At 46.2% G+C, this 252635-nt stretch overlaps 9 protein-coding genes and 1 pseudogene across 12 annotated transcripts; 4 read left to right on the forward strand and 6 right to left on the reverse strand.

The window, feature by feature from the left end:
- The first annotated feature begins 13276 nt into the window (after window positions 1-13276).
- LOC130109311 (sister chromatid cohesion protein PDS5 homolog A-like) lies at window positions 13277-18431 on the forward strand (annotated as a pseudogene).
- A 2901-nt stretch (window positions 18432-21332) lies between these two features.
- On the reverse strand, window positions 21333-56078 carry b4galt7 (xylosylprotein beta 1,4-galactosyltransferase, polypeptide 7 (galactosyltransferase I)). The gene is made up of 6 exons (XM_056288996.1): window positions 56026-56078; window positions 34086-34433; window positions 30164-30389; window positions 29116-29199; window positions 26982-27086; window positions 21333-21757 (listed from the first exon to the last, which is right to left on the reverse strand). Exons 1-6 carry the CDS (start codon window positions 56076-56078, stop codon window positions 21602-21604), a joined length of 972 nt encoding a protein of 323 aa, XP_056144971.1. The 3' UTR covers window positions 21333-21601.
- Window positions 56079-58993: 2915 nt separating this feature from the next.
- tmed9 (transmembrane p24 trafficking protein 9) lies at window positions 58994-67727 on the reverse strand. The gene is made up of 5 exons (XM_056289018.1): window positions 67576-67727; window positions 64231-64331; window positions 61606-61731; window positions 61194-61340; window positions 58994-60846 (listed from the first exon to the last, which is right to left on the reverse strand). The coding sequence occupies exons 1-5, from the start codon at window positions 67721-67723 to the stop codon at window positions 60697-60699; spliced, it is 672 nt and encodes a 223-aa protein (XP_056144993.1). The 5' UTR covers window positions 67724-67727; the 3' UTR covers window positions 58994-60696.
- Window positions 67728-73305: 5578 nt separating this feature from the next.
- LOC130120476 (probable pancreatic secretory proteinase inhibitor) lies at window positions 73306-75288 on the reverse strand. Its single transcript, XM_056289029.1, has 4 exons — window positions 75240-75288; window positions 75120-75151; window positions 74885-74997; window positions 73306-73351 (listed from the first exon to the last, which is right to left on the reverse strand). Exons 1-4 carry the CDS (start codon window positions 75286-75288, stop codon window positions 73306-73308), a joined length of 240 nt encoding a protein of 79 aa, XP_056145004.1.
- Window positions 75289-82653: 7365 nt separating this feature from the next.
- Window positions 82654-113561, forward strand: polr2b (RNA polymerase II subunit B). The gene is made up of 25 exons (XM_056288968.1): window positions 82654-82791; window positions 83354-83426; window positions 85805-85955; window positions 86306-86418; window positions 88579-88798; window positions 89560-89718; window positions 90281-90445; window positions 90990-91186; window positions 92081-92200; window positions 92699-92885; window positions 93769-93912; window positions 94261-94400; window positions 96512-96623; window positions 96776-96930; window positions 97166-97364; window positions 100285-100453; window positions 100686-100782; window positions 102044-102138; window positions 103446-103696; window positions 105859-105948; window positions 107283-107390; window positions 108272-108385; window positions 111450-111610; window positions 112136-112331; window positions 113442-113561. The coding sequence occupies exons 1-25, from the start codon at window positions 82773-82775 to the stop codon at window positions 113529-113531; spliced, it is 3525 nt and encodes a 1174-aa protein (XP_056144943.1). The 5' UTR covers window positions 82654-82772; the 3' UTR covers window positions 113532-113561.
- A 253-nt stretch (window positions 113562-113814) lies between these two features.
- igfbp7 (insulin-like growth factor binding protein 7) lies at window positions 113815-140146 on the reverse strand. Its single transcript, XM_056289008.1, has 5 exons — window positions 139694-140146; window positions 136654-136763; window positions 124847-124954; window positions 119903-120029; window positions 113815-114651 (listed from the first exon to the last, which is right to left on the reverse strand). Exons 1-5 carry the CDS (start codon window positions 140118-140120, stop codon window positions 114629-114631), a joined length of 795 nt encoding a protein of 264 aa, XP_056144983.1. The 5' UTR covers window positions 140121-140146; the 3' UTR covers window positions 113815-114628.
- A 2338-nt stretch (window positions 140147-142484) lies between these two features.
- On the reverse strand, window positions 142485-169827 carry LOC130120440 (cytochrome c oxidase assembly protein COX18, mitochondrial). 2 transcript variants are annotated; one of them, XM_056288979.1, is made up of 7 exons: window positions 169706-169827; window positions 169028-169462; window positions 162607-162707; window positions 158123-158289; window positions 157719-157834; window positions 154852-154959; window positions 142485-143186 (listed from the first exon to the last, which is right to left on the reverse strand). In XM_056288979.1, the coding sequence occupies exons 2-7, from the start codon at window positions 169445-169447 to the stop codon at window positions 143019-143021; spliced, it is 1080 nt and encodes a 359-aa protein (XP_056144954.1). In that variant the 5' UTR covers window positions 169448-169462; window positions 169706-169827; the 3' UTR covers window positions 142485-143018. The 2 variants fall into 2 exon arrangements, with proteins under 2 accessions (XP_056144954.1, XP_056144959.1); XM_056288984.1 differs by lacking the exon at window positions 154852-154959.
- Window positions 169828-174811: 4984 nt separating this feature from the next.
- selenot2 (selenoprotein T, 2) lies at window positions 174812-186098 on the forward strand. Its single transcript, XM_056273113.1, has 6 exons — window positions 174812-175134; window positions 175604-175714; window positions 178105-178231; window positions 181167-181254; window positions 181659-181811; window positions 182878-186098. Exons 1-5 carry the CDS (start codon window positions 174926-174928, stop codon window positions 181778-181780), a joined length of 657 nt encoding a protein of 218 aa, XP_056129088.1. The 5' UTR covers window positions 174812-174925; the 3' UTR covers window positions 181781-181811; window positions 182878-186098.
- A 21889-nt stretch (window positions 186099-207987) lies between these two features.
- LOC130109610 (lateral signaling target protein 2 homolog) lies at window positions 207988-221518 on the reverse strand. Its single transcript, XM_056276623.1, has 6 exons — window positions 221372-221518; window positions 217469-217606; window positions 214346-214539; window positions 210801-210890; window positions 208400-208489; window positions 207988-208096 (listed from the first exon to the last, which is right to left on the reverse strand). The coding sequence occupies exons 1-6, from the start codon at window positions 221516-221518 to the stop codon at window positions 207988-207990; spliced, it is 768 nt and encodes a 255-aa protein (XP_056132598.1).
- A 14910-nt stretch (window positions 221519-236428) lies between these two features.
- Window positions 236429-249011, forward strand: rnf4 (ring finger protein 4). Of its 3 annotated transcripts, none has more exons than XM_056286159.1 (8): window positions 236429-236742; window positions 239427-239485; window positions 239925-240125; window positions 241241-241323; window positions 241544-241556; window positions 244419-244539; window positions 247495-247546; window positions 248316-249011. In XM_056286159.1, coding segments are annotated over exons 2-8 (621 nt in total). In that variant the 5' UTR covers window positions 236429-236742; window positions 239427-239484; the 3' UTR covers window positions 248466-249011. The 3 variants fall into 3 exon arrangements, with proteins under 3 accessions (XP_056142134.1, XP_056142150.1, XP_056142143.1); XM_056286175.1 differs by having other exon boundaries at window positions 240071-240125; window positions 248316-249010; XM_056286168.1 differs by having other exon boundaries at window positions 239966-240125; window positions 248316-249003.
- The last annotated feature ends 3624 nt before the right edge of the window (window positions 249012-252635 follow it).

Genomic DNA, 252635 nt, shown 5'->3' on the forward strand with positions numbered 1-252635 from the left:
GAGGGCGGTCTGACGGGACACGGAAACAGGGCAGGCTAAGCTAACTGCTAGCCCAGGATGTTGTGTTGCTGTCAAGCCCCCTGAGGCAAATTTGTAATTTGTGATAATGGGCTATACAAATAAAATGGACTTGACTATCTGTCTGTCTGTCTATCTATCTTGTCCTGTTTTGGAGCAAGACAAACCTGACATTCTGCAAATACATTTCTTACCATTACACTGTAAAGTGTAAGTGGGACTGGATGGATCTGGTCCAGTTTTGTTGCCAGTGGGGCAGAGCCATGCAAGGTGTGAGGAAGACCATCTGTATGACTGATGCCTTTTCTACACATGGGGGTTATCCAAGACATGGATGCTGGATATATGCCACGTTTCACCCTCCATTCACTGTAGAAAGCTGGAATGAGATGATAGTACATTTGACAGTAACTCAGCCTGAACGAACTACCCCCCCCTAACCTTATAAACAGGGGATACCTGCAGTCAGCTGGTGGCGTATGCTTTTTATTTATAATTCATGCTGCACTGACTGACTGACTGGGAATATTTCTCTCTAACATGCGATCACTGTGCAACAAACTAGACAAACTTCATCTACTGGTGGGGAAGAACAGACTTTTCTTCATCTTGCGTTTTGTGCTTCGTGGAAATTTGGCTGTTTGGCTCAACACCGGCGCCCCGGTGGCTCACCTGGTAGAGCGCGTACCACTAAAGGCTGAGTCCTTACCGCAGCGGCCTGGGTTCGAATCCAGCTCGGGCCCTTTAGGGGCGGCATGGTGGTGCAGTGGTTAGTGCGGTCATCTCACAGCAAGAAGGTCCTGGGTTCGAGCCCCGGGGTAGTCCAACCTTGGGGGTCGTCCTCTGTGTGGAGTTTGCATGTTCTCCCCGTGTCTGTGTGGGTTTCCTCCGGGTGCTCCGGTTTCCTCCCACAGTCCAAAGACCTGTAGGTCGGGTGAATCAGCCGTACTACATTGTCCCTAGGTGTGAATGTGTGTGAATGTGTTGACCCTGTGATGGCCTGGCAGCCTGGCCAGGGCGTCTCCCCACCTGTCATCTCTCTGCCTGCCGCCCAATGACGGCGGGGATAGGCTCCGGCATCCTGGGATAAGCGGCTTGGATAATGGATGGCTGAAAAAAGGTGGAGTTGTACGGTCTTCTTCTTCTTCAAGGCTTCCTCGTTAGTGAGGGGTGCCAGCACCATCAGGATGACATGCTTGCCAAACAAGTCTCCTCCAGTTCTCTCTGTCCTGAGCTGATCTTGTTGCCTCCGATATTTTCAGACTAAGCCATTCTATGACGTCATCATGATACTGCATTTTTGGTCGGCCTCTCTCGCGCGTTGCTGGTGTAGTTCCCAAAATCGCTGTCTTCATTAATTTACTTCCACCTGGATGACAGGTATGCCCAAAGAATGATAGCTTTCTTTTCTTTACGTGTGCCATTAGTCCTCTTTTTGTTCCTAATTCATTAAGGATGCTCGCATTCGTTCGTTTCTCTGTCCAACTTATTGGAAGCATCCTACGATAAAGCCACATCTCTGCAGCCTCAACCTGTTTACCATCGCTTTCTTCAATGTCCAACTTTCAGTTCCGTATGACAACACTGGCCAGACGGGTGCTTGAAGTAGACTGGCTTTCACTTCTCTTCTTACTCCCCTATCTCTCCATATTAGTACCATCTCCATCACTCTTTTCTGTGCTAGGGTAATTCTGATTTTTATGTCATCTGTACATCACCATCATTTTTCTCAACTGAACCCAAGTATTTGAAGCTCTCTAGGTGTTCTACATCTCGTCCACCTACTGAGACTGCAACATCTACGCCCGGTCTACAAACGCCTCCATTCATAAGGAGAAACAGAAAACTGGACTGAACGACTTCAAAGCCCAGAAGAGAAACTCATGATCTACATTCAACACACTGCAGACATGACAACAGCAGCAACAACAATGACTGAAATTTGAGGAAGTCATTTGGACTCGTTTTTACTTTAAAAGTCAACACGTTACTATGCGCGGTAAAGACAAGAGAGGTTTTATTAAAGTTATTTTTCAAAATAAACATTTGTTATATCTTCTTATTTTGGCAGGAACAAAGCAACCTCGAAATCACGTTTAAAAATATATAAAACTGAAAATATGGAAAGAACGAATGCTGTCCTCAAAAACCCCACGAGTTCTTTACTGTCAGCCGAAACATTTCAGATTAACCAGTTGAGATCCAGATGTTTCAGGAGGTTTGTTTTAGATTGACGAGATTTCATTTTGAAATAAATCTGATTTTCTTCCTTTGGTGTTAAACAACTTAATGGAACAACAGTTCATCGTGGAAACAAGGCCGGGGGGGGGGTGAAGAGAGGGGGAGACGGGGGGGGCGAGAGAGGGAGAGAGAGCAAGGGAAAGAGAGAGAGGGGGGAGAGGGGGGGAGCGAGGGAAAGGGAATGAAAGAGAGGGGGAGAGAGAGCGAAAGGGAGAGACAGAGAGGGAGAGGGAAAGAGAGTGAGAGAGGGGGGGAACAGAGAGAGAGAGGGAGAGAGGGAAAGAGAGCTAGGGAAAGAGAACGAGGGAGACAGACAGACAGACAGACAGACAGACAGACAGACAGACAGATAGATAGATAGATAGATAGATAGATAGATAGATAGATAGATAGATAGACAGACAGACAGACAGACAGACAGACAGACAGATAGATGGATGGAAGGATAGATAGACCGATAGACAGACCGGTAGACCGGCAGGGGGGTAACTGCATATATTCCCCTCAAAGCTGTTTCCCCCTGGGTGCAATTTTCACCTTTTTGTAGAAGCGCGAGAGAAAAACACCTCCGCTGCCACAAATAGCAGACGGCCTCGAGCTGTTCGGTCTGCTCTCCCGCGAGCTGATTCTAATGACTCGCGAGCCATAGATGAACTAATGGAAATCGTACCGTAATAAGTCAAGTCGAGGCGCGCGGTTCACGAGTACTTCCGCCATGCAGGCGTGAGAGCGCGTGTGGCACCAACGCATCTGAACCCGGGATGACGCTTCTACTATGACGTCACCGACAACAGTACGAGGTCAAAGTTTGTGCTGCTAAAACATATCCGGTCCGCTTGATGACGCACCGAGGGGCAGGAGTCACAGACGGGGTTCAGACGACCGCACTAATGCAGCTGGAAGACTGGCTCAAACGAAAAGGAAAGACCAGGAAAGTGCTGTCTGACGTCTCAGCTTGTGTGTGTGTGTGGGGGGGTATGGGGGTATGGGGGTATGGGGGGTATGGGGGGGGGGTCACAACACAACAAAACACAGCATGAGAGCTCAGCCGACCACCAAACTGGAACACAAGGGGGTGATTTAAGCCCTCAGGAACACTCCGCCATTTCACTTCATGCCTACACGAAATGAAACGAAATGCCGGTTCCCCAAGCACACAGCAGCACAACACAAACACAACAACACATCCCAAAACTACAAGAACACACACATCCTCACTAACACACACACACACACTAATGCACACATACCCACACTAACCCACATACCCCCACTAACACACACATCCAAACTAACACACATACCCACACTAATGCACACATCCAGACTAACACACATACCCACACTAACACACATCCAAACTAACACACATATCCAAACTAACACACTAACACACATATCCACACTAATGCACACATCCAGACTAACACACATACCCACACTAATGCACACATCCAGACTAACACACATATCCTCACTAACACACACATCCAAACTAACACACATACCCACACTAACACACTAACACACATACCCACACTAACACACATATCCTCACTAACACACACATCCAAACTAACACACATACCCACACTAACACACATACCCACACTAACACACACATCCTCATTAACACACACATCCAAACTAACACACATACCCACACTAACACACACATCCAAACTAACGCACACATCCAACCTAACACACATACCCAAACTAACGCACACATCCAACCTAACACACATACCCAAACTAACACACACATCCAAACTAACACACATACCCACACTAACACACACATCCAAACTAACATACATACCCACACTAACGCACACATCCAAACTAACACACATACCCAAACTACACAAAAAAACAAACAAAAAATCACTGCCTAAGAGAACAAACACCAGCCAGGATGACTGTCGGAACTTCCGGTCTGCATGGGCTAGCAGTTAGCTTAGCCTGCGCCGCTTCAGCGTCCTGTCAGACCGCCCTCGGCGTTTCCTCCTCGGGCACAGCTCCAGGCAGGGGCCGTGGTCCCCGGGCCCAGCCAGACACCCTCGACACACCTCCCCGCACTCCTCATGACGACATCAAAACTACCACAATCAACGCCAGGTCAGGCCGCCGCCAGACCGCCCTTGGTGTTACCGGAAGTGCCGGTCTGCACGGGCTAGCAGTTAGCTTAGCCCGCCCCGCGCTCCCAGCCGACCAGCAAGACAAACATTAGATGCAGATGTGGACAAAGACACTGCATGGACGGTACCGGGCGAGGCCGCCGCCATCTTCCAACACCGGAACAGATTAGAGTCACAAAGCTTCAGACCAATGAAAATCATTTCCGTTTTCTAAGGAAGCTCTTGTGGGTACTGTAATATTTGCTAGTAATATTTGATTTGCTAATGTCCCTTACGGCTTTCCGTAGCGCCACAACAAAGTCACGTGATGTACGTAACAACGTCAGTGGGAATCCGGTCGGTGAATAAACACCCAGCACGAGAGAAGTCGTCCTTGCTTTATTAATGTTATAAGTTAACATAGCCAGAGGGCACAGATCATTACATGGTGTCAGAGTAGCGGAGTTTAAATACCCAATATGGATTCGTACGGCGTTCCAGCTCCACGGATGGACTGGGAATCGGCGAACTTACCTGAAGCATGGAGACGATTTCGGCAAACAACGGAGCTAATGTTCAAGGGCCCCCTGCGCGGGAAGAACGAAGAGGAGAAATGCAGCTACCTCCTGCTCTGGATAGGGGAAAAAGGGCGCGATGTGCACAACACTTGGACACTCAGCGGAGAACAAGCCAAGAAGCTAGAAACGTACTACGATAAGTACACTGAGTACATCACCCCCAAAGCAAACCCGATTTATGCCAGATATAAATTTCATGAAAAGATGCAGGGAGAGAGTGAATCCTTCGAACGATTTGTAACTGAGCTAAAGCTCCTAGTCAAAGACTGTGGCTACCCAAATGCCGACGAGATGGTCAGGGACCGCATCGTGTTTGCCACCAACTCACCCAGAGTGAGAGAAAAGCTACTTAGCCAGGGAGCTGAGCTAACGCTAGAAAAGGCCATAGATGTAGCCCGCTCACACGAGCTAGCAAAGCAACAGCTAAAGTCTATGGGCCAGGGCAGCACACATGAAACGGTGCACGCAATAGGCAGAAAGACTTACAAACCGAACGCACCCAAAGCAGCTAACGCTAACTTCAGACAAAGGGACGTTAGCACCGCCGCCAGGGCGTGTAGCTATTGTGGAGGGCTACACGGCACTAAAGCCACTTGCCCAGCTAAGGGTAAACAATGCATTAAATGCAAGAAGCTCAATCATTTTGCTAAAGTATGCAAGTCTAGCTCCCAGGGACAGACAAAGTACTACCGCGGCACAGTACATGCCGTCGGAGAGAACCCAGAAGAGTACACCACTGACAGAGAACAGGAAGAACTGTACTTCGACAACATTACAGTGGAGAGCACCGCTGTGGGAGAACAGACAGAGCTGTACATAGACTGCATCTCAATAGAGAACAACGGAAAAAGCAACGAGCAGGCTTACGTAGAGGTTGGAATTGGCACACCTCCACAGAAGGTAAAGTTTAAACTAGACACTGGGGCACAGGCCAATACTATTCCCACCAACCTGTTCCAGGCGCTGTTCAAAAATGTGACACTGAAACCAGCAATACACAGACTCACTGAATATGGAGGAGGCGCGCTGAGCGTGAAAGGCACATGCAAACTCAAATGTAAGTACAGAGACAATGCAATGATGCTGGACTTTTACGTCATTGACACAAACGCCCCACCAGTCATGGCAATGAAAACATGCCGTGACCTAAACTTGGTAAAAATAGTGATGGCTGTGAGCGAGGAAAACAATGTCACATCACAGAGCATAATGGATGAGTATGCAGATGTTTTCCAAGGAATAGGAGAGTTCCCAGGCGAGTGCACCTTCCGCGTCACACCAGATGCAACGCCGGTCGTCTGCCCGCCACGCAGAATCCCCATCGCCCTACGCAGCAAACTGAGGGACGAGCTTGACAGCATGGAGAAAGGCGGCATAATCTGTAAGGTAACAGAACCCACAGAATGGGTGAACGCACTCGTCATTGTTGAGAAGCCAAAGACAGGCAAACTTAGAGTGTGTTTAGACCCCAGAGCTCTTAACAAAGTGACACAACGACCTCACTACCCGCTCCCCACGCTGGAGGACGCCACCACAAAGCTCGCTGGAGCTGAGTACTTTAGCGTGTTAGACGCGCGGTCAGGCTATTGGGCCATCAAACTGAGCACTGAATCCTCAATGTTGACGACATTTAACACAGTGTTTGGCAGGTATCGTTTCCTCAGACTGCCATTCGGAATCGTGTCCGCTCAAGACGAGTTCCAGAGACGCGTGGATGAAACATATGAAGGATTGGACGGTGTGACGGCCATAGTGGACGATATACTAGTGTTCGGCAAGACTAAAGAGGAACATGACCAGCGTCTCAGAGCGATGCTGAAGCGCACAAGGGAGCGAGGGGTGAGGCTCAACCCCGACAAGTGTCACATATGCGTGTCCGAGGTAAGCTACTTCGGCCACACGCTCTCACACGAAGGCATCAAACCAGACCCACACAAGGTGAAGGCGGTCAAGGACATGCAACCCCCACAGAACAAAGCAGAGCTGGAGACAGTCCTCGGCATGATCAACTACCTCGCCAGATTTGCTCCACACCTCTCACAGATAAACTCACCCCTCAGACAGCTTCTGAAACAGGACAGTGAGTTTGTGTGGGATGCAGTCCACGACAAGGCGTTCCAAGAGATGAAGAATCTCATTACACAGCACCCAGGTCCAGTACTCTCATATTTCGACCCGCAGAAAGAGCTGCGACTCCAAGTGGATGCATCCAAAAGTGGCCTTGGGGCTGTCATGCTCCAAGATGGCAAACCAATTGCCTATGCGTCCAAGTCACTCAACAGCACTGAAGAAAACTACGCACAGATAGAGAAGGAGCTCTACGCTGTGGTCTTCGGCTGCAAGAGGTTCCACGAGTACATGTATGGACGAAAAGTGATTGTGGAGTCAGACCACAAGCCTCTGGAGGCAATACTAAAAAAGCCACTGGCAGCAGCACCACCCCGGCTGCAACGGATGATCCTGGCGCTCCAAAAATACGACATCCAAATCATCCACCGCCCCGGTAAGGACATACCGGTGGCCGACACACTGTCACGCAAGTCAATAGAACACCACGACAGTGACCTACAGGAAGGGATGGAGGCCCAAGTGCACACAGTCCTCAGCAACATCCCTGTGAGCGACACAAGACTCACAGAAATCAAGCAGGAAACAGCGCAAGATCCACAGCTCACCGCACTCAGACGAGCCACACTCACTGGCTGGCCAGACACAAAGAAAAAGTGCCCGCCCAGCATCCAGGAATACTGGAACCACAGAGCAGAAATCTCAGAAATGGACGGTATCCTGTTCAAAGGTGAGAGAATCATTGTCCCCCAAAAGCTTCGCAAGGACATGATACAGCGCATCCATGCCAGCCACCTTGGCGTGGAAAAAAGCAAATGCCGAGCAAGAGACTTACTGTTCTGGCCTGGCATGGGGAAACAGATCGAGGATGCGGTAGCAGACTGCAGCATATGCCAAGAACGGCGCAGCGCAAATGCAAAGGAACCAATGATGTCACACGCCATACCCGAGCGGCCGTGGCAAGTGATAGGCACAGACCTATTCACATGGAACTCACAGGACTTCATAGTCACTGTGGACTACTACTCCAGATTCTTCGAGCTAGAAAGACTTTACAGCTGCACCTCATCTGCCGTCATCATGAAGCTGAAAGCAGCAATGGCTCGACACGGAATCCCCGAGACTATCATCAGCGACAACGGTCCGTGCTACAGCTCTGGTGAGTTCCGCAACTTCTCACAGACATGGGGTTTCTCACACACCACCACAAGCCCCCACTACCCACAGAGCAACGGCCTCTCCGAGAAGACTGTCCAGACGGCCAAACGCATCCTGGACAAAGCCAAAGCTGAGAACAAAGACCCCTACATGAGCTTACTGGAGTATCGCAACACACCGGTGGACAACCTGAAATCACCGGCACAGCTACTGATGAGTCGGAGGCTGCGGTCCATTCTCCCATCAACAGCAAAACACCTGCAGCCACAGATCGCCAGTCAGGAGGATGTTCACAAAAGGAGAGAGGTATGTCAACAGCGCCAGCAGGCATACTACAACCGAACAGCCAAACCTCTGCCCCACCTGCCCGCAGGCACACCAATCCGCTTCCGGCAGGAGGATGGATCCTGGAGACCTGCAACTGTGGAAAGACCAGCGAACACAGACAGGAGCTACCACATCCAAACCAAAGAAGGTCAGATCTACCAACGCAACCGTCAACACCTGCGACAAAGCAGAGTGAGCGCTCACACTACGCACACACACACTTCACAGCAGACTGTTACCAGCGCTAACAACAACACACAAGCCCATCAGCAAGAGCATGCTGAACCTCCAGACACGAACAATCAGCGACAACCAGACACACAGCCTGGTTACACCACGAGGTCAGGTCGCACGATCAAACCAAGACAAATCCTTGACTTATAAATGTTAAAAAAAGAGAATTTTACACCAACCTGTACTATACCTGCTATGTTTTGAAAAGAAATATTTACAGCGTTCACTTACCTTGTGTACCTACCTGCTGTTTGCAGTTACCAGTAATGAAATGAAAAAAAAGATGAAATGTTATTACGGTGTCACATTTAGACAGTGAAGGAAATGTTTTACACTACTTTGTTGCAGTCCAGTTATATAAGAGTTCCACTTTCATATTCTTTCTTATTAAGATTGTATTCGCTTATAAACGTGCTCAACGTGGTCTGTATCTCTGCAGAGAAAGCAGCACTTTTCAGAAAAAGGGAGATGTAATATTTGCTAGTAATATTTGATTTGCTAATGTCCCTTACGGCTTTCCGTAGCGCCACAACAAAGTCACGTGATGTACGTAACAACGTCAGTGGGAATCCGGTCGGTGAATAAACACCCAGCACGAGAGAAGTCGTCCTTGCTTTATTAATGTTATAAGTTAACATAGCCAGAGGGCACAGATCATTACAGGTACAAAGTGGTGTTGTAGTGAAAATGTGACTAAAGCCTCGTGAGAAACTCTCCTCCTGGTTGTCAACATAATTAAACAGTTTAAGAAAACCAATCAGCTTCTGGTAATAAATGACATAATCTAATACTTTGATTTGATTGGACAGTCAATGGACTTTCGTCATCAGTGAGTCAGCAGGGCTGTTTTTGAAGAGTTGCCTAGCAACATCATATTCTAGCGCTACCGCTACATGTGGGCCAATCTGGATCACACCAAGGCCACCTGATGTGTTATGCAGGTTGCACCTGGGTGCAATTTTACCGCCGTTGCGTTTGCACCTGTCATTAAAGGGAACCTCTGATGGTCAGATCGGAATCATAACAACATCTGGACCATCTGTCCGGTCCAGTCGACTTCCAGGACCGGGGGGGGGGGTTCACCCCGTATACACACACAACGCGAAACTATAAATCAATCACTAAACAACTACCATTTGCCGACAAAACACCATGTTCACAATTTCCGACAGGGGCAGGCAGACAAGAAACATCCTTTCAGGGCGTCCGGGTAGCGTAGTGGTCTATCCCGTTGGCTACCGACATGGGGATCGGTGGTTCGAATCCCCGCGTTACCTCCGGCTTGGTCGGGCGACTCTACGGACACAATTGGCCCTTTTCACAATGACGTCAATCAACTTCCGCCTTTCCGCGAAGCAGGTTATCTTCACTTCCGTTTGCGCCGTAGACGACTCGTGGGTGTAGAGACGACTTGTGAAAATGCAGGAATGCTCAAGCTGAAGTCCTTCCCAAAGGTAACGTTAAGACTAGCTAATCAGTCATATGATTAGCTAGTCTAATGATTCTGTCTGTCTGTCTTTAAAGCAATTTTTGCTATCTATCTATCTGTGTCTCTGTCAGAATGACTGTCCGTCTATCTATTTGTCTGTCTGTCTGTCTGTCTGTCTGTCTATGTATCTGTCGATCTAGTTTTCATAATTCTGCAGGTCTTATGACACATAGCATGGCTGAAATATTTTAGTCTTCATCTCTGAATGGTCGACAGAAGGATCATATTTGTTCCAAGTTGCTGCAGCACACTTTCATTTGTTCATTTTTCTATCCGACCTATTCTCAGCACACGCCGGCAAGACCACATTTCAGCAGCATTGATTTTCTTTTCATCTATTTTAGGCAAAGTCCATCCTTCACTTCCCTATATCCTGACTGGCCATACGACTGTTTGTAGTTTCTCCAGTGTCAGATTGGTTGAGATGGCGCCATCTTTCCATAAGTTATTTAGTTGAATTCAAGATCTCTCTCTCGAGATCTCTCTCTCAAGATCTCTCCCTCAAGATCTCTCTCTCAAGATCTCTCTCTCAAGATCTCTCCCTCAAGATCTCTCTCTCAAGATCTTTCCCTCAAGATCTCTCCCTCAAGATCTCTCTCTCAAGATCTTTCCCTCAAGATCTCTCCCTCAAGATCTCTCTCTCAAGATCTCTCCCTCAAGATCTCTCTCTCAAGATCTTTCCCTCAAGATCTCTCTCTCAAGATCTCTCCCTCAAGACTCTCTCTCAAGATCTCTCCCTCAAGATCTCTCTCTCTCAAGATCTCTCTCGAGATCTCTCTCAAGATCTCTCCCTCAAGATTTCTCTCTCAAGATCTCTCCCTCAAGATCTCTCCCTCAAGATTTCTCTCTCAAGATCTCTCTCAAGATCTCTCCCTCAAGATCTCTCTCTCAAAATCTCTCCCTCAAGACTCTCTCTCAAGATCTCTCTCTCTCAAGATCTCTCTCTAGATCTCTCCCTCAAGATTTCTCTCTCAAGATCTCTCTCTCAAGACTCTCTCTCAAGATCTCTCTCTCTCTCAAGATCTCTCTCTAGATCTCTCCCTCAAGATTTCTCTCTCAAGATCTCTCCCTCAAGATCTCTCTCAAGATCTCTCCCTCAAGATTTCTCTCTCAAAATCTCTCTCTCAAGATCTCTCCCTCAAGATCTCTCTCTCAAAATCTCTCTCTCAAGATCTCTCTCTCTCTCTCTCTCTAAGGTCTCGCTTTTTTCTGGCTATGATTTAAAGTTGTTGCCTTTAACAGAAGTTATTTAGCATAATCAAACAGGTACCTTTCGATGGAGACTTTGTAGCCTTTGTGGAGTTTGGACCGTTGGGTTAGTGCACATGTTTCGGCAGTCCGTGGTGCATCAGCTAGCCGTACTTCAGGCAGGTTTGTGAGCGACTGTGTAAACTCCATAGTCCGTCTGGAAGTTAGCTGCTACAGGGGTTCCCAAACTTTTCCATGCCAAGGACCCCCTTAATAGCAGTAGCCTCTGGCTGGGGCCCCCCTATTGCGACATGGCTTAAATTCTTTTAAATTACACTGGCAAATATAAAAAAAATCAAACATACAGCTTCTTAATATTTCCTTATTTTTATGAATGCAATATTAATTTAATTTACATTTCACATTATTTCTCAGTTGTGTTAGATTCAATATTCTGTTTTCTATTAACCAAACATTCGTTGTCATTTGTGCTTTGCAATATTCAACGGTTCTTTCTTTTAGTATTTTTTTCTTTCTTATTATTAATTTAATTTCCCCAAATTACAATTCAATATTTCTTTCTTTTTTTATTGTAAACATTGGACACGTCCGTACTCTCGTCCAGCTGAAGTGCAAAGTACTGGCTGGCTCGCACCTGTTCCAAAAGCTGAACGGACCCGTCCTGAGCCGTGTCAACTATCCGCTCCCTCACTTAGTTTTTTTTTTAAACTGCAATTTTCATTTTCCTCTCCCGGACCCCCTAGCGCCTCCTGGCGGCCCCCACTCTGAAAACCCTGGAGTTAGCATACCCTGCAAGGAGTCAGAATGGAAGTTCTCTGACGTCATGTGAAAAGGGCCTATTGGCCGTGTCTGCGGGTGGGAAGCCGGATGTGGGTATGTGTCCTGGTCGCCGCATTAGAGCCTCCTCTGGTTGGTCGGGGTGCCTGTTCGGGGAGGGGGGAGGGGACTGGGGGGGGGATAGCGTGATCCTCCCACGCGCTGCGCCCCCTGGCGAAACTCCTCACTGTCAGGTGAAAAGAAGCGGCTGGCGATTCCACGTGTCAGAGGAGGCATGTGGTAGTCTGCAGCCCTCTCTGGATCGGCAGAGGGGGTGGAGCAGCTAGCGGGACGGCTTGGAAGAGTGGGATAATTGGCCGGGAACAATTGGGGAGAAGGGGGGGGGTATTATATATAAAATTTCAGTTAATGAAGCACAGTGACACAGCTGCAGGTACCTACACAGACAGCAGGCGCGACCCAACCCGGCTCCGGCTGCTTTATAAAAGCCTTCACTAGTGTGAGAGGAGTTGGGGTTGGTGGGAGAGGACTGGATGACTGGGTCATTGATCTCCAGACACGTCGCCCCACATCTGACCCGATCTGGTTTGGTGAGAAGGAAAACCTTCACAAGGCTAACCCTCTGGAGGAGCACATCTGGGCCGACAGTACAGGGCGTAATGATTTGGAAGACGTAAAGAGCTAACAGATGTGACTTGGGAGCATTAATATCATAAGGGATCTTGTTTTCAGGCCATATGGCGAAGTTAAAAACAATCAGAAAGAGTCCATCTTTCTGAAGGGCTGAAAGCCTCCATTACTTCACGGGTTAATTAGGTGGCGCAGACGCCTGAGGCGACAGGCTAACTGGCTTCAACTGCATGTCATTCAACCTTCTAACAACTCTGCAACCTCTTCATCCATCACACTCTTAAGTTCTACATCTCCATTCACATCCATCTTGGCTGATATTTGCTGACACGACACCCAGGACAGGCTTGGGACTGAGCAGTTGAAATCTACATTAGAGCTGAAATCTGTGGTTTTTCTCCCTTAATACGTTTATTTCCTCCATGCACATGACGGAGTCAGGCTCCACAGTACTACCAGTCACCTTTACCATGGTTGGAGACACTCTCAGTACAGAAGCCCTGAGAGCCAAGGTGGACAACCCGGCTTCAGAAAGTACAAGTCCTGCCACGTATTTGTTCCACCCATGCACTACACCAAGTGAATTTAATTAGCACAACTCTTCAGCCAGGTAGAGTGAAATCCCCTTGTGGCTAGAATAAATACATGGTAGGACTTTTACTTTCTGAAGCCGGGGTGTCCACCTCTGCCTGAGAGGGCAGTGAAAAAAAATATTCTGGCGCTCCATTTTCCAAGTCTGATCTACAACATTCAATAAAAAATTCTCATAAACAACACAAAATTCTCCGCTTCCGGTGTGGGAAGATGACGGCGCGAATTCATGTCGGCGGAGGCCTCACCCAGTACCGTCCACGCAGTGTCTTTGTCCACGTTTGCGTTTAAGTTTTGTCTTCAATGACTCTGCAAACAAGAAGTCCCGTCAGTGCGCATTTATTGTGGAACAAACATCATGGGTGTCAGCATCAGCACCCTAAGATGCATCAAAGTTTGAAGTGATGCTATACATTTTTTTCAATCACTGCAAGACAGTTAAGTTAGGTTAAGTCAGGTTAAAATAGAGTACTGCACTGTGATTGTAAATAATATACAGTATGCTAGAACTCAAAAAAATGATGCGCGAGAGACAAAAGAGGAAAGGGACCCACAGAGACTGCTTATGTATAGGCCCAGAATTTTGTGCTACACCCCTGCATGCACGCCTACTTGAATATGGATAGATAGACAATAACACAGGCACACTGCATGAAGAGATTCTTTGCTCTTAAATACAATGACAAATAGACTTTTTAGTTTGGTCAAAAGTTTATATAAATACTGAATATTGTACAAATACATGGTACCATTGTGTCTTTTAAAATAAAAAAAACACGACATAATGCTTTCTTACACACATGAAACTATGTGCAACCCATAAACCAGCATTGCTTTTCATTTTAAGATTAAGATAATACTTTATTAATCTCCTTGGGGTGATTTTTTTCTCTGCATTAACCCATCCTAGCTGTATAGCAAGGAGCAATGGGCAGCTGCAGTGTCCGGGGACCAACTCCAGTTCCTTCCGATTGCCTTAGACAGGGGCACAGACAGGAGTATTTACTCTAACATACATGTCTATGATTGTGGGAGGAAACCGGAGCACCTGGAGGAAACCCACGCAGACACGGGGAGAACATGCAAACTCTACACAGAAAGGACCTGGGATGGCCTGGGGTTTTTACCTAAGACCTTCCAGCTGTGAGGCAACAGTGCTAACCACTGGGCCACCATGCTGCTCATCTGAACCATGACAGCACTCTGTTCAGCGTTTAGCAGCTGAACATAAATCATTCTCTGTAGGCTGTCATGAACACAGAACTGCAAGAATGCCAGACATAACCAGTGTATAAGGATGCTCAAGTAGAGCTACAAGCCAATGCATGCAATCCTCTGCAGTCTAAAATCTGACTGAGAGGCCTACAAGACAGTAACAAAACTAACAGAAAGCTGTTCGTCAGGAGCAAGAGAGATTTCACACCGAGCCATATTAACATTTACCCCTCAAATCTTTGTCACTTTGTTCACACACCATCATCTTTGTCAAAGAAGGCTGAGTCAGTTAATCTGGATACAACGTTTGTGCAAAGGATCCTGTCAAGGGACTTCCGGTGTGGCGCAGAGCTGATTAGTCACATCTTTTTTAGTTCTGCTACCAGTTTGAAATAAATCCTGAAATAAGTTCACCCTTAAGCTGTAACCACCTACAGTGCCGCCAGAGAAAAGTCACACCAAAAAGCCAAGTGAAAGTTTAGAGTCTGAGGACGAAGGCACCATGCTAGCTTCATGTACTAATGGTGGAAGCAGTACAGAGGCAATAAACCCGAGCAGTGCTGTTAGTTCTGAAGATATCCTCAAGGCCATCGAAGATATGAATGCAGAACTCGCTATCAAATTCGAGAGGGTACGGTCTGCAGTGAACAATATAAAAAGGAAGTTAAAGAATGTGCTGGGTGAATCTCTGAGGCTGAGGTACACATCTCTGAAACCGAAGATAACATTTTTGCCCTGCAGGCAACGATCACCGCGCTCTTGAGGAAAAGTTTAAATCGCTTACCTCTGAACTAGTCGATTTGGAGGGCCGCAGCAGGAGATCGAACTTGAAACTAGTACATCCCCCCGAAGGTGCCGAGGGAAGCGACGCTTGCTCGTTCTTAGAGCGGTGGCTTCCTGACACTCTAGAGATGGAGCCACTCCACTCTACCTTAATCATCGAGGGAGCTCATCGGCTTTCTGGCCGAAGATCCGATCCTAACGCACCCCCGAGGGCTCTGATAATGAAGTTCTTAAACTATAAAGATAGGTTGTGTGTGGTGACTGCAGCCAGGGCGAAAGGGAGAGTACTTTACAAGAATCGGCAAATTATTTTCTTCCCAGATCTCCCCATGGAAATCTACAAGCAGCAGAAATGCCTCAACAGTGTCAAGCAGCAGCTACAGGCTAAGGCTATCTGGTATGGAACCATCTTCCCAGCACGCCTGAGGGTCTCCCACTGCAATTGTTCTTACATTTTTGAAACACCGGCCGAGGTGGAGCATTTTCTTCAGAAGCCAGGCAGAGGTGTGGAAGTGGAGCAGCACCGAAGAAGACGCAATAGCAAAGTTCAACTTTGACCTTTTCTTTTTAAACACAATCAACGCTTTGTGTAAGGTATGGGAATTCCTTTGTGAAACACATTTTTTGTCATGTTTTAGTCCTATTTGGGGAAATCAAAGTTTCACTCCTCGAAGAGCTGATCCAGGTCTCCAATTACGGGCCAGCAAGGGTCTAAGGAAAGTTGGAGATTTTATAAGAAGGTATTTTTATGTCATTTGAAGAACTTATAGCAAAACATGTTGTTCCCAGAAAACATTTTTTAAACATTTACAGCTAAGGAGCTTCCTGACGGTTGCCCATGAACAAAACCTAACAGAACCCCCTTTGTCCACTTTAGAAAATATGATCTCAACCCATTGTAATGGTAAGGGTAGAATCTCAGCTCTATACAATATGCTAGAGTATGGCTCAACCAAATCCTCTGTGTACAAACTTCATTCTTGGAAGGAAGATATTCAGAAGGACATATCCTGAGACGAATGGAGTAGCATCTGTACTAACGCTCAGACTGTGACTACTCAGCTCAAACTACTGTAATACAATTGGTTGATTTGAACATATGTACCCCCTGCTAAGTTAAATACATTTAATAGTACAAATCCAGCCTTATGCTACAAGTGCAGTCATACTAAAGGGACTATTTCACTGTCTGTGGGACTGTGAAAAAATTAAAGATTTTTGGAAGGAGGTATCACAGGTCCATCCATCCATTATCCAAACCGCTAATCCCAACCGGGGTCGCGGGATGCTGGAGCCTATCCCAGCAGTCACTGGGCAGATATCCCAAATAATATCAATAAATTTGCCTCTTGATCCGAAAGTGTTTATCCTGGGGTTGTACCCAATCAATCCCCATCTAAAGAAAAAAGTACACACTTATAGATACGTGCTTGTTGCAAGCAAAATGCTTGACAGCTCTTGCCTAGAAAAGTGCGACCAGGCCTAGTATTGCCCAATGGCTTAGGGAAATATCGTCTTGCCTAACAATGGAAAAAATAACATACATGGTTAAGGGTAAACAAGATGCTTTTGAAAAGGTTTGGGTTGCATTTTTGGATTTTGTTGAGCAGAGTGATGTGGGTTAAATATTGGCTACTGAGGGGAGCTCTGGGTAGTGTACTAGGCCTCGTGAAAACGTGGGCTGGTGGTGAGAGGTATTTGATTGGCTTAGGGCGCTGTGTTTTTCCCGAATTATGTCCCTGCTTGTTTGCTGTTTGTTTGACTTGTGTTTGCTCTGTTGCTGTTTCTGCTTGTACTTGTCTTGTTAAAGAAAAAGCAGTAAACATTTTGTTTAAGAAAAAAAATAAAACGATCCTGTCAAGGAGCGTCTCGCTCACGCCTGACAGCGCCTCCTTAAAAACATCACTGTCGGGCGTCCGGGTAGCGTAGCAGCCTGCCTACCAACATGGGGATCGTCGGTTCGTATCCCTGTGTTAACTCCGGCTTGGTCAGGCGTCCCCACAGACACAATTGGCCGTGTCTGCGGGTGGGAAGCCGGATGTCAAGTATGTGTCCTGGTCGCTGTACTAGCGCCTCCTCTGGTCGGTTGGAGTGCCTGTTCGGGGGGGGCGGGGGGACTGGGGGGGAATAGTGTGATCCTCCCACGTGCTACGTCCCCCTGGCGAAACTCCTCACTGTCAGGTGAAAGAAGCAGCTGGCGACTTCACATGTATGCATGGGAGGAGGCATGTGGTCGTCTGCAGCCCTCCCCAGATCAGCAGAGGGGGTGGAGCAGCGACTGGGACGGCTCAGAAGAGTGGGGTCATTGTCCGGATACAATCGGGGAGAAAAAAAAGAGGCGGGGGGGACATCACTGTTTGCTGAGAGTACATCAAACAAAACCCGCTAGCTCCAGAAAAGCCAGTATCCCTTCTTCCTATGTGGCTCCTTAAATGAGCCATCTGCTAGTCCACGACCCAGATTTCACAAAGCCACATGAATACGAACTGCTTAAAGACATCAGAGTATCTGTGGTTTATACTGTAGGTGCTCATGACCAAGAATGAGAACAACAGCCATGCCTTCCATGATGGTGGAGAATATCAAACACACAAAGGATGCCCTGATGACACAAAGGCCAACGAGAAATTGTACATTGTATGTGACGTGACTCTCTTCGTCATCGCCAACAAGAGCACTGCATGCCACCTGGACTCTCCCAAAGACCCCGTCGTCCCTACTAAGTTCTTCTTCGTTTAGGACAAGGACCTCAAAAAGGACAAAGACTATCTCACTGCTGAGACAAGACAAATGCGTCTCACTGGCAAGCCCAAGCCCACTCCGGTTCTGGGAGCGGTGAACAAGCCCCTGACTGTACCAGGAAGAAGGATCTTCACAAAGACCACAACATCCTCAGAGACTGCCAGCAACACCAGCACCAACTCCTAGTTGAGTTCCTCGGCTCTCAACAAGAACAGTAACAGTAAAGTTGCCACGGAGTTGCCAGAAAGCTGAGCACGGGAAAACAACGAGAACTTAGTCACCAAAAATGAGGGTGGGAAGAAGGAGGAGGCGGGTCAGAATGCCACCCTTATCGTCACAACGGAGGCGTCTCCCGTCAACCGACGCAGCCGTACACCCAAGTCGGCACTCGCCACCCCCCGGTGAAGCAGCCGAGAAGGAGGGCGGGGTAGCGGCAGGTGGCGAAGCCGGCAGAGGCAGAAGAGGGCATCAGGTCCCGTCTCTGACCCCTCGGCAGAATCCATCAACATCAAGAAGTCTAAACAGCAGCAGCAGAAGGATGAAGGGACCAAGAGACAGACTGACTTGCAGAGGTGGTCACACAGGAGCAGAGGACATGAGATGTGGAGAAAACATTTGGACACAACATGTCTGTCAGTAAACGCCGTGTCCAGATGAACTGATTCAACCATCTTTGATTTTCTTACCTAGATTACCGAGCATGCATCAAGACACCATCATCTTTGGTTCTCCAGACTATTCTCAAGCCAAATAAATTAAAAGCCATTTGAAGTCACCGGGTTAAAGTTCGTTTCGGTCTGGAAATGTAAGACTGGCTGTGAGAGACTCCGGGAGTTCTGACGTACTCGGCACAACATGGCTGCAGAGTGGAAACCAGTGGTTTTTGAGTGACAGGCCGACTTTCCAGAAGGCTTGACAAAACTCTGAAAACTACATGGTAAACGTACCGGGTCTTTCAACCTAATATTCATGGTATTCTGTCAAAAAAAACCCCAAAACTTCCATAACAATGTGACCACCTTCCACTGCGCAAAAAAAATCTCGTCACAAAAGAAGACGGGAAAACTATCATCTCTTCTTTTGCTGCAATTCCCCCACTTGGCAATCCCCCCTCATAACCACTGCTGAGCGGTGTGTGATGGGAACCAGACGTAGCATCAACTTTTTAAGCGTCACGCTGGACAGATCACAAGTCAGGCAGCTATGTATCAAAAAAAAAAAAGAACAAAGAACAAAGTAAAAATATAAACCACTGAAGGTTTTTTTCCTCCTCATAAATACACTGCCATCTTTTTTTTATCAATTCTCCGAGGTGCGGCTGGTGGGTGTGAGGTTGGCCAGCAGGTCCGGTTCTCCTTTAGACAACAGCCACTGAAGCAACAGAGGACAACAGGCATAATAATCACAGACCAGGTCTATTAGGATTCTCTGACAATGCTTTGTGTTTGTTTTAACATGCTCTGGATGGGGGCGTCCGGGTAGCGTAGCGGTCTGCTCCGTCGCTTACCAACACAGGGATCGCCAGTTCAAATCCCCGGTTGCCTCCGGCTTGGTCGGGTGTCCCTACAGACATGAAAGGCCGTGTCTGCGAGTGGGAGGCCGGATGTGGGTATGTGTCCTGGTCGCTGCACTAGCGCCTCCTCTGGTCGGTCAGGGCGCCTGTTCGGTGGGGAGGGGGAACTGGGGGGAATAGCGTGAGCCTTCCATGCACTACGTCCCCCGGCGAAACTCCTCACTGTCAGGTGAAAAGAAGCGGCTGGTGACTCCACATGTATCGGAGGAGACGTGTGGTAGTCTGCAGCCCTCCCCAGATCAGCAGAGGGGGTGGAGCAGAGACCGGGACGGCTGGAGGAGTGGGGTAATTGGCCAAGTACAATTGGGGAGAAAAGGGAAAAAATCCAGAGAAAAAAACATGCTCTGGATTGGGATCAACATTTGTTTTAAGAAATTGGTTTATCCATAATAATAAAATAATAATAAAATGTATTATTATTACTATTATTATTACTATCCAGTGTGGTTCCCATTTGCTTGCAGCTGATAAAACAATCTGCCCCAAAAACACTGGGTGTTCACTGATAATATCAACAGTATGGGGGAGGTTGACAATATCAACAGAATTAAATTATAGGAGCATTCAAAGTATTAAGCACCCAGTAGGATCATCCTACACCGTATGTAGACTGAAAAATACTGTTTTTTCCCATATAAATCATTTCACCATCCTGCACCTACGTATCAGTTGGATGTTTGTGCTCCATCTGCCTTTCAAACCTCATCCAACCATCTTACCCAGAATAGGACCACCTGCTACAATTCCAGTACAAGTCCAGCCACATGTGGCTTGGTTTGGCTCAGTTTATATCACAGAGAGACCAAGAAACAGTCATGGTCTCCCTCTCTCAGTCACGCATACCTACAAATCCAATTTTTCATTCCAACATCTTCAACCCCAGAATGGAAACTCAATCAAGGTCTTTATCGAACAAAAAAGAAGCACGATACAACTCTCGCGCGCCATGCTCATCTTTCTCAGCCGAGTTTAGTCTGGTAGAGTTCGGCTCAGTCCAGAATGGAAACCATGGAATGGTCAGTTTGTCCCGGTCTCACAGCAAATGGTTGTCCATCCTGGAGCAGTTGATGCTGAAGCGGGCCCGTTCTTTCCAGTAACACCAGTGACAGGCTGTTGACCAGGGTGGGAACTTACTCACGTGATACAAGCCAATCGATGGCTTTGGTTTTGGCTGGTATGTCAGTCTCAAGTTCACCCAGTGACTACCGTGAAGGGTAACCAACCGTCACTGACGATGATCCGAGCTGCTTGTAGAAGAGTAAAGGTGGCTGGAAATGTCCAACATGTGAGCAGTGGATGAAGTGTGAAAACCTTGCAGGCAGGTCACTTCCCCTGCTGCTGTGTCTCGGGTCATTTTGAAGAGTCTCTTCATCTGCGTCTGTCAGTACCAGTCAACCCCAGCTGACTCCCACTGCTCTGTCCACCGGATTCCTCCGCTACTGTTCGGTTTCGTTCAGCCAGGTTTGGTTTGAGTAGGGGAAACACAGGATGTAAGTAAAGAACCGTTTTCTACAACACCGGCCGGTTTATTTTCTGCTCCAGGAACAAACACCATTGACAGCCTAGCATCTGCGGGCTAATGTTAGAAGTTCAAAGTTGAATTTTTTTTCCTAAGTTTTGGTTTAAGAGGGCTGATTTAAACTGACTTCTAGCAACAACTACAACTGTGACCAGTGTTTCCCTTTTGTTTGGCACTACCAGTTTAAAAAAAGGAATAATAACAATAATGATAAGAAGAAGAAAGGGAGCTTAGTCATCACAGGGGTCAAACCCCTCGTGTTGTCATGGTCAGCCGTGGGGGCAGGGGAGGGGGGGTGTCGGGGGTCCACATCCGTCTGTCCATCCCCCCCTACACTAGGAGACACCACGGCGTCTGGACCTGGTCACAATCCAGCTTGGTGTTGATGATGGTGCATGGCGCCCCGCTGATGGTCAGCTCCTGCCTGGACTCCACCTGGTACAGCAGATTGGTCAGCCCTCCCTCCGGATCCACTTTAAACTGCTCCTAGAGGAGCAAGGGATACGGGGAGGGAGAAACAGTATTTTGTAAGTTTCATAATGAAGTGTTTATCAAACTAATTGCTGACACAGAAGATACACATTAAGACAGAGGTCAGACGATGGATAAACACCACGTTACTGTGGTTTGGAGGCAGGTAAGGTCAGGAGACACTCATCCAGTCAGTTAAAAACTAGAGATGCACCGACTGCAATTTTGTTGGCCGATTCACATTTCCTTTTTTTTTTTTAAAGTCTGACCTGCCGATTCCGATTTTTTTTCCTATGTACTATTAATTGAAAGCATACACAAATGTTCTTGTAACTTCTTTAATGGAAATTTCAATTATATGTTCATAATTAAACACTGACTATTAAATAACTTTTACACTTTCTCCAAAACTGCTCCAGGTTACAGGACCTTCTCTCACTCTCACTCAAACAAATTTCAAAATTAAAAAAAAAAAGTGCTCCAGGGCATCCAGGTGGCATGGCAATCTATTCTGTTGACTACCAACATGGGGACCGCCGGTTCGAATCCCCGTGTTACCTCCTGCTTGGTCAGACGTCCCTACAGACACAATTGGCCGTGTCTGCGGGTGGGAAGCCGGATGTGGGTATGTGCACCGGCTGCTGCACTAGCGCCTCCTCTGGTCGGTCGGGGCGCCTGTTCAGGGGGGAGGGGGAACTGGGGGGAATAGCGTGATTCTCCCATGCACTACGTCCCCCTGGTGAAACTCCTCACTGTCAGGTGAAAAGAAGCGGCTGGTGACTCCACATGTATGGGAGGAGACATGTGGTAGTCTGCAGCCCTCCCCGGATCAGCAGAGGGGGTGGAGCAGAGACCGGGACGGCTCGGAAGAGTGGGGTGATTTGTGCATACAATTGGGGAGAAAAAAAAAAGGGGGGGGGGGAGAGAAATCCAAAATAAATAAATAAATAAATAGATAGATAAAAAGTGCTCCCGGTTACTGGACACAGCTTTTTTGGTACAAATAAAATCCAAGTGAAAACGAGTTGCAGTACATCCCATTTGATCTAACAAGTTTTACTTTCCTAAAGTGAACGACGGTTTTCGATGACGTTTTAGCGCATGTGTAATGTCTGTGCCGCTGTGTGCACGATGTGAACTGTCGTGCGGCGCACGCGTTTAAATTTGACCGGCACAGAATCAGATATATCTGAGACTGACCGGCCGGTCAACGGGCATAGCCGATCAAGTCCACTCTGTGTAGACCTGTAGTCCACTAACTTCCGGTTTCTACTGCAGCGGTCACACCAGATTCCTCTTTGTTGGCGTGTGCTATAATGGCCTATTTTTCACGATGCCTGCAACATTTACCATGGATAAATGTCAACAACATGCACACAACTGTCAACAAACTTTCACTTGCACCTACCACCAAACAGGGGAAAAGTTTGAGGATGAGTATCTTCATTCTCATAACTGTGGACCTAACTTGAAGCGTTTCAACTGTTTGCTGGGAGGTGCAGGTGAAAGTTTGTCGACAGTTGTGTGCATGTCGTTGACATTTATCCATGGTAAATCTTGCAGGTATCGCGAAAAATATGCCATTGTCAACAGCACACGCCAACAAACAGGAAACTGGTATGACCGCTGCAGTAGAAACCAGAAGTCAGTGGACTGCAGTTATGCAGAGTCGATTTCGGTCACCGGCCAATCAATCCGTGCATCTCTATTAGGATCACCTGTGCCTAATTAACCTGGCTGTGTATGAAGGCCTGTTCATCATTCAGTGTACTTGTGTTCTCATGCAACATCATCTGCTGGGGCCCAGATGCACAAGGTCAAGGTCACATCGAGCCGACAGTGTTTCCTACACACAGGGATGCAGGTTTTTCTTTTTTCTTTTTAGGATTTCCCCGTTTTTCTCCCGTCGTACTTGGCCAATTACCCCACTCTTCCGAGCCGTCCCGGTCTCTGCTCCCCCCCCCCCTCGGCTGATCCGGGGAGAGCTGCAGACTACCACATCCCTCCTCCGATACATGTGGAGTCACCAGCCGCTTCTTTTCACCTGACAGTGAGGAGTTTCACCAGGAGGACGTAGTGCATGGGAGGATCACGCTATTCCCCCCCCCCGAACAGATGCCCCAACCGACCAGAGTAGGCGCTAATGCGGCAATCAGGACACGTACCCACATCCGGCTTCCCACCCGCAGACATGGCCGATTGTGTCTGTAGGGACACCCGACCAAGTCAGAGGCAACACGGGGATTCGAACCGGCAATCCCGGTGTTGGTAGACAAAGGAATTGACCGCCAAGCCACCCAGACACCCTCGGATGCATTTTTGATCAACCACTAAATCGAGGATGCATTGGTTGGTGACTTGGCAGAGTTGAGATACACAAAGATCCCACCATTCATTTCTACATTAACAGCAATGGCAGGGAAAACCGAAGCCCACAACTAAAAATTGTCATAATTTTTGCACTACAACCGTGAGGCCATATTTTCACCAAATTAACTCTGGAGAAAATTTGTGGCATGAAGTCAACAGTATAGCTCTCAAATATTTGCTGTTGTTGGAAAAGTAATGCCGCTAGCCTGCGCAGCCAGCTCTGATGTAATTTTCTGACTGAACAAACACTGCAAACTGTCTTTACCAGTGCTCCAAGCAAAACGGATAACAACAACCTGCCTCAGGAACTGCTGATTCAGTTCTACACTGCAATAATCCAGTCTGTTCTCTGCACATCCATCACTGTCTGGTTGGGATCGGCAGCCAAACAGGACAGGGACAGACCACAGAGAAAATCATTGGTGCCAGCTCGCCCCCTATTCAGGACTTATACATCTCCAGAGTCAGGAAACGGGTAGGCAGCATCACTGCAGACCCATCTCACCCTGGTCACAACCTGTTCCAACTCCTCCCCTCTGGTAGGCACTACAGAGCACTGTACCCCAAAACAACCAGATATAAAAACAGTTTCTTTTCATCACTCTGGTGAACACTTAACACTGTCATAATAAATCCAAGCAGGCTGTATATATTGTATTTTGTACAGATTCTCCCCTCCGAGACTCACCACCTTAACTTAGTGGAGGGATTTGTGCGTCCCAGTGATCCTGGGAGCTGTGTTGTTGGTAGCAATAGCCCCTGGTAGGGTCTCCCAAGGCAAATTGGTCCCAGGGGAGGGGCCACACTAAGAGTGATTCCCAAGAAACCGCACCTCGCCCAGAAAAGGGAAACCGGGGCACCCTCCTGGAGCCAGACCTGGGAAGGGAGCGCACCAGTGAGCATCTGGTGGCCGGGCCTTGGCCCATGGGACCGAGTCGGGCCCAGCCCGAAAAAACAACATGGACCCACCACACGCGGGGATAAGCATTGGGGTAGGGTGCAATGCAGGTGTGGATACAAGAAGCTGAAATGAGTTTCCTCTGTAGGGTGTCTGGGCTCAGCCTTAGCGATAGGGTGCGGAGCTCGGACATCCGGAGGAAGCTCGGAGTAGAGCCACTGCTCCTTCGCATACAAAGGAGCCAGTTGAGGTGGTTCGGGCATCTGATCAGGATGCCTCCTGGGCGCCTTCCTTTGGAGGTTTTCCAGGCACGTCCAACTGGGAGGAGACCCCGGGGTAAACCCAGAACTTGCTGGAGGGACTACATGTCCAATCTGACCTGAGGATGCCTTGGGATCCCCCAGGAGGAGCTGGAGGGTGTTGCTGGGGAGAGGGACGTCTGGAGTGCCCTACTTAGCTTGCTGCCACCACGACACGACGCCAGAGAAGCGGCTGAAGATGAGTGAATGAATGAACATGCACATTCTGTCATGTCCACCTACCTCATGTATATCAGTAACCTGCTAACATATTTATTCCAGCACCTTTGCACTCTGCACCATTCCACTACTGCCTTCTTGAGTCACCTGTATATAGTCATTACTTGTATATATTCCTAAAGACTGTTGTGTTATTCCATTTAAGTACATTGAGAGCCACTAGTTCAGAGTGAAATTCCATGTATGTGTAAACATACATGGAACATACAAAAAAAGCACTGACTGTGAAATATATTACATTATACATGGACTGTATTATATTATACATAGAAAGTGGAATGGGGTTTATGCTGTTTTCAGGGCCTGATTTAGAAATACAGAGCCCCATTTCTTTAATGTAAGGTAGTGCTGGGCAATATACAGATATTATATCGATATGATATCAGACTAGAGATCATCTGGGATTTTGGATATCGTAATATCGTGATATGACACAAGTGTTTTTTTGCTGGTCATAAAAGGCTACATTACAGGAAAGAGATGCAGTTTTCTGAATTTATTAGACTGTTCTAGCTTGGGCGTCTGGGTGGCGTGGCGGTCTATTCCGTTGGCTACCAACATGGAGATCGGCAGTTCGAATCCCCATGTTACCTCCGGCTTGGCTGGGCATCCCTACAGATACAATTGGCCGTGTCTGCGGGTGGGAAGCCGGATGTGGGTACATGTCTTGGTCGCTGCACTAGCCCCTCCTCTGGTCGGCCGGGGCGCCTGTTCGGGGGGGAGGGGTAAGCGGGGAGATTGGCGTGATCCTCCCATGCACTACGTGGTGGCTGGTGATGCCACACGTATGGGAGGAGGCATGTGGTAGTCTGCAGCCCTCCCCGGATCAGCAGAGAGGGTGGAGCAGCGACCGGGATGGCTCGTAAGAGTGGGGTAATTGGCCAGGTACAATTGGGGAGAAAAATGGGCAAAAAAAGAAAGAAAAAAAAAGAAAAAGAAAAAAGGCTGTTCTAGCTTTTATATTGTCTGCCTGTTTGGAAATCATATCCACATGACGAATGACTGTTTATCAAAAATGTCATTGCGTAAATATTTCGTGAGAGCACCAATAGTCACGTCTACAGTATAATCAACATATCAATCAACATATTCAGTCAAAAATACCATATTTATCTATCAAAATATATTTAGCTATCAAAATATCATATTTTTGTTTTTTGTTCCATGTTGAATTTTGGTTGCTGTTTTTTCTGTTTGTTTTTTTAATGTATATATAAACATTGACTTAATATGTGTACATACAATATTTTGATTGTAAAATTTCAATAAAAAAGTTGTGGGGAAAAAAAAATCATATTTGATTTTGTCCATATTGCCCAGCCCTCATGTTAAGTTTGAATATTTAGCGAAGTTCCTTATCCAAAGCAAAAATGCACAACACACACACACACACACACACACACAACCCTAGTGTTAGGTAATAAAAGTCAACCTGTTTCTGTGTGGCGACTCTCTTCTGGTCCCTCTTCCTCCAGGCGGGGTCGTGGATGTGGCGGAACGTCTTGTAGCCCGTCGTTATCCCACTGGGACGGAAAAGCTGCCCGCACACAACACAACCATCCAACAGGACACAGTGATGTTGATTAGACGTTTACATTTCGTAGATGCTTTTACCGTAAGTGACGTAGAAGGTTGTCAGTAATGAGCAGAAGGAAACTGTGTAGGCAACTGACAAAACAGGGTGAAACAATGTCTCGCTGCATGCTCCATAATCCAGGTAAGAAGATCAAAGGGTGAATCAGCTCACCTGGATACAACGTCTATTGACAGATACGTTTCATCGCTCATCTAACGCCCCTTTTCCACTGCATGGCCCCGGCTCAGTTGGACTCTGTTCGCCTCTACTCGCTTTACTTTTTGGGATTTGGTTTTCCACGGCAGATAGTATCCCCTCACGGCGATGCCCCGCTGGTCATTTGTGGGCATGTTGACTAGTTTTTCCTCCCTTGTCTACCAGCACCCCACACGTTTTATTTAAAACAAAATCAACAAGACCAACTGTAAATGTGTGCGTCACATGAACAATTTTAGTGTAACTGAGAGATTCACTGACAACAAACCATTTTTTATATCGATAATCAATTAAAATACAAGTTTCATAAGACTCGCTTTGGCATTTGGGGGGGCATTTGTGGGTGTGTGCCCTGGCTGCTGCACTAGTGCCTCCTCTGGTCGGTCAGGGCGCCTGTTCAGGGGGGAGGGGGAACTGGGGGGAATAGCGTGATCCTCCCATGTGCTACATCCCCCTGGTGAAACTCCTCGCTGTCAGGTGAAAAGAAGCGGCTGGTGACTCCACATGTATCGGAGGAGGCATGTGGTAGTCTGCAGCCCTCCCCAGGTCGGCAGAGGGGGTGGAGCAGAGACCAGCACGGCTCGGAAGGGTGGGGTAATTGGCTGGTTCAGAAAGTATATTTACAAAGTCTGAGACCAATTTTTTGGATTCAGGCGGGCCCAACAAAAGCTTACAAGTCATTGTTCCTCCAGGGGGAGACTCAAAGTTGGGCACACACTGACGAACACAATGCCTAATCTGTAAGTATCGGCAGAAATTTGTCGTGGGATAAGAGAACTTGTTTTTTAACTGAGTAAATGAGGGAAATTGCTAGTTAATATACAAATCTTTCAAAGGGACTACACCTTTTAGCTTCCAACTGTCAAAAGAGGCATCTGAGAGGGACGGGGGGGATGCTTGATTGTGACATACCGGGGTATAAATAGAAGTGTGTGGTAATCTGCAGCCCTTCTTCATTTGCTGCCATATTTTCAAGCAGTTCAAAATGATGAAGTTATCCACCTCGCTGTTTGCAGGGGATCTGGGTACCGAGAAAAGGAGCGCTGGACGAGCGCTATTTTTGACATCACTCTTTTCAATGGCAGCCCAAGAGGGAGTCACGGCGGATACTTCTGTTCTGTAACCTTCCTGCCAAAAGACTCTCGCATTCGCTGCCCAGTAATAATGCAGGAGGTGCAGTAGTCCTCGTCCACCCATCTCTCTTGGTTTATGCAAATGAGTTTTTGATATTCTGCGAGCTTTAAAGCCCCACACAAAATGCATAACTATTGAGTCTAATGATTTGAAAAAGGACCCTGTCAGGTGAAATGGCTGGGTTTTGAAAGAGATACAAGAATCTTGGCAGAGAGACCCTTTGGATGGCATTTATGTGGCCCACCACAGTCAGAGGAAGGGTCCTCCATTTTTCAATGTTTGCCCTCAGTTTTTCCAATTTTTCAAGAAAGTTCATCTTAAAAATTAGCTTAAGGTCTTTTGGCAGAACTACTCTAAGATACTTTAGTTTGTCCATCATTTTGAAAGGGAGATTACACAGAAATTCAATGTTAAGATCAGCACCCTGTGACATAAAGTCACTCTTCAGCCAATTAATTAATTAATTAAGGACGAGGCATGTGGTAGTCTGCAGCCCTACCCGGATCGGCAGAGAGGTGGAGCAGCGACGGGGTGGCTCGGAAGAGTGGGGTAATTGGCCGAGTACAATTGGGGAGAAAAGGGGTGGGGGGGACTGAAATAAGTGTATATGAAGACACACCAACATTCTGAAAGAGCCTACCTGCAACTCAGCCTTCCTCAGCCTCCTGTAGAACTCGTCATCCTCGCGGCCCCAGCCCCAGAATCGGTTCGACATGCCATTACACTGCAGAGACGACAACAGATTCAGAAGTTTCTAAACATCAGCTACAAGAATCAGACATGTTCCGACCATGCTAATCATTCCCATAATGCATCACTACATGTTTTGCTGGTTGTTATGCAATCTTGAACATAAAGATAGTTACGGGAACTCGTTTGTGTTTGGTTCTTTGTTTTCTGAGTTAATATATGTGCTTGACTCTGAAGAGCCATTTTGTGCTGGTACATGTGTTGTATCCACCGTACTAAAAAGCTCAGTACAATCTTAAGGAAAGCGGTGCCATAAAGGAGGAAAGTTAAAATAACTCAGGGGCATCTGGGTAGCGTGGCGGTCTATTCCGTTGCCTATCAACACGGGGATTGCTGGTTTGAATCCCCGTGTTGCCTCCGGCTTGGTCGGGCATCCCTACAGACACAATTGGCCGTGTCTGTGGGTGGGAAGCCGGATGTGGGTATGTGTCCTGGTCGCTGCACTAGCACCTCCTCTGATCAGTCGGGATGCCTGTTCGTGGAGGACGGGGAACTGGGGGGAATAGCAGGAATAGCGTGATCCTCCCACACACTACATCCTCCTGGTGAAACACCTCACTGTCAGGTGAAAAATAGCGGCTGGTGACTCCACATGTATCGGAGGAAGCATGTGGTAGTCTGCAGCCTTCCCTGGATCAGCAGAGGGGGTGGAGTAGCGACCGGGACAGCTCGGAAAATAGGGTAATTGGCCAAGTACAATTGGGGAGTGGGGGTCAAAAAAAAAAGAAGGGCAAGGCTCGCTTTTCAAACAAGGAAACAAACAAACAAACAGGTGTTTATGCATGCTCAATAATCCAGGTAAGAAAATCACAGAAAGTTCAGTCAGTTGCATGAACGTTGTGTCCATTTGAACTGGTTCAATTTTCTGTGAAACAAAAAAAAAACCCCACTTCACATCCTGTAGCTTTAACCAAGACACCGTGAGAAAGCTTTGGTACCATGTGGTAGTGCTTTTTGGTGAGGAGCAGGATGCCCCCAACATAGGTCTTGTAGTGGTAGAGGGGATGTAGCTCCGGCGAGGCCACGTGGAAGGGCCCTTCATCGGGAAAACCGTAGTCCAGAGCTTCATTGAGGGGCAGCAGGTCCACGTCATGCATGGCCAGGTAGTCGGTGTCATTGCCGCTCTCCAGGTAACCCACGTTTATCAGAGAGGCTCGGTTGAACCTTGATGAGGAAGAAAAAAAATCCCTCATAAAAGGGTTCTGTCTCTTTCTGTCATCCATGATAATTCAACCAAGTTGGTGTGAAAGTTTTCAAACTGTCACCAAAGCAAGACAGTCCAAAATAATTCCTCAAATGATCCATCCATCCATTATCAACCCGCTTATCCTGCTCTCAGGGTGGAGACACCCTGGACAGGCCGCCAGACCATCACAGGGTCAACACACACACACACACACACACACACACACACACACACACACACACACACACCTGGAAGACTTATACAGTTCCCGCTGCCTCACAAAAGCCCATGGCATCCTCAAGGACCCATCCCACCCAGGACACCATCTGCTTAAACTGCTGCCCTCGGACAAACAGACTAAAGAACAGCTTCTATCCCCGAGCCATAACCGCACTAAATGCTGCTAAGTCTTGATTCCTGACTTTTTGTGCAATATGTTGGTGTCCAGTAGAACAGAGGTGATGAGGAGGTGATGGGAACAGAGGTGATGAGGAGGTGATGGGTAGGTATGGAGTCAAGGAGAGAAATGTGGAAAGACAGATGGTGGTCGATTTTGCGAAAAGGATGGAAATGGCTGTGGTGAATACATATTTCAAGAAGAGGAAGGAACACAGAGTGACGTACAAGAGTGGAGAAAAGTGCACACAGGTGGACTATAGCTTATGTAGAAGGCGCGATCTAAAAGGGATTTGAGACACAAGGTGGTGACAGGGGAGAACGTAGCTAGGCAGCATCGGATGGTAGTCTGTAGGATGACTTTGGAGACCAAGAAGAGGAAGCAAGTGAAGGCAGAGCCAAAGATCAAATGGTGGAAGTTGAAGAAGGAAGACTGTTGTGTGGAGTTCAGGCAGGAGTTAAGACAGACACTGGGTGGTAGTGAAGAGTTGCTGGATGGCTGGGCAACCACTGCAGAAATAGTGAGGGAGACAGCTAGGAAGGTACTTGGTGTGTCATCAGGACAGAGGAAGGAAGACCATGAGACTTGGTGGAGGAAGAGGTTGGCAAAGAAGAAGTGGGATAGTCAGAGAGATGAAGAAAGTAGACAGGAGTAGAAGGAGATGCAGCGTAAAGCGAAGACAGAGGTGGCAAAGACAAAGGAAAAGGCGTATGGTGAGTTGTATGACAGGTTAGACACGAAGGAAGGAGAAAAGGACTTGTACCAATTGGCTAGACAGAGGGACTGAGCTGCGAAGGATGTGCAGCAAGTTAGGGCTATCAAGGATAGAGATGGAAATGTGCTGACAAGCGAAGAGAGTGTGCTGAGAAGGTGGAAGGAATACTTTGAGGGGCTGATGAATGAAGGAAATGAGAGAGTGAAAGAGAAGGTTGGATGATGTAGGGATAGTGAATCAGGAAGTTCAGTGGATTAACAAGGAGGAAGTGAGGGCAGCTATGAAGACGATGAAGAGTGGAAAGGCAGCTGGTCCTGATGGCATACCTTTGGAGGCGTGGAGATGTTTAGGAGAGATGGCAGTGGGTTTTTTAACTAGATTGTTTAACACAATCTTGGAAAGTGAGAGGATGCCTGAGGAGTGGAGACGAAGCATACTGGTACCGATTTTCAAGAACAAGGGCGATGTCCAGAAGTGTACCAACTACAGAGGTATAAAGTTGATCAGCCACAGCATGAAGATATGGGAAAGAGTAATAGAAGCTAGGTTAAGAGGAAAGGTGATGATCAGCGAGCAGCAGTATGGTTTCATGTCATGAAAGAGCACCACAGATGTGATGTTTGCTTTGAGAATGTTGATGGAGAAGTATAGAGAAAGCCAGAAAGAGTTGCACTGTGTCTTTGTAGATTTAGAGAAAGCATACGACAGGGTGCCGAGAGAGGTGGTGTGGTATTGTATGAGGAAGTCGGGAGTTGCAGAGAAGTATGTAGGAGTGGTGCAGGATATGTATAAGGGAAGTGTGACAGTGGTGAGGTGTGCGGTTGGAATGACAAATGGGTTCAAGGTGGAGGTGGGATTACACCAAGGATCGGCTCTGAACCCTTTCTTGTTTGCAATGGTGATGGACAGGTTGACAGACAAGATCAGGCAGGAGTCTCCATGGACGATGATGTTCGCGAATGACATTGTGATCTGCAGCAAGAGTAGGGTGCAGGTTGAGGAGAACCCGGAGAGGTGGAGGTATGCACTGGAGAGAAAGGGAATGAAAATCAGAAGGAGCAAGACGGAATACCTATGCGTGAATGAGAGGGAGGACAGTGGAACGGTCAGGATGCAAGGACTGGAGGTGACGAAGGCATATGAGTTTAAATGCTTGGGGTCAACTGTCCAAAGTAACGGGGAGTGCAGTAGAGAGGTGAAGAAGAGAGTGCAGGCAGGGTGGAGTGGGTGGAGAAGAGTGTCAGGAGTGATTTGCGACAGAAGGGTACCAGCAAGAGTTAAAGGGAAGGTTTACAAGATGGTTGTGAGACCAGCTATGTTATAAGGTTTGGAGACAGTGGCACTGATGAAAAGACAGGAGGCGGAGCTGGAGGTGGCAGAGTTGAAGATGATAAGATTTTCATTGGCTACCCCGGGGCTCGAACCCAGAACGTTCATTCTGTGAGGCAACCGCGCTAACCACTGCGCCACCGTGCTGCCATCCTCAAATGATTCCTCTTTTTAAATAACGAAAAATAAATGGGTGTGTCACTGCATGTGTATGTGCAGTCGTGCATGTGTTTGGGTTTGTCGTTTTTTTTGGAATGTGTAGATTGCGTAAAGAGATTAGCAGTGGCAGCTGTTGCTAAACATTTTTGGCGGGGCGTAATGTACCTTGGCGCAGCACACTTGACCGCTGCTTTAATGTCCGCACAGTCACAGAGTTATTAAGAAGGACAATGTAGCCTATAGATTTTATCAGGGTTCGTAGATGGTGGATGATTGACAGTCGAGACGAGGTGGTGGGTGTGAACATGATTGACAGCTGCGAGAATTGTCCAATTACATTAGATCAAAAAACATTACAACAATACCAATTCACTGCCAATAAAAGGGGGAGTGTCTGGGGTGCACAGAACTGCGCCCCCTGGAAAATCTGAAGAAACCAATCAGACAGCAGCCTCAGGTCACCTGCTCGCCACAAGTTTTAGGGCTTATATAAGGTATGGTTTGGCCAGCGCCCCTCACCCAGGAAGTATATGTATTCAGACAGAAATCAACCAAATACCATTTGGAACCAATATTTAATGCTGCTCTGACAGGCGCTCACAGACTGAAAAACACTTTTATTTCATCATTATTTAAATTATACAACTAAATCATATTCAACATGTTTAAGTAGATTTTCATCTCTTGATATTTGAAGGGGGCGGCGCCCCAGTGCCCTGTACTGGCCAGCTGCCACTGGAGATTAGTATCATATATGTAAAGATATCAGTAAAAAGTAATAGGTCATTTTTATATTGTGGTACTGCAGTGGGGTCCACCCATCTGTCACGCTCGCTGTCACTTCTCTATGAGCACTCTGTCTCCCTTTCTGGTTGTTTGCATGTGAAAAGACTTTGTGGCGATATGGAGCTGAACGTTTCTAATATCAGTACACAGGTTTTTTATGGATAACTGTTTGCATGATCAAGTACTTCAATATGAGGCTCACGTACTCACAACTCAGCATGAACACAAACCAGACAAATCAGACTTCACCAGCTGCCACACTAAGAGTGAATATCAGACCTCGCTCACCTGTAATGGTCCATCTGGTTGATGATGAAGATTTTGTGGCGGATCTTCTTCTTGTTGAGGTAAGTGTGCATGAAGGGAACAAACACTAGCAGCTCCTCAAAGCGCTCCCTGAAGGGCACGATGAGGGCCATCTTGTGAGGGCCCCAGGAAGGGTCGTCCGTGGAAGACGTATGGCTGTCGGCTGGGCAAGGCTGCTGCTGGGGATGCTGCTGGGAGAGGCGGCCATCTTGAAATGTGGCGCCAGACATTTCCCCCGAGCAGCTGAGCTGGAGCCAGAGGAGGGAGACCAGCACTAGGAGCATGCAGAGGCCAAACAGCTTATAGACCGTGCACTTCCCTGACAGGAACCTGGACGATAGAGAAGGAATTTAAATGGCAATGACATCCAGAGGACTGGAGGATGAGCTGAGATCTGAATCTGTGTCAATTAATCCCTCCACAGAATGTGGGTGTGGATCAAGTCAGTGCTAACACAAGCAGGAGACAGATGTCACACAAATGAGTAAAGGAATTAGCATAGCTCCAACATAATTGATTTTTTCAATGAAGGAGGACAAAAATCTTTCACAGTCATTGACAATAAAAGCAGGACTGAGAGAAGGAGCAGAGTCGACGAGGCAAACAGGGAATCAGGGACTGTTCTTATCGTAGCAACTAGTCCAGTAAAGTTCTTATCGTAGCAGTTAGCCTAGTAAAGTTCTTATCATAGCAGTTAGCCCAGTAAAGTGGGCTGCTCTCACATCTTCAACTCTGTTGCTATCAGAGATCATTCATAAGAGACAAGTAATTTTGAGATAGGTAAACCTTAAGAGATGCATAATGTTATTAGATATAAGTAACTTTTTACAGGTAAGTAGCTCTGTTATAGGAGATAAGAAACTCTTGTTACAAGACAGATTAAGGTTTGGTTAGTTAGGAGTCAGAAAGTGGTGGACTTCAACTCTCTTTCATTTCCTTTTCAAATAGTTGATGCTATCATATGCCCCTTTTCCACTACATGGTACCGGCTCCACTCCACTCGACTCACTTCTGTGTTGTTTTCCATTACCGTAACAGTACCCCCTCAGTGTAGCTGGTCGTCATAGTGACGCCTGGTTTTCAATTTCAAAATTTACTTTTAAGATAACTCCGCTTCGACCGCTTCGGTATTTAAAAATGCCGGGTGACATCCCATGCGCGCATCCATGATGCAGCGACGCATTTCTCTGACCAATCAGAGGTCTGCATTGATTTTGGGACCTGCGCCAGTTTTTTTTGTGTTTTTGAACCTCGACAAAGGTGGTACCTGAAAAGTGGTAACAGTTACCAAAATGCCGGTACTTTCCAGTAATGGATAACGAAAAAAAGGGCGAGCCGAGTTGAGCCAGGAACATGTAGTGGAAATGGGGCAATAGTCATCAAGCCAGTGTTAGCTTTGGTCCCAGGATCTATTTTTACAAGGGTGGGAAGTGTTTACTGCTGAGCTGACGGCACACCAGCCACAATGGCTGCTACACCTTGTAGTCCTGCTACACCTTGTTTGTAGTCCTGCTATACCGTTTGTAGTCCTGCTGCACGTTGTCTGTAGTCCTGCTACACCTTGTTTGTAGTCCTGCTACACCTTATTTGTAGTCCTGCTACATGTTTGTAGTCCCAGAAAATCAGTCAACAGGTCCTGTTTCTCTCTGCCTCCTACATCCACTATCTCACAACACTGTTCTACTAGAATACTAACTGTCTGTCCAACACCACCACATCACCGCCACCTTTCAGATGGATAGAATAATAACTTAACAATAGAGAAAAGCCACAGAGCTCAGCTTTATTTCTTTGAGAAGGAAACTCATAAGAGATTAAAAGCTACCATGAACAGACAGAACAATTTCATGTGATTCTAGAAACCTGGGTGAGACCAGTAGAAAACACAAGATAAAGAACACTTGAATACATCCATATGTATTTCAAGAGCATGACAGCAATGGGTCATTTCAAAATCAATCATATTTATTGCCAAATAGTTCAAAAATATACAAGGGACTTCACTTGGTGTGTTGGTGCTAGAGGGAAACATTAACAGCAAACACTAAATTAGAAGTTAAAAGAATAATAAAGTATATACTAAACATAAATATAATATGATAATATATAATAAATATAATAAAAAAGCAATAAAATAAAATACATATAATATAAAGATAAAATAAAAATATAAATAGGTGGCCTGCATATGGCTTCGACGGACAGACATCCCAGCATGAAACTAAGAACTGTTGTGTTTTTCTCTTCACTGAAACCTGGCTTCACAGCAACATACCGGACACAGCCATACAGCTAGACGGGCTAGCGTGCTACCGGGCCGACAGAGCATCATCTTTGTCAGGTAAAACCCGTGGTGGTGGCTTGTGTGTTTACATTAACAAGGAATGGTGTGCAAACGCTGTGATGGTCTCCAAACACTGCTCTCTACTCCTGGAGTTCACAGTTGTCAAGTGCCATACTATCTCCTGACAGAATTCACTGTTGTTGTTACTGTGGCCATGTACTTGCCCCCCGAGCGCTAATGCCTCAGAGGCACTGCGCAAACTACACAACGGCATCAGCAAACAACAAACCGCGTACCCCGACAGATTTTTCATTATTGCTGGGGATTTCAATGATGCAAACCTAAAGACTATGTTTCCTGAATTTTATCAACATGTAAACTTTGCTACCAGGGAAAACAACAAACTGGACCTCATTTACGCTAATGAGAAGAACTCAGACCACATCTCTGTTATGCTAATTCCAGCATACACTTCTGAAACTTGCCGAACCGTTTCAGCCACAGATCAGGGTCTGGCCAGAGGAACCTATCACAGCACTTCAGGACTGTTTTGAGAGCACCGATTGGGCATCTTCAAAGCGGCAGCCTCCTCTGGTGAGCACACTGATCTGCAGGAATACACAGTGACAGTGACAGCCTACATCAATAAATGCATAGATGATGTCACAGTCACCAAAACCATCTCTTCGCGGCCCAACCAGAAGCCCTGACTGACCGCTGAAGTCCAGGCGTTGCTGAGGACCCGGAATGCTGTATTCAGATCCGGTGATAAGGTTGGCCCTTGCTGTCTTGAAGGCAGCAAGGGCCAACCTGTCATGTGGCATCAGGGAGGCCAAAAGACATTATGCACAGAGAATAAACAGCCACTTCGCTGATAGCAGAGACGCATGGTGCTTGTGGAAGGGCATCCAGGCCCTCGCTGGCTACAAGCCCCCTCCTCAGACCTGTGGCAGTGCCACCACCTTCCCAGATGCCTTGAATTACTTCTACGCATGATATGAGAGACTTAACAACGTGCCGGTGGTGAAGACTACATCCCTGATGGATGACCAGGTTCTGCAGGTGACCGCAGATGACGCGAGAAAGACCCTCTCCAGAGTCAACCCACACAAAGCTGCGGGTCCAGACAGAATCCCAGGCCGAGCCATCAAGGACTGTGCTGAGCAGCTGGCAGATGTCCTTACTGACATCTTCAACATCTTGCTGTCCCAGGCAGTCATCCCCACGTGTTTCAAGTCTACCACCATTATACCAGTGCCAAAGAAGTCCCCTGTGTCCTCCCACAATGACTTCTGCCCCATTACACTGACTCCCAAAATCACGAAGTGCTTTGAGGGGCTGGTCATGAAGTACACCAAGTCCAGCCTCCCCATCCACTCTGGACCCTCTCCAGTTTGCATACTGCGATAACTGCCCCACAGAAGATGCCATAACCTCTGCTCTTCATCCAGCCCTGTCCCACCTGGAGAGAAAGAACAGCTATTTGAGGATGTTGTTCATTGACTTCAGCTCAGCTTTTAATACAATCATACCACAACACCTGATCAGAAAGCTGAGCCAGCTGGGCCTTAACACCTCCTTCTGCAATTGGGTGCTGGTCTTCCTCACGGGGAGAACACAGTCAGTGTAAATTGGCAAGATCATCTCCAGGACCATCACGCTGAGCACCGGCACTCCACAGGGCTATGTTCTCAGTCCGCTCTTGTTAACCCTGCTGACTCAGGACTACACAGCATCATCCACCTCCACCTCATTTTAAAGTTTGCTGATGATACTACATAGGTCTCATCAGCAACAACAATGAATCATCATACAGAGCGGAGGTGGATCAACTGGCGGCGAGGTGCAAAAACAACAACAACCTCTCCCTAAATATAGAAAAAACTAAGGAGGTTATTATTGACTTTGGGAAGACCAGCACCCACCATACCCCTCTGACCCATCAATGGTATGGACGTGGAGGAATTTTGTGTTTACACAATTTACACAACAATGCTGTATTGTGTAAATTGGGTAAACACAACATCCATTGCACGTTGTCTGTATTGGGAGAGAGATCTCTCCTCAGTTGCTCTCCCTAAGGTTTCTTCCTATTTTTTCTTCCCCGTTAAAGGTTTTTTTTTTTAGGGAGTTGTTCCTTATCCGATGAGAGGGTCTAAGGACAGGATGTTGTGTTGCTGTTAAGCCCACTGAGGCAAATTTGTAATTTGTGATATTGGGCTATACAAATAAAATTGACTTGACTTCAGAGAGTCAGCCGTGTTAAGTTCCTGCGAGTTCACATCACAAAGAACCTCCCCTGGTCCTCACGTCACTGCACTCTCCAAGGAGGCCAAGCAGCGTCTTCATTTCCTGCTGTGTCTGAAGAAGGCAAGTCTCCCCCCACCTATCCTCATCACATTCTACAGACGCGCACCATAGAGAGCATTCTGGCCAGCTGTATCACTGTCTGGCATGGGAACTGCAAGGCCTCGGACCGCAAATTCCTACAGTGGATAGTGAAGACAGCTGGAAAGATCATAGGGACTGCTCTCCCATCCATCCAGGCCATCTATAATGCATGGTGCACCCGGAAGGCGCTCAGCATCGTGAAGGACCCCACCCACCCTTCCCACATCCACTTCACTCTCTGGCAAGAGGTACCGAAGCATCCATAATGCCTCCACCAGACTATGCAACAGTTTCATTCCTCAGGCTGTGAGGTTCCTCAACAGCCAGAACACTGAGACCTTCCATAAAATGACTTTTTGACCTTCTCACTCACTGTGTCAGGTGTGCTTGTGATGTTTACGTCTGTGAAGTAATCTTTGTTTTTACTGTGCTTTTGGTTTTTAATATTTATTGCATGTTATTTGTTTATATGTGGCATTGTGGTCCATGTGAAACGCAATTTTGTTACCTTATATGTATGAGGCATGCATTTAGGGCAATGAAAATAAAAGCAGTCTAAGTCTAATGGGAAAACACTGGGGGTGTGGCAAGTACTATATTTACAAAATGTTAAATGAGAACTTTAAATAAGTTATTTACAGAATGAGATTTTGTTTTAGAATAAGAGTTATTTACAGGGTACTGCAGGCTTTATGCAAAGTGTCCATGTACAGAGGTCTCAGTCAGGCAGATAGATATATTCCACTGTGTTTGTGCATGTGAGTGTGTGTGCATGTGTAGGTGTATGTCGTGTCGTGTGTTGGAGAAAGGGTCAAAGAGGTGGGGGTAGGGGGAAGCGTCAGTATCTGAGGGTGTCTGGGGGCTTGTTAGAAAGTCCAACTGCTTTGAGGAAGAAGCTGTTCTTGTAGCACGAAGTTCTGATTTTTGTAGACCATAGCCTCTTGCCAGAGGGAAGTGTTTTGAAGAAACCATGGCCTTGGTGGGAGGGGTCGACCATGACCTTTCCTGCTTGCCTCTGTGTCCTTGAAGCGTATCTTCCTCTCTCACTTGACGCCCTGGACGATGATGGTGCCCAGGAAGTGGAAGGATTCCAGTATTGATTGGGGAACCACAAAGAGTGGTGAGGGCGGGTGGGGCTGGGTTCTTTCTAAAGTCCACAACCATCTCCACTGAGCTTCATGTTGTTTTGGTCACACCAAAATACCACATGGTCAGTCTACTACCTGTAGGCAGACTCATCCCCACCAGATATGAGCCCAATGAGGGTTGTGTCATCAGCGAACTTCAGGAGCTTGACTGACTGGTGACTGGAGGTGCAACAGTTTGTATAGAGGGAAAAGAGTAGAGGGGAAAGGACACAGCCTTGAAGGGAAATGGTGCTGATGGACCGGGAATCAACACATTTCCCCGCTTCACATGCTGCTTCCTGTCAGATGGGAAGTCAGTGATCCACCTGCAGGAGGAGACATACATGTGCAGCTGGGAGAGCTTGTCCTGCAGCAGATCTGAGATGATGGTGTTGAAGGTGGAGCTGAAATCCATAAACAGGATCCTGGCATAGGTTCCTGCAGAGTCCAGGTGCTGGAGGATGATGTGGAGCGCTATGTTTACTGCATTGTCCACAGACCTGTTGGCTCTGTAGATAAACTGCAGGAGGTCCAGGTGATGGTTTTAAGGTGGGACAGTACAAGACGCTCCAAAGACTTCATTACCAATGAGGTCAGGGTGACAGGTCTGTAATCATTGAGTCCTGTGGTCTTTGGCTTTATGGTGACAAGGATGATGGTGGAGGTCTTGAAGCAGGCTGGTAGGTGGCATTTCTCCAGTGAGGTGTTAAAAATGTCTGAACACTGGTGACACTGGATCGACACAGTGCTTCAGGGTGGAGGGAGAGACAGAGTCTGGTCCAGTTGCTTTACGAGGGTTCTGTCTCTTGAACCGTTTTTTTTTTTTTACTAGTTTATTAATCCCTGTGGGGCAATTCTTTCTCTGCATTTAACCCATCCTAGCTGTGTAGGTAGGAGCAGTGCAGCGCCTGGGGACCAACTCCAGTTTGTCTTGCCATGTCTCGGTCAGGGGCACAGACAGGAGTATTAACCCTAACATGCATGTCTTTTTGATGGTGGGGGAAACCAGAGCACCTAGAGAAAACCCACCGTAGACATGGGGAGAACATGCAAACCTGGTATGAACCCCAAGGTTGGACATCACCGGGGTTCACACCCAGGACCTTCTTGCTGCAAGGCGACAGCGCTAACCACTGGGCCGACGTGCCAAGGTGGGTAGTTGTGGACAGGTTATAGACAGCAATTAGTTTGCATTTGGTGTTATTCATACGAAATATGAAAACAATCTTAAGTGTCCTCTCTGAGTCAGTTGTGAGATTTGACAGGTTAAATCAACCAAACGCCATTTTTTTCCCACTCTTCTACAAAAAAAACATGCAGCAGTATGAGAATATACTTTGTTAGATGCACTCATTCATCAACCAAATGCAGGTGCTGTGCCAAAATCGTTTGTCTTCTGTCGAAAATCCACTGTCCGCAATGTGAACACACACAAAACCTACTTCAGTGATGGATCGTGTAGTAAGAAAACACATATTCTACACAATTAAGATATTGCTTTACCCACCACAATACAACAGAAAAAAATCATTCTAAAATAAATCTGTCATTCCATTTCCACTTCTGAAGAAGATGAATGAAGTAATTTTAAGGGGCTAGGTCAAGTGTAGCGAAGGTGGTTAATGTCAGACTTAGGGATGCCCCCCGAAACCCGGTTCTAAACGGGAACCGGTTCTAAATTAGTAAAAACCGGAGCATTTTTAAGATCCGACGTTTTCGGTTCTGCTATCGGTAGTCGGTAGGTACTCGAGAAATCAGGGAGTGAGATTTATATTGTGGCAATTGTGTTTTTCGAGGAATCTAAACGTCGCGAACATAATCTTGTTTGCCGTTTTCTCCATCTCTCTGTCTCTCTCTCTTACAGCGCGAGGGGCGGGGCTGTGCTGTGCTCCACACACTCGCTCACACACGCACAGACAGCTCTGCTCAAGGGCTCATCATGGCGGAGAGAACTAAACGTTCAAAAGTTTGGGTATATTTTTCAAAAGTCGATGACAACAACGCTCGTTGCCACAAGTGCAACAAATCATTTGCCAGTAAGGGTGGCAATACAAGCAATCTGTCGAAACATCGTTTGTCGAAACATGGTATTAATCTGCAGAAATGCGGCGTTTTCCACTGCTTTGCTCATAGTGTTCCATCCACGTCCACTGCAGGTAAGCCGTATGAGCCATAGATACGGAGTTAGCTAGGCTAATAACAAATTATTATGAATAGGCCAATAAATAAAATATAATTGCTTAGCTAATTGTTTAGCTACAAATATATAAGCCATAGATACGGAGTTAGCTAGGCTAATACCGAATTATTACGAATAGGCCAATAAATAAAATATAATTGCTTAGCTAATTGTTTAGCTACAAATATATAAGCCATAGATACGGAGTTAGCTAGGCTAATAGCCGGGGACACTATAAGTCAGGAGAGATCACGAATCCTGCCGGAGAAGGCAGATATGTTGATTTTTCTGCAGAAAAACTGTTAGGATAATGTTCTAGGTTCTTGTTTGCTGAACTTCCGTTAGCCTTTTGCTGTAAAAATGTATTTTTAATATTTTTTTTTCTTTATCTTTATCTACTTTTATTTTTTATCTTATTTGTTGTTGTTGAATGTTGATTATAAAGTCTATAATTCAGACGCATTTAAAACATTGCTGCTGCTGTTGCTGCTGAATAAATAATATTTGTTTATATTTATATAAAGTTATATAATAGAATAATAAAGCAATGTCGATTCTTTTCTTAATTAAGCGTCTTTTTTCTTGCATAATAATCAAAAAGAACCGATAAGAGTATCGATAAAGTACCGAACCGATAAGCAGTACCAATAAGAGTAGTAGTATCGATAAAATCCTAACGATACCCATCCCTAGTCAGACTATCAGGGATGGAATCAGGTTTCCGCAGGTGCATTAAAGTTCAATCAGTATACATTTCTATCAAAAATTGATTTATTGATCACTGAAGAGTAGTAGTAGAAAACAATTGCAGTCAGATTACATTTATTCATTTGCCAGATGCTTTTGTCCAAAGTGATTTTGGGTAACATGTTGGGCAAAAAAAAAAAGAAGAAGCTATTTAAGTAGCAGGCATCAGTTTGTAATGATAATAGGCGAACATAAACCATCATGCATGGATATTACTTGTGGTGTACCCCAGGGGTCGGTTTTAGGTCCAAAACTGTTCATTCTGTACTTAAATGATATATGCAAGGTATCAAAAATATTGACATTTGTTCTATTTGCTGAGGACATAAATATATTTTATTCTGGTGAGAATTTACAGCAGCTTTTGGGGGTGACCACAATAGAAATGGAAAAATTAAAACGGTCTCTCTACTACTACTTTCGGCTGCTCCCGTTAGGGATCGCCACAGCGGATCATCCGTTTCCATTTCTTCCAGTCTTCTGTGTCTTCCTCTGTCACACCAGCCACCTGCATTTCTTCCGTCACCACATCCATAAACCTCCTCTTTGGCCTTCCTCTCTTCCTCTTTCCTGGCAGCTCCATATTCAGTATCCTTCTCCCAATATACCCAGCATCTCTCCTCCACACATGTCCAAGCCATCTCAATCTTGCCTCTCTTGCTTTGTCTCCAAACCGTCCAACCTGAGCTGTCCCTCTAATATAATCGTTCCTAATCCTGTCCTTCTTCGTTACTCCCAGTGAAAATCTTAGCATCTTCAACTCTGCCACCTCCAGCTCCACCTCCTGTCTTTTCGTCAGTGCCACTGTCTCCAAACCATATAACATAGCTGGTCTCAAAACCATCTTGTAAACCTTCCCTTTAACTCTTGCTGGTACCCTTCTGTCACAAATCACTCCTGACACTCTTCTCCACCCACTCCACCCTGCCTGCACTCTCTTCTTCACCTCTCTTCTGCACTCCCAGTTACTTTGGACAGTTGACCCCAAGTATTTAAACTCAAATGCCTTTGTCACCTCCACTCTTTGCATCCTGACCATTCCACTGTCCTCCCTCTCATTCACGCACAGGTATTCCGTCTTACTCCTACTGGCTTTCATTCCTCTTCTCTCCAGTGCATACCTCCACCTCTCCAGGCTCTCCTCAACCTGCACCCTACTCTCGCTACAGATCACAATGTCATCCGCGAACATCATAGTCCATGGAGACTCCTGCCTGATCTTGTCTGTCAACCTGTCCATCACCATTGCAAACAAGAAAGGGTTCAGAGCCGATCCTTGATGTAATCCCACCTCCACCTTGAACCCATCTGTAATTCCAACCACACACCTCACCATTGTCACACTTCCCTCATACATATCCTGCACAACTCCTACATACTTCTCTGCAACTCCCGACTTCCTCATACAATACCACACCTCCTCTCTCGGCACCCTGTCGTATGCTTTCTCTAAATCTACAAAGACACAATGCAACTCTTTCTGGCCTTCTCTATACTTCTCAATCAACATTCTCAGGGCAAACATCGCATCTGTGGTACTCTTTCGTGGCATGAAACCATACTGCTGCTCGCTGATCATCACCTCTCCTCTTAACCTAGCTTCTATTACGCTTTCCCAAATCTTCATGCTGTGGCTGATCAACTTTATACCCCTGTAGTTGTTACAGTTCTGCACATCGCCCTTGTTCTTGAAAATCGGTACCAGTATGCTTCTTCTCCACTCCTCAGGCATCCTCTCACTTTCCAAGATTGTGTTAAACAGTCTAGTTAAAAACTCCACTGCCATCTCTCCTAAACATCTCCATGCCTCCACAGGTATGTCATCAGGACCAACTGCCTGTCCACTCTTCATCCTCTTCATAGCTGCCCTCACTTCCCCCTTGTTAATCCATGGAACTTCCTGATTCACTATCCCTACATCATCCAACCTTCTCTCTCTCTCATTTTCTTCATTCATCAACCCCTCAAAGTACTCCTTCCACCTTCTTAGCACACTCTCCTCACTTGTCAGCGCATTTACATCGCTATCCTTGATTGCCCCAACTTGGCTCACATCCTTTGCAGCTCGGTCCCTCTGTCTAGCCAATCGGTGGAAAGATTAAAATGGTGGTTTGACAAAAACAAATTATCCTTAAATCTGGACAAAAAAAAGTTCATTTTGTTTGGAAATCACTTAATAAACACCAAAGTAAAAGTAGTGATAGACAATTTCTAACTAGAACAAGTACATGAAAATAAATTTCTAGGTGTGATACTAGACCACAAAATCTGCTGGAAACCTCACATAACATACATATGTGTGAGCAAAATTGGCATGGAGCATTGCAGTCATGAGAAAAGCAAGTCACATTCATCCATCAATACATTATCTAAGCCACTTATCCTTATTGGGGTCACGGGATGCTGGAGCTGATCCCAGCAGTCATTGGGTGGCAGGCGGGGAGACACCCTGGACAGGCCGCCAGGCCACCACAGGGCTGACACATTCACACCTAAAGACAATTTAGTACAGCCGAGTCACTTGACCTACATGTCTTTGGACTGTGGGAGGAAACCGGAGCACCTGGAGGAAACCCACGCAGACACGGGGAGAATATGCAAACTCCATACAGAGGACGACCTGGGACGACCCCCAAGGTTGGACAACCCCAGGGTTCGAACCCAAGTCACATTCTGGATCATAAATCATTGCACATTCTGTACTGTTCATTTATTTTACCATATGTAGCCTTCCTACAAGAAACTCATCTTGTAAAAAACAATCACGCTGTTTACCTTAAAAGAGGATGGGTTGGTCAAGTATTTCATTCACGAGTCAATGCTAAAGCCAGAGGAACAGCAATCCTCATACATAAAGATATCCCACTCCAAGTGAAAGAGGTAATTAGTAATCCAAACGGGAGATTTGTTATTGTCTCCGGGCAACTGTTCACCAGTCTTGTTATTTTGGTCAATGTTTATGCCCCAAACCGTGACGATCCTAATTTTTTCAACAAGCTATTCTCTATTACACCTGGGCATAATGATTATAATTTGATACTGGGAGGTGACTTTAACTGTATTCTCAACTCCATTTTGGATAGATCGTCAAGCCGAGCTCAGCCTCCCTCCAAGTCTGCTCAGGTTATCCATGATTACATCACTCAGAATGGTCTTTCAGACATCTGGAGATTTAAGTTCCCTGACGAAAAAGTTTTTTCTTTCTTCTCTAAGGTCCACCATACATTGACTACTTTCTTCTTGATAATAGACTACTGGGGAATGTAAGCTCCTGCTCATATCACAGTATTATCATTTCAGATCATGGTGCCATTTCATTTTGTTTAGCTCTACCTAACTGCCTCAGGCCCTCTCGTTGCTGGAGACTCAACCCTCTCCTATTAGCTGATGAACAATGCATACACTTTGTCTCTTCTCAAATTATCTTCTTCTTCTTTTTCTTGCAACTGTTTCCTCAGAAACATCCCATTCAACCTTATGGGAGGCACTCAAGGACTATCTTTATGGGCAGATAATTTAATACTCTAGATAATATCTCTAGATACATTGCTGACATTGATAGATATTACTCTCCCTCCCCTACTCCAACCCTTTTCAAAGAAAGACTGCGTCTGCAGACAGAATATGACTTACTTTCTACAGACAGGGCAGTACATCTACTCACAAAAGCTCGGTACAACACTTATGTATCGGGTGACTAGAACAGCAAGCATGTCAAGCTGCTTCTTCTCGCTTAATCACCAGGGTTTGCAGTGAAGCAGGAGAAATGGTAATGGACCAGATAGAAATCAACAAACTTTTTAAGCAATATTACAGTAAGTTATTGTCCACAACTTGACTCCTTCCTGGAGAACCTAACCTTCCCCTCAGTCTCGGCCCTACAAAACCACTCACTGGGTGGTGAGATTTCTGAGACAGAAATTCTAGAAGATACTAAATCCTTACAAAACAATAAGACACCTAGACCAGATAGCTTCACCTCTGAATTTTACAAAAAATTTGCTTCCGACTTGTCCCCCCTGCTTCAAGCCATGTGTAATGAATCTCTGTCAGTGGGGTGCCTTCCACAAACCCTATGACAAGCGTTGATAACACTTCTGCCAAAAAGGGATAAAGACCCATTTCAGTCTGCTTCATACCATCCGAGTCCCTTATTAAATGTAGATTATAAAATACTAGCTAAAATTCTAGCAGCTAGATTAGAAAAGATTTTGCCTCCGATTATATCTCCAGACCAAACGGGTTTCATTCTAAATAGGCATTCCTGCTCAAATTTGAGAAAATGACTTAATATTATATACTCCCCTCCGAGCCGCTCCCCTGAAATGGTTGTATCACTGGATGCTGAAAAAGCGTCCGATCGGATTGAATGGCAACGTTTGTTTTCAACCCTAACTAAATTTGGATTTGACGATACCTTCACTTGTATTATTAACCTGGTTTGAATAGTACAAATGAGCGACAAGCAAACCATGCCAAGGGCTTGGTACTTAATCACTGAAGATGAAGGAAACATTGGACCGGCAGATATGAAAGGAGGAAAGAAAGAAGAAGAAAAAAAAAACGAAAAAAAAATGAGGAGGATTGAGAGTGAAGGTTGAAGGATGGCAGGGGTTAATTACCTCTAACGGCTTCTTAATACTCCTAACCGCCATTGTAAGGCGCCTAACTTACACTTGAACTCTGTTTTACAAAGTTTACTAATGTGAAACAAAGGAAATGACAAATTTATCTACTTTTGCATTAACTCTATAGAACGACATAAAGAATTGTAGATAGGTACTTTTGTATCAACGACTGAATTAAAGTGAATACAGCGAGATATCAGCAAAATGAAAGTATCACCGCGAGAGAAAAGAATAAAATAAATAGTTTTAGTTAACCTTTCAACTATCTTAAAGGTAAATTAGTGCTACTACATAGGGAAGACCGAGAAAAGGTGTCATAATCCAACAGAACGTTGACCTCATGTAACCGTTTATTTTCTTGCCCGGTGCGGGATTCGATACGAGGATGTACTGCACCACAAGGCGACATCACTAACCGCTCGGCTAGAGGGTCAAACCCGTTAGTTAGGGACTAACGTGTCTTATTAGTAGTTTACAGTCGTCACCCTCCCCGGAAGCGCGGCCTCGCGCTTTGTTATTCCCGCACTCCGAAGAGACTTCTGAGGATCTGCACACTTCCGGATCCCACCGCTGCCACCAATGTAACCGGTTATTTTCTTGCCCGGTGCGGGATTCGATACGGGGTGTACTGCACCACAAGGCGACGTCACTAACCGCTCGGCTAAAGGGTCAGACCCGTTAGCTAGCTAGGGGGCTAACGTGTCTTATTAGTAGTTTACACTCACATCGAAATGTCCGCGATAAACACAAGCAGGGATTCACATGACTCCGTGACTGAAGCTTGCCTTATGGTTGTGAATTTAAAATCATGACTTAACAGCTATATACAAACACACAACCTGCCAACAAAAAAAAAATCATACGAGAAATGGGAAAGAGTAAAGCGTCCAGTCAGCTTCCACTGAGGCTACTCGCCACGGCGGCGGGATGGATAGCTGGTTGCTCCGGAAGCACCGGGGTTGTGTGTGGCGGGCGAGTCTGAAGAAACCAAGACGCTTCCGTGGGAAAAACAAAAACCAATTTCTCTCCATTCTTGTCGGTGACCTGGAGGCTGGCAGGGGGAAACATCCTGTATGTAAAGCCCGCATTTCTCATCTGACACTTGACGGTCGAGTACGCGGCTCTTTTCTCCGAGACCCCCGAAAAGTGAGGGATCCCGCCTCCCTCGCCATCTTCAGGGTGTGCTCCTTCGTCTGGTAATGGCGGATCCGCGCGATGAATGGACGTGGGGAATGGTTCCGTTTCCTCCGTCGAGTGGGTACTCTGTGAGCCCGGTCCACAATTAGAGGGGTGGGGATAACGCCAGCACCAAAGACTTCTTTAAAGCTACGTTCAGACCAAAGGCGGCGCGAATTTTTTTGGGCGGCGCGAATGCGTGCAAAGTCAATGGGAGGAGGCGAATGGGCGGGAATAATTCGCGGCGAAATTACGCGCGGCGCGAATTGGGCGAATCGAGCGACGAACGTGCCTCCGCGGGAGTTCAAAAATGTCCAACTCGGGCGAAGATTTCGCCAGGCGACAGCCAATCACCTTCAAGTAGGGTTAGAACCCGCCTTCATGTTGGGAAAGAAGACACGCCCCCTACCCGGAATCCCGGTGAAATTCGCCAAGCTGGGCATGTCTCCGGTTTACGCTATGAACCCAAACAGAACGCCGACGCCGGTTTGGGCGGCGCAAGTTGGTATAAAGCAGAGCCACCGCAACTGATCTCTGTCGCTCATCCATGAGGATCACAAGTAAACACAAACTGCTGGTGTGTGGTAATTGTTGTGTGCGGTCTAGCAAACTTGCTAGCAGCGTCGGTGTAACTAGACTGCTTGTTGTGACGTCAACACAGCGAATTCGCGTTCTGTTCGAACACGCCTGGCGGAGCTGGCGGCCAAACTCTGGCGAACAAAGCGGCGCCACCTCTCTCGCCGCCTTTGGTCTGAACGTAGCATCAGACATACTTTAAAAAAAGAAAGAGGTGGGTTGTGAGCCTTCAACTTTCTCTGGTATGCCCGTTATACGAATGTTGTTGCGCCTCGATGTGTTTCCCAAGCCGTCCAAACGGAATTTGAGCGCTTCGTTTCCTTTGTTCCGGGCTTCACTGGAGGATTCCAGGGAAACAAGTCTTGGTTGCATGTCACTGAGCGTCAGTTTCCCGATCAGCAGAGGATTTGGACAGTTGGTTTGGATACAACACGTTCTTCCATGGCCTCCAGCAGCTTCTCCGTGTCCATTAAGGTTAGCGGCGAGTTGCTAGCTTCCACCGCGCTAGTTTGGCTAGTTTGTGCGTCGTCATCACGGTTAACTTCGTCTTTATCGTCCTTTGCCTGTTGGTTATGCTTTTTGTTTGGTTTCCCCATCTTCGATAGTCTTTCGCAAAGATTTGCAGAAAGTAGTAGTGGAAGCAAGAGTGCGTTTCAACAGAATCTAGCCAGGATTTCAACAGAGCTCTCCCCGTTTGTAATCTACTCCACCATTACTCAAACCGGAAGTCGAGGCCACGTGTCCTTTTGACCACACAGACGTGGAGTCATTTATTTCCTCCAACTAACTTCAGGTGAACGGTTCACAGTAGTAAATCAAAACTTCAGCTTCGTGTCTACCCACAATCCCCCTTGCTAACCCCCAAACCCACTGTCTTAAAGGGACCGTCTCTGGTCCACATGGTAAATATGTAACCTGCAAGTAGGTCGCTACAGTGTAACGTGTAAACATTCAGTGGGTTTAAGCCTTTTAAAAAATCACAATAAAACCCAGTTTTGGTTACATTTCTGACAAAAGTGGCTGTGTACTGTTGGTGTTGGCGATTAAGCCTTTTTAGAAAAATTAACAACAAATCAAATTTCAAAACCAAAGCATGTAGGATATGGAAAATAGTAGATTTATCTTCTTATGAGGCAATGGGACCAGTGCCTCAAAAAAAATAAAATAATGGGATTTATTTTTTATAGATGGTGCCTGAGGGTCGAGGGTCATCTTCACATGACGTCTCGTGACAAAGCATCAGATCGTTTTCCATGTCAGAAGCATGGCGCCGTTTTCTCTAAAGCTTCCTGTCAATCAATTTGAAATAGGCAATAAAACTGGTCTTGACTGCGTGATTGGGAAAAAAGATAAGAAAAATGGTGTGTGTGGGGGGGGGGCTGTGATGGCCTGGCAGCCTGACCAGGGTGTCTCCCTGCCTGCCGCCCAATGACCGCTGGGATAGGCTCCAGCATCCCTGCGACCCTGAGAGCAGAATAAGTGGTTCAGATAATGGATCAGATAATGGATATCTTAACTACTGCGCCAGTAATGAGAGACGACATCAATGAATCACACAACGCAGATGGAAACGTGCGGCAGCAGCCGTTTAGTTAAAAAAGGAAGAAGAACCGAGACTGCAACGCAGACAGACCGGAAGGGAGGCTTGGTAACTATAGCAACCACAACCAATACTGGCGTCACCCCTTTTTTTCCAAAAGAAAGACCCCCCCCCTACACACAGTACAACAATAACACCACAGAACACCAGGCAACATCACAGCTCAGGCTATATAACGAGACCTGTAAGGTAAGACAAAACATTATCACCAGTACACACAAACAACTGGCCTAAAGTTCAATGTCCTCTAAATGCCGCGGCAAGCGCCGGCGACGCTCCGAGCATCGAGATGCAGCATCAGGTGCAAGAGCAGGCACACACTCGCCAGGGGAGCTCCCCCCCAGGCTCGACTTCGACGGGAGGAACTGTCTCATCCCCCAGCCTCATATCGTTATCACAAGGCAGGCAAGGTGCAGGTGGGGGCTCGGCAATGGCTGGCGGTATGTCAGGGCAGTGCGGGGCAGGGTTGTCCAAGTCCTCATCAGACGCGAAATCGTCCGCGAGGGGTTCAGAGGCCGTAGAGGGACCTTCCACTTTGTAGCAGTCACCCAGCCTGACCCTGTAGGAGGTGCAACGGAGTTGAGACCCCGTGAACTTCTGGATATTGCACCATGAACCATCCACGCTCGTGACGAGGTACCTGTCACGGGCCTTTGACTTATTCCGCTCACCATACCGGTACACCAGTTCACCAGGTCGAATGGCGGCAGGCACGGCCACACGACCAGAGGGCACCTTTGACTTCATGCTGTACGGACAGTTGGTGACACGCTCCGAGTGTTGTTTCAAGATGAGGTCCTGGTTGACCACAGGCAACTGCCTATGGGAGAACTGGTCACGCTGAAGCAGCATTTCACGGGCAGACAATCCACGCGACCTAACACGACTGTTCAGGTTGGCCGTAACGACAGAGAGTAACAGGGGAGTAACAGTCCTACAGTTAGGCTCGAGACAAAGACTCTCCCCCTGAATCTCTTGAACAGCCTTCTCCGCCACTGGGTTCTTATTGACATTCTTGGCGTTGCCCACCTCAACAACTAGTCTGTGCATAACGAGGGGCCCATCCGCTGCCAATGCAGCAAAACCAGGGGAAGGGTCAGTCCTGATCACAGCAAAGGGGCCGTCGAGAGGGCACACACCCACACATAAGCGGGTTAAAGCATCCCTGAGAGTGTCTCTGTGCTCGTCGTCGATGAGACTCCGTCTGAGGTCAGAGCACTCTGCCTGTATGGCAAGCCAGGCCGACCTGTTGGTGAAGGGAAGAGGTAGGACAGGTCCCATGTTCACCCTGGCCTGGAACGGACCCACAGCGCCGTTATATCCTTCAAAGTGGGGATCAAACACTACATCAAACTCTCTATGCAGGGCGCGGAACTCATCTCTGATGTCAGCAGGCATGATGTTATCTGGGTCCAGAGCGACAAGGTCAGAGGACAAGGCTGACATGGTCGTCGGGGCCGGTTTGGGGGGGGATCAGCTGGCACGGCGGCGTCACTGAGTGACAGGACATATGTGGCGCAGACACGGCATAGGTGGTGGCTTTTCTGGACCAGCCGCGGCTCGCCAGTGAGATTTGGGACACCGATCTTCCCGGACACACCCTGTAGCATAGCTGGGGCAGGCCACTGCTGTGTGTCAGACTGGTCACATGAGACATCGACGTGTGGTTCAACAGCCAGCTCACTGTCCACATTGCACAGCTCAGGAGGCAGCTCAAGCTCGGTGTACTCCCCTGGCCACACAGTAGATTTATCTGGAGCGCAGAGCGCAGCATGCCTGTCCATCGGTGTTTGGAGGGTGCTGTAGCGGTATATATCCTCGCCCAAGCAGATTTGGTGTTTGGCTGGTCTGACGGAGACGTCATTCTTTTCCATAAAGGGAATTCCAGCCAGGATGTCAGATTCGAGATTCTCAACGACGAGGCCCACAAAATAGAGGTCATGGCCATCTCTCTGGAAGTGTGCCCGTGTCTCTCCCAATACTTTCACAAGGGACGAGCCATCTGCTTGGAATGCGGACTGCGTACTTCCTGTGATGGTGACGCCCAGCCTGGTCGCGCATGAGGCCCTCATCGTGTTGCCTGTTGCCCCACTATCAACAGTGAGACGCACAGGGCAGTGTCCATGGAAGGCATCGAGGTAAGGGGACTGTTTGATGTCTGTGAATGTTCTCATTCATCTAGGTCATGGTTATCCAAAGGAGTTGAATCAAGTGCAACTGGACTTGGTATATATCCGTGAAGACGTTTCGCCTCTAATCCAAGAGGCTTCCTCAGTTCGTGCCTTTCTGACTAGACCAAGCTAGTCTGACTGGCTGGCTATGAGACCCAGTATTTATCCTCTAGGAGTCGTTGTCAGAGCTATTGATATGCGTGGCTCTTTGTGATCAGATGTTTTGCGACGGGCGTTGGTAAACATCTGATCACAAAGAGCCACGCATATCAATAGCTCTGACAACGACCCATAGAGGATAAATACTGAGTCTCATCACCAGCCAGTCAGACTAGCTTGGTCTAGTCAGAAAGGCACGAACTGAGGAAGCCTCTTGGATGAGAGGCGAAACGTCTTCACGGATATATACCAAGTCCAGTTGCACTTGATTCAACTCCTTTGGGGACTGTTTGATAAGTACACGTTTTGCACCACTAGATGGCGCTGGCTCCCCACTAACGCACTCCTCTACCTCATCATCAGTCTCGACCTGCTCTCCCAAAACCTGGCGCGACTTTGCCATGTACATTTTATCTTGGGGGGGCAGAAAGGAACATTTGCTGAGGAAGTGATTATCAGGCCTGCCGGCACATTTACAAAGGGGACATGACCTCCTTGTCCGGACAGGGATGGATTGCTTTGACTTGGGGAGTTCAGACACAGCCCCGGTGCACTGAAAGCCATAATGCAGACGAATAGCTTTCCATATGCTGTCAATAGATGCGGAGTTCCTGACTATGCTGTGACGAGAGATTACAGGACAATAATTGGCTACCTGTCCCAACATTAGCTCTAACATGGCTACCTTCTGTTCTTTATTGCGACGTCGGGGCGCGGGAATATCTTCACCGTCATCTGTGAATCCCTGGACAGGGGACGTTTTAGACTTCTTCTCCCACTCCACGCCATCGAGCAGGAAGGGGGCAAACCCGGCATCGAGCGACAGTATATAAAGCAGGTTCTGACGCCAGTTGTCAAAAGAGTTCACCGTCTCGGTCTTTGTTAAATACCACTGCTTCGGTGCTCTGTGTGTCGCCATGTTGCCCACTTAGCTAGCACAACTGTGTCTGAGCTAGCCCAGCTGCGTCTGGTGGTAGCCGTAACTACCCTGTGATTCCCCTGGAAGGGCTACCGCGATTAGTTCGGTAAATATCAGTCCTCGGGACGTACGTCTGGTAAGCGCTGCCACCACGCCAGTAATGAGAGACGACACCAATGAATCACACAACGCAGATGGAAACGTGCGGCAGCAGCCATTTAGTTAAAACCGGAAGAACAATAGAGACAGCCACGCAAGCAGACCGGAAGGGAGGCTTGGTAACTGTAGCAACCACAACCAATACAGGCGCTGTGTGGAGGAATGGGGTAACACATACAAAACCAACCTACCACCATTATGTATACTACAAAAAATAATAAGGATCGTTAACAATGTAGGATATCGCCAACACACTAACAAGCTTTTTTTAAAAGTCAAGTTTCTTGAAGTTCAGGGATTTAATAGAATTTAACACACCAGAAATAATGTTTAAAGCAAGAAACAATCTGCCACCAAGTAAAATACAAAAAAAAATCTCAGATAGAGGAGGGGAATATAATTTGTGAGGGAAATCAAACTTCAAGAAATGATGTGTTGGAACAACTTTGAAGAGCATGGGCATTTCAATCTGTGGGGTAAACCAGTGGAACAGTCTGAGCATGGAACTCAAACAACGTACAAATATTACGCAGTTCAAGAAGTACAAAGGACCGATTATCAAGAGATATAGGGACGATGGATCTCCAGACATTCCTAATTACATTTCCCGTTATATGTCACCGAGTAGACATCTGGGTTTGTCATATACTGCTTTGTTATGTATCTTTTTCTTTTGCCCATAGTTTTGAGAGAGAGAGAGAGAGAGAGAGAGAGAGAGAGAGAGAGAGAGAGAGAGAGAGAGAGAGAGAGAGAGAGAGAGAGTGTGTGTGTTGGCCCCCGCCGCCCAGTGACTGCTGGGATAGGCTCCAGCATCCCTGCGACTCTGGGAGCAGGATAAGCGGTTCGGATGATGGATGGATGGATGAATTAATTAAGAGTAGGTGAGAAGGGGTAGGGAAAAATAAGTGTATACTTCCTCCTACTCCTTTTCCAACACGTAACAAATAAGCTGATGGAGAATTGTTCCCCGAGTCGTACGTGTGGATTTGTTGATCACTTCAGATTATTGGCAATATATGATCTGTATGTTATATCCTATCCAAAGGAATTGAAGAGGCGAAACGTCTTCACGGATATATACCAAGTCCAGCTGCACTTGATTCAATTCCTTTGGATAACCATGACCTGGATGAACGAGAACATTCACAGACACGTTATATCCTGTGTACATGTTCGAAATAAATCATCATTCATTCATTCAGTCACGTTCCTAAGACAAAACAGAAGGACAGTTTTACCGTAGGACGATTAGGGGGTAACACACGTTTCTTGTGTAGGACGTCTATTTTCTAGTTAAGCAGCTTGTGCGGCGCGTTCACGTTGGGGGCAGTGGATGTTCAGCGGGCGGCGTTTTTCGGCACAACACCTGGTAGTTGGTCTGACCGACCAGCCACCATCAGTGTAAACCATTTAGAGGTCGTTACCGACGGTCCATTTCGTTCGTCGCATGCGTCACACTGCCGGTGGTCTTATCTTAACATGCTTCCCAGCCACAACGACACACTCGCAGCTTCTCACAGAACAACGTGAAGCACACGAGACGACGAGCCGTTACTCACTCCGCAGGCCCGGACTCCTCTGGACGAGCCCCCTTGCACGGCTGGCTTCTTGCGAGCCTCAAGACATTTTGTTATTTCAATAGGATGAAGCAAGGACATGCTTGAATTTCTGTTGCTATATCCCCCCCCCCGACCCCCCCACCCCACTATGGACGAAATCTAGGCTGCCGAGAATGACAACCCCGAGCTTTACTGGCTAAAAGTTGGGACTGACCGCAGCGCCAGTGTGCTGGACATTTCAGCTTACCTTCTCTCCTCTTTGAAATAGAGGACTGGCTTTCTCCTCGACGAATACATCATTTTCCCCCCCCAGATGTACAAACGTGTAGGGCTGAGGTATAAACTACTTCATCGTGACAGTGAGGAATGGTGTCGATTCAAAGTTTCTTCACTCCTCCATCCTCTTTCTCTCGTCTGGGATTTGGAGCCCCTCTCATCTCGTTGTTAGAGAGCAGCGGGCAGCGTGTCGTCCATGAGCCCTGGTTGTAATGAGCAGCACGATAATCTAGCACACCGAGGGTCCAGCCATGCTCCGTAGTTTCGGCCGAGCCGGGGATTCGGTGAAGGCGCTGCGGAGCTGCGCTGGAGCACTGCGGTCCTCTTACTGTACACGTAGCACGGCGGCGCTACCGCCCCACGTTAAAACCCTCCGTTCGCTCTCGGAGGACGGCATCCCGGATACCGCGGGGTACCGTGGCCGCGGTTAGCAAAAGCACACAACTAGGAGACAAGAGACGGACCATAACGATTTGTCACCATAGTTTCACGCTCCAAAAAAAAAAACAGAAAGCGAGCGTAATGCGGTCCGCCGCTTTTATCGCTCCTGGTGGAAACGAGGACCAGCGGTAAGGTTCCTAGTAGCGGCGGCAGCGGCGCCGCTAGTCGGGCCGCCTCGGTGGGCATCCACGCCTACGTTGAACTTGAAAATAAATATAAGAATAAATACGTTTCTGTTTTCTGGCAGTTTCGGTTTCCCGTTTGGAGTTGTGTGTACATTGTTGTTATGTTGATTCCCCTGTGTGTAGTTTTTGCATTAAAAAAAAATCCACCCCGACATTGGTGATGACGTCACCAGAGCTTGAGGAGGATATTCTGGGTTGCGCTTTCTGCTCGCCCGTCGTACCGTTCCCGTTTGAATATCTAGTCCTGGGTGCAAGGCAATTCTATGCGCAAGTAGTGCAAATAATTTAACAGCGGGTTTCTTTCTACAAACCTGTTCACACGTTGCTGGCTGACGAACGAAAAATGCTTTTGCGGAGGAAAGTTTTTCAACCCCTATCTAGAAATACGTGTCAGGGGCAGCACTTCTATCATTTCATCTTCCCCCAGGATTTTCACAATGTGTGTGGGTGTGTGTGTGTTAGTGTAGATAGCGGGACCGAAAACTAAAGCATTTATGATCCTAATTCTTTTTGGAGGTGGTAGGTATTGTCTCAGAGAGTATGGGGAAAATCCCAGAAAATGAAGATTATGCATAATTAGGCATAAATATGCAAAATATGCATTTTTCTAAAAATGGCTAAAAACCACTTTTTTCAGCATTTCAGATGATTCCGAGCATTTGGGGGGCGGGAGTTGGAGTGGGGGGGGGGGGGTTAGGGGCAGGGGGAAGGCGGTTAGCTGGCAGGATGAAGAGGAGGGAGATTTAGACGGGTGGAGAACCAAACCGCTACATTGTAGCGGGGTTCTTCTAGTCTACTCCTATATTTTCGGAATGTGTGTGTGTGTGGTGTTAGTGTGTGTGTGTGCGTGTGTTAGTGTAGACAGCGGGACCGAAAACTAAAGCACTGATGATCCTAATTCTTTTTGGAGGTGGTAGGTATTGTCTCAGAGAGTAAGGGAAAAATCCCAGAAAATTAAAATTATGCATAATTATGCATAAATATGCAAAATATGCATTTTTCTGAAAATGGCTAAAAACCACTTTTCTTGGCATTTCAGATGATTCTGAGCATCTTTGATTGTTTCACCTATATACAAAATTTTTCCTGGTACTTGGAAATGTTTTGGCATTATGCAAAATATGCATTTTTTTGCAAAAATGCACTTATGATCCTAATTTTTTTTGGAGGTGGTAGGTATTGTTCCAGATAGGACCAAAAAAATAGCAGAAAATTAAAATAATTATGCATAATTATGCAAAATATGCATTTTCTAAAAATGGCTAAAACCCACTTTTCTCGGCATTTCAGATGATTCCGAGCATTTGGGGGGAGGGAGTTGGAGTGGGGAGGGGGGGTTTAGGGGCAGGGGGAAGGCGGTTAGCTGGCAGGATGAAGAGGAGGGAGCTTTAGACGGGTGGAGAACCAAACCGCTACATTGTAGCGGGGTTCTTCTAGTACATATATATCATGAATGAATGAATGAACATAGACGGACAGCACTTATGTTATGGTGCAGCGCTTATCTCTGTCGCCTCACAGCCAGAAGGTCCTGGGTTCGAACCCCGGGGTTGTCAAACCTTGGGGGTCGTCCCGGGTCGTCCTCTGTGTGGAGTTTGCATGTTCTCCCCGTGTCTGCGGTGGGTTCTCTCCAGGTGCTCCGGTTTCCCCCACCACCAAAAAAAAACATGCATGTTAGAGTTGCACATTTCCTTTGGTGTCATTACTGATATTGATGCATTACACTCCACAATAAGTACCGAGCCAGTGATGAGGAAATGTGTGTTTACGTTTTTTACAAGATGTGAAAAGCTTCTTATGAGACAGTCATAAAAAAAAGGAGTTTATACTCCTGTCTGTGCCCCTGAGATGGCACAGATGGCAATGGCAGAAGAAGTGGAGCTGGTCCCCGGGCGCAGCATGAGGGCAGCAGCAGCAGCTCACTGCGCCTACCTACACAGATCACAGCTAGGGTGGGTTCATTTGCAGTAACTGCATTTCCCCAAGGGGACTAATGAAGGAAACTTGAATCAGGTGTGTAACCGCTTGGTTGAAACAAAGACCTGCATCCACACCAGCCCTCTCTGGATCACACTGCCTATCCCTGCTTTAAATAATGAACACCTAGCCAGAACAACTGAACACCGACTTCTGTCCTTGTTTATGAATAGTCTTTGCCAAAAAGGGATTTCTTTTTAACTCTTTCATGGATTTTGATAGAACAGTACAGAAGGCCCTTCTGTTGGAGTTGCAGAATGATACTGCAAAGCATGAATACCTCAAACACTGTAAGGACATGAGTGGATAATTAAATGAAACATTCAGACAGATAAACCAAATGTGACAAAACTTTATTCTGAGTGCAATTCCAAACAGATTTCATATGTACAGAATCCCTCCTACCTAAAGCCTTCACCAACTGATTTCACTTCCTAACCAGGAATACACTTTTAAAACACTCCTTCCGTCTACCCCAAAACAAACAGTGGACAGTTTCTCATCATAACAAACAAAAAGCTCTGAGGGAAAACAGGACAAAATAACAATGTAAGAATAAACCCAAGTCCCAGCTTTTCATTTTCTATACCTAAAATTAACCATGTGAATTAAGATAGCCACACAGATCAGCAAAAACTAATTTCTCTACATGTAAAGTATCTTCTTTCAAGCCCTTGTGAGATGAAACAGAAGTATGATAGACATAGCATCATGATTCGCTGGCCAATGTCCTAGGAAACTGATTTTGGCTTGAGGTTTCTCCTAGGAGAAGAAACCATTTACAACGTCTGAACTCGGCAGCAACTAAAGGCTTCATGACGGAGGGAACACCCTAAAGGACAGAACATTAAACACTGTAGTGTCATCATGTCTGAAAACCTGCACCTTCATCCACACAAGTTTGTGGAATCGGGGTTCTCGTTCAGCTGAGGTTTTGTGGAACAACATTTGTGAAGAGAACAGTAGAAACCGTCAAAATACTTCCAAGACCTGCAGGTCATGCAGTGCTGAGGCGCATCACAAAATAAACATTTCACTGATCCAGCTTAGTTTAATAAATGTACACTTGGTTCAACACAGTTTCTTATCGAGTGTAGAGGCTGACGGAGCAACATGGTCCAAACTGACAGCTGTTTAAATACTCTCATCTGCACCCACTGAACAACTTGCGTATAAATCGTACAATCATGATTCATATCATTTAATAAGTCATGGCTTTTCATTTACAACTGCAGAACGACTTCCCTCTCTGACGAGGTTAATATTCCGTTTTAGAAAATAAGCAGGATCATTTTGTCCCCAAATAAATCACAATAACTGTGTTGACAATAATTCAGTATCATCGTGTCATTCATAAATGTGCAGCCCTCAGTCAAAGGTCAAGGAACCAACCTAATGCACCTGCTGAAACACGTCTGTTGAAGGAAACTGACTTGTTCCTTCCCCGTGCCTGGCTCAAAGTAACATGTGACATCTCTTGCGGCCAGTAACATTTTGTTTAGTCATTTAACACGAGTAGCGAAAAAAGGAAACGGTCACATCAGTTTGAAAACGCACACTCGAAACTTCGAAGCACGTTGGCCTGGCAGATCACTTTAAATCTATTTTTATGAAGTCAGCCTACAACTTCAGGACAAATTCAGACAGAGAGTAGTTTTGATCCACTGAGAAAGCAACTCGTGCGTCTCACTCTTTTGAGGATGAAAATGAGTCCAAATTAAATAAAGCCATTTACTGGTCAAAGTAAAAATTATAGTTGAAAATAAATAGAATATTTATGTTGCCACTCTATATATGTATGGGGGGATGTCACAAACATGGTGGTAAAATAATAGTACAACCAATAATCTGATTCACTGTCATTCAAAATCACCTCTCCGTGTCCCGTCGCCTCACCAGTCGACAAGTTTGTCCTTCCAGCAACAGCATCCATTTGTATTCAAACTGCTGCTTATCTTTACTGCATCCAATAAACAGACACACAAAAACAGACACACGCACACGCACAAACACAAACACCAGTTCTCCACCAGGGGACACTACACAAGCTTCTTGGCCTCAAAGAAGCTCTTAAGGTGCCTCATCTGCCAGAAACCGATGGCAACCAGGATGAGAGTCTGAACGATGGACCACCACAGGACTCTCTGGTTGGTGCTCTCACTGGTTTGCCTGAAGCGCTCCTCCCGGTACTACACACAAAGACAAGGTCAAATGAAGTCAAAACAGTCTTCACCTTGCCTCACGCATCTCATTCCCAAAGACTGAGGTACAATCTCTCTCTTTCTCTCTCTCTCCCTCATTCCCGTTTGTGCCAATCTCTCTTTCAGTCCAGTGGTTCTCAATCAGGTCCTCAGGGACCCCCAGCACTGCCAGTTTTGTATGCTACCAGGTAGTTGATTACATTCATCTGTTGTGGACCGGGGGTTCCTGAGGACTGGATTGAGAACCACTGTTTCAGACTCAGTCAGTTTTGTTTGCCTCCCTCTCTCTTTCACACAAAAGAAACACACACACACACAGACGAGTGCTGACTGACCCTCTGGTAGTTTTGTTCTTTCTGGATCTGGTCAACCTGCTCCACCAGCTGCCGGACCCGGAGCTGCAGTTCTGTCAGTTTGTCCTTGGCAGCAATCTCAGCATAGTTGTTGGTGTGCTCCCCCACCTGGATGTCCAGGTGGACTCTCTGTGGACAAACAGGAGGAAGGGAATTAAACATCTAATCCAGCTCTAGAAGGTCCGAGATGCCTGAAGGTTGGCACACAAAAAAATCTGCCCATTTCTGACCCTCTTGCGAGTTACTTTGGATAAAAGTGCCGCTACATGAAAATGTTAATTGCAAATCCATTTTATCAGTAAACTATATTCGTTGTACGTAAAAACTTATGCTGAAGTACGATGTTAGTAGCCAGAACAATAATTTACTATTGTTTGGCTTTTGAGTTACTTACCAGCATGCCTCCAGCGAAGAGGGCGAATTTAGAGGAGTTGGAGTGCAAGCAGATCTGGTGCTCTCCTGGTGTGTGGGAGGTAAATGTAAACCTGCCTTCCGAGCCGTACTGACGGGACAGGATCACCTGCAGGAAACACCAGCATTACCCTCACGAGTCACATGACACAGCACTGCTACACATGGACACGCAGTGACCTTCGCCACTTAATGAGACTTCCCTCTTGTGGCTCCTACATTGATCTATGATGAGACAAAGCGTAGAAGCTTCTGGAATTTATCCTCTAACAAGGAAATGGCATGTGTTTACAAACACAAACAAACTCAATGGAAAACTACGCTGTGAAAGAGGGAACGAGCAATATTTCTTCCCTCTACAAACCCAACTCGGAAAAAGTTGGGAGGGTATGGAAAATTCAAAAAAAGAAAGAAAAGAGAAAGCAGTGATTTCTAAATTTACTTTGATAGATTTGTATTTCACTGCGGACAGCTTGAACAGAGGACATTTCATGTTTAGTGTGGTCCACTTCATTTCATTTGTAAATGTACATCCATTCCCTCCGTTCAGGCTTGCAACACATTCCAAAAAAAGTTGGGACAAGGTTAATTTAGGGCTAGTAATGACGTACAACAATTAAATAATGATATGATTTGGGGCGTCTGGGTAGTGTAGCAGTCTAGTCCATTGCCTACCAACACGAGGATTGCCGGTTCGAATCCCCGTATTACTTCCGGCTTGGTTGGGCGTCCCTACAGACACATTGGCCGTGTCCGCAGGTGGGAAGCCGGATGTGGGTATGTGTCCTGGTCGCTGCACTAGCGTCTCCTCTGGTCAGTCGGGGCACCTGTTCAGGGGGAGGGGGAACTGGGAGGAATAGTGTGATCCTCCCACGCACTACGTCCCCCTGGTGAAACTCCTCACTGTCAGGTGAAAAGAAGCGGCTGGTGACTCCACATGTATGGGAGGAGGCATGTGGTAGTCTGCAGCCCTCCCCGGATCAGCAGAGGGGGTGGAGCAGAGACCGGGACGGCTCGGAAAAATAAGCTAATTGGCCAAGGGCAATTGGGGAGGAAAAAAAAAAAGGGGGGGGATCCAAAAGGAAAAAAAAAAGATATGATTTGAAACAGGTGATGTCAACAGATCATGTTTTGGAACAAAAGCAGCATCAGGCAAAGGCGTGGTCCTTTAGGAGCAAAGATGGGCTGAGGATCGACACTTTGCCAACAAATGTATGAGAAAATTATTGAAATGTCTAAAAACAATGTTCCTCATAGCAAGATAAGGAGGGGTTTTGATATTTCACCCTCAATGGTGCAAAATATAATTAAAAATTCAGGGAATCTGGAGGAATTTCAGCGCATAAAGGGCGAGGTCACTAGCCTAAGCTGAATAACCGTGCTCTCTGACCCTTCAGACGGCACTGCATCAAGAACCATCATTCATCTATAAGCGATATAACCACATGGGCTCTGGATTACTTTGCCAAACCTTTGTCAAGCACTACAACATGCAGTTACATTCATAAATGCAAAAACTTTACTTTGCCAAAAGAAAGCCTGATGTTAACCGTGTCCAGAAGCGTTGTTGCCTTCTCTGGGCTCAGGGGCATCTGGCATGGACCACCACAGGGTGGAAACATGTATTGTGGTCAGACAAATCCGTATTTCGGGTCTTTTTGGGAAGAAATAGATGCCGTGTGCTCCGGACCAAAGAAGAAATGGACCGTGCAGACTGTCACCAGCAGCAAGTCCAAAAGCCAGGGTCTGTTATGGTGTGAGGTTGTGTCAGTGCCCTCAGCAAAGGTAACTTACACTTCTGTGATGGCATCATTAATGCTGAAAAGTACACAGAGGTTTCGGAGCAACGTACGCTGCCTTCAAGACGACGCCTTTTCCGGGGACGCCCATGCATATTTCAACAAGACAATGCAGAACCACATCCTGCACACATCACAAAGGCATGGCTGCGGAAGAAGAGGGTGCGGGTGCTAGACTGGCCTGCCTGCCTGCCTGCAGTCCCGACCTGTCCCCAGCCGAGAAGGTGTGGCACATTTTGTGACGCAAAATGCGACCCCGTACTGTTGCACACCTTAAGACTTATGTGCAGGAAGCATGGGACAAAATTACACCTGAAACGCTCCACCCCCAAACGTCTTTTAAGTCAAGTCAATTTTATTTGTATAGCCCAATTTCACAAATTACAAACTTGCCTCAAGTGGTGTGAAAGTGGTGTGAAGAGGAATGGCAACATTACTAAGTGGTAAATGCTTTACTGTCCCAACTAGTTTTGAAACCTGTTGCAAGAATCAAAATTGAAATAAGTGTTTATTTTGAAAAAACAATAAAATTCACGAGGTAAAACATCAAATAATAGGTTATTGCATAATTTTCGATGTCATACGGGGCAAAGATAAATTTATAACTCAGTTTTCGGTTTTAATGTTAATTTAACATACCATCCCAACTTTTTCTGATCAGGGATTGTAATTACCAGGACGTTATAAGCTGTTACGTTTCATGTTGAACTGTTGACAAAGCTTAGTCGGCACAAACATCAAGCAAGAAAGAGGGAATAAATGGAAAATGTCAGTTAATTTCCCGGGTGTTTTGTATATGCAGAATGTACCTTTTCATCAGGATCTTTGACTTCAACAAACATGCCCAGGCCCTGTGTGGCGGGCAGGTACTCCTCCCTCTGCTTGTCGTACAGCTGGGTGCGATAGTTCCCTGTAGAGAGGGAGCCAAAGACGTTAACAGGCATGGCTACGTGCTGGAGCAATGGGCGCAGCTATGTGCTGGAGTAACGGTGAAGTGAAGCACACCCAACACAATTTATTCCATTTGGGGAGTCATCAGCTCAGTAACAACCACCTGTGTACATTTGCTACCATAAGCGAGCTCACTGACATTTGCTCCCGGTAAGACAAACAGACATGATGACTGGGAGTGTACCAGTAAGTCATTCATTAACAGGGGCAATTATATCATTCATTCTTTTTCTGCAGAATATACACCAAAAACATTTTCAGAAGTGCAAAATGGGCTTGTTATGCAATTTTTTAAACACAAAAAATCCAGTTAATCACTCAGCAATATCTGCATTCCAGCTCTCTGGTTTCAGAATGAAGCAGTGATTATCGATGAACGTGGAGATTCTCAGCTTTAACTTGGAGGATGTTTTCACACATTTTAAGTGATCAGTTAGAAATGACAGCATGTTTTGTACGTACTTCCTCCATTTTAAGGTCCCATAAGTATTTGTGAAGATTAACGTCATGCACAGTAGTCACATTCAGTACTTGGTCAGATGTCCTTTGCATGCAATGACTGGCTCAAGTCCAGGATGGATAAACATTGCCAGACACTGGGCATCTTTCCTAGTTATGGTCTGCCAGATTTGTACAGCAGCTTTTTGTTCAGGGGTCGTTTGGCATACAGTCACTTCTTCAGAATGTGAAATACATGCTCAGTCGGGTTCAGATCTGGTGAGTGAATTTGCAAGTCAAGAGGTTTCCACTTTCTGGCCCTGAGAAACTGCTGGGTTGCTATGGCAGTATGTTAAGGACCATTGTCCTGTTGCATGATGAAAAAGGTGACCAGATGCCAAGGTCCAAATGCAGGACAAACAGTGATATTTTGCTGGACAATGTGGGACACATCTATAATGTTACCAAGATTAAAAGGATTTTTTTTTGTCTTAATCCCATCTGATTAACGTTACAGGATAAATTGTTATAGGCATAACCAAAGGTAATAATTAGCAGCCATCACTGATATCAGTTAGATCCAATGAGGAAATCCAAAGAAAATAAAGTAAAAAAAAAAACCCAGAATAAACAGGATAGCCCAGCAATGCCTTTTACATCCTCACTAGACTTTAGAGAGCAGAGATGTCTAAGAATAGACTTATCGAATAATAAAAGTGATTGCTTAATGTTTAAATGGAAAAATTTGTACTTTAGTTGTATTTGCTTTAAAATACAGGACATATGCGGGACGCGGGACAGTGTAAAGTGGGACACCTGGTCAGTAGTCTCTCTAATGATACCGCACCATCCAATATATTTGCAGGCACTGGTTTGTACCTGTGCAGACAGGATGTTTCTGTTCACTTCCTGGATCTTCCATCCTGGTGTAGGCATCAGTAGGAACATCATCAGTGAAGACAACTGCACCAATTTCAGTGGAAGCCACACATACCAAAGCCAGAACACTACCTCCATCATATTTAAAAAGAGAGTAGGTGATATTCTCAGGATCATTGGCAGTTCTAGGTTACCTCCACACTTTTCTCTTTCCATCCATGTCCATCTTTTTCTTGTATATCCATAGCATATTGTCCCAGAACTGTACAAGTTCTTTCATGCACTTTTGGTCTTTTAAATGAATTTTTGGGCAAAGTCTTACCTGGCCTTCCCATTCTTGACTGTTATTAGGGGTTTACACCTTATTGGTGTGCCCTCTGTAGTTCTCACAGAAAGTTGAATCAGTTGATCTGGACACAACGTTTACTGAGAGAATCGTTTCATCACTCATCCAAGTCACCAAGTGCGGATTGCGGAGTCCTGACCTGATGTGTTAACTCTCCTGTGTTGTGCCATCCTCTTGGCCAGCATCTGTTTGGTTTCCCTGATGTACAAGTTACAGCAATCCTCCCTGCACTTAACAGTGTACATTATATTGCTTTGTTTGTGCCAGTGGACCCGGTCCTAGACGCTGGCCAAAAGGATGGCACAACATAGAAGAGCTAACGCATCAGGCCAGGGCTCCACAGTCTACACCCATCTACAGGTCAGTGGCCACTTTCAAGGATGAGGATTTGCACATCCTTGATAGGGAGGCATGCTGGTTTGAATGGGGAGTCAAAGAGGCCATCTATGTGTCGAGGGAACGAAGCCCTGAGCCGAGCGGGGGCCTACAAGTACATCTATCACCATCTTACAATGTTGTGATTGCAACTATTCTCCAGTCCTCTGAACAGTACACATGGCCATTGTAACTCAGTTAATGGTCACTGCAATTTGGAAACGAAACTGATCGTTGTTTTCGGTCGTTATGCCACTGTTATGCCACTTCAGAGAGGGCAGTCATACTCACTTCGAGTAACCGCCGATGATGATGATGATGATGATGATGATACCACTGTAGTGTTTATAAGGGTGAGGATACCTGCAGTCAGTGGAGACTGAAGCGGTCACTTAGATGAACGATGACACGTTTTCTCGCAATAAACGTTGTGTCCAGATGAACCGATTCAACGTTCTGTGATTTCCTTACCTGCATTACTGAGCATGCATCAAGACCCTTTGTAGTTCTGTTTGTGTAAACCTCTCCATATAGCCCCAGAGACACGTATGGCTACAACCTGCAGGGCGGTATTCATCTGCTGGGCTGCGGTGAATGGATTTTTCCTTTACTTCGGAAACCCTTTCTGGCCATCCACTGTAGGGGTCTTCTTTGGTTTACCAAGTTATTTTCCAACGGCGTGTACTAGTGCTTTTGTTTTTCTTGATCATATCGTGCACTGCCACTTTTGGTACACCTGTTATTTTGGATCTCTGGGTGGTTTATACTCATTTTTCTCAGTAACAGCTGCACCTGTACAGGGACTTCTTTGGCCTTCGTTTTGTCAGGGACCAACAAGACTGCCAGCGCATGAGAGACACATAGCTGAGAAGGAGACGGTGGCAGCTCTCTGATGGAAACGCAGACAAGAAGCACCCGTGAAGCCAACTGTCTGAAAGGGGAACTATATACAACACGTACTATCCTTTCTAAACTGCTCACCCAAAACATTTGGAAACACCAAATCAAAACCAAGAGTCTCGACTTGTACCTAACGGCCACTGCCTCATTCCCAACCCCAGAGAGCTGTGACATACAAACCAGAGAAGCAAGAAATGTCCCAAGTTGTGTAGCCCACTAGCTAACTCGCTGAAGTTAGCCGCCACCTAACTCGCCGTGTACTCACCGATGATCATCGTCTCGTCGGGAATTTCCTCTATAAAGCATTTTTTCTCCGTCTCCCCTATGTGGAAGTACAAGGGGGACACTAAACCGTAGAAAACGTTCAAAAGTAAAACAGACAACACACATGATTGAATCTTAACGGCCGCCATCTTCCTGCCGGGCATAAACGTCTACTGCGCCTGCGCGCACTCATCAGTGCCACGTCAACTGTTGCGGTTTCTGTCCAATCGGGGCGCGAGTGGGACGTATGGGAGTTGTAGTCCTTCTGGGTTTCGGGCCAATCGGTGAGTGGAGGGACGGGTAGACATTGTGTTCCCACAGACTGGACGGGCCTCAGATCCTGATGCTGCACAGTGTACACATGGAAGGTAGTACAGAGTACACATGGAAGGAAGTACAGAGTACACATGGAAGAAAGAACAGAGTACACATGGAAGGAAGTACAGAGTACACATGGAAGGAAGTACAGAGTACACATGGAAGGAAGTACAGAGTACACATGGAAGAAAGTACAGAGTACTCATGGAAGGAAGTACAGAGTACACATGGAAGGAAGTACAGAGTACACATGGAAGAAAGTACAGAGTACACATGGAAGGAGTACAGCGTACACATGGAAGAAAGTACAGAGTACACATGGAAGGAAGTACAGAGTACACATGGAAGAAAGAACAGAGTACACATGGAAGGAAGTACAGAGTACACATGGAAGGAAGTACAGAGTACACATGGAAGGAAGTACAAAGTACACATGGAAGAAAGTACAGAGTACTCATGGAAGGAAGTACAGAGTACACATGGAAGGAAGTACAGAGTACACATGGAAGAAAGTACAGAGTACACATGGAAGGAGTACAGAGTACACATGGAAGAAAGTACAGAGTACACATGGAAGGAAGTACAGAGTACACATGGAAGAAAGTACAGAGTACACATGGAAGAAAGTACAAAGTACACATGGAAGGAAGTACAGAGTACACATGGAAGGAAGTACAGAGTACACATGGAAGAAATACAGAGTACACATGGAAGGAAGTACAGAGTACACATGGAAGAAAGTACAGAGTACACATGGAAGGAAGTACAGAGTACACATGGAAGGAAGTACAGAGTACACATGGAAGAAAGTACAGAGTACACATGGAAGAAAGTACAGAGTACACATGGAAGGAAGTACAGAGAACACATGGAAGAAAGTACAGAGTACACATGGAAGGAAGTACAGAGTACACATGAAAGAAAGTACAGAGTACACATGGAAGGAAGTACAGAGTACACATGGAAGAAAGTACAGAGTACACATGGAAGGAAGTACAGAGTACACATGGAAGGAAGTACAGAGTACACATGGAAGAAAGTACAGAATACACATGGAAGAAAGTACAAAGTACACATGGAAGGAAGTACAGAGTACACATGGAAGAAAGTACAGAGTACACATGGAAGGAAGTACAGAATACACATGGAAGAAAGTACAGAGTACACATGGAAGGAAGTACAGAGTACACATGGAAGAAAGTACAGAGTACACATGGAAGGAAGTACAGAGTACACATGGAAGAAAGTACAGAGTACACATGGAAGGAAGTACAGAGTACACATGGAAGGAAGTACAGAGTACACATGGAAGGAAGTACAGAGTACACATGGAAGAAAGTACAGAGTACCCATGGAGGCAAACAAAAAGGCACAGGAGAAAATACTGACACCGGTTAAGTGCCCCTGCAGGATTCTGAAGAGAACTTGGGGTATCCTATCAACAGACTAGGGGTCTCCCCTAGAGCTCGCCTTCTCCGGTGTTCGAACTTGGCGACAACCCCCCTTTTTCGCCTACCGGTAGAAGGGAAGTGCAATTTTATTGAAATTTGTTCGATCTGCGGATGACGCGAGTATATTTTATTCTGGTGAGAATTGACAGCAGCTTTTGGGGGTGACCGCAATAGAAATGGAAAAATGAAAACGGTGGTTTGACAAAAACAAATTATCCTTCAATCTGGACAAAACACAGTTTATGTTGTTGGGACATCGCTTAATACATACCAAAGTAAAAGCAGTGATAGACAATGTCCAACGAGAACGAGTATATGAAAATAAGTTCCTGGGTGCGATACTCGAGCACAAAATCTGCTGGAAACCTCACATGTGCGAGCGAAGCTGGCGAGGAGCATCGCAGTCATGAGAGAAGCGAGTCGCTTTCTCTGTGTAACCTCGATATCGACTGAAACGACGGGGGCCTTAAAGACTAGATGTTGACACAGGCCCCCTCGACACGACAGAGCTTCGAGACAAGAGATGAATGCAGGGCCCTTTGCAAAGCTCCTATTATTTCAGTTGATAATATTCTTAAATAGTGCATATACATGTAAACCGTCTCCTGGATCTCCACCTTGTCGCGGTGGAGAAGCTTGTGTGTACCAATGATCCCAAGAGCTATTCCATCCGGAGCTGGGCTCCTGGTAGGGTCACCCAAGGTGGATGGGTCAAGGGGGACGTTCCAGATGAAGCGTGATCCAACAAACACCTCAACGGCAGAACTGGCGGAAGATGTCTCCGGATCACAATGGCAGTGAAGGTGGATGAGAGAGGGTGGTCCCCAATCATCTTGGTTCTCCATGCCATTGGACTCTGACCACCCCCTGTCATGGACTGTGTGGTGGCTGCAGGCGCATCAGCCTCTCCATGTAAAAAGCTGTCGCGTGTAGGCGTCCTAAAGGACAGTCATACTTGACCCCAAGTGACTGCCGATGATGATGATACGTGCAAACAGGACCTGGACCCACTACTATTAGCTTGTCGCTCTGCAAGAGGGATAGATGACGCCATTGTAATGCTTTTCGGTACATGCATCTGGAAGGTTGTAAGTAAAACACATGCACGAGTCCTCTTTCTGGATTTCTCTCCTGCATTTAACACATCCCACCCAATAGTCCTGGCTGACGGACTGAAAGAGCTATTTGGACCGGACTCAAAACTCATCACATGGATTTTGGATTTCCTTAGAACTCATGGGTAAGGGTAGGTAACACCATATCAGAGGTGTGCTTTACTTCTATTGGCACACCACAGGGCAGTGTGCGGTCACCTTTGTTAGATATTTTATACACGGGCTGTTGTCACCGACACCCTGGACACCATATAATGAAGTTTGCGGGTGACACCGACTTGGTCAGCCTATTGGAGCGGGATGGTGTCTAACATGGTCCGGTTCTAAATGACTTCGGCGACTGGTGTGAGGCGTCACATTTGAATCTGAACACATCCAAGACCAAAGAACTGATGTAGATTTTAGACACGATGCTCCACCACCCACTCTATCTAGGATCAGAGGCGAGGAGATTGAGGTGGTGTCAGAGTGTCAGTAGCTTCTTCATATTGATCACAAACTCTCCTGGGACCGGTGTGCTGATGCTATGTTTTTAAGAGGGGCCTGCAGCGCATTTACTTTCTTAGAAAACTGAACTTTTTTAATATTGATAACACAACTCGGTAACACTTTAGTATGGGGAACATAAAAAAACTTAATTACTAGTTAATTAGTAATGATCAAGATGTCACTTTAGTATGGGGAACAATTTCTAAGTAACAAAAACTTAATTTACAGTAATTTAACACTATGAACACTTGCAGTTTTGTGTGTTGTTATGTAAGAACAGAGCATATTCATTAAGTGTTAGTAAGGCAGAATAACTCTTCTTGTGGTACTACCACCTTATAAAGGCCATACTAAGCAAAGCATATTGAGATGGTACTACTAATAAGCAATACTTCTGAGGCTATAGAGGGAAAACTCATAGTTCATGGCTTACTGGTTGTATAATAAGGCCATGCAGAATAAGGCATTAATGAGTATGTAATAATGACCAATTAAGAGCCAATATGTTGCTCATTTGCATGCTAATAAGCACCTAATTAGTGGTGACTACGTTCCCCATACTAAAGTGTTACCCAAAATTCTTACTCTATTTTATAAATCTTTTATTGAGAGTATTCTTTGTTGTTGTATTGTATACTGGTAAGGACATTCCAGAATCACTCACACAAGCAAATGAGGAATAACTGTGAAGAACGGTGGGAAAATCATGGGGGGAGCAGCAGGCCGACCTGTACCACCCGTACCTGACCAGGCTGACTGAGAAGGCAGACCAGGTCTGCATGGATACGTCCCATCCACTCTCAGTGGGGTTCCAGCCACTCACTTCTGATCCAAGGTATAGACACCCCAAGATCAGGACCACCGAGCAAAAATGTCCTTTATTCCCATGGCGATACCTCAGGTCAATAAGGAGCGGTAGCCATGGGGAGTCTAGGGAAGCACATGGCCTAGGGGCTGTGAACTACATGGATAGATAGGGGATGTGCAGTACACACTGTTTATTTGTATTAGAATGGTCTAAGTCTACGTCTATGTCTTATGTCTAAGTAAGCCATCCCCAAAAGAAGTTGTATTTGATTAAATTACCACGTACCCCTGGGGGTCCACGGCCACAAGGCAGTTGCCCACTTTGTCCAGTCAGTAATCCAGCCTTGATTCTGATCTGCTGAGCGGCTACAAAACCTTCAGCCATCTTACCAAACTTAAAACAAGCGTGCCATCCCGTGTACGCTGTGTGGCGTCTCGGAAGACTTCAAGAAGTAACGAAAACCCAACTTACTAGCAGGGTAAGATTTGGTTGTTTCAGTCTTGGACGGCTCGGCGGCGCAGTGGTTAGCGTGGTCGCCTCACAGCAAGAAGGTCCTGGGTTCGAGCCCCGGGGTAGTCCGACCTTGGGGGTCGTCCCGGGTCATCCTCTGTGTGGAGTTTGCATGTTCTCCCCCTGTCTGTGTGGGTTTCCTCCGGGGGTCCGGTTTCCTCCCACAGTCCAAAGACATGTAGGTCAGGTGAACCGGCCGTAGTAACGTACTAAATTGCCCCTAGGTGTGTGTGTGTGTGTGTGTGTGTGTGTGTGTGTCAGCCTTGTGTGATGGCCTGGCGGCCTGTCCAGGGTGTCTCCCCACCTGCTGACCAATGACTGCTGGGACAGGCTCCAGCATCCCTGAGAGCAGAGTAAGCGGTTTGAATAATGGATGGATGGATGTTTCAGTCTTGGTTTTATGCACATTGACGTATATATATATATATATATATATATATACACACACACACACACATATATACATATATACATATATATGCATGTACGTGTGTATATGCATATATATGTATGCATTCTCTTGTCTTTCCCAATTACTCTTGTAAAGCACCTGTATGTTCTGATTAAAAGGCGCGATAAAGTCATAAAGATTTACTCTATTACTTTATTAGTTACTCGCTACCAAGCTGTTAAACACTTCTTGGCCAAAGCCGGTTCACTCGGCATCAGCGCTCCCGGAGATGCTGCTGGAAATGACGGACGGAGACTTTGCCGACAATTTGAGTTCAGTTTCACATCTTTAATGGCCAAGGATTTCACAGGGGGGAAAAAAAGGAAGAAAAGTCAATGCGGTCCTTAGCAGGAGTATGAAAATATAAAACAAAACCCTACGTCGTTATAAAAGGATAGCTGAATAAAGCATATATGGCTATGTTGTAGTGAATATGATGGATTAAGTTTGTGTCTGTGTGTGCTCGCGTTCGTGTGTCTGTGCGTGTCCCACAAACAGCTCTACAGTCTAACACCTATATCCTAACAGAGAGATCCAAAGTACATGTGATGGTGTCTTCGGTCACGAAGCAGAGCGGCGGCGAGGGTCCTCAGCAGGGGCCGTCTTTCACGATCAGAATGTCCGTGTTTGTCTCCCTGCAGAGAAAGGAAACAGACGTGGTTTGTTGGTCTGCACAAATCAGGACAACTCGGTTTAACCTGCGTCGTAAGTCACAACTGCAGCTGCACTGAAGCCCCGGAGGAGATGAGCCGTGGTGCGGAGGCGCCCGAGGCCAGTCTGACGCTCTCTCTCTGGTGCTGTGTGCTCCTCCGGAGGAGGACTGTGCTGGTTCAGCAGGACAGCAATGCGGTCCACCTTTTAGGGCAGGGGTGGGCAGTCTTACCCAGAAAGGGCCAGGGTGGGTGAAGGTTGTCGGTCCAACCAAGCGGTTACACACCCGTGTCTCCTAATCAAGTTCCTGGGCAAAGACTCCGCTGGTGGATTAGTGGGATCAGGTGTGTAACTGCTTGGTTGGAACAAAACCCCTCCCCCACCCACCCTGGCCCTTTCTGGGTTAGACTGCCCACCCCAGGGCCAGGGTGGGTGGCCCTTTCTGGGTAAGACTGCCCACCCCAGGGCCAGGGTGGGTGGCCCTTTCTGGGTAAGACTGCCCACCCCAGGGCCAGGGTGGGTGGCCCTTTCTGGGCAAGACCGCCCACCCCTGTATTAGTGTAAATGTACGTGGCATAATTACCGCCTGTTGAAGCGAGGTACCTAGCAGCAGTCTCACCTTTTTATTCATGTCTACATTAAGAACAGGAATAACGGCGTCCGGGTGGCGTGGTGGCCTATTCTGTTGCCTACCAACACGGGGATCGCTGGTTCGAATCCCCGTGTTACCTCTGGCCTGGTCGGGGGTCCCTACAGACACAATTGGCTGTGCCTGCGGGTGGGAAGCTAGGTGTGGGTATGTGTCCTGATCGCTGCACTAGCGCCTCCTCTGGTCGATTGGGGGGGGGGAACTGGGGGGAATAGTGTGATCCTCCCACGCGCTACGTCCCCCTGGTGAAACTCCTCACTGTCAGGTGAGAAGAAGCGGCTGGTGACTCCACATGTATGGGAGGAGGCATGTGGTAGTCTGCAGCCCTCCCCGGATCAGCAGAGGGGGTGGAGCAGAGACCGGGACGGCTCGGAAGGGTGGGGTAATTGGCCGGATACAATTGGGGGGAAAATCCAAACAAAAAGAATAACAACTAAGATCATCATCATTATTGCTGCTACTTCTATTAAAACTAGTATTATTACTATAGAACTACTGCAACCACTGCTAGATATCAGTATTAATACTCGCAGTCTTCCTCGTCATAATTCTACTTATTCTCGGCTGTTATGCATTCAGAAAAACTAGCCCTAGCTCCCCGCAGGTTTCCCAGCCGGCACCTGCCAGCTGTGAGTAGATGCTGGCCGCTGCTCAGTTCAACATTAAAGCACTGACAGAAGCAGTCTACCGGTTTTTCAATAGAGACCTCTGGCTTGTTGACTGCTCTGTTTCAGCCAGTAACACCCGGCAACCCGCCCACACTCTGCTTATTGGAAATCCTCCAGAGAGACCCGAGTAAAGATATCACATGGTAAAGTCTGTAAGAGAGTGCTGAGCTATCTGAACTCAATATGGGTATAGTACTCACAGTCGGTGGACACACAGGGCACACTCGTTGGGGTAGGTGACCCCGTTGCTGCCGCAGAGCGGGGCGTAGTTGAGGGGACAGGCCTGAGACACGCTCATATCACCACAGGAAGGCTGCGACAACAACCACATTATCTTTAATGCCAACGCAGTATCCATAAAAGAATCCAGAGTACTACAACAGAAAGTGGGAAATGTCAAGTGGGGTTGGTGTTTGGCCGTCTGTGGTCTCTTACCCTCCGGTAGAGCCGGGACTTGTCCTCCGCATCTGCGAAAGGGACATTCCGGTTATTAAACTGCCATCTGCAACATCAGACACTAAGAGTCCACCCTCTGAGAGTCAGTCAGCAGCTTACCCACGGAGAGGAGGAACACCAAGCAGAGCAGCAGCATCTTCCCAATCATGTCGAAGCTGAAAATATGACCCCCTCCAAAAAAAGCAGAATGACAACAGGAAATGTGCTCCGTTATGACGACAGGCTGAAATCCTAAAAGGTCTTTTCCCTCCCCCTTGATATTTTTCTCTCTTCCTCGGCTCTTGGATGCGTCCTGCTCGTCTGCGTGTTTTTGTTGTTGGTCAGTGATGTCATGTGGAGGTGGGCGCCCCCGTCGGTGTTTGAAATAATGTAACCCGGCCATAACTAAAGCCATGTTTTGACGGCTGTGCGCCTGACCAAATGGGTTTGACCAAGCCCCCTCCATTGTTTTGGCCTTTATTAGGGGATAAACATTCCTACAGCCCATTTATTGCTGAGCAGGTGGAAAACACAGCAGCGGCGTGTCATGGAGCAGCCAAGCTACATACAACACACGAGATAAACACCAGCGCACTGGCAAAGAAGGTTGAATCAGTTCATCTGGACACAACGTTTATTGACAGGTACGTTTCATAACTCATCTAAGTGACCTCTTCAGTCTCAGCTGACTGCAGGTACCCCACCCTTATATACAGTACAGTGAATGCAGGTACCCCCACCCTTACAAACAATACAGTGGCATAACCACCGAAACCAATGACCAGTTTCATATGCAGATATGGGAGTGACCACTAACTAGAGTTTCAAAGGCCATGTGTACTATTCACAGGGGATTGGGGAATAGTTGCAATCACAGCATTGTAAGATGGAGACAGATGTGCTCTTGGTAGCCCCCCCCCCCACCGTTCAGGGATGGTCGTTCCCCCTTCACATTGATGGCCTCCCTGACTCCCCTTCAAACCAGCGTTGCTCCCTATCAAGGACGTGCACATCCTCATCCTTGAAAGAGTGGCCACTGGCCTGTAGATGGTGTAGACCAGGGGTGGGCAGTCTTACCCAGAAAGGGCCAGTGTGGGTGAAGGTTTTTGCTCCGACCAAGCAGTTAAACACCTGATCCCACTAATCAACCAGTAGAGTCTTTGCTGAGGAACTTGATTAGGAGACAGAGGTGTGTAACTGTTTGGTTGGAACAGCTTAGCTAGCCCCTGGCCTGTCTTTCGCCAGTTTTTGCAAAGAAGAATAATGATGGATGCGAACATCATGGACCAAATCCTACGCGAATCTTTTCACACTTTCTCCTATGAGGGAAAAACTAGGAGTGAAGGCACATGGGGGACCAAAGCCCGCCATCAAGCCGGTGCAGAGAGTGGGCTCGGTGAGTCGGAGTTTTAAGTGTTCTAGGTGTAAGATTCGACTTAGAGACGAGAGAGACATTGGTTGTAAACAAACTCTATACTTAGAACTTAGCAAAGTCAGGATACTCAGCCATCAGGCTACATCTGCGTTCTCTCCAGTTCGGCTCATACTTAACATTACTTCCTAGTCTCGCCTCGCAAGAGCCCCCCCATCAAAGACTAACCAGAGAGCATGCGCATTAACATAAGTCTCAATACATTACACCCCTTTCCCCCAGTCAACAAAATCTGCCAAGTGGCGTGGAGGGTGCCGGTCTCTTGCCGGATGCTGTAGAGGGGTGGTGGGCACAGGAATGGCCACAGGACCAGAGGGATCTTCAACAGACCTGCTGGTCTCTGGTCGTGGCGTTTCAGACGAGCTAGACTCAATCGGCCCATCTTCAGGTGACTGCTCACCGGGAACAATGGATTCTCCAGCGACCACATCCGTGCATGCAGTTGCTCTACCACACAGCTGATCCGCGTGGCGTCGATGCATTTGCCCATCAGGAGTCTGCACTCTATAACAAAACTGGGCCAGTAGGATCGGCTATCACGCCAGGGACCCATTTGTGTCCCCCAGTGTAGCTCCTCATGTACACAGTGTCCTGTGGCCTAAAACATCTGTTTGGGCCTTGCAGCTTTTCTGCACTCACCTCCTGCTTGAGGTGTATCTCATTTTCATAGTCAGGATGAAGGCGATCAAAGGCCGTGGTAAGACGCCGGTTCATGAGAAGCTCGGCAGGGCTCTTTCCTGTTGCTGAATTGGGAGTCACATGCTGTGACAGCAGAAATCTAGCCAGGCGTGTCTGCCAGTCACCGATAGTGATCCTAGACAGGGCCTCCTTGGTTGTCTGGACCATAAGTTCTGCTTGGCCATTTGAACGAGGATGGTAAGGGGCCGTAGTCACTGCTCTGATGCCATTCCGTCTGACAAACTCTTTGAATTCTTCCGATGTGAAGGCCGCACCGTTGTCAGAAACAATGACATCTGGCAACTCGTGAGTTGCAAAGAGGAGCCTCAGTGTGCTGATCACTGCAGAGGGGGACATTGAACTCACCATGGCAACCTCGAACCACTTAGAGTGTGAGTCCACAATTATGAGAAATGTCTTCCCCTGGAATGGACCAGCAAAGTCAATGTGTAGCCGGGACCATTTCTTAGTTGTCCACTCCCAAGGGTGCAACTGTGCTGTTGGTGGTGCATGACGAGTTCTCTGGCAGGTTTCACAGGATTTTACTGTCTGTTCTATTGCTAAATCCATACCTGGCCACCAGGCATAACTCCTCCCCAGGCCCTTCATACAGAACTGGATCCTTCCGAGTAAGGGCGGCAATGTGTTTTGCATTCAGTGGGGCTTCAGGCGCCATTTCCAGTAAGAGCACCTCCATGGGTGGAGGGGTCTCACGCATACCAGCGGGCAGTGGTAAGCGACTGAGGGCATCAGCATTTGCTAGCTGTTTGCCAGGGCGGTAGCACAATTCGTGATCGTAGGCCCCAAGAAGAACGCTCCAGCGCAGCATGCGTGGGGACAGGACAGGTGGCATGGGCTTAGAGTGGTGTAGCAGGCCCAAAAGAGGTTTGTGGTCAGTAAAAACCACAAAGTGGCAACCAGCAAGGTACTGGTGACATTTTTTGACTGCAAAAATGGCCGCCAAGGCCACCTTATCTATTTGGGCATAATTTCTTTCAGTGGAGGATAGTGTCCTCGAGGCAAAGATGATGGGAGCCTCCCGGTCATCGGACTCCATATGGAAGAGCAGCGCCCCTAAGCCATAAGGCGAAGCGTCACAAACAACGGCTAATGGCTTTGTTTCCTCATAGTGCGTGAGCACATCATCAGCCTGAAGCAGCTATTTTGCAGCAGTGTAAGCTTTTTCATGTGCGTCAGTCCACTGCCAGGGTGCAGACTGGTCCAGGAGGCGGTGCAGCGGTTCTAAGATGGTAGCCTTGTTTGGCAAAAAACAGCTGTAAAAATTGAGTAGGCCTAGGAGTGACGGAAGCTCCGTTTTGTTCCAGGGCGAAGGCGCCTTCTGAATATCCTCAACTTTCTCCATAGTCGGCCACACGCCATCCTTGTCCACACGAAAACCTAAAAATTCAACTTGGTCAGCAGCAAACACACTCTTCTCTTTCTGTAGCCGCAATCCTGCTTCTGGGAATCGTTCCAGCACTGCACAAAGATGGTCATTGTGCTGGTCAACAGTCTTCCCCGCTATTAAGACATCATCCAGGTACGGTTGCATGCCTGGTATACCGGCGAGGAGTGTATCCATGAAACGCTGAAATATGGACACAGCTGTCGATACTCCAGACTGCAGGCGGCGGGCCCGAAACAGCCTGCGATGGGTGTTTATAGTGAGAAGCTCTGCAGCCTCGTCGTCCAGCATCAGCTGCTGGTAAGCTTGTTTGAGATTCAATTTACTGAAAAGCACCCCCCCTGCCAATCTGGAAAACAGTTCAGCCACCGTATGAATGGGGTATACATCAGGTTTCACAACTGTATTCACAGTGCAGCGATAGTCACCGCAAATTCTTAAGCTGCCATCCTTTTTAACTACTGGTACGATGCGTGTGGCCCACCTTGAGTGTCTAACGGATTCAAAAATACCCTGAGCTACTAGCTTGTCAAGCTCCTCATCTAGCTTTGGCCAAAGGGCAAAGGGCACCGAACGTACTTTAAAAAACTTGGGTGATGCTGTCGTATCAATTTCAATAGCAATTGGAGGGGTTCGTGAAGCCCCAAGGTCCTGGAAGACTTCTGCATATTCCGTTAAGATGGACTCCATGGATTGTAAGCATACTTGGCGCACCCCCATTACAGAAATGCCCAGTGCCTCAAACCAGTCCCTGCCCAGTAGACTTGCCCCCTGACCTCGAACAATAATCAGTGGTAAGGTCTTGTGATTGCCTTGATACTGCACATCCACAAAAATCTTCCCATTAACTTGTAGTTCTGCTTGTGACCATTGTCTAAGCACACTACTGTCCTTGTGCAGTAAAGGCGGCTGGTTAGGCCACAAGGTGTTGTAACTGCCCTCACTGATCAAGGAGCATGCGGCTCCAGAGTCCACCTCCATTACATGTGTTTTGTTATTCAGGGTCACAGTGGCTTGATATGGCTTTTTTACGTGAGCATACAGCTGCCTGCCCATGGTGTAAATGTCATATTCCTCTTCTTGTTTCCTAACAGTGTGTGTGTGTTGTTCGGATTGAGGAACTGTGTCAGAAGAATTTGCTGATGCGACATCCCTGCTCCTTTTAAAACAAACACGAGAAATGTGCCCCCCTTTTTTGCAATAGTGGCATACAGCAGAGGTAAATTTGCAATGTTGTTGGTTGTGTGTGCCTCCGCAACGAAAACATGGCTTTGCACCACCTTCTGCTACTGTTTGTTTCACTTTCAAAACGGTTTGACTTTGTGCAGTCTGATGAACTTCTGCTGACTGTGGTGGTCCCATCTGGTTTGGTTGTAGTATTCACGCATTTAACGTGGCTGTTTCCGCTGCAAGGGCTTTCTCCTCTGCTGCTTTGAATGTGAGTTCCTTTTCAGCCAGCAGGCGGCGCTGCAGCGCTTCATCTAGCACCCCACAGACAATTCTGTCACACAGCATGGCTTCCAGTTGGTCACCAAAAGCGCAATGCACTGAGAGTTTACGGAGCTCAGCAGTGTAGCTGGAGATTCCTTGGCCTTGCTTTTGTTTGCAATTGTGAAACTGAAAACGCTGAACAATTTGTGATGGAGGAGGGCTGTAGTGGTGCTTCAAGGCCGATACTAAGTTTTCATAGGTGACGGCCGTAGGAAGGACGGGAGCGACCACCGAACATAGTGTAGAATACGTTGCAGCACCACAGACGCTAAGCAAAATAGCACGTTTCTTCTCCTCCCCATCTACTCCATTTGCCAGTCTCTCAATATACTCCTCAATGGCAGTGCCGGAACCTTCATCAGACTCTTCCATGCGACCCAGCGTGGTCATGGTGGTGTCGTTAGGCTACTCACAGATTCCTCAAAGCTGTAGTAGAATATCGGAGGTTGCTGATTTCCATCAATGAACTCTTCAGAACTGTTGGAGTTCGGATCCGCTTCGTCGCCAGTGTAAGATTCGAGTTAGAGACGAGAGAGACATTGGTTGTAAACGAACTCTTTACTTAGCACTTAGCAAAGTCAGGATACTCAGCCTTCAGGCTACATCTGCGTTCTCTGCAGTTCGGCTCATACTTAACATTACTTCCTAGTCTCGCCTCGCGAGAGCCCCCCATCAAAGACTAACCAGAGAGCATGCGCATTAACATAAGTCCCAATACATTACGCCAGGTATGACAAGGTGGAGTGGCTAACGGGCAGTGCGCTAACAACCCGCTTGTATTGCTGGCCTTGCGTGATGCTTAAATGTGCTGCTGCTGCAGGAGATGGGTGTTCTTCAAAGTCTGCAAGAGATGGATTTGAGAATCCACGAAATGTTGGCAGATCTGTTAAGCTTCATGAAAAACCAAAGGAGCATGTCAGTGCAGCCGTGCAATCAAGCCTGTTGTGAAATGTGAGGGTTGATACTCTGATTGATGAAGGCAAAAGCGTCTCCAGTTGGCAAAGGTCTGGAAAAACCGTGACATTCTGAAAAGGTTGATTGATTCGGTGTCATTATTGGGTCGTCAGGAGCAGGCCTTTAGGGGGCGTGATGAGAGTGAAAAGTCCAATAATAAGTGTTTTCCCGCTATGGCGATGAGTTTTAAAAATATGATGGGGGGGAGGGGGGGTTGCTTGGGTGGTTGCTTCACCAAAATGTTTGGTCAGCAGCCGCCACTGGTTATACGTAAGTTTTGTAATCAAGAAAGGGAGCGAGGGAAGGGTTCATGTTTGTGTCATAAAGGCTATTGAATATTGAGTGCCACAATATCAATCAAATGAATAAATGTGAAAGTATGAATAGAAACAACAACAACAAAACCAATGGAAAGGAATTTCAGAGCTTGATGGACGGTATTCTATTGATATTGTGGAGTTAGGAAACAACGAGACAGGAGACGTGAGAGTAGACGTAGTCGAGGTAGTTTACTAGCTCCAACTTTGCATGTCATACATTCGACAACGACACTGAACTGTGTACCGGAAGCGGAAGTCCATTATCTGACCCCTCGCCTCTTCCCTTAAAGGTACACCGTCCTCTTAGGTGAATGTCTCTAGTTATATAGATGTGGGTCACCACAATATATACATTGGTGTGAATCAGTTTAGTTCTTTCATACTTTCAATTCATTTTCATATCTATTCATTTATACATTTTATCCGTGTAGCCAGGGGTGGACAAAACGATCCACAAAGAGCCGGTGTGGGTGCAGGTCTTCCAACCAAGCAGTTACACACCTGGTTCTATAGTCAACCAATGGTCTTTGCTAAGCACCCTGATTTGTAGACTCAGGTGTGTAACCGCTTGGTTGGATCAAGGATCCGCACCCACACCGGCCCTGTCTGGATCATGTTGCCCGTCCCTCCTAGACAGCCCATTATTTCTCTACACACGTCTTGATTTTGATACATATTTCAACACGTTAAAACCTTTATTTATTCACATTTCTTTACCGTAGAAGAAGGATAGGCTGTATTTGTCCATAAGAGATAGTGGAAAGAAAAAAGTGTATGTGCAGTTAAAGTAAGGGGTGGGCAACCCGATGCAGAAGGGGCCGGTGTGGGTGCAGGTTTTTGTCCCAGCCAAGCAGTTACAGGCCTGATCCCACTAATCCACCAGCGGGGTCTTTGCTGGGGAACTTGATTAGGAGACACGGATGTGGTTGGAACAGAAGCCTTCGCCCACGCCGGCCCGTTCTGGATCAGACTGCCCACCCAGCCCAGAGACTGTAACATGCCGTGTTTTCTGGTAAAACATACCGCGATGGGCAGCAGTATGACGGGGTAAGAGGCTCAGAAGTCTCGTTATTTTCTTACTTATTGTTATTAACATGCGCCCCATTGGCCCTTATTCGACAACCTAGGGATGATACGCAGTGTGCTTTTCAGACTGTAGGGGGCAGCACCGGCCTCGCAGCGTCTAAGCCTGCCGAAAAGGAGGCGCGAAAACCCGGAAGCAGATCTATTACCGCCGGGTTGACCCGACGAGAGCCGCTGAAACGTATCTTCGTGTTTTTGTTTTCGGTCCGTTTGGCTGCTTCCAGTACGTTTGTTTGGGTCCCCGTCGTGCCGTCCAGTTCGGCTGGCAGCTGTTACACCCAGCTGCGGCCATGTACGATCAAGACGAAGGTACGTAGTTTTCCCAGTCGTCTAAAGGAAAGCGACACTAGCTAAAGAAACTGGAAACCGGGCTAGCCTAGCGCCTGTTAGCGTTAGCCAAGCTAAAGGCTTCATAACGTTGTTTTTATCTCCTTTTCTATCCACCCATCTACCCATCCATTCATCCATCCACCCACCCGTTATCCAAAGCGCTTATCCTGCTCTCGAGCTCGCGGGGATGCTGGAGCCTGTCCCAGCAGGCGACCTTAATCTGAGGTCCCTAAAACACGTTGTTGTTATGAAGAACCCCACAGCTAAAGTTCATTACTGTTCTTGTGTTTGCTGTACCCGCCTCTCAGCTCGCAAGGCGGGTCGGCACAAGTCTGCTGCTGTTGCTGCTGCTCAGAATAATGCAGCCGGTGGTGTTCTGATCACCCAGTCGGAACAGCGTGTTTGATAATCACCCGATTAGCACTCATAATGATGTTTGGAATGATAATCCTGGACGAAATGCCTGGGTTAACGTCTGACGTCACGCAGTCTCCTTCTGTCGGCTTGTTCCCTGTTTCTGACATCTGACGATGTTTACCAGAAAACCAATATGACGAGGATGAGGACGAGATCACTCCAGACTTGTGGCAGGAGGCCTGCTGGATCGTTATCAGGTAACGTGATGCTGCAGCCCAGGTAGAACATAATGCACCGGAATCGGTTTTATTGACAGCCGCACTCAGCAGAACAGTTTAGATATGGGGGGGGGGGGGGGGCTCAAATCAAGGCGGAGGTGGCACCATCCTGATCACGCGCACACATACCTGCATGTGTACCGTGCCTTTCAACGGGCTCGAGCAAACACTTGTTCTTTTACAAGCAACACATTTTAGGGGTGCTAATAATTTCGTGATTGAAGAAAATGACAATCACCACATTAAAGCATATTTTATTTGAAAAAAAATAAAGGTGCCCTGTTCAGCATTAAATTAGATGCAACATAAATGCTAATGTGTTAATTTACACACTTAACAGCAAAGTTGTTTAAAATGAAATCAAACATAACACAAGCTTGTTTTCATTTAAAGTTCACATGGGCCCTCTTGCAGTGTAGTTGAACATAAATATAACATAAAAGACTTGGCAACGCTTTAGCTGCAGCTTGCATCTATAATGCCCTATAAGCATCTATAATGCCCTATAAGCGTCTATAACGCCCTGTAAGCATCTAAAATGCCCTATAAGTATCTACTGCATCTATAACGCTCATACTTTCCTATGTTTATTACAATGACTAACGGCTATGGCTGAAGACTGAAATAGCACTGAAGTCTCATTATATAGGACGGTGTAGATGCAAGCTTCATAGAAAGTGTTACCAGACTTGGTAAAACTTTCTATGAAGCTTGCATCTATAATGCCCCATAAGCATCTATAACGCCCTATAAGTATCTATTGCATCTATAACGCCCATACTTTCCTATAATGCGTGTTACAATGACTAACGGCTACGGCTGAAGACTCTGAAATAGCACTGAAGTCTCATTATGCATCTCTACAAAACTTCAGCAAAACAAGTTGGCTGTGATGCATTATGACATTTGACAGATAAACAGACTAATGATGACAAATTTATATGCATAAATCCGTTTTAAATTGACATAATGTATCATAAAGGTGGTTATGAGGTGTTGTGAGGGCGTATACATGGTTATAATGAATTTTACAATGACTTATAGCTACACTTATAGGGCGTTATAGATGCAAGCTTCATAGGAAGTATTACCAATGACTTTGCTTTAATTTACACTTTTAACAACTGGAAACTTCTGGAAGATTGCAGCTCTTTTTTCCCCTTTGGCAGCAGTTTTGGCAGCACCTTTCCAGCTGCGCTGTGCTCATTACGATACAGCGCCACCACATCGGCGGTGGCGTAATGCCGCAATTGCAGTTAAAGACATCCACCGAATGCAACGCTCATCAGAAACTAGTGTTTTTAATTAAGACACCCGTTGAGAGCTGGAGGCGGGACTGGGTTTGACGGAGGCGGCCGCCTCGTCATTCTCTATGCAGTAAAAACCCTGGGTATACATATAACACTATATTTAGAAGGGTATATACAATTTTGTTCATAGGAGAATTGAGATATTACACAAATCTTACAGCGCTGTACAGTAAATTTAACTCTAAGCATGCATGATGACACAAGACTATCTGGGTTAAGTTTCAGGATGATTTAAAGGTAGAACGAGTAGGATTTGTTGGTTTCAGTTTGTAAACACAACATCCAAAGTTGGCCCCTCCTCCCCAGCTCAACAACAACAGAAGGGCACGCTGCCTGACCACAGTTGCCAGAACACACCCCAGTGTACAGGCCAGCTCCGTGTCTCTCTTAATTGTCCTTTAGTGCTCGCAAGTGGGTGAAAGCCAACCCCAGATTCACTATTGTTTTGGAATGAGTTTTGTCTGCTTGGCGATTCGCCTCGCTATATTTGCGTCTTTTCGGCACTGTGTCTGCCATTGACATAGTTTCCTCTTGGATGCGTGCTCACAGTCTCGATCTGGCACCTGATCGCTACATTTTTTTTAGAGTCTTAGAGTCTCGCTGCCCAAAGGTTTACACCCAGAAACATCCTGTACACAGCAAAATAAGAAAACACAGGCAGAGGACACGGTCTCTGCACATCCACACACGTATAGTGGGTCATAAGTGATGATTGAGAGGGGTTATTTTTGTATGAGTCTACACTTTGTTTTTAGGAAAATCCTACTTGTTCTACCTTTGAAAGGAACATTCTCAGCTGATAGACTGTGTCATTGTTGTCATACTTTAATACTTAACACTAGCCTATGAACAGGCTAGCAGTACAATTTTATAATGACACAAGTAAAATGTTTTTTCGACACAGCACAATGTATTTTGATAAAGCCTCACCAACTGTTTCACATATGTTTTAACATTTTAAGATAAAGTTTACCTCTGAAAAAATAGCAAAGGAGAACCACAAAATAATTTAATTCATTATTGTCTTGGATTTGTCCCACTGTTCAGTTCCTATTTTGATGAAAAGGGTCTGGTACGACAGCAACTGGACTCATTTGATGAGTTCATTCAAATGTCAGTGCAGAGGATTGTGGAGGACGCCCCACCCATAGATCTACAGGCTGAGGCCCAGCACACCTCTGGGGAGGTGGAGGAGCCGGTGAGATTCAGGGCGATTGGTTTCTTGCTTTCTCCCACAGCAGAGTTTTTCTTATTTTGAAATTTATATTTTTTCACAACAACAAATATCAATTGACATGTGACATGTATCCATACTAGATCTCATACAAAAAACATGTATATTTATATAGTAGCAGTAAGGAGCTACAATAGGTAAGAGCTGGGTTTCCATGTATTACATGTGTTGCTTTTTTCTTCACACCTGCTTTTATATGTGAAAAGCAAAAGAGAGATAAATGCTCTTCAATAGATGACCACTGCATGCCGAATGTAATTTTTCCATCCCTCTTCTAATCCTGTTATCTTATGGTACTGTACCTTTCTCTGCAGCCACGTTACCTGTTGAAATTTGAGCAGATCTACCTGTCTAAGCCAACTCACTGGGAGAGAGATGGTGCCCCCTCTCCCATGATGCCCAATGAAGCTCGACTCAGGAACCTTACGTATGTATTAATGTATTATGGAGGTAGTCCATCTGAAATTGCAAAACGACCCCACCCTTAGCAGTAGGACCACCCTTCACCCTGACCAAGTGTGTCTGCTCCTGAAGCTGTCTTCAGTCCACGTACTTCGCATACAGGGGGTAGTACTATAGGCAGAAGCATGGGTGTGCTATGGGTTCCCCAGTCTCACCTATAATGGCCAACTTTTATATGAAGGAAGTGGAAAAGAGGGCTCTGATGTCCTATCCAGGGACACCACCTAGCCATTGGTTCAGATTTGTGGAGGACACCTGGGTTAAAATTAAATCTCAGGATGTACCCCATTTCACCAACCACATTAACTCAGGTTCACCAGGGAGGATGTGAAAAATGACAGGTTAGCCATCGTAGACTGAAATTGCAGTTGGTGATGGGGACGTATAAGTTTAGGGGGACATTTGATTGTTGATGTTTACTGTAGACCAACGCATACTGATCAGTACTTAAGGTTTGACTCTCATCATCCACTGAAGCACAAACTAGGAGTCATCAGGACGCTCTACCACCGAGCTGACAACGTCCCCACTGACACAGCGGCCGAGGAAGGGGAGAAATCCCACATTAAACAGGCCCTGGTTAAGTGTGGTTATCCTAACTGGGTGTTTATCAAAGCCAGGAAGATGCCCAAACAGTGCACCAGCCAATTGAAGAGAGGAGAAGGACAACACCTGCCTAAGCTTAAACCAGTGGTGATTCCATATGTGGCGGGAGTGTCTGAATAGTTGAGACGCATATTTTCCAAACATCACGTCTCAGTTGCTTTCAAACCTCAAAACATCCTGCACCAGAAATTGGTCCACCCCACGGATCAGGTCCCCTGGCACAAATAGAGCAATATAGTGTAGCTGTTAAGTGGCAGGAGGATTGCCGTGACTTGTATATCGGGGAAACCAAACAGACGCTGGCCAAGAGGATGGCACAACACAGGAGCGCTAACACGTCAGACCAGGACTCCACAGTCTACACCATCTACAGGCCAGTGGCCGCTCTTTCAGGGATGAGGATGTGCACATCCTTGATAGGGAGGAACGCTGGTTTGAACGGGGAGTCAAAGAGGCCATCTATGTGAAGCGGGAACGACCATCCCTTAACTGGGGGGGCTAAGAGTATGTCTGTCGCCATCTTAGGGCCCAGACACACCAAAGCGACTAGCGGCGACGAAGGCCAGCTGTTGTGTTGCCTCATGTCGTCTGCCGTCTGGGCCAAAAAGTAGCACTTGAACATACCGCAAAGACTACAGCTGACGGCCAACTAGCATGTACGTTCTGCATTGATTCGCTAAGCTGAACAGCCAGTCAGAGGGATCTCTCTCACCGACGGGCTCCAGCGATTCAACATGCTGAATTGGCCGAATAGCTGCCGACAGAGGCTTGTCTAGTGCCAACAGTGTGGGACACCGCAAAAACTAGGGTCACAGACACTCACCGACCGCCCGACATTGGCCGACAGCTGACCTGGTGTGTCAGGGCCCTTACAACGCTGTGATTGCAGGTATTCCCAAATCCCCTGTGAATAGTACACATGGCCACTGAAAATCTAGTTAATGTCCACGGCAATTTGCATATGAAATGATCATTGTTTTTAGCTGTTGTGCCACTGTGTTGTTTATAACGGTTGCGGGTACCTGCAGTCAGTTGAGACTGAAGAGGTCACTTAGATGGTGATGAAATGTTTCTCTCAATAAACGTTGTGTCCAGATGAACTGATTCACCTTTCTGTGATTTTCTTACCTGGCTTATTGACCATGCATAAAGACACTCACGTGTTTGTCATAAGCATGCTTCTGTGTTTTATTGCTGGGTCCCCCACATCCCAGATGCTTCGAAGGGATGTTTTTTCTGACTTCCTTTATGCATTTAATGTATTCAAACAGAAAAAAGGCAATCTTTCAACCACAAGTTATTTGGGTGAAGCAGCAATAAGATTAGCTCAAACTGTAATCCACCAATTCAACTATGCTGACAATGGATTTTTTTAAAAAGGTTCAAAAACATTGAATATGAACATATTTTTCACAGTCTTCTATAATTGTGTATACTTGGGCTTTACTGGATCAGTGTTTTAATGTATATTCTGTCACCCATGTTGAAAGTGACCGTTGTTCTCTGCTGCACCCTCCAGGTACTCTGCCCCTCTGTATGTCGACATCACTAAGACCATCATCAAGGAGGGGGAGGACCAACTGCAGACCCAGCACCAGAAGACCTTCATTGGCAAAATTCCCATCATGCTTCGCTCTACATACTGCCTGCTCAGTGGCCTAACAGACCGTGATCTTTGTGAACTGAACGAATGTCCTCTCGACCCAGGCGGCTACTTTATCATTAACGGCTCAGAAAAGGTTAAGTGTCAGAATCTGATTTCTAGTCTGCTCGGCAGCAGTCAGCCAGGCCTTAAAGCATATTATTACATTTTAAATTTGATATTATAGTGCTTTGTTTTCAGTTTCTGATTTGCTGAAGACAGCAGTCAGTGATTCCCGTGTTTGTTGAGAAGTTAAAGGGGTAATTACAGTTGTTTTGACAAGGAGATAGATCGTGATTTCACATCGGGTGTTAGCTATAAGCCAAAGTGCACCTGAAGGGTACCGCAGAGAGGTTTGTTCCATGCAGGCCATAGTTGATTCACGCATATCTTTGTTGAATGTAGAGAAAGTGTGGGGGTTGGTTGGGGGGGATCATGGTTCCAGGATGCTGGAGGTCATTGTCGATCCATTTTGAGGTGTCATGGGCTGAACGCGACAGAAAAGTGGCCATCAGCCAGGACTGGCCTTGACAACACGGGCACCTCTGATGGTCCACTCTATGCTGAAGAAAGCCCTGTCACCTCATCACTCTATAGATTCTGTCATTAAATAATTTTATATATATATATGATATTAGTTTGTGATACTTGTTGTTTGGTTGTTTCAAATATAGCAAAATGCTTTGGACTTTATTTTAGTTTATTTTTTCATGTTGTACTGGCTGCAAATTAGGTAATTGATAAGTGATTGTTGGCTGAAATGTTTACTGAGCAGTTGAAGGGACTAATTAATGTCCCCTGCACTATACATATTCTGCCACATGAATGTAAAACTTTTTTTTTCTTTTTCATTTAAAGGTCCTGATTGCTCAAGAGAAGATGGCCACCAACACGGTGTATGTGTTTGCAAAGAAGGACTCGAAGTATGCCTACACAGGGGAGTGCCGCTCTTGTCTGGAAAACTCCTCGCGTCCCACCAGCTCCATCTGGGTCAGCATGATGGCCAGAGGAGGACAGGTGACTAACCATCAACAACTCCCTGTTCAGAGAGAATTTAGCATAGTACCAGGCACAGTGTAGCCCTTGAGGAAAGCGATAGTGAATAATCCTTTTTTTCTTTTCTTTTTTTTACACCCCCCCCCCCCCGCCCAAAGGCTTGTTATACACATATGACGGTAATACCCCTGATAAGTCACCATGGCAGAAGTGGCAACACTTAATGTTTTGGACCTTAAATAGCTATCTGTGGATAATATCCATCCGTCCATCCATCCATTATCCAAACCACTTATCCTGCTCTCAGGGTCATGGGGATGCTAGAACCTATCCCAGCAGTCACTGGGCGGCAAGCGGGGAGACAGGCTGCCAGGCCATCACAGGGCCTCTGTGGATAATATTTATAACAAAACATCTTTCTGACCTTACCTGGCATTTCTCCTTTGGTGTCAAACAGGAAGTCGATACCTTCAGGAATAAGCCAGCGCTGTCTTTTATTTACTGAGGCATTGCTTAGGTTAAAGTGTTTCAGTGACTCATGAAATGATTGGATGATTGTTTTGTTTTGTTTTTTGGATCTTAGGGTGTGAAGAAGAGTGCCATCGGCCAGAGGATTGTGTCCACTCTGCCCTACATCAGGCAGGAAGTGCCCATCATCATTGTGTTCCGTGCTCTGGGCTTTGTGTCAGACAGAGACATTCTGGAGCACATCATCTATGACTTTGATGACCCTGAGATGATGGAGATGGTAATCTTTCTTTCATAATCCTTCTGGTCAGGTCTCACCAGTGGGTGGTCAGAGTATTGTTCCTACTGAGCGACGACACAGGAAATACCCACTTGAGTTTCTGACTCCCACTATTTGGACACACATAGAAACTGGTTTTATTACTAATTTCTTTTCGATTATGTTAAATTTGTTTTGAAATTTGTATTTATTTTAGAATACTTGTTTTCCATATACTTCAGACACTGCACATGAAAGTTGCAAAGATGAATGACTGATGACCTACCAATGAAATCCCTAGCTATGTGAATTGTATTCTGTTTATATTGGAAATTACCATTAGCAGAAATGCAAGCTTTAGATTACAGCTCTCTAAGTAGAATTTAAAGATTACTTGTTAGCAGTTAATGAAACTGGGTGGTATATGTAGGGTTGGGTGTTGAGGACTGGCTCTGACTTTGCACTGCTTCCAAATTTTTACCTTAATTTTCAACCCCCAACCCCGGCGATATTAATGCCTTGCTCTTGCTATTCCTCGGGCCGTAATGATTTTCTCTGTCTTTAGGTGAAACCGTCACTAGATGAGGCCTTTGTAATCCAGGAGCAGAATGTAGCTTTGAACTTCATTGGCTCCAGAGGAGCAAAGCCTGGTGTCACGAAGGAGAGGAGGATAAAGTACGCAAAAGAAGTCCTACAGAAGGAGGTGCTGCCTCACGTGGGAGTCAGTGACTTCTGTGAAACCAAAAAGGCTTATTTCTTGGGGTAAGGGTCAATGTCTCGGAGAGTAATCGGTAAGAGTAATCTCAGTACAAGAAGAATATCGGAGCAATTGAGTAATCCAGATACATGTCTATATAAAGTATATTGGAGTAAACACCTTTCATATCCAGTATGATTTCTCATCATTTCGGCTGTGCAGATGTACAAATGAAACAAAATGTGTTTCTCCAGGTCACACGTGGTTGATAAAACTGCAGTCTTTGATGTGAAATGGGTGCAGCTATAGGAATACAGTGGTATTCCAATAATGCAAAGTGGAAATTCCCTGAGCTGAAAAGGAAATGTCTCTCATTTCCATTTGAGGATATTGAGGATTTGTTATCGTTTGCATTCCTTAAGCTGTGTGACACTAATCCTTAGGGCCCAGACACACCAAACCGACTAGCAGCGACGAAGGCCGACTGTTGCGTCGGTTGCCATCTGGGCCAAAAAGTAGCACTTGAGCACACCGCAAAGACTGCTACAGCTGACGGCCCTGATTCACTAGCTTTGCACTGGATGAACAGCCAATCAAAGTGATCTCTCTCAAAGCCCAAAAGCTGCCAACGGGTCTGACTGGTGCCGACGGTGCAGGACGCACCGCAAAAACTAGGGTCACACGCTCACCGACGGCCCGACAGTGGCCGACGGCCGACCATCGGCCTGGTGTGTCAGGGCCCTTAGAAGTAATGTACCAAGAAAATATGATGGCTAACATCCAAAGGCTATTTGGAAAAAAAAATGCATGCAAACTTGGGCTGAGATCATTTTGTTGTGTGCTTTTCTGTAACCAGTGCACAAACTGGTAGATAATGGTGCCGTATTGACGTTATTACTGCATACATTTTTGCCTCAAATCTTTATGGAAAGATTCTAACTCTTTTCTTCCACTTCCAGGTACATGGTACACAGACTCTTACTAGCTGCCCTTGGTAGAAGAGAGCTGGATGACAGGGATCACTATGGCAACAAGAGGCTGGACCTTGCTGGGCCACTTTTGGCTTTCCTCTTTAGAGGGTGAGGCTTGACAGAGTCTATTGTTTTTATTTTATCCTGACTTTATTCATCTAACTAGGAGCATATTTGTGTTTGAAACATGATTGATAGTTGATTATTAATTTTTAGATTTCCATTCACTTCCTACTTTTTCTGTAAGAGAGGGAAAAATGGAAAAGGCAAATTCTGTTTAATTTTGACAAGACTTGCACTATCACAGTGGATGTGTCCATGGTTAATGATCATATGATCCATGGAATATTTACTTATCAGTAAATATCAGTACAGGTTGCCTATGACAATGGTGGTAGTAAAAAAATGTTAAGGTGATTATGTATATATACAATAACAAAAGGGCAGTTAAATGATTTTGTTGTTCAAAGCTATCATTTGCAAACTCGGTATCTGTTTAAGAAGTTGAGATCACATTAGCACATCACATTGCACGACTCTACACGTGACACACGTCGTGATGAACGCGACGTTAGTGAGACCACTCTCCTTGTGATGTCTGAATAGCATGTTTAAGAACCTGCTGAAGGAGATCAGGATCTATGCCCAGAAGTTCATTGATCGAGGGAAGGATTTCAACCTGGAGCTGGCCATTAAAACCCGTATCATCTCGGATGGTCTCAAGTATTCTCTGGCCACAGGGAACTGGGGCGACGTCAAAAAGGCCCACCAGGCCAGGGCTGGAGTGTCCCAGGTAAGACACTGCAGGCCTAAACGTTGCTGTTTGTAGTTACGCAGATGCTCTTAAATAGATATTGTTAACACTCGTTTCTTTCTACCTCTAAAACATCAAGAAACTCCTAGTATGTGTAAACTTACTTGGCTTTCTGTAAAACTTGAATAGTAACATGTAGGGCTGGGCCCCGAATATTCGGCTGTCCGGGTATTCGTTCGTTGGGTAGGTATTCACTTTTTTCAAATTTTTTTGTAGATAATAAGGGTGAACTGTAAAAATACATTTTGTCAGCATGTTCTTGTACTATGTTTATACTTTTTAATGGCACTGTTAAAATATGGAGATATGCACGTCCGGGTAGTGTAGTGGTCTATTCTGTTACCTACCAACACAGGGATCAGTGGTTTGAATCCCCATGTTACCTCCGGCTTGGTCGGGCGTCCCTACAGACACAATTGGCCATGTCTGCGGAGGTGGGGAGCTGAATGTGGGTTTGTGTCCTGGTCGCTGCACTGGCGCCTCTTGTTGGTTGGGGGTGCCAGTTTGTGGGGGGAGGGTAGTGTGATCCTTCCACGCGCTATGTCAAACAAACAAACTTAGTAGATTGTTACAGCTGTAGGCTTTGGGACTCGTACAAATTGGGACAGAATGGAAACACCATTTTCAAGACTGAAGTGAGCATCAAATTTGTGGCCTTTCAAACTAAATGACTCACACTCGGCTTTTTACTTACTATATAATCCCAATAAACGAGAGCTGGGTTATGACATGAAGGTGTAACTGGCTGAAAGCCCTGTAGAAGTTGGTGAATATTAACTGAGTGAAATCTTTGCTCCTTTTTGGTTCAGTTCAGCTTCGTCATTGGCGTCTTGTATTTGTGTGTCACATTGCCCCTGTTAAGGTGCTGAATCGTCTCACCTTTGCATCAACGCTTTCTCATCTCCGCCGAGTGAACTCCCCCATCGGCAGAGACGGCAAGCTGGCCAAGCCCCGGCAGCTGCACAACACCCTGTGGGGCATGGTGTGTCCAGCAGAGACGCCTGAGGTAAAAGATGGAATACTTAATCTCTGCAAAGAAAACCAGACAGGAGTTTAGAAAGCCAATGAAATTTTTGTTCACGGCACACACATTGTCAAACAGTGGCCACGATATTGAAAAAAATGGCATTTTCAGTAACAATAGAAGTACAGATGTGCAGCCTTCTACACGGTTGCATCGTTATTGAGCATCTTGTCCATAGAAAGTAAAATTTCTACCACTCAATGTTCTGTGGCGATCTCTTGTCTTCTCTGCATATCATTTGTAAAGTCTAGCTCTGCCATTTGTCTGAACCAGTTTTCATCTAAAGGAGTTGTGTAGTCATGGTGGGTGTCTGTCTCTCCTGTATTCCAGGGTCATGCTGTCGGCTTGGTGAAGAACCTAGCCCTGATGGCTTACATCTCTGTGGGTTCCCAACCGTCTCCCATCCTGGAGTTCTTGGAGGAGTGGAGTATGGAGAACCTGGAGGAAATCTCACCGGCCGCCATAGCAGAGTGAGTAAAACATTTATGGAATTGGATTTGTTTCAAAATCAAATATAGAGAGGGCATCCGGGTGACGTAGCGGTCTATTCCGTCGTGGGGGTGGAGCAGCGACTGGGACGTCTCAGAGAGCATGGTGATTGGCCAGGTACAATTGGGTAGGGAAAAAAAGGGAGGGGGGTCCAAAAAAAAGAACAAAAAATTTAAATATGAGAAAAAATTAGAAAAAAATGCATAGAATGGACTTAAAGGACATGATGGACTCTTTACTGTACAAGTAGTACAATAAACCACAAATGTGTCTTCCTAGACAAACCCCAATCAATTTATCTGGAAAAGAAATGCCACAATATGTTTTAAAATTTCAACTGGATTATTCTACAAATAATATCTTAACATTATATTCAAAGTTTTTAATCTCTGTTGGTGAATAAATCACATGTGAATTGGCTCACATTTGTGGACAGGTTTTTGAGCCAAATTGAGTGGTGAGTTAAAATTCTCCACTTCCCAAATGCCTTTTTTCAAATGATGCTCCCTCCAGCCAGACATGCGTTTGCTCTGCATTGCCAACTGACACCTTGTTCCCCCAAGAAGAGGAGGGAATACAAGCAAGGCTGACGCTTGTCTAGTTATATTTTGTAACAAAACTACTGCTACTACTAGCACCAATATTAATATAATGATATACTACCAATATTTTGAAACAAAAACGTTTCCATGTATACCAACTTAGAGATTTTACTATAATGTTCTATTTTGGTTGAAAGGTTTCCACTTTTCTTGCCTTTGTCTCCAACGTTGTTTGACAACGTTGTTTGTCTCCTAGGAGATAAATAGCTAAAATAAAAGTATTGTCCTGGACCCAGAATCACATCATTTCATCTGCTTGCTGAAACCTAGCTGTAGTCTAGGTTTTACACCGGGTTTTGAAAGTGCTGCTACAGGTACCTTTTTAGTATTTGGGTAATGATCTTTTTTGTGGCATGTGCACTAAATAAATATAAAAAGATGATTTTGTTCATTGGTCGCACTCTTTCTTGTTGACTTGATCTTTATAATTTCTTTTCTATTTATTTCACTTTTTTTTTTTTAATTGTGTTTGTGTTTTAGGGGATAAGAAATCCTCATGTTCTGAAAATGTGTTCATTTTATCAATCAGGGACTTGGGTCACCTGCAAGGCTAAATACATAAATACTCACAAGACACTTCCTACTAAACGTCTTTAAAAAGCAACCAGCAGATGGCAGCACTGCCCTTCTAGAATTACCAATTTGAAGTCCCATGTCTACTACCTCATAACACGTAACGTGACTAGTAAATATCAGCAGGGTTTGGTGATTACCAACAATATAGCGAATTTCCATAAACATGAAAAAGGTTTATCTTTAATCTTTTGCAACATAATGTCAATAATTTTACAACCATCCCATTCAGCTGGCTAGATGAGTATAACAGAACAATTCGGCAAAAGTCAGTCTGTTTTGAATGATGTAGATTGAGCCTTTTATCGAATTATCATCCACAATGCACATAGGTGGTATTGCACTTCTAGAACTGTGAGACACGTCCTGTCTACATGGAAGAAAATGATCCAAGATGTTTACCACACTGCCTTGTCTTGAGATGGTAAATGGACTCCATTTATACAGCACTTTTCTAGTCTACCAACCACTCAAAGTGCTTTACAGCGTATGCCTCACATTCACCCATTCATACACTGATGGTGGAGACTGCCGTGCAAGGTGTCAATCTGCTCATCAGGAGCAGTTGAGGATTCAGTGTGTTGCTGAAGGACACTTCAACATGCTGTCTGGATGAGCCGAGGATCAAACCAGGAACCTTCCGAGATGACCCACTGTACCTCCTGAGCCATGCCCGCCCCATGGAGATAAATAAAATGGGAGGGTTATACAATCATTAATTTGTATGAAAGCCACAGTGCTGATCTGAACGGTACTGGAAGTGGAGTGAAGAGCAACAGGTTATTGGTTCTTTAGCTTTACTCTTTAATAGGCAAAACTAAAATTGCTGAGTAAACAGGGTTCTCCTACTTTTGGTCAGGGTTTATTTCTAATAAATCAGTGTAATGTATCGTAGTGGTGACTACTTTGTGTTTCAGTGCCACCAAGATTTTTGTCAACGGCTGCTGGGTGGGAATCCACAAAGACCCAGAACAGCTGATGAACACACTGAGGAAGCTGAGGAGACAAATGGACATCATTGTGTCTGAGGTAACAGGAACTTCACACCATACTACACAGCTTCCAATACTGCACAAATTGTCATTCCTAATAGACACTGGTTTCCTGCTGTGAAGCTCATTCTCCTGCATTTTCCCATCATTCTTGCTGGTCTGGATGATAACCATCTTTTTGATTCCAAGGTATCCATGATCAGGGACATCCGTGAGCGTGAGATCAGGATTTACACAGATGCTGGCAGGATCTGTCGTCCTCTGCTAATCGTAGAGAAACAGAAACTGCTGCTGAAGAGGCGACACATCGATCAGCTCAAGGAGAGAGAGTACAACAACTACAGGTAAGGCCAAGGAGCCTGGCCTCTTCCTCGATTCGTCCATCTCAGTATGTGTCTCTGTCATTCACTCACTAAATGTTTTACTTATGTGCTACTCGCCAGTTACTAAGGTAATCAGATTGATGGCAAGTTATGGCAGTAAATTATAAAACTGAAATAGAATTATTCCAGCATCTTTATCCAGGTGGAGAGTTTCTGTTGACCAAGGAGAATTCGAGCTGTGATGTTTCTGTGTTAGCTGGCAGGACTTAGTTGCTAGTGGTGTGGTTGAATACATCGACACTCTGGAGGAGGAGACTGTGATGCTGGCCATGACCCCTGATGACCTCCAGGAGAAGGGTGTGGCTTATTGCTCCACCTACACCCACTGTGAGATCCATCCCTCCATGATCCTGGGTGTCTGTGCGTCCATCATCCCCTTCCCCGATCACAACCAGGTACTCAGTGAAAGGAAAGATGTACTGCAAGTAACTGCTCTGTGTGACTGTGATGTTCTCCTGTCATGTGTTGGTGGTGAAGTGATATATACTGTACTGACATGTCATTGCCTTGTTACTTGAGGTGTTTGTAATAACATTAGGGGTAAACTTGGATATGGCTGTAGCTCAGTAAATAGACCAAGGTGTCTGAAGGGCATTATGGATTTCTTCTCTCACTTTTTACGTTCATTTCTGAAAGGATATTGCATCTGACATCGTTGTGAACATACATCCATGCTGTAACCACTCGTTTGTGCTAACCAACGACAAATACCATCTTTTGACTGCACTCAGACATTTCATCTGCAGTTTATTCCAACATGTGGTTCATTCAAATATGGTTCAGATTTAAGGTGTAGTTTGAATGTGGCCTAACCCTGTCCTCACTCCGAAAGTGCCTTGAATGCTAGTGATCGCTCTAGTTACTAGCTTCTCTGTCAGTCATCTAACAGTCATCATTGAGGGGGGGGTCATCAGAATCAGAATATTTATTGCCAAGAACATACAAGGAATTTATCTTGGTATGTTGGTGAAATATAACAGTAAATAGTAAAGATAAAAGTTAAAAAGAATAATAAATAAAATGTATATACAAGATAAAATAAAAGTAAGGTGCAAACAAGGCTGGTTCAGAGTTGAACGTGAGACCATGTGGCAGCCCCTGATGCCTGACACTGGGTGGTAGTAACTGTATTTAGAAAAAGTTAAATGAGAATTTTAAGAACTTATTTACAGAATAAGAGTTATTTACAGGGTAGTGCAGGTTTTATGCAGTGTCCATATACAGAGAGCACGGTGGGGGAGATAGAAGGGGGGTGGGAGTGCGGCAGTGTCAGGATGTGTGGAGGTTTGTTAGAAAGGCCTACTGCTGTAGGGAAGAAGCTGTTCTTGTTAGCCTCTTGCCAGAGGGGAGTGTTTTGAGAGACCATGGCCTGGGTGGGAAGGGTTGGCCACGATCTTTCCTGCTCACCTCAGTGTCCTGGAGGCATCCAGGTCACGGAGGGATGGCAGGTTGCAGCCAATCACCCTCTTAGCAGAGCGAATGATGTGCTGCAGTCCTTGGCAGTGGTAGCAGCGTACCAGATAGTGATGGAAGAGGTGAGGATAGACTCAATGATGGTGGTGTAAGAGTGCACCATCATTGGCTGTGACAGGTTGAGCTTTTTCAGCTGCTGCAGGAAGTACATCCTTTGCTGTGTCTTCTTGGTGACGGAGCTGATGTTCAACTCCCACTTGAAGTCCTGAGTGATGATGGTGCCCAGGAAGCGCAAGGATTCCACAGTGTCAACTAGGGAGCCACACAGGGTGATGGGGGTGGGTGGAGCTGAGTACTTTCTGAAGTCTACAACTATCTCAACTGTTTATAGAGCGTTGAGCTCGGTCCTACCAGGACACCAGATGGTGAGTCTCCCACTTGTAAGCGGACTGATCCCCGCCAGAGATGAGCCCAATGAGGGTGATGTCATCAGCAAACTTCAGGAGCTTGACCGATTGGTGACTGGAGGTGCAGCTGTTTGTATGTAGGAAGAAGAGTAGAGGTGAAAGAACACAGCCTTGAAGGGAAATGGTGCTGATGGTCTGGGAGTCAGAAACGTGTTTCCCCAGCTTGATGTGCTGCTTCCTGTCGGATAGGTGGAGACAGGCACGTGCAGCTGGGAGACCTTGTCCTGGAACCCCTGCAGTTTGCCTACAGGCAGAGGCCAAGTTATTTTCTGAGAACTGCTGTTTAAGTGTCACAGTACAGTTGTTTAGCATATCTCACTGCCTTGCTAAACCTGTGTTTAGATTCTTTAAGCTGGACCTTGTCCCCACTCCTAAATGCTTCCTCCTTCTCCAACCGAAGTTGTCTGAGTGTAGCTCTAAACCTGGGTTTGTCGTTGTTGTAACTAACCCTGTTACGTGATGGTACATAGCTGTCCTCACAGAAGCTAATGTAAGATGTGACAACCTCAGTGTACTCATCCAGACTGTTGGTGGCAGTCATGGAAACATACCAGTCTGTACAGTCCAAGCATGTGCGAAGAGCCTCCATAACTTCACTGGTCCACTTCTTAGATGTCCTCATAACAAATTTATCCATCCATCCATTATCCAAACTGCTTATCCTGCTCTCAGGGTTGCAGGGATGCTGGAGCCTATCCCAGCAGTCACTGGGCGGCAGGCGGGGAGACACCCTGGACAGGCCGCCAGGCCATCACACAGGGCCAAAATATTTAGACAGTTTTAATTTCTGCCTGTATGCAGGAATCAGGTGGATCATGACGTGGTCCCAGCGTAGCACGGGGGACCGTGAATAGGCACAGTTGATTCAAGCTATGCTGCAGGCATCCGTTTTAGTGGTGTCCCACCCGCCCATCAAGTTTGTAGTGGAGATGTTACAATGACAAGAAATCCCTGTCTGCAACTGGTGTTGATTCAGTGTGTCGTCATAGTATGCTGACATGAAAAATGAATGACTGCCAGCTGCTTTTGCTGCTCATGACGCTTTTGGTGTGAGAACAGGGTTACGCTGCCAGGGTTAGTGGTTCCATTCCCTGTGTAGGTCAATGGGTAGCAAAGCACTAACTGCTGGGAAAGGGGATATCAGTAGGAAAAATTATGGTGCATGATGAGGCTTTGACAGTGATTGACCAGTGACAACATGCTGCCAAGCTGATACAAGTGTAATAAACATGTCCAACTCAGATCGATTCCCTACCCTAGTAGATTTTTACAGTCTTCCACAGACTGACGAGGTCTAGCCTGTCAAGCAACTAAAACAGTTTTTATCTGTTAAAAAGATGAACAAAGAATTGGACTCAGCAGATCTCAATAAAGTTACAGAAGCTTTACTGATGGTGGCAGAAGTAAAGCAAAATACTCCTTTTCTGCTCTTTAGTCTCCCAGGAACACCTACCAGTCTGCTATGGGTAAACAAGCCATGGGTGTGTACATCACCAACTTCCATGTGCGCATGGACACCCTGGCACATGTGCTCTACTACCCCCAGAAACCTCTGGTTACCACACGCTCTATGGAGTACCTACGCTTCAGAGAGCTGCCTGCTGGTAACACAACATTGGTTTATGCACTTACTAAACAGCATCCAGCCACCCATGGCTGGTCATTGATCTTAAAGCGTTATTTAGCCTAACTCATTATGAAAAAGCTCATCACTATTCAGATCAATCAGTGCATGAATAAATCAATGTTTTTCTGATTAAAGTTAAATTAAGTCATATTAAATTTGCATCTCAGTAGAAGATGTCTGCAACTGAAACGCTGCTGTGTTTGCGTCAGGTATTAACTCCATTGTGGCAATCGCATCCTACACCGGCTATAACCAGGAGGACTCGGTGATCATGAACAGATCAGCGGTGGACCGAGGGTTCTTCAGGTTGGTATCTGTCACCGGTCCGGACCCAGTCTTTGTTCAGGGTGTATCTGTGAGTGTGTTGGTGAGCTACATAGAGGCTTTTATTGTTACTTATTCAGAATTTTGGATCCAAAGTCTAAGGGCCCAGACACACCAAACCGACTACTGGCGACGAAGGCCGACTGTAGCGTCGCCTCACATCGTCTGCCGTCTGGGCCAAAAAGTAGCACTTGAACAAACCGCAAAGACTACAGCCGACGGCCAACTAGCATGAACGTTCTGCACTGATTCGCTAATCTGAACAGCCAATCGGAGTGATCTCTCTCACCGATGGGCTCCACCGATTCAACATGCCGAATCAGCCGAAAAGCTGTCCGACAGGGGTCCGACTAGTGCTGACGGTGCAGGACACACCGCAAAAACTGGGGTCACAGACGCTCACCGACGGTTGACCATCAGCCTGGTGTGTCCGGGCCCTTAGACTGACTTGGTTTTTGCTCTGGCATGCACTGAATTTGGGACCTTTAGACAGGCGTGTGCCTTTCTAAATCATGTCCTTCACCTCTTAAAACATCTGCAGACTGCTGTGTTTCACTAGAAGGCTGAAAGCTGTTTGGACCTTCCCATTTTACTTTGCAAAAACTACAAAACTAAAGGAACAAATGGCAAAAGCACTGCCTTGGGAATAATGAGTTACCCCACCCATTTTATACCCCTTGTTGTGACGTCAGTGGTTGGTGCAGTTTAAACCACTTTTTGTGCCTTTAACAGTCTGAAAAAAGAAAACTGTCATATCATTTTAGTAAAACCTATTCCTCTTAGGAAGAAACTCTGAACATGAAGCTGTGTGTTTCATAGTATACGGATATTTTCAGTCCTGTGAATTTTTCCACTTGGAACCATGAACACAACTGTTTCTAGCTGTGGCTATGGTAGCAAGGTTCCTAGAAGCTTCTCCTCCCATGCAGAAGCTCATTTGCCAGTAGGCATTGCATGGAGCAGCTATCTGCGACATACAAGTACAGTTTTATGTCATGTTTGTCTGTCCAGCTGTTGTCACTTTCCCTGTCTGTATACATCATGCTTTACGTACCTATCTCGCTATCCAGCTCAGCATCAAGACATGCAGATAACGTTTCAGATAGACATCCAGACATGTAGTTTGTATCCCCCATGGCCCTGCCTGTATTTGTGGATCTGTTGAAAACTTGTTTCAGTCCTATGAAAGTTGTTTTGACCAGTAAGATCACAGCTAGTTTCAAAGCTCTTATCTCCCCCCCAGGTCTGTGTTTTATCGCTCCTACAAAGAGCAGGAGTCTAAGAAGGGCTTTGATCAGGAGGAGATATTTGAGAAGCCTACACGTGAAACCTGCCAGGGTAGGTAGACAACATCCATGTGATTTATCTGATAAATGAGGTTTTTCTTTGTTGTAACTCTTCCCATAAACAAAATGAGTAATTCTTTCTTCCCCTTAAAGGATGTGAAAGCAAGAAGTTAAACCAAATGGGGGCGTCCGGGTAGCATAGCGGTCTGTTCCATTGCCTACCAACACGGGGCTCACCGGTTTGAATCCCCGTGTTACCTCCGGCTTGGTCGGGTGCCCCTAGAGACACAATTGGCCGTGTCTGCGGGTGGGAAGCCGGGGATGTGGGTATGTGTCCTGGTCGCTGCACTAGCGCCTCCTCTGGTCAATCGGGGCGCCTGTTTGGTGGGGAGGGGGAACTGGCAGGAGTAGTGTGATCCTCCCACGCGCTACATCCTCCTGGTGAAACTCCTCCCTGTCAGGTGAAAAGGAGCGGCTGGCGACTCCACGTGTATGGGAGGAGGCATGTGGTAGTCTGTAGCCCTCCCCGGATTGGCAGAGGGGGTGGAGCAGCGACCGGGATGGCCCGGAAGAGTGGTGTTATTGGCCAAGTACAATCGGGGAGGAAAAAAGGTGGGAAAAATCTCACACAAAAAAAAAAGAAGTTAAACCAAATGGATAAAGCTATTTGCATATTTAGGATATCTCAAAGCTCAGTCCTGAAGATGAGTTATGGATGTGGTAACTGCATTGTTGTTTGATCCCTCTAAAGTCTTTGAGTGGCTGTTGCAGCCAGAAAAGCGCTAAATAAAATGCAACTTGATTGATTGATTGATTGATTGATTAAATCCCAGAGATCCATTCAAAATGAACCAGAGTCAGCAGTGCAGTTGTGTCAGCACCTTTCCCACCGCCAAAGAAAAAAACCTGGTTGAAGCTGAGTTTTACTTATTGATGTTTTACACTCTGTTGGTAAAGGTCTTCTACCAGCTTGTTCTGTTACATGTGCTTGTTTGACACAACACCTTCACTTCTTCAGACTCTTTTGGCTGCTATGATGAAGATAGGTTGTGTAGTGTTTGCTATCATTTTTCATGAAAAAGTCCCACCAGATACCAACCATTCACATCAGATACGACTAAAGTCTGCAGGATATTCATGGGTTAGTTACTGTTTTAGATACACCAGAGGTGGGAACTGTCACAAAGGACTTTGGTTTGCATGTGATTCTCCAGGATTGCAGCTTTTGAGGTTAAATAGAAATGAAACTTATTTATCTACTTTAATTTAGAGTGTTAATGTTAAGGAAGATTTTGAGGTGAACAGTCGATGGCACTTAGCAGATACATCCACCATTTAAATCAAAATCCACTCTTCCAGGCATGCGGCACGCCATTTATGACAAGCTGGATGATGACGGTCTGATTGCACCGGGTGTTCGTGTCTCCGGTGAGGATGTGATCATCGGTAAGACTGTAACACTCCCAGAAAATGACGACGAACTGGACAGCACCAACCGGCGCTACACCAAGAGGGACTGCAGTACCTTCCTCCGCACCAGCGAGACTGGGATCGTGGACCAGGTCATGGTCACACTCAACCAGGAGGGCTACAAGTTCTGCAAGATCAGGGTGAGCAAGGAATTCAACCTCCAAGTCCCCCCCATGCATGAATATAACTGATTTTACTTGTTTGATAGGTTTTCTTCTCACCAGACACCGAGTCTGTTTTAAAACCCCTGAAAACCGTATTTCTTTAGTCCGCCTCTTGATACGTTAGAGAGTCCTGCATGAACTGCAAAACGAGAAACGGTTTGTCATGCCATTTAAGACATGTCAGCATCATGTTTTCTCTGTTCTCATCTAACTGGTTTGAGTTGAGTAGGGTTGTGTTAGGCTTTGTTCAGACTGCCAGCCCAAGTTTTTTTTTTTTTTTTTTTTTTGGCATATCCAGGTTGTATCCACATTGGCTTTAGAAAGTCTGCACAGCAACAAAAAAAACCCCACATGAAACGCGATTTTTGCAAATCGGATCTAAACCACATTTGGAGGAGAACTGTGATTCCAGCTGGATTTCTACAGATGCGTCTCAGTCCACACACTGACCGCCCAAATCAGATTTCAAACTGTCTCTCACACTGTGCAACTCTCACTGCACAGTGCAGCCCGCCATGACTGCAGCGCGGAACATCGCAGTGTATACCAGCCTCCTCCATCGCACACTAGTTTGTCGGGTGCGACGGAGGAGTTCGGCGCTGCAGCTTGACAGTGCGAATGTTTGGAGGGCGAGATAATGGATCTCCATTTCTCATGCTTGTGTGTTGGTAAACCGCATCACCAGCGTACATATTTAGTCATGCCTACGCCATTACCACAGCAACCCGTGCAGATAGGTTGATGTCTGGACACACAAATCCAAGCTGATCACTTGCAAATAACGGTGCAGACAGTCCGAATTGGAGAGATACCGGTTGCACCGTGTCTTTACCGACGCCATACTTATTCACATATTTGATGAGCAAAGAAAGTTGTCGATAAATGTGCAAACACTAAAGAATACAACAAACGTTACAAGAACGAAGTTATTAAAAGATGTAGAAAAAAAAAAGAACACGGGGTGTCCGGGTACCGTGGCGGTCTATTTCGTTGCCTACCGACACGGGGATCTCCGGTTTGAATCCCCGTGTTACCTCTGGCTAGGTCGGGCGTCCCTACAGACACAATTGGCCGTGTCTGTGGGTGGGAAGCCGGATGTGGGTATGTGTCCTGGTCGCTCCACTAGCGCCTCCTCTGGTCAGTCAGGGCACCTGTTCGGGTGGGGGGGGACTGGGGGGAATAGCGTGATCCTCCCATGCGCTATGTCCCCCTGGTGAAACTCCTCACTGTCAGGTGAAAAGAAGCGGCTGGTGACTCCACATGTATTGGAGGAGGCATGTGGTAGTCTGCAGCCCTCCTCAGATCAGCAGAGACCGGGACGGCTCGGGAGAGTGGGGTAATTGGCCAAGTACAATTGGGGAGAAAAAAGGAGGAAAAAAAATCCAGAAAAAATAACGCACATTCACACAACATGGATTATTCTGTTATTTAAAAAGTTAAACTAGAAAACAAGCATAAAACCAACAGAACAGGCTCAGGTTGGATCACACAGGTCAGGGTTTTGCAGAAGCTGTAGAGCTCTATGTGCCATGTTGTTTTTCCTAGGACAGTCCTGCCAGACAATAACCATTAAAAAGAACGACTACAAAAGTCTTGACAACTTGGGTATTCATAGATTTGCTTAAATACACCGGTGATGGAAGGTATGAAAGAGGACATTTGTTTACATGTGAATCTTCAGGGGTGTCGTTTTCATCTCGACTGTGTCACTGCACTAAACCATGTTGTATGATGTTAATGTGACAGGTGTTAAAGAGGTTGTAAAATCAGACTCCCCAAAGTTTACCTCAGCTAGAGAAAGCAGCTGTGAAAAATACAGTACAAACAGGTTTGAATCCGCTGGGACTTTCCAAACCTCGCTCCATCGCCTCAGGACCTGGATAATTGTCTCTGGATGTGAAGACAGGCCAAGCAGTCATCTTGATGGAAAGGGTTTTAGAGGCTGGCTCAGTGCCAAATAGTGATCTCAATGGGAAGTTTGACATATTCAGTTAGTGCCAAATAATGTTCTCTGTTTACTGATAAATGAACGATGTACAACAGTCACAGCATATATTATCTGCCATCTCCCGAGAGCAATAAATTCTTTCTTAAATATGCATCATTCTTCTCTGTCGTCATGTCTTAACCTGTTGCAGGTTCGCTCGGTTCGTATCCCTCAGATCGGAGACAAGTTTGCCAGTCGCCATGGGCAGAAAGGTACCTGTGGCATCCAGTACAGACAAGAGGTAAAGTACAGTTTGGTGGATGAAGATGTGTCGATAAAAGCAGAATATTTGTGGGTAATGCAGCCTCAGGTCGAGCTTATCATGTGATGCTACCAGTGCTGAGGGCAAGGAGCTCACGTACGGCGATGGAGAGACCGCTGAACCTCTTCTAATACCTCGAAGTTGCCAAGAAAAAAAGCTATGTTTGAAATGGGCAGCCCGTCCTGGAAGTGTGGTGATTTCGAGTGAGAGCAGACTGGCAGCGCTCCTGTTTTAATGTGCTCAGTAGAAGAATATGGGTCACCAACAGAGAAAGACCTCGCTACGGGCAGAGGGAAACTGTACCATATATAGATCAAAGTTCAGTCTTTCCTTTTGGCAGATTCTCCTTTTGTCCATTTTTGAAAAATGAATTCTTGAGGACTTATGATTTTGAGTTTAGACGTGGTGGCTGAACAAGGCCTTAAATGTTACACTGCAGGCACCGCCTCTTTATAAGAGAGTCTGAGGTGATGAGAAAATGACCAGTTAGTTAAACTGATGTCGACTGATCTGAACAGCAAGACCACCTCCAGCTCAGTGGAGCCGCCCACTCAGATGTGAGTGAGACTCTGAGTTTAGACACAATAATTTACTAATTATCATCAGGAACACGAAACTAAGTGTTATTCCCTGGGGCGTCCGGTTGGCGTAGCAGTCTGTTCTGTTGCCTACCAACACGGGGATCGCTGGTTTGAATCCCTGTGTTACCTCCGGCTTGGTCGGGCGTCCCTACAGACACAATTGGCCGTGTCTGCGGGTGGGAAGCCGGATGTGGGTATGTGTCCTGGTCACTGCACTAGCGCCTCCTCTGGCCGGTCGGGGCGCCTGTTCGGGGGAGAGGGGGAAATAGTGTGATCCTCCCACGCGCTACGTCCCCCTGCTGAAACTCCTCACTGTCAGGGCTGGCGACTCCACATGTATGGGAGGAGGCACATGGTAGCGACTGGGACGGCTCGGAGAGCGGGGTGATTGGCCAGGGACAATTGGGGGGAGGGGGGGGGGGCAAAACAGGGGAAAAAAAGATGAATATTATTCCCTGTGGATCACTTGAATGACTGCAGGGAAAAGCTCAGTTCCACTGATATTCAGAGTGTTGTGTTTATTCGCTGGATGAGGACATGAGATACAAGTCACTGCTTGAAAGTTTAATCCTGAGCAGGACTGAAGTGGTCTACGTGGAAAAGAACAGAACCAGTGTGGTCACACCTTGTTTAATTTAAGAAGGTAGATGTCAGGAGGTTATTTGGCATGGTAAGGAATCTTTGGCTTTTCATTTGGTTTTAATTCCTGTCTCCTCTGTTGTCCTGCAACAGGATATGCCGTTCACGTGCGAGGGAATCACACCTGACATCATCATCAACCCTCACGCCATCCCATCTCGTATGACAGTCGGTCACTTGATCGAGTGTCTGCAGGGAAAGGTAACGTGCAGCTCCTCTGATATTCCTTCCCCCTTCACTAAACCATGAGGTATGTTCAGGCCCCTTATCTGCCCATGGAGCAACACGGGTATGGACGTGTCATTAAGTGAAATCTGTCAGAAGTTCTGGGTTTGTACAGTGTCTGAACATTTGGATTTTGAGCCCTGGAACAATAAGAAACCATAACAGCTGCAGGGAGAAGTGAACAGGGCAAGAAATGTTTTCTACATTCTGAAGTCAACCTTACCAAGGATGTGCCTGAAACATGCTAGTTTTGTTGTTAGCTGTTGAGTGGTTTCCAAAGATTTTCATTCCGTTTTGCATGAATGATCTGAAGACATTCCACCCCAACATCCACGCTGGTGCAATGCAGTCCTGCTATTTTACTCTGTAATCCAGAAGTATTGGACGCAGTGGTTAGCGTGGGCGCCTCACCACAAGAAGGTCCAGGGTTCGAGCCCCGGGGTAGTACAACCTGGTGGGTCGTCCTGTGTGTAGAGTTTGTATGTTCTCCCCGTGTCTGCGTGGGTTTCCTCCGGGTGCTCCGGTTTCCTCCCACAGTCCAAAGACATGTAGGTCAAATCGGCCGTACTAAATTGTCCCTAGGTGTGTGTGTGGGCCCTGTGATGGCCTGGCGGCCTGTCCAGGGTGTCTCCCCGCCTGCTGCCCAATGACTGCTGGGATAGGCTCCAGCATCCCGTGACCCTCAGAGCAGGATAATCGATTTGGATGATGGATGGATTGTCTTTAATTCAGATGTGGTTTATTGGAACCCATGATGTGTGGTGCAGAGCAGCCTGGTGTCATTCCTCCAGGTTAAACATGTTGTTGTCTTGAAATGAGGGTCATTTAGGTTTTGTATTTATTCCTCCTTCCCTCAGGTGTCGGCTAACAAAGGAGAGATTGGAGATGCTACGCCCTTTAATGACGCCGTCAACGTGCAGAAGGTCTCCAACCTGTTGTCTGAATACGGTTACCACCTGAGAGGAAACGAGGTCTGCTCAGAACATCACCTGTTTATATGAACCCAACTTTTTATACATCACCTGTTTATATGAACCTGACTTTTTACTCATCAGTCTGTTTATATGATCCCAACTTTTTACACATCAGTCTGTTTATATTAACCTGACTTTTTACACATCAGTCTGTTTATATGAACCCGACTTTTTACACATCAGTCTGTTTATATGAACCCGACTTTTTACACATCAGTCTGTTTATATGAACCCAACTTTTTACACATCAGTCTGTTTATATGAACCTGACTTTTTACACATCAGTCTGTTTATATGAACCCAACTTTTTATACATCACCTGTTTATATGAACCCAACTTTTTACACATCAGTCTGTTTATATTAACCTGACTTTTTACACATCAGTCTGTTTATATGAACCCGACTTTTTACACATCAGTCTGTTTATATGAACCCAACTTTTTACACATCCGTCTGTTTATATGAACCTGACTTTTTACACATCAGTCTGTTTATATGAACCCAACTTTTTACACATCAGTCTGTTTATATGATCCCAACTTTTTACACATCAGTGTTTATATGAACCTGACTTTTTACACATCAGTCTGTTTATATGAACCCAACTTTTTACACATCAGTCTGTTTATATTAACCTGACTTTTTACACATCAGTCTGTTTATATGAACCCGACTTTTTACACATCAGTCTGTTTATATGAACCCAACTTTTTACACATCCGTCTGTTTATATGAACCTGACTTTTTACACATCAGTCTGTTTATATGAACCCAACTTTTTACACATCAGTCTGTTTATATGCACCTGACTTTTTACACATCAGTCTGTTTATATGAACCAAACTTTTTACACATCAGTCTGTTTATATGATCCCAACTTTTTACACATCAGTGTTTATATGAACCTGACTTTTTACACATCAGTCTGTTTATATGAACCCAACTTTTTACACATCAGTCTGTTTATATTAACCTGACTTTTTACACATCAGTCTGTTTATATGAACCCGACTTTTTACACATCAGTCTGTTTATATGAACCCAACTTTTTACACATCCGTCTGTTTATATGAACCTGACTTTTTACACATCAGTCTGTTTATATGAACCTGACTTTTTACACATCAGTCTATTTATATGAACCCAACTTTTTACACATCAGTCTGTTTATATGATCCCAACTTTTTACACATCAGTCTGTTTATATGAACCTGACTTTTTACACATCAGTCTGTTTATATGAACCCAACTTTTTATACATCAGTCTGTTTATATGAACCCAACTTTTTACACATCAGTCTGTTTATATTAACCTGACTTTTTACACATCAGTCTGTTTATATGAACCTGACTTTTTACACATCAGTCTGTTTATATGAACCCAACTTTTTATACATCACCTGTTTATATGAACCCAACTTTTTACACATCAGTCTGTTTATATTAACCTGACTTTTTACACATCAGTCTGTTTATATGAACCCGACTTTTTACACATCAGTCTGTTTATATGAACCCAACTTTTTATACATCACCTGTTTATATGAACCCGACTTTTTACAAATCAGTTTGTTTATATGAACCCGACTTTTTACACATCAGTCTGTTTATATGAACCTGACTTTTAACACATCATCTGTTTATATTAACCTGACTTTTTACACATCAGTCTGTTTATATGAACCCAACTTTTTATACATCACCTGTTTATATGAACCCGACTTTTTACAAATCAGTCTGTTTATATGAACCCGACTTTTTACACATCAGTATGTTTATATGAACCTGACTTTTTACACATCAGTCTGTTTATATGAACCCGACTTTTTACACATCAGTCTGTTTATATGAACCCGACTTTCAGCTTCTGTTTTATTTCAGACACTTTGCAAGTCGGAGTTTCCTGTTGGGATTAGTTAACATGAACCCTCCTTGCTAACTGTTAAAATATCAAGATGAGCCCTGATACTCTTCTTAAACTTCAATGTCGGGCATCCGGGTTGTGTGGTGGTCTGTTCCATTGCCTACCAACATGGGGCTCGCCAGTTCGAATCCCCGTGTTACCTTCGGCTTGGTCGGGTGCCCTTAGAGACACAATTGGCCTTGTCTGCGGGTGGGAAGCTGGATATGCGTATGTGTCCTGGTCGCTACATTAGCACCTCCTCTGGTCGGTCGGGGCGCCTGTTCGGTGGGGAGGGGGAACTGGGGGGAATAGCATGATCCTCCCATGTGCTACGTCCCCCTGGTGAAACTCCTCACTGTCAGTTGAAAAGAAGCGGCTGGTGACTCCACATGTATGGGAGGAGGCATGTGGTAGCCTGCAGCCCTCCCTGGATCAGCAGAGGGGGTGGAGCGGTGACTGGGACGGCTTGGAAGAGTGGGGTACTTTGCCGAATACAACTGGGGAAAACGGGGGGGGGGGGGGTTAAAAAACAAAAAGCTTCCATGTCATGTCTAGCTGACTGCAGCTACATGAGCTCTGAGCAGGTGAGAAGGTGTTTGCTAATGAGGTAAAAACGTGCATATAAGCACTTCTGAAGGTTGGATTGGTTTGGGTAAAATAATAAATAAAATATTCCCCGGTCACTCTAAATAACAACAGTTTGTTTTACATTTTCCCAAAAACACCTTCTCGATATTTCACTTTCTTTAGACTTTTATTACTAATTTAACTTCGTCTTTTGTTCATGGCATCTAAGCAGCAGTTTGTTGCTCTAACTGAGGTGTAAGATGAACGAGAGGTGATGCTGATTGGTGGAATGCTGTAGGTTTTTTTTTATAAATGGCCAGTTCTGTAATGCATCAGATTCTGATAATGAAACTAGTCCCTACGTGGTGAAGGCAGCTCATATAATCGCTGGGTAACTGAGTAGATATGAAGCGTTTGAAGAAGTCCACATTTCGCATGACTTGTGTGTGACTTTGGACTGGAAGGGATTTTTGGTACCGTTGTATTCATTCTGCTCTTGGTATCAGGTCATATAAACCAAGCCCTCGATAGATTTGAATTTTGTTTTCAGTCATGATGCTTCCAACTTTGTTCACCCTGTCTTTCACAGGTGTTGTACAATGGTTTCACGGGCCGTAAACTGACCTCTCAGATCTTCATCGGGCCCACCTACTACCAGCGTTTGAAGCACATGGTGGACGACAAGATCCACTCGAGGGCCCGTGGACCAGTTCAGATCCTCAACAGGCAGCCCATGGAGGGTCGATCACGGTAAGAACCTGGAGAGTCATTTAGACGTTCCTATAACCAGTCCTTCAACCCCAAACCCCAAGCCACTAACATGTTTCTTTCAGCATAATAACATAAACCCCAACACTGTTGAAGGCAGGATTCATGTTCTGACCTTCATTCCTTCACACCGACCTTCACCCTAACCTGGTCATCAACATCTGCCAACATTCCATCAGTAACCCCAACCCTTTAAACAACACCCCTTACACCAACTACGCAAACCTTAACAGTACAATGTGTATTTCTGTTGAATCCTGTCATCTGCTGTTCCTGCTGGTTTTGTGTTTTGTAATCAGTACCCCTCAGTACCCCTCAGCAAATCCTGCTGATACCTCCTGGTCATGTGACATTTCAGGAAAGTTGAAGTAGTTCACATAGAACCATTAACCCTCATCCTATAAAAAGCTGATTTTCTAAACCATTCTTGGTTGCTGACCCTGTCCCGGTCAAACCTGTCCTCCATTAATCCTAACCCGTCCTCCACCATGTCTCTGTGGCGTGTAGTGATGGCGGGCTGCGTTTCGGGGAGATGGAGCGTGACTGTCAGATCGCTCACGGAGCCGCTCAGTTCCTGAGAGAGAGGCTGTTTGAAGCGTCCGACCCCTACCAGGTCCACGTCTGTAACCTGTGTGGTCTCATGGCCATCGCCAACACGCGCACTCATACGTATGAATGTCGGGGCTGCCGCAACAAAACACAGGTATGTTCAGCGCTTCCCGTTCCGCCATGATGCCGTTTTCCCTCCCTCCTCAGTGGTCTGTCTGCTTGTAGTGTTCTAGTAGATTTAAGACGGTCCACTTTTTAAATTGGATCGGTTCTTTGTGGATGTCCACAGATACATCTACCAAGACTCACACAAACTTCCAAATATACCCATCGTCTTTTGGTTCAGTTATTTTTTGTGTATAAAGTACAGTATTATTAGAATTATATTGTTATCATCATCAAGATAAGGTGTGATTATTGCTTATTTTTATTACTAATATTTTAATCTAATTTTGCAGAAGCTTGTTTGCAACAAGATGTTCTTTGTCCCGTCGATTTTGAGATTGGGCAGAACAAATTGTAGACGTCTTTCTGTCAGCCTGCCTTAGTGTGCGATGTCTTAGATTAATGTTCCAGTGAACGGTGAGCTATAAAGAACGGGTCAGAAATTAAAGGGAAAGTTCACCCCAAAATCAAAAATGCATGTTTTTCCTCTCGACTCGTTTATCTGTCTAGATCGTTCTGGTGTGAGTTGTTGAGATACCGGCCGTAGAGATGTCTGCCTTCTCTCCAATACAAGGGAACTGGATGGCGCTCGGCTCAAAGTGCCAAAAAACACATTTGAAAAACTCAACAGCGATGTCTCTCTCCAGAAATCATGACCCGGCGACTCAGGATAATCCACAGATCCTGTGAGCAGTTTCAGTTCAGTCTGAGAAAATAGCCCTATATGAAACTGCTCAGAACAAGATGTGTGGATTATCTTGAGTAACCGGGTCATGATTTCTAGGAGACATTGCTGTAGGGTTTTGTTTTGTTTTTTTGCCACTTTGAGCAACACAAGCCAAGCGCCATCCGGTTCCCTTGTATTCGAGAGAAAGGCCGACATCTCTACGGCTGATATCCCCAAAACATTAATTCACATCTAAATGGTCTAGATGCATATGGCACTATAGATAAAAGGGAAAACGTGTATTTTTAATTTTGGGTTTTCATCGTGGCTTGCTTGTCATTTGCACCCTGCTAGCATCTAGGTAGCATCTAGATAGCCCAGTACTGTTGTTACTCTTCAGCATCTTGTTTCTGCCCCTGGTTGCCTTGTTAGATCTCTCTGGTGCGGATGCCCTACGCCTGCAAGCTGCTGTTCCAGGAGCTCATGTCCATGAGCATCGCCCCTCGCATGATGACCACCTAGGACCAAAGGATGATAGTCATCTGGTCTCTGAACTATGTTCAAGTTATAAAGTGAAGCTAATGAGCTTAAATTGGAGCATCATCACTTCGTGATGAAGGCAGTGTCTGTGTGATCTTTATATTGTTGACATGCAGGAGCTTGCTGTCTTTGGTCTTTTGTAAAATTAGAATAAATGTTTTTTTTTTCCAAAAAAAAATCTGTGGATGAATGTGTGAATGTTTAAAACTGTAAAGTTGTGTTAGAATAGTAGACCGCACCTCATGGTTGACTCATACCCACACCGTGTAGTTAGTTCTTATTTATTAGTGAAATACAACACGAGCCCCATCAGAGTGACATTGTATTAGCAATAAAAACTTCCAAAGTTAAATGGGGACATACGACATACACATGAAAACGCTAGAAGACTTAGTCTGTGCTTGATAGCATGAGAAGAAATCAGTATTTATAATGATAGCACCTTTTGTGTGACTCCACATTCCACTCTAAATCCTGTTCAGCTCACTGACTGCGTGTCTGTCCGAGGTCCAGCACGCCGCGCTCGGGTTAGAGAGCTAAGCTCGGTCTAGAGCAGCCGGCTGCAGTGTTTGGTTAGGGGGCTTAGTCTGTCAGCTCCCATCTCTCAGCCTGTTGGGCACGTCCAAGGAGAGAGCGAACGCTTTGTGCTTAGCGAGACTTTTAAAAGGAAAAGTAGCGCCCGTTTAAGTGGAATAAAACCTTTGTTTTCGCTCTCTCGTTACCTGCAGTGACGGACTTCTGGCCCTCAGCTTAAGCAAGGTGCTCAGATCGGTGCAAGATGGAACAGCTTAACAACCACTCTTGATCTTGTTTATACAAAAAGACTACATATAAAAACGACTAAAAAGAGGGAAAAAAAATATCCAGGGATTAAAACAGGCTTTACACAAACACATGTGGAATGCTTCCTCAACATCCAGAGCCAACAACAATGCAGGAATTGGGAATGATTTGCTTTGACTTGTGAGTTTTGAGAACCAATCTGTGAAATTCTCCACGTCATATTTAAAGATGAGCACGCTTCTTGGTGACGGACGTGAAATGGAGGGACCACCTTCTCATCCTGCCCCGGTCGCCCTCTACAGCTCGTCATCTTTGGTCACTGGAAAAGAGAACCACAGAAAATACAGATCAGTAAAGACCAGATGGATGCTGCTGCCTGGGTCATGTGGATCAGCTTAGATGACTGCATCTAATCCATATCCCAAAACTAAATCCTGACTGGGCTGAGCTGTCCTGCTGGCCACCAGTAAACTATGAACTGTTACAAACGGGGGCATTAATAATACAAACTTGGCTTCCTCGCTCACGTCCAGCAGGATCCACTTGAACAAGCTTGTCATCGTGCCGTGACGTCACTGTCTGGTATGGAGGAGGTGCGAGTGAAAGAAACAGAAACTGCTCATCATTCGGTTCAGGAATCAGGAAACAGAGATATTCTCGGTTTTCTACCAGCAGCATCTTCTTCCACCCCAGGGCCTTAACGTTAAACCTCTCCGGAAGCTGTTTTGCCTCCATCCTCTTTATTTACCCCCCCCCCCGCCCCGCCTTCTCCCCAATTGTACTTGGCCAATAGGCTCGGCGCGTAAATGTCGCGCTGCGGAACTTCCGGGTGTGTCTGTTTGCATAACAACTTCCGGTACAACCGGATGCTTACGTCCTACTGAGTCGTCAGTTAGCTGCTAGCTTATCCGTCCGAAATCTTAATTTCGCCCGAAAAAATCAATGAATCAAACAGGGCAAAAAAGGGGCGTTCCAGTATGAAGGCGGTGAACCGGGTCCACGGAGCACTGCTGTGTGCCGCAGCGTGAATCCGGCGCGCTGTAGTTCTCTTCCGAGTGTCCGTTCATCCCCCGCTAACTGCGAGGAAAGAGCTAAGTGGCTAGCGGAGATTCGCCACGAGTACAGAAGTGTGCAGTGGGCATGTTGAACCGGGTGGTTTCGCTGTGCCGCCTGCAGGGGTGTTAGGAGGCCCAAGAAAGGAGCCGCCCCCACACCCTGCGCGGAACGAGTACTCCAAACCCGCACCCGGCCTGGGTGTGTGGGAGCACCGGGAGCGTCCTGCTGTCGCCCCTCTGCCAGCCCTGGACTCCTCTGATCATGAGGTGGACGTCAGCAGCTGCCTGCGAGAGCAGAACTACTGCGTGGCTCCTCCTCCTGCCGCTTTGGACGACGCCCTGGCCCACAACGAGTCAATGAGGAAACAAACAGGAGTGCTCCAGAAACAACCGGACACCGTCTAGCTGCGGTCCACATCCAGCCTGGGGCGATTTGCAGGTTCCGATGAGGACATCCGGTTTTACACAGGTATGTCTGATTTGTATCGTTTCATTTAATCGCCCCTGCCAGATCAACTCACCTGTTCAGTCTCTCCACCCCCCCACCCCCCACCATGCCTCTCTCACACCCCCACCCACACGTAGTAGACTGCAGAAGTACTGGCCTATACTTTACCAACGGTACAGGAGATGCAATGTGAAACTGCCACGTCTTGTGTTATGGCTTGTGTGCAAAGGTTTACTACTGTAAACTACTAATAAGACCCGTTAGCCCCTAGCTAGCTAACTGGTCTGGCCCTTTAGCCGAGCGGTTAGTGACGTGGCCTTGTGGTGCTGAACACCCCGTATCGAATCCCGCACCGGGCAAGAACATAACCGCTTACACCACCTATGAGCGTTTCATGTACTGGCGCTGGATCGAGCCGTCTACCTCCAACATTGTGAGGGTCACTCGGACTAAAGGTAGCCCTCTACCGACCTTGAAGTTGTCGACGTAGCTCGGAATATGCATCTTAAAACGCATTTTCTTTTTTGCTCGTCTGAGCTACGGAGGAAGCGCTGACGGTGCGATGTGGACCGTTGCCCGTGATTTTAGGGAGGTCCTGCAGACAGCCGGTGTAAAACAAAACTATCTCTTCTCCCAGCAAACCAGCACAAGTACCCGGATGTCGGGAGTCGAACGACGCCATCTTACGCACCCAGGCTATTACCCCCCGCCCCGGTCTCTGCTCCACCCCCTCTGCCGATCCGGGGAGGGCTGCAGACTACCGCATGCCTCCTCCCATACACGTGGAGTCACCAGCCGCTCCTTTTCACCTGACAGTGAGGAGTTTCACCAGGGGGACGTAGCGCGTGGGAGGATCACGCTATTCCCCCCCCCCCCCGAACAGGCGCCCCGACCAACCAGAGGAGGCGCTAGTGCAACGACCAGGAGACATACCCACATCCGGCTTCCCACCCGCAGACACGGCCAATTGTGTCTGTAGGGACGCCCGACCAAGCCGGACGCAACACGGGGATTCGAACCGGCGATCCCTGTGTTGGTGGGCAACAGAATAGACCGCTACACCACCCGGACGCCGCCTCCATTCTCTGTGAACGCGAGGCCGCTTCGCTTTAGCAGGGTAAACGACACGTGAACTTTGGCCCCCATCTGTGAGAAATTCGCATTTCATATTTACACCCCAAACATGTTGACGGTTTCCTCCACCTTCCTCCACCTGGCCTTTCTTTTGGAGTGTCGGTAGGTACACTTGACATCATAATGGCTTTCCCCGTAGTGTTGGGGGGCTGCAGGTGGATGTCCTCCTCAGTAAGGGGACATCCTCTTCAGTGAGGGGGCATCCTCAGTAAGGGGACATCCTCCTCAGTAAGGGGACATCCTCCTCAGTAAGGGGACATCCTCTTCAGTGAGGGGGCATCCTCAGTAAGGGGACATCCTCCTCAGTAAGGGGACATCCTCTTCAGTGAGGGGGCATCCTCAGTAAGGGGACATCCTCCTCACTAAGGGGATATCCTCCTCAGTGAGGGGACATCCTCCTCACTAAGGGGACATCCTCCTCATTAAGGGGACATCCTCCTCAGTAAGGGGACATCCTCCTCACTAAGGGGATATCCTCCTCAGTGAGGGGACATCCTCCTCAGTAAGGGGACATCCTCCTCAGTAAAAGGGGACATCCTCCTCAGTAAGGGGACATCCTCAGTAAGGAGACATCCTCCTCAGTAAGGGGACATCCTCAGTAAGGGGACATCCTCCTCACTAAGGGGATATCCTCCTCAGTGAGGGGACATCCTCCTCAGTAAAAGGGGACAGCCTCCTCACTAAGGGGATATCCTCCTCAGTAAGGGGACATCCTCCTCAGTATGGGGACATCCTCCTCAGTAAGGGGACATCCTCAGTAAGGGGACATCCTCCTCAGTAAGGGGACATCCTCAGTCAGGGGACATCCTCCTCAGTAAGGGGACGTTTTCAGTTTGCCACTTTTCATTCTCGGCGACTGGAGATGCTTTCCAGTTTCTCCTCGCCGTAAATCAGCGAAACTCTCAAGAAAAACCTTCACAGCCTCCCCGTGTGAGTCACTGCTGTTGTAACGGACATTAACAAGTTAACACGCGGATTTCGGGAGATCTCTCCAGTTTCCACCCCGGATGGAACAGAGACAAATTTGTCCTTGGTGTTTTGGTTTCTATTCAGAGATTAAACACAAGTTGAACCACACTTCACTGCAGACCCCCTACTGAGAGTTCAGTTCAGCTCTTTCCAGAGCAGTTCTTATTAACTGTCTCCAGCTCGGCTTCGGTTCCCCGGAGCGGATTTTTATCTTTACATGCACATGTGTCAAAACTTGCCACTAACACCCAGCGATGAGCATCTTATCACAACAGTCACTCGGGCCTGCCATGTGTGTGTGTGTGTGTCTGTGCATGCATGTATGTGTGTGTGTGTGTGTGTGTGTGTGCGTGATGTGATGGCTGAGGAATCCAAAGCATGTTGCAACAGGATGGGTATCTCTGCAGGGCACAAAGGGCCGAAACGCACACACATGTACATGCGGACGGGTATATTCAGACGTGCACACGGGCTTACACACACAGCCGTGCATGAACATACACATGGCAGGCCTGCCAGCTGAACGCGTAGGAATGCAAGGTCGTGGAAAGTGTATAAATAATAAACGCAGACTAGTGACTGGTGTGGAGATGTAGTCGGATTTTGTGCACAGTTTATAAGTCTACGGCACCAGAAGTCTGTTGTAGATTCTTCTTCTTCTTTCGGCTTGTTCACTGTGACCCGGGGGTGGGGGGGGTCGCCCTGGGGAGAAAATTAACCCTAAAAAACTGTTAAGGGGGGAAAGTTTGTGTGAAGCGCTTCTGCTTGTTTATGCAGTGGGAACGAGGGATGTTTATGGAGATGGAAGAGAAGAGCCATCCCAGATGGGCTTCTCAGAACAGCCAAGTACTGCTGTCATATACGGGGGGAAAAAAACATGGCCGACATACTTCCGCTTTGTCTTGGTATGGTAAAGGTCAGTTCTCCCCATCGGCTCTGTGCATAACTGTAGTCCACTGACTTCCGGTTTCTACTGCAGCGGTCACACCAGTTTCCTGTTTGTCGGCGTCTGCTATTGACAATGGCATATCAAGAACTTGAAACTTTTCCCCGGTTTGCTGGGAGGTGCAGGTGAAAGTGTGTGGACAGTTGTGTGCATGTGATTGACGTGTATCCATGGTAAATCTTGCAGGCATCGCGAAAAATATGCCATTGTCAACAGCACACGCCAACAAACAGGAAACCGGTATGACCGCTGCAGTAGAAACCGGAAGTCAGTGGACCACAGTTCTGCACAGAGCCGACTGGGAGAACGGCCCTTTACCATAATGCAAAGCAGCGGTGTGATGTTTTGGGGGGCAGAGAGAGAGCAGCGGGGACGGTAAGCACCTTGCTTTCTAAATGTTATGCTTTCGCTTGATAATTATATGGTAATATTTTTAATTACCAGTTTATTTTGAATTGCTAGCTCCTTTTGGCCAGTGTAACGATAGCTAGCTGTTCACAGTGGCGCCCCCAGAAATGTTTCATCGGGGGGGCCAAATGGGGCCACTGAAAATCTTGGGGTGGCACACCAAAATCAAAAGCCATGACTGAATTTGGGGAATTCTATGATGCTGCTGTAGTGTACTGTACAGCCTAGTGGAAAACTGTCAACATGAGAGTTAAGAAAAATATACATTATTGATTTAAATGAACAGCAGCTAATGCAAAATATCAGATAGAAGCATATTATGCATAATCAGAAGCATATTCTGCATATGCGACTCATGGCTGGGGGGCCAGCGGGGGGGCCAGGGATAGTATCAGGGTGGCCATGGCCACCCCTTGGGGGCGCCACTGGCTGTTCATGATAGCTAGCTGTTGTAACAGCTAGCTATCGTTAGCATTTCTAGTGCGTTGCGAACATGGTTGTTGTTTTGCTGACTCGTTCCTTACAGTCAACTAAAAAGAGACGACTGTGGTGGGCAGTGGACAAGTGAGCGGTCTGGAGGACGGGGGTGTTGGATAAGGTATTTTTGTACCTGTCTTAATGGGGATGTCATCAATGGAGTCCACCACGTGAATGGCTCCCACGGCCGACACCTCGCCCTTGGAGTTGGCAGCATGACACTCATACGAGCCTGCCTCCTCTTTGGTGAGGGGGGAGATCTGAAGGCACAAACCAAACAAAACATGGAGGTTAAGGGTCACGTTTTGCTGGTCTCTGGCAGATGTAATCTTCTCAGATGTTCTGCTTAGATATAAACTGCAGAAGACACAAACATGAAGCCAATGAGACCCTGCTGCAGGAGGGAGATCTGAACTGCTGGCCGGCATCTATACAGATGTTTAGAGAGAGACACAAACATCTCATGTGGACGGAGAAAAGCCTCGACAACTGGAAGACATCCGAAGAACCCAACAAGGAGCGTTTGCTGGTGAGCAGTGGGTTTTTATCCAAACAAGTTTTTTTTTCTTTGAATATAAATACATCGTTTACAGAAGGATATACAGTCTTTATGTTTGTCCAGATAACTGACCCCAAACATCAGCGAACCACTGCTGATTGTTTTTCCCCCCGTGGACTGAACGAAACATCTGCTAATGCCAATGATTTCCTATGAAATGAGCAAGGATTCCATATCTAGCATATATATATATGTGTGTGTGTGTATTATATACATTATATGTACAAATTCACTATATGTACCAATATATATAAACCATTGAGTGTTTCTTTTCACGAACTTTTATATATATGTATGTGTGTGTGTGTGTGTGTGTGTGTGTGTATCCACAGGCTGTTGCAATGAAACCTTCGGTTGTAGAAAAGAGCACAACAATTCAGGAGCAAAGATATATTTTATAGCTCAAAGTTGTTAAATGCATTTAACAACTTTGAGCTTTAATATATATATATATATATATATATATTTATATATATGTGTGTGTGTGTGTGTGTACTATATATATAATCCAGTGAGTCAAGTAAATTCTTTATGAGACAGTACAAGCCTGTTTCATGCCATAAGCAATCATCAGCTGTCAATAAAGCTACTCGAGGAAGGACATACCATTTACTGCCTCATCATGCACATCACGTGCACAGTGTGCAATGGGGAAGGGAGAGGTGCGACATACAAAAGTTCAAAATGGCATGATTGCTAACGGAGTTGCGACATTAAAATTTCAAAAATGCGTGATCGCTAACAGTCCAATGGCGGGGGGGGTATTGGTCTGTTGGAATAATTTATTTATAATTACAAGATAGGTGCTTATATCTATGTCTGCAACTGCTGGTCAATTCATTGCTGTTATTCAGTGTGGGCATTTGTGGTTTGCAGATGATAAAATATGTGTCAGTGAGACATAGATTGCACATTTTACTACTGGTTGAATATGATTTGTTCTTTGAGAGGATTTTCCAGGTGGTTGAATAATTAACGTTTCTGTCCGCCAATGACCAAATATAAGGGCTTAAAGATGTGACATTCTTTAAACGGTTGTTTCTAAAGCTACACATGTGTGCATTCAACTTCTTTTTGAATGTTCCCTATGTTAAACCGACGTATGTCTCTATTTTGCCGTTGTCATTTCTCGTCACCGTAGCTTGGTCGATAACTCCCTTCGTCTGGCATTTTCCCTCGAGGGGCCAGGAGTCGTTCACACGGCAGTTGTAGTTGGGGGAATCCGGTTGTGATGAAGGCGTCATTAATTTGTTCATGATTCTTGTGTTGTGGGACGATATTATTTGTTGAATGTTAGGCATGCAGCTGTAACTCATTTTGATGGTGTTCCTACTGAATATCTTCCTCAGTTGGTGGTCCGGGGTAAAGCACTTATCCAAAAGTTAAACAACTGCTTACCAATGTTTGTGGCCACGGTATGACTGTAGGGGGGTTGTAGCAGGTGTTGTTTCATTTTCTGCGACGTTTGTTGATTTGCTGGCAGTCCGTAGTTAATGGTGGGTTGTACTTGAGCTTAAAATTGTAGCCACTCTTTTGTAATGCATCTTGGTATGGGGGTGCAGCTTCATCGAAGATGGACTCATTAGGTGATCATTTTGAGAGTCCTCTATTAATGCTTTCTGGTATGTTCTTCAAGAGGTAGGGTGGGTGGTTGCTTTCTCTATGAACATACTGCAACGTGTTGTTGGGCTTAATGTACGGCTTGTATGTGCCGTTCCTAAGGTCCATTGAGATGTCCAGAAAGTCCATTTGTTTTTTGTTTGCTTCAATAGTGATTTTTAGCCCATTGTTTGACAACATTTTGCAGATTGTTTTCTTAATTTGCTCAACCTCTCTTGGCGTTTTGTTACAAATTGCTAGCCCATCATCCCTATGGAGTCCGACATTGATGTCCAGGTCCTGTAGTTGAGACAACAAATACAATAATATTGTATTGATGGGGTTGAGGTCAGCGCTCTGTGCGGGCCAGTCAAGTTCTTCCTGACTACAGGCTGAGTACAGGGCTGTGGTGGGAAACTTTGTCACATGGTCTGAGCAGAACAATCTGCAGTTCACCGTGACTAAGACAAAGGAGCTGGTTGTTGATCTGAGGAGGGAAATGGCACCAGTGACCCCTGTCTCCATCCAGGGGATCAGCGTGGACACTGTGGAATACTACAAGTACCAGGGGGTGTATATAGACAATAAACTGGACTGGCCTAAGAACACTGAGGCCCTCTGCAAGAAGGGACAGAGCCGTCTCTACTTTTTGAGGAGGCTGAGGTCCTTCAACATCTGCCAGACAATGCTCAGGATGTTCAATGAGTCTGTGGTGGCCAGTGCTCTTCTGTTTGCTGTTGTGTGTTGGGGTAGCAGGTTGAGGGTAGCAGATGCAAACAGGCTCAATAAACTGATCCGCAAGGCCAGTGACGTTGTGGGGGTGGAACTGGATTCTCTGGCAACGGTTTCTAAGAGGAGGACGCTGTTTAAATTATGTGCCGTCATGGACAATGTCTCCCTCCCACTCCATGCTGTGCTGGTTGGGCACAGGAGTACTTTTAGTAATAGACTCATTCTGCCGAAAAGCACCACAGAGCGCCACCGGAGGTCATTCCTGCCTGTGGCCATCAAACTTTACAACGCCTCTCTCAGACTCAGACTGTCAGACACTCGGAGTTAATGGTCATTGGACTGGCCCTGTCAGGTTTTGTTTGTGCTGCGGTGGTGCAGTATAGATAGGGTGTTATGTGTACCATGCTTGTTGATATATTTTGTTCTTATTTCCATTTCTTATTTTAGCTTTTATTTCTATTTGTTTCTGTTTTTCTTGTTTCTATTTTCTTATTTTGTTAGTTTTTAGTTATTAGAGCGTGAGTGTCTGTAATAGAACCCAATTTCCACTCAGGGATGAATAAAGTGTTCTGATTCTGATTCTGATTCCACACCAAACTCGTCCAAGTGTGTCTTAAATTATGTTTCGCTGACTTTTTATTAATAAATTAAAAACTAAAATATAGTGCTTGAATAAGTATTCAACCCCTTGTGCTCTGAAAGCTGCAAGTTTACACATATGACAAATTATTCCTAAAACAAACTCAGGTTAACACAATTGAACATAATTAGTGTGCAGCTTTACGATATTAAAGTAACAGTCTGGTTTATGGGTATAAAAAGCACTCTGTGTAAAGTTCATTAGCCGGGCGTGAACTCCATCAGAAAATGAAGACAAAGGAGCAGAATACTGAAGTAAGAGACAAAGTGATTAAAATGCAGAAGGTGGGAAAGGGATACAAAACAATATCCCAGTGTTTGGATGTCCCACGGAACACTGTTGGATCCATTATCAGAAAGGGGAAGCTGTATCACACCACCCAGAAGCTTTGTAGGACAGGCCGTCCCTCAAAGCTCAGTGTCCGAGCAAGCAAGACGTGGGCTGGTGAGGAAAGCCACAGGTGATCCTACAGTCACTTTGAAGGAGCTCCAGAGGTCAGTGGCTGAAACTGGAGTAAATATGCATGAGTCAACCATATCACGGCTCTCCATAAATCTGGCCTGTATGGGAGGGTGGCAAGAAAGAAGCCACTGCTCAAAACTATGCATATAAAAGCACGCTTGGAGTTTTCTACCAAGCATGAGAGGGACCCAGTTAGGATGTGGGTAAAGGTTTTGTGGTCAGATGAGATTAAAGTTGCTCATGCCCTAAAAAACACCGTCCCTACAGTGAAGCATGGTGGCAGCAGCATAATGCTATGGGGTTGCTTTTCATTTGAAGGCACTGGGAACTTCGTTCAAATTGAGGGAAGAATGGATGGAGCTAAATGCAGGGAAATATTGGAAGAAAACCTGTTGCAGTCTGCCATAAAACTGAAGCTTGGGAGAAGGTTCAATTTCCAGCAGGACAGTGGTCCTAAGCACAAGGCTAAAGCAACAGTGGCATGGCTCAGCAACAAAAAAGGTGAATGTTTTGGAGTGGCCAAGTCAAATTCTGGACCTCAACCCCATTGAAAATCTGTGGCACAGACTGAAAATCGCAGTCCAGAGGTACCATCCCTCCAACATGCAAGACCTGTACAAATTCTGCCAAGAAGAATGGGGCAAAAATTACTCCAGAAGAATGTGCAAAGCTTGTCTGTGCTTACTACCCCAAAAGAATCATGGCTGTTATTGCAGCAAAAGGGTAGTGTACAGAGTATTGTTATGTGGGGTTGAATACTTATGCAAGCACTATATTTTAGTTTTTTATTGATTTTAAAAAAAGTCAGCGAAACATAACTTATTTTGGCGTTGGGAACATGCTCTTAGAGTTTATGGGTTCACAAAAATAATATTGTTCTGGAACAGATGTGTGAGTATCTTTTATAATCCAGAAATTAGGGATGACTGTCAGGGGGGTTGAATACTTTTGCAAGGCACAGTACCTCTCAGATGTACATTGCTTTGGATAAAAACATCTGCCAAATGAAATTGTAAATGTCGCCGTCCTGTGGAGCTGAATGTGAATTTTATATTCTGATGTGAGATTGTGTGTGTGGTACCTACCAGTACCCAGCCTGTGACCTCATGTTTCTCTGGCCCACCACGGGTTTGGATTGCGAGGTTCTCTCTGTCTCCAGGAAGGAGTTCCATTTTCCCTTTCCCACTGACAATCTGTCAATGAACACAAAACAAAATTTGGAAAAAAATCACACGAGTTAAAAAAAAACTAATTGTGAACTAAAATACTAAAGTGTAAACCAAGAAACTATCAGAGGGCAGAGCTGGTTGCAGAAGACTCCCAACATGTGAGTCAAGCGCATTCTGTTTACAGGTTATTCTAACTATAGTTGCTGTGGTTGAAGGTCAGTTCAGAAAATAAAATCTGGGATTAGAAGAATGAAAAATGAGATGGGGCTTCTGGGCTGCTGTCACTTCAAAACAGTGTGACTATAATAATTCATTTCAAATGCAGGTCATGTAAAAACGGGCAAGTTAACAAGGCTTCATTGGCTCAGAAGAGCTGCTGTGGTCCATTGGTTTCCATTCATGTCAGTCTAGTTTTCTATGGATATTAATGAGTGGACTGTTGATTTGGGTCACTGAGGAACAGGAAAGATTTTAAACCTTTGACCCCTTCATTTCCTGTTGTTTTTTTAAAGTTACACACTAGTCTGGCGAAATAAATCATCTGTACTATGAATTTTTTATCATAGACTCACTTAGATTTTTGTCTGATAATACTCAGATTGTACATAAAGTTTAACATAAAGATCCTTCCGATGAAATAATCTTTTCCAGTCTTGTATTTTTTAACGGGGTTTATTAAGTTACGCAAAATACCAGAACTACTGTTGTCTTGAAAATCTCACTAAAGCCCCTTGAGAAACTCTCCTCCTGGTTGTCAAACAAAATTAAACCATTTCAGAAAATAAATCAGCTTCCAGTGATAAATGACATCATCTAATACTCTGATTTGATTGGATGGTCAATTAAACGTCATCATCAGTCTATCAGCTGGTCTGTTTTTGAATAGTTGCCCAGCTACGTCATGCTAGTTAGCGAGCTAGCTAGCTGTCATTATCAACTCAAGCTGCTGAACCTGAGTTCCGAGAGGGGGTGCTAAAATCAGAATGAGAAACACTTTGTCATTTCATTTCATGCACTTGCGCACATGAAATGAAATTACACATCGTTTCCCCCAGCCCACAGCAGTGCAACACAAAAACAAAAACACTTATCCAAAACCTACAAGAACTATAAGAACACATATATCCAAACTAACACATACAAAAAAAAAATCACTGTCCAGAATGAACGCCAGCCAGGATGACAGTCAGAACTGCTGGTCTGCATGGGCTAGCGTTAGCTTAGCCTGCCCCTCTTCTGCGTCCTATCAGACCACCCTCGGTGTTTCCTCTTCGGGAACAGCTCAGGTCAGGGCCGTGGTCCTTGGGCCCACAGGACGTGGCAGACCAGGCTCCCTCAGCTGATCCAACACCAACTCTCCCAACCAGACACCTTGGACACACCTCCCGACACCCCACACAATGACACTAAAAACACAGTCAAGGCTAGGCGAGGCCGCCGCCAGACCACCCTTGGTGTTATCAGAACTGTTGGTCTGCATGGGCTAGCAGTTAGCTTAGCCTGCCCCGCTTCCACGTCCTGTCAGACTGCCCTTGGTGTTACCGCTTCAGGCACAGCTCCAGGCAGGGCCGTGGTCCCTTGGCCCACAGGATGCAGCAGACCAAGCTCTCCTAGCCGATCCAGTGCCAGCTCTCCCAACCGTCAAACGAAGACAAACTTAGATGCAGATGTGGACACTGCATGGACGGTACTGGGTGAGGCTGCCGCAAATGTGAATTTGCATCACCATCTTCCCGCACCGGAAATGGTTGAGGCCACTGCAAACGTGAATTTGTGCCGCCATCTTCCCACACCAGAAGTGGAAACAGTTACAAAAAATCAACTGATACTTCTGAAGATGAACAAAAGAATCCTAACATTAAAGTGGAACTTCTCCCCCAGTTCTGACCCTAACTCCATCCACTGCATAATTTTCAAAAATGCTAAAAAGTGGGCAAGGGGCTGAGAGGGGGGGGCAGGTGGGGGTGGGGATGTGTGAGGTAGGAGAAGCTGGGAAGATCTGCGGGAAGGGCCCAGTGCGTGTCCACCATCGCTGCTGCACACTGTACCCGGCCACGAGAGATTTTTTTTCCTTTGGAATGTGTGGCCCCTTTAACAGATTGAATGAGGTTAAAAGAGTCTATAAGATCCAAAAAATGTGAGGTCAGGGAATGAGAAGGACAACACACACGAATCACCGAGAATAAGCCCCCTGTCATATTTTGGCATGACAACTGATAGATCAGAAAACTCAGAAATAAAACTAACTGAATTAGGAGGCCAATAAATGAAGATGCAGCATAAAGGGGGAGGGAAAGTGATTTAAAAAAAGTGATTACATTTTGTCTCCTTTGAGGTTTTAAACCTCAAAGGAGACAAAATTACCAAAAGTAAAATTACCAGAACTGATGGCACTTAAGACCTAACTTATAAAAAACAGCTATAGGCCACCCCCTCTTCCAGAGGGCCTGGGAATATGAAAATATGAAAAATTATGGGGCCTAACCTCAATCAGGGGAACAGTGTCCCCAGGGGACAGCCATGTCTCAGTAATCATAAAAAAGTCCAGATTATTAGAAACAGTAAAATCATTAATGATAAGGGACTTATTCAGACATCTCACATTCAAGAGGCCAAAATTGTTTGGTGTCAAAGCAGAGTTAAAACCAACGGGAATACAGCAAATAGGATGTAAGTTGCAGATATTTGCCCTAGATATTCGGTTGTTGTTGTTTCTACTATTAGATATGTCATGTTGATGAAAGTCCCAGTGCCTAACAATAGTCTGTATGGGGAAAACTCCCAGTGAGAGGGTTAATGACAGATGAGGCCAGTGGAGGAAGCTAGTGGGCGGAACAGTACTGTGGGGTGCCACCAATAGGTAGAACTGGAAGTTCCATGAGGGAAGTGTGGGATGTTAACAGTCAGTCACGTAGAGACGACTGTACAGCATGCTGCAGGTTGGCTGCTAGCATCCGGCTACACGGTCTGTTTGGGTGGACCCCATCAGTTCTGAAGAGAGAGAAATTATCCCAAAACAGATTAAAATTGTCAATAAACCCTATATTGTGAGCTCTGCAGGTGGAGGCGAGCCACGTGTGCAGGCTGAGGATTCTGCTGAAACGCCCTGCTCCGTGGGCCAGTGTTGGAATAGGGCCTAAAATAAAAACAGACTTTCCACAAGTACTTAAAAAGCTGAAAAGGTCAATAAATTTCTTTTTGGTTAATTCAGACTGCTGATGAGCAGAATAGTTTGTCCCCACATGAACAATCACTTGATTGGTAGAGGACGGGAGTGAGCAGATCAACTTCTGACGGCTTACCACTTCCCGATGTTGCATAGTGTATTGGAAAACATGAAGCTGTTCAGTCCAGTGGGTGACTTGGCTCTCCAGTTCGTGGAAGGAAAGAAGCCACTTCAAAGCAGCATGGTCTGTGCGGATAGCAAATGGAGGGCTACAGAGGTAGTGGCAGAACTGCTTTGTGGCTTCAAAACCTGCCAGCACCTCCCGACGAGCCGCGCAATAATTTCTTTAGTTAAACTTCATCTATAGTAAGCTATGACTCACTCACCATCTGGAGAATCCTGGGCCAAAACAGCCCCAAGGCCCTCATCACTGGAATCAGTGTCTAGGATAAATGGCTGCTCTGGGTCAGGGGTGCCCAGCACAGGCGCCTCACAGAAGATCTTCTTGATGGATTCAAAGGCCTGCTGTTGGTCGTTAACCCACTCAAACACCTTTCTTCATAAGCCGGTGTAAATGAGCTGCCACTGTTTCAAAATTGGCCATAAATAGGTGGTAATAAGATGCCAACCCTATGAATGCTGTCAGCCACTTAAGGTTTTCTGGGCGTAGCCAATCCTAGACAACAGCTACCTTTTCATCTTCCGTTCTCATGCCCTCACTGCTTACTTTATGGCTAAGGAAGGACACCTCTTGTTGCAGCTTGCACTTCTCTGGGTGATGCTTGAGGTCTGTGTTTGTGACCCTTTTCAAAACCTCTTCTAGGGTCCTCAATGCTGTCACAATATCCGGTCCATGTGCCAGCAGGTCATTGAGGTAAACAAGACAGCATTCAGGAGGCATCTCAGACAGTACCCTTTCCATCAATCTATCGAAGGTGGCCCGCCCAAACAGCATGGTCTGAAACTGCCACAACCGCCTGCCAGTAGTAAATGCTGTCTTGTGCGTATCCTCAGGAGCCACGGCCACAGCCACCTGCCAATAGCCAGAGCACAGATCTACTGAGGAGAACCAGGTAGACCCTGCCATCAAGTCCAGGGATTCGTCTATTCTGGGCATCGGGTAAGAGTCCTTGGTGGTCACATCATAGCTGCCGGTAGTTGACACAACCTCCAAGTCCCATCTTTCTTGGACCCCATGACCACAAGTGAGGCCCATGGACTAACTGACGACTCAGTGATGCAAGCAGCTTGCATCTCTGCCAAAGCCCGTTTAGCGGCTTCCTGTCATACTGGTGGCAGGCGGCGTGGTTGCTGAAGGGTGGGACAAGTCTTCCAATGATTTGTTGCCTGCATCATTTGGATTAGCAGCAAAGCTGTGGCGGAACTTCAATAGAAGATCCCATTGCCTCCTCCGCTGCTCTGGCTCAGGGGTGCCTCTGGCTGTTCGCCAAGAAAATCTTAATGGGCAGTAAGAGCTCAGGCTTCTGAATCCCCCTGGCAATTGTGTGTTGTTTTCACGGACTTCGCTGTCACTGGACACTCTGGAAATGCGCCGGCTGAACGGAACAGTGAAACTGAATCCATTAAGTTTTGAACAACAGTTCAAAAAAGTCATATATTATATTATGGTATAATAGAGGCTCCAGCGTCCCCGCCACCCTGAGAGCAGGATAAGCGGTTCGGATAATGGCTGGATGGATGGATAATATAAGATATGACTTTTTTGAATTGTTGTTCAAAACTTAATGGATTCCGTTCCATTGTTCCGCTGGTGGGAGCTTTATTTCAGTCACCTTCCTGATCCCATATATCTAAACACACGAGTCCTGTTGGCTTTGGGGAAGTAGGGACAGGTTGTTTGTTGAGCTGGTGAATGTCAGAATTACCTCCCACAAACAGAAAGAGATCTGAGATAAATTGAAATAACATTGTACAACATCACTGTAAGACATTATATTATATTACATTATATTATATTACATTACATTATATTACATTACATTATATTATATTATATTATATCCATTCCAAATGTGTGTGAAACTTGTGGTGCAGTCATAGACAGCTACACATTGTGCTTTAGTGTTGAAGGTTTTGTGTTTAATTTGCAAAGAAATATTTCTGAATTTCTGTGTCTTCATCACGTTCTGTGAGAACATGAGGCTCTGTCTACTTCCTGGTGTTGGTACAGCCTCTCATTTTTCATCACTGGCTCTTTTGCTCTCCTCTCCCTATTTTTCTTTTTCTTTGTTCTCTTTCACTATTTCCCTTTCTTTCTCTTTTCTCTTTTGTGCTGTCATTTTCTATTTTGCTCTGTTCTTTCCTTCTCTTCTTGATTTGCCCCTTTTTTCTCTTGCGCCCTCATTTTTCTTCGCCTTCCTCTCTTTTACTCTCCTTTTCTGCCTCTCCCTATTTTTCTCTATTTTTCCTCTCTTTCTTTCTCTCTCCCTCTTTTCTCATTTCTCTCTCCCCCTCCTTCCTCCATCTTGTTGACTCTGGTGAGACAAGTTAAGAGTTGTCCTCTTTCCATATTTTCTCCACTCCCTCGTTTCTGCCTCCTCTCTCTTAGTTCTTCACTCATCACTCTTCCACCTCCTTCTTTCTCTTTGGAGCGCCAGAAAAACAAGCTGTGATTTGTTTCTGGGAGGGCCGGAAGGGTCTCGCCGCAGGTCGCTGTTGACAGTGAACTGGGAGCGTGCTCGGTACATTCAGATACCAGAGAGGTTCATCTGGACTCAGGAATAAAACCAATCAGATTTATCTGCTCTTTTAAATTTAAGGACAGGATTATGGAGCTGGACAGTTACAGGGCAGAATGGAGCTTCTTTCTTTTTTTTAAAACAGCTATCCTTCATTTCTTCAGGTCTGGTGGATTTGGCGACATCTGTTGTGACTGGGGGTCACAATAGTTTGTCTACATACCGGAAATCCCACATTCAAAACAAACTGGATCCTGCACACAGAGAAAGCGTTCGTGTGCAGGTCACAATCGACTCTGTGCATGACTGTAGTCCACTGACTTCCGGTTTCCACTGCAGCGGTCATACCAGTTTCCTGTTTGTTGGCGTGTGCTGTTGACAATGGCATATTTTTCGCGATGCCTGCAAGATTTACCAGAGATAAATGTCAACCACATGCACACAACTGTCCACACACTTTCACCTGCACCTCCCAGCAAACGGGTGAAAAGTTTGAGGATGAGCATCCTCATCCTCATAGTCGTGGACGTAACTTGATATGTACAACTTGAAACTTTTCCCCCGTTTGCTGGTAGGTGCAGGTGAAAGTGTGCGGACAGTTGTGTGCATGTGGTTGACATGTATCCATGGTAAATCTTGCAGGTATCGCGAAAAATATGCCATTGTCCACAGCACACGCCAACAAACAGGAAACTGGTATGACCGCTGCAGTAGAAACCGGAAGTCAGTGGACTACAGTTACGCACTGGGTTGATTTTTGAGGGTTGCAGAATTTGGCGGAACACCATCACGGCTGTGCATTATGGCAAGACGATGACCCAGCAGTAGCGTGCGTATTTTGGAAGAAGAAGATTGATCAGCAGTGTCGTTCGACTTCGTAATAACGACCAACATATCAAACCCCATCAAACGTTTCATTAAACCTGGTTAAACACTCGGATGACATTCAGCTCTGAATTTTAGCCCCCATCACTTTCTCTTCTACACGTGGCAGACTCCACAACACACCTCTTGTGCATACACCATTACATTTGAACACTTGGTGGGGATGGTGGATCCCACCGGCATGAGTGAAAAATATCATATAGAGGAACAATTATAGGACACCAGTGCACCGAGTGACTGTTGCCTGGGAAATGCCAGTGGGAAAAGCTTTCAAATATGGCATTTTTTTAATGTTTGAAAATTACATCTTTAAATGTCAGGGCATGGTCAGACACGTTATAGAGCAGGATATGGCACACCTTGTATTTCCTGTCTTATTGTTTGGGGGGTGGGGGGGATTTCACATCAGTGACAGACACTGTTTCTAAAAATACCTGGTCCAGCACACAAAACAGCAGGAAGTAGAGCCGTGCTCAGCATCTCCAGCAGAACAGCCGCGAGGGGAGGAAGACCGTAACACAAACACGTCCTTCCCCTACTTGCAGAAAACAACTCCGGCTGCTGACGTCACTGAGCTGTGTGTGTGTCTGTGTGTGTCTGTGTGTGTGTGTGAGGGCCGAGTGTGTGTTCTGCCTGGTACCTCCAGACCCGCTTCTACAGCAAATCAGTGGGACGGGCCTTCGATTTTCGTGGGCACACAAAGTCACCACAGCAGCTGCACCACTGCATGCACACTGCTGCGCTTCACAGCTCTTCAATGTTTTCAGTTGCTCAGTGATTAGTGCTAATTAGTATTCTAATTACACGTTTTCCTTGATGACAAGCATTTTATAATTATAAATTATTACTATTGTTGCAATAATAATAGTAGTGGTAGTAGTAGTAGTAGGCTCCAGCAACCCCCCATGAAATTTGTGGCACAGAAAACAAAAGTAAATAAATAAAATGTTATTTATAAAGCACTTTTAAAGACACGCAGTTGGGGGCATCTGGGTGGCGTGGCAGTATATGCCGTTGCCTACTAACTTGGGGGTCGCCGGCTCGAATCCCCGCGTCGGGCATCCCTTTAGACACAGTTGGCCGTGTCTGTGGGTGGGAAGCCGGATGTGGGTATGTGTCCTGGTCGCTGCACTAGCGCCTCCTCTGGGCGTTTGGGGCGCCTGTTCAGGGGGAGGAGGAACTGGGGGGAATAGCGTGATCCTCCTGCGCGCTACGTCCCCCTGGTGAAACTCCTCACTGCCAGGTGAAAAGAAGCGGCTGGTGACTCCACATGTATGGGAGGAGGCATGTGGTAGTCTGCAGCCCTCCCCGGATCGGCAGGGGGGGTTGAGCAGAGACCGGGATGGCTCAGTACAGTTGGGAAGAAAAAGGGGGGGGGGATAAATAATAATAATAATTTTTTAAAAAAACATAGTTACAAAGTGTTTTAAACTCAATACACAAAATATGAATAAATACATAAAATAAATTGAATGAATATATAAGACATGGCATAGGGCGTAACAGGCCAAGCTAAAAACAAAACAAAACAAAGCAAAACAGAAGGCAGGGGTGGGAATCTATAAAAAGGCTTGCCTGAAAAGATGGTTTTTTAGAAGCCACTTTAAACAGTCCAAAGATTCAGCGGGTCTAATGGATTGGGGAAGATTATTCCAGAGGCTTGGTGCTAAAACTGCAAAGGTGTGGTCACCTTTTGTTTTGCAGTTGGAGTGAGGGATGGATAAAAGACCAAGGTTTGAGGATCGGAGTGGTCGGGAAGTGCAATGAGGAGTGAGATCAGAATTGTAACTGGGGGCAAGATCATGCAGTGCTTTAAATCTAATGAATAAGATCTTACAGATTATTCTGAATTTTACGGGAAGCCAATGGAGGGATGCAAGAATAGGGGTAATATGGGACCTACGGCTAGTCCTAGTTCGTAGTCTAGTTCTAGATAGTAGTCTAGCAGCTGCATTCTGAGCCAACGGTAGACGATTTAAAGGAACTTGGTTGAGGCCAGAGTAGAGGGAGTTATAGTAATCTAGACAGGAGAAAATGAAAGTGTGAATTAATTTTTTGATATCCTTAAAAGACAAGATATTTCTGATTTTTGCAATATTTCTTACCTGAAGAAAACAGGATTGGACAAGCTTAGTGACATGGTGCTCGAAGGACATATTCTGGTCAAAGATGATACCAAGATTTTTAGCGGTAGGTTTGATGTTTGAATGAAGTGAACCAATAATCTGATCGACTGCAGTGGCAAAGTCCTCAGGACCAATTAAGAGAATTTCAGTTTTGATGGAGGAAATTAAGGGACATCCACTCTTGGGTGGCAGCTAAGCAATCATGGAGGGGGGACAGTTGATTCAGGTTATTGGGTTTGGCAGAGAAATAGATCTGAGTATCATCGGCATAACAGTGGTGTGACATGTGGGAGGATCACGCTATTCCCCCAGTTCCCCCTCACCCCCTCACAGGCTCCCTGACCGACCAGAGGAGGCGCCAGTGCAGTGACCAGGACACATACCCACATCCGGCTTCCCACCCGCAGACATGGCCAATTGTGTCTGTAGGGACGCCCAACCAAGCTGGAGGTAACACGGGGATTCGATCCGATTTCTTTTTAACCCCAAACCAAAGGGCACCTTCGACACAGTAAGTGGCCTGCTGAAGCCCTCTGTGCTTTGAGGGTTTTTTGGTATTAACACATGTCTATTGATTTAACTCTCTAAACGTTAGCGCTGGAGCAGCATGTGCTTTTATTTTGCAATACAGTATCAGTGTTGAGCGTGTGACGATACTGTCACAGTATGACCAGAGACTTGCAAAGAAAAATTAAAACTGCTAGACAGACCATCAACGCCACACAGTCAAGCAATAAAACTATGCAGTCTCTACAACTGCCTAGAAATAATCTGGTCATTATGTCACAATTTAATACTGTTGATCAAGAAACTCTAGCGGAAACAGTTCAGCATCTTAAATCATCAACATGTTGTCCCATCTGGTGTTTTTAAAACTATTTCCAACTCTGTAAAAACTGAGTTACATCAAATAGTTAATAGCTCACTGCTATCAGGCACTTTCCCAAAGTCACTAAAAACAGCTGCCATTAAGCCACCCCTAAAAGAGAACTGTGGATACCTCTGTGTTAAACAACTATAGACCAGTTTCAAATCTTCCACTTATAGCTAAGATCATGGAGAAAGTTGTTTCTAATCAACTCAGCGATTTTTTTTAATTCAAGTGGTCATTTTGACAAATATCAATCAGGTTTCCAACCGAATCACAGTACCGAGGCAGCTCTTATAAAAGTGTTATATGATATGCGGCTGAATACCGACTCACGTAAAATATCCGTTCTGGTTTTACTTGATCTCAGTGCGGCATTTGACACTGTAGATCACAGAATACTGTTGGACAGGCTGGAACATTGGGTAGGACTTTCCGGAGCAGTCCTTAATTGGTTCAGGTCTTACTTAGAAGACCGGAATTACTTTGTCACCATTGGCAGTTATGAATCTAATAGAGCGGCTATGACATGCGGAATCCGCCAGGGATCCGTCTTTGGACCTCTCCTGTTTAATCTGTACATGCTGCCTTTAGGCCAAATTCTTCAGAGCAACAACATGGATTACCATAGTTACACAGATGATGATCCGATATATCTGGCTCCGTCACCTGATGATCTCACCCCAATAGACTCACCGTGTCACTGCTCAGAGCAGATAAATAATTGGTTGAGCCAAAACTTACTTCAATTAAATAAGGAAAAACAGAGATTATTGTGTTTGGCAACAAAGAGAACTGTTATAAATGAACAACTCAAGTCTTGAGCTCTAAAAAACAATGACCAAACCCGAAATCTTGGCGTTTTAATAGACTCAGATCTCATGTTCGCCAGCTGTATTAAAGTAATCACTAAAACAACCTTCTATCATCTTAAAAAGATAGCTGGAATCAAGGGTATCCCAAAATGACCAAGAGAAGCTCATCCATGCTTTTATTTCCAGTAGAATTGATTACTGTAAGGGTCTCTTAACTGGTCTCCCCAAAAAGAGCATTAAACAGCTGCAGCTTATTGCAAATGCTGCTGCTAGAGTTTTAGCCAGGACCAAGAGAACAGAGCACATTAATTACTCCAGTCCTCACATATTTACTCTGGCTTCCAGTTGGTTACAGAATAGCTTTTAAAGTGCTGCTACTTGTCTACGTATCACTGAATGGTGTAGGCCCAGAATACACCACTGACATGCTTGAGGAGTATAAACCGGGTCGGGCTCTAAGATCCATGGACTCAGGTCAGGTAGTTCAGCCCAGAGTCCAAACCAAACATGGTGGAGCAGCGTTTAGCTGCTATGCTGCATGCAACCGGAACAAACTACCAGAAGATCTTACATGTGCCCCAAATATAGCAGTTTGTAAATCTAGAGTAAAAACATGTCTTTTTTCTTGTGCCTATGATTGAGCATTAAAACTTGCACCTCATTCTTACTGCACTTCAGTTCTGGAAGTAGATCTCTAGTCACTCCCAGTGGGGGGGTGACTATGTTTTTATTCTATTTTTTTGTACTTTGTATTTTCTTTATACAGTGCCTGTCTTTTAATTATATTACTCTTTTTAATTACTATATATATGATTGTTTCTATTTGTTTTCATTTACTCTCTAATATATTATATTTATATGGTTGTTCCTTTTCTGTTTTTATTTGTGTGAAGCCCACTGAATTGCCCTGTGCATGAGATGTGCTGCATAGACTAACTCGCTTGCTTGCAGAGAACGGACTGCATTACACTCTAGTGTGTCTGGCCCCAGTAGGAACCGAGCCCTCAACCCTGGGGAACCGAGCCCTCAACCCTGGGGAACCGAGCCCTCAACCCTGGCTGTATTAACATCACGTTTAAGGCATATGCTGCCGATGACGGCGGTCGCTCCGCCGGTTTGCACCGTGCAGAGCAGACCAGCACCGGCCTGGTGTGGGGGTCTTACCTTCTTCCAGGTGACTACCGGTGTGGGGATGCCGATGGCCTCGCAGCTCAGGTAAACCTGAGAGCCGGTCACGTTGTACACTTCGCCTGGAGCCGTCACAATCACGGGTGCTGCGAGGACACCATGGAAGACATTAATGGCTGCTCCACGTCAACGCGTAAAGGTGATCTGTGCCTCGTGGTGGAATGTTAACGGGCGGGCGGTACAAGTCTGAAATGTCAACGCAGAACGGGCTCGCTGTGCGGAGCGGGTGATTGACGGGAACAGTGAAACCAGACCCGCAGTGACCTGGGAGGAATTCTGTGTACTCTTTGGGGATCCAGTGTGTTGTTTTGGGATTCCCTTGGGAAAGAAATGTAATCAGAGGCGCTTCTGGCGGACAGAAACTATGCCGCTGGTTTATTGGAAATAGGATTACCTCGACATTCCCCACAGTGGCTTTTCCCTTTGAGACGTTCTGAAACTTTGTGTGGATTGGCAATTACTTGAGCCCATTGAGAAACTCAGAATTCACTTTCAGTTAAGCTGCTTATCCCCTTTATGGAGGTCAAGGGCGGAGAAGCCGAGCTGGACCACCACAAACTCTCCGTGCGTCAACACGTCACAAACAACCGGTGACGCACACAGACTTGTTATACTGACAAACAGGGACTGTGAGGACACTCAGGTTTGACACCTTGGTGGTCCAGGGCCTCAGTGAAACCCCATGATGCTCTGCCTTCGCCGACAGGTCCCCAGTAGGGCACAGACCTTTCACCCTCTACAACTGAATCATGGGACTTTTCTGACATCAACTGAGGTCTTCTGTCCCCCCCCCCCGTCTCCCTCTCCCTCTCTCTCTCTGTTTCTGTCTCTCTCTCCCTCTCTCTCTCTGTTTCTGTCTCTCTCTCTGTCTCTCTCTCCTTCTCCCTCTCTGTTTCTGTCTCTCTCTCCCTCTCTCTCTCTGTTTCTGTCTCCCTCTCCCTCTCTGTTTCTGTCTCCCTCTCCCTCTCTCTGTTTCTGTCTCTCTCCTTCTCCCTCTCTGTTTCTGTCTCTCTCTCCTTCTCCCTCTCTGTTTCTGTCTCCCTCTCCCTCTCTCTGTTTCTGTCTCTCTCCTTCTCCCTCTCTGTTTCTGTCTCTCTCTCCTTCTCCCTCTCTGTTTCTGTCTCTCTCTCCCTCTCTCTCTCTGTTTCTGTCTCCCTCTCCCTCTCTGTCTCCCTCTCCCTCTCTCTGTTTCTGTCTCTCTCTCCCTCTCTCCCTCTGTTTCTCTCTCTCCCTCTCTCTCTCTGTTTCTGTCTCTCTCTCCCTCTCTCTCTTTCTGTCTCTCTCTCTCTCTGTTTCTGTCTCTCTCTCCCTCTCTCTCTGTTTCTGTCTCTCTCTCCCTCTCTGTTTCTGTCTCTCTCTCTGTTTCTGTCTCTCTCTCCCTCTCTCCCTCTCTGTTTCTGTCTCCCTCTCTCTCTCTGTTTCTGTTTCTCTCTCTCTCTCTCTCTCTCTCTCTCTCTCTCTCTCTCTCTCTCTCTCTCTCTCTCTCTCTCTCTCTCTCTCTCTCTCTCTCTCTCTCTCTCTCTCTCTCTCTCTCTCTCTCTCTCTCTCTCTCTCTCTCTCCCTCTCACTCTCTCCCTCTCTCTCCCTCTCTGTCTTCTGTAAGGCCATAATCCGGCATGTAGATATGATGGACAATGTGAAGGTTCATTGGTCTACACGGTAAACTGGCTTTGCCTTAAACCAACACAGTGTCTGTGTGTTGCTAAGGGAGGCCCCTCTGTTTGATGGAGAGCCCATATTCTTTACAAAGAGGAGCCCCCCCACCCCACCCCACCCCACCCCCCACCCCCATACACACACACACCCTGGCCTGGAATTCAACATGTCAGCTCTGGACTTTAGAGCTGGGAAAGACAGAATGGATCTTTGGAAAGAGATTTAACTCCTCTTCCTTTGTTCCTCTAATTCACTGTGTAGACCGACCTGCTCCCCGTCTCGTCGCAGCTCAGCGCCCCAGAAGAACCCTTAACGTGTTGTTCAGTACAGAACTTATCCTTCAAAAGGTCAGATGCAGAAATAAGCCTTGGATTGGAGTGGATGTGGTGGACCGGACCGGACCGGTGGTCCTGGTGGTGTGTTGACTCGTTTGTGAGGGATTTTCTACAGCGACACATGAAAACCTGTGTGGAGCGGGTCAGCGTGTGCTGTGTGGAGCGGGTCAGCGTGTGCTGTGTGGAGCGGGTCAGCGCGTGCTGTGTGGAGCGGGTCAGCGTGTGCTGTGTGGAGCTGCTCCGGGTTCGGCACGAGGAGCCTCCGGCCTGCTGTCTGCTGGGACGGCACGCAGGACGTCAGAGGAAGGACGGCTTGGCAAAACAGGTTTGCTTGTGCAGTGATTTGGGTGGGACTCACGAGATAAGACTCTCTCTCCACACTTTGCGGTGAACGGCTGTGGATAGTCCACCCACCCATCCATCGTCCACACCGCTTCTCCTGCTCTCAGGGAGGCGGGGACGCTGGAGGCTGTCCCAGCAGTCACTGGGCGGCAGGTGGGGAGACACCCTGGACAGGCCAGCAGGCCATCACAGGGCCCACACACACACAGACAACATGCAAGCTCCACACAGAGGACCACCCCCAAGGTTGGACTACCCCGGGGCTCGAACCCAGGACCTTCTTGCTGTGAGGCGACCCCGCTAACCACTGCGCCACCCATGTAGAACAATGATGTCTGCATTGTGGGTTCACGTCGTGGTGAACAACATGACCAGACAAGACGGCGGTGAAATGTAAAAGCAGAGTGACGCCTGAATATGGAGCTGAAGCTTCACTTAAGTCCACCACAGCCGCTCTTACCGAAGGCTCTCCTGGTGTGTGTGTGTGTGTGTGTGTGTGTGTGTGTGTGTGTCATTGTGAAGGTTCGGGGCCGCCGGTCCGTCTCCTGATCCCGGCAAGCCAGTGACTAACAGTCAGCGTTTGGTGTTCCGGTGCCCTCGACCGGTTGTGTGAGTGTGTCCCGCTAGCGGGCTCTGCGCGGCTGTGTGAACACACGTGGCTGCCGTCTGTCTCCGGCCCTCACCTGTTGGGCATTTGCCCTTGCTCTGGATCCGGATCTCGGCTCTGCCCTCGGCCGCCGCCCTCACGCCGGCGGACTTCAGCTCGCAGCCGGTCCTGTACGTCTCCCCGTCGGAGCCGCACACCTCGTAGTCGGCCTTGCAGACGCACACGCCCAGCTTGCTCTTCTTGTCCCGGTCGTTCTTCACGCACTCCAGCCCGGAGCCGCAGCGCCTGGCGGCCGCGCCGCGCCCGCCGCACCGCTCCCCCGCCGCCGCCGCGCACAGCGAGCAGCAGCCGCAGGAGTCCAGCGCCGCGCCCGCCGCGCAGCCCTCCGCCGGCAGCGGCGCGCACACAGCCGGGTCGCACGTGCCGCAGCTGCGCGCGACGCGGCCGGCGGACGCGGAGAGGATGGAGAGAGAGAGGAGGCAAAGAGCCCACATGATGGACATGATGGAGAATACGGAGCCGAGCCGGCCAACAGACCTCTAAAAGTCCTCCTCCGCCGGACAGACTCCTCCTCCTCCTCCTCTTCCTCCTCCTCCTGCCGCCCGACGCGCCGCGGCCGGGGAGCAAACAACAGACGCGCTGAGAGAGCTGGTGCGCTCGGGGCGTTATGGCGGGGGCCATAACGTCTTCACGCACGGCTAAAAGATCCCAAATTCGGTAACTTCTCCTAGTGGACTTTGGGGTCATGCTGACGTCCGCATTGTCCAACTGCTTAAAACGGTTTTTGTGCACGGTGGAGCAGATCCGGCCTCCCCGCCAAGAACCTTGAAATAGTTTAAATTCAGAGGGACTCCTCAAAAACACTCTTTTCCTGATGGAATAGACGTGACATTGTGTGCACGTGGCCAACAGTCCCGTTTCCGCGTGCAGCAGGAGCAGGAGCAGGAGCCCCGGGGAGCCACGGGCTCTGCTGACTGACCGGCTGTCTGGAGAAAACGTGTTTTTCTTCAGCAAAACTGTTACAAGTATAAAAACGTCTAATAATACTATTTGCTGTTGGTTTTAAAATGAAAGTCATTTTAAGTTTACTTTCTGTTAAATTGAGGCGTAGTCCAGCTGCTCCAGAAAACTCATCCGTCTTCTAGATCAGCAGAGGGGTCTGTTCTGACCCCATGACGGAGGAGGTTGTGGTGTCATCTGCCGGCTGAGTTATGACCAGATGATTGCCCCCCCCCAACTTAAAGGCTCAATGTCTGGACTGTCTTTTATAAAACTAGCCAACAATTCTGCACCTAGAATAAACAGTACAGGGGAGCAAGAGCAGCCCTGCCGCATCCCTTGTTCCCCCTCAACTCTCGCAGCTGTTGCTGGATGTGGAGACGGTAAAGTGGCTGTTGCAGCTAGAAAAGCGCTTTATAAAATTGATTGATTGGTTGATTGATTGGTTGAGGTGATTATTTGGTGTGCTTTATGAAACAACAGACGTTTCGGGTGTCTGGCGTGCCCCATCCAGCCGGTGCATGTGGATGTGGAGGCCCCGTGTGTGGCCTTCCAGGGGCTGCTTCACTGCCCTGCAGTCTTTGTCGTTGTGTGTTTGTGTGTCCGGGGCCTGCCGTCATGGGTACGACGCTGCAACACCAGCGGCCATCTGGGACAAGTCAAGGTGGTTTAGGTTGAGCAAAATAACTACACCCCCCGCCCCCATCATTAAAATGAACACGTTTTTATTTTAATTTAATGGAGGGTGTAAAGACAGAGGACGTTGTACTGAGTATAATGTGATCATAAAGCCGTCCGGCACTGAAATATGATTCAGGGTTATGCGAATAACGTTGACTGTTTGAAGATATATAATTATTACTAGTAGCGATAACAGAAGCACCTTAAACTAGTCACAACACATTTGGCGATACACAGCAAAATCCTGAGTGTTAATTTAACTCTGGGTGTTAATTTAACTCTGGGTGTACAAATGGACCCAAAAAGATCCATTTGTACACTCTGAGTTCAATTAACACTCACGTTTTCCTACACAGCAAAAAACTAATTAGGAAGTTCAAATTATTCAGTTCGAGATATTTCACACAAAATTTCTACTGTGTTACTCTTTCCTTCTTTTCCCCCCTTTTCTCCCCAATTGTACTTGGCCAATTACCCCACTCCTCCGAGCCGTCCTGGTCACTGCTCCACCCCCTCTGCCGGTCCGGGGAGGGCTGCAGACTACCACATGCCTCCTCCCATACATGTGGCGTCGCCAGCCGCTTCTTTTCACCTGACAGTGAGGAGTTTCACCAGGGGGAAGTAGTGCGTGGGAGAATCACACTATTCCGTCCAGTCCCCCGCCCCCCCGAACAGGTGCCCCGACCGACCAAGTCAAGTCAATTTTATTTGTATAGCCCAACATCACAAATTAGCCTCAGTGGGCTTTACAGCAACACAACACCCAGTCCTTAGACCCTCTCGTCGCATAAGGAACAACTCCCTAAAAACCCTTTAACAGGGAGAAAAGATAGGAAGAAACCTCAGGGAGAGCAACACAGGAGGATCTCTGTCCTAAGACAGACAACATGCAATGGATGTCCAGAGGAGGCGCTAGTGCAGCGACCAGGACACATACCCTCATCCGGCTTCCCACCCGCAGACACGGCCAGTTGTGTCTGTAGGGACGTCCAACCAAGCTGGAGGTAACACGGGGATTCGAACCGGCGATCCCCGTGTTGGTACAGAATAGACCGCTACGCTATGCAGATGCCCCTGTATTATTCTGAGTTGTTTCAAACGAGGTTATTTATGGACATTTAACTGTAATACGTCTACAATACAGCTCAGACTACTGTAAAGTTCATTTATTGTACGTGCATCTTCTCCACAGGATCTTTTCTCATAAATATCACTGTTACAATAACATCTCTTATGCAGGAACACAATGCAAAAAAAAAGGTTCCCAGCAAAGATTTGGATTCCTCTCCGATACTAACCACATTTCAGAAACACAACATGGAGAAGGTCCAGAGAAACACAACGTGGAGAAGGTCCAGAGACACCAGGACCCTGGGGTCTTGGTGGTTAAATACGTGGGGAGAGGCCACAGACAGAAACACTGACAGTGAAAGCAATGCTGCATTTATTTCCTCCCACATGTCAAGTTACTGAATCATTTGCAGGTTTGATGTGAAATGTTAGCTTGTCCACTATGGAGCCTGGTATCAAACGGTTTCCCAAGGTTTTCATCCCAACCAAAGAATTGAATTTCAATTCGCCGTTTGTGTCCATCCACTGAAATACAACTCGCCAACACCGTCTTTTCTTCCTGACAGACGGAACCGTCTTTCTCTGATGAGAGGACTGAACAGGCCAGAAGGAGCGTCTCCGCCAGTCAGCTCCTCCTCCTTTCTTGGTCCTCATTTGAAGAACTTTGCCTGGAAGGAGGCCAGCAGGTCCCGGTAGGGTGTGTTGGAGTGGGAGGGAAGGGGAGGGATGTGACAAAGCCTCTGGAAACGAGGGGAGCGCAGGAGGAGGTTATGGCCCAGTCCCACCAAACTGGAAGTCATCCAGTACAGTGCTATGCTCTGCAGAGAGAGAGAGAGAGAGAGAGAGAGAGAGAGAGAGAGAGAGAGAGAGAGAGAGATGTTTATATCCAACTTTCACAGTGTAGTTTTGAATAAAAAAGAGTTGATGGAAACAGCACACATCACATAAAATCCCCCAAATTTTTCCCTAAAACTCCTGTACACTCATCTGGAGTGGATGGACCTAGTTGGTAAAAAGAAACGACTGGCTCCCTTATAGCAGTGGTTCTCAAACTTTTTCTGTCATGCCCACCTTTGGAGGGAGAAAAATGTTCATGCCCCCCGCCCCAACAAAATGGTGACAAAATGGGCCAAGTTTAACTTCATTTAAATAACATCAAGATCATGAACATTCCTTTCACTTTTCTTTCAGTAATTTCTGTTGTGCAAATAACAAACCCAAGTTCCACTTCAACTTTATCAAACCTCTTTTTGTGACGTTTGTCACTAGACTGCTCCACCAGTCTGTGGGCTTTTTTTCAAGAACAGAGAGAAACGAAATAAATTTGAATAAAAATCACTTTGCTAGAACAATAACAAAGTTCAATCTGTGCAAAAAAAGAACAAATGCTGATATTTGGGAAAAACAGTGAGCAAGTCCGTTTGTGAGAGCTCAAGTCTTGTCACTGCATTAGTGCTGCAGAGCCTGTTTTGCACTGCACGTCTTTTCAAAATGGGCTTGCAGACTTGACACTGCCACTCTCAAGTCATGCTCCATGTTGAGCTTAGGTCTATACTGGGTTTTAATTGAGGCAGCAGCAGAAAAGCCCACCTCATCTCACAGAGACAGGATGTGGCGAAGGGAAGCAGAATGCCCACAGCCCTCTGTCCTATGACTGGATACTCCCTCTCCACACCACGCCAGAACTCACTCAGTGTCTGAGCTGTGAAGCTCAGCCTCAGGGTGGAGTCAGATGTCATCTCCATGAGCTGGTCCTCTTCAGCAGAGCTGAAATCAGCAGGTGCTGCTGCATTGAATGGATCTGTCACCCAGTCATACTGAGCACTGTTGTTTGGGAGGTATTTTTGAAAGAATCCTCTCAGGGAAGAGATGTGCTCCTTAAGACATGAAATCACTGGTTTCAACAAATTCCCCCAGATTCTCAAAGAAATCAGTATTTCCTTGATCAAGTCGCCTGCCCCACATCTCAAGCTTTCGAGTGAATGAACTGATCTTGTCTGCCAGGTGAGGCAGGTGCTTGTCTCTGCCTTGAGGCTGGAGATTTAATTCATTCAGCTCTCCAAATATATCACTGAGATAGGCCAGTTTCATCAGAAATTGTTCATCACTAAACTTGCTTGCAACTTCATGCATACGCTCCTCCTCCAGAAACACCTGAATTTCCTCTCTGAGCTCAAAGACTCACGACAACACTTTACCTCGCGAGAGCCACCTAGCTTCGCTGTGAAGCAACACAGGTGAATGTTCAGCTCCCATCTCCTCACAAAGTACAGAGAACAGCCGTACTCTCAGGGGTCTTGTTTTGATGAAATTGACCACATAACAACATCGGTCAAAACCTCATTTAGGTCGGGGCTAATCCGTCTTGATGCTAGCGCTTCTCTGTGTATGACACAGTGCGTCCATTGCACATTTGGTGAGACCCTCTTGATTAGTGCCTGCAATCCCTTCATTTTCCCTGCCATGTCTGTGCACCATCCATGCAAACGCCTGCACAGTTCTCCCACGTCAGCCCGTGTTCTGTCAGGTAACAGTTAAGAAGCCTCAAGAGCTCATCAGCTGTCGCTCTACTTGGGACGTACCTGCAAAACAGCAAATCCTCACACAGTGACTCTGACGTGACAAAGCAAACCTAAGCAATAAACAAGCAGTCTTTATTGCTGTCAGTAGCCTCGTCCACTTGTAAGGCCAAACGTTTGTCTTTCAGTTTTTCAGTGAGTTGTTCTTCAAGGTCATTTGAAATGTCACATATACGTCTTGCAGCTGTATCATTGGACAGAGGGACAGCCTTCAATTTTGCAGCGCTTGTCTCATCAAACATGGCTGACACCATATCTAACACTGCGGGAAGTACGAGCTCCTCTGCTGTTGTGTGTGGTTTCTTGCACTGGGCATTTCTGTATGTGACTTTGTGCGATGCCATTAGTGTTTTGTTGTTCACTGATGCAGCTTTTACAAAGCCATGTTCCTGCTGACGGTATGCACCAAGTCTTCTCTGGAAGAACTCGAGTGGCTTATTGACGTGACTGGGGTGTAATGTCTCTAAGTGTCTTCTTCATGTGTTTAGTCTCATACTACCAGCTGCCAGAGTTTTCAGACATAAAATACACACTGGTCTCTCCTCATCGCCCACCACATTCACCGTGAACCCTGGAGCAAGATAGGCTTCGTCATATTTTCGTAGCGTGGTCTTTGGTCGAGGACAGTCAGCTAAGCACTTTGTCTTGTTTGTCTCGGAAGCATCGTCTGTCTTTCTTTTCGTCCCTGTCAAATATCTCTCCGTTCTGTCATCCTACAGACGGTCGGTCTCATGAAGCATGTTTTGTTGACTGTTCCACCGTGAAAATGAAGAAGAGTCCGACGTCAAAACAGTAGTTCTGCACTACACCCCCCCCCCGGTCATGCACGTCGTCCCCCCTGTCATGCCTCTGTGGGGGGGGGGGCACACACTTTGAGAAACGCTGCCTTATGAGCAGCCTGACCTATTTTTGTTGGTATTTACAATGCGACAGTTTAGGGCCCGCATGCACGGACCCCTCTTCATCTCGCCACTGTCGTATCAAAGACCTCGAGCACTGTGTCTACGGTATGTTCGAAAGGTGTGCCCGCCGTAATGATTGACATGTGCACTACTGCGTAGTACCCAGTAGAATAGACGACGTCACACAGCGAAAAGCCCGAGGAGCGTGCCTATGAGGTAAGTAGGACTCATCTCCACACGTGTTTTGTGTTTGTAAGGGCTACGTGCAGACATAAATAATATTGTTTATGTGCGGGTGCGTCGTCACCAATAGCGTCTTCATCTGTTATGGCGCTCCGCCGCCAGATGTTGCTAAGTAGGCCAGTCTGTCACTAGCTTGGCCTTGCTCTTGTGACTCCTCTTCTGCAGCACGGCGGTCTGCTACTGATCTTTTCATTTGGGCGTCAACTATGCGGTGCACTTTGCTGTCGCTGGTCTCTTTAGAGCTTCGTGTTTTAACTTCCTTCATTCGCTGCTGCCATTAGGATGTTATGCGACGTGTGACTGGGATGGGCAGGCCGGGGCCCACTTTGACCATGGCGCTGACTCACTACGCTGGTCTGTTGATACGTGACCCTCACATCTGATGTCTCAATCGTACCGAGAAGTTGTTGTGCTCTTCTGTGTGTGAGTTGATACTGAGATACTTTACTGATCCCCGTGGGGAGATTCCTCTCTGCATGTCACCCATCCTAGCTGTGTAGCTAGGAGCAGTGGGCAGCCGCCGTGCAGCGCCCGGGGACCAACTCCAGGTTCGTCTTGCCATGCCTTGCTCAGGGGCACAGACGGGAGTACTAACCCTAACATGCATGTCTTTCTGATGGTGGGGGAAACCGGAGCACCCGGAGAAAACCCACCGCAGACACGGGGAGAACATGCAAACTCCACACAGAGGACGACCCAGGATGACCCCCAAGGTTGGACTACCCCGGTGTTCGAACCCAGGACCTTCTTGCTGATTATTATAACTGATTATTAACTGATTATTATATATCAGATGTGCTGACATAAAGCAAGTAGGCCTACATGCTTGCAGCTATGATGCTTTCTTTGCAAGCAAGCGTCACAGTCGGTCCTCCCTGAGGCACGCTCAGAGTGAGCTCCCCCGAAAGCCACGGTGTCGATCTCACACTGCACAGATGATCGCAGTTGACTATTATGTTCCTCTCCTTTTCTTTGATAAACTGAGAGTGATGGGAGTATAACTATTTTGAGAACGTAGAGGCTGACTGCCCCCATCGCAGCCATCTCAGGGGGACATTTTTTTTCTGGTGGCTCTCTGGCGGAAGTGGCGTGGTGCGGATGAATTATTAAAAAAAAAAAAAACAATAATCACTTCATTTCAGGTGGTAACACGTTACCTGACATAGTAACTGTAATAATATAACCAAAATCAGGCTTCTGGGTAGCGTAGCAGTCTATTCCGCATACGTCCAGAGTACAGGACTGTCCCATTGGAGTGTGTTGAAGTCCAGACAGACGAGTCAGTGAAGTTTGAAGTTTCTCGATACTGAAGCGGTCAGAATTTTTCGTCTGTAAGAAGCTAAACGATGCCTGACACCATTTTATGCCTGGTTCCAGGAAAAGTGAGCGTATTCTTACCTAGTCTTGAACCTAGTCTTACGTGGTTGACCCGTTTTTGAATCTGCTTGCTGCTATTCAATTTTATTTCCCTTCAGGGATGAATAAAGTTGACCTCTTCTATTTTTTGGGGGGGGGGGGTTTGCCCCTTTTTCTCCCCAATTGTACCTGGCCAATTACCCTATTTTGCGAGCCGTCCCGGTCTCTGCTCCACCCCCTCTGCCGATCCGGGGAGGGCTGCAGACTACCACATGCCTCCTCCCATACATGTGGAGCCACCAGCCGCTTCTTTTCACCTGACAGTGAGGAGTTTCACCAGGAGGACATAACATGTGGGAGGATCACGCTATTCCCCCCAGTTACCTTCCCCCCCAAACAGGCGCCCTGACCGACCAGAGGAGGCGCTAGTGCAGCGACCAGGACACGTACCCACATCCGGCTTCCCACCTGCAGACACGGCCCATTGTGTCTGTAGGGACGCCCGACCAAGTTGGAGGTAACACGGGGATTCGAACCGGCGATCCCCGTGTTGGTAGGCAACGGAATACACCGCTACGCTACCCGGACGCCCTAAAGTTGACCTTTTCTTCAGCAGCAAAGAGAGCAGGACTGCTTGGAGTGACAATTGGCCCAAAATGAGAAGGGAGACATAAGTTATCTGACAACACCAACAACACCGGGAGGCTCCTGGTGCTGTTGGTGTAGATAACTTATTTGTGTGCGTCCAAGTTCCCAGAGAGACACAATAACATGACACCCCCAATATCAACAAGCAGCTGTGGATAAAACACCGAGGGCCTTGAAGTGACATGAGTGAGTGTACTGTTTGTAACACAGGCTGGAACGCTTCCATCCACTTATTATTATCTGTCCACATCTCTGACCCTCAGACATGAACACACAGTTCTCTCTCTGTCTGTCTGTCTGTCTGTCTGTCTGTCTCTCTCTGTCTTGCTCTCTCTCTGTCTCTGTCTCTCTCTGTCTGTCTGTCTGTCTGTCTGTCTGTCTGTCTCTCTCTGTCTTGCTCTCTCTGTCTGTCTGTCTGTCTGTCTGTCTGTCTGTCTGTCTCTCTCTGTCTTGCTCTCTCTGTCTGTCTGTCTGTCTGTCTGTCTGTCTGTCTGTCTGTCTGTCTGTCTCTCTCTCTCTGTCTCTGTGTCTCTCTGTCTCTCTCTGTCTTGCTCTCTCTCTGTCTTGCTCTGTCTGTGTCTCTCTGTCTCTCTCTGTCTCTGTCTTGCTCTGTCTGTCTGTCTCTCTCTGTCTTGCTCTCTGTCTGTCTCTCTCTCATATACAGACATACAACCTTCTCTGCTCATCTTATCACATCTTGCCTGGATGTGCATTCATCTCCAGACAGGAATGTATGTGTCTGAACATTATGCAGGCATGTATGCACAAGTGTATGGAGGAGTGTGTGTAAAGGTTCGAGTCTTCTCCTTCTCTGCTCCATTCACCTTCACACACACACACACACACACACAAGCTAGAAACACAGTAGAAATGAAAATATTTTCTCAAGAACAGACTCCTCGCTAACACACACACTCAAAATCCTGCACACACATGCACACACAACATGACTGATGAGGATGGTGGGGAGCACTAACCCACACCTGCAGGGTTATGACTGAATCCTTAAGGAGTCGTGTGTGGGTAGTGTGGGTAGTGTGCTTTAACACATTCTATAAAAAAATGATTGTGTGTGTGTGCGCGTGTGTGCGTGCGCGCGTGTGCATATTTCACAAATTGGGGTTAAAGAGGAGGTAATCTGATAAGCAAACTTCAGTGTTTCCCATACATGGATTTATTTGTGGCGGCCCGCCACAATATCAACATTGACCGCCACGTATTGATTTTCTATTTTATCATTTATGGTCATGCTGCTTCTCTGTGCTGTCCTCTGCCCACTGCTTCAGTGGAGGCTCAGTGCAGCCTCAGTGCATGCTCTCTGCACGGGATGGGGCTGCAGGCTAAGTCCAGGCTCAGTGCAGGCTCGGTGCATGCTTTCTGCATGGGGGGGGGGGGCGCCGCAGGCTCAGTGCAGGCTCAGTGCATGCTCTCTGCATGGAACGGGGCTGCAGGCTCAGAGCATGCTCAGTGCAGGCTCGGAGCATGCTCAGTGCAGGCTCGGAGCAGGCTCAGTGCAGGTTCAGTGCAGGCTTGGAGCAGGCTCGGAGCATGCTCGGTGCAGGCTCGGAGCATGGGACGGGGCTGCAGGCTCGGAGCATGCTTGGTGCAGGCTCAGTGCAGGTTCAGTGCAGGCTTGGAGCAGGCTCGGTGCAGGCTCGGAGCATGCTCGGTGCAGGCTCAGTGCAGGCTCGGTGCAGGCTCGCTGCATGCTCGCTGCATGGGACGGGGCTGCAGGCTCCGTGCAGGTTCACTGCAGGCTGCACACACATGGAGCCGACAGCAGAGCGGAGAGGCTGGCTGGACACAGTAAACCAGCTGAAGTGAAGATAACGCAAAGATTACTGGAGTTGATGACAACTACGCTTGTTACTGTCAGTGCAATAAAAAGTAAAAAGCTGGGCGTCCGGGTAGCGTAGGAGTCTATTCTGTTGCCTACTAAAAGGGATTTCCGTATCGAATCCCTGCGTTACCTCCAGCTTGGTCGGGCGTCTCTACAGACACAATTGGCCGTGTCTGTGGGTGGGAAGCCGGATGTGGGTATGTGTCCTGGTCGTTGCTTTTGATGTCAGGAATTTTATTTATTTATCCATCCATCCATTATCCAAGCCATCCAAAGGAATTGAATTGAGTGCAACTGGACTTGGTATATATCCGTGAAGACGTTTCGGCTCTCATCCAAGAGGATAAATATCTGAGTTTCATCACCAGCCAGTCAGACTAGCTTGGTCTAGTCAGAAAGGCACGAACTGATGAAGCCTCTTGGAGGAGAGGCAAAACGTCTTCACGGATCTATACCAAGTCCAATTGCACTCGATTCAACTCCTTTGGATAACCATGATCTGGAAGAATGAGAACATTCAGACATTATCCAAGCCACTTATCCCAACCGGGGTCACGGGATGCTGGAGCCTATCCCAGCAGGCATTGGGCAGCAAGTGGGGAGACACCCTGGACAGGCCGCCTGGCTACCACAGGGCATTTGTTTGTTTGTTTGTTTGTTTATTTATTTTCCCTCCCATTTTCTCCCCAATCACCCCACTCTCCCGAGCTGTCCTGATCGCTGCTCCACCCCCTCTGCTAAACTGGGGAGGGCTGCAGACTACCACATGCCTCCCCCGATATATGTGGAGGCCCCCTTCCCCCCGAACAGGTGCCCCGACTGACCAGAGGAGGCACTAGTGCAGCGACCAGGACACATACCCAAACTCGGCTTCCCACCCACAGACACGGCCAGTTGTGTCTGTAGACACACCCAAGCAAGCCGGAGGCAACACGGGGATTGGATCCAGTGATCCCTGTGTTAGTAGGCAACAGAATAGACCGCTACTCTACCTGGACGAACATTATTTATTTTACTGACATTTTAGATTTCGTTCCAGTGAGATATTATTGAGTTTATATTGACTTTGCTGTTGTGAACATTACTGTTGTTGCTCTAGAGACAGTATTTACTTGTATTTAAAATACAAATCAATTCTGATGTTGTTCTGGATTTATTCTTTTTCATAAAAATAATTTTAAAAAATCTTAGTACTGAAAAAGAACTGGGCCGACAAGAGTATGGATAAGATACAGATAAAATCCTAACGTCCCTACAGCTGGTTAGACTTTGGGAGGACGAGCAAATCACAGTTCAAAGGAAGAGCTCCTCAGTCAACTGCTTCCCTAAAAACAAAATGAAGAAATTCTGTGAGATCATCCTGGAAAGACTTATAAAATCCACCAGTAAGCCTGTCATTCCCAGGTGATTTGTTGAGGGGTTAGGGGGATGTAACAGGGTTGCCCTATAGCTTTTTAACGTTCATACATTCTTTCTTTCAGACCCACTGCATTCCGCCTGCTCGGTCTTAAAAACAAAAGACTGACAGCAGACTATACCTCGACAAATATCTAGAGCATCTGCTAAATGAACTTGTAACATTGTAAATCCTTCACTGTAAGCCCCTGAACCCCAATAAGTGGCCCACGGGCCAGGTTCGGCTCGCGAGAGCCAAATGTCTGGCCCGCGCCAACCCATTGCCACTATCACACCTGTCATAACATGTGAAATAAAGTGCGTGCTGCTCTATTTTGACCTCACACCACACCGTACACTTGACCAATGCTGTAGAGAGCGTGTGGACGTAAGGCGTACTCCGCGCTCTCCGCGGTCCTTGACTAGACAGAGCCACTCACTAGTTAAGTCACAGATAATACCGGTCCTAAACCAAGAACAATGGCCTGCATGAAAAAGCGGAAAGCCAACCAGAAACACTGTCAGTTCAAATCTGACTGATCTGATCAGTTTTGTTTTATTTTATCGGACCACACCAATGCCACACCGAAATGTTTGATATGCATGCAGACCGTAGCTATCTGCACAGCAGATCATCTCAAGTAGCACTTCCAACACTATGCATGCTGCCAGTTTTAATGCCAACTACCCTACGAAATCAGATCACCACAAACAAACTAGCAAATATGATAACATCGTACAAACACTCCCTTTCTACTATCTGTAAATCAACATTGACACAAGGGAGTGCAACAGCTGCATCACTGCATGTTTCATGCAACCTTGCTAAAGCTAAGAAGACATTCACTGATGCAGAGCTGATTAAAACGTGTGCAACTGATATGGATGGTGAAGTTTTAAGTCATGATGAGAAAAACAAGAAAACGGTTGTGGAGCTGTTAAAGCAGGTGCCATTGTCGGCTAACACGGCAACAAGAAAAGTAGAACTTTTAGTGGAGGAGTGTTTTCCCAATCTACTCACTGATTTGAAGAAAGCAGAAGCCGTATCACTAGCCATAGACTCGTCCTGTGACCGAACCGATATGGAACAGCTATCTGTGCTCAAGGTTTTTTTGATGAGAAGACCTTTCGGGAAGAGCGCCTTTGTTTGCTTCCTCTGCCTGGGCGCACAACTGGGGAAATCGTCTTTAATGAGTTAACACGGTTCTTTGAGAAGAATGGCTTGGACGTGAGCAAGATTGTGTCTGTTGTCACCAATGGGGCTCTGGTCAATGGTGGGACAACACAAAGACTTGGAACCAGGCTTGCAGCTGTTAACCAAGCGCCCTTAGCATTTCATTGCATCACTCACAAATCAGTGTTGTGCGCTAAACTGTGTGGGGAAATGAGTAAATGGATACCTTGATGAGACTCATAAATTTCGTTCACAAGCATTCTAGTCTGCAGCAGTGCCTTTTCAGAGCACTGCTGGAGGAAATGTCAGCCAAACACAAGGACCTTTTGCTGCATAATGATGTCCACTGGCTGAGCAAAGGCCGGATGTTGGAGGGTGTGCGACCTGCACAATGAGCTTGTGTCATTTTTATCCGGATTACGGAGCCAAAAAGCCCAAGAATATCAGAGGTTTTTAAGTGACAATGAGGTGATGGCATGTGTTATTTTGTTGCGTGACATCATGTCTCATCTAAATCACCTTAATCTGCCATTACAGGGCGAGAACTACACTGTTGCAGACATGTCCGAGGCGGTCGAAGCTTTCCGGTCAAAGCTGAACCTTTTGGAGAGAGACATTCACAGGAGGAAGTTGCACTTTCCACGTCTGCACGAGTATTGCAAGAAGAATGAAATGCGGGAGGATCCAGCGATGAAGGATTTCGTGACGAGCCTGGCAGAAAACTTCAAGGAACGATTTGTAAGCTCCCCTAAACTCTCAGGCGACATCCTCCTCTTCCTGAGACAGCCATTCTCCATTTTGGCTGACGGCCAGTGGACTGCAGAGGCCAAAAGGCTGGTGGTACCTTTCATAGACGAGGCAACTCTTCAGATGGAGGTCTTGGAGATGGGGAACATCTGATTTGCTCAGAGCACAACACAAGGGCGTTGGGGTGAGTAACTTTTGGATCAACGTGGTTCCCCAAGCTCACTTCAGAAACTTGAGAGCTATTGAAATGCTCCTACTCACAATTTTCCTCTCCACGTACACATGTGAGTCATCGTTTTCTTCAAAGAACTCGATCGAGAACCAGGAAAGAAACAGACTCTCCAGTGCACATCTTGGCCAGTGCCTCAGGCTTGCCACAACAGAGTACAAGCCTGACATGAGAAGGATTGCCTCATCCCATCGCTCTCCCTTCTCCCACTGACTGGTGGATGAACATCCATTTATTTTTGTTCATAGTTAAATGGTTGGTTTTGGACTTTTGTTTCAAGAGTGCTTTTATTTTTCTTGTGTGACCCTCAACACAGGCTTTAAGAATCCCAGGCCTAAATTATTACCACCACTACTACTATTACTACTACTACTACTACTATTACTGCTACTACTACTATTACTGCTACTACTACTACTAATAATAATAATAATTGTAATAGCAGCAATAACAACATCTGCACATAGAAAAACTTTTATTGGCGCAATGGAAAAAAACTTTGATGTTGTGGCCCTTGGCTTGGCATGAACCCTGATGTTGTGGCCCTTGGCTTGGCATGAACCCTGATGCTGTGGCCCTTGGCTTGGCATGAACCCTGATGTTGTGGCCCTTGGCTTGGCATGAACCCTGATGTTGTGGCCCTTGGCTTGGCATGCATGACATAACTTGGCCCTTGGGGAAAAGTAATTGGGGAGCCCTGCTATAAGCCTGGTTTAACCAGTGTTATTTTGTGATTGTTATTTTTTATGTCGCACCGTGCGATCACTCACAAAAATGTGAAAGATTACTTCAGTTTAGGGCGTCCAGGTGGCGTAGCAGTCGATTCCGTTGCCTACTAACACGGGGATCGTCGGTTCGAATACCCGTGTTACCTCCGGCTTGGTCGGGCATCCCTACAGACACAATTGGCCGTGTCTGCGGGTGGGAAGCCAGATGTGGGTATATGTGTCCTGATTGCTGCACTAGCACCTCCTCTGGTCGGTCAGGGCACCTGTTTGGGGGGGGGGGACTGGGGGGGAATAGCCTGATCCTCCCACGCGCTACGTCCCCCTGGTGAAACTCTTACTGTCAGTTGAAAAGAAGCGGCTGGCGACTCCACATGTATGGGAGGAGGCATGTGGTAGTCTGCAGCCCTCCCCGGATCAGCAGAGGGGGTGGAGCAGAGACCGGGACGGCTCAGAAGAGTGGGGTAATTGGCCAAGTACATCCATCAATCCATTATCTGACCTGCTTATCCTGCTCTCAGGGTCGTGGGGATACTGGAGCCTATCCCAGCAGTCACTGAGCGGCAGGCGGGGAGACACCCTGGACAGGCCACCAGGCCATCACACAGGGCCCACACACACACACACACACACACACACACTTACAGATGGCACTGTGGCAGCGATAGGGATCATCACCACCGAGAAAGCTCTGATGAAGTTTGTCGCAGTTTTCTGGAAACGAGAAACCTCCAATCTCTGCAGGGCGAAGAACTGACAGGAGAGGAAAGGAGAGAAACAATGTCATCACAATTCTGATGCTCCACATCGGCTTCATGAACAGTGTGGTCAAGTCTGTGTTCAGACTGCCAGGCCAAATCCTTTTCTCACATCTCTTTTTTTGGGGAGGATTCCCCCCCTTTTTCTATCCAATTGTACTTGGCCAATCACCCCACTCTTCCGAGCCATCCTGGTCTCTGCTCCACCCCCTCTGCCGATCCGGGGAGGGCTGCAGACTACCGCACGCCTCCTCCAATACATGTGGAGTCACCAGCCGCTTCTTTTCACCTGACAGTGAGGAGTTTCACCAGGGGGATGTAGCGTGTGGGAGGATCATGCTATTCCCCCCAGTTCCCCCCCCCCCATCGAACAGGCGCCCCTAACTGACCAGAGGAGGCGCTAGTGCAGCAACCAAGACACATACCCACGTCCGGCTACCCACCCACAAACACGGCCAATTGTGTCTGTAGGGACGCCCGACTAAGCCGGAGGTAACACAGGGATTCGAACCAACGATCCCTGTGTTGGTACTTTTCTCACATCTCTGATTTGTACATGGTTATGTTCTGTGGTCTGTACAGGGAAAAAAGACACGTGGAATCAGATTTTTTTTTTTCAAATTAAATTCTTAACCACTTTCGCGTATGGCTTGTTCTGATTCAAACCAATAGTTCTGTAGACGCGTATCAGTTGAACAGCTCAGATCACAAGCAAATGAGATGCAAATAAATACAGTGACAATAAATTCAGCTACAGTAACTACAGCGACAATAACTACAGCTACAATAAATACAGCGACAATAACTACAGCTACAATAACTACAGCTACAATAAATACAGCGACAATAAATACAACTACAATAACTACAGCTACAATAAATACAGCTACAATAAATACAGCTAAAATAAATACAGCTACAGTAACTACAGCTACAATAACTACAGCTACAATAACTACAGCTACAATAACTACAGCTACAATAACTACAGCTACAATAACTACAGCTACAATAACTACAGCTACAGTAACTACAGCTACGATAACTACAGCTACGATAACTACAGCTACAATAACTACAGCTACAATAACTACAGCTACGATAACTACAGCTACAATAAATACAGCGACAATAACTACAGCTACAATAACTACAGCGACAATAACTACAGCTACAATAACTACAGCTACCATAAATACAGCTACAATAACTACAGCTACAATAACTACAGCTACAGTAAATACAGCTACAATAACTACAGTGACAATAAATACAGCTACAATAAATGCAGCTACAATAACTACAGCGACAATAACTACAGCTACAATAACTACAGCGACAATAACTACAGTGACAATAAATACAGCTACAATAAATACAGCTACAATAACTACAGCGACAATAACTACAGCTACAATAACTACAGCGACAATAACTACAGCGACAATAACTACAGCGACAGTAAATACAGCTACAATAACTACAGCTACAATAAATACAGCTACAATAATTACAGCTACAATAACTAGTGACAATAACTACAGTGACAATAACTACAGCTACAATAAATACAGCGACAATAACTACAGCGACAATAACTACAGCTACAATAACTACAGCTACAGTAACTACAGCTACAATAACTACAGCTACAATAAATACAGCTACGATAACTACAGCGACAATAACTACAGCGACGATAACTACAGCTACAGTAAATACAGCTACAATAAATACAGCTACAATAACTACAGTGACAATAAATACAGCTACAATAAATACAGCTACAATAACTACAGCGACAATAACTACAGCTACAATAACTACAGCGACAATAACTACAGTGACAATAAATACAGCTACAATAAATACAGCTACAATAACTACAGCGACAATAACTACAGCGACAATAACTACAGCGACAATAACTACAGCTACAATAAATACAGCGACAATAACTACAGCTACAATAAATACAGCTACAATAACTACAGCTACAGTAACTACAGCTACAATAACTACAGCTACAATAAATACAGCTACAATAACTACAGCTACAGTAACTACAGCTACAATAACTACAGCTACAATAAATACAGCTACGATAACTACAGCGACAATAACTACAGCGACGATAACTACAGCGACGATAACTACAGCTACAATAACTACAGCTACAATAACTACATCGACAGTAAATACAGCTACAATAACTACAGCGACAATAACTACAGCTACAATAACAACAGCTGCCTGAACAGACATCAGGTCAGTTACAACAAATCATGGAGTCAGTCCCAAAGATCAGATTTGAAAAACAAATGGATTTGTTTTTCAAATCTGCGCCTGTGTGCCACATAAGGCACCTGACTGACTCCCTGACTGACTCCCCTGTGATGGGATCCATCACCACTGTGGACTCACAACTTTGAGGAGGGTGGAGAACCTTTACCTTTACTCTTTTATTCACTCAGAGTTACAGGGACATGTTACACACATTAAGACACACACATACACTAACTCTTAACACACATGTATGAATGCCCATCAATGAGCCCCCACCCCTCCCAACAGACAGACTGATAAGCCTGACCCCCGTTAGGTCTCTAGGACCCAATACAGTTAACCTTTTTTACTGGATACAGGACATTCCTGCAATCAACTGAGGTCTTTATCTTCCATCTCCCCCCCCCCTCTCTCTCTCTTCCCTCTCTCTCTCTCTCTCTTCCCTCTCTCTCTCTCTCTCTCTCTCACCTCTGTGATGAACAGGTTGGTGAGTCCAAGGGTGACAGGGAGGATCCAGGTTGAGTCGGGCAGAGTAAGGTCAGAGAACCAGAGAGCGCCCCCTGCTGTTAGCTCTGACTGCAGGGCTACAAAACACAAGCGCCACGTGCGCACACACACACACACACATGGACACGGACACAGACCAAGAACAACAAGCAAAAAACGATAACGGGTTTTCGTTGTGAAGCACTTTCAAACAGACGTATGAACAAAGCATTCAGTGTGACTCCAGGGATTACAAACTGATGCTGCAAAATGAATACTACTTTAAATCTTCTTTTCTTTTTTTTTTACTCCAGTGATATTTAAACAGAAACCTCTCCGCTAGTGCCTTATCAAACTTCTTTAAAACCAGAGTAATGGAAAATTACCAGCTCCAGACTGGGAGCGTGCCAAGCTGAGGTTGCGCAAGGCCAAGGAGAGACACACCCACATGGGCAGCTGGACCCACACCAGCAGGCTGGCCTTGAAGGGGTGGCAGTTGTCCCGGATGTAAAGCTCAGACACAATGCGACGCAGGTTCTTCTTAAACTGGTGCCTGAAAGAACAGTGTGAAGGTAAATGCCATTGAGACATAACAAAATGTACAATGATAAAATCGCATCACTTCAAGTCACTTGACAAATTATTCATTCATTCATTCATCATCAGCGGCTTCTCCGGGGTCGGGTCGCAGTGGCAGCAAGCTAAGTAGGGCACTCCAGACATCCCTCTCCCCAGCAACACCCTCCAGCTCCTCCTGGGGGATCCCAATGCATTCCCAGGCCATATTGGACATGTAGTCCCTCCAGCGAGTTCTGGGTCTACCCCGGGGTCTCCTCCCAGTTGGATGTACCTGGAAAGCCTCCAAAGGAAGGCACGCAGGAGGCATCCAAATCAGATGCCCGAACCACCTCAACTGGCTCCTTTAAATGTGAAGGAGCAGCGGCTCTACTCCGAGCTCCCTCCAGATGTCCGAGCTCCTCCCCCTATCTCTAAGGCTGAGCCCAGACACCCTACAGAGGAAACTCATTTCAGCCGCTTGTATCCGCCATCTCACCCTTTCGGTCACTACCCAAAGCTCATGACCATAGGTGAGGGTTGAAACAAAGATTGACTGGTAAATTGAGAGCTTTGCCTTCCGGCTCAGCTCCCTCTTCACCACAACGGTCCGGTACAACATCTGCATTACTGCTGATGCTGCAGCAATCCACCTGTAAATTTCCCGCTCCATCCTACCCTCACTCGTGAACAAGACCCTGAGATACTTGAACTCCTTCACTTGAGGCAACAACTCATCCCCAACCCAGAGGGAGCAATCCACCATTTTCCAGAACAGAACCATGGCCTCAGACCTGTAGGTGCTGACTCTAATCCCGGCCATTTCACACTCAGCTGCAAACCTCTCCCATGCGCGCTGGAGGTCGCGTTCTGATGAAGCCAACAAAACCACATCATCTGCGAAGAGCAGAGATGCAATTCTGAGGTTCCCAAAATGGGCACACTCCTCACCATGGCTGCACCTTGAGATCCTGTCCATGAATATCACAAACAGAATGGGAGACAAGGGACAACCTTGGTGGAGTCCGACACCCACCGAAAACATGTTTGACTTTGTGCTGAGAATGCAGACACAGCTGTCACTTTGGTTATACAAGGACTGGATGGCTTGTTGCAACTGGCTGGTCAAACTCCCATGCCTCCCTCAGCAATTCCTCAAGGGTAAAGAGGTGGTCCGTTGTTCCATGGCCAGGATGGAATCCGCATTGTTCTTCTTGGATCCGAGGTTCGACAATCAGTCGGAGCCTCCTTTCCAGCACCCTAGAGTAGACTTTCCCAAGGAGGCTGAGCAATGTGATGCCCTGATAATTGAAGCACACCCTCCATTTTCATCATCACTCCATATATCTTATATTGGTACAACTTTACAATAAGACTAACTTTATAAAGGGTATGGATGGTTTATAATTAGTTTATTAATTAGGCTGTGAACACTTTATAAACCATTAATAAGCTGTTCTAACACATTATATACCCAATTTCCCCTTGGGGATGAATAAAGTACCCCTTTCATGACACTCAAGGTCACTGTACATCAAATACAATAAAACAAAGCAGTAAAAAACAATAAAACACACAAGCAAGAGAGCGTTAATCAGCAGGACTTAAAAAAAAGATTAATCTGATGCTATTAATGCTGTTAAAGTGACTATGGTAGTTTAAAAAAGGTGGGTTTTAAGAGCAGTTTTGAATTCTGTAATGGAGTCCAGTAAGCGGATGTGATGGGGAATGGAGTTCCAGAGTTTGGGTGCAGCACAGGAGAAAGCCCTGGAACCCATTGTGCTGAGGTTGATGGCTGGTGGTACCAGTAGACTTGCTGGTGAAGACCGCAGGGTACATGATGACGTATAAGTCTGAAGGAGGTCTTTGAGATAAGCAGGGTATGAAGAGCTTTGAATGTTAATAAAATGTTAGAATTAATCCGCTGTGACACAGGGAGCCAGTGTAATTGAATCAGCAGGGGAGAGACATGCTCAGTGGACTCTGAACATGTAATAATAATCCGTGCTGCAGAATTGTGGATGAGTTGAAGTCAGTGAATAAGTTTGTTGGGGATGCCTGCCAGGATCACACTGCAGTAGCCAATGTATGATGTGACCAAAGCATTGACTAAGACATCCGTGGAGTGTTGTGTTAAAGCACGGTGTAGTCTGGAGATGTTTCGCAGATGGAAAAAGGTAATCCGAGAAACAGTGTTTATATGACTGGAAAAGGAAAGGGTACTATCTAGATTCTAGGATAACACCAAGGCTCTTAGCCTGAGTGGAGACAGGTATGGTTGTTCCAGCAACAGGGAGTGAGAAAATATTAGTTTTTGAGCATGTAGATTTAGTGCCATTGAGGAGTAGCTCAGTTTTACGACTGTTGAATTTCAGATAATTGTCAGTCATCCATATCTGTATATCATGGAGACAAGCAGTGAGGGTACTGGGGGGGGAGAGTGGAAGTGGGCTTAGTGGAGACATAAAGCTGTGTATCATAAGCATAGCAGTGGATACCATAGTGCTGGAAGATGTTGCTAAAGGGAGAAGGTAAATAATAAACAGGAGTGGCCCCAACACTGAACCCATGTGGATCTCCACGAGGAACTACCAAACTTTCTGACCAGTAATTCTGAATATGTACAAAATGTGTCCTGTCTGTAAGGTAGGAAGCGAACCAATACACAGTCCCCCCAACTCCAATGCTAGCCAGACCATCCATGGGAAGCTGATGGGATACAGTATCAAAGACTGCGGTGAGGTCAAGGAGGATGAAGATAGAAAGTAGACCGAAGTCAGCTGCATGAAGGAGGTCATTAGTGATCTTAACCAGGGCTGTTTCTGTGCCATTTTTGGGGCGAAAGCCAGACTGTTGAAAGAGATTATTGTTATCAAGGTACTTGAGTTGAGATGTAAGCACCCTCTTGAGGATTTTGGAGATAAATGGTATATTGGAAATAGGCCATTAGTTGTTTTGGTCAGTAGAATTTAAATCAAGTTTTTTTCAGAGTTGGTTTGATTATGGCAACCTTCAGTGAAGGGGGAACTGTACCAATGGACAGAGAGGAGTTGATGATGGAGGTTATCAAGGAGATGATAGAGGGCAGGCATGTTTTAACTAGGGTTGTAGGAATTTGATTCAGGTGACATGTGGAGGTGCTAGACTTGGTAATAAGTTCGGAATGTGATTTTCAGTTGGAAGACTGAAGTCACATAGGACAGTAGATGGGGACAGTTTCATGGCACTTGCTGATTGTAAGTCAGTTTGCATGAAGTTAGCAGAAGCTAGCTGCTCATGAATGGTTCTAATTTTGGAGTTGAAAAACTTCAAAAAAGCAGAGCATTATTCATTAGAAAGGTTATTGTTCATATTGGTTTCAGGTGGCTTTAGTAAACTTTTAACTGTGGCGAAGAGAGTTCCAGTATTCCCTTCAACTGTACTAATAATATTTGCATAATAGGATGTTTAGCTGTTGAAAGTGAATTTTTGTAATGGCGTATATTATCTGAATACATTTATTTGTGAACAGCAAGTCCAGTCTTGGTGCAAAGCCTCTCAAGGTGCCGACCTATAGCCTTGAGCTGACGTAAGTCAGGTGTGTACCAGTGAACAGTATGGGCAAATGAGACAACCCGTGTTTTATTAGATAAAAAGAAATTAGATAAAAAGGATAATGCTGACCTGCTGCTTGCCAAATAGTGAGCCCACATTAATCTGTACTGTTAAACCTCAGATCTCATTGGTTACTTAGCCACAAGCTAAGCAACTAGCAAGAGATGAGATTCAACAAGATAGATAAAAAGTGTAGCAGTAACTTGATCTTGCCAAATAGTGAGCCCGCATTGATGTATGAAAACTGTTATAACGTGTTTATTAATGGTTTGTTAAGTGTTAACAACCTAATTATAAACCATTTACAAATCCTTTATAAGGGTATACTAATTGTAAAGTGGTACCCTTTTTCTTTGTCACTTCCACTCTTTAAAGTCTCTTTTTAGAACATTAAAAGGCACTTGTGTAGTTTATACAATAAATGGTACATATAAGAAAGCCACCAAGTTTTAACCAAGCGTTCTTTACATTCATCAGAATGTTTGACAACATAAATCTTTTTGTAATTCAAACTTTCATCACTGCTGCTTTCTATAAACAGGCATCAACCGTTAAGGTTTAATTTTTGCTACTAACAGAGAACACAGGATCAGTGACCTTCATAACAAGTTATATTAGCTCCAAGAACCCTAAATCTCCATCCTCCCAGCTGTATCGTCAGCCCTGCCTCTGCTCCTGCCTGTTCGCTACCTGGTGGTTTGTGATGAAGTTTGCTCCTTACCGGCACTGTTGCTCTGTCCAGCCACGCTCTTTGGCTCGGACAGACACTTCATAGCGAAGCCTCTTCGCCAGCTCTGCAATCTCAGTCTGCAGCGCCCCCACCTGGCTGGAGACAACCATAATGGTTACTATGGAAACAGATAAAACAAGTTAATTGGACATCCTTTCTCCGCTCTCAAGAAATTTGGTTTCAGAGAATCACTCATTCAATGGATTAAAATTCTGTACAAATCACCATCGGCTTCTATCATCACCAATGGGTACACATCACAGCATTTTACCCGGCAACATGGCTCAAGACAATAGTGTGTGCTGCTCCTGGCCCTGCTTGCACCTCAACAATGACCTGAAATTTTAATTCCAATCACACTAGCTTAGTACACACACCCATCCACACAAACCATACTCCAAACAACACCCAGTAGGGCAGGAGGTGTGTGAGTTCGGGTCAGACGAACCTGGATGACTCATACCACCACACCCTACCATCTTAACTCCAGACACAACACTACAGCACATTAAGCACCAGGACTACTGGGATGGGAGGATCGCAGTGTGGGTGGGTGGGTGGCCGGCTGGGGGGACCCCTGCCCAGGTGGATTGCTCTATCCTCAGTGCTGTGTCCTGGCTGCTGCATACCGGCAGGGCCACAGTGAGCACTGCCAGGTGTTTTCTGGGGGCCCCTGGGTGGCGTTTCGGTGTAGGGGGCCTCTGGGTGTAGGCTGCAGGTGGGGGGCAGCCAGGATCCGAAATTAACTTTTTGGCTTACCGGCCAAGGGGACTGGTAGATGAAAAAAAAATCTACCGGCCAAGCATATTTTTTACCAGCCAAAATAATTTGTAGCCTTTTTTGTGCCATATATACGTTTTCAGTACATATCAATGAGAGAATGAGGTATTGTGTTGAATAAAAGCTTTTAAAAATGTGACAAGAGCAGATCTGAAGCAAAAATTTTTTTATGTAAAATTAGCCAATGGTTAAAAGATAAAATGTTACAAGTATGATTTCATGTTTTATTTGCAGTATTATTGTAACTACTCGAGTACTCCACATGCCCATCCCTAGTCCCAGACTACTTCTCACTCTAGAGCAGCCACTCTCTTTGCACCGTCCATGAAGTCTGGCCTCCTGCTCCTGACAGAGTCTTGGTGCTACAGATCAACAGCACTGGTTGGGTCATACTCCCTGATCTCGGGAGATGATAGCTGCACGATCAGTAGATCCGAGAGTGTGTCTGAGTTGAGGTTGGACCGCCAATCAGTTTTAACCTGTTTTATGGTGTTGAAGCTAGCACACAGCTAACGTTAGTCATAGCTAGGTGTCACATACTAGTGCTAGTTGGCTAACGTTAGCTACAGCCAGCACGTTGTTTACGCTGGAAAAGGATATTTCTAGATGACAACTGGTGGTCTGGCCTTCTTGCCAATGGCATGCATAGTCCTAAACATGTTCTGCATTCTCCTGCTGGTCTGCTCGGACATGGCGATTTGCGCCTTTACGGGGGATGTTGCGAGGACAGGCTCCGACTGAGCCCGAGAGGCCTTCATACAGGTAATGTGCCATCTAGAGGTCTCGTGTTCCTTGATGTTTTCTACCTTCATTATCTTGTTACCGATGACAAATGAATTGATGCGGGTTTTGGCATCCTGGCGACAGACGGAGCAACTCCTTATCACGGTCTGTATGTTATACTCCAGCCAGCCTCTCGCAGCTCCTTTATCGTCATACCTCCACTTTTCACTAAACTTTCTTTTTTTCAGTTTGGTGGTGACGGTGGTTTCTTCCTCCTCTTCGGGGCATGGTTGTCTTCTTGATGGTGGTTTTGCGTCTTCTAAAATATCGCCATGTAACTGGTGTTGCTCGCTAACGTTAGTTAAAAGAATAGAGTAGGCTAGTACCGAGTTTGATGAGTGCTGCTGTTGTTGTTCCTCTCGAGTGTGTGTGTAATGTTACCTGCCAGTGGTGTCTAGAAACGTTCTAATGCACTTTGATTGGTTGGTTTCTGTTATTGTTGTTGCTATGTTATTGTTCTAATGCACTTTGGTTGGTTAATTTCTGTTATTGTTGTTGCTGTTATTGCTGTTGCTAAGGAGAGAGAGAGGGGGAGAGAGAGCGAAAGCGAGAGAGATGGAGGGGATCAAGTGGTTGGATGTCACTTTTTTTGTTATTCGCCATGTGGCGGGTAGGCTTCTGAGATTTACTCGCCAATCAGAAAACCTACTCACATTTGGCGGGCGGAGAGTGTTAATTTCGGACCCTGGGGGCAGCTGTTGGACTTGCTCCTGTTGCTTGGCTTCTCAGTGATGGGCACCGCGGGTGTGTGGGGACCACATGTCTGGCTGTCTACAGGTGCTGGCAGGGCTCCGTCAGTCCTGGAGGGGTTGCTGTCGGATGGCCTGGGTCGGGTGCATTCGACTACGTAGGTGTATGCTCGGCCCAGATGAGCTGTCCAGCCAGCTGCTTTGTGGCGGGCCTCGCCCTTGTGCCAGGTGGGAATGGGCATGGGGCCCCCTCTGCCTGCCTGCTGGGTAGGCAATCCCAGATGTGTGTCGTTCTGCCTGTCACGGGGCCTGGCTCTGGGCCGGCGGTCTGTCATTGCTGTCTGCGGCCTGTGGGTGCGCCTTGTACCTGTGCCTGGGAGTTGGTGGTGGGGTTGTGCCCCAGGGGTGAGGGCTTGTCTCGTGCTTTTGGGGACTGGTTTGTGCTCCTTGGGGGTGGAGGTGGGTGTTGCTGTGCGGGCTCCTGGCCCCCCTGTGGGCTTGGTGTTCCTCTGGGGTTGCGGTACTTTGGGCTTTGGCTGTAGTCTTGGTCGTGGGGTGTCTGCACGACTGCAGGGCCCGTTGGCGACTGCAGAGCCTGTCTGCTGTTTGGAGGCACTATGATAAGTCGCGGATCTCAGACACTAGAATTAATTGTGGTTAATCACGTGCACTCACAGGTACACACTGCTAGCATCTTCCTCACACATTCCCTGGAACACTCTCCAGATTATTTCCTTCATCCTAGTCCTATCTCCCCCTTTCCTTTTTTTCCCTTGTCTTCTCCTTTCACTATAACTATTGTCCTAAATTTATATCGATAAGATCGATTTTATTGTGTTGTCAAACACATGTTAGGCATTGTTTCTTTGTCAATGTCTCATTACTTCTCCTGGACTGGTGGAGAAGCTTGCGTGAACCAATGATCTGGAGCTTGGCTCCTGGTCACCCAAGGCGGATAGGTCAAGGAGGAGGTTCGCACAGTCCAACAAAGACGTCAACGGGGGAACTGGCGGAAGATGTCTCCAAGTCACAGTGGCAGTGAAGGCGGATGAAGACTGCAACAGAGGGTGGTCCCCAATCGTCTTGGTTTTCCATGCCATTGGACACTGACCACCCCCTGCCAAGGACCATGTGGTGGCTGCAGCCGCATCAGCCTCTCCACATAAAAAGCTATTATGCACAGGCATCCTCCCATTATGTGGCTCCAGGATCGGCCTCTACACCCACCCAAGGACCCAGAGGGAGGACGGCCATACTTGACCCTGAGTGACCAGCGATGATGATGATGAATGTCTCATTAGATACATGAAATTATCTGGAGGAATATTTCCAATAAAGTGGGCAGACCAGGGTCAATGAAAAAAATGCAGATTTGTATACTATGAAAAAGAGATAATTTCATTTGCCTCTACATTTTAATCAGTTTTGTCTGATTAAAAGTTAAATGGATGTTTCTGGTCTTACACGAAAACATTCCATAGAGAGATCCTACTACTACCACTACTATTACTTTCGGCTGCTCCTGTTAGGGGGCGCCACAGTGGATCATCCGTTTCCATCTCTTCCTGTCCTCTGCATCTTCCTCTGTCACACCAGCCACCTGCATGTCCTCTCTCACCACATCCATAAACCTCCTCTTTGGCCTTCCTCTTTTCCTCTTCCCTGGCAGCTCCATATTCAGCATCCTTCTCCCAATATACCCAGCATCTCTCCTCCACACATGTCCAAACCATCTCAATTGTGTCTCTTGCTTTGTGTCTTCAAACCATCCAACCTGAGCTGCCCCCTCTAATATACTCGTTCCTAATCCTGTCCTTCTTCATCACTCCCAATGAAAATCTTATCATCTTCAACTCTGCCACCTCCAGCTCCACCTCCTGTCTTTTCATCAGTACCACTGTCTCCAAACTATACAACATAGCTGGTCTTGCTACCATCTTGTAAACCTTCCTTTTAACTCTTGCTGGTACCCTTCTGTCACAAATCACTCCTGACACTCTTCTCCACCCACTCCACCCTGCTGCCTGCACTCTCTTCTTCACCTCTCTTCCGCACCCCCCGTTACTTTGGATAGTTGACCCCAAGTTGACCCCCTCTCCATTCCATGGAGAGATCGATTTTGTAAATCAAAAAGTGATTTAAGCAGTCATGGTTTTGGTCTTTGAATACTCTGCCAATGCCCTGTACTCTTTTGACAGAAAGCAGCATCTGATTACTTGCACTTTGACGAGTGTAGCATGTGATTAACTTTGACTTTTTCTGAAGTTTTATCATTTCCACCGCTAAACCAGACACAACTCTAACAAACTGGTCAACTCACTTTATAACCAGCAGCTTCTTCTCTGCAAACTAAAATCTTATTTTCTAAAACCTCACCTGAATGAAAATGTCGAAAATCTCCATCAGTGTTCTCACAGTACTCTTCATAAATCTCCTGGTTTACAAAGTAGTGTGTGCTTGTTTAAGGATAGAGTGTCTTTGGAGTCTAAAAATTCTCTCTTTGGCTCTGTTCCCACTTCACTAAGTTTCTCTGACCCTAAAAATGTCAAGGACTCCCTTTTTTCATGTGGGATGTGCTTTCAGCCAACCAGCACAGTAGGAGTAACCTTTCCCACATTTATCAAGACTGACTCACATCTGAGTATACTTCTGCATGCGTGCTAATGTGCATCTATCTTCAAAACACGAGGTGAACAATGCACATGGATACTTCCACAAGTCACACTTCAGTGCATACCTCTACTTGGAGATCTGAGAGGGTTAATTCAATGAAGAATGCACTGAATGATGCACATGCACTTCCATGCAAAAGATATCTACATTTACAATGTGAATCATTTTTAAAGTGATTTGTGATCATATCTGTACATATATTTTGTCCTTACACTAATGACCGGCCCGCTGCAGATGTGATCATGCCAATAGGTAGTGATGCACACTTCTTCTGTAATTGTAGACGCTAATCTTGCACTTTTTTTTAGCAAATCTGGCAAAGTTAAGAATTCCTTTTTACATTTCCTCACGCTTTCATTTTTGTATATATCTAATACTGTCACATACATTCTCGTATTCTTCTTCAGTCGTGTGTTTATGTTTAACTATTAGCGTCTTGGGGAGATTTTTGACTGTTTTTCACAGTGGGCGTGTTTGTGTCTTTGAGACTCGTAGAGACTGAAGAAATGCAATGGGTTGGTAGAATCTATTAGCCAACAAGTAAGAATGTAGAGCTGGAGGTTGGTGTGGGAATGAAGAACGCTTAAAAAGGAAAACTCCAGAGGGAGCTTGTCCTTGGGGAGGCGGGGGTGGTGGTGGGTTTTTTGTTTTTTTTTACTGATTCTGGATGCCTGACATTGTTCCACAAGCAATCGAGATAAACATAAGAACACAGTTTACTCAAACAATTCATTTTGGCTTGTGGTCTAATGACCTTTGGACGTCAATGTTGAGGGAGTCTTCCAATAACAAAAGCTTCAACGTGACAAGTCCATATTTGTTTCCATCAAATAAAGACCAAGACTTTTCTGTCCTCTGGAAGAACTGTCTAGCAGACATGTGACTCCAGTTTGCCCCCTGCTGTCGATAAAACTACACTGGCATCTCCCAGTTGGCTTGTCGGACACTGACACTCGCAGAAAGTTGAATCAGTTCATCTGGACACGTTTATCTCAATAAAGGTTGTGTCCAGATGAACTGATTCAACTTTCTGTGATTTTCTTACCTGGATTATTGAGCTGGCATAAAGACAGACACTGACACTGTTCTACAGCTCTGTCCTGGGTTTCATCAAATCACTTAGATACATATGACATAAAAATATGGTGATAGGAATGAAAATATTGTCTGTGAACTTCATAATGCAAGAACTTTGAAACATCATAGAAAACTGAATAAGTAAATCAACATAACCTACTGATATCTGCACTGCAATACATTTTTCTCACCTGTTTGGTAAAAAGTACCACTTATTTATAAAAAACTAGGATATCAAAATGGATGAGTCAATCTTGTCAAAACACATATTTGACTGAAAAACAAAGAACTCTGGGGTCCTAGGATATGGTGTTGATTTACTTGGGCTAGTCGCCTGACCAGTGTTGCATGTGTAAATTCAAGTACAATTAAACGTATTTGCTTTTTTTTCTGCTCAGTTTAACACAGACCTTTGCGATGATGACCATCTGGTAGGCGCCCAGGGGGAGAGTGATGAGGGTCCTAAGAGCCAGCGTGGTGCACATGATACTGGCCCACCAGGGCAGTCCAGTAGTCTGCTGAACACTGACCAGTAATTGCTCGGTCAGATGGATCGGGGTGGAGTCTGATAGGCTCCCATACAAACCAGTTCCATCCACACTGCTGCTGGACGCCCGTCTGCATGGAGGTCTGACATTGACAGTATGAGGGCTGCCTGAGTAGAGGCCATGAGGTGTAAATACAGGACAAAGGTGGCTCTGATGTGGTTTGTGATTGCAGCTGATGGAAGCGTTGCTCATGGTTCGAGTCAGAGGTTTGAGTGACAGGAACTGGTGCAAAGTCTTGAGAGAGCCAGGTCTCCTGGGCACTGTGGCCCTCAGGTGCAGCATTGTGGTGCTGGGTATCTGAATGGATGTGTAAACGGGATGGTAAATCAGTATTTTACGGACACTTCATCTCAGTGATAAAACAGTCTTGTGTATAACAGCAACAATATTCCGCCTCCATGCTGTGCTCAGAGAGTCGGGTCTAATACAGCCGGATGGGATGCCCTTTCAGACCTTTACACAACTAGCTAGCTAGCTTAGCAAATCACTCGAGCTGGGTTATCGTTCTGCTATTGTGCATGCACATGGAATGAGACTCACCCTGTAACGACGCGGATCACAGGCCCGGGTGTCTGTGCGTCTGAAGCTTGCACTCAGTTACTCATGCAAAAATATCTTGGGCATTAATCCATTTTGAACTGTATTTCAGAACGCTCGTAGTCGCGCACATCTGACGTCATTCGTGTGGCGGTTAAATATGACGTCATAGTGAACAAGCTTTCGCTCAGAAAACATTTGAGGTTAAAATAACGTCACATCGCCATTATATTTACGACAATGTACTTTTCTGTATTTTGAAAAAAGAGACCGGTGTTTGAAAATAAAGACGACCGAATTTATTCCCAAGTAATTCCCTTCAATCTGCCTTCTGACCGCTAGATGTCCTCAGAGCACCGCTTCATGACGTGCTGTAGGCGCTCGTTCACCAAGCTGCTTCGGACCTGCGGGCAGGCGCCCCATCTGGTCCGGAGAGAGGAGGATGAGGAGAAGTGAAGACGGGTCAGGTTCAGTGTGAAGACCTTCAGACAGGCGCCCCATCTGGTCCGGAGAGGGGAGGATGAGGAGAAGGGGAGACGGGTCGGGTTCAGTGTGAAGACCTTCAGACAGGCGCCCCATCTGGTCCGGAGAGGGGAGGATGAGGAGAAGTGGAGACGGGTCAGGATCAGTATGAAGACGGGTCAGGTTCAGTATGAAGATGGGTCAGGTTCAGTATGGGAGGATGAGGAGAAGTGGAGACGGGTTGGGTACAGTGTGAAGACGGGTCAGGTTCATTATGAAGACGGGTCAGGTACAGTGTGAAGACGGGTCAGGTTCAGTGTGAAGACGGGTCAGGTTCAGTATGAAGACGGGTACAGTATGGAGACGGGTCAGGTTCAGTATGAAGACGGGTCAGGTACAGTGTGAAGACAGGTCAGGTTTAGTATGAAGACGGGTACAGTATGGAGACGGGTCAGGTTCAGTATGGAGACGGGTCAGGTACAGTATGAAGACGGGTCAGGTTCAGTGTGAAGACGGGTCAGGTTCAGTGTGAAGACGGGTCAGGTTCAGTGTGAAGACGGGTCAGGTACAGTATGAAGACTGGTCAGGTACAGTATGAAGACGGGTCAGGTTCAGTGTGAAGACGGGTCAGGTTCAGTGTGAAGACGGGTCAGGTTCAGTATGGAGACGGGTCAGGTACAGTATGAAGACGGGTCAGGTTCAGTGTGAAGACGGGTCAGGTTCAGTGTGAAGACGGGGCAGGTACAGTGTGAAGACAGGTCAGGATCAGTATGGAGACGGGTCAGGTACAGTGTGAAGACGGGTCAGGTTCAGTATGAAAAAGGGGTCAGGTTCAGTGTGAAGACGGGTCAGGTACAGTATGAAGACGGGTCAGGTTCAGTGTGAAGACGGGTCAGGTTCAGTATGAAGACGGGTCAGGTTCAGTGTGAAGATGAGTCAGGTACAGTATGAAGACAGGTCAGGTTCAGTGTGAAGACGGGTCAGGTTCAGTGTGAAGACGGGTCAGGTTCAGTATGGGAGGATGAGGAGAAGTGAAGACGGGTCAGTTTCAGTGTGAAGACGGGTTAGGTTCAGTATGGAGACGGGTCAGGTTCAGTGTGAAGACGGGTCAGGTTCAGTATGGAGACGGGTCAGGTTCAGTGTGAAGACGGGTCAGGTTCAGTGTGAAGACGGGGCAGGTACAGTGTGAAGACGGGTCAGGTTCAGTATGAAGACGGGTCAGGTACAGTGTGAAGACAGGTCAGGTTCAGTATGGAGACGGGTCAGGTACAGTGTGAAGACGGGTCAGGTTCAGTATGAAGACGGGTCAGGTTCAGTGTGAAGACGAGTCAGGTACAGTATGAAGACAGGTCAGGTTCAGTGTTAAGACGGGTCAGGTTCAGTGTGAAGACGGGTCAGGTTCAGTATGGGAGGATGAGGAGAAGTGAAGACGGGTCAGTTTCAGTGTGAAGACGGGTCAGGTTCAGTATGGAGACGGGTCAGGTTCAGTGTGAAGACGGGTCAGGTTCAGTATGGAGACGGGTCAGGTTCAGTGTGAAGACGGGTCAGGTTCAGTATGGAGACGGGTCAGGTTCAGTGTGAAGACGGGTCAGGTTCAGTGTGAAGACTGGTCAGGTACAGTATGAAGACGGGTCAGGTTCAGTATGGAGACGGGTCAGGTACAGTATGAAGACGGGTCAGGTTCAGTATGGAGACGGGTCAGGTTCAGTGTGAAGACGGGTCAGGTTCAGTGTGAAGACGGGGCAGGTACAGTGTGAAGACGGGTCAGGTTCAGTATGAAGACGGGTCAGGTACAGTGTGAAGACAGGTCAGGTTCAGTATGGAGACGGGTCAGGTACAGTGTGAAGACGGGTCAGGTTCAGTATGAAGACGGGTCAGGTTCAGTGTGAAGACGAGTCAGGTACAGTATGAAGACAGGTCAGGTTCAGTGTTAAGACGGGTCAGGTTCAGTGTGAAGACGGGTCAGGTTCAGTATGGGAGGATGAGGAGAAGTGAAGACGGGTCAGTTTCAGTGTGAAGACGGGTCAGGTTCAGTATGGAGACGGGTCAGGTTCAGTGTGAAGACGGGTCAGGTTCAGTATGGAGACGGGTCAGGTTCAGTGTGAAGACGGGTCAGGTTCAGTATGGAGACGGGTCAGGTTCAGTGTGAAGACGGGTCAGGTTCAGTGTGAAGACTGGTCAGGTACAGTATGAAGACGGGTCAGGTTCAGTATGGAGACGGGTCAGGTACAGTATGAAGACGGGTCAGGTTCAGTATGGAGACGGGTCAGGTACAGTATGAAGATGGGTCAGGTTCAGTGTGAAGACGGGTCAGGTTCAGTGTGAAGACTGGTCAGGTACAGTATGGAGACGGGTCAGGTTCAGTGTGAAGACGGGTCAGGTTCAGTATGGAGACGGGTCAGGTACAGTATGAAGACGGGTCAGGTTCAGTGTGAAGACTGGTCAGGTTCAGTATGGAGACGGGTCAGGTTCAGTGTGAAGACGGGTCAGGTTCAGTATGAAGACGGGTCAGGTACAGTGTGAAGACGGGTCAGGTACAGTATGAAGACGGGTCAGGTTCAGTATGGAGACGGGTCAGGTACAGTATGAAGACGGGTCAGGTTCAGTGTGAAGACTGGTCAGGTTCAGTATGGAGACGGGTCAGGTTCAGTGTGAAGACGGGTCAGGTTCAGTATGAAGACGGGTCAGGTACAGTGTGAAGACGGGTCAGGTACAGTATGAAGACGGGTCAGGTTCAGTATGGAGACGGGTCAGGTACAGTATGAAGACGGGTCAGGTTCAGTGTGAAGACTGGTCAGGTTCAGTATGGAGACGGGTCAGGTTCAGTGTGAAGACGGGTCAGGTTCAGTATGAAGACGGGTCAGTAAACCACAAGTGTGTTTTACACCAATACTCACCCAACACGAATGCCCATCACATATCTGCAGAAACTAACTCCACAAATCTCTTCCTGAATGTGGATTATTCTACAAAACAAACTGTGCCCCCCCCCCACCAGGTCATGCCCATCCACCTACCCTCTAAACCCCCCCCACCCCACCCCCATCAGTGCTGGTCACTCATTGACAGACACCGGCTGTCGACATTTACACTGAAACGGCACCTGAATGGGCTGTGTTGTTAATTGTTTGTGCTTTTTCGTTTTGTTCTGTGGTATCGGTTTGTGGGAATGTTGGAAGTGTATTTTAACTTCTCCGTTGCACTGCTGTGGGCCGGGAGAAGCAGCACTTCCTTTTTATTTATGTGCGCCGGTACATGATGAAAATGACAATAAACTAAATCTTGAAAATCTATTATTAAATCTAATATCCTATCAAAATGACAGGCATGTGAGGGTTAATGGTGTTAATGTCTGTACCCCTGACCAAGACGACGGAAAGGAGATCTGGAGTTGGTCCGCGACCCTGCAGCGGCCCACCGCTCCTGTACTAAAGGAAGGGTTAAATGCAGAGAACACAGTCGTTGTAAGAACACAACACCAAAGTATCTTCCTTTCTTGAGGAAGTTAGTGACAGATTGTTCGTCGCTGGAGAAATTATGATTTCATAGTTTGCTTTGCATCAGTTGTTGGCAGGGAGAAACCAAGTAGAGGCCTCGGCTATTGCCTCTAGATTTCTCTGCATCCGTAGCGGGTAGTACTGGGGACTCATTCATTTTATTTCAGACACAGCCAGTTTAGTTTAAAGGAATTCCATCTACTGTGCAAAAAGGTGTCCAAAGTTTGGCTCATTGACTGAATTGTCGTAAGCTTGTGATCTTTTTTTTCAAATCTTTTTATTGATTTATGAACCAGTGTTGCACACGAAACACTGTTATACAAAATGTCCAATTGAACCGGTTTCATGCATGTTTAAACAGAACCTACTGTGGTGAGGTATACAAGCAGTAGGAAAAAAGCAGCAACGACAACAGTAATCAATCCCTATTCCAACTAATTCTCACCCAATCTTCATTTGCCCATTAGCCCCGTCATTCCTCCCAGCCAATCCCACCCACTTGTTGTAAGAGGGGAGGAAACACCACCAAGTGAAAGGCAAATAAGTACACTCATTATACCAGTTAACCCAATAACATTTCCCACCCAAATTCTTCCCACTGGCTATTAAAAAAAGGGGGGGGTCTAGTTGTCATCTGGGTGAATGGTAGCCGTCTTCAAATAATCGATAAAGGGCTCCCAGGTCATGTCGAAGGCTTTACTGGGGATTTTAAGTGAAAATCGTATTCTTCCAAGTTTGGCGTGAGATAGTATCTCCTTGTTTGGCGTGAGATAGTATCTGCCCGTTTGGCGTGAGATAGTATCTCCTCGTTTGGCGTGAGATAGTATCTGCTTGAGCCAGCTATTGTGTGTGTGGGGGGGAAGGGGGGGGCACGTTTCCGCTTAAATAAAATGAGGCGCCTCGCTACGAGAGCGGTGAAGGCCGAGACGCGCTTTCTATCACAGACAGATCGGTGCTGTGGATGGTGGGACTCCCTCCACATGGGGGCTGGAAGAGGGTCAGGCGTATTAATAAGGTTCCTACCAAATACTGCCCCAAGCGTGTTAAGCTTGTGACACCAGAACCTGTCAGGTTTGGACGGGACCCATGTGATTGGTTGAGAGGAGGAGGAAGGAGGCGGGACTTCCGTCCACACCGGGTTGGTGCACTAACTACCGGGTGCCTCCTGGCTAACGGCCGGAGACGTTTGCTAGCGGTTGCGGAGGAGCTTGCTCGCGGTACCAGCGTGTTCTCCGGGGACTCTGGTCCCGGTGGCCCGTTCGACATGGCCGAGTACACCCAGACGGGCATCCTGACGGCTCTGCTGCTGTTCACGGCGGTGACGGTCCGAGACATCTACATTGGCAGGAGGATGAGTCAAAGCCCGGCCTCGGAGAGCCTCGGCTCGGCCGCCGACGGCCTGCGGGACCCCGATACCCTGAAGGCGGCCAAACAAAGCATGTACCTCGGGCCCGTGCTTAAATTCCAGTACTGGTAAGCCGCCCGGACGTGCACGTAGCAACACAACACGTCCCGTTAAGACCAGAACTCTCATTAGCTTAGCCCGCTGTAACGAAGCGTTAGCTAGCCGTTAGCTAGCGGCTAGCTAGCGGCTAGCAGGCTAATCCCATTGGAGGCGTACGACTTTATGAAATCTCCAATCCCAGAAATACTTCGTAAATCTCTAGTACTTCATAATACTTAATAGGTAATTATACACGATAAACCCCTCAGTCCTAGCACATGTGGACACATGCCTCAGTCGGGTTGTTATGGTTTGGGTTTCGGATCAGGTCTGGTTGTGTCGTCATGGGTTGTCCGATAGAGAACGGGTCGCTTTCAAGAAACCTTGCTAGTGAAGTGTTCATATCTAGGGCTCCACCTTATAATGTAAGGACATATTCTCAACATAATCTGTGTGTGTGTGTGTGTGTGTGTGTGTGTGTGTGTGTGTGTGTGACAGCATCTCCTGAGGGTACAGCAAGGTGTTCCAGGAGTACTCCCGCTCCATCAGCCAGCTGTACCCGGACATCCGCATCGAGGGGGAGAACTACCCTCCGACACCCCTCAACAAGTGAGATCAGTTAACTCGTCTTTCCTTTTGACTCCAAACCTCCCTTACACACAACAGGCTTCCTGTGGTCCTAACCTCTTTTGGAGGTGGATTAGCTTCTCTTAACAATGGTTCTGTAAATGATACCCTCTCTAAAGACTAGGGATACGCATTTTACCTGAAGTGCCTGTTTGAGTACTTGCATGAAATTCGAAACAAGTACTCTGCACTTTAGGGGAATTTCACACTTGGTCCATTTCCGCCTCTCGAGTGGACTCGGACAATGACTCCGCATTTTTTTGTGCTAATGTGAACACACCAAATGAGCTCATAACTCTGAGAAGGAAAAAAAAAAACAAAACAGACCTAGACCTCGGTGGCACGGTGGCCCAGTAGTTAGCACTATTACCTTACAGTAAGAAGGTCCTGGGTTCGAACCCCAGGCCGTCCCAGGTCCTTTCTGGGTAGAGTTTGCATGTTCTTCTCGTGTCTGCTTGGGTTTCCTCCGGGTGCTCCGGTTTCCTCCCACCATCAAAAAGACATGCATGTTAGGGCTAATACCCCTGACCAAGGAAATGGAAAGAAGAACTGGAGTTGGTCCCCGGGAGCTGCAGCTGCCCACTGCTGCTATACAATAGGATGGGTTAAATGCAGAGAACAAAATTTAATTGTAACTGTACAATGACAAAATAAAGTGGCTTTCTTTCTTTTCTCCTCAGGCAGTGGTCTGAAAGCAGTACATTTGTGGCTCATGTGGTCCAGCTGATTTGGGCTTAGTTCCTTTTGCTATGCTTGTCTTGGTCCTCGAGGCTTTCCATAGATGAGTCACATTAATTCATGAAGCAATGAAAAACACAAACTAACAGTCATGGCTGTTGGGAAGCTCCTGGAACTGATAAACTGATGTGGACAGAGAAATTACCCCCTGCCCCCCCCCAGACATGTTGTGTCTCTTTTTCTGATTTTATGTCTGTCTTTCTTTTCCTCAATCCTTGAGGTTCTTACATGGATTTTATTACTGTTGACAGATACTGTGCCATTATGGCTTGTACAGCATTGATTCAACAATGATTTTTTTTAAAAAGTCAAGATTGGTGGACAAGAGCTACTTATAATCCAGAACAGTAAAAATCTGATTTGTAGTGAAACTGTTTTATGAACGCACAGTGGACTGAGGCCCTATCAGTGCTGAAGTGAACCACAAAGAGAACGGAGTCCTCTTTCAAGTGAACTTACGTGAACACCAAGAGAGCTGTGTCTCTTTTCAGTCGGTCCAGATTTTGATCCACGTAAATAGAACTTGAGTTTGGTTCATTTAAAATGGGCCAAATGTGAAATAAATGTGTAGCTATACTCAACGCTGGTAAGTCTTTCTATTTTACTAACCGTGAAAGGCAGAGGTTTTTCCATTTCATAAATCCACAACATAAACATATTCAAATAAAATTAGGTTAATCATCATTATGGGACATTTAACAAAATGAAACTAAAAGAAAGATGGCCAATACAGGCAACGTGCCGTGCTCTCTTACTACACGTCTCTGCTCTGCCCGTGATAACATTATACTCTGGCTCCATAAAGTCCACCAGATTGCAAAAACCCTTTCCCTCCATGACAGTCGGAGAAAACATGTATTGGGTTTCCGTTTCAGCTATTAGCTGGGTAATCTCCGGTCTCAGGGGGCCTGTTGCAGCACCAGACGGTGCTGGTAAACATGACGTGATATTGCTTTTCGCTGTCCTGTGTTTTGTCTTTATGCTTGACTCGCATAGAAAGCTGAAAGTGTAGCTTCCTTCACTAAACGGAATCCACCAGTTTGTTTGAAATGTCTCCGCACTTCACTCCACATGGTGGCTGCTGCTGTGTGCGAGTGGCGTGACATGGAGGAACCGTAGTGGCTAATAGTCTTGGTAAAAATAGTTTAACATTTAACAGTTGTGTATATAGAAATGTTTTATTAGTATCATATATGTATTGATATTTAAACAATTTAATCAGTTCAGTCGGGATGTCACAGTACTGTACAAGCGCTCATGTCCATTCCCACTAAGGACGTCTGTAATTTGATGTCTGTAGATGTCAAATGCTGTGGTTTTGTCCTGAAAGCTTGACTGTCTATTGCAAAGCAGTTATTAATTCGCTTAGTGGCTATGTTCTAGTACAGCGGATCTCCATCCGGACCTCGGGTACCAGTACTGGTGGTTTTCTATTCCACCAGGTAATTCATTGCATTCACCTGTTTTTCCAGTTATTCAGCCTCCAGTCAGGAAGGTTTTACACTTGGAACAACAGGGGAAGCTGTGTCCGCTCTCTCTTCACTGTCCAAAGTCAGAAATGAGAACAACAAATGCAGTCATCTGTCAGCAAATGAAGGAAGAATCTTAAACTCTTCTCCCCTGCATCTCTCCAGGTATATAGGTAACTTCTTCTCCTATTTCAAGCTGCTTGCCATCACTCTGATTGTGAGTGGACAGAACCCATTTCCCCTGCTGGGCGTGGCTACACCACGGGCCTGGACCTGGAGCCAGGAGAACAAGGTGATGTGTGTACTTGGCTACTAAACTAACCAGAATCAGAATCTGTTTAATTATCCAGTATGTTTTCACACAACAGGAATCTGTTTGGATGAGTTTCTCACTGATTTATTAGTGGTTCTGGAATGAAGCCTTATGCAGCACCATATTGAATGAAAGCCCAATATATCCATCCATCCATTATCAAAGACGCTTATCCTGCTGTCTGGGTCGCAGGGATGTTGGGGCCTATCCCAGCAGTCATTGGGCGGCAGGCAGGGAGACACCCTGGACAGACTGCCAGGCCATCACAGCCTAATATGTAATGCAATAAAATATATTGTGTTGTATTTGGACCATAGATCATACTTAACTAATTTCTTCAAGATAAATGTTCGTTGACATAGAAAGGAAGAGAAATCAACCATTTTTAATACTGACAAAATTAGTAGATGCAACCCTACCATGCTAGTGATGATTATGGTCAATATAAACCTGGACCTAACAGATTCTGCTTGTTAACATTTTCTTCATACTTCTGTCAGTATTATGACAACTCTGTACATTTTAATTTGTGTGAATTGGAAGCCACCCCTGTTGCAGTATGGCTAAAAGGCTGAACCAATATTGATATTAGGGCTGGACGCTACTACTATTGCTACTACTTTCGGGTGCTCCTGTTAAAGGTCGCCACAGCGGATCATCCGTTTCCATTTCTTCCTGTCTTCTGTGTCTTCCTCTGTCACACCAGCCACCTGCATGTCCTCCCTCACCACATCCATAAACCTCCTCTTTGGCCTTCCTCTTCTCCTCTTCCCTGGCAGCTCCATATTCAGCATCCTTCTCCCAATATACCCAGCATCTCTCCTCCACACATGTCCAAACCATCTCCATCTTGCCTCTCTTGCTTTGTCTCCAAAGCGTCCAACCTGAGCTGTCCCTCTAATGTAATCGTTCCTAATCCTGTCCTTCTTCGTCACTCCCAATGAAAATTTTAGCATCTTCAGCTCTGCCACCTCCAGCTCCGCCTCTGCCCAGAAATTAGGGCTGGACAATAACTCAGTATTATATCAGAATTAAATTTGGGCATTATCATTCAGGGATTCCACACATCCTGAAAAATTTGAAAATTTATGGGCTAGTTCTTAAGTCACGGAAAACACCAGGAAAATTATAAAATATCCTGTAAATATTATCTTAGTAAGTTTAAAATCACATGTCTACCTCTTGAGATGGGATGTTTTATGGTGTAATTTTTTTTCCTTGAGTAATTTTTAGCTAAGATCGCATATTTTAACCATAGCTCTGATGATGGTTGCCAAAACTGAAATGTTTGTTCAACCTCAAAAGTGAAAAGGTGCAAAAGGCAAAAGTGCTGGTCATCAGAGATGAGAAACCTCTTGAAAAATTTGAGTGGTTACTAAACAACACAACAGAGTTCAACACACCAATCAATAAAACAAGCAAAGTAAAACATTATACACAACCATGACAAGACCAGACAGTAGTATTTCATCTCCGGCAGGAGACATTGATGATCAGTGAACAGCAAGGATTAGAGAACATGAAAAAAAGGAATTAAAGATGTTCAGATATTCCGAACACAAATCACAGGATATGGAAAGTAATCTCTTCAACAACTGGCTATACTACACTGATGATGAGTTTAATATGATGGTCAACTCTGATCATAAAATTTCAATTATCCACATTAACAGCAGACGCCTATATGCCAAATTCCAAAACATCAAAGAATATCTAAGTCACTTCAAGAATCCATTCAGCATAATGGCTATATCTGAAGCATGGTTTAGACCTGAGAATGGTGTTGACTTTGAGTTAGCCAGATGCGAATTGTCTTGTAAGAACAAGAGGAACAAAAATGGGAGGGATGCTTTGTATTTGAGCAGCAGCCTCAATTACAAGGTGGTAGAAGTTACGTCAACACCTGTTGATGATGTGCTGGAATGTATCACAATTGAAATCTGTATGGGGTAAAAAAAGAAGAATGTAACAGTAAGTTGAGTATACAGATCACCAGGATCAAATATTGAAATATTTAAGGACTGGAGAGAAGAAACGTATTCAAAACATAGACCTGTCAAATCCAAATAAATTTCCAAATCCAAATCCAGAAGGGTACCAGCAAGAGTTAGAGGGAAGGTTTACAAGATGGTGGTGAGACCAGCTATGTTATATGTTTTGGAGACGGTGGCACTGATGAAAAGACAGGAGGTGGAGCTGGAGGTGGCAGAGTTGAAGATGCTAAGATTTTCATTGGGAGTGACGAAGAAGGACAGGATTAGGAAGGAGTATATTAGAGGGACAGCTCAGGGTGGACGGTTTGGAGACAAGCAAGAGAGGCAAGATGGAGATGGTTTGGACATGTGTGGAGGAGAGATGCTGGGTATATTGGGAGAAGGATGCTGAATATGGAGCTGCCAGGGAAGAGGAGAAGAGGAAGGCCAAAGAGGAGGTTTATGGATGTGGTGAGGGAGGACATGCAGGTGGCTGGTGTGACAGAGGAAGATGGAGAGGACAGGAGGAGATGGAAACAGATGATCCGCTGTGGCGACTCCTAACGGGAGCAGCCGAAAGTAGTAGAAGTAGTAATAGTAGTGGTAGTAGTAGTAGAGGACCAAAACAACTCTCTCTGTATTAGAAGTTACTATGTATTAAAATTTAAATGAAGGACAAGGTGTCTGAACCTTTTGAGGAAATGAAAGGGAATGGTGCGTGCAAAAGAGATATTTAAAGATTGAATTTTCATTTCCTGTCTCAAATAGTTTTTTTACTTTCAGTGTTTTATGGCAGTTTCTTGAAAAACAAATAACACAAAATAAAACATGTAAATTTTTGAATGATGAAAACAAAGATGTTGGTAGTGACTTTTGGACCCGTGTTTGTGTGTGATTTTTTTTTTTTCTCATGTTGTGTTTTTGTGTATTCTGTGTTACAGATCTTCTCGTGCCTGATGGCATTCTTCCTCAGTAACATGCTGGAGACCCACTTCCTGTCCACTGGAGCATTTGAGATCATGCTCAACGGTGAGTCCAAAGCCAAGGCTGGTTTATAGTATGAATCCCAAAGCTCTTGGATTCATTTAGAGTCTCCAGTAATCCTCTAGTGTGGGATGGACAGACCTGATTAAAAAAACAAAACAACTCTCTTGTTCTCCTAATCCAGTTCAAGGGGGATTTTGTACATGGTAGGAAGATATACTGGATAGGATAGCCCATCACAGGGAACACCAGAAACATGATCGCTGACACTTGCATCTGTTGGCAGTTTGGAGTCACCTGTTAAAATAATCAGCATTTCTTTGAACTATGGGAAGAAATTCGCACAAAAACAGGGAGAAGATGCAACACCCACAAAGAATGGAGAAATCCCCCCTTCTGTTTAGCAGCAGCACTAACCACTAAGACAGTGCCTCCTTTCTCTCCTCTAGATGTCCCCATCTGGTCCAAACTTCAGTCGGGCTACGTTCCCAACATCCAGGAGCTCTTCCAGATCCTTGACAACCACATGAAGATGAACCAGGTGGACCAGATGGTGTTCCCTTCCTCGTAGTGCTGCTGACAATCGGGCTCAAGACAAGCAGGTAGAACTATATTGCTGCTGTCAAGGTTTTTCTGGGGAGTTTTTCCTTGTCCAAATCAAGGCTCTAAAAGATATGGGCTATTGTACATTGATTGTAAAGCCCCCTGGGACTCAGTTGTGATTTAGGACTATAGAAATAAACTACTGATAAAAAATGATATAGTATTTTTCAAGCGGATGAAAAGCTTACTAGGATTTTTTTTTTCCTCTGGAAATGAGTTCAATGACATATTTGTTTGACTTAAAGTTGAGTGGGTTTGTGGCGGTGGGAGGTTTTCCTGTTGGTGTACTGCTATCACTTGCTGATCGCCAACCAGCCCCAGTGTAAAAAGAGTTGGTGTCACTGCAGCAGCTGGTATCAACTAACAACTTGACCTCGGGTCTTATAAAATCTTTTCTAAATGTTGAATTATGTTCTGAAAACTTCGAATGGGATAACACAATGAGGCAAATGCAGATATCACCAGTGTTGGGCTTGTAGCTTTAAGATGGCAAGAATGCAATTCACAACAAAGAAGGCCAATCTCGTTACCTCCGGCTTGGTCGGGCATCCCTACAGACACAATTGTCCGAGTCTGCGGGTGGGAAGCCGGATGTGGGTATGTGTCCTGGTTGCTGCATTAGTGCCTCCTCTGGCCTTTCGGGGCGCCTGTTTGGGGGGGAGGGGGCATTGGGGGGAATAGCGTGATCCTCCCATGCGCTACGTCCCCCTGGTGAAACTCCTCACTGTCAGGTGAAAAGCGGCTGGCGACTCCACATGTATTGGAGGAGGCATGTGGTAGTCTGCAGCCCTCCCCGGATCAGCAGAGGGGGTGGAACAGCGACCGAGATGGACTCGGAAGACTGGGGTAATTGGCCGGATACAGCTGGGGAGAAAAACGGGGGGGGGGGCATTTTCCCTCATCGTGATGAAGGGCGGTAATGTTATTAAGACAGACCATTCATTCTCTGGTGTGTTTGTGTGTCTGGTCATGTCGTCACAACAGATTTCAGAGCTCTTGGGGTAATAATTTATTTATTTATTTAATGTTTTGGGTAACATTTTGCTTTGTGACCTCTCTTTTTAGGTGTGCTGTGTTCTGGTGTCCTGGCTCAGTGAGACCACCTTGTCTGCTGGCGCTAATGAAGGCCTGGCCTCAAAGCAGTCCTCTGTCTGGCCTGGCTGGATGTCCACTGCCACAAAACAAGTGCTCCTTCTGCCCGGGTTTACACCGCTGCCACAGCCACCGTTGTCTTTGAATATAAGCTCTTAAATCCGCCTGTCCTTATCCTTGACAGAACCGGGTGAAGTTTCCTGGTTCTGTCAAACTCATGTGCTGTCACTACAGTTGAAGTTGGGTTTTCCACAGAACTGTGGTAAACAGACGATATAAGTAGACGAGCGGTTGTCTTGAATCCATTTTGACCAACTTTTTACCATTATTTTATAGTTTTGCCCTTAATTACCCATATTTCTTTTGCCTCCGTTCCTAACCCGTCTGGCTCGCCTGCACTGCCTCCACATATGACCTGTGCTCAACATCAGTTTGATCCCAAAGTACTCATAATCCCTTGGCGGCACGGTGGCGCAGTGGTTAGCACTGTCGCCTCACAGGAAAAAGGTCCGGGTTTGAACCCCAGGGTTGTCCAACATTGGGGGGGGGGGGGGGTCATCCCAGGTCGTCCTCTGTGTGGAGTTGGCATGTTCTCCCCATGTCTGCGGTGGGTTTTCTCCGGGTGCTCCGGTTTACCCCACCATCTAAAGGACATGCATGTTAGGGTTAATACTCCTGCCTGTGCCCCTGGCCGAGGCATGGCAAGAAGAACTGGAGTTGGTCCCCGGGTGCTGCACGGCGGCTGCCCACTGCTCCTAGCTACACAGCTGGGATGGTTAACTGCAGAGCGTAATTTCCCTACAGGGATCATTAAAGTATATCAAAATTAAAAAAAAACTAATTCAGTAAGGTGTATTTAGATTGAATATTCATCTCAGTTTTGTTGTATTAAGGCATGTTTGCGTTTCCTCCGGGGGCTCCGGTTTCCTCCCACAGTCCAAAGACATGTAGGTCAGGTGACTCACCCGTATAAATTGTCCCTAGGTGTGACTGTGTGTGTGTCTGTGTGTGTGTGTGTGTGTGCACCCCCACCCTGTGATGGCCTGACGGTCTGTCCAGGGTGTCTCCCCGTCTGCCGCCCAGTGACTGCCGGGACAGGCTCCAGCATCCCCGCAGCCCTGAGAGCAGGATAAGTGGTTTGGATAATGGATGGATGGATGAGTTCAGCCTAGTGTCCACAGGTACTCTACGGACGGACGGGTGTGCATGCTAGAAATCGAGCGCTCCATTTGAAATCCTGGCTTAAATAAGATAACTACACCCACTGGTAAAAGTTATTTATGTATGTTGCTACTGTATTATTTATCTCTGTTCAAGAGATTTTCTTGCACTGCTGTTGTACACAAAGGTCCTCGGTACCGGGTAGAGCCATGAGTAGATTGGCCTTGCTGTGATGATGAAGAGGAACAAAACATGCGCGCATCCAGAAAACATTATCGAGGTGCAAGACAACAATCACAAAACTAACTAGAGGTCAAAACGTTGCCGAGTAAATGATAGTTTTTGGGAGCGTTTCGGTGTATTTCAGTGTGCAGACCTTAATCCTTTATTCTTGTTGTGACGATGAACATCATGAAGATCACATGACCACTAATTTGACATTAATGCTGTCATGTTCGTAGTAAGGTTGTTTTTTTTTTTACTGTTAATGAGACTCCAGGCTCCTCTTCCATCTGCCCCACATGTTCCTCTGATTATGTCCCCGCACCGTAATTCAATTCTGGTTCCCCCAAACGCCCCCCTGTAGCCATGCCTACCGGGCGGGAGTGCCGAGGCGGAGCGGACTCGTGTCGTCTGTGTACTGCTACGTTTCTGTATTCCGGCCTTCATTCTCCCGCCAGGAAAAAAAACATCCGAGAGGGAAGTCTTAAAACCAGACAAACCCTCCTAGATCAACGGGCATGAATTTACAACCGAATGGAGAATTCAGATCAAATCTGGTTTGACTCTGTTAGGACTGACGGTACAGCACAACCCTCACCTATGGTCAGGAGCTTTGGGTAGTGACCGGAAGGGTGAGATGGCGGTTACAAGCGGCTGAAATGAGTTTCCTCCGTAGGGAGTCAGGGCTCAGCCTTAGAGATAGGGTGAGGAGCTCGGACATCCGGAGGGAGCTCGGAGTAGAGCCGCTGCTCCTTCGCATCGAAAGGAGCCAGTTGAGGTGGTTCGGGCATCTGATCAGGACGCCTCCTGGGCACCTTCCTTTGGAGGTTTTCTGGGCACGTCCAACTGGGAGGAGACCCCGGGGTAGACCCAGAACTCGCTGGAGGGACTACATGTCCAGTCTGGCCTGGGAACGTCTTGGGATCCCCCAGGAGGAGCTGGAGGGTGTTGCTGGGGAGAGGGATGTCTGGAGTGTCCTACTTAGCTTGCTGCCACCCCGACCCGACCCCGGAGAAGCGGCTGATGATGAATGAATGGTACAGTACCCCTCTTCTCTCAGACCGCAGGGCTGTTTTGCTTTTATTTGTTGGTCGGAGTATTGGGTCATTCATCAGGAGGGTCGCCGGGCTACAGGAATGTCGGGACGACGAGTGGCGAGTCCGAACTCTGAAGCGATGCTTCCTCTCGGTTTCACCTCGGGTGCTTCTTCATGACCAGGTTCAAGTGAAAGCTAGTGAGGTGAAGCACAGAGGAAGCCTCCATCCCATGCAGGAGTTCCTTCATTTTTATCCGCTGACTCGCTGCAGGGACCTAATCCCGCTGACCAGAGACCCGTCACTGGACCTTTAGGAGGGACAGGCCCAGTCTAGTTTTCAGAGTAATACGCCCAAAATGTTGTTTTTCAGATAAAGACGCCTCTGTTGTATCGGTATACTTATTTAATAGCTGTGTGACTTAGGTTTAAACTGGAAGACTGGGAATAATAATGGTGTTTTTAGATATATTAACTGGCGGTGGTGTATGCTGTTCATCTTTACGTCCCGTGTGGAAGGACAGATCGTGTGACGTGAGCTGAATTTGTTGATGGTTGTGACGCTCCGGGAAGGGCTTTATTCCCCTTCCAGTATCTGTGATGTGGCCCATGTCGGATACTACACATACGGCTGATGCTACGTTAGCTTCAAGCACGCCCCGTAGCAAACGGTAAAGCTCCCCTGTGCCTGTGTGGGGTTTTGTAACGATTGAATATGATTGTGGAGAGGTAGAACATGTCTTCTACCTTGTCTTAATAAATCCTTCTGCTTGAGTCGAGAAAATGCTGCTTTTCTTTCTGTTTTTGTAGAATTCCGGGAGAGGACAGACGAGTTGATTTGCCGAATGTTTATTAACCCGCTTCCGGTTATTGATTACAGGCCTATTAATAAGATGTCAAGTCGATTTTATTTGTGTAGCCCAATATCACAAGTTACAAATCTGTCTCAGTGGGCTTTACAGCAACACAACATCCTGTCCTTAGACTCTCGCATCGGATAAGGAACAACTCCCTTTTAACAGGGAGAAAAAGTAGGAAGAAAGCTCAGGGAGAGCACCAGAGGAGGAGGATCTCTCCCCCAAGACGCACAACGTGACATGATGTTGTGTTTACACAGTTTACACAATGCAACACTGAAAGAGGATAACACAGTTATAAAATATATGAATATGGGGTGGCGCAGTGGTTACCTCACAGCAAGAAGGTCCTGGGTTCGAGCCCCGGGGTAGTCCGACCTTGGGGGTCGTCCCGGGTCATCCTCTGTGTGGAGTTTGTATGTTCTCCCCGTGTCTGTGTGGGTTTCCTCCAGGGGGCTCCGGTTTCCTCCCACAGTCCAAACACATGGAGGTCAGGTGACTCACCCGTACTACATTGTCCCTAGGTGTGTGTGTGTGTGTGTGTGTGTTTCCCCCATTGACTGCTGGGATAAGTTCCAGCATCCCCGTGACCCTGAGAGCAGGATAAGGGGTTCAGATAATGGATGGATGAAGAATACGATGAGGAGGATGCCAAGTACTGTCCAGACGCCATCGGAAGACCCGGACCACCATCACCGGGTGGGGTGGGGGGTGGGGTGATGTCTGATAAGATGTGTATTGTAGTTCATTACATCTAAAAAGGCCCTGGAAGTGAATCCCCTTTAAAGACGTCTGACATGGGAAACACTGCTGGGCCCTGCTACCCAGGCTGCTCAGTGGTAAAACAGCTTGAGTTTAATAGGAACCAGCATTTGTGTGTGTGTACACACACATGTTAAGGTGAAGTATACTATCTGACGTGCACAGTGGATGATGAGATCCAACACCGCTTCAAACAAGCCTCAACATCTTGTGGTCGTCTACGGAGAAAGGTTTTTCAGAACAGCGACCTCGGTCTCCACACCACGGTGCTGGTTTACAGAGCAGTGTTTATCTCCACACTATGGATGTGAGGCAGGACCATCTACAGCCACCACCTCAGGAGCCTGGAGGCCTTCCATGTGAGACGTCTCCAGAGGATCCTGGGCAGGACTTGGGAGGACAGAGGGCCACACACAGAGGTGTTGGAGCAGCAGGCAGCTGCAGCGTGGAGTCTACCCTAAACCCCCATCAGCTCAGGTGACCTGCCCAGCCAACGACTCCCACGTCAAGTCCTCCACGGCCGACTACACCCTGGTCAACGCACTGCTGGTGGGCAGAAGAAGCGGTTCAAAGACCAAATGAAGACCACGCTGAAGAGATGCCAGATCAGCCCCTCTTCTTTGGAGGAACTTGCCTCCTGCCGCACCACCTGGCGCTCTCACGTCTCACAGGGAGTGAAGTATATGGAAAACCTGCGTACACAACACCGTGTAGCAAAGTGTGTGAAGAGGCATGCTGCCCCCCCCCCCCAGCACCACTTTTACATGCCCGGTCTGCAACCGCAACTGTACATCCAGGATCGGACTATTCAGCTCCAAAGGACTCACAAATAGAAGATGGTCGTCATCACATATAATGGACAACCAGCAAGTGTGTATGTGTGTGTGTGTGTGTGTGTGACGGCATGGCTGCTTGTCCAGGGTGTGTCCCCGCGTGCCCCCCAATGACTGCTGGGATAGGCTCCAGCGACCCTGAGAGCAGGATGGGCGGTTCGGGTAATGGATGGATGGATAGTGCTTGCATAAGTATTCAACCCCTTGTCCTCTGAAAGCTGCGAGTTTACACAAATGACAGATTATTCCTGAAACAAACTCCGTTTAACACAATTGGATGTAACTGGTGTAAGATATTAAAGTAACGGTCTGGTTGATGGGTGTAAAAATCACTCTGTGTAAAGTTCATTAGCCGGGCATGAACTCCATCAGAAAATGAAGGTAAAGGAGCATCATACTGAAGTAAGAGACAAAGTGATTATTGATCCAACTCCTTTGGATAACCATGACCTGGATGAATGAGAACATTCACAGAGGCAAAGCGATTAAAACGCAGAAGGCGGGAAAGGGACACAAAACCATATCCAAGTGTTTGGAGGTCCCACAGAACACAGTTGGATCCAGTGTCAGAAAGTGGAAGCTGTATCGCACCACCCAGACGCTTGGTAGGACGGGCCGTCCCTCAAAGCTCAGGGTCCGAGCAAGCAAGACGTGGGCTGGTGAGGAAAGCCACAGGTGATCCTGCAGCCCCTCTGAAGGAGCTCCAGAGACCAGTGGCTGGAACTGGAGTAAATGAGCATGAGTCAACCATATCACGGGCTCTCCATAAATCTGGCCTGTAGGGAGGGCGGCAAGAAAGAACTATGCATATAAAAGCACGCTTGGAGTTTGCTACCAAGCGTGAGAGAGACCAAGGTGGAGTGTGGGTAAAAGTTTTGTGGTCAGATGAGACGAAAGTTGAGCTTTTTGGCTAAAACTCAAATCGTGGTGTGTGGTGCAAACCTAACACTGCTCATGTCCTGAAAAACCCCCTCCCTACAGTGAAGCATGGCGGCGGCGGCGGCATAATGCTCTGGGGCTGCTCTTCATCTGCAGACACTGGGAACCTCGTTCACGTTGAGGGCAGAACGGACGGAGCTAAATGCAGGGAAACATTGGAAGAAAACCTGTTGCAGTCTGAGACTTCCACGCCACGAACCGCGTTATTCACTGACCCCCTCTCTGCTGCTGTCAGTCAGCGGCCCCCCACAGGGGCAGCTTGAACTTTGTGAACTACAGTCAGACCCCCTCTTCCAAGCAAAGCGCAATGAGAGAGGGATTTCATGTTGGAGACCACTACCCGAGTGCCGCTTTCCCCTCCTCAGGGATTTTGCACTCTCCGTGGCCAGCATGTTTGGGAGCACTTAGATCTGCGACAGCAGCTTCTCAACAATGAAGCACATCAAGTCAAAAGAGAGAAACAGGCCGACAGGGGAAACTGGTCCAGCTCCTGCAGATTGGATACACAAACAAGGACACTGTCATTCAGTCTATTGTACGGCAGCAGGAGAGGCCACAAGTATCTCACGAAGACAGAACTTTGTACTGATCCACCTGTGGCTGAGTTTCAGTGGCTTCATCTGTGTATGAATATGTGTGACAGTGGCGGCTGATGCTAAAAATGTTGGGGGGGGGGGCGCAATGTACCTTGGTGCAGCACACCTGACAGCTGCTTTAATGCCTCCACAGTCAGAGTCATTAAGAAGGACCATGTAGCCTATAGATTTGATCAGGGCTCGTAGACGGCTGATGATTGACAGTCGAGACAGGGCGTCGTGGGTGTGAACACGATTGACAGCCACGAGAATTGTCCAGTAGATCCAATCCAAAAGTGGGCGTGTCTGGGGCGCACTTCATGGAAAATCTGAAGAAACCAATCAGACAGCAGCCTCGGGTCACCTGCTCGCCACAAGTTTGAGGGTTTACATAAGGTATCGTTTGGCCGGTGCCCCTCACCCAGGAAGTATATGTATTCAGACAGGAAGTATATTGTAGCGAATTAGGGGGGCAGCCGCAGGAACCGTCGCCACAGCCGGGACGCGAACCCGTATCCCCCGCACCGCGGACGGCAACGTTAACCAGTCGACTAAAGGGTCCGACCAGTTAGCCAAGGGCTGACGTGTGTACTTATCCATACACGTTACAATATGTATTCAGACAGAAATCAACCAAATACCATTTGGAACCAATATTTAATGGCTGCTGACAGGCTGAAAACACTTTTATGTCATGATTATTTGCATTATACAACTGAATTTAACATGTTTAACAGATTTTCATCTCTTGATATTTGAAGGGGGCGGCGTCCCAGCGCCCTGTACTGGCCAGCCGCCATGTAGCCAAACCAAATTTCTTATTTTATTATTATATATACTACTTTCAGCTGCTCCCGTTAGGGGGCGCCACAGCGGATCATCCGTTTCCATCTCTTCCTGTTCTCTGCATCCTCCTCTGTCACACCAGCCACCTGCATGTCCTCCCTCACCACATCCATAAACCTCCTCTTTGGCCTTCCTCTTCTCCTCTTCCCTGGCAGCTCCATATTCAGCATCCTTCTCCCAGTATACCCAGCATCTCTCCTCCACACATGTCCACACCATCTCCATCTTGTCTCTCTTGCTTTGTCTCCAAACCGTCCAACCTGAGCTGTCCCTCTAATATACTCGTTCCTAATCCTGTCCTTCTTCATCACTCCCAGGGAAAATCTTATCATCTTCATCTCCACCACCTCCAGCTCCACCTCCTGTCTTTTCATCAGTGCCACTGTCTCCACACCATATAACATAGCTGGTCTCACCACCATCTTGTAAACCTTCCCTTTAACTCTTGCTGGTACCCTTCTGTCACACATCACTCCTGACACTCTTCTCCACCCACTCCACCCTGCCTGCACTCTCTTCTTCACCTCTCTTCTGCACTCCCCGTTACTTTGGACAGTTGACCCCAAGTATTTAAACTCAAATGCCTTTGTCACCTCCACTCCTTGCATCCTCACCGTTCCACTGTCCTCCCTCTCATCCACGCATAGGTATTCCGTCTTGCTCACACTGACTTTCATTCCTCTTCTCTCCAGTGCATACCTCCACCTCTCCAGGCTCTCCTCCACCAACTCATTTGCAACCATGGCCATGTCATTAACAGTTGAATTATTACTGGTCAGGAAATGGTTAGGGTATCCACATGTCTTCAGTCTGCAGACCTACAGGCCCGGAGATGCTCAGGACAGAATCAGAAAATGAGGTGGAACCAGAATCATATAACCAAGTCTTTATTTCTTATCATTCTGATCTCAGATTGAGACTGGCCTACATGTGCCTTTACAGAAGAACCCGTTCTAATTCTGACATTATGCCGATTTCCCTTAAACCGCTAAGGAAGAAAGTAAATCTTAATTCATACAGCGCCTTTCTAAACCAAACTTACAAAGTGATTCACAACAAAAGTACAGCAAAATAACAAACAGTAAACGGAGTAAAAGAGCAAAGAAGACCTTCACAAGAAACGCCAAGCTCAGAAAATAAACCAGGAAATGAAAATAGGTCATTAAATTACCAAGCTAGGGTAGGAAGATGGGTTTTTAAGATGCTGTTTAAAATGTTCAACTGAGTTGGCAAATCTGATGGAGGGGGAAGACCAGGGAGCCACACCAGCAAATCTACATCACTGCTATTACTGTTACTACTGTAATACTACTGGGTACTAATACCAGTACTGATACTGGTAGTAATACAAGTAGACAAGCCCCTCTTGATTTAAGCATGGACACTTGTAAAAAGACAAGCTTAGAGGTGTCACCCCCCCCCTTTTTCTCACCAATCACATTTTGCCAACTACCCCTCTCTACTGAGCCAGCCCGGTCACTGCCCAGACAGCATCCGGATGTGGGCCACTTCAGGCAGTGATGCGGCACTGATGGCCTTCCTCTGGCCCTGACCAAATGGATGTGAGCCTGAAGTGGCCCACATGTATAATAACAAATATGGCCCAAATATGCCAAATCAAATGTGGGCCTTTTCTGGCAAAGATGCGGTGCTCTGGGCAACATGTGGTCTGGATGTGAGCCTGAAGTGCCCCGTGTGGTAAATGGTGAATATGGCCCAAATATCACAAAACAAATACATATAGGCCACCTTTGGCAAATATGTGGCACATGCGGTATTGCTATGGCTTGGTTCTGGCCCAGATCTGGCGAACAGGAGCGGACCACCCAAGTGCCATTATTCCACATGGTATGTGGGCCGGGTGAAAGTGTCGGGTGTGGGACGGGTCCGGGCCACAGCAATCTGGGTGCTCCACCCCCTCTGCTGATCCGGGGAGGGCTGCAGACTACCACATGCCTCCTCCCATACATGTGGAGTCGCCAGCCGCTACTTTTCACCTGACAGTGAGGAGTTTCACCAGGGGGACATAGCGCATAGGAGGACCACGCTATTCCCCCCAGTTCCCCCTCCCCCCCGAACAGGCGCCCCGACCGACCAGAGGAGGTGCTAGTGCAGCGACCAGGACACATTCGGCTTCCCGCCCGCAGACACGGCCAATTGTGTCTGTAGGGACGCCTGAACAAGCCGAAGGTAACATGGGGATTCGAACCGGCGATCCCCGTGTTGGTAGGCAATGGAATAGACCGCCACGCCACCTGGACGCCCTGCTTAGAGGTATTTCAACTTGTTTTACATCACGTTTATTTCAAGAAAATTACTATTTAAATTTTCCGACAGCCCTAATATTGCTTGTTTCAATAAAGTGCACTTTTTTCAGGACATTTTCTCTAAAAAAAGAAGGAATGTTTCTTGAAACAAGCACAAATTCATCAGGTCTTGACTCAAGTCTTCCGAGTCCGAGTCAAGGCCAATGGGATCAAAATACACAAACATTTTTTACTGGCAGTACGTAGAAATAAGCATTATGAGACTTAAAACAAGACAGAATATCTTAATGAGCTTGTTTCTGGACCAGGGCACAGCCACAATCTTAATGAGAGGACCCAGGAGACCTTGCTGGACTTGGAGGGGCGATGAGGTGCAACCCCATGTCGTCTGACATGAGACGCTCATTTCCCACTTTTCGGTTTGACTACACTGATTATCACATTCACCCCAAGCTTAAAGTCAGAACCACTAGCACTGGCAGGGTTTGGGGTTTTGTTGCCACTGGGGGGACCGCTTAAATAAAACACAAGCCAAGTAGAGGTGTCCATGATGAAAATACTTTTCAGCATCTTTCCTCTGCCTTTCCTCGTCTCCCAGTCCCAGCCGGCCGATCCCGCTGCCCGACGGACGCTCCAGGATGAACGCCAGGTCACAGCTGAAGTTATTCTGCAGCTGATCTGCTACACCTGAACACAGACCGGCGGACGGAGGAAGAGATTTATATCAGAACACACAGCTCCAGGTACATAGCAAAGCACATTCACATTTAAATCCTTGAATACGGGCGTCCGGGTACCATAGCGGTCTTTTCCGTTGCCTACCAACATGGGGATCGCCGGTTCGAATCCCCGTGTTACCTCCGGCTTGGTCGGGCGTCCCTACAGACACAATTGGCCGTGTCCGCGGGTGGGAAGCCGGATGTGGGTATGTGTCCTGGTCGCTCCACTAGTGGGTCGGGGCGCCTGTTTGGGAGGGAGGGGGTACGGGGGGGAATAGTGTGATCCTCCCATGTGCTACCTCCCCCTGGTGAAACTCCTCACTGTCAGGTGAAAAGAAGCGGCTGGAGACTCCACATGTATGGGAGGAGGCATGTGGTAGTCTGCAGCCCTCCCCGGATCGGCAGAGGGGGTGGAGCAGTGACCGGGATGGCTCGGAAGAGTGGGGTAAAAGTACAAGTACATTTGGGGAGAAAAGGGGGGAAAAAATCCCCCCCCCCAAAAAAAGAGAAAGCCGGTCTGTCTCTCACACACACACACAAGAGTTACCTGAGATGCACACAGACAGTCGATGAATAAGGTCAGAGCGACCATGGAAACGGGGAGCGGAGGTCAGAGAGCATCACGCTGTCGTCCCTGGTGTCTCTCCTGACCTTTGACTTCTCCTGCTCTGCACTCGGCTTAGCCTGAGAGGGAGGAAGGAGGAGGCTAGAACTTCATAGAGTCAAACTGAAAGGTTGCAGGTTTGAATCCAAAGGAAAACTATGAGCAGTTAGATGTTAATAGGTAACAGTTGCTGATGTGCCCTTCAGCAAGGCACCTAATCAGCTGTTCCATTGTGGCTGTTTGTTGTCAGTTGTAGAAGACTGGTTGTACTGGGCAGCTTCCAGTTGTGAAGGAAGGAGTGGACCAGTATGAGTGTGAAGAATAGCGGAGATGAAGAAGAGCATGTTCTGTGGATTCTAAAGTAACTGGGACGTGGACTTTTATGCCTCTTTTCCACTACATGGTACCGGCTCCACTCGACTCGCCTCGACTCGCTTGTGTGTCTTTTTCCATTACCGTGACCAATCAGAGGTCTGCATTGATTTTGGTACCCGCTCCAGTTTTTTTAGAACCTCAACAAAGGTGGTACCAGAAAAAGTGGTCACAGTTACCACAATGCCGGTACTTTCCAGTAATGGAAAATGAAAAAAGGGCGAGTCCAGTCAAATCGAGCCGGTACCGTGTAGTGGAAAAGGGGCATTAGTCAACTTCAGACCGAGTCTTTAGGGGGCCGAGTCTGAGCGAAGACCAATGGGATCAAAACTTGTGTAAAGACACCAGAACAGTACAAGTCCAAATAAACAGCAAGACTGTTACTGTAGTAGTCTACCATTGTAATAAAAGTCACGATTTCACTACCCCGTCATACTCATTTAGTCTGTTCCCCCCCCACCGGGGAAGGAATGTGTCAGATTCCAATTTTCCAGTGTTTCACAGATAATAATAATAAAACAGAAACCGATTAGATTACACTTTATTGATGATCTCGGGGGAAGTTTGATATGTGTTTCAAAAAATGTAAGAAAGTAAATTAAACTCTTGTACTCAATCGGTCTTCAAGTCCACTCTGTCAGTGACCGAGTCAAGTCTGAGCCATTACGCTATGAAGTCCCAGACAAGGGCGAGACCTTCAAAATGTGGACTGGAGACCGAGTCCTTCCTATTAGTATTAGTATTAGAGTCCTACGGGAAGAACGGGGATTGTAACTTTGGTAAAAAATGTTGGCTGGAAGTTCAAGACAGTTGGGAATTTTTTAATAATATGGTTATCACATTTAAAATGACAGAGACTTTTCTGGCAGCACTCACCTGAGTCTTGTCTTCTTCACTTATCTTTAAGAGACTCAGGCTGGGGTAGATCCTGGTTATTGGCGTGCCATCTCTGGGTAAACCCGTCCCACATCCCTGCCCCTCTCTCTGCACCTCCAGGTATCTGGACGAGAGAGATGGAGACCCACCTGGTCCTGGTAAGTCTCTCAACACCACACCTTGACTCTGGTTCATCTCTCCGGAGTTCATAAGACCAGTCAGACCAGGACCAGACAGGAAGCCTTTGTTCTGGATAAGACCTTGACTTGTGGCTGGTTCAAAAGCTGGTTCAAACGGAGGAGCACTAGGACACCTGTTTGAGGAAAAACGTCACTAAAAACGGTCAGATAAAGAGATTTGAGGGGACTTTGTGTGCTTAGTATTTTCGGTATATTTTGTGCATTTCTTTGGTTATTTCAGACTCAGTACTTTAATCAGAGCTTCTCCCAGTAGAGCAGAAATGAGAGCATCTTCAGCTAGATTTAGTATACTCAAAGGTGCACATAACTGGTGCACATGTGTGGTCAAAATAAATGATGTGCAGCAAGTAACACGAAAAGAGGCACTTTTGCGTGCCAACATTTTTGGGACACAATTACTTACTGAAACAACAGGATGTTCTCCACATGTCACCGGTAAGAAAGTCATTATGACAAATGTGTGAGTTTTAATAAGCAGTTGTTAATCGTGCAAATTTTAGCCTTCGTTGTTGATTAAGTGCATGCAGGGTTTTTTCCAATTTAGCAAGGTTAACTGCTAAACCTTGAGCTCCAGCAAAGAGTTAGCTTACGTTACAACTAGCTTAACATTACGTTTTTTTCTCTGGTTTTAGGATTTTTGCCCATTCATCAAAATGTCCAAGAAGCAAGCTACATTAAGCAATTACTCTGGTGCCTCCATGCCTCCAAAGAAATGCAAGACTGAACCTGTTCACAGGGGTGTAGCACAAAATCCTGGGCCCTATACGTATATAAGCTGTCTCTGTGGGCCCCTTTCCTCTTTTGTCTCTCACGCATCACTTTTTTAAATTCTAGCATAAGCATACTGTATATTATTTACAATCACAGTACATTAATCTATTTTAACCTGACTTAACCGAACCTTAACCTAACTTAACTATCTTGTCTTGCAGTGACTGAAAAAATGTATAGATTTTGCTTTTTTGGGGAAAGACACGACTCTGTGCTTGTGCTTGTATCAGCAGTCACTCGCGACAGGACTAGATGAGCTGCATTGAGAGATGCTCGTGAGGGGCAGCCTAAACCATTTTCACCTTTTGTAAGGGGTGAGAGGGGCCTCAGAGAGCCCGCTGTTTTCTCAACCGATGTATTGAGCCAATTTTAACTTTAGTTATGACACTAATTAGTTAGAAATAAACATTTGCAAACGTTTAATTCCAGGCTTCCTGAGGCCCCCCCCCCTTCTGAGCCCTGGCAGGTCCTTCCCCTTTTCCCCCGCCACTACAACGCCGCTGCCTGTACATAAAAAATGTGTAATTTGTGGAAAAGCGGCTGCAGGAAGTAGCCTGGCTCCAAACAGATGACGACCGCACAGAGATGTGGTGCAAAATAGGCCATGAAAATCCCAATCTCGCAGATAAAAGCAGCACCTTTTATATCGGGACAAAACGTTTCAGTCATCACGCTTTTGAAAAGCACGAGAAAAGTAAAGAGCACATGAACATAGTGCAAACTATTGATAACAGGTGCAGCAGGACCAGAAATCCACTCGCCCTGTTGACACGTGGCAGGACAAACTGAATGAAGAGCAGCATCAAGCGCTGTGTCATAGTTTTCTGTTGGCCTTTCACAAAGCGAGCCATGCACGCCTGTTTTCCAAGCCTCTTGAAAAGCGCACTATCCTCCTCACATGAATGCATCCTTCATGTGAGGAGGATAGTGCGCTTTTCAAGAGGCTTGGAGTTCATGTCGGAAGTGCATATCATTCACGAGAAGGGGGGACCCGCATCATGCAGAGCGTCCATCCATCCATTATCCGAACCGCTTATCCTGCTCAGGGTCGTGGGGATGCTGGAGCCTATCCTAGCAGTCATTGGGCGGCAGGCGGGGAGACACCCTGGACAGACCGCCGGGCCATCACACAGGGCCTCGCACAGAGAGTCATTTTAGAATTGAGTGAAAAATTGGATTTTGGGGCGTGCTCTTTGATGGATCAGAAGACACAACACAAGTGGAGCAGGAAATTGTGTACATTGTGTCTGTGTGTCTAGCGGCGGAGGGTTTACCTCAGATTTCCTTGGATTAATTCATTTGGGTGTGAACCGAGCAGTAGCAGCTCTTTCATACTTGTGGCTTAGGGGATCAGTGGAAGACGATGTTGGACTTGGTGTGTACAGACGGCGTTGGGGTTTACAACGGGGTCGTTCCCAAATTGCGTCAGATGGTGGCGATCGGGAATTCCCTTGTGCATATTCTGTGTACTGCCCACACCCTCGAGAACTGCACAAAGCCAGCTGATCGCGTGGTACCATACTGTGAGACATTTAATAGCGCCGTTGTCCAGTTGCCGAGCTTTTATTTACAGAGAGGGGGCGCAAAAAGGACAGAACAGCTAAAGAAGATATGTGATGAGAAGGGCATTGCCTCTGTGAAACTAGGAAAGTTTCACGGCATCAGTTGGTCTGCATGGAGACAAGAGACTCTGTTGAAGATATGGAGTGCTATTACCTGCCATTCAAATTCAAGTGGCTACAAGTGATGACAGTGACCTAAAACATGTCTGCAGAGTGTTCTCTGTTGATCATTTTGTTTATTAATATATCAAAAAATGACCAATAGATTAATTGATCATGAAAACAATAGTTGACACACCTGTAACACACACATGGGCTGAGCTGGCAGTGTTTCGGCCCCTGGGATTCCACGGAGAATATCTCCAAACTCTCCTCTGACTCCTCTTCCCTTTTCCTCTCCTCCCCCTTCTCTCTCTCCATCTTTCTGTCACGAGAACATGTTGGCTTGAAGGCGTCACGGAGTCTTATCCCCATAGCTGTCTTAACAGTCACCTCTTTTGTTTCTTTTCCATCTTCTTCCACATTGTCATTGTCCCCGTTCTCCCGGTTTACTCCATCTTCCTCACAACGTCCCCCTTCATCATCTTTTCTCTGCTTTTCTTCTCTTGAGTCTTCCTCCCCGGCATTTTCCTCATGCATCATTCGTTTCCCTTGCTCTTTATCCGCGACCTTTCCGCCATGCTTTCCTTTTGGTTTCTCCGAACATTCCTCCCCCCCACTTTGCACCTCTTTCCTATTCGCGTATGCCCGTGGTGGGCCAGACGCACCCAGGGGGTCAAAGGTCATTCGTTTCCCCCGGGGGCATAGGTCAGGGGTCGACGGAGTGCTGCCACAACGGAAGTTCTTGCTCCGTTCCAGAGCAGCCTCCACACACTGCCGGGACAGGCGGACATCTGACGAGGAGGAGGGAGAGGGTCTCCTGCCAAGCAGAGGAGAACAGGGGAGGGAGGAGCTGTACCTGGCGGCCGAGCGGCAAGAGAAGGACAGAGGAGAAGACGGGAGGGAGACGTTTTCCCCCAATCCCTCTGTTGCGCCTAAAGGAGGGGAGAAAGGAGAGGAATCATAAGGGTAAACCGTAAGACCTCCTCCTGCTTTTCATTACCACCGATTCAAGCGAAATCACTTCACCCCCTGCAATCAATAATGGGCGTGGCAGGATGTGACGCACAGGAATAGCTTCCGTTTACGCTTTGCAAACGGCACAGAGAACTAGCCTATGGAATTAGCAATGTCTGTGTTGGCATTAGCTATAAAGGTTGCTGGTGTAACCTTTGTGGTGACCCACATATATATAACGAGAGACATTCACCTAAGAGGACGGTGTACCTTTAAGGGAAGAGGCGAGGGGTCAGATAATGCACTTCCGCTTCCGGTTGACGGTTCAGTGTCGTTGTCGAATGTATGACATGCTAAGTTGGAGCTAGTAAACTACGTCTACTCTCACGTCTCCTGTCTCGTTGTTTTCTAACTCCACACCCTATTATTTTCTTGCCCGGTGCGGGATTCGACACGGGGTGTACTGCACCACAAGGCGGCGTCACTAACCGCTCGGCTAAAGGGTCAGACCCGCTAGCTAGCTAGGGGCTAACGTGTCCTATTAGTAGTTCACACTGGTTAGCTTTTAGTCTTTTTCCACAACAGGGAGGCTAACCAGCTAGTTATACCAGCAAATGCTAAAATACTTTTGTGGGTCAAAGTTCGCCAAGGTTGAACTTTGACACGGAGCGAAGAGACAGGGACTCTTTGCAGAAATGTGCAGATCCAGTTCCCACTCCCTGCACACATTTGAATTGGAGTCGATGGGGATGGAGAGTGTAGCGTGACCACCCCTTTACTTTGAGAGGAGGAGGTGAGGGAATCGGTAAGACGGCGGAATAAGTTCAGAAAATGGTCTCGCTTTACTATAAAGCAGCCTTTAGGACCATGACAATGTCTAAGTTTATGTATTTAAGTATTACCAGAACCACAATCCCGCAACGCATCTGCGTCGTGACGTCATCTGCGTATCGCGTGACGTACCTGCGTACGGCTCGGAGGGGCCAGTCCCAGGTGCTGGTTAGTAAATAGAGACTTAAGGTTCCTTATGTCGTCTCATAATTTTTAAGACTCAGCAGCAGAACACGACATGGTACCAGGAGTGGTCGAACTCATGTTAGACACGTGAACAGACGTCTTAAGTGGCCAAAAAGTTGGACGACGAACGGCGAGTACTAAGGTTAGTTGCTAATGCTATCAGTGTTAGCTTACGCTAGTCGGGGCACGCGGGTGCGGAAAAACAAGATGGCGCGTCTCTTAAAGCCTCCAACTAAACTAAAGTTGACGGGAAACACTGAAGAGAAATGGAGAAAGTTCAAGCAGCGGTTCGACCTGTATGTGACTGCAATTGGGGAGCGACAAAATGGAAGACGCACAAAAGGTTGCGTTGTTGCTGCCTGTGGCTGGTGCGGACGTATTGGATGTCTTCAGCAGCATGCAGCTGACGGAGGAGGAACAGGTGGATTTTGATGTGGTGGTGGAGAGATTTGCAGCCTCTTGCATTCCAAAGGAAAATGAGACCTATGAAAGGTATGTTTTCAATAGCAGGTCACAGACCCAGTGGCGCCCCCAAGGGGTGGCCAGGGATGGCCACGGCCACCCTGATACTATCCCTGGCTCCCCCGCTGGCCCCCCCAGCCACGAGTCGCATATGCAGAATATGCTTCTGATTATGCATAATATGCTTCTATCTGATATTTTGCATTAGGTGCTGTTCATTTAAATCAATAATGTATATTTTTCTTAACTCTCATATTGACAGTTTTCCACTAGCCTATACAGTATACTACAACAGCATCATAGAATTCCCCAAATTCAGTCATGGCTTTTGGTTTTGGTGTGCCACCCCAAGATTTTCAGTGGCCCCATTTGGCCACCCCTATGAAACATTTCTGGGGGCGCCACTGCACAGACCGAGTCACAGACTGTTGAAGAACGCATTATGGACATTAAGTTGAAAAGTCAGTCATGCAATTTTGGCGGTTTAGCTGACTCGCTGGTCCGTGACAGGATAGCGATGGGGACACGTGACAAGAGTCTGAGAGAAAAATTACTTGGAGAAGCTGACTTGATGCTAGAGAAAGCGATACAAGTCTGTCAGGCAAGAGAATTGACACAGAATAGACTGAAAAGCATGGACTGCAGTCAGCGGAAAGACACAGTCATGGAAATGGACTGTGCAACTAAGCACAAAGCAAAGCAGCAGAGTGGCGAAAAGCACGAAAAGAGCAAGTGGCTCTTTTCGTGCTTTTTGAAAAAAGCAAGTCCGGAGACAAGGCCCTGCTCGTGCTGTGGTGGGCAACACAGACCACAACAATATCCAGCATTCGTAAAGGAATGTCAAAAGTGTGGCAGAAAGAACCACATCGCCAGGGTCTGCAGACAGATCCAGAGAAAGATCCACTGTATCGACAACGACGACGTGATGCTGCGGGTGACCTCTTCATGAGAATGGTCTACAGTGCGGTAAAGAATGAGGATTGGACTGCCGAGTACACAGTAAATGACACAAACATCTGTTTCAAGCTGGACACCGGCACACAGGCCAACATAATAATGGCTGAAACTGACTGGCCAGGTTGGAGAGTCCAGCCATCGTGATCACCCAAGGACCGAGTGAAACAGAGCATACAGTGGGGAGGCTATCCTTACAATGGGTACATGCACTTTGGTAATGGCCATAAAAGGTGAGCGATTTGGTGTGCCTTTTGTAATTGTGCAAGGTAGCAAGCCATCCATAATTGGGCTTAAAACATGCGATGCATTAGGTCTGGTAAAACGTGTTCATGAGGTAAAAAATGAAAGTGACAAGGGCACAGGAAATGTAGAGGATGATTATGCTGATGTTTTGCAGGGTATTGGGAAACTTAAAAGTCACTCACAAAATTGAGCTAGAAAAGCCAAACAAACCAGTCATTCATGCAGCTAGGAAGGGGCCACTAGCTCTACAGGGAAAACTAAAAAGCAGAGTTGAACAGACTAGAATCCTTGGACATAGTAGAAAAAGGAGAGGGACCTAGTGAGTGGGCACTCACTCATTCTAGTAGAGGAAAAGGATGACTAACTTAGGCTATGTATGGATCCCAAAGAGCTAAACCGATTTTTAAAATGAGAACACTACCAGTTGCCTACAAAAGGGACCTAAATGTTAAAAGACAAAAAACGTAAACAATGTTCTTGACGGGAGAGATGTCATACGTCATGACGTGATCTGCGTATCACGTAACGTACTTGCATACGGCTTGGGGAACCAGTCGCAGGCGTTGGGAGTTGGGCAGTAAAGGGAGACTAAAGGTTCCTTATGTCGTCTCATATTTTTTTAAGACTCAAAAACAAAACACGACAACATCTAGTCTCATATCAACATATCCATTACATCCAGATACTGACTACATGTAATAGGAAGCGATCTTTGCTCGGTGTGGCTCAGACCTGGCTGATCCCAGCATGAACCAGGACTGAAGGGGCATCTGGGTGTTCTGGAGTTATCTTGGTCAGGATTGGGGTGCTTTAGGTTGGTGTGTTTGGTCGGAGTAAAGCTGTGGGTGATAACATCTGCCCTCCCAGCTGGATGAGGAGACGAATTTGGACAAGGAGGCCACAGAAAGATCTCCATCTCCTCCGTGAGTTTACGCAACACTCTGGACTGCTGCTTAATATCGGTAGCAACTAATTTCACCAAACAGAAGCCATCACGGTCACACACCGGGTCCGGATCTGAAAATGATCTCACTTCAGGGTCATTAGAGTGAGACCATCCGTCAGCTGCTGAAACTTGATCCAGACAGTTTTGGCTGATTTGAGAGACAGATGGAAAGGAAGTCTCCATTTGGTCCGGAGCTGAACAGTCCTGTTGTATTCTGTGAATCCTGTGTGCTGTGAACTTAGGCCGGGCCCAAGGGAAACCTGGACCAGGCTGCAGAGATGAGGCAGAACTGTCACTCTTTACAACAGGAAAGGAACGGTCCATGTGTGCAGCAAACTGAGGGAAGGATGAGCGTGGAGTGCAGGCAGGAGTTGGGGGGAGACACGTCTCAAGGTGAGAGGTCATCATAAGGCATTCAGCTGAGGAGTGATGCCGGAAAGCCAATAATTCCTTTTCCTGTGGGTCACAGAGCCTCCTCTCCAAAGCCTGCAGCTCCTCTTCTGTCAGAGTTTGCAGGTGGTCTCTGAAAAACAGAAGAAATGGCGTTACATGTCCAAGTCCACCTGTACATATTAATATCTGTACATTCTGGTTATTTTTATGTTCATGTTAATGTGCCCATTCTGCACGTCTATCCATCTTGGAAGAGGAATCCCTCCTCTGATACTCTTCCCGAGGTTTCTCTGATTTTTTCCTGATACCCCCCCCCCCGTGGAGTTTTTCTTTAATCCAAATTGAGGATCATCGTCATTTCTTATTTACTTGTTCTGGTGTAAAGTGAGTGCAGAGCCCTCTGAGACTTGGCTGTGATCTACCTCTGACACATTCTTATATACACCCATATTAACAATTTCCAGCTACACCAGTAAGATGATAATAATAATAATAATAATAATAATAATAATGCATTTTATTCATGGGTGCCTTTGAAAGCACTCAAGGACACCATACAAAACTCTTAAAAACAAGCAGCAATGTGTCAAAACATCATAAAATCAAACAAAGCAATGATATACAATAATAAATTAATATAATCGATAGGTATAAAATGATCAGTGCAAAACTCAATGCGAGTGTAACCATTGAAGTCAGGATCAGACCGAATATGCCAGTTTGAAAAGGTGCATTTTGAGAAGGGATTTGAAAGTGAAAGAAAGTCAATAATGCGAATGTCTTGTGGGAGAGAGTTCCAGAGGTGGGCGGGCGGGGGGGGGGGGCAGAATGACTGAAGGCTTTAGACCCCATGGTAGTCAAGCGGGCAGACAGTGTAATGAGTTGGAGAGCAGAAGAGGATCAGAGTACAGAAGGCTGTGTGGATATAAAGAAGTTCAGAAAGCTACAAAGGTGCTAGGTTATGAAGGGCCTTAAAGGTGAGAAGCAGAATCTTGAAATCGATACGGTATTTAACAGGGAGCCAGTGGAGCTGCTGAAGAACAGGAGTGATTCAATATATGGAAGGAGTTCTGGTAATGATACGGGTAGCTGAATTCTGGACCAATTGAAGTTTATGAAGACACTTTGGGTTGTAATCAGGGTGTGAAAGAGAATGGCGGTGCTGTTAGGTGTAAGCAATGGGCAATTAATATTGTGTAGGTGGAAGTATGGAGACCGAGTAACATTGTTGATGTGTGCTTCAAAAGATAATGTGCTGTCCAAGATGATACCCAGAATCTTAACCTGAGGGGGAGGAGGAAATATGGAATTGTTAATAGTCAAAGAAAAACTATAAAGTTTAGCCAAAGTATATTTAGTACCTACGAGGAGAACCTCAGTTTTATCGCTATTCAAGTATGAGGAAGTTGTATGTATGCAGTCATGGAATAAATTTCCAGTGCTATGCTGATGATACTCAGCTCTATGTGCCTATAAGGGCAGGTGATCATACTCAAATGACTAATTTAGAGGCCTGCTTGGCTGCTGTGAAAAACTGGATGTCACTAAATTTCCTTCTTTTAAATTCGGGTAAAACTGAGATGCTGGTCATTGGCCCTGCTAGACACACATACCAATTTGATCAAGTAACAATAACAATCGACAACTCTGTGGTTTCAGAAAGTGTGGCAGCCAAAAATCTTGGTGTTACGTTTGATCCCAGCCTTTCCTTTGATAAGCACATTAGAGAAATCACCAAGACTGCCTTTTTTTTAACTTAAGTAACATAGCTAAAATTCTGTCTTTTCTCTCCATGGCTGATGCAGAGACTCTAATACATGCACTTGTTTGATCCTGACTTGATTACTGTAATGTTCTGTTTTCAGGTCTGCCATATGCTAGTACTAAAAGTCTTCAGATGGTTCAGAATTCCAAATTAAAACTAGAAAATATCCATATTGCACCAATTCTTGCCTCCCTTCACTGGCTTCCTATCCATATTAGATCAGAATACAAGGTGCTTCTGCTGACTTATAAAATCCTACATGGGCTTGCCCCATCTTACCTGTCTGGTCTCCTTAAGTTGTACACTCCATCTCGAGCTCTTCACTCTCAAAATACAGGGCTCCTGTGTGTACCCAAAGTTAAGAAGAAGTCAGCTGGTGGCAGCAGGACCTTTTCCTATTGGGCCCCGTTCTTGTGGAATAACCTGCCTGCTGCCATCAGACCATCAGAGTCTGCTGAGTCCTTTATATCCAAACTTAAAACTCATCTTTTTGCCTTTACCTACAATTAGTTGCCTTTAAATTGAGTACTTCACAACCCGTACTGCATGACGGGTCAATTTCTGTCTCAGTGAATTTACCAACCACTGTTCTGCTGATGAGATTATAGAGTATTATCAGATTGGGACTATTGCAAACCATTCTCTTCTCTCTCACGTCTTTTCTCTTTTACTGAACGTCTTCTCCTTTCTCTTCTCCTGTGTATGTGAATGGTGTAATGCGAGTCTCTCTTGTGTGCATGTGTAGTCTGTTCTCCTCCCAGGTCTCCATGGTGATGGTGATCGCCACCTGGATACTGCTTGGCATCCTCCTCATCACATTTGCATATCTTATAAATCCATATAATTTTGTTATCCTGTTTCAGTGTTAAATCCCTCTCTCACGCCGATGTGTGACTAATGTTTTTTTCTTGTCTCTTCTCCCATGTATGTGAATGGTGTGATGTGTCTCCCCCCGTTTGCATTTGTAGTCTGTCCTCCTGCCAGGTCTACCTGGCGATGGTGGTCATGTGGCTCAGGTTCTAGGCTATTCCGTTGGTATTTGAACACTGCTTGGCATCCTCCTCGTCATATTCTTCATATTTGTTATTTCATTATAATTCCGTTATCCTCTCTCTATGCTGTATTCTGTAAATTGTGTGTTATTCTGTTCTTGGGAGAGAGATCTCTCCTCTGTTACTCTCCCTGAGGTTTCATCCAAATTTTTGTCCCTATTAAAGGGTTTTTCTCAGAGAGTTTTTCCTTAACCGATGCAAGAGTCTAAAGACAGGATGTTGTATTTCTGTAAAGCCCACTGAGGCAAATTTGTAAGTTGTGTTATTGGGCTATACAAATACAATTGACTTGACTTGAACCAGGATTTAATTTCCAGTAAACAGTCAGAAAGGGAAGTGGGTGGAAGAGTGGAAGTAGGCTTGGTGGATAGATAGAGCTGGGTGCCATCCATTTAGCAGTGAATTTGAATGCCGAATTTCCTGAAAATGTGGCCAAGAGGTAAAAGGTCAAGTCAAGCAATTTCATTCATATGGCCCAATATCACGAATTAAGAATTTGCCTCAGGGGGCTTTGCAGCAACACAACATCCTGTCCCTAGACCCTCGCATCGGATAAGGAACAACTCCCTAAAAAAAAAACACCTTTCTTCTTCTTCGGCATGTTCCCCGTTTCCCTGGGGTCACCACAGCGGATTTGATAGTTTCCATTGATTTGATAGTTTCCATTGGTACCCTGTGAGGGCACAGCACCAGTGGCCTAAAAAAAAACTTTAAACATGGAGAAAAAATAGGAAGAAACCTCAGGGAGAGCAACAGAGGAGGGATTGCTCCCCCAAGACAGACAACTTGCAATGGATGTTGTGTTTACACAATTTACACAATACAGCATAGAAAGACGATAACAGAATTATGATGTAATTACAAACCCCAATTCCAATGAAGTTGGGACATTGTGTAAAACGGAATAAAAACAGAATACAATGATTTGCAAATCCTTTTTGACCTAGGCATCAAATTCAAAATGAGTGAATATTTGCAAAAAAACAATAAAGTTTATCAGTTTGAACATTAAATATCTTGCCTTTGTATTGTATTCAATTGAATATAGGTGGAAAAGGATTTGCAAATCATTGTATTCTGTTTTTATTTACGTTTTACACAACGTCCCAACTTCATTGGAATTGGGGTTTGTATAAAATATATGAAGAACATGATAAGGAGGATGCCAAGCAGGGTCCAAGATGCCACTGGAACAGCCCAGGACTCGAGCCACGCGACCAGCATCACCATGTAGACAAAAAAAAAACAAAACAACACAGTCACACATCTGAGTGAGAGAAGGATATAACATTGTAACGGAATAATCAAATTATATGGATTTATAAGATACATAAAAAGAAAATGTGATGAGGGGGATGCCAAGCAGTGTCCAGGTGGTGACCACCATCACCATGGAGACCTGGAAAGAGGACAGACTGCACGTAAGTAAGGTAAATAATAAATAGGAGGGGGCCCAATTCACAGCCCTGGGGAACACTGGTAGAAACAGGAAAGGACTGTGATTACAAATTTTAAGTTGGAAAAACTGAGTGAGGGTCCGCGGTGGTGTAGCGGTCTAAGCATCGGCTTTGTTTCGATGCAGTTGCCCACTGGGGACCGGGGTTCACGCCCCGGTCCCGTCAGAGCCGACTATGGCCGGACTCGATGAAGCAGCAATAATTGGCAACGCTGTCTTCGGGAGGGGGGCGGAGTCAGCTTGTGTTCGTCACATGAATGCGTCTCTGTGTGTGGGGGAAAAGCAGTGGTTCGGCCTGGATTCGCCTTGTCATGGAAGTGGCGAGGCGTCTCCTTCGAGACTGCCGGCCGGAGAGACGCAGTTGGCGAACACATACAGTACGAGGGTGGGTGTTTGAACTAAAATAGGGATTGATTGGCCACTAAATTGGGAGAAATGATATGGTATCAAAGGCTGCACTCAGATCAAAAAGGGTGAGTACGGTTAAGACCCCAGAGTCAGCTGCCATCAACAGATCAGTGGGGATTTTCACTAAGGGTGTCTTTGTACTGTTAAAGGAGTGAAAACCAGACTGGAATTATTCAAACAGATTGTTGTCAGTCAAGTGAGCGTGTACCTGAGTGGCAACTGTTCTTTCAGGTATTTTAGAGAGAAATGATAAGTTTGAAATTGGGCAAAATGGTTCAAATTGTTGGGGTCTACACCAGGTTTCTTGAGTATTGGAGTTATTGCAGCCTTTTTGAGAGATGAGCGAACAAGACCAGAAGCAAAGGAGGAATGTATGATATCAGTTATTACAGAGGACAGAGAAGGTAGACAGACTTTTACTACATGAGTAGGAATAGGCTCTAGCTGGCAGGTAGATGATTTGGACTTACAAATGAGACCAGCTATTTCAGCAGCAGTTGGGAGTTTAAAACTAGATAGTGACGAAAAGATGGAAACAGACGAGGAATAAGGATGAGTCAATTTTCCCACAGGGTCACCGCATCTCATCTCCTTAGTTTAGTAAAGAGCATGCCTAGACTTTTAATGCACGTTGCATTATGTGAAAATGGATTATTTTTGAAAGAATGTGTTTTATGTCCAGAAAAAGCCAGACACCCTGTAAATCCACCGGTTTAATACCCTGCATTATTAACACCTGATGGTCTTCAGCAGGGAATGGAAAGGTTTGAAGAGCTCATAGACGTCTTCTGCTGCTCCGTCAAGCTGCAGCGCTCCATCTGGAAGAAGCAGCAGACCACTGGAAGAAAGAGTAAAAACTAGTTCATCTTTTTCTCTCCATTTATACATGTGCCTCTTATTCTCTCCCTCATGTTGCTTTCTTTCTTTTTTTCCATTCTGTCCCTCTGTCCCATTCTATCTATCTATCTATCTATCTATCTATCTATCTATCTATCTATCTATCTATCTATCTATCTATCTATCTATCTATCTATCTATCTATCTATCTATCTATCTATCTATCTGTTTGTCTGTCTGTCGTTATTGTATTTGTGCAGTATTTTTCATTATTAGGTTCATAGTACTACAGTGTATTACTCACCATACTATGGCCAGTCTCGGGACTGTTACCATCAGTGCAGGATCACAATCCTTTATCATGGCCTGGTTGATGTAGCCCTGGTCTAGAGCCCTGTGTGTACACAGCAAAAAGAAAAAACACACCGTCAACAAGGAGGAGGATTTTTCTTCTGTCTGTAATCATCCACAGAAGGTTTCCTTTGCGCCGAACTCTTTTCCAGCAGTGCTGTACACGTTCCCACATGGGAACCGCTAGCCAACCTTTGGCCTCTTCTGTTGTCCTCACTGTTTTCAGTGACACTGGCTTAGTTTGAAAGTCTTCAGTGGGGGAAATAATCCTTAGCTTTTCCCCTTTTTCTTCCAGCAGTGTGCAGTGTGGCATGTCTTCCTGAATGCTGTCCTCTGTCATTTAGCAGTGTGAATAATGACAAAAATGAAAATGGACACGTGGTTTGGTATTGCCTCAAGAAAATCTTCAGAGTGGTAAGCCAGATATGGGGTGGGAAGCCGGATGTGGCTGTGTCCTGGTCGCTGCACTAGTGCATCCTCTGGTCGGTCAGGGCGCCTGTTCGGGAGGGAGGGGGAACTGGGGGGGAATAGTGTGATCCTCCCATGCGCTACGTCCCCCAGGTGAATCTCCTCACTGTCAGGTAAAAAGCGGCTGGTGACTCCACATGTATCGGAGGAGACGTGGTAGTCTGCAGCCCTCCCCAGATCAGCAGACGGGGTGGAGCAGCAACCGGGACAGCTCGGAAGAGTGGGGTAATTGGTAATTAGAGGTTGGCAAAGAAGAAGTGGGATAGTCAGAGAGATGAAGAAAGTAAACAGGAGTACAAGGAGATGCAGCATAAAGTGAAGAGAGAGGTGGCAAAGGAGAAGGTTCATGGTGAGTTGTATGAGAGGTTAGACACTAAGGAAGGAGAAAAGGACTTGTACCGCTTGGCTAGACAAAGGGGCCGAGGTGGGAAGGATGTGCAGCAAGTTAGGGTGATCAAGGATAGAGATGGAAATGTGCTAACAAGCGAGGAGAGTGTGCTGAGAAGGTGGAAGGAGTACTTTGAGAGGCTGATGAATGAAGAAAATGAGAGAAAGACGGTTGGATGATGTAGGGATAGTGAATAAGGAAGTGCAGTGGATTAGCAAGGAGGAAGTGAGGGCAGCTATGAAGAGGATGAAGAGTGGAAAGGCGGTTGGTCCAGATGACATACCTGTGGAGGCATGGAGGTGTTTAGGAGAGATGGCAGTGGAGTTTTTAACTAGATTGTTTAACACAATCTTGGAAAGTGAGAGGATGCCTGAGGAGTGGAGAAGAAGCATACTGGTACTGATTTTCAAGAACAAGGGTGATGTGCAGAACTGTAGCAACTACAGAGGCATAAAGTTGATCAGCCACAGCATGAAGATATGGGAAAGAGTAATAGAAGCTAGGTTGATGGACAAGATCAGGCAGGAGTCTCCGTGGACTATGCCAGGGGTGGGCAAACCTATCCCAAAAGGGCCAATGTGGCTGAAGGTTTTTGTTCCAACCAAGCAGTTACACACCTGTGTCACCTAATCAAGTTCCTCAGCAAAGACCCTACTGGTTGATTAGTGGGATCAGGTGTGTAACTGCTTGGTTGGAACAAAAACCTTCACCCACACTGGCCCCTTCTGGATAAGATCGCCCACCCTGGACTATGATGTTTACAGATTTGTGATCTTTAGCGAGAGTAGGGTGTAGGTTGAGGAGAGACTGGAGAGGTGGAGGTATGCACTGGAGAGAAGAGGAATGAAAGTCAGTAGAAGCAAGACGGAATATATATGCGTGAATGAGAGGGAGGATAGTGGAATGGTGAGGATGCAAGGAGTAGGGGTGACGAAGGCATATGAGTTTAAGTACCAGCAAGAGTTAAAGGGAAGGTTTACAAGATGGTGGTGAGACCAGCTATGTTGTATGGTTTGGAGACTGGCACTGATGAAAAGACAGGAGGTGGAGCTGGAGGTGGCAGAGTTGAAGATACTAAGATTTTCATTGGGAGTGATGAAGGACAGGATTAGGAACGAGTATATTAGAGGGACCGCTCAGGTTGGACGGATGGAGACAAAGCAAGAGAGACAAGATTGAGATGGTTTGGACATGTGTGGAGGAGAGATGCTGGGTATATTGGGAGAAGGATGCTGAATATGGAGCTGCCAGGGAAGAGGAGAAGAGGAAGGCCAAAGAGGTGGTGTATGGCTGTGGTGAGAGAGGTCATGCAGGTGGCTGGTGTGACAGAAGAAGATGCAGAGGACAGGAAGAGATGGAAACGGATGATTTGCTTTGGCGACCCCTAACAGAAGCAGCCAAAAGTTGTAGTGGTAGTAGTAGTAGTAGAATATTTATACCAATTTGACATTACTGCATGGCCTTTCATTTAAAGGAGACCTAAGCAACTGGCTCTCACCTGCTGGCTGTCTGACTGAACAGTAGAACCAAGTCCTGGTGTATATCCCGATATCTGGAACACCTCTCAGGCAACATGGCCAACACATAGCTAAGAGCACAAAAGACAGGCTCATTAAGATTATTTAAGTGTTATGCGACATTGAGTAACAACCCCCAAACATCACCCCACACACACACACACCGTCACTAATCAGGCGAACGGCCCCACACATACATACACTCAGATATGAATTTCAGTTTATTGCAATGTTTTTTGTGTTGATCTACTAAATAAGCACAATGGCAGGTGGGTGCAGTCAGTATGGTGGACCATGCGAGGCACCATGACACATCAGCTGTGGAGACCTCATAACTCAAGTATACCCAGCTGCAGCCACAGCATGATCTACATGACACACCCACTTTACTACATGACACTCACTTCGTTAGGTTTAGGCATACGGAGTGAGATAGTTAGGGTAAGGGTTTGGGGTTGGGGGATGACAACATGGGGGGGGGGTTGTGTAGTGAAGTGGGTGTTAATTCATTCATTCATTTTCAGCCGCTTCTCCGGGGTCGGGTTGCGGTGGCAGCAAGCTAAGTAGGGCACTCCAGACGTCCTTCTCCCCAGCAACGCCCTGCAGCTCCTCCTGGGGGATCCCAAGGCGTTCCCAGGCCAGATTGGACATTTAGTCCCTCCAGCGGGTTCTGGGTCTACCCCGGGGTCTCCTCCCAGTTGGCCATGCCCAGTAAAACACCAAAGGAAGGCGCCCAGGAGGCATCCTAATCAGATGCCCGAACCACCTCAGCTGGCTCCTTTCGATGCGAAGGAGCAGCGGCTCTACTCTGAGCTCCCTCCGGATGTCTGAGCTCCTCACCCTATCTCTAAGGCTGAGCCCAGACACCCTACAGAGGAAACTCATTTCAGCCACTTGTGTACGTGATCTCACCCTTTCGGTCACTACCCAAAGTCCTTGAGGCCTATCAAAAGTCCTTGGCCCAATGTAGTGAATTCGGGGGGCCAGCTGGGAATCGCTGCAGCCAGGAGGTGAACCCGGATCTCCCACACCAAGGGCGACAACATTAACCAGTCGATTAAAGTGTCCGACCTGTTAGCTAAGGGCTAGCGAGTCTAGTTATCCGTGGTTGTTATACTATCCCCCTCCTTTGGGAAGCGCGTCCCCGCGCTTCAGCATATCAACTGTCTTACTCCTTTGGGCGCACACACTTCCGATGGCCTCACGGTCTCACCAATGTAGCGAATTCGGGGGGCCAGCCCGGTGTGTCATGTAGTATTGGGACACTGCGGCTGGTCATACCTGGTGACCAGAGGTTTTCTTCTATGGAGTCGTGAGTGACATAATTGCTTTCTACCAGCAGCCAAAAAGAAGGGGAAAAGCTGTGGCGCGTGTTCAGCCCCGACAATATGTAGCAAAACATTTTAATGGAAATGGTGGTGCATTGTACACCCAGTTGTGTTACGCATGTGTTACAACTATGACAGCTGAGAAGGCCATTCTTTGCATTCTTTTCAAAGAATTTTTGGAGCCTGATGATATAGGTTTAAATACGTGTTTCATACTGTAAAATACTTCCGACAAACATGTCTTCTAATGTCTTCAGTTGTTGCATACAACAAGCTGCAGGGGACGCATTTGTAAAGGCCTTAGTGTAACAGAGTCCTTTATACCGTCTTAATATGTGGTATTATAATTACACAAAATCTATGTATAGTTACTAATCTGTTGTTAACCTGACATGCTATGCCTCCAGAGTCAATATGAGGAACGTTTATTCAACTCCTTTTCCCCCATGGTCACTTCCGTGGGTCCCCCTCTGTAAATTATGCCTCCCACCTTCATCTTGCACCTTTCACCAGGAAGGCACTCTTTACTTTCTAAAGTGACACAAGGTTGATGGGTATAATTTAAGAAATAGGGTAAAATTACATGATCTTACACACTCTTGTACAGTAGGTGGCGGTATGCAACTTAAAGTTGTTTGCGATCCGCCAGTAAACCGAGAGAAGAAGAAGAAGCAGCAGCCCTGTGATGGCCTGGCGGCCTGTCCAGGGTGTCTCCCCGCCTGCCGCCCAATGACTGCTGGGATAGGCTCCAGCATCCCGCGGCTTGGATAATGGATGGATGGTAGAAGAAGGAGAAGAAGAAGAAGCAGAAGGAGAAGAAGAAGGAAAAGAAGGGGGAGGAGAAGGAGACCTCGCGCCTTTTGTATTGTACATGAGAGAGTTCAGCAACAGTTTTTTCTGTAAGTTACTTGCTAGCTTAAATTTACCGTGTAGCATGCTAGCATATTCCTGTGTCATTTGGTTCTTGTTTTTTTATGTTGTCAGGTATGTTGGCAGAGTTGAAATGCTAAGAGTTTTATTGGGAGTGACGAAGAAGGACAGGATTAGGAACGAGTATATTAGAGAGACCGCTCAGGTTGGATGATTTGGAGACAAAGCAAGAGAGACGAGATTGAGATGGTTTGGACATGTGTGCAGGAGAGATGCTGGGTATATTGGGAGAAGGATGCTGAATATGGAGCTGCCAGGGAAGATGAAAAGAGGAAGACCAAAGAGGAGGTTTATAGATGTGGTGAGGGAAGACATGCAGGTGGCTGGTGTGACGGAGGAAGATGCAGAGGACAGGAAGAGATGGAAACGGATGATCCACTGTGGCGACCCCTAACGGAAGCAGCCAAAAGTAGTAGTAGAATGTATTGACTGCAACATTATCGGCCTTTTGTGTTGTACATGAGAGAGGGGCTGAGGAGTATATGTCGCTATTGACCGGAAGATTTTGGTTCTTTTTTTTTTTACTTTGTTAGAGAGTAAATGGAGATTGCCTCCAAAGATATCCCGGTCTGGGCCAATTCATCAAGCACAATGCAGGCGAGACACTACCGGTTACATTAAGTTGGATCCATTGTGCGCACTGCCTATTTAATAGGCAGGGTTTGGGTAACACCTCTGACACCCACCATATGAGAGAAAACCTCACTGCACACCGGTTTACACCGTTTTGAGGAAACATCATTCAACCTGGAAACCACAGCAAAACAGCGCACACCGTTTTCAGATTCAACGTACCCCCAGTTTTTCATCAAACCAATTGATGAGTTTGTCAAAAGAAAGGTAAAAAGTAAAATTTTATCCGACATTCTGAGTACTTTTAAAGTTGGCATGTGAGCAAAAACTTAAAACTCAATTGAAAGGATGACATTTTGACATTAAGTTTTTACTCTAGGTTAATGTTAGCTAGCATGACAAGGTTTAGCTAACATTAAACCTCGTTAAATGTAGGTTAAAAAGAAACAATCACAATTTTCAACATTATCTCTATATATACATATCTATGTTGTAGGGAAATGCTACCAAAATTGTGTCCTCTGGTGACATCACTGGCAGACAATCTGTGAATATGAAAATGTACTGTATGGTTTGCCGATAGTCTGAATTGTATAAGAACAATATGCTATCCACTAAACGAATAGTTATTGTTATTGTATGATGGATCACGTATCAGACATTTTATATTCTCTTAGGTGATATTCAGTCCAAACCTGAACTCAAACTTGGCCATTAGCCTGTCGAGCCTGCGGAGGCCGTTGCGGAGAATCTCTGGGTAGACGGTGGCATCTCGCAGGGCCTGCTCATGTGCCAGCTGACAAACCTCATCCAGACAGGACACCAGATCCTGAGCCAGGTGCCGCATCACCTCTCTTTCTGCTTCCTGGTCAGAGCAGGCTGCAAGAGACTGGAGGGCAGAGACTGCAATTAATGGTTTGCATCCTAAAATTTTTCACAAAATAGATTTATAGATAAAATGTCTTTGATGTAAAAGCATAAAAGCAATAGGGCCCGCCTGCCAGGGACAGTGGTTACAGTGGGACCAGGCACTCGAATGATCGTTGTCCTGGAAGGAACTCTGGGTTACCGACCAGGGCAAGTTGACCTTCCTCCTGCGTGCTGTGGATGACCTCCTGCTAACTCCAAATAATTTATAGATACGGGGCCAAGAAGAGGACCCAACCTGCAAGAAGTGTGGAGCAACCCTTTGCACCGTGAATCATGGATGTCCAAAAGCACTGGGAGAAGACAAGCAGAAGGAACACGACAAGGTCCTTACAGAAATTGTCAAATGGACGGACCTTCAGAGGGTCAAAGCCAATTAACACCAGGCATTACCACACGAAGTGGTCAATTTCCAAAGGGAGGGAGATAAGGCTTGTTGGGCGAGAACAACTGCCAAGAACCCATGCTCCTTTTTGCATCAAGTTTCCAACTTGGAGATGCAAGTGGACCTGAAGAAGAGTCTTGTCTTTCTGGAAGAGGTGGTAGTAACCTCACTCGGACCAAACATAGTTTTTGTATCCAGGAGCACAAACACTGTCTTAGTAGCCGAACTCACAGTGCCCTGGGAGGACAGGCTAGCCATCTCTCACCAACAGAAGAAAGCCAAGTACCAGGATTTGATCAATGAGGCTCTTGTCAAAGGATGGTATTCAACCTTATTTCCCATCGAAGTCGGCAGCCGTGGTTTCCCAGCAACATCAGTGCCCTATTTCCTACAGAAGATGTATTTGGAACCCCAACAACAGAAGCCACCTGTTCCACTAGTAATAATCAGGTGGGGGTAGTCCGATCCAATGAGTAACACTGGCTGAACTTCGACAATGTGCTGCAGTGGCAATCCCTGGAGGTGGCGAAACCTGTGTTGCATGGCACTGACAGGGTGGGTTTGCTTGGCCAGGCCCAATTGTTTCGCAGTAAATGCACCCTGGATGTGGTACAGTTTTCTGGGCTGTGCAGCAAAAGAGAGGGTGAAGGAGACTGCCGCCCCAAAAAGAACTTCTAATTCCTGTCTCACAGTGTGGAGGGTTATATCCTCTGGTTGTCCCTTGAGCTGAAGTTGCTGTGCAGCTGTATGGAGGAGGATCATGCATTCTGACCCATTGTCTAGGATCGCGAAGGTCTCCATAGTTCTGTCTCCATTCCTCAGCAGGACTTTACTGTGCTTTAAGTGGACTTTATGACTTGCTGGAGGCTTGTTGGTGTATAGTACCTCATTGGTGGCTTTGAGCAGGACAGAATTTTCAGCTTCAGTCTGATCCTAGGCTTTCTCTGGTCTTTCAGGAAACCTCTCAGGCCTCATGAAGCACCATTAAGTATCAACAATTGCTTTTCTTGCAGCACATTTTAAGGTTGCATTCCCATGCATGATGGTCTTGATTGCAGCGCCAGCATCAATTCTTCTCCTTCACCCAACTTTTCTTCTGCTCTCTGGTTAGCTGCTTAAAGTTGGTGCAATTATTGAGTGAGTGAGTCCTGTTATTGCAGTAGGAGCAGTACAGCTTCACTTTCTCCCTAGTGGTGGGAGCCTTTGACTGTGCACCTGGGGGCGTTGTCTCTGCACCGAGGAGGATGGTGGTCATCCGGACAGCAGGCTTAGGCTCTCCCCTATGGTCCCGGCCCTTCACTGGGGGATCTCTTCATGAGTTGTTAGTGAATCTTGTGTTATCCTCTTGTACCTGGATCTGATATCCCAGCCAGTCTACCAGATCAAGCAGAGTGAGAATGGAAGTCCGGTGTGGGTGGATGTACTGGCAGAAACTGGATCTCAAATCATGTAGGAGTTTCCCTAGCAGCCTAGAAACCTGTGAGCCGCACTCCAGTTCCACCTTATCCTACTTCAAAAATAGAAGCTTCTCCATTAACATAGGCAGTTTTCCTCTCACACAGCTAGCCTCTCCTGTGAGGTCCCACAAGGTTCTATCCTAGATCCCATAATTGTCTCTATATACATGCTTCGCCTCAGTCAAATCATTCAAAAAAATACATTTGTAGTTGCAGCTCTACCATATGCAACTGCAAATGTCGTACTTCATATAGTGCTAGACTGTGGATCAGCATTCCCCTCCCCATCAGATCTGCCTCCTCCATCAACTCTCAAGTCCCAGCTCAAAACTTACTTTTATTCACTAGCGTTTGAATCCTCCTGATGTGGCTGATTTCTGGCTTGTGCCTATGCCCATGTGTTGTTTATTCATGCCTATGAGCTATGTGCCTTGTTGTTTAGGTCCGTGTTTCTTGTATTTGTGTTTTAGCTACCTGCTCTGGTCTATACAGTACTTTGGTCAACGTGGTTTGTTTTTAAATGTGTTTTATAAATAAATTTGACTTGACTTGAAAATGATGCAATTAATAGTGGTTTACGATCGATTTGGTGACATGATAATTTATGCATTATGTACGATAACTTGAGAAATGTTATTAATTTCTCTTTGCAGAACTACATACACACACAAACACGCTCATGATTTGTACTGTTGCTCAAGCTCATTAAATTCTTGAAAGGAGAGAAGTCGTCTGCATCCATGTTTTAACAGACACACCTGGAGTGAAGTTTGATCAGAACCAGCCAGACAGAATAAGTCTGATACAGTCCTTTGTTCTAGCCCTCACTAACGACTTCATATAGTACTACTATGATATGATTACTATGTGGTGCTCTGGAATGCCAGTTGGTAACACCTGAATGCATCTGCTAATTTTTGACCTTCTTATAAGTCCCTTTGTATGAAAGCATCCGCTAAATGAGAAAATGTTCGTTAACTTGGCATGGAAGTAATAGGGTAAGGGCTCAGTTCATGCATGTATGTGCATATTACTGCACTGAGCCAAACCTCTGCTCTGAACCACAGCGATCCTCCCAGGCTGACATGTCTGCCTTCTTCGGGGAACTTTATCCAGAAGTCCCTGCAGGCCCTTTCCCCAGGGATGCAGACATCCATCATCTGGTTGAGGATGTCCAGGACTCTGACCTGTTGAACCAAGGTTTTCAGAAGAGCCACATTAGTTGGTTTGGGTCAGTCAGTACACAGTGTTAATCAAGGGCTGGATTGGCTTTCAGATCAATTCTGTTATGATGCAGAAGCTGAAATGAAATGATTGAAAGGTAGAAAGTTGATTAAAAGTTATATATTGTTGGTTTATATTGTTGGTGATTTCCAGTGGTGTGATGAGTGGGTATGAGGAAAATTTTAGAGCTCCCTGTCAATTGTTCAATAATTTGTTAAAACAGCAGTGCTTTTGTATCTACAGCGCTCATTTGGTTCAGTTGGGAAAAATAATCTTTCTGGCAGTATATTTTTTTTTACTACTACGTCTTTTTGAGTGCTACATTATAACTACTCACTATGCCTACTAGACATGTTAAGGGTGCTGATACAATGGCTAACACTGAGCGAGTTAACTCCACCGCCTCGGACAATGCTGTTCTCAGTTCTATTGAATCACTTCAAGCTGATATAACATCTGAGCTGACATCACTGAAAGAGGACATTTGTGCTTCTGTGGACACTAAAATAGACATTTTTGCACCGTGTCTGAGGTCCAAAATTGCATCGACACGGACTGAACTGCATGGCGACTTAGCGTCAGTCAGATCCGATGCTGGGGCTCTGTCTAGCTGTGTGACAGAATTGGAAAAGGGGGCAAACTGGCCCGATGAGACTATATCCCTGGAGTGTAAGCTAAAATGTCTCATTAAACAGGTAGCTTTTTTATTTTTGCCCCCCCCCCTCGTCCCCCCCCCCTGTTGTACCCGGCCAATTACTCCACTCTTCCGAGCTGTCCCGGTCATTGCTCCACCCCCTCTGGCGATCCAGGGAGGGCTGCAGACTAGCACGTCTCCTCTGATACATGTGGAGTCGCCAGGCGCTTCTTTTTACCTGACAATGAGGAGTTTCGCCAGGGGGACATAGCGCGTGGGAGGGTCACGCTATTCCCCCCAGTTCCCCCTCCACCTCAAACAGCCGCCCTGACCAACCAGAGGAAGCGCTAGTGCAGCGACACATACCCACATCCGCAGTGGCGCCCCCAGAAATGTTTCATAGGGGTGGCCAAATGGGGCCACTGAAAATCTTGGGGTGGCACACCAAAACCAAAAGCCATGACTGAATTTCGGGAATTCTGTGATGCTGTTGTAGTGTACTGTATAGCCTAGTGGAAAACTGTCAATATGAGAGTTAAGAAAAATATTTAAATGAACAGCACCTAATGTAAAATATCAGATAGAAGCATATTATGCATAATCATAAGCATATTCTGCATATGCGACTCGTGGCTGGGGGGGCCAGCGGGGGGGCGCGATATTATGAACCCTACATAGGCCTCGCCAAAATCCCGTTTCTGGCTTTGTCACGTGTGCGCCACCGTAGCAACGCGAAAATATGTTGTTATGGGGTTAGCGCTCATCAAGGAAACGCTGTACACCCACAATTTAACCTGTCTAAGTTATCCACAATCAACATTAATATAATACCAATAACGTATCCAAGGAGCAGAGGCAGACCTTGTAACCTAAAATTGTTAGGTTAGTCAACTTAAGGCTATTCTTTCCCTCACAATCATAATTTCAACCCCATGGTTCACTTTTTAGACGATTCATAAGTTATGTAACTTAATATTTTGATTATTTTTAATCAAAACCAAAAATAATCTAGACTTCCTGCTTAATTTCGTTTTCAGGGCAAACACTTAAATCATAAGACAAACATCCTAGTCATGTCTTTCACTTCATTTACCAGAAAGTTTACATTTTCTACTATTAGCCTAGGCCTATAGTGTATAGTGCACAGTGTTGTATAAAGAAGGCCTGCTGAAAAGCTATAGGCTACTTGGGTAAAAGTAATGAAGTATCAGACATCGAAACTACTCAAGTTTCAATGAGCAATGAGGATCATGAACAGAGGAGAGCACAGCTAACGTTAGCTTTGCTTCGCACCGAGTTGATAGTTGATTGTTTCCTTAGCAACGCAGCGGAAATCCGGCGTCCGTTCGCGAGATTTGGGACAGGGTACGGGATTTTGGCGAGGGCTATGTAGGGTTCATAATATCGCCGGGGGGGCAGGGATAGTATCAGGGTGGCCGTGGCCACCCCTGGCCACCCCTTGGGGGCGCCACTGCACATCCGGCTTCCCACCCGCAGACACGGACAATTGTGTCTGTAGGAACGCCCGACCAAGCCGGAGGTAACAGGGGGAGTCGAACCGGAGGTCCCCGTGTGAACCGGAGATCCCCGTGTGGGTAGGCAACGGAATAGACCGCTACGCTACCTGGACGCCCTCGCAGGTGGTTTTGCTATCAGATAAGTGTGAGGATTTAGAAGGGAGATCACACGGGGACAGTTTGAGAGAATTATTTGTCTACGTGAAGGCACTATGTGACTTCATTGCTGGCCTGCTCAAAAATATTTTGCAACTAGAATAAAGACTGCTGCCTGACAGAGCCCTCCTGCTGCCGCGTCCCCAATCTGGAGAGAGGCCACGTCCCTTCCTTGTTTGTATACGCTATCTAATTGTCAAGGGGCAACGTATTCTCACGAAACGGTTCGTGTGATATCGTACTGTAAAGTGCATGGATAAGAAGACACGCTGGCCGCTGGCTGGCGGGTCTGACCCTTTAGTCGAGCGGTTAGCGAGGCCTCCTGCGGTGCGGGCGATACGGGTTCGCTTCCCGGCCGCGGCAGTTCCTGTGGTTACGTTGTCCCCCGAATTCGCTACAGTACGTTATGCACACAAATTCGTAGGTAAACACGTATGTAACCCTAACCCTGGGGGGGGGCTGCCCCCCCGGGGTTAGGTTTAGGATTACATATGTGGTTACATACGAATTTTAGTGCATTACTGTTTACTACGACCAGGGGATGCAACGTGCAAGACAAGCGGGTCTTCTCTAGAATGGCCAAAGATGTCTACAACATGTATGTCTACAACATACAAATACAGTGGAAATGGAAACGATTGTCTCTCCATAGTTTGCTAAGCATGAGCAGAATTGGGCCCCTGAGAACAGCTTTCAGTGTTTCCCAAAGCAATGAAGGAGAAGCAGCATCAGCTTTGTTAGTTTCTAAGAAGTGATCGGTGGACGAGGATATATCATCACAAAATGCTTGTCTAATAGTAGAGAGGAATTTAGCCTCCGTAGAGGGCGTTGGGTGGCAGCAGATAGGAAGGACAATTCAAGTATGGGAGGGGCATGATCTGAGATCCCAATGGCTTTCCACAATGTTACCATTTCCTTTATCAGACGCTTTTATCCAAAGCAACGTACATCTGAGAGTTGATACAACACAAGCAAGGAACTAGTCAGAACTGGGAGAAAAAGGGAAAAATCTGAAATAAATCTATATTAAAAAAAAAGAAATGATCGGAGGCGTGGTTAAGCAGTGTTTATAAGAGGGAGTGCCACGTTTAAACGTATTGTGAAATATATTTCAGACATTGCGACATGTTACAAAATCTCCCCGAGTTCGAGAGAAATCTCATAAAAAAGCAGCCCAGCGTGCATCAACTCGGATCAGCTGGTGTGACGCTGTAACAACTGTTGCGGTTCAGCCCGGTCACAACACTGACCTGCCACTTAGTGGTCAGAGATGGAACTGCACTCTGAAGTAAAGCCGCGGCCACAGCTCTGTGCCATCTTCAGAGTCAATACAATATCGTGAGAGATGGTATCACAATACTCGAGTGTGTTTCTTACACCCTTATCCTAAGACGGTGTGACGTTTCTTCAGCATTCGTTACCTTGCAGGAGCGGAGCTGGTGGATCATTTGATGGCAGTGTCCATCATCCATCTGGGCTCCCAGCATCTCCAGTTCACCGGCAGCCCTGAGTCGCTCCTCATCAGCACAGTGGAACTGAGATAAAAGGTGGTCTGGCCGCTGGAACATGTTAAACAACATGAACAAAATCAGTAGACAACACAGAATAAACTTAGTTCTGGGTTGGGCGGGTATTAAGCGGAGAAAGCAGGGGTCTGAAGTTCAAATGTGCTCGGCGAGGCCTGAAAATTAAAACAAAGGACTTACTAAGAATGTTTAAAAATGTCAGGTACAAGGTAAAAAATGAACTCCGTTTTCAGCCTTCTGCAAATCTCTGAGATGGAGAAAACTTCTCCTCCTACTAAAAGCCAACTTTTTTTTCAAATTTTGATATACTTTATTAATCCCCGTGAGGAAATTCTTCTCTGCAATTAACCCATCCTAGCTGTGTAGCCAGGAGCAGTGGGCAGCCGCTGTGCAGCGCCCGGAGACCAACTCCAGTTCTTCTTGCCATGCCTTGGTCAGGGCACAGACAGGAAGGAGTATGTACCCTAACATGCATGTCTTTTTTTTTTAATGCCTTTTTTGTTAAATGACAGTCTACCCACCAGCAGCACTGGACCTGATTTATATTCGTATATATTGATGCATTCTATTTCTATTGGAAATGCACTTGAATTTCACCCCTCTCCAAAAAAAAAACGAACTTCTGCTCTGGTTAACAGGTCCTGGTGGGGGTGTAGTAGCTGCTTTTAAGAACCATTACACTTGTATTCCTTTTACGTTTGGTTCTTTTAATAGTTTAGAAATCTTAACTTTCAAAATTGTGTGACAACCCAATTTGCTGTATAATTATTTATCGACCCCCCCCCAATTCATCTACAGGTTTTCTCAATGAATTCTCTGAGCTATTGTCCTCTCTTGTTCTTTAATTTGATAGGGACGTTATAGTTGGTGATTTTAACATCCATATGGATAATCCTTCCAACTCATTTGTCATGGATTTTTTTTTAAAATGCTAAATCTTTTATCCTTGTGCAGCATGTCACTGGCCCCACACATAACCGTGGGCACACCCTTGATTTAGTTTTCACCCTGAACATTTTGTCCTTGACCATAATTGTATTACATTTGATGCTTCTTTATCACTTACTACACTACCCCACAAATGTATAATTAACTCTCGCATCGTTAATAAGCAGTCAGCAGCCATGTTTTCTAGTTATTTTCCAGTCTGGCCAGCTGCCTTCCACTCTCCGCCAACATTAATGACCAAGTTGGTTGGATTAATGATTTGTGTACATCTGCCCTTGATTTTTCAGTTCCAAATACTTCCAGGGCTGTCCCAGTTATTAACACAACCCCTGGGATCAGTGAAAACATCCATCAAAAAAGAAGGGAATATAGGAAGACCGAACACAGATGGAAAAAATCTGGTCTTGAAGTTCATCAACTCACCATGGAGTTATTGTCTAAATTGAATCAAGCTATTAAAGATTCGAGAGCTGCTTACTTCTCTGACTTGACTGAGAGTCATAAACGTACCCCTGGGTTTCTGTTTAGTACTATCAGCTTGTGAATCCCTCTCTTCCTCCCATTTCTGCCTGTTCTGCTAATGGCTGTGAAACTTTCTTGTCTTGTCTTTCTTTGTTGACAAGATCGATGGCCTAAGGTCCAATTTTACCCCCGTTGTCCCCCACCACTGCCCCTTTCAGCCGTCCGATTTTAATGTCAGAATTTGCTCCTGTATCTCTTCAGTTCCTTGTTAATATTGTAGACCTCATGCATCCCTCCTCCAGGCCCTTTGATATAGTTCTAACAACATTTTTAAAATCCATCCTCCCTGGCTTAGGTTCCAGCCTGCTCTCTATCATCAACTGCTCAATAACATCCAGGTCTGTACGTGACTACTTTAAAATTGCCTGTGTTCAGCCCCTCCTCAAAAAACCCTCTCTTGATTCGGCAAGGGTAGAGAATTATAGACCAATTTCCAAACTTTCTTTCTTATCCAGAATCCTTGAAAAATTTCTTGCAGACCAAATCCTGCAGCTGACTGATGATCATAACATTTTTGATATATTTCAATCTGGCTTTCGTCACAAGCATTCTACTGAGACTGCATGTCTAAGAGTGTCCAATGACATTCTTATGCATGCTGATAAAGGTGAATAATCTATTTTCATTCTTCTAGATTTATCCGCTGCCTTTGATACCATCGATCATGCCATCTCACTTGATAGGTTGGAGAACTAGGATTGCATTTCTGGTATAGCATTAAATTGGTTTTGCTCTTATCTGACAAATAGATATTTTAATGTTTGTATCAACAGTCTTGTATCCTCGTCAGCTCCCCTACTGTGTGGAGTCCCTCAGGGGTCTGTCCTTGGGCCAGTCCTCTTCTCTTTATACGTGCTTCCTCTGGTTCATTTGTTTAGTCCCTTTCAAGACATGTCGTACCACTGTTATGCCGATGATACTCAGATCTATTTCCCTGCCGAACCCAATAACCTGAATCAACTGTCTCCCTCCATGATTGCTTAGCTGCCACAAAAGACTGGATGTCCCTTAATTTCCTCCATCTAAACCCCAACAAAACGGAAGTTCTCTTAATTGGTCCTGAGGACTTTGCCACTGCAGTTGATCAGCTTATTGGTCCACGTCATTCAAACATCAAATCTACCGCTAAATATCTTTGTATCATCTTTGACCAGAATATGTCTTTCGATCACATTGTTACTAAGCTTGTCCAATCCTGTTTTCTTCAGCTACGAAATATTCCAAAAATCATAAATATTTTGTCTTTTAAGGATATCGAAAAATTAATTCACACTTTCATTTTCTCCCATGTAGATTACTGTAACTCCCTCTACTCTGGCCTCAACCAAGCTACTTTCAATCATCTACAGTTGGTTCAGAACGCAGCTGCTAGACTACTAACTAGGACTAGCCGTAGGTCCCATATTACCCCTATTCTTGCATCCCTCCGTTAGCTTCCCGTAAAATTCAGAATAATATATAAGATCTTATTGATTACTGGCGCCCGGGTAGCGTAGCGGTCTATTCCATTGCCTACCAACACGAGGGTTGGCGGTTCGAATCTCCGGCTTGGCGTCTCTACAGACACAATTGGCCGTGTCTGCGGGTGGGAAGTCGGATGTGGATGTGTGTCCCGGTCGCTGCACTAGCGCCTCATCTGGTCGGTCGGGGCGTTCGTCAGAGAGGGGGTGGAGCAGCGACCGGGACGGTGGGGTAATTGGCCAGATACAATTGGGGAGAAAATTGAAGGGGAAAAAAACAGATCTTATTGGTTACATTTAAAGCGCTGCATGATCTTGCCGCCAGTTACCACCCCCCCCCCCCCCAGCGGCTGGTGCTCTACTTCGGAGCCTACGTTTGGTACCACGCCGGCAATAATGTGGATCAATGGGCTGCTTATATTGATTATCCATCCAGTAACACCGCTACTTCAATACACGTCAGTGGAACTTGTTCGACTACGACCCCCCCCCACCTCTCCGAGCCTTCACCAGCGCTGCACCTTCACCGAGATATGGTTCATCGTCATTTCCGTCGGAAATACGTTCACCGTGGATCCCGCCGGGACTTCCGCCTCCATGACACAAAACCAGCCCGTTCCTTCCGCTCCTCCTTCCCTCGTCCCTCAAGAAAACCCCGACGGACTGTTGACCACAGCGCCCTAGCTAGCTAGCTAACCTAGCCAGGTCGGTTAGCATCAAACCCGGAAAAAACAACCTCTCCATCGGGTTGTTTAACATTCGCTCGCTAACCAACAAGGGACGCCTACTACATGATCGTAAGTTTGATTTCCTGTGCTTGACTGAGACGTGGCAACGAATAAATGACTTCTCACAGTTTAATCAAACTATTCCTCCCGGGTTTGCGTAAATCCCGTGACACCGGCGGGGGGGGGGGGGGGTAGTGAAAAGTGGAAAGTGTCTTCCATACCTGGGCCTGTTTCATTTGAGTCCACTGGCCTACAAATCAATGGGCCAAATCCTACCAGACTAGCCACTGTTTATCGACCACCGAAGCCCAATAACAATTTCTTAAACGAACTTTCTGTTTTTCTAACTTTCTTATGTTCTTTATCCCCCAATGTAATAATGCTGCTGGGTGATTTTAATATACACATGGACAGTGTCCACATTACTCTCACAAGGGATTTTACATCATGCCTGGACAGTTTTGGATTACAGCAATATATTGGTTGTCCTACGCACTCCAAAGGACACGTACTTGATCTGATTCGCTGCTCCGGTGTAACTCCTCTTAACTGCAATGCATCTGATTTGCCCATTTCCAACCACAGGGTAGTGTCTTGCGATGTTAATTTAACAGTATCCAAAACAAATGTCACGACCTCATTCCGTAATATTAAGAATATTGATTTATCTGCTGTCACTAGTGAAATTGATAACCTCCCCAGCAAAGACAATTTATCCACCCCAGACGAACTGGTCTCTCATTACAACAATGGCCTTTCTAGTCTTTTAAACAATCTCGCTCCTTTAAAAACCTGTTTTGTTTCCTTTACCCACTCTGCCCCTTGGTTTACACCCAGACTACACCAGCTTAAAGCTAAAGGCCGTCTCCTGGAACCCCTTTACACAAAAACTGGCCTTGTTGTTCATAAAGACATGTATAATGACCACATACTTCATTATAAGGAGGCTCTGTCCACAGCTAAATCGTCTTGTTACGCAAATTTAATTAGATCAGGTGAAGGGAACTCTAGAACCCTGTTCTCCATGGTAAACAATATTTTACAGCCACGAGACACTCTTGCACCTCACCTGCATTCAGTTGCTCAATGTAACGCCTTCATGACCTTTTTTAATGCCAAAATTTAAAAAATTCATCAGCAGTTGACCCCGTCATACAATACTGCATACAGTTCATCTTATTCACCCTCCTATGTTCCCCTCTGTTCTTCACTATCTGGTTTTAACCGCCCAACTGTTGCAGAAATATCTGTTCTTATTCGCATATCCAAATCATCTACCTGTCAGTTAGACCCCCTTCCTACTCATTTAGTAAAAGTCTGTCTACCTTCTCTATCCTCATTAGTAACTGATATCATACATTCCTCCTTTACCTCTGGTCTTGTTCCCTCATCTCTCAAAACAGCTGCAATAACTCCAATACTCAAGAAACCTGGTGCAGACCCCAACAATTTGAATAATTCTCGCTCAATCTCAAATTTGCAATTTATTTCTAAAACACTCGAAAGAACAGTCACATCTCAGGTACACGCTCACATGACTAACAACAATCTGTTTGAGCAATTCCAGTCTGGTTTTTGCTCCATGCACAGTACGGAGACAGCCTTGGTGAAAACCACCAATGATCTTTTGATGGCAGCTGACTCTGGACTCTTTAACCATACTTGACCTTCTTGATCTGAGTGCAGCCTTTAATACCATTTCACACAACATCTTCCTAGGAAGATTAGCTTCCATTGGAATAACTGGCACCCCTCTTACCTGGTTTAGATCATATCTCTCTGGCCGCACTCAGTTTGTCCAACTTAAAAATGTGAGATCTCAGCCCTTTCCTGTTACTACCAGTGTTCCTCGGGGCTCTGTATTGGGACCCCTCCTATTTATTATTTATCTACTACCTCTTGGCCACATTTTCAGGAAATTTGGCATTCAATTTCACTGCTACGCAGATGACACCCAGCTTTATCTATCCACCAAACCTACCTCCACTCTTCCACCCACTTCCCTTTCTGACTGCTTGCTAGAAATTAAATCCTGGTTTTCATACCACTTCCTCAAACTTAATAGTGATAAAACTGAGATCCTCCTAGTTGGCACTAAATCTACTGTGGCCAAAAGTGATAGTTTTTCTCTTACTATTGACAATTCTATAGCTCCCCCATCGCCTCGGGTTAAGAGTCTGCCTACATCAACAATGTTACTCGGTCTGCATACTTCCACCCACGCAATATTAATCGTCTTCAGCCGTCACTTACACCTAAAAGCACAGCCATACTCATTCACACCCTGGTTACATCAAGTACTGACTTCTGTAATTCTATCCCCTGGTCTTTCCCTCAAGTGTCTTCATAAACTTCAGTTGGTCCAGAATTCAGCTGCCGGTTATTACCAGAACTCCTTCCATAGATCATATCCCTCCTGTTCTTCAGCAACTCCATTGGCTCCCTGTTACATACCGTATTGACTTAAAGATCCTGCTCTTCACCTTTAAGGCCCTTAATAACTTAGCTCCTCCCTATCTTTCCAAACTCCTTCATATCCACATACCCTCCTGCACTCTCAGATCCTCTTCTGCTCTCCAACTCACAACACCATCGGCCCGCTTGTCTATCATGGGGTCTAGAGCCTTCAGTTGTTCTGCCCCCGCCTATGGAACTCTATCCCACAAGAAATTCGCAACATTGAATCTCTTTCAACCTTCAAATCCCACCTTTTCAAACTGGCATATTCAGTCTGATCCACGCTTCATTGAGTTTTGTGCAGATGACGATTTTATACTTATTTGTTGTGTTAACTTTTTATTGTCTACCCTGCTTTGTTTTGATTTTATGCTGTCTGATACAGTGCTGCTTGTTTTTATTGTGTTCTGTAAGGTGTCCCTGAGTGCTTTGAAAGGCGCCCACAAATAACATTTATTATTATCATTATTTGTCAACCAACAGTCTTGTTCCAACCAAGCAGTCACACACCTGATTCTATTAGTCAACCAATAGTCTTGTTCCAACCAAGCAGTCACACACCTGATTCTATTAGTCAACCAGTAGTCTTGTTCCAACCAAGCAGTCACACACCTTATCTGTAGTCAACCAGTTGTCTTGTTCCAACCAAGCAGTCACACACCTGATTCTATTCTGTTAGTCAACCAGTAGTCTTTTAGTCTTGTTCCAACCGAGCAGTCACACTCTTTATTCTAGTAGTCAACCAACAGTCTTGTTCCAACCAAGCAGTCACACACCTGATTCCATTAGTCAACCAATAGTCTTGTTCCAACCAAGCAGTCGCACACCTGATTCCATTAGTCAGCCAATAGTCTTGTTCCAACCAAGCAGTCACACACCTTATTCTAGTAGTCAACCAATAGTCTTGTTCCAACCAAGCAGTCACACACCTTATTCTATTAGTCAGCCAATATTCTTGTTCCAACCAAGCAGTCACACAACTTATTCTAGTAGTCAACCAATAGTCTTGTTCCAACCAAGCAATCACACACCTTATTCTAGTAGTCAACCAATAGTCTTGTTCCAACCAAGCAGTCACACACATGATTCTGTTAGTCAGCCAATAGTCTTGTTCCAACCAAGCAGTCACACACCTTATTCTAGTAGTCAACCAATAGTCTTGTTCCAACCAAGCAATCACACACCTTATTCTAGTAGTCAACCAATAGTCTTGTTGCAACCAAGCAGTCACACACCTTATTCTGTTAGTCAGCCAATAGTCTTGTTCCAACCAAGCAGTCACACACCTTATTCTAGTAGTCAACCAATAGTATTGTTCCAACCAAGCAGTCACACACCTGATTCTGTTAGTCAGCCAATAGTCTTGTTCCAACCAAGCAGTCACACACCTTATTCTAGTAGTCAACCAATAGTCTTGTTCCAACCAAGCAGTCACACACCTTATTCTAGTAGTCAACCAATAGTCTTGTTCCAACCAAGCAGTCACACACCTGATTCTATTAGTCAGCCAATAGTCTTGTTCCAACCAAGCAGTCACACACCTTATTCTAGTAGTCAACCAATAGTCTTGTTCCAACCAAGCAGTCACACACCTTATTCTAGTAGTCAACCAATAGTCTTGTTCCAACCAAGCAGTCACACAATTGATTCTATTAGTCAGCCAATAGTCTTGTTCCAACCAAGAAGTCACACACCTTATTCTAGTAGTCAACCAATAGTCTTGTTGCAACCAAGCAGTCACAGACCTGATTCTATTAGTCAGCCAATAGTCTTGTTCCAACCAAGTAGTCACACACCTGATTTTATTAGTCAACAAATAGTCTTTGCTAATGACCTTGATTTGTGTTCAGGTGTGTAACTACCGGGTTGGAATAAAGACCTGCACCCTTTCTGGATCATGTTGCCCATCCCTGTATCTGAAGGAAGCAAAGTTTGCTGTAAAAGTTTAATTTTATGAAAAGTTTTAGTTTACATTTTACAATTATTTCTCTTTGAAAATACAAATAACATACTTTATTTATTTAAATGCATTTCATGCCCATATTGTTAATTTATTTTGGTACGTTTGATTCGAGAGCACGGTGGCACTAGAACGTTTGACCCCTTTAGAATTTTCTATATTTCTGCATAAATGTGACCTCCATTGTGTTCAGATCTTCATCTAACTCCTAAAACTGGATAGAAAACCCAATTAAAAAAAATAACAAGAACAATTACACTTTCAGGGCGTCCGGGTAGCGTGGCGGTCTATTCCGTTGCCTACCAAGACGGGGATCATGGGTTCAGATCCCCGTGTTACCTCCGGCTTGGTCGGGCGACCCTACAGACACAACTGGCCGTGTCTGCGGGTGGGAGGCTGGATGTGGGTGTGTGTCCTGGTCGCTGCACTAACACCTCCTCTGGTCGGTCGGGGCGCCTGTTCAGGGGCGGAGGGGGAACTGGGGGGAATAGTGTGATCCTCCCACACGCTACGTCCCCCTGGAGAAACTCCTCACTTGTCAGGTAAAAAGAATCAGCTGGCGACTCCACATGTATGAGAGGAGGCATGTGGTAGTCTGCAGCCTTCCCTGGATTGGCAGTGGGGGGGGGGGTGAAGCAGTGACCGGGATGGCTGGGAAGAGTGGGATAATTGGCTGGATACAATTTCTCCAACAAAGACACTTACTCTTGGATCATTTTACACAATAAATAAATGAAAGAGTACAATGTTTTTTGTGTTATTTATTTGATGGTGTTCTCCGTATCCACTTTCAGTGCTTAGATGAAGATGTGATTTTAGGTCACATTCATGCAAAAATACAGAAAATTCTAAAGGATTTGCTGTACTTGTATGGGTGTAAGAAAATATCGATACACTCGAGTATCGCGATATTATCTTTTGTGATACTGTATCGATTCCCATAACCACTATATCGATATTTAATTGTTTACATGTGAAGGTTTGTGAGAAATATTTTGTGTTGTGTGTAACCCCACGACCGCTAGATAAGTGTTGTCATCTATCTTCAGCCATTTGACTCTTCCACTCCAACCCAACAATATAAACTGAGACAGGAAGTAGCATAAGCACAAAGAACACCAACCTATGAAACCACAGTATATCGCCTTCCTTACAGTATCACAATTTATCACCGTTCTTACAGTATCACAATTTATCACCGTTCTTACAGTATCACAATGTATCACCGTTCTTACAGTATCACAATATATCACCTTTCTTACAGTATCACAATATATCACCTCTCTTACAGTATCACAATATATCACGATATATTGAATCGTAAAACTGTATCGTGATACGTACCGTATCACCAGATCCTCACCAATACACAGCCCTATGTACTTGTAACTTGTGGTTTATTTCTCCTGATCAACACGTGTTTCTCTTTGTGTCTGTTGCACGTGCTCTGTCTGGTGACAGATATCACGGAGTCGGACATCTTGTCTCTGCTTTGTCGTTGTTCAAGTCTAGAGTTTCTTCTCCAGCCTTTGTGTCTGAGTGTTGACATGCCCGAGGACAGAACAACAGGTGATCCTCCAAGTGCCCACACCTTACAACACAAGAAGACAGAAGAACGACTACCTTCTTTCAACAAAGAGGCGATGAGACATGAGACGAGTGTGCAAAGTGGCAGACATGTGACTTTAAAAGAGGTCAGTCAAACATGCTGTGGCAACCAATTTACTGACCTGACACGTCTTCTGTGTTAAAACTGGGATTTTCTTGGGACGCGTCGACACGTGACGGCGGTACAGCAAGTGGCTCGGTTAATATTTGGTCTGACATGGGGATAATGTGAAGTATTGCATCTTTTCTACCATTTAACTAATCAGGTTTGCTTATCTTTATTTATATACAAATGTACTGACTGAGTCATAACATGAATGCATAGTGCAGAAATATAGCACTCCTTCCCTTGTTGCAAATTAGACTGTTACTCCAATAATATTAAATAAGGTACATATTTTAAATAGATGTTAGATGATATTTACATAGATGTTACACACACACACACACACACACACACACACACACATATATATATATATATATATATATATATATATTCATTACATATTCCTAGTTTCCTTTCTTTAAAATGCTATGATCATATGTTTTACTGTTGAGCATCTCACCAAGATAAACTCATAGTATGAACATACTTTGCTGTAAATAAACTTGAATTTGATTTTACATCCTTTAGTATGTATAGTATTGGAGTATACAATACCCTGGCAACAGAAATGTTATTTAAAAAAGTATATATATATATATATATATATATATATATTTATTTATTTATTTCGAATCTATACCACGACAAGCTAAAGTTTCTTCATTTCCTTTCAAAATAAACTGTTTTGTTTGATAGTCATGCAAACGTACCTTTGGTTTCTGGAACCACCTTCTGATTTTATTCATTGCTGATGGAAGATTCCAGACTGGTGTGAATCGATGTTGCAGGTGTTGGAGTCACCGAGACACTGGCCAGTGGTTCAGGTGGTGACAGTGGAACTAGCTATGGTGAACACTTGGGGGGGGGGCGGGTTTAAATGTAACACACCTATCCAAGACCTCTCTCCTATGTCCTCCCATCCAGCCTACCTGTTATTCTTTTTCATTTCCAGGAATCACACACATGCCTCCTTTTCTCTGAGGCTGTTGTAGACTTTTGTGTCTTTTTCTGACAAGTCGAGAGAAGACAGCATTGAAACCTCATTGATTATTTCTACTGTAGCATGTATGCATAGCATCCTTTCAGTGCAAATAGAGACAATGTATTTTGTAAGGATAATACTCCCATTTGTCAAAATTGAGAGTTTTAATATTTTTTTCTCATTCTTAGCCTCCTAAAAATATTTTCATATACAGTCTTTATATATATATTATATGTATAATATGTATGTGGTATTGTATGAGGAAGTCGAGAATTGCAGAGAAGTATGTAGGAGTGGTGCAGGATATGTATGAGGGCAGTGTGACAGTGGTGAGGTGTGGGGTTGGAATGACAGATGGGTTCAAGGTGGAGGTGGGATTACATCAAGGATCGGCTCTGAGCCCTTTCTTGTTTGCAATGGTGATGGACAGGTTGACGGACAGGATCAGGCAGGACTCCATGGACGATGATGTTCACAGATGGCATTGTGATCTGTAGTGAGAGTAGGGTGCAGGTGGAGGAGAGCCTGGAGAGGTGGAGGTATGCACTGGAGAGAAGAGGAATGAAAGTCAGTAGGAGCAAGATGGAATACCTATGCGTGAATGAGAGGGAGGACAGTGGAATGGTGAGGATGCAAGGAGTGGAGGTGACGAAGGCATATGAGTTTAAATACTTGGGATCAACTGTCCAAAGTAACGGGGAGTGCAGAAGAGAGGTGAAGAAGAGAGTGCAGGCAGGGTGGAGTGGGTGGAGAAGAGTGTCAGGAGTGATTTGTGACAGAAGGGTACCAGCAAGAGTTAAAGGGAAGGTTTACAAGACGGTAATGAGACCAGCTATGTTATATGGTTTGAAGACAGTGGCAATGATGAAAGGACAGGAAGTGGCAGAGTTGAAGATGATAAGATTTTCACTGGGAGTGATGAAGAAGGACAAGATTAGGAACAAGTATGTTAGAGGGACAGCTCAGGTTGGATGGTTTGGAGACAAAGCAAGAGAGACAAGATTGAGATGGTTTGGACATGTGTGGAGGAGAGATGCTGGGTATATTGGGAGAAGGATGCTGAATGTGGAGCTGCCAGGGAAGAGGAGAAGAGGAAGGCCAAAGAGGAGGTTTATGGATGTGGGGAAGGAGGACATGCAGGTGGCTGGTGTGACAGAGGAAGATGCAGAGGACAGGAAGAGATAGAAACAGATGATCCACTGTGGTGACCCCTAACGGGAACAGCCAAAAGTAGTAGTAGTAGTAGTAGTCAAGGAAGACAAGTTAAAGAAGTTAAGGTGTTTGATAAATATGAATACGTAAATTCTCATAATTTCAACGAATTGAAGTTCAGATTTCCCCCCTTCGAATCATTTTAAAAGCCGAACCCAATCTTTAGCTGTGGATGGCAGTGTGTTTAAAAGGAGTTTTACCGTTCGGTGATGGTGTCTTTGCAGTTGGAGAGAACAACATGGGCATAGATATATTTCAGTTGTACAAAGGAACCTGGATTATGGAACAGGATTTAATTGAACAATTAAACTGGCATAGAAAATTCCATTCTATTCTATTCACCGTGGGAATTTTCATCATTTATTCAGGTCGGTGTCTATAGCCCATCCCAGGAAAGAGGCGTGAAAACACCAGTCTGGTCAAACTACAAACATGGAGCGCAAATATCCAGACTCCCTTCTCGTTATCCTTGCGGTATTTAACAGAGCAAACCTCAGCTATGAACTGCAAAAATACAGACAGCATGTTTAATGTCCCACCAGGGACAAAAACAGTCTGGATCATTGCTACACAGTAATAAAGGATGCCTATCGTTCTGTCCCCTGTGCAGCCCTGGACCTCTCTGATCACTGTCTGATTCACCTTATCCCAACCTACAGGAAGAAGTAAACTCTGCAAAGCCTGTGGTTATAACTGTGAGGAAATGGACCAACGGGTCAAAACTGGAGCTCCAGGCCTGCCTCAACTGCACTGAATGGAGTGTTTTTGAGGCTACATCTACAGACCTGGACAAACTTACTGACACTGTGACATCTTACATCAGCTTTTGTGAGGACGTGTGTGCCCACCAAAACTTTCTGTAACTTTAACAAAAATAAGCCCTGGTTCCCAGCTAAACTCAGGCAGCTTCGTCAGCGCAAAGAGGAAGCCTACAGGAGTGGAGATAAGGTTTTTTTTCACTGGGTTTTCTACCTGATTCACTTTGGGGTACAGGCTGCAGTCGCCAAGGTTGTCCCTTGTCTCCGATTCTGTTTGTGATATTCATGGATGGGATCTCAAGGTACAGCCAGGGTGAGGAGTGTGTCCGTTTTGGGAACCTCAGAATTGCATCTCTGCTCTTCACAGATGATGTGGCTTTGTTGGCTTCATCAGACCACAACCTCCTGCACACACTGGGGTGGTTTGCAGCTGAGTGTGAAATGGCTAGGATGAGAGTCGGCACCTCCAAGTCTGAGGCCATGGTTCCCTACTGGAAAATGGTGGATTGCTCCCTCCAGGTTGGGGATGAGTTGTTACCTCAAGTGAAGGAGTTCAAGTATCTCAGAGTCTTTTTCACGAGTGAGGGTAGGATGGAGCAGGAGATTGGCGGGTGGTTGGTGCAGCATCAGCAGTAATGTGGACATTGTACCGGACCATTGTGGTGAAGGGGGAGGGATTTACCAATTTTACCAGTCAGTCTTCGTTCCAACCCTCACCTATGGTCATGAGCTTTGAGTAGTGACCCAAAGGGTGAGATCGCAGATACAGGCGGCTGAAATGAGTTTCCTCCGTAGGGTGTCTGGGCTCAGCCTTAGAGATAGGGTGAGGAGCTCAGACATCCAGAGGGAGCTCAGAGTAGAGCCACTGATCTTTCACATCAAAAGGAGCCAGTTGAGGTGGTTCAGGCCTGTGATTACGATGCCTCCTGGGCACCGTCCTTTGGAGGTTTTCCAGGCATGCCCAACTGGGGGGAGACCCCCGGGGCAGACACAGAACTCGCTGGAGGGACTACATGTCCAATCTGGCCTGGGAACATCTTGGGATCCCCCGGGAGGAGCTGAAGGGCATTGCTGGGGGGTGGGGGTGTGTAGAATGCCCTTCTTAGCTTGCTGCCACTGGGACCCGATCCCTGATGATGAGATGAGGTGAGAGATGTACTGTACATTGTACGTATATCGGAACGCTCTGTCACGTCCGTCTACCTCAGGCATGTATGTAAGTAACTTGCTGCATCTATTTCAGCATCTCCGATATATTGTCTGCACCTTTGCACTATTTTACCTTGTCACCTCTTCTTCCGCTTTCACAAGTCAATCCTTGCGTATATATCTGAAGAGTGTTGTGTTGTAGTGTTATCATTCTATGTTAAGTACGCCGAGAGAAACAGGAAACCGGTAGCGAATTCGGGGGACAACGCAACCACAGGAACTGCCGCGGCCGGGAAGCGAACCCGTATCGCCCGCACCGCAGGAGGCATCGCTAACCGCTAGACTAAAGGGTCAGACCCGTTAGTCAAGGACCAACGTGTCTACTTATCCATGCACGTTACACTACCCCCCTCCTTCGGGAGGCTCCTTTACGCCTCAGGGCGCCTACGCTTCCGATGGCCTTACGGTCGCTCCATCCCACTTCTGACACCAATGTAGCGAATTCGGGGGGGGGGCAGCCCGAGAACCGCCACAGCCGGGACGCGAACCCGTATCGCCCGCACCGCGGGAGACATCGCTAACCGCTCAACTAAAGGGTCAGACCCGTTAGTCAAGGACCAACGTGTCTACTTATCCATGCACGTTACAGTATATATCTGAAGAGTGTTGCGTTGTGGTGTTATTATTCTATGTTAATTACGCCGAGAGAAACAGGAAACCGGAGTCACATTCAATGTTTGTGCAAAGCTACTTGACCAATAAACATGCTCTCCCTGAGGTTTCTTCCTATTTTTCTCCGTTAACGGCTTATTGTTTTTAGGGAGTTGTTCCTTATCCGATGCGAGGGTCCAAGGACGGGATGCTGTTTTGCTGTAAAGCCCCTCGGGGCGAATTTGTGATATTGGGCTGTTCTGATTTTTATTCTGAAAAGCCCGCCGGGAGCTCACCGGGTCAGGCGGGCTCCGCGAGTACCTGAACGTATACAGCAGGTGGCGGTAACGCGCCGAGCGTCCCGGAAGCCACCGCCTCGCGCAAGTCAAAAGCTCGGGAGGAAGAAGAAGGGGCGGAGCGATCGCCTCCTGACGGCCGTTTGATTTCGAAACAGAAAGACGAGCCGTTCAGGAATCTGCCTGATGAAGGAGCGCAAGTCGCAGCTGTTCGTTATAGCCGCAATCACGACTCTATATCAAGCTGTCAGTCTGCCGGGTCTCCCTTTTGTCATATTTAAGTAGCTGTCAAAAGTCATTTACACTAAAACGCACTGCCGGTGAACTTAAGAGCCCCGGGGTTAGCTAGGCTGCTAGCCCGATTCACGTCACAGCCACAACTAACTGGATCTACGAGCTCTTGTGTCGGTGGGACTCTTAACTCAGGTAAGTAACACTATTTCATAATATATATATGTATGTATATATATGAACATTGATTTGGTTGGCGAGCTAAGGTTATCGTAACTCTTAGCTAATACCCAGGTCTTGAACGAGCGCTTAGCGTTAGCATCGTTGAACTAGTTACGGAGGAGGACGGCGAGCACGAGCCGCCACAGATCACGGCGCGAGCCTTCCACGGGAAGTTCTGATGTTCGAGTCGGGTGGACTCTGTCCTGTCCAACCAGGGTTGTGGCTTCTAGCAGCTACGCCAGGCAGGATGCGTCTGCGTGTGGAAATGGTGACGTTACATCCGCTTCTCTGGCACAACGACGGCGTCACACGCACCCCCGAGAAACCAGAGCGTGTGTGCGTCTGCGGGGCTTTAGTCAGAGCGAAGTGACACACCGCACTTGCTACACCAAGGCCCGGCTGTCTTGAGGTCTGTGACGGTGTTCCACCAGCCTGTCGCCCGGTTGTCTTGAGGTCTGTGACGGTGTACCACCAGCCTATCGCCCGGTTGTCTTGAGGTCTGTGACGGTGTACCACCAGCCTATCGCCCGGTTGTGTTGAGGTCTGTGACGGTGTACCACCAGCCTGTCGCCCGGTTGTGTTGAGGTCTATGACGGTGTACCACCAGCCTGTCGCCCGGTTGTGTTGAGGTCTGTGACGGTGTACCACCAGCCTGTCGCCCGGTTGTGTTGAGGTCTATGACGGTGTACCACCAGCCTGTCGCCCGGTTGTCTTGAGGTCTGTGACGGTGTACCACCAACCTATCGCCCGGTTGTGTTGAGGTCTATGACGGTGTACCACCAGCCTGTCGCCCGGTTGTGTTGAGGTCTATGACGGTGGACCACCAGCCTGTCGCCCGGTTGTTTTGAGGTCTATGACGGTGGACCACCAGCCTATCGCCCGGTTGTCTTGAGGTCTGTGACGGTGTGCCACCACCCTATCGCCCGGTTGTCTTGAGGTCTGTGACGGTGTACCACCAGCCTATCGCCCGGTTGTCTTGAGGTCTATGACGGTGTACCACCATCCGGTCGTCTTGAGGTCTATGACGGTGTACCACCAGCCTATCGCCCGGTCGTCTTGAGGTCTATGACGGTGTACCACCAGCCTATCGCCCGGTCGTCTTGAGGTCTATGACGGTGTACCACCAGCCTATCGCCCGGTCGTCTTGAGGTCTATGACGGTGTACCACCAGCCTATCGCCCGGTCCTCTTGAGGTCTATGACGGTGTACCACCAGCCTATCGCCCGGTCGTCTTGAGGTCTATGACGGTGTACCACCAGCCTATCGCCCGGTCGTCTTGAGGTCTATGACGGTGTACCACCAGCCTATCGCCCGGTCGTCTTGAGGTCTATGACGGTGTACCACCAGCCTATCGCCCGGTCGTCTTGAGGTCTATGACGGTGTACCACCAGCCTATCGCCCGGTCGTCTTGAGGTCTATGACGGTGTACCACCAGCCTATCGCCCGGTCGTCTTGAGGTCTATGACGGTGTACCACCAGCCTATCGCGCGGTCGTCTTGAGGTCTATGACGGTGTACCACCAGCCTATCGCCCGGTCGTCTTGAGGTCTATGACGGTGTACCACCAGCCTATCGCCCATTGTCTTGAGGTCTATGACGGTGTACCACCAGCCTATCGCCCGGTCGTCTTGAGGTCTATGACGGTGTACCACCAGCCTATCGCCCATTGTCTTGAGGTCTATGACGGTGTACCACCAGCCTATCGCCCGGTCGTCTTGAGGTCTATGACGGTGTACCACCAGCCTATCGCCCGGTCGTCTTGAGGTCTATGACGGTGTACCACCAGCCTATCGCCCGGTCGTCTTGAGGTCTATGACGGTGTACCACCAGCCTGTGATAGGTGTCAGAAATCCCCTGCAAACCTCATACACATGTTTTGGCTTTGCCCGTCGCTACATGATTACTGGACAGAGATTTTCAATACCCATCCATCCATCCATTATCTTAACTGCTTATCCTGGGGGGGTAGAACCAAATACTCTCAGTGCTTTGTTTGCCCCCCCCCTTGCCTCCCCTCTCTAAATTTAAAAAAAAAAGACGTATCAGCTTTTAGTCACCCTACTAGCTAGAAAATTAATCTTGACCAAGTGAAAATCAACTGTACCCCCCTCTCATACCCACCGGATAAGAGACATTTTCTTAGATTTGAAAAAGAAAATCAGATTTTCATCAAGTGGCTCCTCCAATAAATACATTTGGGGAAGTATGGAGTCCATTCTTTCAATTTGTTCAGACAATGAATTTCCCCATTTTTTTTTTTCCTGATTGAAGCAGCTTTTGAGGTAAAGAGGGGACCCTGATATTGAGTTTGTTGTGATGTAGGCGATATGCTGCTGCACTGACTATTGGTGTCTGTTATTGACACGGTTTATTTTTATTATTAGCTGACTGACTTTTTTTCCTTTTTCATTTTGTTTATTGGGTTTTGCAAAAACAATTGTGTCATCAGAGCATTTATAGAATTAAAGACGTATATATTCCCTCTATTGGAGACATTATGAAAAAGTTACAGTTGACTTGCTGCTAAACACCATAACAACTTAGAGAAACTAAGAAAACAAACAAACATAACACAACCATAAACAAACAAAAACATAAAAAGAAAAAAGCAATTAAATCTCAGTCAAGGTCTTATTTTCTCTGTCGCAACCTTTCCAGACTCACCTCAAGTGGCGAGGTACAGGGCAGCAGCCAATGTGGACAGTATGAGCAGCACAGTAAGTATGAAGAAGCTTGTTCTGCCTTCATGTGGCCTCGGCAGCCATACACATACAGAGCTGGAGTTCATCAGTATACATCATAAATATACTTTATAAAGACCATGTTGATCTTATGAAATAGGCATTCAAAAACTTGCACACATTATTTAAATTCCAGGGAAACATATTTTTTTCATTTGCCTCTAACTATAAACTATAGTAAGACTGTAAGGTTTCACTAAACTCAGTTTGGTCTGTAAACTGGAGTTTTAATGTCTGAATCTCTGCCATCGAGCCTCTTGTGCAATAATAAATGGTAGATCTTTCTCAGTAGTTTCTCTTGGTTCTTTCAGCAGAAATTTGCCGCCACATGAAATTAGACATACATTCGTGTCGTTTCCCTTAAAAGCAAACTGCAGTGTTATCATCATGTTCAGAATGGATATTTTCACTATAGTGAAGCCCAACAGGGAACCCGATTCTGTTCGGTGTTGTCAGGCTCAGAAGAAGAGAATGTACAACTCCTCACCAGGCTCAAGACGCAACACCAAGAACAGCCGGTGCGCTAACATCTTGAGTGCTAACATCACTTCTGTCCGCCAGGCTGCTAACCCTGTACCCCAAACGGAGACCATCAACCTGTCGGACAACACAACCAGTGAGTGGAGTAATCTGATTTAGCAGGAGGTGGAGTGCTTTCGAGACTGGAGGCTACATGGGCAGCTACATAGTTGAGACTAAATCACAGAATTGTAAACATTGGGGCCAGTAGCAGTCATGAATCATAAAAACCTGAGTGACGTCCATGACAACAGGTAACGCACGCTTTGTATGTCGTGCATTTTGCCTGCACCTTATGACTCCTTCTGTGAGCTCACCTGTGAGGTAAAACTAATGCTGCTGTTCAGTACCACCATTATTGCTTTGATGTCTTGTCATATCAACCATGTGGCCCCCAGGACCACACTCTCAAGCTGGGATTGGACCAGTGGCGGCCGGTGCTAAAAAAAATTTTTTTGGGGGGGGGCGCAGCATACCTGACAGCTGCTTTAATGTCCACACAGTCACAGAGTTATTAAGAAGGACAATGTAGCCAATAGGTTTTATCAGGGTTCGTAGACGATGGATGACTGACAGTTGAGACGAGACGTGGTGGTGGGTGTGAACATGATTGACAGCCACGAGAATTGTCCAATCACATTAGATCAAAAAACATTAAAACAATACCAATTCACTGCCAATAAAAGTGGGAGTGTCTGAGAACTGCGCCCCTTGAAAATCTGAAGGAACCAATCAGACAGCAGTCTCTGGTCACCTGCTCGCCACAAGTTTGAGGGCTTACATAAGGTATGGTTTGGCCGGCGCCCCTCACCCAGGAAGTATGTGTTCAGACAGGAAGTATATGTATTCAGACAGGAAGTATATGTATTCAGAAAGAAATCAACCAAATACCATTTGAACCAATATTTAATGCTGCTGACAGGCGCTCACAGACTGAAAAAAACTTTTATTTCTTAATTATTTGCATTATACAACTAAATTATATTTAACATGTGTAAGTAGATTTTCATCTATTGATATTTGAAGGGGGCAGTGCCTCAGCGCCCTGTACCAGCCAGCCGCCACTGGATTGGACCATTTACTTTTTGGGCCCGCCTTTTTGAAATTGCTCATTTAGAGAGAAGCCAGACATGATCTCACAAGGAATGGCAAAGAGATGTGTTGACTTTTATTTAGTTTCTCAGGTTGACAGTAGTTTGTGTGTTTGTGTAGGTGAGGAGGATGTGGTAGATTTAACATGTGAGGGATCGGAGCCAGCAGCTGTTGTTGACCTGACAAACAATGACTCGGTGGTGGTAAGAAACACACGCGCACACACACAAATTGTAGCAGGGATTATCATCTCAGTTTGTTAAATGACGATGAGTTCAACTACGATGAAATGGGATATAACAAATCACAAGAATGTCCTTGCACTGGTTTTGACTTTCTGTTTCCTCACATGTCTTCCTGTCTGCTGCGCTTTGTGACTGTCTTCTGTTTCATGACTTCCTGTCGGTTGTGACCTGGGACCAGCTGGTGGATGAAGGTAAAACCCTGATCTCTGTTCATTGTCTTTTTCTGTTTTGTTGTCTCCATACCAAAGTACCCCGATAAGACTCCAAAGATTAGAAGTCATTTCAACTATTTTACCCCCTAATAGACTTACAACACATACAGTGCATCCCGGAAGTATTCACACCCCTTCACTTTCCCCACATTTTGTTATGTTACAGCCTTATTCCAAATTGGATTAAATTCCTTTTTTTCTTATCAATCTACACGCAATACCCCATAATGACAAAGTGAAAAAGGTTTTGTAGAAATTTCTGCAAATTTATTAAAAATAAAAAACTGAAATATTGCATGTATAGAAGTATTCACACCCTTTGCTATGACACTCAAATTTGAGCTCAGGTTCATCCTGTTTCCACTGATCATCCTTGAGATGTTTCTACATCTTGATTGGAGTCCACCCGTAGTAAATTCAATTGATTGGACATGATTTGGAAAGGCACGCACCTGTCTATATAAGGTCCCACTGTTGACAGTGCATGTCAGAGCAGAAACCAAGCCATGAAGTCAAAGGAATTGTCTGTGGACCTCCGAGACAGGATTGTATCGAGGCACAGATCTGGGGAAGGGTACAAATAAAATTCGACAGTTTTGAAGGTCCCGAAGAGCACAGTGGTCTCCATCACTCGTAAATTGAAGAAGTTTGGATCCACCAGGACTCTTCCTAGAGCTGGCCGCCTAGCCAAACTGAGCAATCGGGGGAGAAGGGCCTTGGTCAGGGAGGTGACCAAGAACCCGATGGTCACTCTGACAGAGCTCCAGCGTTCCTCTGTGGAGATGGGAGAACCTTCCAGAAGGACAACCATCTCTGCAGCACTCCACCAATCAGGCCTTTATGGTAGAGTGGCCAGACGGAAGCCTCTGCTCAGTAAAAGGCACATGACAGCCCGCTTGGAGTTTGCCAGAAAGCACCTAAAGGACTCTCAGACCATGAGAGAAACAAGATTCTCTGGTCTGGTGAAACCAAGATTGAACTCTTTGGCCTGAATGCTAAACGTCACGTCTGGAGGAAACCAGGCACCTCTCATCACCTTGCTAATACCATCCCTACAGTGAAGCATGGTGGTGGCAGCATCATGCTGTGGGGATGTTTTTCAGCGGCAGGAACTGGGAGACTAGTCAGGATCGAGGGAAAGATGAATGGAGCAAAGTACAGAGAGATCCTTGATGAAAACCTGCTCCAGAGCGCTCAGGACCTCAGACTGGGGCGAAGGTTTACCTTTCAACACGACAACGACCCTAAGCACACAGCCAAGACAACGAAGGAGTGGCTTCGGGACAAGTCTGTGAATGTCCTTGAGTGGCCCAGCCAGAGCCCAGACTTGAACCCCATTGAACATCTCTGGAAAGACCTGGAAATAGCTGTGCTGCAACGCTCCCCATCTAACCTTACAGAGCTGGAGAGGATCTGCAGAGAAGAATGGGAGAAATACCCCAAATATAGGTGTACCAAGCTTGTAGTTTCATACCCAAGAAGACTTGAGGCTGTAATCGCTGCTGCCAAGGGTGCCTCAACCAAGTACTGAGTAAAGGGTGTGAATACTTACTATGTACATGCAATATTTCAGTTTTTTACTTTTAATAAATTTGCAAAAATTTCTACAAAACCTTTTTCGCTTTGTCATTATGGGGTATTGTATGTAGATTGATGAGGGGAAAAAAAAGGAATTTAATCCATTTTGGAATAAGGCTGTAACATAACAAAATTTGGGGAAAGTGAAGGGGTGTGAATACTTTCCGGATGCACTGTAGGTTTTTGGCTAGGTGACTGTCAGCAAACACTTACTCGTCATTAAAATAGTCCCCACAAAGCTCACATTACAGTGCATCTGAAATTCTTCGAAAGTCCCCGAGGAGCCTTCAGCCCTTGACGGAGATACATTTCAGATCAGTACACTGGGTTGATATTTGTGCGCATTCCTCACTGTGAAATTAAAGTTTTTCTTTTGTCAGGGTACCATTGCCAACTTTAAAATCACTTGTCACAAGTCAGTTTTTATCATCCCAAGCTATGTAACTGTTTATTCCAAGGTGCTGATGCATTGATCGATTTGTGTGGTTAATTAACTTCTTGGAAGGATAAGTGGTGTTCAGCCACATGAGATTGAGCAAGAACAGATCTTTGATGCCCTTAGATGACGAAGCTGCACCAGAGAAGAACCTGCGGTTCTCCAGTAATCTGCGGTTCCCTCTGTGTCCCCTGCAGCCTTGGGGGTGGACAATGTCTTGCCTTAATGCATGTCTTGCTGCTTCACCATCCTAGATTTCAGTGCCATGTTGGGAATTGTGTGAGGTGTCTTGGGAAATAACTGAATTCTCATGATCATACCCAAAAGCAAGGCAATAACTTTCTGAAAAACTAATTTGTAAGTGAATCGTGTTAAGTGGATTTTCCTGAACATTTTCCAAAAGCATCTGAACCAGGAACGTAAAGGTGAACCTGCTGTCAACCTTGGTTTTAACTGGCTTGTATTACAGTATACTTGCATTTGCAGAGAGGATGCGAAAGGGATATGCTAGTGACATTTGCGATCGATTGTCGCTTACTTGCAGTTGATCGCGAACATATCAGTTCTTGGTATTTTATTGTCTGGTAGGTTTACGGAATCGGGATTATGTACTGCTGGGTGCAGGAAAATTCTTTCGTCCCAGGATTGTCCTGAAAGGCATATTAAATTGCCCTGAGTCAGTTTATTGGCCTTGGGACGACCGGATGCCATTAACTTTGAGCCTTGCGTTGGTTTTGAAAATTAAGTTGGTTTTACATTGTATCAAACATATGTACTTCACCTTACAAACTTTTCCATTCGACTTTCTCTTTCGTGGCCTCCATCAGGTCCTCAGAGGAGGAGGGAGCCCAGGGGTGAGAGTTACATTGTTAGCAGCGATGAAGAAGACACCCCTACTGCCCTCAACACCGCCTTACTGGTCTCCCTGCAGGCTAGCAGTCGGGCTAGGTAATAGCAACATTCTCCCCTAGTGCTGAATCTAATGTAGTGGTATTTTGCCACAAAAGCCATTTTTCTGGGAATAGTTCTGGGAATTTGGCTCTTTGAACCACCATACTGGGAATCATCCAGGGCAAACAGGGCACGTTTTGTTTGTTTTCCCATTGCATTTAAAAATGTCTGAGGGGAAAAACTGGATGGTGATGGCTAAGCAACTGACATCATTAGACACAGTGCACTATACGAACACTACTATATCTCAACACTCAATTACAGAAACATAAAATCCCGATATCGACTGTAGCACTAACGTTAAGTTTTATGCATTTTAGAAAATGTAGTGTTGTTAAGAGTTGAATCTTTTCCCAATTAATAGCTTTTATCGTTCACTGTTAAACTTATGAAACTTGAATACATTTTTTTTCTTTCTTAGCAAAAGTGTGTCAAAACCTTGGAATGAAAAACCCAGTAAATTTAAACAATTTTGTTAAAATGTCATAATTTGAGGTGTCTGATGCAGAAAATGACTTCAATTACAAAATGTCCTTTACCATACATGGGGTGAAACCATGGATGTATTAAAGTAGAACTGGATACGGCGCTGCCGCTCAGCCTTGCAGCCAGTTTTTTTCCCAGTGGTCACTCGTGGTATTGCAGCGAAAAATCCCCTGCGGCCCAAGAAGCATTTTCCCCATAGACCACCATTGCAAAAGAGACGCCTGTAAATCCGTTGACAGGATACCTGCTGATATAATCATGGTCAGTTATTACTCTTCGCATTGTATATTTTTAAGCCATGGGGTTTTAATCTTTTAAAAGTTTTCCAAAGCCCAGAAAAATCTTTTTTTCTGCATGACGGCATGTCTGTGTACGAGCCGTTCTCCTAGCCTAGAGGCAGGATGGGAGTAACACTACTGCGCATATTCAGTTGGCCCCATGTACCTGGAAGTAACCCGGAAGCCAGAAACTTTTTCGGCGTATACGCCAGGCAAGCAATTCTCATAGGAATGAACAGGCCCCATTTTTAGATCTGGTGTCCAGCTCTACTATAACACATCCATGGGTGAAGCGCTTCAACATATAAATAATGAAGTGAACTCCATGGCAGTCCAAATCAAGCTGTAGCCTGAATATTAAAGACTAAATCAAGCTAACCATTGTGGCTCTGGAACAGGTTGTCGCATTTTCTGTTTGGTGGAAGACTGCTCTGGTGTCTCATCTTGCTGCAGTCCTGCTTCATTTTTGTTTTTGGCCTTGGCTGCATACACTGTTCTCCAAAGTACTCAGCATTTTCTGCACCTCTGTCCAACACGTTCATTCCTTAGTGAACCGTCTTATCGGTTCAGGATACTACAGCATGGGCCGGTGCTGGAAAGGACCCTGTTTTGAGCCTTTCATAGTAGGGCTGGGCGGTACATCAACCTTTTACGTTCTATCGATATATTTTCAAACAAGATATCGGATGAGACAATACCGTTTATATCGATATCGTTTGATGTTGCGTTAAAACACATAACCCGTTTCTTAACACAACGGCCGGGATTTCACTCCTACACAAAACGACCATGGGCGGTCAAAATGACCGCTGGTGTTTAAACTCTATATTGTGTCAAGATAAATACCCAGTTGAGATATTAATGCATTACATATGTTATTATGTCTGTTATGAAACTAACTGACACCAAAATTAACGTTCTAACAACTATACTAGTTTTAAACAATTTAAACTTCAGAGAGACATGGTCGAACTTGAACAGCAAAATTGAAAAAGTGAAAATTTTACCTGAAAAACAAAACAGAAAACACATATTGCTGATCTAACAAAAGTAACATGTAAACGTGACATGTAAAAAAAAGAACTGAAAATAAATATTGAAACAGTCCAAAACAACGACCAGAACTTAAAAACTACTAGAACAACCATGGGCGGTCATTTTGCACGGGTTTTAAACTCTATATTGTGTCAAGATAAATACCCAGTTGAGATGTTAATGCATTACATATGTTAGTATGTCTGTTATGAAACTAGCTGACACCAGAATTAACATTTTAACAACTTTAATACTATTTTTCAAACAATTTAAAATGGCTGCTGTCCAGCACCTGTAAATGCTGCAACCCCTCGGTGGTAGTCATGGTGCATCTGTAACAGCGTCTGTAACCAGACATGTTGGACATCATCACAACTCAAGTTTAGACTATTTCTCTGCACTGGAGGACGCTAGTGTGTTTCTAGGACAGAACAACGAACTTCACGAAGGAAATGACACGACCAACACACCTCATAAATACTGACATGACGCACACGATGACGTGCAAATTACGAGACGGTCATGTTGACCGCTCATGGTCCTTTTAGGTGGCTCTTATCATAACTTCTTTTTTTGTGCGATTTATCTAAAACTCATTATAAATACAAATATACATAATTTTAGGAGCATTCAGGCAGCGGCAGGTCTGTATCTTTTTTTTTTCCACAAAGTTATTAAACTTTGAAAATCCGAAATGGTCATGTGGTTTGCATTCTCAGCCTATTTTTATTTAATATAGGCTACTTAATTTTTCATTTACATGTGGATGTGTTGTGTATTTTAAAACGGGGAAGCATTTTATTTTGATCTGTTTTAATGAAAGTGCTTGTGACATCTCACACAGGGCTTTGATTTACACCTGAACGTTTAGCATACGTCGTAGAAAGTATGCATTCAGCCTAAAAATACCCAGATATAATTGGTGGTCCATATCGCCCAGCCCTATTTCATAGCAGTTCGCTAACCAGTGTAGCGGCTCGTTTGCCTACTAGCCAACCCGTTGGTTGCGTAGTGATGGATAGAAGTTTACCTGCAGCCTCGTCTTTCATAGCAGAGTACTTCTGACTCGGCTTTATTAGAGAACTTGCTTTTCATGGCATTGTGCTAACTTCTGTAGTGTTCTAGCAGTGTTCTAACTCTGGGTCCTTTACAGGTCCACTCCCGGTACCATCAGCTGCCCAGTGTGTATGGATGGCTACACTGAGGTAGGATGCTCGCCGCTATCAATTAAAAAAAATCAAACAAAAAACCCAGCAACCTATAATTCATCAAGGTCTTGGTGGACACTCCTGCTCTGTCTGTATATCAGTCAAATCGTTTGTCTTAGGGTAGAATAAAAATTGTACTGAGTCAGGGGCGTCTGGGTAGTGTGGCGGTCTATTCCGTTGCCTACCAACACGGGGATCGCCAGTTCGAATCCCTGTGTTACCTCTGGCTTGGTCAGGTGTCCCTACAGATACAATTGGCCGTGTGTGCGGGTGGGAAGCCAGATGTGGGTATGTGTCCTGGTTGCTGCATTAGCGCCTCCTCTGGTTAGTCAGGGCGCCTGTTTGGGGAGGGGGCAAACTGGGGGGAATAGCGTGATCCTCCCACGTGCTACGTCCCCCTGGTGAAACTCCTCACTGTCAGGTGAAAAGAAGCAGCTAGTGACTCCACATGTATGGGAAGAGGCATGTGGTAGTCTGCTGCCACCCCTGGATCAGCAGAGGGGGTGGAGCAGAGACCGGGACGGCTCGGAAGAGTGGGGTAATTGGCCAAGTACAATTGGGGAGAAAATATAATTGTACTGAGTCTGTGATTAAATAAAAATGTAGTTTGATATAATGTTGCTTTACCTCTCTCTGTGTGTGTGTGTGTGTGTGTGTGTGTGTGTGTGTCTCTCTCTCTCTCTCTCTCTCTCTCTCTCTCTGTGTCTGTGTGTGTGTGTGTGTGTGTCTCTCTCTCTCTCTCTCTCTCTCTCTCTCTCTCACACAGATAGTTGACTCCGGCAGACTTGTGGTCGCCACTAAGTGTGGTCATGTGTTCTGTAGTCAGTGTGTCCGCAACTCGTTAGCCCAATCCCACACCTGCCCCACCTGTAGGAAAAAGCTCACCCACCGACAGTACCACCCCATCTATATCTGAATTGACGGACGCTGTCCTCATTTTCCCTTCACACATCAAAGCCACGATGTTAAGTTACCATCAGACAAAGCTTGGTTAACGCTCGTGTCTGGTAAATCTGTGTATGGTAAGTCAATCTATTTGACCAACCACTTTGGAGCATTCTTTTTGTTTTTTTGGAGGGGTTTTTCCCCCTTTTGGGAAGGCAATGGAATAGACCGCTAAGCTACCTGGATGGCCCAGGAGCTTTCATTTCTAACTACCCACCTGTATTAGTGTAAAGATCGGGTCGGTTCTAAACCGGTTGAGGTTCAACAGCCTTTGCACTAAATGTACAATATTTAAGGAAAACATTGCCCATTTCAGAGTTTTGCCATCTATTTTTTATTTATTTTTTTCCGGTATTTACACTTTAATTTTACTAACATCCACCAGCTCTCTTCATTTACCAGTTCGACCATGGAATAACTGGGCCTTTTTTGTTTTGTTTATTGTAATGAATAATTATGTTTAAAATAAAAAATTTTAAATCTTTTGGATTGTTCTGTGATTCAGGATTTTAATCTTTGTCTGATTTTATTCGACTGCCAGTGTCTTATGCCTGGGCTGTGATTCAGCAGCACTTGTCTGGCTTTGGGCTGGATTCAGGATTCTCTATAGGAACAGTTCAGTATGTTAATTTCTTTCATTTATTCCTTTCAGTTTTTTAAGTTTCATTACTGTGGCCCCATCTTATCCCCCCCCCACACACACACATCTGTGTTTTGTTTGAGCCCAATCAACGGGAACACAGATTTTCTCATGTTGCCCTGCTTGTAAGAAATCTTTTGATCTGTTGATATTTAAACAGCGTCTGTTTGGTTTGGTTTCTAATTTGTTCAGTGTGTTGATGTTGAGCCGCTGCTCCTTCACGTCGAAAGGAGCCAGTTGAGGTGGTTCGGGCATCTGATCAGGATGCCTCCTGGGCACCTTCCTTTGGAGTTTTACTGGGCACGTCCAACTGGGAGGAGACCCCGGGGTAGACCCAGAACTCGCTTGAGGGACTACATGTCCAATCTGGCCTGGGAACGCCTTGGGATCCCTCAGGAGGAGCTGGAGGGTGTTGCTGGGGAGAGGGACGTCTGGAGTGCCCTACTTAGCTTGCTGCCACCATGACCCCACCCCGGAGAAGCGGCTGATGATGAGATGAATGACTGTTGATGTAAATATTGTTTGTGTATAGATGTATCCATGAATTTACATTTTCCTCCATACCAGTCTATTTATTGGTTTCACGGGGCCCTACGTCATTGTGTAGTCAATGTATAGGGTGGGCCGCATTTAGTGCCACAGAAGGACAGCATGTCACTGAGCCAAACCAGATCCCATCTGAAGGGAATGGGGTGCACACTGGCCCACGCTGAACTGGGATGCTGGTTGCTGGCAGTGTGACACAGTGGATCGGTAGACTGTCTAGTTCAAATCCTCATACCAGAAACGCTACACTACCCAATTTCCCCTCGAGGATTAATAAAGTATTCTGATTCTGCTGATGTGTCCATGAGCAAGATCTTCAATCCCCACTAGCTTCCCTCCTAAAGTCCACTTCAGCAGCTCGACTAAATTAATATTTACTTGAGTAAACAACTTAAACTCTCAATGAAGTGAGCTTCTGAAATGAGACTTTTGATTGGCTTGAAAGGGCCCCATTGAAATGATCATGAACGAATGAAGCTTTTTTCATCATTCCACTGTGTATCACACCAACCCGAGTCCGCATGCTTTATTGCACATGCCAACATGTACAGGTGTTATTGCACAGTTTCAGGATATTATTGCAACCTTGGCGTTTAGTTCTTTAATGGCACTTGGGTAGAAACTGTTCAAAAGTCTGGAAGTACGGGTCTTGAAAGCCCTTTAGCGCCTCCCAGAGGGCAGCGGAGTGAAAGGGTGGTTGCCTGGGTGAGATGAGTCCTTTATTATGTTTGTGGCCTATCATGACATGCCTATACTGTATTTGTATATCACTTTAAAACAGTTGGAATGCACTGAAACTCCCATAAACGTTAACACGACTTTGACTTTATTGAAATGAATCAAAGCCAGTCTCGGAACCAAGCCCTGGGGACAACGGCCAATACTTCGGGGCTTCCGGTGTGGCTGCTCGCTTCCGCTTCCTATGAAGACGAGACTTCTGCCGTGCGCCCGGGTGGAGGCTAGTTCCCGTCGATGCAGAGAACGGAAATGGAGTGGAGAACGGTCAACTGAGCATGCGCGAAATGCCTCTACCACGCCTCCACACGCCCCGCGTAGCATCCAGGCGCTAGGATTCTAGGAAGCCCCGCCCCTACTCTGCGTCTGGTTAGCTAACTTTAACCCTAACCCCGCCCTAACCTTAACCTACCCAAACAACGGAGGCGACGAGTACTTGCGCATGCTCAGTTGACCGTTCTCTGCATCGACGGGAACTAGCCCCTACCGTGCGCCCGTCACGGCGGATTGTAATTTGACAGGCGAGCCTGGCTCCAGGTTAGTTGGAGTTCGAGTTGAGAGACGTCTGCAACCGAACTCTTTCACAAGCGGTCGACACGAGCCGCGACGTTTCTCCACACGGTGCTAAAACACGGCTGCTTTTTCTAGGTGTTTTAGGTCCAGACGACACTTCAGCCATCGCGTTCCGCCTCCTTCGCTCCCCACACGGACTGTACACGCAACCGAAGCGTGTTCCTGGAGAAGTTACCGCCTACTCAAACGTGATTGGTCAGTACTACTCGGACTAAAACGGAAATGAAAACCAGAACGCTTCCGAAACCCAAAATCGTGTCCCGTGCCTACATATTGTATTGGGTCTGAGCCTTTAGTCGAGCGGTTAGCGATGTCTCCTGCGGTGCGGGCGATACAGGTTCGCTTCCCGGCCGCGGCAGTTCCTGTGGTTCCCTCCCGATATAAACATATACTATGTAATAGATATTAAATCAAAACAAAGCATCACAGCAGATGAGGATAAAAGGAACTGTAAAAATAGTGGACTATTACACGTCACAGACCACACGGTGGCGCAATGGTTACCGCAGTCGCTTCACAGCAAGAAGGTCCTGGGTTCGAACTCCGGGGTAGTCCAACCTTGTGGGGGGGGGGTGTAGATAACCTTGTAGCGTTATGTTTGTACTGACCTGCATTCCGTACTTACAGAGTAGTCAGGTGATCATGCAGCCTAGTGGCGGCGCTATACACACAGCTTCATGCCTGTACACTGTACCCGAGTTCCCCTGCAGTGATTATTAACTGTTAAGCCCAGACGCTAACACTGCCTCCATGCGAGGCCTTCTACGTGGTGTCAGAAGTGAAACCTGATCCTTCCCCGACTCGAAAGGTCCATAGTCAGATCCGACGCCTGGTTCGGCAAAGTGAGTCTAGCTAGCGGCGCTGGCTAACTAACGTAGCCGTTCCCTCTGCACGGGAGGAACTCCACAAAGACGACGGAAGAAGAAGCTCGCTAGAAGGACGACAACGGCAGACGGATTTCGGCGACCAGACCCTCTTACCTCCCATGGTGCTGTAGCAGAGAATTGGCGCATATTCGAGCAGGAATATGACACATTCATCGCCGCGGCGCACAGGGACAAACCAGCCAATACGCAAGCGTCCATACTGCTAAACTTAGCAGGAGCAGAGGTGAGCGAACGTGAACGCTCATCCACGTATTTAGTGTAAACTACTAATAAGACACGTTAGCCCCTAGCTAGCTAACGGGTCGGACCCTTTAGCCGAGCGGTTAGTGACGTCGCCTTGTGGTGTAGTACACCCGGTATCGAATCCCGCACCGGGCAAGAAAATAACCGGTTACATTGGTGGCAGCGGTGGGATCCGGAAGTGTGCAGATCCTCAGAAGTCTCTTCGGAGCGCGGGAATAAGCGCTTCCGGGGAGGGTGACGACTGTAAACTAATAATAAGACACGTTAGCCCCTAGCTAACGGGTCTGACCCTTTAGCCGAGCGGTTAGTGACGTCGCCTTGTGGTGCAGTACACCCCGTATCGAATCCCGCACCGGGCAAGAAAATAACCGGTTACATTAGCAGCGGTGCTCGCAGAAGACGGGGTCGTCAAGAGGCGGGCAGAGACGAGAAGACCCGGAATGTTTGAAAAGAAAATTCAGGGAAATTTGCAACCCTCAGACCAACATCACCACGGAGAGGCGTTCCTTCAACACCA

Source organism: Lampris incognitus, chromosome 1, assembly GCF_029633865.1.
Source record: "Lampris incognitus isolate fLamInc1 chromosome 1, fLamInc1.hap2, whole genome shotgun sequence".
In the NCBI taxonomy this organism is placed as follows: domain Eukaryota; kingdom Metazoa; phylum Chordata; class Actinopteri; order Lampriformes; family Lampridae; genus Lampris; species Lampris incognitus.

Bases quoted from the DNA above. Each gene is read 5' to 3' on its own strand.
- b4galt7 (XM_056288996.1), bottom strand. From the start codon at position 56,078: ATGATGTATTCGTCGAGGAGAAAGCCAGTCCTCTATTTCAAAGAGGAG. The intron at 34,434-56,025 runs GTAAGCTGAAAT...TCTATCGTCCAG, and splicing joins TATTTCAAAGAGGAGAGAAG to GTTCCTGTCAGGGAAGTGCA. The intron at 29,200-30,163 runs GTACCAAAGCTT...TCGTCTCTGCAG, and splicing joins CCAAAAAGCACTACCACATG to TGTAATGGCATGTCGAACCG.
- tmed9 (XM_056289018.1), bottom strand. From the start codon at position 67,723: ATGGCGGCCGTTAAGATTCAATCATGTGTGTTGTCTGTTTTACTTTTG. The intron at 61,732-64,230 runs GTACATTCTGCA...TGTTTCCTGCAG, and splicing joins TCAAAGATCCTGATGAAAAG to GTGATCCTGTCCCGTCAGTA. The intron at 60,847-61,193 runs GTCAGTCAGCAC...CTTTGTGTGTAG, and splicing joins AAGAACAAAACTACCAGAGG to TACCGGGAGGAGCGCTTCAG.
- LOC130120476 (XM_056289029.1), bottom strand. From the start codon at position 75,288: ATGATTGGGAAGATGCTGCTGCTCTGCTTGGTGTTCCTCCTCTCCGTG. The intron at 75,152-75,239 runs GTAAGCTGCTGA...TCCCTTTCGCAG, and splicing joins GGTGTTCCTCCTCTCCGTGG to ATGCGGAGGACAAGTCCCGG. The intron at 74,998-75,119 runs GTAAGAGACCAC...TTGTTGTCGCAG, and splicing joins AGTCCCGGCTCTACCGGAGG to CCTTCCTGTGGTGATATGAG.
- polr2b (XM_056288968.1), top strand. The intron at 111,611-112,135 runs GTAAGAACCTGG...TGTGGCGTGTAG, and splicing joins CCCATGGAGGGTCGATCACG to TGATGGCGGGCTGCGTTTCG. The intron at 112,332-113,441 runs GTATGTTCAGCG...TTGCCTTGTTAG, and splicing joins GCTGCCGCAACAAAACACAG to ATCTCTCTGGTGCGGATGCC.
- igfbp7 (XM_056289008.1), bottom strand. From the start codon at position 140,120: ATGTCCATCATGTGGGCTCTTTGCCTCCTCTCTCTCTCCATCCTCTCC. The intron at 136,764-139,693 runs GTGAGGGCCGGA...GTGTCCTCGCAG, and splicing joins CAAGGGCAAATGCCCAACAG to CACCCGTGATTGTGACGGCT. The intron at 120,030-124,846 runs GTAGGTACCACA...TTGTGCCTTCAG, and splicing joins AGGTCACAGGCTGGGTACTG to ATCTCCCCCCTCACCAAAGA.
- LOC130120440 (XM_056288979.1), bottom strand. From the start codon at position 169,447: ATGCTGCACCTGAGGGCCACAGTGCCCAGGAGACCTGGCTCTCTCAAG. The intron at 157,835-158,122 runs GTAATTTTCCAT...TGTGTTTTGTAG, and splicing joins ACGCTCCCAGTCTGGAGCTG to CCCTGCAGTCAGAGCTAACA. The intron at 154,960-157,718 runs GTGAGAGAGAGA...CTCTCCTGTCAG, and splicing joins CCAACCTGTTCATCACAGAG to TTCTTCGCCCTGCAGAGATT.
- LOC130109610 (XM_056276623.1), bottom strand. From the start codon at position 221,518: ATGTTCCAGCGGCCAGACCACCTTTTATCTCAGTTCCACTGTGCTGAT. The intron at 208,490-210,800 runs GTGAGAGCCAGT...GTGTACACACAG, and splicing joins TTCAGTCAGACAGCCAGCAG to GGCTCTAGACCAGGGCTACA. The intron at 208,097-208,399 runs GTGAGTAATACA...TCTTTCTTCCAG, and splicing joins CCGAGACTGGCCATAGTATG to TGGTCTGCTGCTTCTTCCAG.
- rnf4 (XM_056286159.1), top strand. The intron at 240,126-241,240 runs GTGAGTGGAGTA...GTGTTTGTGTAG, and splicing joins CCTGTCGGACAACACAACCA to GTGAGGAGGATGTGGTAGAT. The intron at 244,540-247,494 runs GTAATAGCAACA...GGTCCTTTACAG, and splicing joins CAGGCTAGCAGTCGGGCTAG to GTCCACTCCCGGTACCATCA.